At 40.4% G+C, this 214,811-nt stretch overlaps 11 protein-coding genes, 6 long non-coding RNA genes and 2 pseudogenes across 23 annotated transcripts in view; 11 read left to right on the top strand and 8 right to left on the bottom strand.

The window, feature by feature from the left end:
* Positions 1–44,289: 44,289 nt before the first annotated feature.
* Positions 44,290–45,437, bottom strand: LOC124341850. The gene is made up of 3 exons (XR_006918631.1): positions 45,323–45,437; positions 44,758–45,264; positions 44,290–44,707 (listed from the first exon to the last, which is right to left on the bottom strand). It is a non-coding gene; the product is annotated as an uncharacterized LOC124341850 (long non-coding RNA).
* A 29,120-nt stretch (positions 45,438–74,557) lies between these two features.
* LOC124342306 (KICSTOR complex protein SZT2-like) lies at positions 74,558–76,119 on the top strand. The gene is made up of 4 exons (XM_046795276.1): positions 74,558–75,284; positions 75,352–75,664; positions 75,734–75,869; positions 75,945–76,119. The coding sequence occupies exons 1-3, from the start codon at positions 74,638–74,640 to the stop codon at positions 75,815–75,817; spliced, it is 1,044 nt and encodes a 347-aa protein (XP_046651232.1). The 5' UTR covers positions 74,558–74,637; the 3' UTR covers positions 75,818–75,869; positions 75,945–76,119.
* Positions 76,120–76,296: 177 nt separating this feature from the next.
* Positions 76,297–77,512, top strand: LOC124342308 (KICSTOR complex protein SZT2-like). Its single transcript, XM_046795277.1, has 5 exons — positions 76,297–76,432; positions 76,498–76,638; positions 76,715–76,929; positions 76,995–77,187; positions 77,261–77,512. The coding sequence occupies exons 1-5, from the start codon at positions 76,319–76,321 to the stop codon at positions 77,495–77,497; spliced, it is 900 nt and encodes a 299-aa protein (XP_046651233.1). The 5' UTR covers positions 76,297–76,318; the 3' UTR covers positions 77,498–77,512.
* A 5,229-nt stretch (positions 77,513–82,741) lies between these two features.
* Positions 82,742–86,549, top strand: LOC124342139. Its single transcript, XM_046795108.1, has 4 exons — positions 82,742–83,106; positions 83,482–83,561; positions 83,650–84,702; positions 84,790–86,549. Exons 1-4 carry the CDS (start codon positions 82,742–82,744, stop codon positions 86,547–86,549), a joined length of 3,258 nt encoding a protein of 1,085 aa, XP_046651064.1.
* Positions 86,550–97,539: 10,990 nt separating this feature from the next.
* On the bottom strand, positions 97,540–98,094 carry LOC124342138 (dermonecrotic toxin LarSicTox-betaID1-like). The gene has a single exon (XM_046795106.1). The coding sequence runs from the start codon at positions 98,092–98,094 to the stop codon at positions 97,540–97,542; it is 555 nt and encodes a 184-aa protein (XP_046651062.1).
* A 1,440-nt stretch (positions 98,095–99,534) lies between these two features.
* LOC124342137 lies at positions 99,535–103,894 on the bottom strand (annotated as a pseudogene).
* Positions 103,895–104,183: 289 nt separating this feature from the next.
* Positions 104,184–105,758, top strand: LOC124342136 (annotated as a pseudogene).
* An 882-nt stretch (positions 105,759–106,640) lies between these two features.
* Positions 106,641–107,712, top strand: LOC124342312. The gene is made up of 4 exons (XR_006918770.1): positions 106,641–106,760; positions 106,821–106,949; positions 107,032–107,232; positions 107,333–107,712. It is a non-coding gene; the product is annotated as an uncharacterized LOC124342312 (long non-coding RNA).
* Positions 107,713–110,286: 2,574 nt separating this feature from the next.
* On the bottom strand, positions 110,287–112,207 carry LOC124342313. Its single transcript, XR_006918771.1, has 4 exons — positions 111,437–112,207; positions 111,141–111,339; positions 110,746–110,974; positions 110,287–110,670 (listed from the first exon to the last, which is right to left on the bottom strand). It is a non-coding gene; the product is annotated as an uncharacterized LOC124342313 (long non-coding RNA).
* Positions 112,208–112,934: 727 nt separating this feature from the next.
* On the bottom strand, positions 112,935–128,096 carry LOC124342305. 7 transcript variants are annotated; one of them, XM_046795273.1, is made up of 22 exons: positions 127,545–128,096; positions 127,436–127,481; positions 127,199–127,368; positions 126,962–127,124; positions 126,735–126,901; positions 126,499–126,677; positions 126,277–126,440; positions 126,052–126,211; positions 125,799–125,972; positions 125,513–125,738; positions 125,282–125,450; positions 125,037–125,199; positions 124,750–124,943; positions 124,496–124,673; positions 124,257–124,426; positions 124,005–124,182; positions 123,740–123,927; positions 123,564–123,584; positions 121,744–121,896; positions 121,453–121,634; positions 121,209–121,374; positions 121,085–121,134 (listed from the first exon to the last, which is right to left on the bottom strand). In XM_046795273.1, the coding sequence occupies exons 11-19, from the start codon at positions 125,333–125,335 to the stop codon at positions 121,783–121,785; spliced, it is 1,260 nt and encodes a 419-aa protein (XP_046651229.1). In that variant the 5' UTR covers positions 125,336–125,450; positions 125,513–125,738; positions 125,799–125,972; positions 126,052–126,211; positions 126,277–126,440; positions 126,499–126,677; positions 126,735–126,901; positions 126,962–127,124; positions 127,199–127,368; positions 127,436–127,481; positions 127,545–128,096; the 3' UTR covers positions 121,085–121,134; positions 121,209–121,374; positions 121,453–121,634; positions 121,744–121,782. The 7 variants fall into 7 exon arrangements, with proteins under 7 accessions (XP_046651231.1, XP_046651230.1, XP_046651229.1 ...); XM_046795269.1 differs by having other exon boundaries at positions 124,750–125,199; XM_046795272.1 differs by lacking the exon at positions 121,085–121,134 and having other exon boundaries at positions 121,209–121,252; positions 121,309–121,374; positions 124,750–125,199.
* Positions 128,097–130,803: 2,707 nt separating this feature from the next.
* Positions 130,804–142,373, top strand: LOC124342314. The gene is made up of 2 exons (XR_006918772.1): positions 130,804–130,961; positions 142,302–142,373. It is a non-coding gene; the product is annotated as an uncharacterized LOC124342314 (long non-coding RNA).
* Positions 136,988–137,979, bottom strand: LOC124342309. The gene is made up of 4 exons (XM_046795278.1): positions 137,897–137,979; positions 137,767–137,835; positions 137,529–137,691; positions 136,988–137,471 (listed from the first exon to the last, which is right to left on the bottom strand). Exons 1-4 carry the CDS (start codon positions 137,902–137,904, stop codon positions 137,400–137,402), a joined length of 312 nt encoding a protein of 103 aa, XP_046651234.1. The 5' UTR covers positions 137,905–137,979; the 3' UTR covers positions 136,988–137,399.
* An 11,679-nt stretch (positions 142,374–154,052) lies between the features above and the next one.
* Positions 154,053–157,124, top strand: LOC124342311. The gene is made up of 11 exons (XR_006918769.1): positions 154,053–154,278; positions 154,335–154,419; positions 154,519–154,606; positions 155,042–155,150; positions 155,207–155,307; positions 155,380–155,433; positions 155,501–155,599; positions 155,658–155,795; positions 155,870–156,459; positions 156,528–156,841; positions 156,930–157,124. It is a non-coding gene; the product is annotated as an uncharacterized LOC124342311 (long non-coding RNA).
* A 3,888-nt stretch (positions 157,125–161,012) lies between these two features.
* On the bottom strand, positions 161,013–163,384 carry LOC124342310. The gene is made up of 9 exons (XR_006918767.1): positions 163,209–163,384; positions 163,068–163,152; positions 162,881–162,968; positions 162,337–162,445; positions 162,180–162,280; positions 162,054–162,107; positions 161,908–161,986; positions 161,674–161,829; positions 161,013–161,602 (listed from the first exon to the last, which is right to left on the bottom strand). It is a non-coding gene; the product is annotated as an uncharacterized LOC124342310 (long non-coding RNA).
* A 2,539-nt stretch (positions 163,385–165,923) lies between these two features.
* On the top strand, positions 165,924–166,604 carry LOC124342134 (secreted RxLR effector protein 161-like). Its single transcript, XM_046795105.1, has one exon. It carries the CDS (start codon positions 165,924–165,926, stop codon positions 166,602–166,604), a length of 681 nt encoding a protein of 226 aa, XP_046651061.1.
* Positions 166,605–188,521: 21,917 nt separating this feature from the next.
* On the top strand, positions 188,522–190,696 carry LOC124342133 (unconventional myosin-XVIIIa-like). Its single transcript, XM_046795104.1, has 4 exons — positions 188,522–190,151; positions 190,224–190,285; positions 190,387–190,502; positions 190,559–190,696. Exons 1-4 carry the CDS (start codon positions 189,967–189,969, stop codon positions 190,694–190,696), a joined length of 501 nt encoding a protein of 166 aa, XP_046651060.1. The 5' UTR covers positions 188,522–189,966.
* Positions 190,697–199,813: 9,117 nt separating this feature from the next.
* Positions 199,814–202,844, top strand: LOC124342132. The gene is made up of 3 exons (XM_046795103.1): positions 199,814–200,567; positions 202,151–202,363; positions 202,426–202,844. The coding sequence occupies exons 2-3, from the start codon at positions 202,345–202,347 to the stop codon at positions 202,842–202,844; spliced, it is 438 nt and encodes a 145-aa protein (XP_046651059.1). The 5' UTR covers positions 199,814–200,567; positions 202,151–202,344.
* Positions 202,845–204,944: 2,100 nt separating this feature from the next.
* LOC124342131 lies at positions 204,945–208,897 on the top strand. Its single transcript, XM_046795102.1, has 7 exons — positions 204,945–205,143; positions 205,237–206,116; positions 206,291–207,887; positions 208,243–208,378; positions 208,461–208,601; positions 208,653–208,765; positions 208,829–208,897. The coding sequence occupies exons 1-7, from the start codon at positions 204,945–204,947 to the stop codon at positions 208,895–208,897; spliced, it is 3,135 nt and encodes a 1,044-aa protein (XP_046651058.1).
* A 5,425-nt stretch (positions 208,898–214,322) lies between these two features.
* Positions 214,323–214,811, bottom strand: part of LOC124342130 (secreted RxLR effector protein 161-like) — a 693-nt gene continuing 204 nt past the window's right edge. Inside the window, exon 1 of the mRNA XM_046795101.1 lies at positions 214,323–214,811. This exon is cut by the window's right edge and continues 204 nt beyond it. Coding sequence (XP_046651057.1) covers positions 214,323–214,811 — 489 coding nt within the window.

Here is a 214,811-nt window from a genome sequence, read left to right as displayed (position 1 = left end):
GTGGTTGAGGTAAAATAGGGTTAAAAATAAAGTTCTGTAATTTTAAAACAATTTAACTATAGGTGGTCACCGTGGAAATCTAGGAAAACGAGTTGCCAATGTACTTGTAGGAAAAGGCCGTGTTGGTGGAGATAGAGTTTAAGTCCACTCCTGACCTGTGTAAGGAAAACCTCATAACACAAAGTAAGGAAAAATATAAATGAGTAGGAATAGGAATCCTTTATCTAATCTATTGTTTTAATTTCAGGTGTTTGATTTGCAAAATTATCTTCATATTTTTTTCTTTTTGGCATCTCTTCTTTATTTATCTTATGCATCTTACTTTATTGAACGTCTTTTTTTCAATGAAATCACTTTAAAAATATTCGTCTTTAACAAAAATTCAATTATCCCAAATTTGTAGCAAAAAAATACAAATACCAGGCACTGATTTTAAAAAATTGTGCCGCAACTTCGCTTCCCCTGCTCGTCTTATAGAACTGCGTCATGACGTAGTCACGCATCAAGTGTCCATATATCAACGTATACCAACTCCTCTGAAGGACGCACAACTAGCGGTACAATTTACTAACCAGGTTATCCATTCCCCGCCCCGACCACTGAGTTTTAGTAACCCCCTAAGTTTATAGATGGCATGGAGCTTTTATACAAGAAAAACAAACAAGATTTGTTAACACACCAAAATATAAAGTAGCTTTTTGCACTCGTAGGTGGATCCCTTTAATATTTGTTATTTGTATGCTTTTCAATTTTTCCTTGAATTGGGACTCAAGGTTTGTATTGTGGTGAAATAATTTGAATTAATTCGTAAATTAGCCAACTCAGTAGTATCTCCAGCTATTATGATTGGTGCAGTACAGTGTACAGTTTTACATTTTTACAGTGATACCACTCCCTCTCGATAGGTGTAGGCTGAGGTTATGAGGGAGACCACCCCAACAGACCCGAAAGTCAAAGAGGGGGAAATGTTGTTTTCGCGAGCGCTAGGTGGCTTATAGGATGAAGCCCGTTATGGCCGTAAAACGAAGAAATTTTTAGGAATTTTTTCAATATTTCAATCTTTAATATCTCGGCTTCTGAGCCGAGTATCGAAAAAACATGAAAAGATTTGAATAGGTGGGCTATCCCATCATTTGAAATAATTCGAATATTTCTAGGTTCAGCTGTTGACGAGAAAACTGCCGCACAAAAACCGAAAAAAGTCCAGATTTTGGCTACCCCCTCTCAGTTTTTTTTAAATATCTCCCAAACTAAAAAATCTAGGCGATTGCGGTTTTAATCAATCGACATAGCAAAAAATTTTGCACAAAACCCATCTACTTCTTAATTTTAAGAACCCATAGCGAGACCTAGAAAGACTAGGAAGTCGAGCATATCTGAGATGAGGAATTTTAAAACTTCAGAGCAAAATATGTATTGAAATAATTTATTAAATACATCTTCTGAAACAGCTTCCTTGATGATATTATTTCAGAAGATATAGAAATGATTGCAGGGAGGAATATGGAAAAAAATACGTTGACGAAATAACAAACTAAACACCTGTATTGAAAGTTTAAATTAAATTCTCAAGAGAAATATGTTTACCCTATGAACAAAAATTACTATTAAAAAAAGCCATGATAAATTTGTTGACTGTTATGCATACAACCTTCACAAATCATCAATCACTGCAATGTGTTGGTATCCACGAGAGACTTTTTTACTTGTGAGTTAAAATTAATATAATTATTTTTGCCCATTGCATAGATATAATTGAAAAAAACAAGAAAAAATGTGTGTTCGAAGTAAAATCCTCGTTTGTAATTATGAATTCATGTGTTGACTTAAAAATGAAAAAAAAAAATAGTGGTCCATCCAAGTCCAAGTGATAATAATTTTTTAATTCATTTTTAAATTTGAACAAGCGATCCACGACTCAAGTAGACCGAAATCCCGGAGCGGCTTTCCGATCTAAATCTGGAAAAGGCCTTAAAAATATAAAAAAATATGATTATGTTCGTCTCTGCACGCCGGATTTACCTGCGTTTGCAGAAAGACGAAATTCCCCCCCCCCCCCGTTTCCGAGATATTAAGCGTTAAAGTTTGGGTTTTTTAATTTTGTTAGAAATGGGGGGTGCTTTGACATCACATTTCTGAAAAGCGAAGGAGCTATAGAAAAAACTAATTGTATAAAAAGGTTTATTGCTATCTCAACAACCAAAATCCAAAAAGAATTTTCTTTCCGGATTTTATTGGTTGAGATATGGCAAATTTACTGAGAGGCTCAATTTTCCTTTTTCCCTCTCTGCCTGGCAGCCATTTTTTTGTACTCTCCGCCACGCCCCTTGCGGAAGCAAACCGAAGGTTTTATCTTTTGGCCTTAATTTTAGACCAATAGAAGTCATATCGGCCTTAATATTTAGTGGAACCAAGCTGGCTTCCGCAAGGGGCGCGGCGGCATATTGAAATTCCATCATTAAGATTACCCATGTTTTTGTTGACATCTAAGCACTAAACATAAGAAATTTCATCAAACTTAACTATAATTTTTCTTGTAAAAAACATTATTTAATCAATTTTGAACAAATGAAGCAGATATGGATATTGCAAATTATCGTATTAAATTACAAAAAATTAAACCACACATTAAAATTATTAATAACTATGAAATTGTTTTGGTCATAATTCTATGAATAAAAACAAGTTTTACCAGAGGCCAAGATGGGGACCGAAAAACCATATAGATTGGACTGAATTGCGAGATAGCGCAAGCGCAACTCAGCTATGCTGAGTTGTCCTTTATTAATCCGATTTTTAGTTCTAAAAAAAATCTAACCAGCCTATTATAAATAAAGTAAGTAAATTAAATTGCTGTATTAAAAAAAAAATAAATCCATACATTTTCATCTCTTTGATGTTATCGATGTCATACAGGAGTCTGTTTTTACTTGGTAACGTCATTCATTTCCCATTTTAAAATTTGGCAACATCGCACCTTCTCTTCCTCTTTCTTCTAGTGGCCTAGTGAACACACACGATTGCTCTACCATTCCCCGACTTAATATACTTCATTCTAGAGTCATTGAGTGAGAAAGAAACTTGCATTTCCCTAATAAATAATAAAAATATATCAATTTCTACGAAATTTTAGTGACATTAATATTACATAATAAAGCGATTCCCCATGAAGTTCGACAGGGGTTTGGAGTACTGCAGATTTTTTTTTCTTGAGAAATTAATTGCATTTGCATCGAACGACGCTGTCTATCGGTGTTAAAATACTTTACATGGGCCTCATGGAAATTTTTTAAGACTGATCAGCTTTTTCGATTCAATCCTCAATTTTTTGTTTTTACCACAAATTTTATGTTTTCACCATGTATCTGGGCTAAATCCAACAATTTCATCTATTCAAATGAATTTAAAAACACAGTGAAGAACTAGACTAGTATTATAATTTAACGAAACAGAAACCAACTTATTAGCACCCCTGATTGAAGCTACTATATTACTTCTTTCTTTTCGAAGACGAATTAATTCTCGTTCCAAAGTTTGAAGTTCGCTACTATACAGAGAACGGCTTGCAGCAGCAAGATCTCGTATTTTTTTACCCACCAGTTCGTCCAGAGAATTGGGAACAATGTTACGATGCATTGAGGCTGGAATACCGATGCGTACAACTACAAAAAAATAAATTATTAAAGATGGTAAGTCATAGTTATAACTACGATTTACTTACTTCTGTATCAAGTTGCCGTGCATCCACCGTGCATCGCACGACGCTGTTTGTCAGTCTCCATATGCATGGAAGGTTACGTGCTGGGTGAAAAAGTCGTAAGTGTGCATTTAAATTTGTTTATGGAAGCCAAAAACAGTGCGCATCACAGGGATACAAATCAAAGGATATTTGAGCCAAATACTAATTGAGTAAAATTGGGTAAAAAGCCGCCAGGGTACAAACGAGGGGGTAAAAAAGGGGGCAAAGCAAGCAGTATCAAACTAAAAAAAAATCTCCAATTTATCTTCAAAAACTCAAAATGGGGGGACGCTGCATGCTCAAATTTATAAAAAAAACTGTAAAAGAAAATTCAACGAACTAATATGAATAAGCGTGATGCGAGGGAGTCATAACGTCCAGCACCCAATGCACCATGCCCAGCGGCAAATGCACCAGGCCAAACAGCCAATGCAACAGGCTAAGCAGCCAACGCACCACGTACTGCGGCCAAGGCACCAAGTCCTGCGGCCAAAGCACCACGTCCTGCCCCTCTTGGACTACGTCGTCCACAATTTCCACGAACTGCTACAAAGGTAAGAGGTATAAAGAAAAGAATCTAAAACAATTAATTAATGGAGTACCGTTGTTCTGAATCAACGCAGCGGCGATCGAAAGTAATAGATTTCGGTTGACACCCTATCCATGGGTAGGAATTACTGCAACCTGCATAAACAGTAGAGGTTAGCTGTTTTTTTTTTTTTTTTTTTTAAATTTTAACCTACCAATACTACAAGTTTAATTAAATGCATACGCATGGATGTTCGATTGGTTGAAGCGATGAGGGAACAACCTGTGAAGAGCCGTCTGCACTTCTCTGTCGCAGGTCACCTGAGCCATGAAACTAGTCACTCTGTCTGCTGCCATAAAAGCAGTTCGAACTGTGACATGCAGTTCAGAATGTCCACGGCATGTTCTGGCTGCTCGTATTTGTTGTTTGGATATAACCATCCTGTAGACACACACATGCAAGAATAAACATGAAAGATAATATTGTTATTATTATATTTTGTTTAAGATATGTTTGTTGTTAGCGTGATGTGGTAGTGAACCCTTAATAGACCGGAGGTGAACCCTTTAATATCCCGCCAATCAATAATCAATCAGTAATAATGGGCTTTGAGACTTTGAGACTCGACTCTTCTTTTTTCCTCCTCTTTTTTCCGTCTTGGGTGGGTAGGAGTGGTACATATTCTGGTCGAAACCCCATCCATGAATAGAAATAACTGCAACTTGCAAAAACAGTAAAGGTTAGTTGTTATTTTTAAAATTTAACCTACCAATACTTACGTTTTCAAATGCCCAAGGATTGTGTATTACTGTGCAGTTGAACGCATATTTATGGATATTTGATTTGTTGAATAGATGTGGGTAAAGCCTGTGGAGAGCTGTTTGCACCTCCCTGTGGCACCTCAACTGGACCCTGAAATTATTAGCTCGGCCTGCTACAATAAAAGCAGTATCCGTACTGTGACATGAAGGGTAGAACTTCCACGGCATGTTCTAGCTCCTTCTATTTGATGTCTAGAAAAAACCATCCTATAGACACAGACAGATGTTTGTTGATATTTATTCAGGTGGAAGCCAGAATTAACCTGAAAGATGATCATTGTTATTATGATATGTTGTTTATGATATGTTTGTTGTTAGCGTAAATTAAACCCCCTAAGATAGACGGGAGGTTAACCCAATAAAAAACACAAAATGTAATTACCTTGGATTAAATATGACAAGTAAGAGACACAAATGTACTGAGTACATTATATTTAGTAAGATATCCGTTGAGGAGTTCAGACGACCACTGAGAGAAGGATAATCACGAAACTAACAACTATTCAGCACGAGGGGGGGGGGGTTGTAGGCACGTCAAGAAGAAAAGGATTCGTGCCGGTGGTGCTGTATGCACAAGTAGAAAACGAGGCTGTCCGTCACGCGGGAGGTGTGTTGACGAAAGTGAGTCACACCGGTCGTTGATTAGTTTAATAAAAATACAAACCTAAAGCTAAATAAAACCCTGAATAACAAAACATATTTGTCCTCTATTTGTATCTTGTTTCTCAGTTTTCTTATGCTGCACATAATAAACGGTAATAATGACAATAAAATCAAACCAAAGATTATGAAGAAGAGAAAAAAAATGTAACGCTTTTTTCGTAATGCATCCTTTAAATCTATTAAATCCATAGTAAAAGCATGCTGATGTTCATCGAATTCACGATCAGAAGCAAAACAAAATAAAAACAAAATTAAATAAAATAAAAAAAAAATTTCGATCGGAGAAGCGAAAAAATTTGAAAAGTTTTCGTGTTCGTCTTTTCAACGATATTTGACAAAAGAAATTTAATTCGCTCCTTTTTCTTTCAATGGCTTACCTCCCATTGCCTACCATATAACTGTACAAGGGATCTTCGACTTTTCCCATGCAAAAGTATTGAGAGAATTTGACATGACGGCTGGAACACCACCTTCATTTGCTTATTTACCATGATTGACTTGCGTCTCCTGCTGCAAAGTGAGAGTCGATCACAGGATTGAAGGGAAAAGGTTTCAGATTTAAATTTATATCACAGCTTCATGTTATAAATCAGTCAAAGTATAAAGTAAAGAAATTGTTTAATATTGCAAGGATCGAGAAGCTACCTTTATCTATGAAGTAGTGGCCAACCAGATCTAGCCACTGGAGAGCGTTAGAAGTAATACCCAGGAAGTGGGGCATCTCAACTACTGCACTGGAAAGGAGACACCATCACGACCTCAATTCTCAACACGCCGACAACCGCGTTCCCTGGTATGGAATTTCCCCTCAGAAGATAGTCTGCCAAACGTGACCACTCCAGCAACTTCTTCCTAAAGCACTTGCTTTAAGGGTCTTAGCTTTAAGTTTATGTTCTTGTTTTGAACTGTAGTGTTCATAAAAGTAATACAGAACCATCATCATCCGATGATACTTGAGAATTGCATTTGCTCAAGTAAAGTAAGACCCCGAGTTGATCCTTACAATATTAAAGAACGGAATACCAAGGTAGTACGTCTCGGTTGTTCTTCGGATGCCTAAAATCTATTTGAAATCCACAGATATTTCATTGCGTAACACAATTTTTGTTTTAAACAAGCAACTAGCGACAGCGAATAGCAAATAACCATCTAGTAGGATATATCATATATCATATATCATATACATTTTTTGATATTTTTAGGTTGGATTACATTCCTTCGTCGGTAAAATCGAAATTCTTTACTATGAAATCTAATCGGTTTAGATTCAAGATTTTTCTTAAATAATTGGACGTGGCCAAGATCTTCAAAACTTGGCTGGTAATTTTAAACATAAAATATTTAAAGACCAATGATAAAGCCCATATTTATTTATTTTTTAAATTTATTCTCAATCTACTTTCAGCCACACCCAAATTGAGTGACGTGGCGTAGCAGAATGCTTCAGACAGAATACTTCAACAACAAGATTAAAGAAATAAGTATACATAAGTAAAATAAATGCTCACGAAGAAAAATATTGCAATTTGTTTTACGTAAAATTGCTATTCATACCGGACTATTATTCCTATCCCTTTGTGATATCCTAAGAAAGAGAGAGGTAGAGGACGGTAGTAAGTAATAAAAGCAGAACAATAATTAAGAAGAACCAAAAAGGAAGGCTCAGTGATGACTTTTTCAACAATTTTTAAGTTATTTCTGAACTAAGAATTCCTTTTGGCAATACTCGTAAAGAAAAAAAAATTTGTAATTGCAAGCCGACCTTTGTTACCAAGATTTTTTCCTTAATCTTAGACAGCTTAAGTGCAAATAATGTTGGTAAATTCATTTTTTATATTTCAAAACCGAAAAATTTAGAATTGTCTCAGGTATTCCACCAATACAATTTAGATTGTATGAGATAGAGAGAATCGATTTGACCTGTTTTGACCAATTGTTTTCTAAAACTTTAAAGGAGTAGGGTAAGAAAAATAGACATCACGCCCCTCTTCAGACCATTTAAAAGAAGAATACAACGGGTGGGTGTTTTTTTTTCATTGCATCTTCAATGTTTTCCTCGACAACGGCTTCCTCTTCCTCCTCTACCGCGTAAATAATCATTAGCGTACCTGCGAGAAGGGGAAAGATTGAAAAAAAGGACATAGCGTTAGAACTTGACGGACGGAAAACCGTTGGTTAAATGTGACTGGCGGCAGAAAACCTCTAAAAATGTATATACCAACAGTGTCGTTTGACTGTAACGGAAGGGCGGGAGGAAATAAAAGTTTAAATCGATTCTGCTGGTGGGAACTCTCATTGGACGTCCAGGTTATCCCAGTACTGATATCGCGGCAAACTGAGCCCCAACCCGTTAATGATGCGTAGGCGTAAATAGTTAAGGCTGGCTCGGCTTCAAAAATATTCCTTCTTGGTAGAAAGACTAATTTATTCATCCACCTGACAAGGTCCATTTTGGATATCCGTGAGAGAGGAATCTTAGCTTGCAAATCTTCCCCACATAATCTGGAATGCTCGATGAACACGGCTTGGGCGGCCCTGTAATGTGCCCTAGATAAAGGAATCATTGACTCCTCCCAATTAAATTTGCCCAGCATCAAGCTCGCTAAGTCTCGAAGCGGTAGATTAGATTTTGACAGCGCATCGGAACCTTTTATTCGGATCGATTCAATTTCATTTTCGGGGAGGAAAATTTTTAGGTCTACCGAATCTACCAACATACCCAGAAACTCTAAAAGCTGAAGTGGCAACAGGGAGGATTTGAAATCATTAATTACGAAACCCAACACTTGAAGCAGGCTTTTCACGAATGAAAGTGTCTGTACGAGCCTGTTTTTGCACTGGGATAATAAAATAATGTCATCCAAATAAATGACCAGTCGACATCCCAGACTGCGCAAAAACGCAACTACTGGTTTAGCCCTTTATCTACCGTCGAGACAACCCTGGTGAGATCTGCTTGATCTTTCAATTGCCTGTCGGTACAAAGCCATATAGGGAATCTTATCTGGAACCGTGTTTACGTGGCGTCCTAAAACTTTATTTGATTCGCGGCCCAAAAAGATTAAGAAATTTTGTGAACGCCCATGGAGCGGAAACCAAACCAAAAGGCAGATAAACATACTGGTAGATTTTCTCTTCACAAAGGAACTGCAAATAATTTTGTTGATCCTCTTAGTCTGGTACCGTTAGGTATGCGTCTTTGAAGTCCAGCTTGAACATCCAGTCCCCCTTGATAATTAGATGCCTAAGCGTATTAATGTTCTCTATCTTAAAATGGGGGTGAAGAACTCATTCAGCTTTTTAAGATTAATGATGGGTCTAAAACCCCATGAGGCTTTCGGAATGATAAACATAGGGCTAACAAAGTCAATTCTGCCTGGCTCAACTATAGCCCCTATTTGAAGGAGATCATTTACTTCTTGTTTGCCAACAGCTTACTTTAACTCACTCATCCCGGCATTGCGAGGTCGCCACGGTTACTTTATGGACGAGGACGAAGATGAAATTGCTCAAGTGACTTATGGTATCAAAAGAGGAGGCAAAGGTGTTTTTGACGTCAAGGAGCAAACCGGAATCATCCACTTGAGGAGTCAGCCGCTCAATAGCGCCCGAAAAGCTCAGTACAAACTGAAAGTGGCCGCCATTGACAGAGGCGATCGCAAAGCATTTGAAGACGCAGTGTTGGAAATTTTGGTGGAAAATTCGGCAAATTACCTGGATTTTGGCAGCAGCAGCGGCTATCACTTCGTGGTTGTCGAATTGGATAATTCCATCCACCACCACCGCACCATCAGCCTCCACCAGGCTGTTTGAATCCAGATGGCCGAGGTGGTAGGTGGCTTCAGCAAAGAGGAGCATACAACATCTATTGATGGCAAAGACCTAGAGAAGATGGTAGTCATTTCAATAGCTGGGCAGAGTAAAAGTATCGTGGTCATTTGGAAAAAATTTCTATTACTATGTTGATTATACTAAAATTAATTCTAAATGGAGCAATGAAAAAAGTTAAAGAAACTCTTCTTTAAAATTAATTCTAAGACACGGAAGAATTCGTCATTCCAGGTCATGTGGTTGACGTCGCGCTGGTCGGCAGTGGCGCTAGCGTAGCGCGGAGGGTGGTAGGGAGATAGTTTTAGGGTGGGTTCTGGTAGGGTGAATAAATGGGGTGGCGTCGTCTGCTGGCTCTTCCATTGAGTTGGGCATCTCCTTATCTCTGGTTACACCAAAAAATAATATGTCTCTAATTTGCCAGAGCAAGCACCCTAAATTGCGCGCAAACACACCTAACCTACCAAACCTTCCTAACCTTACCCCCTAACCCCCCAAAATTTACTAGGCACACTTCCTGATTTTTAAAGTTAAACCCTAAATGTCCCAGAGGGAAACTCGAAACTCGCGACGCTAGGCGCGCGGGACAATTTTTTATTCCTTACGCTTTTGTACGGCACGCCGAAAGGGGAAAAAAAATAAAAAGAGCTAAATTTGCCGCAACGCCATCGAGCGGTCAAATATAGAACAACATGCAAAAATTCCCTTTTCTTGCCCAAAAACGCGGATATTTTCTTCGCTTATTGGTCGGTAAGCTATCTCATCGTAATTTTTAAAGGAGATGAAATTGGAAATAAATAGAAATAAATATCGCATGATTAGCTATAGAATTTCGGTGGTCAAAGCAGGGAAGAGAACACTGCCAAAATTGTCTTGTGTAGTCGTACTGTTTGATCTCTGTAGCTATGGGAGGAGTAGTACTATTTGGCACTTTTTTAGTTTTTGAGCCCCCACTTCTTTTTTTCTCGATATTTTTTATCCCCGCTAGGCTTTAAAAAAGAGGAAAAAATTTGCTATCAAAGGCGTATTTTTAGTTTTTGACAATTTACTTTGTTTAAAGCTAAAAGCGCTTTGAAAATGAAGGAGGGTGGGTTGAGTTTGGGGCAATTAATGAAAGATTCCTAAGAATAAGCAAAGTTCAATGACAATTTAAACAACAACAAAAGCGTCCATCTGCCACCCTTCCCAACCGCTTGGTTTCCATTCCCGCCTCTTTTCTGAGTTTACCGGAAACTCCGGCCGTCAATAAAAACGGGAAGATGAAAAGTGCACTGGACTGTGTGCGTGGTCACCACCGGTCACCACCACCAGTGGCTGGACTCGCTTAGTGTTATTTCCACATTCGGAATTTTTGCCCATAACCACAAAAAAGGGAATCGACAATCGAGACTGGGAAGCAGCCAGAAGATAGCTATAGATGATCGGCTAATCATTAGTCACCATCACCGACCAAATCAAAAAGCTAAACGTTCCGCTTCTCCTCCGCATCGAATTCTATCGCAGCCGACAGATCGCTGACCATGATGACAACATTTCTAACAACCCAAAAGAATGTTGTCGGTCCTTTTTATTATATCCGAGCGATTTTCAATGATAATTTCGTTGAAAATAAAAGAACGAGTTCAACTTCCGCAATTGCCGCGTGTTCTTGATTGTTTTGGTTAATCACATTTCACCAGCTGATAATCGTATCAAATGTGGATTTTTTTTCTGGTTTTTGACGGTTCAGCCATTTTATTATTTCGAAACATTTTATTTTGTTTGTTTTTTTCCTTTCAACTCTTTAAACGTAAAAAAAAATATTTAAAATGAAGAAGAAGAAAAGAAAAGGATAGCCTACAACCTGCAGCTGAAATGCTGAATGTTGACCTTGCTTTTTCGGTGGCTAACTGCCAAGTTATCCAAGTCATGAGCGTCGAATAACGATTCCGGCCATATTTCTTCTTCTTTTTTTCGTAAGGTGGTTTATTTTTTTGCTCCTCCTTCACACTCTTCTGACGGAGTAGGCCTACAAGATGTTGGAGGATTGAGAGCTTTATTTCTTAAGGGGTAAAAAAGAAAAGAATGAAAAGAATTTGGGTCCGTGTATTTCGCTCGCGCCGGACACACTACCGAGGGGTCAGTTTCATTCTTCAATATCCGCCCCCGTCACCGTCCATTTCGTATTCGTTTTCAAGACAATTCTTCTTCTTCTTTATATTCATTATTTTTCAGCTTATGAGTTGTTGTTGTTGTTGTTCACCCTTCGTCGTGTCCAGCGGTTTTACTGCCCAGCAATCCGCGCACGGACGACGAGACGGATGTCGGAGCGCCATCGAAGACGTGCTCCAATCGGCGCCTGTATAGATCCCGTTGCCCTGCGAGTTGGGATCCTTGCAGCTGGTGGCCAGGAGTCCATCGTCGAAGAAGCTGTCGGCCTTGTACGGCTCGTTGAGGGCGTAATCGATCACAGTGTCGGAGATTCCGCGCAGGCTCCGCCAGCCGGACCAAGTAAATTTGCCCGGATTGTTCGCCACATTATTTCCGGCCGACTGGTGGTCCCAGCTCTTGCTCTTCAACCAATTGATGATCGACGTGCCGCCGCCGGACAAGTCGTCCAGCGTTTTCTGATTCAAACAGTTGGCAAAACGCCTCATTGGCGTCCGGATGAGCATTCAAAATTTACCGACGGAATTGTTCCGTTGCTGCTGTTGCTGTGTCTCCTGCTGCTGATTACCGTTCTCATCCGGCGGAAGCGACAGAACACAACCGACATTCTGTCTACCACTCTGCACCATAACATCCAGTTGACTGGTGGATTTTTAATGTGTCAATCCCGGATGGTGAATGATACCGTACCAAAATTCCAATCAAGAGAAGAAGAAAAAAAATCCAATCGATCCGTCCGGATGTCCGGCGGAAGAACCACTGCAACGGAGACCAACAAGAAAAAAAACAACCCAAACAAACCCTCTAACTTAATAGACACTTGACACCACCACAGAGATTATTTAGAAGGCACTCGATGCTATAACACGAGACCACTGTGATGGTAGTAACATTTTCGCGTCATGCGAAATCCGAAAATTATTTTGCGCGGGAGACACAAACACAAGAAAATTGAGACAAATTGTGACAAATGAGATTTGTCACACAGTGACAAATCAAATCAATCAAATCAGCAATCTTTGAAAAAAACAAAAAACAAAAAAAGAACAGTCACACTAGGTGAGTTGCAGTCTCGACGCCGATGCGGAGTGAACTAAACACACTGCCCACTTCCTCGTCAACCTAACCAGGGTAAAGGCGGAACTTAAACCGCTCAAAAAGCGGGACTCCTTAGCGCGCTCTCTCTCTCTTTGTTGCTTTGCTCGGAGCTTTGAAAAATGTTTCATCAAAATACTACATTACGCGCCAACTCAAAATTTTTTCAAAAACAGAAACAAATCAACTACTTTCCCATTGCAACACGTGAACGGGCTGAATTATAATTATGAAATAGCACACACGTCAAGACCACGCATCCGTGGTCATCATAGCAACTATCATCGTCAGGTGGAAGAAGGAAGAGGGGGAGGGGGATCTCTGCTTATGTGCGACTGCACCTGAGCGTGATTTTATGAGTGTCGTGTTGGTGGTGAGTTGTACCATCTCCATCAATATTCGCCGTTTGTTGCTGTGACTGACCGACGCCTAGTAGGTATAGGAAATGCAACACACACACAGTTTTTTGTTTTGTTTGTAACTCTTTTTCGTGATGCCGTGCGTGACCATTGCTCTCCGTAGAGGGAACTCTTCAATAGATTTGGCTAAGATTTGACAAATGCTATTGTAATCGTTGTTATCCAAACTTGCTGAAATATTCTTCAATTTGTTATCTATGGTGAATCCATAACAATTTGGAAGTTTGAATTTTGTCATATTCAGAGTTTGGTGTTGAAATCTTGTTCTCTCTGATACAGGCCACAATTCTTTGAGGACTTGTTCTTCCTCATTGATTTCATCAACTGTTTCATCTAAAACAATTTTATATGAGCATAAAATAAATTTGTTTAATGTATCTATCAAATTGAAGAATACCCGATAAACTTGAAGTGAAAATGGATAGCTGGTTGTCTGTTTATAAGTCTAGAGAGGTAGATGGACACTCATCTTCATGTGGTAGGCCTCCATATTTACTAGAACGAAGAGAACTTGGTTCAGTTCTCACACGTGCTGAATGTCAAAAGAAGTTGAGGTGGAAAAGTTAAACTATCTGAGCTGTAATAGATCAATTAAAAAGAAATATCACTTGAGTAGCTATTATCACGTTCCACTGAGAAAGTTGTTTTGGAACCAGTGCTACACGCATGGGTATTATAATGTGATCCACTGTTGTTGAGACGGACAGAACCTTGTTTAGTGGTAACTGCTGCACGTTGAAAATATTTGAAAGGTTAGGAACTAAATACATGGAAATGTTTGAAAAAATCAAGCTGGAATATCAATTAAAACAGAAATACCTATTGCGTGGTTAAACTCAAGTAGTGGCTTTGAAAAAGCAATCTGCGAACTAGGATTAGGTGCTTTAACATCAGTTGTAATTCACAATGGTCTTTAAGTGGTTCTTCGTAATTATACAAAACAAATGTTCCTGCCTTATGTACACTTTCGATCAAAAAGTGATAACCACGTGAGGCAAAAATATCTTCCCACGAGTCATATTTGTATACCATTTGTACCATCACCAGGTCTTGATTTTTTGTGTCACTCGATGGTGAATTTTTGATAAATAATTCGTACGGATAATTAGCATTTTCATCTATTAATTCTACAAAAATGCACTTTCTATAATTTTTTCTACAGTAAATGAACGACGTGACGCCATTTTAAATTGATATAATAATGGACACATAAATATATAGAATTGATATATAATAAAGACCTCCGCTGTGCACATTTCCGAAATTATTACAGAATTCTCCCCCTGCCCATGTCAGTACAGACCAGCCTACTTCGTCCAGTCAATTTCGTTAATATTATTTTTCTTAAATGACCAGCATTTGAGAAAAAATGAAAATGTATAACATTGAATTCGAGCCATTTTACAGCTGCACATTTAGCAACTGTGTTTTTGTTTCAAACAATGTTACAAAGTTGTTGAATCACTTTAGCATAGACTGCATAGTGCATCGAAATGACCCTAACTTCTCAAGTGTATGCTTACACAGCTCCAAGTGTCCCAACAAAAAACAAATATTTTACTTCACACAGTGGTTTATATAGACATCTCCAAACATACCATAAACTGTTTTTAGTGGTTGTGAAGCTGCTGTACCTCCTGCTGTAGAAAATAAACAAGTGACGTTTGAAGATGATGTTCAGCAAAACAATGCTTTTGAAAACACCAATATTATTGATGATATTACATTTCTCTGTTACTAAAATTAAATCATAGTTAATTTCAAACATTTACAATAGATTGCACGGTACAATTGCCAGTAGTTCCAAATCCACACCAAACTCCCAAAAATGTAGAAGAAAAGGGGGCTGAGTTCATATTGAAATGCTGTCGGAACAAAAACTAAATCATGTAAATGTTGGATATTTTATGGATGTGACAAAATACCTTGTCAACTCCTGCATGCACAACCAAATGATTTCTGTAATTTCTACTCTGAAATAAAGTGGAATTGATACAACTTGTTTGTCCTATCTGGGGTTGACCCTTTGGTCCATCTCATTCTCCCGTCTCATCTTATTCTCAAAAAAAATTTTGCACGAGTAACTTTGGTAAACATTTTGTATTACATTGCAATACTTGAGAAATAATTAACACATTTTTTTTATCTAAGGTATGATTATGCCACAGACAATTAATCTACCACTGGGCCAAGAAGACTTTGGTCGGCATAGATATGGCAAAAATCAACACTACAAATGCAAAAACTACGTTTAAATCCCTATCTTGAAACAGTTAGAGGTTTAACTTAACTTTCCAGATGTTTTTGCGGCAGTTTCTCGTGCGAAGGATTGTCGACGTAACATATTTTCACATTTCGAGAGTGGATCTTTGTTTAAAAGTAACCCCTTTTATTCCAAAAATTCGGTACATGAATCGGTGATGAAGCTGGAATCACTAGTGACAAAGGGAATCAATCCAAAAAGAACAAGCTTGTTTTTGTGTATTGTTTGATTGGAAATTTAGAACAAAAACATCGATCCTCACTCAAGTCGATTTTTCTTTTAAGTATTTTCAACAACACAATCATGACACGTTTTGGATTGAATTGATTTGGAAAATTGATTGTGTTATTGCGTCCACTTATAGAAGATTTTTAAAAAACTTGAGAATATGGTTTCGATGTCTCTTTTTAAGGAACCCACTGTTGTTAGAGGAACTGTTTCGGCAATCATTGCTGACAACCTTCCTAGTCATTAAATAGGAGGATTCAAAATAGGATTTTCAAAAGGATTTAGAAAATGTCGATTTTGTATGGCAACCGACGAAGACATTCAAACAAAGTTTTTCGATTGTGTATTCTTGTCACGTTCAAAAGAACAACATAATTTGCATTGCGCTTCTTTGGAAACTGATAAGTTAATGGAACATTTTCAAAAGGGTTTATGGCATAAATAGTAACTCCATTTTTAACAAACTACAGTTTTTTCATGTTATTGGGCGTCTGGTGCCAGATGTTATGCACAGTGTTTGGAACGTCACCGACTGACTTACGTTAATTTTGACTTAAGTCATGACTTAAGTCAAAACGTATACGTTGACTTTGACTGAAAATAAATTTTATAGGTGATTTTTACGTTGACGTTTGGCGTACCAAAAAATGTATCGTCTTCAAAAAAGTCAAAATAAAACTTCATCTAGCGATGCTGTCGAACAAGGCCGTGGATCAGTGAAAGATAACTTTTTTCCTCTTAAATTTTCGTAAAAGGGGAAAACTACTGATACCAATGGCGTATTCTACAGAAACAGATTCGTGGACTGATTCTGGTGTCTTTAGTTTTTTTTTATTTAAAAAGTAATAAAAAAAAATAATTTTAATTATAAATAAATGACTTATTTTGTGACTTAAGTCATGACGTCGACTTTTACATTTTCGTCTTTGACGTAAACTTTTTTTTACTTTTAACGTTAGCTTTAAATTTGACGTATGACGTGCAAATTTTTCGTACGTCACTGAAAACTGCGTGACGTTTCGAACACTGGTAATGCATGATATATTAGAGGGAATTTTACCACTCGTTTTAGTGAAACTAATACTTTACTGTTTAAGGAAAAAATATTTCACTTTGGTGCAGTTGAATGACCTCATTACAAAATTTAAATATGGACATAGAGAAATTATTAATAAACCTTGTGATATTTCAATGAGTTCATTGAATGCCGGTAAAATAGATCAGTCTGCATCACAGTTATGGTTATTGGCAATTAATTTTCCATTGATTGTAGGACACCACGTACCCACTCACGACGAAGCCTGGCATTGTTTTACCGTGCTACTGGAGTTAACTAGAATTATTTTCCTTGATTCAATTTCAGATTTACGAATTGTAATGCTTGAGCAATTTAATTTTTGATCAGTTACAAAGAAAATTTTTTCCAATCTTACCAAAGAAAACACAAAAACTTTCGGAAAGAAGTTATTTTATTATTATTCCAAAAATGATTCACCTTGTCCACTACCCCCGTTGCATTCGTTCATTGGGTCCATTAAAATACTTTTAGTGCATGGGTTTCGAGGCAAAGCATAGCTATTTCAAATCTTTACAGCGACAAATTCAGAATTTTATAAACCCTCCCAAAACTCTAGCGACTAGGCATCAGCAGCGGCAGTGCAATGAATTCATGGCTGCTGGGCATTGTTTTCTCAATGTCAAAATAACAAAATCTTCGTTCTCGATTGGTTTACTTTCAAATCATGCGTGTTGTGGACAGATTGCTGAGCTATTAAAACTTGATACCATGTAAAATGTTATGATTCAAATGCCTAAATGGATTCACATTGGACCAAACAAATTCACAAATAATATATTTTTTCAATACGCATTAGAAAAAAATGGAAATGTACAATTTGTGACAAAATCTATTAATCAACTGGAGCCTTGGCTTTACATAACAAAACAGTCCACAGTGAAAATGGTAAATTAAATTTTGTTTTCCTTAAAACCAAACTAATAATGATTTCATTTCGTTTTAGGAATCGTTATTAAATGTGACTTGTGCCACAAAATTTTTCGAAGAAAGTATTACTTGAAAATACACAAGCAATGTTTCCATGGCAGTAAACTCATTATTATTTATTTCCCTTGTAATACTTCAGATTATTGATTTTTATACTTAGATAACTCAGTAAAATGTGAAACGTGCGGCGAAGTATTTCCGTCACTGAAAAACTTGAATGAACATAAAAGGAATGTGCAAAAAACTGGTAAATTTTAAAAAATTGAATCGTAATAATCAAGCTTAAAGCGTTTTTTTTTTAAATAGGAAAGACAGTGCAATACGACTTGTGCAACAAAAGCTATACAACAAAGAAAAATTTGGTAGTCCATAAAAAAACTATACACAGCACTGGTAACTTTTATAATTTTTTTTTGTAATGATCAAACTTAAAACGGTTGTTTTTTATACTTAGAAAACTCAGTAACATGTGACTTGTGCAACAAAAACTTTAAATCAAAGAGAAGCTTGTATCACCATACAAGAAATGTGCACAGCACAGGTAAATCTTATAATTTTTTTTCGTAATGATCAAACTTTAAACGGTGGTTTTTTATACTTAGAAAACTCAGTAACATGTGACTTGTGCAACAAAAACTTTAAAACAAAGAAATACTTGGTTAACCATAAAAGAAATGTAATCCAACGCTGAAAGTCTGCAACATCCTGATGAGTCAGCTGTCAGCTCTGTCTTCTGAAATCTGAAGTCTGAACAGCCTTGGCCTTAAAATTTTCTAATTTCATCCCTCAAAGTAAATCATTTTTCTACCGCTAGATGGGATCTTAAGTATCTTATCTTTAAGGGCAAAAGTTACCAGAATTTGCAGACCCTAAAGTTAAAAATACTTGATTTTAACTGAATTTTACATAAGATAAAAGATACCAAAAAGATACCAAAAATATCTTATCTTAACTTATCTTAATTTATCATTTACAAAAGATAGGAGCCACTTATTGACAACGTTTGTTGTCAAGGAGTTCTGCCTCCGCGACTCCACCTCTAGCAGACTAGTCTCTAGCAGACTAGTTTCTAGCAGACTAGTCTCTAGCAGACTAGTCTCTAGCTGACTAGTAGACTGAGACTCTCTCTCTCGTCACCTTTTACTGTAATGATGTGGTTTGGGCAAGACGCCATAATCGCCGAGTAGAACTAGGGAAGAAAAAAGAGAGGAGAAGGGGGCATCAATGTTAAATTGGGAAGCGGATTGGACCCGAGTTCGCAACAACACGCGATTATTGTAAGTATTCTTTGATTGTCGTCTTTGATTATTTTTTAAAATTTTGTAAGCTGGGAAAATTCATTCCCGGCTTGACTGTCGATAATAGTTAACCCATTTCTTTCGTTTTTATTAAATTTAAGGTGACATGCAAATCCGTGCTGGATCTGTCAGATTTGAAGGCCGGCGTCATCAACCGTCCCAAGGAAGGCCGGAATGCACTGCTGTGCTTCGTCAAGCGCCGGTTCAAAACTCTTCACACGTTCAGTCAAGTGGACGCCGATGGTGCCCAGCTTCGACTTCGTATGAATCTGTCCATCGCCGACCACGGAACCAGCGCTTCTCCTCTGCCTTGCGACTACGATACGGCTAGCCCCAGTTCCGTCCTCCAGGCCAGCTGAATGAAGCCGCAACCGGTCGAAGGCTGTTTTACTGATTTCGTTTTGTTTTTACCCCCGTTGGAACAGGGACGTTCCCGTGATAGATTTGGATAACGGCCAGGCCGAAGACTCTAAGAATAATAAGAAGAAGAAGAACAACACCACCAACGGGAGCAGCAGTGTCCACATTCACATAGCGGCCGGTGGATGGGCGGAAGAGTAGATGAGTCAGCCGCGCGACGTGGCCCTGGTTCTCAAATCGGCCCAACCTGTCGTTTGGATTGTCTCTTCAACCTCTGTCCTGACGAGCTCGCTCATGATCCTGGCAGAGCACCAGGCGGAGATTATCGGACTTTCAGCCCGGCAACAGGCCGACGTGCGCAGCAACCGGAATCTACCGTCAAAGTTTGATCTTTTGATCTTGTCGGTGACGGCCGATCCCAATCCGCCCGTCTCCTATGTCAAAGTGCCGCCGGCCCCCAACAGCATCGAGATAGTCATCGGAGAGAAGCAGCAGTAGCAGCAACTCCGCCTTCTATCGTCGAGTAAGATAGACTGTGGGGTCCATTTGAGAGTTGTCGCTTGCCTCATTCATCCTCCGTTCTTCCTCCTTCGTCTTTCGACTCCCTTCCACCACCACCACCACCCCTATCCGCTCAATTAACAGGAAAACAGCTGTGTCTCGTCCATCACGGAGGCTTACAAGTCGGAGCTAATTAGAACGCCTCCTTTTTTTGTTTTTCTCTTCGTGCGTGAGCGCTGGGGGCGCAAACAGTCATGGGAGGGGGGAGGGAGGGAGAGAGAATGTTTCCGAGTGACTCACAAACTAAATGAATTTTTTTTGTCGTCCTATAATTATTAATCGTATTTTTTTTTCCTTGGGTATCCGCCCTCGTCGTTTTCCTTTTGCTCCCCCCTCCATCTCGGTCGACACTTATTGAAAATGCGGACAAACCACCGCCACAACAAGTAAAGAGCCTCAGCGGAGCTGCCAGCCACAGTTCACCTTCTATGGAGTTGGGCGTCCGCAGTTTGGAGCGCAGGGGTGGAGGCGGTGGCTACGGCCAGCAGCACACGCCCAATCGAGGTATGATGATGAGCAATTCACGGCCGGCAGTGAGTGAACACCCAACTGCCAAGGTGTTCTTGTTTAATAAAGATTATTTATTGAAATAGGGGTGTTAGGAAAGTCTGGTCAAATTATTAATTCCAAATTCCGTCCCAAATTCTCTGATGTCCAAGCCTCTGAATGGGATCATTATTGTTGAGGAATTAATGGGAAAGATATGGTGGGATTCTGAAATTATTAAATATTTATTAAATTAAATACCTCCCACCACAATGCCGTTGGCTTTCTTTCAAGAAAAATGATACACATCAATAAGTGGTTAAATGATTATAAGGAGTTTGCGAGGGAGAATTTTAGTTGGATTAACTTTTAATTCACTACGTGTGTGGGAAGATTTGGCTTCAATAATGAAAAGGGAAGAGACTTTTTCATCAGAAGGTCATTTGGACCAGCGGGATATTGACAGCAGTGACAATTTATATCTATGTCCATATTTGGTAGGCAGTGGTCCTGTAATGAATAGGGTAAACTCAGTTTTATCATTGATTAGCACAACTGTCCAGCGATTTTCTTTACCTGTTATGCTCGTTTGTGTAAAGATTTTCACGTTGAGATCACGTGACATACTTACGTTGAGCTCATACAATTTGTATTTATCACCTTTCATAAAAAACCAAGGGTGAATGTACTAGTACGTTCGACATTGCATAGTAACAAATAGGCAGCCTTCTTTGAAACAAGCAAGGGTGAATGCACTCGTACATTTCACCTGTTTTAGTAATAAGTGGTAAGGGATGTTTCGTAGTTCGTAGAAACATAACATGTAGTAAGGCATGTATCGTCTTCTTTCGAGGAATCAGCAAGAGCGAAAGCACTTGGTCTTTCGACCTTGCTTTTCACCCACATAAATAGGCGATGCAGTGTCTCTTACGGCGTCACTCTATTACTGTGTGCCCTTGAATGTAGAAGTTTCAAATGCATTCGTGTTACATCAGAATTCTCCAATCCAGTGTAACAAATGATGGAGATGCAGCAACACTAATAAGAAAAGGAAAGGAAGTTCATCATATAGCATTATTCATATTCAGAGGCGAAGTTCGTTTTTTGGCTCTACCACAAGCGGTTTACCCGTACAAAAAAAGCTCCCCGCTACTTGAGAGCTACTTAAGAATACCAATTTCAGCTATTTTAGCTTAAATGGGTTAAGGAGCGGAAATGGTATGCTGAAATCAGAAGAGTTAAGTAAAAGGTCCAGTGAGATAAAAAAAATGCTTAACTTGTTCTTGCTGACATAAGTTCTTATAAAAATTTATATTCCTTTCAATAGTTATTTTAGTTTTTATTAATATTACCTTATATGGTAAATCTAGCTGCTTTTTGCTTTAGTTCATTTTGCTAATTTAAGAGAGCTGGAGCTTAATGTTTTGATTATTTCTTATTCGTCATGTCTAAGAACGAATTCGTGGATCGTTTTTCAAGTTTTAAAATGTCAAATAAAAGAAATGCGAGAAAGAAGCAGAAGAAGATATGGCCAAGTCTTCCCACAATTGAAACGCATAAATCAGGATTTACAAAATGAATCAACAACGGTTAAAATTATTGCAGAAATTTCATATTACGTATTTGTTCACATAAACTATTAGGAATGAAGTGACTATTGATCCAAATGAAATAACTGGAAACCCAGTTGAAGGAAACCATCAACATGCAAGTGTTGAAAGTATACCAAATATTTTGATTTACTCTCATCAACCTCATCAAATTGTTCGTTGGGGTCTGATGTGGCTGAAGAGGTAAGCTTTATCACTTGACAATACAGTTTAAAATGAAGTTATATAATGAAATAAAAAATAATTAACAAAGTATTATACATTTAAAAAACAGATGTCAGAGGATTATTCAGTTAGTGAAATTCATCGTTCGATTTTTCTTCCTATTTTATGTATCTCAAATTATTTGAGTATGAAAAAAGTTGCCTTAAGGGATTATATGCACACACATCGAATTGCATCAAATTGTCCTTACAAATAGCTGACAAGCGTTCATAACCTTTTTGCAGAAATATGAACATGCGAACAAGGCCGCAACAAAAAAATTTGGGTTTGTAACCAAGACCAATATTACCAACTGTTATTGACTTCAATTCTAAAGAAAAAATAAACACCGGTCGCTGTGCAGCCCTGTGGTCACCGTTATAGTTCGGATGACAAGAAAAACTGTTATTTCCATCCAATTAGGAAACAAATAGATTATTATATTCGCTATCGTTGTATAGCCCATGAGAAGAGGGATAAAGATCCGAATTTCAGGGGAGACGTAAACACAGAAAAAATGTTACTGAGGAATGATGGGTCAATCAATTATTTTAAATTACTTTCCAGCTGAACTTAGACGGAGCCAGCTGCTTTAAGGTATTTTGGTTTTCATTCACGTAATTTCTTGTATGGTTCAAAGAAATACTAATCCATATTTTAGGTTATCAAATTTGGATTTTGGCCTTTTTTAACAGTTATTGACGAAGCCAGCTATAAAAAAAGACGTGGTTTCGTCATTCTTATTGACCTTTCGTTTGTAATAAAAAGTCAGCGAGCAAAAGGCTAATGGATCCCATTGTCGAAGAACTTCGGGTCTTGCAAGAAAAAGGGATTGTTGTTTATGGAATAACCTATAAAGTCAAGGTCCTTATTGACACGACAAACACAGTTGCTAGATCCAGCCCTCGGGATGTAGTGCAATTCAATTGTGTTTCTAGATTTAACACTGAGTCCACCACTCAATCAGGCCAAAATTGGGGGTTTTAGGGGTTTACAATTTTCGGAAAAGGGTGACGAAGGCATCGTAGCCAGTCCCCGTATAAACCATTTTGTGTAGAATTTTACGAAAAATCCAATGGTGAAATCCGCAATGTTCTAGCTAGCATAGATTTTAAGTTATTTTATAAAAACTAAGGGACCCCCCAAAAAATTGTAGTGTTTTTTTCTGATTTTTGACATCAGTTTTCGGGCGAACCAGACCTTTAAAAAAAATCTAATTTTTCAGAATAAAAGATTTTGCCCATCCTCCAGAGACATCTCACCCCGCATCGCTGAGCACGTATTGGTCGGTGATTCTACGATAGATGGTTACGATGCGATTGGCCCATCCGTCCCATCCCATCCATCCGCAGTTAGCAAGATTAGAATGCTCCAATGTGTGCACCCGTTGCTCGCAGAGTGAGCAAACATGTCTATCAATTATATATGTCTATCAATTTTTAGATTGGAAATTTAAAGCTATAAAGATTGATTGCTCTTTTTTCTACATCGTGAAAGTTTAACTTATTGTTTTCATAAAATCAAAATTTCGAGACAAGTCACAGTTTCCCATTTTTAAAACTCGTTTTCATAAAACTAAAATGCAAAGAAAACAATAACATTGCATTTTTAAAACTTTACTAAACTATACAACTGCAAATTAAACTATATTGCACCGTGTAAACAAATAATCTAAAACAATCAAACCTGTTCGTAATGATATAGGGAGACCAGACGAAGGCAATTGAGTTTTTCCCACCCAACAACACATAGACTGTGAGTGAGCATTTCTTTAAATGATTTCTTTTCCCAAGTTGCACATTTTCTCACATTCACACATATGCCATTAATTTTAAAATATAAATTATGCTCGAACAAGAAATAACAAGTTAAATTTACTCTTGTGGATGCATGATGGATTTATGCTGGTCTGCTTCAAATGTTGAGTAGAAAAAAATTACACAAAGTGTAATGGACACAATTACTTCTTCATGGCATAAAAAATATTTTTTCCTTGCAAATGTCGATGAAATTGTCAATTTTCCACTTAAAGAAAGCGGACGTTTTGCTCCCGTTTCAGATAATTGGGTGCAGTGCCCCTTCCACTAGAGTGGAATTACTAGTACTCCTAGACTTCATAGTACTAAAGTGGAGATGATCTGCTCGATAAAACAGTTGTGGAGATTGGAGAAACGGAGTGTTTTCAGTGAGAAGGTCGGGTGATGAAATTGGTTCACCCATGAAATTGTTTAATGTTATCTAGTGTTAGAGTAAGAAAGTCATTCTTCTTTATATTGTTCACACACGACATAGAATAGTTACATAAACAGAACACTTCATTAAATATTTACGTGTAGATCATTCTTCTTGATTCTCGGGTTGCACTCCGTCTTCCCTCTGGATACACGTCCGCCTTACATCCTCGTCTCAATCTAACTACTCCTTCTCCTCTTCACTCTCCTCTTCACTCTCCTCCAGTCTTCTCGGTGTCTTCCTCTCTACGATTGAGTTGCGTAGCCTTATTCGTAGAATCCGGATGTCTTTGGGTGTTCTCTAATCGTACTTTCTTCCCGGCGCGTAACACAAGTTCATGACACATCACAATTACAGTTATAGTAAGAAAAACTATACACTCCTGGCCAACGTATGATGTGAATTGAATCATTTAGTAATCAATATATTGAGAGAATAACCTGGATCCTTCATTTTACACTCGAAAGGGAAATGAATGGAAATGGATATCCATTTTGATTGTGAAACCCAATCACCAAAGGGGAAACAAACAAGTGGCAAGTTAAATTTTCCTCTATATACCTCTCCCCTCCACCCTTTCTTTCACTCAATTTTCCTAGTAGAAGAAGGAGAAGAAAAAATGACAAGCGATACGTGAAAGATTGTCCTTCTCTTCTCTTCAATAATTCTAAAAGGACAATCACATCAGCGCAGAAGTGAAAAAATGGTTGATGGCATGATTGGCAGGTGTTGTCACTACCCACAGTATCACGTGAAATCGTTGATTAATCTCTCATTTTCTTTTCTTATTCTCACCGAAATAGAGTGGCGAGAAGAATTTAAAGGAAGATCATCCGTGTTTTGGTTCAGATCAATTCATATAATCCGCTTTTGCCATGTATAAATTAATTTATTCTTGTTACCAATAATCCGGATAACCCAGATTTGGAGCTTAGATTACGAAAGTTTAAGACGACTTAATCTTGGCTACTCTTGGCAGCTATTTATAGGGAAAACGTTGTGGCAGGGCGACAGGATTACATAAACACGTATATGAACATTTTCGTCGTTTGTGAGTATATTTAAATTTCAAAATGAGGCAAGATATATGGGAAAATATAAGGAAAAGAGCGCGTCATTTTTGATTTTTTTATGGCCATAAAGTGCTGGTGACCCGACTCGTTTGTTATATTGACGGAATTAGGTTATTGGGTATCACGGAGGAGTGGGGCATCGATTACCACCAAGAGTGATGGGTCATCAATTTCCTAAATGAGTCGCTTGCACTAGACATTTTTTCCCCAGATGATACTAAAAAAAATGTATAAGCCAATAATAAGTGTCTATTATCTATTTCCCTTACACTTGTATGTATATAAAAACGCACTCTGCACAAAAAAGGTGAACTGATGTCTTTTGTCAACACATTCGGGAGGACAAAAAGAGGCGGGTGAGTTTTTTAGGGGTTTCACATACGCAATAACGTCCGTCTATCTCCATTTTTGGTGGCAAGTTATGGAGATTAACATGTATATGGAACTCGATGCACACCTATTATCTATTTGCAATCTATTTTGAATTATTCAAAATGCATACTCATTTAGCAGACGAGCGTCACCAAAAGCGTGGTCATGGCTTTATCTAGGCAGACGTTGAATAGAAAAAAAAAACATTTCTTTCTCAGCAAACTAGATTCTCTGCCATAATATCTCTGATTTCCCACCCAAATCTAGGCAGCCTTTTTACTCGTACGTAAATTTATTGTGTTGGTTGATTGTCCCACGATAAAAACATGATCTTGCCAAAGTTACACAGCATCAGTTCTTGAAGAACTTTGGGATAAACAGTTCAACAGTTCCTTCTTAGACATCTAGATTCTGTGCCAGATAATATCTCTGCTCCAATCCAGGCATCCTTTTTACTCGTACTCGACTGGATTGTGTTGGCTTACAATTCTACGAGAAGAATCCGTGGCCAAAGTTACACACCATCAGTAATGTTCTTTCTGAACAATGGTTTAAACATAAAGAATAAAGACCAACGGAACACGCCCTGAGCCATGAGGGTCACCATACTCCAAGATCACGGAAGATGACTCAGCTTTACCACTTTCCAATTAGCTGGGAGAGGATTGGAGCAGTAATTTGCCATATGCCCTACTACAAACGCGGATTTCAAACTCAGCGGTTATGAAGTCGTGAAAGGTTAAATAGTTTCCTTGCGATTCGTTGCGAACGCAGTCGTCGTGACGACGTGACGATAATTGAATATTCGTGTACCATTCACTTGAGTGTAGACACAGATATCCACTGTAAGTTGTTTGAATCTCACTTCTATAACTCGCTTCTTCAGCTTCTCACCGAAGAGATATGGCGCATACTTGGTTCCATAAAGTGCATTCAGCACCAAGCAAAGGTTATCTTCTCTCCCTGGTTCCACAAACCCTTCAGGTTGAGTCATCTACGTAGATGGGTTAGTCGAGATCAGCGGTGAGGAAAGCAGTCTTGATATAAATCTGGACCACCTCCAAATTTTCAAGTTGCGACGATCGACAGGAAAATGCAAAACGCCTCACCTTCATGATAATTTACCGGTGCAACCGTCACTCCATAATCGATCCTTGGTCTTTGGCTGCATCTAACAGCTGTAAGACGGCTTTTTAACCTTGCCGGAACATTGCCGTAAACTGGATTGTGTTTTCCCCTCCATTTTAGAGGAATTTCCTTCGTCCCGAAAGGAATTTCACGAAGGGTGGTACCAAATCCATGACTTGTGATCTAGATCCTACGTTGGTCAAGAAACTGTACCCGGAAGGCTTGCATCCAGAAGTGAGCATATTTGGATCGCAGGGCATCCTTGTAGCTCTGAGGTTCGTCAACATCAAATTCAAATATCACTAGATTACCAAACGACTTTCGATAAACATTTGCCTTGTCAGTGTACTTGATAACTCTTCTAGAGCGACTGTTATTGTGGGAATGAGCATCTTTGGTGGAGTCATCTACAGTAATTAAATATAATTTGTAAACAAAATATACATCAGCTTGCATCACACTGAGTAATCCAACTAACTGCTGGACCTCCAGACCCACTTGAGCAGATCCTTTGTTTTATATATCAGGTTGATCCAAATCAACTGTGTTTCCACGATCAGTTTCAACACCATTTTCGTGTCGAGTTTCGACAGTAACTTTTTTTTGCGGCTTCATGAGCAAATTCATGACCATTTTCAGCAACTTTCATGCCTATAAAGTGATAAACAACTGTGTCAGCTGCTCCGCACAATTATATTGAAAGAGAGAAAAAAATAAAAGTTTTACCTTCAAGGTCAACCTCTTGAGGTACCACTTCTCTTTGAGGCTGTTGAAACAAAGCAACCATATTTTTTCAAAACATTAAACGGTTTACATGGTTGTCTTTGACTTCAGTGGTTGGAAGTTAGCCAGTGTCTAAAAAAACGTGTCTCATTGAAAACAACATCCCCCAACACCACAACTTTTCTTTGACTAGGAAACCAAATGCGACAACCCTTGATATTGTCAAGATATCCTAATAACCAAAGAAAAGAGCACAAAGTGGGGTCATACTTTGGGAGGATTTTTCGGGGAATCAACGTCTTAGCCTCACTTCCTAGAACTCTTAGGTAATCGACGAACGGCTTCTTGAAAAAAGAATTTTTCCAACGGAGTTATTTCGTTCTTAGCCGTCACAATGTGACTTCTTATGTAGACCGTTGCACAAAGAAACTCTCTCCAGACCTCTTGGACAGATTAGCTTGGGTTTAAGTGTTGTTTTAAGACAAAGTTAACCTTTAATTCAGGGACATACACGACATACACAACGGTCCCATTTTACTTCTTTTCCTTCCACTAACAAGATCACACCGACTTTTTCTCTTCCATGTGCGTCTAATTCCACCCCATCAATGCCATTGACTTTCTTCATTTCACTTTTGTTTTCAGTTTTACGCCTTTGCACACGAGTATCACTTGATTGCGGAGCTGTTGTTTTTACATGTAGTATTATTCTTGTAGTCGTGCTTTTATTGACATCGATGACTTCCACTTCTCCCATGATATCCTCTTCCTCCTTAGCCCTGATAACTTCTTCTTGCAGAAAAAGCGGTATCGGCATCATTGGTGGTATTTGAGGCAACCGCCGCCAAACAAGTTACAGGCAAAGAAGATGACATCGGCGGGGTCCATTCCACCACTATTGATAGTCTTGAATGGGACTTCTTCAGGTATCACCCTGTTTGTGAGATTCACCATCGTCTGATTAGCAACAAGTACACTCGATAATGTGAATTGACAAGATTTAAAGCTTGGCGGTAGAGTATGCAACGTTTTCATGATAACCTGTTGCTCAGTGACTGGAGAGCAAAAGATTATTCTTCACCAGAAATTTCTTCATACCAGAAAAGGTGTAATATGGCTCAACAACAACATGTTGTGTTCTGTCGTAATTAAAGCTAAATTTTAGAAAGAACTCTCAGGCCCTCGGCTGGCCCAGTGGGAGAATTGCCATAGGCAGTATGTATGCATATATGTATATAGGTATCTCCAAAGGAGATGGACAAGTAAATAGTTTACCCCTTTCATGTGTAACATTTGTTTGTGGTACCTTTTTTGTTCTTATAATCGTAAAATTTAGCCATAAGAACCCTGGTGTTGGCTGGGGCAGCCTGAGCAAACTTTACAAACAAACTATTTCCCACATATCCATCGCCCACGAAAATCCTTCAATCAGAACCTGCCAATCGATTCCAACATTGCAGTAGAAAATGATTCTAGCTTTATCCTTCAGTTCCCAGGCATCAATTAGATTTTGATTGATTACAACGCCATCCATTCAATAATCTGTTCGCTGAAAAAAACGACATTAGACTTAAACCCACAAACGAAAGACAAAGAAACACTTTGACCGACTTAAAACATCATATCCATTAAAACTATCATATAATCTATTTCCAACAAAGTACGAAGGATACACTCAACTCAGAATAACCATATTTTGCTTCATCTCTCAATAAACGATCTAAGATTACCCGTATTCTGTTTCTTTTCTTTATATAAACTTAAATGAAACTCATCCACTTGTACTACTGGAATTGAAATGTCATACTAAACGAGGTATCGAACCTTCCATCACCAGTAACAACTAGTCATACGTGGGACTACACTCACATTGCCGAATGATGATTCCACACCTGTTTTAAAACGTGTCAACTAAAATAACCTGTAATATTTGAGCTGGACAAATCTCTGTCTTAAAACAATCGGGATCATCCTGTTCTTCTGAAGAAGTAGGTTGCAGCAATAACACCAAGAAGTCAAATTCCTGCTATTTTTTTTTTGCATTGTGATGAATCATGTGTGCTGGTTGTCTAACATTGGCCACGATAATAAAATTTCAGTTGCACAAGACAATCTGTATGTAATAAAAAGAAAAGGAGCATTGAAGTTTCCCACAACCTGTTGAAGCAATACCCACTCACACACATTTACTGTTCTTTACACACCTGTGTAAAACCAATTTATCATAATTCATACACACAATTAAGTCAAATACATAAGTAAGTAAGGCTGGGGTTCCATTTTCTACGTGGTAATGTAAACTTACTTACGACACTATCAAGTAAACTTAAACGTGCAGTAGTTTCTTACAGAGAGAGCCAAGTCTACCTCCTCTGTCATCCAGCTGTTAGAGGTTCGGTGCTGTTCAACAGAATTCTGAACATCTTACCTAGAGGCACTGCAGGAATCATGAAAAGGCGTGTTTGTTTAAATTGCTTGTTTCCTTCAACACCACATCTTTTGAGTTTTTGAAATCGTAAAAGGTTGGGGCCCTTTTTTGGACGTTTTTGTTTATATAATAGAGGTACGTGCCACGAGGTGATGACGTAAAAGTTGCTTGGTTGATTTTGACGTAAAATTACTGGTTTATTTGAGAAATTCTTGTGCAATTTGAAATATCGAGTTTAGAGGTTTTAGATTCTCCAAACTCAGGCCTAATATGATTAAGAATTGAGAGAAGGGGAAGAAAACAACTAGAATGCAAAGAAAACTGATATGGGAAACAACGAAAAACAGCATGGGAACGAATAGAATAATAATATAAGAATGGGGATTTTTTCAATTGTTGGAATTGACCTTGCAAGTAACAGCCGCACATGACGTTTTTCCTTAGTAAGTCTTATTCCTTCCCCCAAAAGTTGGCGAAGATTGCCTCTGCGACGTTGGTTCCTTATTTAATTACAAAGCGGAAAGCCAATGTAATAACGGGTCAAGGATAAAAGATTGGGGGACGATTGAGCGAGCAAATTTGAAAAAAATTGTGGAAAAGGGTACATATTTCACCCTTACAACACCTGCAATCAAGCGCCATACTGGTCACATGGAGAATTCGAGGAAGATCTGAGAAACCATGCCGGCGATTTTGCAGCCTTGTTGGTCAAATTCGATTGAAAAGTTGCCAGCATATTCTGTAATTCCCTGCATAAGTACAATTGGAAAATGCTTCGTTAGGTAGATGATTACTTCAAAACGGCTTCTCGGCAAAGGTTCTAATACTCAACTGACAACAAAAAAAAGTGGTGAGATCTGCTGAACAACTAGTTGGAGATCTGCAATTTTTCGAAAAGAAAAATGGAAAAAATAATTATTCCACCAAACCATTTGATATTACCACTACTTCTGTAATGAATGTCGCAGATATATTCAGTGTGGCCTCTCGTGCCACAGACATCAAACGTAAGTCAATGCAGCTTCAGACTTTCTGATCGATTTTTATTACCTTTTTCCCTGGCTGATTCTTTCTTTTCGTTGGCGCAGCAGTTGGCCACGAATCAATTGATAAGTCAAGTGAATTGCTTATGTAACCATAGCATTTGATATTAACCTATCGTTTGTTCTTTGTTAGACATTGAAGATGTTTTTAGTTGGCTTCTCTCGTGGCCAGAGACCATTCGGCTAGATTGCTAAGTTTTTAATGCCGAAACCAATTCAAAAAAGTGTAACACAATCATTCTGTACTACAAGTAATCTTTAAACATGGCATACATTTGACTAAATGACCTTTTAATTAGGCCAGATCTGGACATAATTTTGTTGGGCACAAAATCTAAATGTGGAAACTGCTCACCCTAATTGAAGAAATAGTGTACAACACCATGGGTACTTAATATGCCTTGGAATATCTCCATAAAAAACGTCATTATTTCGAAAGCCTTTATTTAGATTATGCAACTTTAATTTAGCATTAATGAAAGTTTTTGTTATATTGCAGATCATTTCGTGGTAGGCTTCATTATCTGATGAAGTGGAGTGGCAGTACCAGTTAACTAAAGCCGATTGTCACCGGTTTGAATGGATTTGAATTGGATTTAGAGATTATTACACTTAACACTTCATGGTATTAGGGTTTACTATATGAAGTGAAGTGGCAGTCCCAATTCACTTACTGTCACCGGATTGAATGGATTCCGAGAGGAAAAAAGATTTTAAACAAAGGTTTGTTTTGTGTATTTACCTTTCTGTCATTGATGTAATTGGTATTTCTTATGTCAGGCTAAAGGATCAAAAAAGAAAATCTATGGAGGAAAAAAATCCAATTTATCTGAGGTCTTCGCCACCTTCTGCGATGCGGATATGTTTCGTAGAGTTGTAAAATGAAATTTCGAAAATGAAATCGGTTAAATTTCTATTTTGATTGCTGATTGTGCGTGTATTTGGGTATTTGGTACATGAGCCATCAATCGTAGTTGGTATTAAAAAAGACAAGAATAGAACACATAATCACAAAAAATAGGGCATGCTTTCACAAATGTCATTGAAAAGGGACACTATGGGTATAAAAGTGTCAAAACTGATTTAAGGCAATCCCAAACAGTAGCCATTTCGTGAAAAATGTGTATTGTCCCAATCTTTCTATTTCAGTACTTTATATTGTACAAAAAATAATGCTTTTTCTATTTGGTGTTTTGTTCGAAAGCTCGAGAAAACCTGAGAGATTTTACGTGAAAAAAAAAGAAATTCCCATTGAAAATCTTTTGCACCAGCAGCCATTATGAAATATGTTTGCAACAACTGAAACGATTTTTTAATTGGCCTAATAGTGAAATTGGGGGCCGGGCAAAGTTTGTAGCATCAGTAATAATCATAATAATCAAAACAGATTGAGAATAGAAGAGAGTTTAAATTACACTTAAAGGTGGTAGTTATTATTGTTAGTTGGAATTCTTTATTAACTTAATTTTGGTGGTTTTTCGGTCCCTACCGAATACGAAAACGCCCCGGCATTTTCAAATTCCAAAATATTGACTTTATTTTCTTTTGTATAATTTCAATTTTGTAATGTTTCTGGTGAATTTAATAATTTTTTTGTTAGCTGGGAAATGAAAATAACTAATTTGTTTGAAATTATTTAATGATTACCTACGACACATGACCTACTCGATAAGAGTTATTTCATCAAATATGTTCATTTCCTACTTCATCCGAGCAATGGCATTGACATAGGTAGAGGGAGAAGACGCGTTTAAGGCTGAGCCGCTGAAGTGGGGATCGAGCTACGGAACAAATAAATGGCGAAGAAAACACAGAAATTTTTGTTATTTTTTAAATTAGCGATAGTTAATACATACAGATAACATCAAGGGGAATATGTCCATGAAAAAATAAAGACGGGAATCAGCTAGCTATCATGTGAAAACGGAACGGCAATGTATGAATTTCACTCATCATGGTTTGAGCTACGGAAAAAAGAATGTAAACAGCGGCGGAAGTGTCGCACATCAATCAGCCTTCTCTTTCATGGAGAAAAAGGTCGAACTTTTAAGAATTTATTTTGGAGTTCCTTATAGAACTTAATGGAATAATGCATGCTGCCGACTCTCGCGTAACGTTGAAGCCCATCCACCGAGCCGCCACCTCAAAAAAGAAAGTGAAAAAAAAAAACCGGAGAAAGTAAAAAGCCTCAAAACCCCCAAACAGGAGAGAAAAACGGTGGAAGCCTCCAATCGTCACCCGACATCTTCGACGACGAGTTCGACTGCGACTGTGCAGCAGCAGCCATCGGATCCGCTGCGCGGAGTGATGGCGACTAGCAAGAAGCAAGTGGAAATCCAAATGTACCTGTCGAAATTGAAAATTGTTGGTGCCGCACATGCCCAAGAATCGCAAAGTCTCCAAGCTGGAAGTCATCTAGCACGTCATCGACTACATTTGCGACCTGCAGAGTGAACTGGAGCAGAACCATCCAGCCAGTCTCAACCGGAACTGGAGGAAACAGCAGCAGCAGCAGCAGCAAAACTCGGCCGCCGTGGCGGCCGCGCGAAGGGCCACCATGCACCACCACGGCTCTTGGTTCGCCCGACGCCTCCGTCATTGCCAGCGGTGCCAGTCTCTCGCATCCATCCGCCTCTTCCGCCGTGCACAGAACACCTCTAGGCCTACTCACCTCCATTCACAACACCTCCATCGAGATAGAATTGAAATGAATTAACCAAAAAAGGAAAAAAAGGAATTGAACTAAAAAAAAATTATTCGAATATTTGTTGTCTCCAGGTGAACAACACGACAGGGGATAACAAGAGCATCAGTGACATAATCGTTCCTCGTTAGGATTCTCCCACAGTGTGAAATTAGGGGCGGAGTTTTACATCCCCGCAAATTTCTTTCTAATGGAGTAATGGACACGACGACAACAACAACAACACTAGTCCTCGATTTCTCTCTTTTTTTTTTTTTTTTTTTTTTTTTTTTAGCGAACAACAAAGAAACCATCAATCACACAAACACCTATAGGCTATTATTATATTACGTGGAGACAGTGTTATTTTTTCTCCACTTTTTATTTTATTTCCACGTCACATTTTATAATTTTTTTGGCGGGGAATTTGAAAAAAGTGGAAATTATTTTCGATTATTATTTTGATGTGTCGTGCGTCAATAATTTTGCTCTTTTCTTTTCAAAACAAAAAAATCGAACATGTGACATAATACCTAACACCAATACAAAGAAATTTGAAAAAAAAAGACTTTTGTGAATTTTTGTTTTTTTAACCAAAAACATACAACTCCCAGGTGTGTGTAACAGCTGGATTGCGCTTCATGATTGTTACACGACAATCGACAAAGAAAATAAAAGGAGAAACAGATGGACAAGAAAGTTTTCGTTTGTCTTTTCTCTTTTCCAGTTTTGTGTGAAAAATTTCCCCTCCAAATAATCAGAGAACTCACGACGCCCCCCGCCCAAAAAAATTTCTATTGTCCGTGTGTGTGTGTGTGTTCCAAGGGGCCTTATTTCTTTATCAATTTGTATCGATCGACCGGATATGTAACATACACACAGACCAAGCAGCGCCACAACCGATTTCTATGTAATGATAGCCGTGGTGGCAGTGGTGACCATTTTCTCTTCTATAAACACACAAACAAATGAAATTCACCGCCGGATATGTGCGCAGTAAAAGGAAAAAACAAAAAATTATAATAAATAATGTTACAGTGTAATAGAGTGTAGAAAACGCAGGGATTACCAATGTAATATCAGAAAAAATCGTTCGTGTTTGCTCCGATCGTTGATCCGACGTCGCCAACTTTTTTTCTTTTCCTTATTATTGATTTTTATTTATGAGCTGCGCACACCTGGGCTCCCAGCAAAATTGGCCAGCGACAGTTGCGCCCGTCTACGTTGCTGCTGTTGGGTTAAAGAGAAAACGCACGTGTTTTTTTCCTGTTTCCTTTTAAACGAAAAATAAAAAATAAAAAAAAATAAAAAAATTTTCCTTCCAAGACGATAAACATTCCCACCCTTCTGCAATTGCCTCAATTGCCGCATAGCCCAATCGCCTGCAATTTCCTTGGATATGAAACCCAACACACACACACACAGCAATCCACACATACACACGGCCGTTTTTTTTTCCTATTTGGGGGAAACCTTCTTGTGCTCCCCCGTACAGGCCACACCGTGTGTTACGAACGTATCAACTGGAAACAGCAGCGGCAGCAGCAGCAGCAGCATCCCAGGGAGGAACATTCATACATTCATTCAGCACATAGCAGATGGGAGATTCTCGAACGGCGTCTGGTGACGATGATCAGTCAACAGCAGCAGCCGCAGCAGCAAGACAAAACGGTTCCGCTCCGACGGATCGCTGGCCGTTCTACCTGATACATTACGCCCTTATCTCATCCGCAACATCATCCCGGTCCTGGATTCTTTAGCCGACCAGTTTCGGCCACTTTACCTTCCCGTGTGTACAGTTACAACTTGTTTTTTCTTCTCACGCCAATTTCTTTTATTTTCTAAAAATTTACCCGCGAATTTTTGAATTTCAGAACGGCAAATTAGTCGAGGGTCGAACGACGGCCGGTCCGTTGCCGAGAGGCACGTTTATCCTCTGCACGTTTTCATCAGTGGAATAGAGTTCCATCACCATTGACTGTTTGACGTCGAACATGTTCTAGCGGCCCGACTGGCCCGACAGTGTGCCGCTTACTCCTCGACCTCGGCCGATTCGGCGGCCATCACCGCTGCCCAAATGGACGTCCTGGCCCTGAAGTTAGGCCATTGGTTGGACCCGAGGGGACTACTACGCGGCCAGTGGACGCCTAATGGCATTAGTCCGCTCAATGATGGCCGACTGGAAGCGCTTGAAAGACATGCGCACAAAGAAAGGGATTCGCCTGCACCAGCTGTCAGCTGTCGGACGGGCCAAAGAAGAAGAGGAAGAAAAAGAAGAAAATGACAAGTGCTGCTGCTGCTGGTAGACCGGCTGCAGAAGAAGATCAACAACAACCACCGCCGCCGCCGCCGCCACTCGATTGGGATGAAAAGATGGAGCCACAGATTGACGAATCCCGTAGACTCTTCCGCGAGCACGTCCGCTCAGATTCTGATCGATACAAGCGTCAAAAGGCACAAGAAGTCGACTCAGAGGACGATTAGTACCAAAAGTACCAAGAGGAGAAAAGTATATTCTAAATCAGAAAAAGTGGGAGGCGTATGAATAATAATAGGAAGATGGAATTTCATTTTTCTTTCCCCCTCTGAAATTATAAATTCCAGGAGATGACGAAGCGATCCGATTCTTCGTCATCTGAAGAAGAAAATGAAGAAGTGAAAGAAGAATCCAGTCGATAATGAGACCGAGATACTCCAATTGTTGGCAAGGGTTAAGGCAGATTTTTCAAAATTAATAACAAAGTCCAGAAATTCCAAAACCTTCAGAACTAATTTTAATCCTTCAGCAAATTTGAAGACGACTGATTAAAAATCAAAATATCGTCCAAGTAAATGAGGTGGATGCCGCGTTCGCGGAAAAAGGAAAAAAAACGGGTCTCAGCAATTTTGTAAACACACGAGGGGCTGAGCGAAGCCCAAAAGACAGACAAAGATAGTCATACAATGAATCATCCCAGAAAAAACGAAAAAAATTTTTAGCAGTAGGGAGACAGGGGAACCAAAAAGTATGCGTCCTTTAAGTCAATCTTAACTAGCCAATATCACTTTTGCAATACAAATTTTACAGAATCCAAACCCGCCTCCGTTTTGTAATGTTGATATCGTATAAATGAATTCAATTGTATCAGATTAATAAGAACCGCCATCCCCCAGACATTTTAGAGATCGAAAAAATATTTGACAAGATCAGAGATAACTGATGAAACCCTACGGATAACACCTTTGGCCAATAAAGATTCCACTTCGGCGTATCAAACCCACCGCATTTCGTCTGAAAAAACACAGCCCGTCTGCAAGGAATGTTGAATAGGAGGTGAGGCAAAATCACTCACATAACCATGCGTAACAATAAAGAGGACCCAAGGATTAGAACAAAACATGCTCCAAGCATGGGAAAAGAGAGCCAAACCGCCGCAAATAAAATTTGAATAGGTAAAAGTTGACCACCCTGTTCACCACCTGTTCGATGGAGTTTGCTTAGAAGATGATTGCCCGAAACCGTTTGCGTTCCTTGATTCCGGAAATCCATGAAAACTCTTCTCCGTTACCGTTGCCACCAGCAGAAGAACGGCCATGCAACTGGCTAGGACGAGAGCCGGAATTCCATCCACCACCAGAAGTGGGTTTAAAAAACGGTCCGCCACTGCGTCCATTTTTTTTTACTTTATCAAAGTCGTCAGCGTACTTGACATCGAATTCAAGAATTTTTTCCGAACAATCGTTCGTACTCACGTGTGGAAAACTGCGGTCATCCTTTAGAATAGGGAGCAAATCTGGATTCACGTGACCAATGGCGTTACTACGCCTCAATTTGGAAACGGAGGCAAATGCATTGCCCAACAATTTTAAAGAGGTCTCCACACCATCCAAGAGGTTACTGTCTGACGGCAGCTGATTTCATATGTTCAACAAGGGTTGAAAAACGTCCAACAATTGAAATCGAACTGTTATTAATTATGTTCTGTTCTTTTCTCTTTCAGAGGCAGGTATGGTTTCAAATCAGGTTTATGATATTTATGATTGCTCACCTCGATGGACTTATCTAGTGAAGATGCGGATGAGTTAACATAGTAGGTAATTCAAATTCTGGAAGCTTATTGCCTCTATAATAAATAAGGAGAAAAAACAAGAGCGGTAAATCACTTTTCATTATAGCAGTTCTTAAGCAACAAGCACTGGGTATTTTGAATGAATGATACATTGCTGTTTTGATACAGAGTCCCAGGTTTCACATACCTTCATAATTATTTAAATTGAACTATGATGTGACTTGCCATTGTTGCCAAAAACTTGCTTAGCTGAATTTCTTCAGATATGGTATTAATTTATATTAATTAAAGGTTAGGAAATGTCTACAAAAGAAGAAAAACAATTAGCTGCAATTTAAGCTTTTTTTAAAGCTTTGTTAAAGCTTTTTTTAAAGCTAAGTCGTAAACATCTTGGCCAACATGTTGGCTTTGGAAACAACAGAAAAAAAATTTTCTCCTAGAATTTGAAAACATAAATTTTCAAACGTTTTATCTCTGTGCATGATTTGTTGTCATTCCGTTTTAGAAAGATGGTCCTTTCAAAGTTCAAAATAAGAAAAGCCCGATTGATGGTTGAGAGACTCCAGGCAAGCTGTTAGAGTCAGGGTCGCATTCTCAGCAAGCTTGACGGCCGAAAACTTCATCACTAAAATAGCTTGTCATCGTGAGGTTCTGGCTGGCCTACACAGGTTCTTCCGTAACTCTTACAAGAGCCTATCAAAGGTATATTTTTGTAAATATTTTGTAAATATTATTTTTGTATATTTTTAAGTATATTTTCAACTGCATTGTCTTTCATAACATATGGGCTATTAACGGGGTACGTATAGATATAATAAAAAAATGTTTACTTAAAATTATTTTCAAACCTTTTTTGGTGCTGCTGATCGGGGTGATTTTTTACCAGCCATGGCTGGGGCCCACAGCGAGCAGCATTACTCACAATTGCAGCTGGAATAATATTGAATGATCCTCATGAACATGGTTTTTATAAAGTAAAAACTTTCATCATTTGTAAATACTTATATTATTTTCCACTCAGGTAGAGGCGCTGCAGCCCTTGTTGCTCGTGCTGGAGCCCGTCCTGGTGGTGGCATTCGTGGTCTTGGTGCTGCTGTGGGAGCCAATGCTGCTCAAGCCCAAGTTGCAGCTGCACACATTGAAATGCTCCGAGATGCTGCTGATGGTTGGCCTTGGTAACCCGGACCATATTTCTGCTTCAGAAGAACAGGCTGTTGGTGCCCGTCTGGAAATGCCCCGTGATGCTGCTGATGGTAGCTTCGGTGCACCAGACCTTGTTGCTGCTGCAGGAGACCAGGCTGCTGAGGCCCGCCTTGAAATAGTTGAGAGTGCTGAAAGTGGCCTTGGTGCTGCTGCTGAAGACCAAGTTCCCGCTGTTGGAAGGGTCCCTGCTCCTGGTGGTGGTTGAGGTAAAATAGGGTTAAAAATAAAGTTCTGTAATTTTAAAACAATTTAACTATAGGTGGTCACCGTGGAAATCTAGGAAAACGAGTTGCCAATGTACTTGTAGGAAAAGGCCGTGTTGGTGGAGATAGAGTTTAAGTCCACTCCTGACCTGTGTAAGGAAAACCTCATAACACAAAGTAAGGAAAAATATAAATGAGTAGGAATAGGAATCCTTTATCTAATCTATTGTTTTAATTTCAGGTGTTTAATTTGCAAAATTATCTTCATATTTTTTTCTTTTTGGCATCTTTTCTTTATTTATCTTATGCATCTTACTTTATTGAACGTCTTTTTTTCAATGAAATCACTTTAAAAATATTCGTCTTTAACAAAAATTCAATTATCCCAAATTTGTAGCAAAAAAAATACAAATACCAGGCACTGATTTTAAAAAATTGTGCCGTAACTTCGCTTCCCCTGCTCGTCTTATAGAACTGCGTCATGACGTAGTCACGCATCAAGTGTCCATATATCAACGTATACCAACTCCTCTGAAGGACGCACAACTAGCGGTACAATTTACTAACCAGGTTATCCATTCCCCGCCCCGACCACTGAGTTTTAGTAACCCCCTAAGTTTATAGATGGCATGGAGCTTTTATACAAGAAAAACAAACAAGATTTGTTAACACACCAAAATATAAAGTAGCTTTTTGCACTCGTAGGTGGATCCCTTTAATATTTGTTATTTGTATGCTTTTCAATTTTTCCTTGAATTGGGACTCAAGGTTTGTATTGTGGTGAAATAATTTGAATTAATTCGTAAATTAGCCAACTCAGTAGTATCTCCAGCTATTATGATTGGTGCAGTACAGTGTACAGTTTTACATTTTTACAGTGATACCACTCCCTCTCGATAGGTGTAGGCTGAGGTTATGAGGGAGACCACCCCAACAGACCCGAAAGTCAAAGAGGGGGAAATGTTGTTTTCGCGAGCGCTAGGTGGCTTATAGGATGAAGCCCGTTATGGCCGTAAAACGAAGAAATTTTTAGGAATTTTTTCAATATTTCAATCTTTAATATCTCGGCTTCTGAGCCGATTATCGAAAAAACATGAAAAGATTTGAAGAGGTGGGCTATCCCATCATTTGAAATAATTCGAATATTTCTAGGTTCAGCTGTTGACGAGAAAACTGCCGCACAAAAACCGAAAAAAGTCCAGATTTTGGCTACCCCCTCTCAGTTTTTTTTAAATATCTCCCAAACTAAAAAATCTAGGCGATTGCGGTTTTAATCAATCGACATAGCAAAAAATTTTGCACAAAACCCATCTACTTCTTAATTTTAAGAACCCCCAGCGAGACCTAGAAAGACTAGGAAGTCGAGCATATCTGAGATGAGGAATTTTAAAACTTCAGAGCAAAATATGTATTGAAATAATTTATTAAATACATCTTCTGAAACAGCTTCCTTGATGATATTATTTCAGAAGATATAGAAATGATTGCAGGGAGGAATATGGAAAAAAATACGTTGACGAAATAACAAACTAAACACCTGTATTGAAAGTTTAAATTAAATTCTCAAGAGAAATATGTTTACCCTATGAGCAAAAATTACTATTAAAAAAAGCCATGATAAATTTGTTGACTGTTATGCATACAACGTTCACAAATCATCAATCACTGCAATGTGTTGGTATCCACGAGAGACTTTTTTACTTGTGAGTTAAAATTAATATAATTATTTTTGCCCATTGCATAGATATACAGTACCCACCAAACTATTAGGTACACCCCCCTATTTTCAATGCATTCTTATGGCACTACGTGTCCTAGAAAAATGCAATAACTCTTGAACCGCTTGAGCTAGATTTTTTTCCTTTTGGCCCTGAGTAGATCTAATGATGATCTACATTTTTTCTACACATGAAGTTGTCGTAGGATTAACCCCCACGGCGCTACGGTATCGTTCAGTTTATTAGGTACACCCGTTTTCCCCCCATATGCGCCGTGTTAAATACGGCGTTTTCAAAAATTTACAAAAAATACTAAAAATCAAGCTAAAATCTTTTTCTTTGTGCCAAAAGATGCAAAATTCTTCACTCTATACGAATATAAAGAATAATTTACAATCAAACCAACTCAGAGAACCCTTCCCTATACCCTAAAGTTTTCCACTTCAAAATTTGTACTTTTTACTACACACTTGCACTGTCGCCCCCATAGGCATTAGATATTTCGACAAATTTTGAAGTGCAAAACTTTGAGGTATAGGGAAGGGTTCTCTGAGTTGGTTTGATTGTAAATTATTCTTTATATTCGTATAGAGTGAAGAATTTTGCATCTTTTGGCACAAAGAAAAAGATTTTAGCTTGATTTTTAGTATTTTTTGTAAATTTTTGAAAACGCCGTATTTAACACGGCGCATATGGGGGAAAAACGGGTGTACCTAATAAACTGAACGATACCGTAGCGCCGTGGGGGTTAATCCTACGACAACTTCATGTGTAGAAAAAATGTAGATCATCATTAGATCTACTCAGGGCCAAAAGGAAAAAAATCTAGCCCAAGCGGTTCAAGAGTTATTGCATTTTTCTAGGACACGTAGTGCCATAAGAATGCATTGAAAATAGGGGGGTGTACCTAATAGTTTGGTGGGTACTGTAATTGAAAAAAACAAGAAAAAATGTGTGTTCGAAGTAAAATCCTCGTTTGTAATTATGAATTCATGTGTTGACTTAAAAATGAAAAAAAAAACAGTGGTCCATCCAAGTCCAAGTGATAATAATTTTTTAATTCATTTTTAAATTTGAACAAGCGATCCACGACTCAAGTAGACCGAAATCCCGGAGCGGCTTTCCGATCTAAATCCGGAAAAGGCCTTAAAAATATAAAAAAAATACGATTATGTTCGTCTCTGCACGCCGGATTTACCTGCGTTTGCAGAAAGACGAAATTCCCCCCCCCCGTTTCCGAGATATTAAGCGTTAAAGTTTGGGTTTTTTAATTTTGTTAGAAATGGGGGGTGCTTTGACATCACATTTTTGAAAAGCGAAGGAGCTATAGAAAAAACTAATTGTATAAAAAGGTTTATTGCTATCTCAACAACCAAAATCCAAAAAGAATTTTCTTTCCGGATTTTATTGGTTGAGATATGGCAAATTTACTGAGAGGCTCAATTTTCCTTTTTCCCTCTCTGCCTGGCAGCAATTTTTTGTACTCTCCGCCACGCCCCTTGCGGAAGCAAACCGAAGGTTTTATCTGTTGGCCTTAATTTTAGACCAATAGAAGTCATATCGGCCTTAATATTTAGTGGAACCAAGCTGGCTTCCGCAAGGGGCGCGGCGGCATATTGAAATTCCATCATTAAGATTACCCATGTTTTTGTTGACATCTAAGCACTAAACATAAGAAATTTCATCAAACTTAACTATAATTTTTCTTGTAAAAAACATTATTTAATCAATTTTGAACAAATGAAGCAGATATGGATATTGCAAATTATCGTATTAAATTACAAAAAATTAAACCACACATTAAAATTATTAATAACTATGAAATTGTTTTGGTCATAATTCTATGAATAAAAACAAGTTTTACCAGAGGCCAAGATGGGGACCGAAAAACCATATAGATTGGACTGAATTGCGAGATAGCGCAAGCGCAACTCAGCTATGCTGAGTTGTCCTTTATTAATCCGATTTTTAGTTCTAAAAAAAATCTAACCAGCCTATTATAAATAAAGTAAGTAAATTAAATTGCTGTATTTAAAAAAAAATAAATCCATACATTTTCATCTCTTTGATGTTATCGATGTCATACAGGAGTCTGTTTTTACTTGGTAACGTCATTCATTTCCCATTTTAAAATTTGGCAACATCGCACCTTCTCTTCCTCTTTCTTCTAGTGGCCTAGTGAACACACACGATTGCTCTACCATTCCCCGACTTAATATACTTCATTCTAGAGTCATTGTGTGAGAAAGAAACTTGCATTTCCCTAATAAATAATAAAAATATATCAATTTCTACGAAGTTTTAGTGACATTAATATTACATAATAAAGCGATTCCACATGAAGTTCGACAGGGGTTTGGAGTACTGCAGATTTTTTTTTCTTGAGAAATTAATTGCATTTGCATCGAACGACGCTGTCTATCGGTGTTAAAATACTTAACATGGGCCTCATGGAAATTTTTTAAGACTGATCAGCTTTTTCGATTCAATCCTCAATTTTTTGTTTTTACCACAAATTTTATGTTTTCACCATGTATCTGGGCTAAATCCAACAATTTCATCTATTCAAATGAATTTAAAAACACAGTGAAGAACTAGACTAGCATTATAATTTAACGAAACAGAAACCAACTTATTAGCACCCCTGATTGAAGCTACTATATTACTTCTTTCTTTTCGAAGACGAATTAATTCTCGTTCCAAAGTTTGAAGTTCGCTACTATACAGAGAACGGCTTGCAGCAGCAAGATCTCGTATTTTTTTACCCACCAGTTCGTCCAGAGAATTGGGAACAATGTTACGATGCATTGAGGCTGGAATACCGATGCGTACAACTACAAAAAAATAAATTATTAAAGATGGTAAGTCATAGTTATAACTACGATTTACTTACTTCTGTATCAAGTTGCCGTGCATCCACCGTGCATCGCACGACGCTGTTTGTCAGTCTCCATATGCATGGAAGGTTACGTGCTGGGTGAAAAAGTCGTAAGTGTGCATTTAAATTTGTTTATGGAAGCCAAAAACAGTGCGCATCACAGGGATACAAATCAAAGGATATTTGAGCCAAATACTAATTGAGTAAAATTGGGTAAAAAGCCGCCAGGGTACAAACGAGGGGGTAAAAAAGGGGGCAAAGCAAGCAGTATCAAACTAAAAATAAATCTCCAATTTATCTTCAAAAACTCAAAATGGGGGGACGCTGCATGCTCAAATTTATAAAAAAAACTGTAAAAGAAAATTCAACGAACTAATATGAATAAGCGTGATGCGAGGGAGTCATAACGTCCAGCACCCAATGCACCATGCCCAGCGGCAAATGCACCAGGCCAAACAGCCAATGCAACAGGCTAAGCAGCCAACGCACCACGTACTGCGGCCAAGGCACCAAGTCCTGCGGCCAAAGCACCACGTCCTGCCCCTCTTGGACTACGTCGTCCACAATTTCCACGAACTGCTACAAAGGTAAGAGGTATAAAGAAAAGAATCTAAAACAATTAATTAATGGAGTACCGTTGTTCTGAATCAACGCAGCGGCGATCGAAAGTAATAGATTTCGGTTGACACCCTATCCATGGGTAGGAATTACTGCAACCTGCATAAACAGTAGAGGTTAGCTGTTTTTTTTTTTAAATTTTAACCTACCAATACTACAAGTGCAATTAAATGCATACGCATGGATGTTCGATTGGTTGAAGCGATGAGGGAACAACCTGTGAAGAGCCGTCTGCACTTCTTTGTCGCAGGTCACCTGAGCCATGAAACTAGTCGCTCTGTCTGCTGCCATAAAAGCAGTTCGAACTGTGACATGCAGTTCAGAATGTACACGGCATGTTCTGGCTGCTCGTATTTGTTGTTTGGATATAACCATCCTGTAGACACACACATGCAAGAATAAACATGAAAGATAATATTGTTATTATTATATTTTGTTTAAGATATGTTTGTTGTTAGCGTGATGTGGTAGTGAACCCTTAATAGACAGGAGGGGAACCCTTTAATATCCCGCCAATCAATAATCAATCAGTAATAATGGGCTTTGAGACTTTGAGACTCGACTCTTCTTTTTTCCTCCTCTTTTTTCCGTCTTGGGTGGGTAGGAGTGGTACATATTCTGGTCGAAACCCCATCCATGAATAGAAATAACTGCAACTTGCAAAAACAGTAAAGGTTAGTTGTTATTTTTAAAATTTAACCTACCAATACTTACGTTTTCAAATGCCCAAGGATTGTGTATTACTGTGCAGTTGAACGCATATTTATGGATATTTGATTTGTTGAATAGATGTGGGTAAAGCCTGTGGAGAGCTGTTTGCACCTCCCTGTGGCACCTCAACTGGACTCTGAAATTATTAGCTCGGCCTGCTACAATAAAAGCAGTATCCGTACTGTGACATGAAGGGTAGAACTTCCACGGCATGTTCTAGCTCCTTCTATTTGATGTCTAGAAAAAACCATCCCATAGACACAGACAGATGTTTGTTGATATTTATTCAGGTGGAAGCCAGAATTAACCTGAAAGATGATCATTGTTATTATGATATGTTGTTTATGATATGTTTGTTGTTAGCGTAAATTAAACCCCCTAAGATAGACGGGAGGTTAACCCAATAAAAAACACAAAATGTAATTACCTTGGATTAAATATGACAAGTAAGAGACACACATGTACTGAGTACATTATATTTAGTAAGATATCCGTTGAGGAGTTCAGACGACCACTGAGAGAAGGATAATCACGAAACTAACAACTATTCAGCACGAGGGGGGGGGGTTGTAGGCATGTCAAGAAGAAAAGGATTCGTGCCGGTGGTGCTGTATGCACAAGTAGAAAACGAGGCTGTCCGTCACGCGGGAGGTGTGTTGACGAAAGTGAGTCACACCGGTCGTTGATTAGTTTAATAAAAATACAAACCTAAAGCTAAATAAAACCCTGAATAACAAAACATATTTGTCCTCTATTTGTATCTTGTTTCTCAGTTTTCTTATGCTGCACATAATAAACGGTAATAATGACAATAAAATCAAACCAAAGATTATGAAGAAGAGAAAAAAAATGTAACGCTTTTTTCGTAATGCATCCTTTAAATCTATTAAATCCATAGTAAAAGCATGCTGATGTTCATCGAATTCACGATCAGAAGCAAAACAAAATAAAAACAAAATTAAATAAAATAAAAAAAATTTCAATCGGAGAAGCGAAAAAATTTGAAAAGTTTTCGTGTTCGTCTTTTCAACGATATTTGACAAAAGAAATTTAATTCGCTCCTTTTTCTTTCAATGGCTTACCTCCCATTGCCTACCATATAACTGTACAAGGGATCTTCGACTTTTCCCATGCAAAAGTATTGAGGGAATTTGACATGACGGCTGGAACACCACCTTCATTTGCTTATTTACCATGATTGACTTGCGTCTCCTGCTGCAAAGTGAGAGTCGATCACAGGATTGAAGGGAAAAGGTTTCAGATTTAAATTTATATCACAGCTTCATGTTATAAATCAGTCAAAGTATAAAGTAAAGAAATTGTTTAATATTGCAAGGATCGAGAAGCTACCTTTATCTATGAAGTAGTGGCCAACCAGATCTAGCCACTGGAGAGCGTTAGAAGTAATACCCAGGAAGTGGGGCATCTCAACTACTGCACTGGAAAGGAGACACCATCACGACCTCAATTCTCAACACGCCAACAACCGCGTTCCCTGGTATGGAATTTCCCCTCAGAAGATAGTCTGCCAAACGTGACCACTCCAGCAACTTCTTCCTAAAGCACTTGCTTTAAGGGTCTTAGCTTTAAGTTTATGTTATTGTTTTGAACTGTAGTGTTCATAAAAGTAATACAGAACCATCATCATCCGATGATACTTGAGAATTGCATTTGCTCAAGTAAAGTAAGACCCCGAGTTGATCCTTACAATATTAAAGAACGGAATACCAAGGTTGTACGTCTTGGTTGTTCTTCGGATGCCTAAAATCTATTTGAAATCCACAGATATTTCATTGCGTAACACAATTTTTGTTTTAAACTAGCAACTAGCGACAGCGAATAGCAAATAACCATCTTGTAGGATATATCATATATCATATATCATATACATTTTTTGATATTTTTAGGTTGGATTACATTCCTTCGTCGGTAAAATCGAAATTCTTTACTATGAAATCTAATCGGTTTAGATTCAAGATTTTTCTTAAATAATTGGACGTGGCCAAGATCTTCAAAACTTGGCTGGTAATTTTAAACATAAAATATTTAAAGACCAATGATAAAGCCCATATTTATTTATTTTTTAAATTTATTCTCAATCTACTTTCAACCACACCCAAATTGAGTGACGTGGCGTAGCAGAATGCTTCAGACAGAATACTTCAACAACAAGATTAAAGAAATAAGTATACATAAGTAAAATAAATGCTCACGAAGAAAAATATTGCAATTTGTTTTACGTAAAATTGCTATTCATACCGGACTATTATTCCTATCCCTTTGTTATATCCTAAGAAAGAGAGAGGGAGAGGACGGTAGTAAGTAATAAAAGCAGAACAATAATTAAGAAGAACCAAAAAGGAAGGCTCAGTGATGACTTTTTCAACAATTTTTAAGTTATTTCTGAACTAAGAATTCCTTTTGGCAATACTCGTAAAGAAAAAAAAATTTGTAATTGCAAGCCGACCTTTGTTACCAAGATTTTTTCCTTAATCCTAGACAGCTTAAGTGCAAATAATGTTGGTAAATTCATTTTTTATATTTCAAAACCGAAAAATTTAGAATTGTCTCAGGTATTCCACCAATACAATTTAGATTGTATGAGATAGAGAGAATCGATTTGACCTGTTTTGACCAATTGTTTTCTAAAACTTTAAAGGAGTAGGGTAAGAAAAATAGACATCACACCCCTCTTCAGACCATTTAAAAGAAGAATACAACGGGTGGGTGTTTTTTTTTTTCATTGCATCCTCAATGTTTTCCTCGACAACGGCTTCCTCTTCCTCCTCTACCGCGTAAATAATAATTAGCGTACCTGCGAGAAGGGGAAAGATTGAAAACAAGGACATAGCGTTAGAACTTGACGGACGGAAAACCGTTGGTTAAATGTGACTGGCGGCAGAAAACCTCTAAAAATGTATATACCAACAGTGTCGTTTGACTGTAACGGGAGGGCGGGAGGAAATTAAAGTTTAAATCGATTCTGCTGGTGGGAACTCTCATTGGACGTCCAGGTTATCCCAGTACTGATATCGCGGCAAACTGAGCCCCAACCCGTTAATGATGCGTAGGCGTAAATAGTTAAGGCTGGCTCGGCTTCAAAAATATTCCTTCTTGGTAGAAAGACGAATTTATTCATCCACCTGACAAGGTCCATTTTGGATATCCGTGAGAGAGGAATCTTAGCTTGCAAATCTTCCCCACATAATCTGGAATGCTCGATGAACACGGCTTGGGCGGCCCTGTAATGTGCCCTAGATAAAGGAATCATTGACTCCTCCCAATTAAATTTGCCCAGCATCAAGCTCGCTAAGTCTCGAAGCGGTAGATTAGATTTTGACAGCGCATCGGAACCTTTTATTCGGATCGATTCAATTTCATTTTCGGGGAGGAAAATTTTTAGGTCTACCGAATCTACCAGCATACCCAAAAACTCTAAAAACTGAAGTGGCAACAGGGAGGATTTGAAATCATTAATTACGAAACCCAACACTTGAAGCAGGCTTTTCACGAATGAAAGTGTCTGTACGAGCCTGTTTTTGCACTGGGATAATAAAATAATGTCATCCAAATAAATGACCAGTCGACATCCCAGACTGCGCAAAAACGCAACTACTGGTTTAGCCTTTTATCTACCGTCGAGACAACCCTGGTGAGATCTGCTTGATCTTTCAATTGCCTGTCGGTACAAAGCCATATAGGGAATCTTATCTGGAACCGTGTTTACGTGGCGTCCTAAAACTCTATTTGATTCGCGGCCCAAAAAGATTAAGAAATTTTGTGAACGCCCATGGAGCGGAAACCAAACCAAAAGGCAGATAAACATACTGGTAGATTTTCTCTTCACAAAGGAACTGCAAATAATTTTGTTGATCCTCTTAGTCTGGTACCGTTAGGTATGCGTCTTTGAAGTCCAGCTTGAACATCCAGTCCCCCTTGATAATTAGATGCCTAAGCATATTAATGTTCTCTATCTTAAAATGGGGGTGAAGAACTCATTCAGCTTTTTAAGATTAATGATGGGTCTAAAACCCCATGAGACTTTCGGAATGATAAACATAGGGCTAACAAAGTCAATTCTGCCTGGCTCAACTATAGCCCCTATTTGAAGGAGATCATTTACTTCTTGTTTGCCAACAGCTTACTTTAACTCACTCATCCCGGCATTGCGAGGTCGCCACGGTTACTTTATGGACGAGGACGAAGATGAAATTGCTCAAGTGACTTATGGTATCAAAAGAGGAGGCAAAGGTGTTTTTGACGTCAAGGAGCAAACCGGAATCATCCACTTGAGGAGTCAGCCGCTCAATAGCGCCCGAAAAGCTCAGTACAAACTGAAAGTGGCCGCCATTGACAGAGGCGATCGCAAAGCATTTGAAGACGCAGTGTTGGAAATTTTGGTGGAAAATTCGGCAAATTACCTGGATTTTGGCAGCAGCAGCGGCTATCACTTCGTGGTTGTCGAATTGGATAATTCCATCCACCACCACCGCACCATCAGCCTCCACCAGGCTGTTTGAATCCAGATGGCCGAGGTGGTAGGTGGCTTCAGCAAAGAGGAGCATACAACATCTATTGATGGCAAAGACCTAGAGAAGATGGTAGTCATTTCAATAGCTGGGCAGAGTAAAAGTATCGTGGTCATTTGGAAAAAATTTCTATTACTATGTTGATTATACTAAAATTAATTCTAAATGGAGCAATGAAAAAAGTTAAAGAAACTCTTCTTTAAAATTAATTCTAAGACACGGAAGAATTCGTCATTCCAGGTCATGTGGTTGACGTCGCGCTGGTCGGCAGTGGCGCTAGCGTAGCGCGGAGGGTGGTAGGGAGATAGTTTTAGGGTGGGTTCTGGTAGGGTGAATAAATGGGGTGGCGTCGTCTGCTGGCTCTTCCATTGAGTTGGGCATCTCCTTATCTCTGGTTACACCAAAAAATAATATGTCTCTAATTTGCCAGAGCAAGCACCCTAAATTGCGCGCAAACACACCTAACCTACCAAACCTTCCTAACCTTACCCCCTAACCCCCCAAAATTTACTAGGCACACTTCCTGATTTTTAAAGTTAAACCCTAAATGTCCCAGAGGGAAACTCGAAACTCGCGACGCTAGGCGCGCGGGACAATTTTTTATTCCTTACGCTTTTGTACGGCACGCCGAAAGGGGAAAAAAAATAAAAAGAGCTAAATTTGCCGCAACGCCATCGAGCGGTCAAATATAGAACAACATGCAAAAATTCCCTTTTCTTGCCCAAAAACGCGGATATTTTCTTCGCTTATTGGTCGGTAAGCTATCTCATCGTAATTTTTAAAGGAGATGAAATTGGAAATAAATAGAAATAAATATCGCATGATTAGCTATAGAATTTCGGTGGTCAAAGCAGGGAAGAGAACACTGCCAAAATTGTCTTGTGTAGTCGTACTGTTTGATCTCTGTAGCTATGGGAGGAGTAGTACTATTTGGCACTTTTTTAGTTTTTGAGCCCCCACTTCTTTTTTTCTCGATATTTTTTATCCCCGCTAGGCTTTAAAAAAGAGGAAAAAATTTGCTATCAAAGGCGTATTTTTAGTTTTTGACAATTTACTTTGTTTAAAGCTAAAAGCGCTTTGAAAATGAAGGAGGGTGGGTTGAGTTTGGGGCAATTAATGAAAGATTCCTAAGAATAAGCAAAGTTCAATGACAATTTAAACAACAACAAAAGCGTCCATCTGCCACCCTTCCCAACCGCTTGGTTTCCATTCCCGCCTCTTTTCTGAGTTTACCGGAAACTCCGGCCGTCAATAAAAACGGGAAGATGAAAAGTGCACTGGACTGTGTGCGTGGTCACCACCGGTCACCACCACCAGTGGCTGGACTCGCTTAGTGTTATTTCCACATTCGGAATTTTTGCCCATAACCACAAAAAAGGGAATCGACAATCGAGACTGGGAAGCAGCCAGAAGATAGCTATAGATGATCGGCTAATCATTAGTCACCATCACCGACCAAATCAAAAAGCTAAACGTTCCGCTTCTCCTCCGCATCGAATTCTATCGCAGCCGACAGATCGCTGACCATGATGACAACATTTCTAACAACCCAAAAGAATGTTGTCGGTCCTTTTTATTATATCCGAGCGATTTTCAATGATAATTTCGTTGAAAATAAAAGAACGAGTTCAACTTCCGCAATTGCCGCGTGTTCTTGATTGTTTTGGTTAATCACATTTCACCAGCTGATAATCGTATCAAATGTGGATTTTTTTTCTGGTTTTTGACGGTTCAGCCATTTTATTATTTCGAAACATTTTATTTTGTTTGTTTTTTTCCTTTCAACTCTTTAAACGTAAAAAAAAATATTTAAAATGAAGAAGAAGAAAAGAAAAGGATAGCCTACAACCTGCAGCTGAAATGCTGAATGTTGACCTTGCTTTTTCGGTGGCTAACTGCCAAGTTATCCAAGTCATGAGCGTCGAATAACGATTCCGGCCATATTTCTTCTTCTTTTTTTCGTAAGGTGGTTTATTTTTTTGCTCCTCCTTCACACTCTTCTGACGGAGTAGGCCTACAAGATGTTGGAGGATTGAGAGCTTTATTTCTTAAGGGGTAAAAAAGAAAAGAATGAAAAGAATTTGGGTCCGTGTATTTCGCTCGCGCCGGACACACTACCGAGGGGTCAGTTTCATTCTTCAATATCCGCCCCCGTCACCGTCCATTTCGTATTCGTTTTCAAGACAATTCTTCTTCTTCTTCTTTATATTCATTATTTTTCAGCTTATGAGTTGTTGTTGTTGTTGTTCACCCTTCGTCGTGTCCAGCGGTTTTACTGCCCAGCAATCCGCGCACGGACGACGAGACGGATGTCGGAGCGCCATCGAAGACGTGCTCCAATCGGCGCCTGTATAGATCCCGTTGCCCTGCGAGTTGGGATCCTTGCAGCTGGTGGCCAGGAGTCCATCGTCGAAGAAGCTGTCGGCCTTGTACGGCTCGTTGAGGGCGTAATCGATCACAGTGTCGGAGATTCCGCGCAGGCTCCGCCAGCCGGACCAAGTAAATTTGCCCGGATTGTTCGCCACATTATTTCCGGCCGACTGGTGGTCCCAGCTCTTGCTCTTCAACCAATTGATGATCGACGTGCCGCCGCCGGACAAGTCGTCCAGCGTTTTCTGATTCAAACAGTTGGCAAAACGCCTCATTGGCGTCCGGATGAGCATTCAAAATTTACCGACGGAATTGTTCCGTTGCTGCTGTTGCTGTGTCTCCTGCTGCTGATTACCGTTCTCATCCGGCGGAAGCGACAGAACACAACCGACATTCTGTCTACCACTCTGCACCATAACATCCAGTTGACTGGTGGATTTTTAATGTGTCAATCCCGGATGGTGAATGATACCGTACCAAAATTCCAATCAAGAGAAGAAGAAAAAAAATCCAATCGATCCGTCCGGATGTCCGGCGGAAGAACCACTGCAACGGAGACCAACAAGAAAAAAAACAACCCAAACAAACCCTCTAACTTAATAGACACTTGACACCACCACAGAGATTATTTAGAAGGCACTCGATGCTATAACACGAGACCACTGTGATGGTAGTAACATTTTCGCGTCATGCGAAATCCGAAAATTATTTTGCGCGGGAGACACAAACACAAGAAAATTGAGACAAATTGTGACAAATGAGATTTGTCACACAGTGACAAATCAAATCAATCAAATCAGCAATCTTTGAAAAAAACAAAAAACAAAAAAAGAACAGTCACACTAGGTGAGTTGCAGTCTCGACGCCGATGCGGAGTGAACTAAACACACTGCCCACTTCCTCGTCAACCTAACCAGGGTAAAGGCGGAACTTAAACCGCTCAAAAAGCGGGACTCCTTAGCGCGCTCTCTCTCTCTTTGTTGCTTTGCTCGGAGCTTTGAAAAATGTTTCATCAAAATACTACATTACGCGCCAACTCAAAATTTTTTCAAAAACAGAAACAAATCAACTACTTTCCCATTGCAACACGTGAACGGGCTGAATTATAATTATGAAATAGCACACACGTCAAGACCACGCATCCGTGGTCATCATAGCAACTATCATCGTCAGGTGGAAGAAGGAAGAGGGGGAGGGGGATCTCTGCTTATGTGCGACTGCACCTGAGCGTGATTTTATGAGTGTCGTGTTGGTGGTGAGTTGTACCATCTCCATCAATATTCGCCGTTTGTTGCTGTGACTGACCGACGCCTAGTAGGTATAGGAAATGCAACACACACACAGTTTTTTGTTTTGTTTGTAACTCTTTTTCGTGATGCCGTGCGTGACCATTGCTCTCCGTAGAGGGAACTCTTCAATAGATTTGGCTAAGATTTGACAAATGCTATTGTAATCGTTGTTATCCAAACTTGCTGAAATATTCTTCAATTTGTTATCTATGGTGAATCCATAACAATTTGGAAGTTTGAATTTTGTCATATTCAGAGTTTGGTGTTGAAATCTTGTTCTCTCTGATACAGGCCACAATTCTTTGAGGACTTGTTCTTCCTCATTGATTTCATCAACTGTTTCATCTAAAACAATTTTATATGAGCATAAAATAAATTTGTTTAATGTATCTATCAAATTGAAGAATACCCGATAAACTTGAAGTGAAAATGGATAGCTGGTTGTCTGTTTATAAGTCTAGAGAGGTAGATGGACACTCATCTTCATGTGGTAGGCCTCCATATTTACTAGAACGAAGAGAACTTGGTTCAGTTCTCACACGTGCTGAATGTCAAAAGAAGTTGAGGTGGAAAAGTTAAACTATCTGAGCTGTAATAGATCAATTAAAAAGAAATATCACTTGAGTAGCTATTATCACGTTCCACTGAGAAAGTTGTTTTGGAACCAGTGCTACACGCATGGGTATTATAATGTGATCCACTGTTGTTGAGACGGACAGAACCTTGTTTAGTGGTAACTGCTGCACGTTGAAAATATTTGAAAGGTTAGGAACTAAATACATGGAAATGTTTGAAAAAATCAAGCTGGAATATCAATTAAAACAGAAATACCTATTGCGTGGTTAAACTCAAGTAGTGGCTTTGAAAAAGCAATCTGCGAACTAGGATTAGGTGCTTTAACATCAGTTGTAATTCACAATGGTCTTTAAGTGGTTCTTCGTAATTATACAAAACAAATGTTCCTGCCTTATGTACACTTTCGATCAAAAAGTGATAACCACGTGAGGCAAAAATATCTTCCCACGAGTCATATTTGTATACCATTTGTACCATCACCAGGTCTTGATTTTTTGTGTCACTCGATGGTGAATTTTTGATAAATAATTCGTACGGATAATTAGCATTTTCATCTATTAATTCTACAAAAATGCACTTTCTATAATTTTTTCTACAGTAAATGAACGACGTGACGCCATTTTAAATTGATATAATAATGGACACATAAATATATAGAATTGATATATAATAAAGACCTCCGCTGTGCACATTTCCGAAATTATTACAGAATTCTCCCCCTGCCCATGTCAGTACAGACCAGCCTACTTCGTCCAGTCAATTTCGTTAATATTATTTTTCTTAAATGACCAGCATTTTAGAAAAAATGAAAATGTATAACATTGAATTCGAGCCATTTTACAGCTGCACATTTAGCAACTGTGTTTTTGTTTCAAACAATGTTACAAAGTTGTTGAATCACTTTAGCATAGACTGCATAGTGCATCGAAATGACCCTTACTTCTCAAGTGTATGCTTACACAGCTCCAAGTATCCCAACAAAAAACAAATATTTTACTTCATACAGTGGTTTATATAGACATCTCAAAACATACCATAAACTGTTTTTAGTGGTTGTGAAGCTGCTGTACCTCCTGCTGTAGAAAATAAACAAGTGACGTTTGAAGATGATGTTCAGCAAAACAATGCTTTTGAAAACACCAATATTATTGATGATATTACATTTCTCTGTTACTAAAATTAAATCATAGTTAATTTCAAACATTTACAATAGATTGCACGGTACAATTGCCAGTAGTTCCAAATCCACACCAAACTCCAAAAAATGTAGAAGAAAAGGGGGCTGAGTTCATATTGAAATGCTGTCGGAACAAAAACTAAATCATGTAAATGTTGGATATTTTATGGATGTGACAAAATACCTTGTCAACTCCTGCATGCACAACCAAATGATTTCTGTAATTTCTACTCTGAAACAAAGTGGAATTGATACAACTTGTTTGTCCTATCTGGGGTTGACCCTTTGGTCCATCTCATTCTCCCGTCTCATCTTATTCTCAAAACAAATTTTGCACGAGTAACTTTGGTAAACATTTTGTATTACATTGCAATACTTGAGAAATAATTAACACATTTTTTTATCTAAGGTATGATTATGCCACAGACAATTAATCTACCACTGGGCCAAGAAGACTTTGGTCGGCATAGATATGGCAAAAATCAACACTACAAATGCAAAAACTACGTTTAAATCCCTATCTTGAAACAGTTAGAGGTTTAACTTAACTTTCCAGATGTTTTTGCGGCAGTTTCTCGTGCGAAGGATTGTCGACGTAACATATTTTCACATTTCGAGAGTGGATCTTTGTTTAAAAGTAACCCCTTTTATTCCAAAAATTCGGTACATGAATCGGTGATGAAGCTGGAATCACTAGTGACAAAGGGAATCAATCCAAAAAGAACAAGCTTGTTTTTGTGTATTGTTTGATTGGAAATTTAGAACAAAAACATCGATCCTCACTCAAGTCGATTTTTCTTTTAAGTATTTTCAACAACACAATCATGACACGTTTTGGATTGAATTGATTTGGAAAATTGATTGTGTTATTGCGTCCACTTATAGAAGATTTTTAAAAAACTTGAGAATATGGTTTCGATGTCTCTTTTTAAGGAACCCACTGTTGTTAGAGGAACTGTTTCGGCAATCATTGCTGACAACCTTCCTAGTCATTAAATAGGAGGATTCAAAGTAGGATTTTCAAAAGGATTTAGAAAATGTCGATTTTGTATGGCAACCGACGAAGACATTCAAACAAAGTTTTTCGATTGTGTATTCTTGTCACGTTCAAAAGAACAACATAATTTGCATTGCGCTTCTTTGGAAACTGATAAGTTAATGGAACATTTTCAAAAGGGTTTATGGCATAAATAGTAACTCCATTTTTAACAAACTACAGTTTTTTCATGTTATTGGGCGTCTGGTGCCAGATGTTATGCACAGTGTTTGGAACGTCACCGACTGACTTACGTTAATTTTGACTTAAGTCATGACTTAAGTCAAAACGTATACGTTGACTTTGACTGAAAATAAATTTTATAGGTGATTTTTACGTTGACGTTTGGCGTACCAAAAAATGTATCGTCTTCAAAAAAGTCAAAATAAAACTTCATCTAGCGATGCTGTCGAACAAGGCCGTGGATCAGTGAAAGATAACTTTTTTCCTCTTAAATTTTCGTAAAAGGGGAAAACTACTGATACCAATGGCGTATTCTACAGAAACAGATTCGTGGACTGATTCTGGTGTCTTTAGTTTTTTTTTATTTAAAAAGTAATAAAAAAAAATAATTTTAATTATAAATAAATGACTTATTTTGTGACTTAAGTCATGACGTCGACTTTTACATTTTCGTCTTTGACGTAAACTTTTTTTTACTTTTAACGTTAGCTTTAAATTTGACGTATGACGTGCAAATTTTTCGTACGTCACTGAAAACTGCGTGACGTTTCGAACACTGGTAATGCATGATATATTAGAGGGAATTTTACCACTCGTTTTAGTGAAACTAATACTTTACTGTTTAAGGAAAAAATATTTCACTTTGGTGCAGTTGAATGACCTCATTACAAAATTTAAATATGGACATAGAGAAATTATTAATAAACCTTGTGATATTTCAATGAGTTCATTGAATGCCGGTAAAATAGATCAGTCTGCATCACAGTTATGGTTATTGGCAATTAATTTTCCATTGATTGTAGGACACCACGTACCCACTCACGACGAAGCCTGGCATTGTTTTACCGTGCTACTGGAGTTAACTAGAATTATTTTCCTTGATTCAATTTCAGATTTACGAATTGTAATGCTTGAGCAATTTAATTTTTGATCAGTTACAAAGAAAATTTTTTCCAATCTTACCAAAGAAAACACAAAAACTTTCGGAAAGAAGTTATTTTATTATTATTCCAAAAATGATTCACCTTGTCCACTACCCCCGTTGCATTCGTTCATTGGGTCCATTAAAATACTTTTAGTGCATGGCTTTCGAGGCAAAGCATAGCTATTTCAAATCTTTACAGCGACAAATTCAGAATTTTATAAACCCTCCCAAAACTCTAGCGACTAGGCATCAGCAGCGGCAGTGCAATGAATTCATGGCTGCTGGGCATTGTTTTCTCAATGTCAAAATAACAAAATCTTCGTTCTCGATTGGTTTACTTTCAAATCATGCGTGTTGTGGACAGATTGCTGAGCTATTAAAACTTGATACCATGTAAAATGTTATGATTCAAATGCCTAAATGGATTCACATTGGACCAAACAAATTCACAAATAATATATTTTTTCAATACGCATTAGGAAAAAATGGAAATGTACAATTTGTGACAAAATCTATTAATCAACTGGAGCCTTGGCTTTACATAACAAAACAGTCCACAGTGAAAATGGTAAATTAAATTTTGTTTTCCTTAAAACCAAACTAATAATGATTTCATTTCGTTTTAGGAATCGTTATTAAATGTGACTTGTGCCACACAATTTTTCGAAGAAAGTATTACTTGAAAATACACAAGCAATGTTTCCATGGCAGTAAACTCATTATTATTTATTTCCCTTGTAATACTTCAGATTATTGATTTTTATACTTAGATAACTCAGTAAAATGTGAAACGTGCGACGAAGTATTTCCGTCACTGAAAAACTTGAATGAACATAAAAGGAATGTGCAAAAAACTGGTAAATTTTAAAAAATTGAATCGTAATAATCAAGCTTAAAGCGTTTTTTTTTTTAAATAGGAAAGACAGTGCAATACGACTTGTGCAACAAAAGCTATACAACAAAGAAAAATTTGGTAGTCCATAAAAAAACTATACACAGCACTGGTAACTTTTATAATTTTTTTTTGTAATGATCAAACTTAAAACGGTTGTTTTTTATACTTAGAAAACTCAGTAACATGTGACTTGTGCAACAAAAACTTTAAATCAAAGAGAAGCTTGTATCACCATACAAGAAATGTGCACAGCACAGGTAAATCTTATAATTTTTTTTCGTAATGATCAAACTTTAAACGGTGGTTTTTTATACTTAGAAAACTCAGTAACATGTGACTTGTGCAACAAAAACTTTAAAACAAAGAAATACTTGGTTAACCATAAAAGAAATGTAATCCAACGCTGAAAGTCTGCAACATCCTGATGAGTCAGCTGTCAGCTCTGTCTTCTGAAATCTGAAGTCTGAACAGCCTTGGCCTTAAAATTTTCTAATTTCATCCCTCAAAGTAAATCATTTTTCTACCGCTAGATGGAATCTTAAGTATCTTATCTTTAAGGGCAAAAGTTACCAGAATTTTCAGACCCTAAAGTTAAAAATACTTGATTTTAACTGAATTTTACATAAGATAAAAGATACCAAAAAGATACCAAAAATATCTTATCTTAACTTATCTTAATTTATCATTTACAAAAGATAGGAGCCACTTATTGACAACGTTTGTTGTCAACGAGTTCTGCCTCCGCGACTCCACCTCTAGCAGACTAGTCTCTAGCAGACTAGTTTCTAGCAGACTAGTCTCTAGCAGACTAGTCTCTAGCTGACTAGTAGACTGAGACTCTCTCTCTCGTCACCTTTTACTGTAATGATGTGGTTTGGGCAAGACGCCATAATCGCCGAGTAGAACTAGGGAAGAAAAAAAGAGGAGAAGGGGGCATCAATGTTAAATTGGGAAGCGGATTGGACCCGAGTTCGCAACAACACGCGATTATTGTAAGTATTCTTTGATTGTCGTCTTTGATTATTTTTTAAAATTTTGTAAGCTGGGAAAATTCATTCCCGGCTTGACTGTCGATAATAGTTAACCCATTTCTTTCGTTTTTATTAAATTTAAGGTGACATGCAAATCCGTGCTGGATCTGTCAGATTTGAAGGCCGGCGTCATCAACCGTCCCAAGGAAGGCCGGAATGCACTGCTGTGCTTCGTCAAGCGCCGGTTCAAAACTCTTCACACGTTCAGTCAAGTGGACGCCGATGGTGCCCAGCTTCGACTTCGTATGAATCTGTCCATCGCCGACCACGGAACCAACGCTTCTCCTCTGCCTTGCGACTACGATACGGCTAGCCCCAGTTCCGTCCTCCAGGCCAGCTGAATGAAGCCGCAACCGGTCGAAGGCTGTTTTACTGATTTCGTTTTGTTTTTACCCCCGTTGGAACAGGGACGTTCCCGTGATAGATTTGGATAACGGCCAGGCCGAAGACTCTAAGAATAATAATAAGAAGAAGAACAACACCACCAACGGGAGCAGCAGTGTCCACATTCACATAGCGGCCGGTGGATGGGCGGAAGAGTAGATGAGTCAGCCGCGCGACGTGGCCCTGGTTCTCAAATCGGCCCAACCTGTCGTTTGGATTGTCTCTTCAACCTCTGTCCTGACGAGCTCGCTCATGATCCTGGCAGAGCACCAGGCGGAGATTATCGGACTTTCAGCCCGGCAACAGGCCGACGTGCGCAGCAACCGGAATCTACCGTCAGAGTTTGATCTTTTGATCTTGTCGGTGACGGCCGATCCCAATCCGCCCGTCTCCTATGTCAAAGTGCCGCCGGCCCCCAACAGCATCGAGATAGTCATCGGAGAGAAGCAGCAGTAGCAGCAACTCCGCCTTCTATCGTCGAGTAAGATAGACTTTGGGGTCCATTTGAGAGTTGTCGCTTGCCTCATTCATCCTCCGTTCTTCCTCCTTCGTCTTTCGACTCCCTTCCACCACCACCACCACCCCTATCCGCTCAATTAACAGGAAAACAGCTGTGTCTCGTCCATCACGGAGGCTTACAAGTCGGAGCTAATTAGAACGCCTCCTTTTTTTGTTTTTCTCTTCGTGCGTGAGCGCTGGGGGCGCAAACAGTCATGGGAGGGGGGAGGGAGGGAGAGAGAATGTTTCCGAGTGACTCACAAACTAAATGAATTTTTTTTGTCGTCCTATAATTATTAATCGTATTTTTTTTTCCTTGGGTATCCGCCCTCGTCGTTTTCCTTTTGCTCCCCCCTCCATCTCGGTCGACACTTATTGAAAATGCGGACAAACCACCGCCACAACAAGTAAAGAGCCTCAGCGGAGCTGCCAGCCACAGTTCACCTTCTATGGAGTTGGGCGTCCGCAGTTTGGAGCGCAGGGGTGGAGGCGGTGGCTACGGCCAGCAGCACACGCCCAATCGAGGTATGATGATGAGCAATTCACGGCCGGCAGTGAGTGAACACCCAACTGCCAAGGTGTTCTTGTTTAATAAAGATTATTTATTGAAATAGGGGTGTTAGGAAAGTCTGGTCAAATTATTAATTCCAAATTCCGTCCCAAATTCTCTGATGTCCAAGCCTCTGAATGGGATCATTATTGTTGAGGAATTAATGGGAAAGATATGGTGGGATTCTGAAATTATTAAATATTTATTAAATTAAATACCTCCCACCACAATGCCGTTGGCTTTCTTTCAAGAAAAATGATACACATCAATAAGTGGTTAAATGATTATAAGGAGTTTGCGAGGGAGAATTTTAGTTGGATTAACTTTTAATTCACTACGTGTGTGGGAAGATTTGGCTTCAATAATGAAAAGGGAAGAGACTTTTTCATCAGAAGGTCATTTGGACCAGCGGGATATTGACAGCAGTGACAATTTATATCTATGTCCAGATTTGGTAGGCAGTGGTCCTGTAATGAATAGGGTAAACTCAGTTTTATCATTGATTAGCACAACTGTCCAGCGATTTTCTTTACCTGTTATGCTCGTTTGTGTAAAGATTTTCACGTTGAGATCACGTGACATACTTACGTTGAGCTCATACAATTTGTATTTATCACCTTTCATAAAAAACCAAGGGTGAATGTACTAGTACGTTCGACATTGCATAGTAACAAATAGGCAGCCTTCTTTGAAACAAGCAAGGGTGAATGCACTCGTACATTTCACCTGTTTTAGTAATAAGTGGTAAGGGATGTTTCGTAGTTCGTAGAAATATAACATGTAGTAAGGCATGTATCGTCTTCTTTCGAGGAATCAGCAAGAGCGAAAGCACTTGGTCTTTCGACCTTGCTTTTCACCCACATAAATAGGCGATGCAGTGTCTCTTACGGCGTCACTCTATTACTGTGTGCCCTCGAATGTAGAAGTTTCAAATGCATTCGTGTTACATCAGAATTCTCCAATTCAGTGTAACAAATGATGGAGATGCAGCATCACTAATAAGAAAAGGAAAGGAAGTTCATCATATAGCATTATTCATATTCAGAGGCGAAGTTCGTTTTTTGGCTCTACCACAAGCGGTTTACCCGTACAAAAAAAGCTCCCCGCTACTTGAGAGCTACTTAAGAATACCAATTTCAGCTATTTTAGCTTAAATGGGTTAAGGAGCGGAAATGGTATGCTGAAATCAGAAGAGTTAAGTAAAAGGTCCAGTGAGATAAAAAAAATGCTTAACTTGTTCTTGCTGACATAAGTTCTTATAAAAATTTATATTCCTTTCAATAGTTATTTTAGTTTTTATTAATATTACCTTATATGGTAAATCTAGCTGCTTTTTGCTTTAGTTCATTTTGCTAATTTAAGAGAGCTGGAGCTTAATGTTTTGATTATTTCTTATTCGTCATGTCTAAGAACGAATTCGTGGATCGTTTTTCAAGTTTTAAAATGTCAAATAAAAGAAATGCGAGAAAGAAGCAGAAGAAGATATGGCCAAGTCTTCCCACAATTGAAACGCATAAATCAGGATTTACAAAATGAATCAACAACGGTTAAAATTATTGCAGAAATTTCATATTACGTATTTGTTCACATAAACTATTAGGAATGAAGTGACTATTGATCCAAATGAAATAACTGGAAACCCAGTTGAAGGAAACCATCAACATGCAAGTGTTGAAAGTATACCAAATATTTTGATTTACTCTCATCAACCTCATCAAATTGTTCGTTGGAGTCTGATGTGGCTGAAGAGGTAAGCTTTATCACTTGACAATACAGTTTAAAATGAAGTTATATAATGAAATAAAAAATAATTAACAAAGTATTATACATTTAAAAAACAGATGTCAGAGGATTATTCAGTTAGTGAAATTCATCGTTCGATTTTTCTTCCTATTTTATGTATCTCAAATTATTTGAGTATGAAAAAAGTTGCCTTAAGGGATTATATGCACACACATCGAATTGCATCAAATTGTCCTTACAAATAGCTGACAAGCGTTCATAACCTTTTTGCAGAAATATGAACATGCGAACAAGGCCGCAACCAAAAAATTTGGGTTTGTAACCAAGACCAATATTACCAACTGTTATTGACTTCAATTCTAAAGAAAAAATAAACACCGGTCGCTGTGCAGCCCTGTGGTCACCGTTATAGTTCGGATAACAAGAAAAACTGTTATTTCCATCCAATTAGGAAACAAATAGATTATTATATTCGCTATCGTTGTATAGCCCATGAGAAGAGGGATGAAGATCCGAATTTCAGGGGAGACGTAAACACAGAAAAAATGTTACTGAGGAATGATGGGTCAATCAATTATTTTACAATTACTTTCCAGCTGAACTTAGACGGAGCCAGCTGCTTTAAGGTATTTTGGTTTTCATTCACGTAATTTCTTGTATGGTTTAAAGAAATACTTATCCATATTTTAGGTTATCAAATTTGGATTTTGGCCTTTTTTAACAGTTATTGACGAAGCCAGCTATAAAAAAAGACGTGGTTTCGTCATTCTTATTGACCTTTCGTTTGTAATAAAAAGTCAGCGAGCAAAAGGCTAATGGATCCCATTGTCGAAGAACTTCGGGTCTTGCAAGAAAAAGGGATTGTTGTTTATGGAATAACCTATAAAGTCAAGGTCCTTATTGACACGACAAACACAGTTGCTAGATCCAGCCCTCGGAATGTAGTGCAATTCAATTGTGTTTCTAGATTTAACACTGAGTCCACCACTCAATCAGGCCAAAATTGGGGGTTTTAGGGGTTTACAATTTTCGGAAAAGGGTGACGAAGGCATCGTAGCCAGTCCCCGTATAAACCATTTTGTGTAGAATTTTACGAAAAACCCAATGGTGAAATCCGCAATGTTCTAGCTAGCATAGATTTTAAGTTATTTTATAAAAACTAAGGGACCCCCCAAAAAATTGTAGTGTTTTTTTCTGATTTTTGACATCAGTTTTCGGGCGAACCAGACCTTTAAAAAAAATCTAATTTTTCAGAATAAAAGATTTTGCCCATCCTCCAGAGACATCTCACCCCGCATCGCTGAGCACGTATTGGTCGGTGATTCTACGATAGATGGTTACGATGCGATTGGCCCATCCGTCCCATCCCATCCATCCGCAGTTAGCAAGATTAGAATGCTCCAATGTGTGCACCCGTTGCTCGCAGAGTGAGCAAACATGTCTATCAATTATATATGTCTATCAATTTTTAGATTGGAAATTTAAAGCTATAAAGATTGATTGCTCTTTTTTCTACATCGTGAAAGTTTAACTTATTGTTTTCATAAAATCAAAATTTCGAGACAAGTCACAGTTTCCCATTTTTAAAACTCGTTTTCATAAAACTAAAATGCAAAGAAAACAATAACATTGCATTTTTAAAACTTTACTAAACTATACAACTGCAAATTAAACTATATTGCACCGTGTAAACAAATAATCTAAAACAATCAAACCTGTTCGTAATGATATAGGGAGACCAGACGAAGGCAATTGAGTTTTTCCCACCCAACAACACATAGACTGTGAGTGAGCATTTCTTTAAATGATTTCTTTTCCCAAGTTGCACATTTTCTCACATTCACACATATGCCATTAATTTTAAAATATAAATTATACTCCAACAAGAAATAACAAGTTAAATTTACTCTTGTGGATGCATGATGGATTTATGCTGGTCTGCTTCAAATGTTGAGTAGAAAAAAATTACACAAAGTGTAATGGACACAATTACTTCTTCATGGCATAAAAAATATTTTTTCCTTGCAAATGTCGATGAAATTGTCAATTTTCCACTTAAAGAAAGCGCACGTTTTGCTCCCGTTTCAGATAATTGGGTGCAGTGCCCCTTCCACTAGAGTGGAATTACTAGTACTCCTAGACTTCATAGTACTAAAGTGGAGATGATCTGCTCGATAAAACAGTTGTGGAGATTGGAGAAACGGAGCGTTTTCAGTGAGAAGGTCGGGTGATGAAATTGGTTCACCCATGAAATTGTTTAATGTTATCTAGTGTTAGAGTAAGAAAGTCATTCTTCTTTATATTGTTCACACACGACATAGAATAGTTACATAAACAGAACACTTCATTAAATATTTACGTGTAGATCATTCTTCTTGATTCTCGGGTTGCACTCCGTCTTCCCTCTGGATACACGTCCGCCTTACATCCTCGTCTCAATCTAACTACTCCTTCTCCTCTTCACTCTCCTCTTCACTCTCCTCCAGTCTTCTCGGTGTCTTCCGTTCTACGATTGAGTTGCGTAGCCTTATTCGTAGAATCCGGATGTCTTTGGGTGTCCTCTAATCGTACTTTCTTCCCGGCGCGTAACACTAGTTCATGACACATCACAATTACAGTTATAGTAAGAAAAACTATACACTCCTGGCCAACGTATGATGTGAATTGAATCATTTAGTAATCAATATATGGAGAGAATAACGTGGATCCTTCATTTTACACTCGAAAGGGAAATGAATGGAAATGGATATCCATTTTGATTGTGAAACCCAATCACCAAAGGGGAAACAAACAAGTGGCAAGTTAAATTTTCCTCTATATACCTCTCCCCTCCACCCTTTCTTTCACTCAATTTTCCTAGTAGAAGAAGGAGAAGAAAAAATGACAAGCGATACGTGAAAGATCGTCCTTACCTTCTCTTCAATAATTCTAAAAGGACAATCACATCAGCGCAGAAGTGAAAAAATGGTTGATGGCATGATTGGCAGGTGTTGTCACTACCCACAGTATCACGTGAAATCGTTGATTAATCTCTCATTTTCTTTTCTTATTCTCACCGAAATAGAGTGGCGAGAAGAATTTAAAGGAAGATCATCCGTGTTTTGGTTCAGATCAATTCATATAATCCGCTTTTGCCATGTATAAATTAATTTATTCTTGTTACCAATAATCCGGATAACCCAGATTTGGAGCTTAGATTACGAAAGTTTAAGACGACTTAATCTTGGCTACTCTTGGCAGCTATTTATAGGGAAAACGTTGTGGCAGGGCGACAGGATTACATAAACACGTATATGAACATTTTCGTCGTTTGTGAGTTTATTTAATTTTCAAAATGAGGCAAGATATATGGGAAAATATAAGGAAAAGAGCGCGTCATTTTTGATTTTTTTATGGCCATAAAGTGCTGGTGACCCGACTCGTTTGTTATATGGACGGAATTAGGTTATTGGGTATCACGGAGGAGTGGGGCATCGATTACCACCAAGAGTGATGGGTCATCAATTTCCTAAATGAGTCGCTTGCACTAGACATTTTTTCCCCAGATGATACTAAAAAAAATGTATAAGCCAATAATAAGTGTCTATTATCTATTTCCCTTACACTTGTATGTATATAAAAACGCACTCTGCACAACAACAAGGTGAACTGATGTCTTTTGTCAACACATTAGTGAGGACAAAAAGAGGCGGGTGAGTTTTTTAGGGGTTTCACATACGCAATAACGTCCGTCTATCTCCATTTTTGGTGGCAAGTTATGGATATTAACATGTATATGGAACTCGATGCACACCTATTATCTATTTGCAATCTATTTTGAATTATTCAAAATGCATACTCATTTAGCAGACGAGCGTCACCAAAAGCGTGGTCATGGCTTTATCTAGGCAGACGTTGAATAGAAAAAAAAAACATTTCTTTCTCAGCAAACTAGATTCTCTGCCATAATATCTCTGATTTCCCACCCAAATCTAGGCAGCCTTTTTTACTCGTACGTAAATTTATTGTGTTGGTTGATTGTCCCACGATAAAAACATGATCTCGCCAAAGTTACACAGCATCAGTTCTTGAAGAACTTTGGGATAAACAGTTCAACAGTTTCTTCTTAGAAATCTAGATTCTGTGCCAGATAATATCTCGCTCCAATCCAGGCATCCTTTTTACTCGTACTCGACTGGATTGTGTTGGCTTACAATTCTACGAGAAGAATCTGTGGCCAAATTTACACACCATCCGTAATGTTCTTTCTAAACTATGGTTTCACTCATGGATAACTTTTTGTTAAAATCCATCGATAGTGAAGAAAAAGCTACTGAAAACGCAATAAATATTCAGGTTGACCTTGCAGGAAGAGATTTTTATCTCAGCATCTAGGCTGGTGGCAGTTTTTCAATCCAGTGAAAATTATCTACAGCGGTCTCATCATGCAATTTAGCATCCGACAAAGTTGAAACACTGCTGGGAATTTTCTATGAACCCAGCATGAATGACTTGATATGCAGAGTGGATGGAGTGGACGAAGTTAAGTGGACGCGTGCGATGCGTGAAGATTAAATTACGTGAATTAGGCATAAAAGGTCTAAATTAGATGGATGCTGTGACTGGAGAGGATAAAATATGTTGGCAACGATTCAGCATGCTTAAACAGTTGAACAAGTATATGAATTCCATGAAATCTCTGGTAAAATAAGAAGAAAGTCGAGAGTATTCAACTTCAGACCTTTTGTGATGCCTCTGAGGAAGCAACGGCAGCTACGGTGTATATGAACACCAATACTTACGTAGTGATGGCAAAGAAGAAACTCCTTGTAAAACAATATCTTTTCCCAAATCGTAAATTTACGCAGCTCTTCTTGGCGCTCAACTTTCTATGTATGTGCCAGAGGCTTTGAACATTCCTGAGCTCACCATATAGTTCTTGACTGATTCGAATACAAAACGGAACTCATTAAACGCCGTTTGTTTTTTTATAAAACTGGAGAAATCCAATGCCTAACATAATCAAGGGAATAGAATTTTGTTCCAGGAAAGATGAATACAGCGAATGTTGCTACATGTTCGTTTCTCATCGACGGGTCAAGTTCCTGAAACAGCCGAATGACATATGGCTACAGGACCTACCCTAGATGGTGGTTTCAGCTGAACGGGGCATGCTGCGCATGCTAAACATGTGACGAAATATCTTTTTAACCACGATTGGTCAACGGTGAAAATTGATTCATCAAAAATCTCTAATTGTCTCAAGAGGGAAGGTCTTTTCAAAGAACGGGTGCACCAGTCAGGGTTCCAACTTATAGATAGAGAATTACAAAACGGTAAGACTTGCTTATTTCTTGTTGGTTCACCTGTTACATCTATTTAGATCTATCCCATTCGCTGTCGATGCCTGATTTATTATACTGTTTCCACCGTTTTGTTGAGAGTGTACGAAATCCTCGGAAGGTTTAAGGTACAATGGAACTAATTTTCTCGGTGCTGAAAAGGAAATGGTATCATTAGCAGGTCGTGAATTACAGACGGATAAGAAATTTCAAGAATATGTCTTAGACCAATCTTTGGAACTTCCAGCGCGAAAGGCCTCACATTTTGGTTAATTCCATGAGTTATTGTAAAAATAAGTGAAACTGGCGTTGCATCTAGCTTTATAGATACCGAGAAAGCAGGCTTGACTTTTCGACTTACGAGATGCTGAGAACACAGTTTTAAAAAATCTGGAGTGAGCGAGGTTTCTCCCGGATCCCACTGCTTAGTTCGAGTGGTTAAAGTGGAGACGATTATATCCGAGAAATTCATCCGTTGGTGCTATTAGAAACAAACTCGGTCAGAGTTGCCTTTCTTGAAAACAAGAATGAAAGAGGAAGATATTCTGTCTAAGGAAAAGTTTAAATTGAAAAAGGAGATTGACCGCCGACGGAATTCGTACCAGTCGAGGTTGTTTGACGTCCCATTCGACAACTAAAACCAGAAGAGCATTTTTTTGGTGGGGTAGTGCACGTAATGAGCGATAATGTACACACCCAATTAATCTTTAGTTTTCATACTTTTCGTAGTAATCAGCTTTGCCGTGGAAAATAAGTGAATTTGTCAGTATTGCACCTTGGAAAAAGAAAAAATCAAATGTAAAAATGGTAATAAAACAATTTGGAAATGAAAGACAAACGAAACAAAAAACGTGTGTTTATGTGCTGTGTATTCATGCAGAGAATAGAGGAAAAGATCGATGAATCAGACGAAAATGTTTCAAAAGAGGTTTCGGATAAAGAAACAGTTTGCTCAGTTGTCAATAACGTGAAAAGTATCCTCAAACAATACTCTAGAAAAAGAAAAGAATAGCACTTGATGTATAAGAAACTAATATTGACTATAACGTTCATGACAATTTTTAAATGTTGTTTTATAAACTGTTGGTTACATCAATAGTTTTGAAACATTGGAAATTACTTTTCCGTTAGACGACTGGTGGCTGATGACATAGAATTTTACAATGAATTTTTCAGTGAATTTAGCGAAACTGAGAAAAACTTGAATCAACACAGTAATTGAAATTTAAAAATTTCATAGTATTTTATCGTGTTATCAAATGTGTCTTGATTTTTTGCCCTTGAAAAACAGTGGGGAATCTTCGACAGACAGAATTTTACGCAGGAAATGAGGCGATAGCGTCGTTTGCCAGTCTTTTAGTCTTTAATAGCTTAAATAACGGAATCATATCAATTGTAGTGACACGCTCGATAAACTCATTGTTAAAGACATGAATGATGATGTTAATACTACCGTATACAACACAGCTAATCTCCCAAAGCACAAAAGCTGCACCCTTCAGCTTAAAACACGTCAACACGAAACAAACAGTTACAAAATTAATTGCAGGTTTCTGTAAAGATTTGCCAGCCTGCATGAGAACACAACTACAGTAATCGAGCACCTTAAAAGACGCAAATCTATCGTGCAGGTGGCCTACAATGGATTATATCACTACTTCGCTGTCCAATACTGGACTGAACATTTCGGCGTTGTAGAAACTCAACCGAGGCAAACCAAAATGCTTCCTCCTCAAATGTCATTGACTAATCAGCAGCTAGTTAACCAGTTTTCTCCCAGTAACTCAAACGAATCCACGCTTTATTCAAATTCAGCAAACAGGCAAGGGGAAACAAGACAATTTTATGTTATTTCAAATGCCGTACTTAGCAATAAATGAACACCTCAACAAAAATTTATTTCTATGCAGCTTTATTTGTTATCATACGATACATCCAAATCCTTGTTACGATACAATTTGTTCCATCACCTATCCTACAAATGTTGAAAGAATATTCCAACGTTCACACGGTATCCAACTCTGTGTCTTCAGTGCCCTCTCAGAAGTCTACGTAGTTAGAAGAAACGTTCCATTTTCCCTGCTGTAAATCGTCCACCAATGTCAGCGTCATTTCAAATTAGCGCCAGTGCAACGTGTCTTTGGAGGCGGGCGAGGAAAAAATGCTGGCAATGCCATCAACAAATGTATCCAAAACCGATTAATGGGGATTGAAATTTATGGAAAAGAAGGCAAGGAATGGATTGTTGTTGGAATTGAGGAAGGAATTTGTGCGAAAACTTTCTTGATTTGTTTATGCATCAAGCGCAAGAATTTTATGATGCGACTTTTCAGTTCCCATGTGGCAAGACCTTCAATAAGGCTCACAGAGTTGTTTAGTGTAGTGGCAACCAGTATTTCTCTAGACTCTGGTCTGAAACAATCCGCTATGGATGTCGTGGAAATTGTTGATTCCCCTTTCAACCTGTTTTCTCATATAATATTTTTTTTACATCGGTGTCATACCCGAAGCCTACTGTTTTTCAATTTGCTTTGATTCTCTGATTGAGATTTTGTAAGCTTGCCTACTGATATGACAATTATTTTTTAGAGATTTTTTATGAAGAACTAATTTTTTCTCAGTTAGATTGTATAATACTTTGTACTTCTATTTATAGTTTCATATCCTTGTATATTCTCTCTTAACAAGTATCTTCTTTGGATTCAATGTCAAAACACGCTTCAGAAATGTACCTGTTGCATATCAATCTCCTTCCAAACTCCTCTGTGCCTCTTCCCCCGGTAAACTTGCGATTTCGGGGGATTGGTCGGCCACTGACTGACTATCTATCAATTTAGCTACCAACACTTTACAACGTCACACAACGTGCCCATACAAGGTGATCAGGACAATTCTCGTGTAATTTATTCAACCACATTTCATCACAAATTTGGTGTTTGAATTGGATACGTTCGCATTCCAAACAGTACCAATTGCTTGTATTGGTGGCATTTGTTCACGAAAATCCAAAAATATTCTATTAGGTATCGACCAACATTTTTAACTGTGGCTTTTAAAAGCATGCTTCTTGGATTACCAACGTGTACCACATTTGCAGAAATTCCCAAACTCCAAACTGGAAAAGTAAAGTCCCTGCAGATACTTTCGAAGTGGAAATAGAGGGAAATTTATCGTCAATGTCTTCGGAGGACAAGCAAGAAGTCCACATTGATCTTTATCTTGTCGTCTTTGATCAAGCCGATGACGATAGAACTAATGACAATTCTGGTAATACTAGGGGTGTCACGGAGTTGGCGGAACCCATTTCAAACTCGTGGAAGGCTACGAGTCGTGCTTCTGCACACCCACAGAGAACTTTGTTTCCTGGAATGGTAACCCTGCTACGTTGAAGGAAAACTCAATTTATTTGGGGATGGCTTGTTGACAACTGATCTGACGAGTTGTCGATCATCCCAAGACAGGAGTTGCCTCAGCCTTATCTTGGAGGAAGTCGCCACGACCAAGACTACATCAACAACTTGTCAATCATAAAGACCCCGATTTCGAGGTGTGCACCAATATAACAGTTTTTTACTTGGAATTTTTGTTCAAATCATTGAAATTTTATAGCCCCTAGATTAATATAAATGATATCTAGCCTCTTCACTTAGTCAAGATACATTTTTTAAATTATTAAACAGTGGGAAGTTTTTGAAGATTATGTTACACAAAAATCAGGATTCCAGGTATGGGAACTATATAATTCGGTGAAATTCACTGGGCTCACTTCAACAACAAGGAACCGATCGAAAAGTTTTAAAGGAAATTTCGTCTAATGTCCAATTGTGCTTTTTCTGCAATGTCATCTATGATTTAGAAAAGTACCAAGAGGTAGGTTACTACTCTTTTATTACATGATTAATGTCAATTCTAAGTGCAGAAGCTATTTTCTTGTTTATCAGAGGCATGCATCTTCTGAGCATATCAAGGATAAAACATTTTATTGAATTTGTGAAGGCAATTTATATTTATCCATATATCGAGTTCCGAAACCGAAAATCAGCATTGCATACACTTTAACCTAAAATGTATGTGGAGGCAAAGGCAAGACTTCCGGCTAAGCTTTCTCAAACAGAAAAATGTGTAACTAGGGTATGCTGGACATAATTTTAAAAATTCCAGCAAAATAACTCTAAGTTCTACTTTTTTGTGAAGAGCTCTCATTTAGACAACATAAATCCCAACCGTAGTAGAGAAGACGCCGTTCCCAATTTGGACAGCTCAAAATTTTTCCTTTTTCTCTAAAATCATGCATAAAAATTTGCTTCTTTATTTGCATATAAAGCTTTCCTACACCCCCTGGCACAAATCATTAATAAAGTAGGAAGCACGACCTTGGAAACAATGCTTACTCCTTTATGATTTTGTTCACTGGGTGTCCAGACGGTATCCGATTGAATTAGTTTTGGTCACTTGATCTCTGAAAACCAATGGCGTTGCTGAAAGTTAGGTCGAAAGTGAAACCATCTCCGGATCAAAACACTTATAAGCATTGCAAAACTGTTATATAGAGATCTTTTAACTAATTCTTTTGTTGGGAAGGACACGAGATAAATATGTGTCAACTATGACAAAGCATTGTATCTAGTTGGGTAAGATGGTAAGGGCGCCACTTGATAAATGATGCATTTTGAGAACAAATGAGATTGAGAGTTCGAATCTTGGTAGGAGCAAGTAATTTACAATAAACAGATTACCACAAATATTCACTGGAAGCAGAAATTATTGTTGCAGCAAGTTTAAGATTACAAAATTAAATAAAAAAGTACACAACAAAATTTTGATGCTATACTCATATTTCACTTTCCAATAGCCTTTCCATGTATTTCAAAATGAAATAGTACTTGTGCACATACCATTAAACAAAAATTTAATAGATGATAGTGTTTTAACTCATTATCCTTCCGCAGGAAACCTTTATTCTAAATCTTAAAGTAAAACTGCATTAATAAAAACTAGTATAATTTCAAAAACTCATGGCAAAGTGATGAATTCTGAAAGTGGCAATGCTGTAATCTGTAATTTAATTCGAGCTGTACAAGAACTTCCAAATCAGCTGATCGAAAACTAATTCGATCGAATACCGACTGGACGCCCCACTTTCTGCTTCTGCTTCACCAAGCTGCGTTGCCAGATAAAACGGCGAAGAAACATACCCCGAATATTCCTAGAAATCTTATCTTTTCCAAAAAGATATTTTGTTCGTCAACGTTGCCCACTACATCTTTGGTTAAGCTCGGCAGAGGGTCTTTCTTATGTCTAGTGTATACACGTTTCTGTATAATCTTCCTGGCTTTTTGGGGGGGGGGGGAGGGAGAGGGGATTTAAATTACCCATTAGAATTAATGAATTTCAGTTAAAATATACTCTATGTCAATTGCTTATTTATACAACTAATAAGAATTGTGCCGGTTGACGGTCTACCAGAAGGCAAATTTAAACAGCTTTTTTAAAATTGTGTTTTATTTCTTCTTACACCAACGTTTTTTTTTCTTTACTCTTCATATTGATCCTCTTCAGATAATAGCAATGTTTATCTGCGCAATATTTCTATTTAGTCAGGCTTGGCATTTTCAAGCAATTTTTTTCAGTTCTGACAAATCAGATTGTATGGTAATTGCTACGAAAACACTGGTGGTAATGGTAATTGTACGAAATTGCTGCATTCTTTTCAGATTGGATTGCAGAAATTGCTGCATCCTTTTCCGCAAACCTCTTCTTCATTTTCTTAGCGATCATTCGGTTGCGTGCATGTATGGAAATTCTAACAAAGTACATGAATAAATTATACAAACTAAGTGCGTGTGCAAAAAATTGAATTATACAAATCAAGGAATATTAAGGAAATGGTAGCCGGAGTACAATAAAGGGGGAAACCAAGGGGACAAAGCAAGCTCCAACCAAACAAGAAACTCAAAAGGGTGCAACAAAACACCACAATAAAAAAATTTCTTCAAAATTTGGGGGAGGGGACATGCTTGAACTTAGAAAACGAAAAAAAGTAAGACGAACCCAATTTTAAACAGCGGGATGTGAGGGGACTAGATAACATGTCCAGGGGCTCCACGTCCAGGGGCTCCACGTCCACGAGCAATGACTCCTCCGTGATTGCCACGACCTGTAAAAAAAGGTAAGAGGGGAAGGGTTATTACTTAAAAATAAGGAAAAATAGCTTTTCTTGGCTTTGACTTTGACGTTCGACGTTGGACGGCCCCCGTGTCGGGGGCCAATAGGCACGACCTAAAATTACAAAAAATGTCATAAGTCCCAGCAGCCAACGCACCACGTCCTGCGGCCAACGTACCACGTCCTTCCCCTCTTGGACCGTGGCGTCCACAAATGTTCTGGATCAGGGGAGCTGCAATGGACAGCAATTGATTCCGGTTGGAACCCCATCCATAGGAAGGAATCACTCCAACCTGCATAAACAGTAAAGGTTAGCTGTTGCTGTTGTTTTTTTTATTTTTTTTTAAATTTTAACCTAACAATACTTACATGCTAAAATGCCCAAGGATTGTGCACGACAGTGCAATTGAAGGCTTACTCATGGATGTTAGAGTGATTGAATCGATTAGGGAACAGCCTGCGAGGAGCTGTCTTGACTTCACGATGACAGGTCACCTGAGCCATGAAACTAGTCGCTCTGCCTGCTGCCATAAAAACAGTTCGAACTATGACAATAATTGCCTGCCTGCCCATTTCCAGGTGTCCCAAACAGGGCAGCCTGGATCGTTCGACGCTGGACAAGACGCACATCCTGATCGGACGCAATATGGCGCAGTGGAAAGAGTCGTTGAGTGGCGAGATCAACTTGCCTGATCACATCCAGCAGGACAGCAACGGGCAAGTGGCTCTCAAAGTTCAACGAGCCCATCAGCGCTTCGTCTCTTGGTCTCAAGATTCTCCAAACAATCCTTGCCCAGAAGCGGTGACGCTAATTCACTCGCAAAGCGGCCATTTCGGCAGTGGTGGCGATGTTGACAAGGTCAATACGAGCGGAGAACACGGGCCTTTGGTTTCGCCATTTATCCCGCGTCAGCGCCTCCTATGGGCCACGGTCAGCCGTGACCAGGAATGGGTCATGTGGATGTACAACTTCAACAAGGACAGTTACGAGTCGTTGATTAAGCAGTGCAACAGTCTGGCTCAGTGGCATAACGCCCGCTGGGCTTTGCTCTCCAGCATCGTTGCCCATAAACTGGGTCTCTTCCACAATCAGCAGTGCTCCGGAAGAGTCCACGCCCACCAAACTCTGCGCAACAATCCGTTTCTGGTCCTGTCGGAAATGGAAGCCTTGGTCAAGCTGCACGTCCCGCCCGCCTCACGCGATTATAACGCCGGCTCCAGCCGTAAGCCCAGTCAGTCCAGTTTGCCTCACTTGGCTCATCTGGAGACTTTTAGGGATAGCAAACCAGCCAGGTAATTGAATCATTTAACTTCATTGTCAATCAATTTCGTTAAAATTCTCGTTTGAACCTTTATCAAGACTGCTGAGCAATACGCCTTACGGGAATCAAGGAGATCTGGTGACTCGGCAGGGTCAGCAATGGATCGAGAAGAGATATTCCGAACGTCGGGAAGAAATGCAACGGCTGCTGGTGCTGTTTCCGGCGCGATCTTCGGGAAATAATATTTCGATTACTGAAGATATTATCCAGCTGTTCAAACAAGTAGCGAGAATCATTCACTACTGCTTCACGCCGCTTCTCTTCCTGCCGAAGTGGCGACTTCAGGTGGCCAGAACTCGGGATCCTAACATGGGACATGATTACGCTTTCATCAACCAACGAATTTTTAAAGTAATTATTTTGGTCATTCTAATTCTTCAAAGTAGAAATAGCCACTGATTGTCGTTTCGTGTTGAATAGATATCGGCCGAGACACGAGTCTGGAAATTCCATCAACAGTGGCGGCCGGAACAGTCCCAGAAATTCGCCTCCTTGCCAACCTAGAAGACCGACAGATGATAACTGGCACCAGTCGTTGTGTTCTGCCTATTTACAAGTCAGTCACACTTGCCTTTTTTGCGTGATTTAATCGTTTTAACTCATTTTTACTCTCTTACGTTTCGAATGATAGGAATACGTGCAATATCTCCACACACTGGGCTTCTTGCAGATGGAAATCAAACCTTTGGCTACCAAACGGGGCCCAAAAAGCGCTATGAAAAGTCAAAGACTCGCTGGAGATGAGACGGGTAGAGTTCGTCATGTTTCGCATCCTTCGCGAATTAATGGCGGTCCTAGTCCATCGTCGCCATCATCTTCTTCCAATTCCGACGTCAATACGCTTTATTTTCACAAATCTCATCAAGGTAAAATTTGTGAATTGCAATTGAATCGAGAACTCAAAGTTTGACTCAATTTATTTCTTGCATTTGAAAAGGTGGAATCCTGGTGTGCGAAGTTGCCATTCAAGAACCTTTTTTCTACACCAAAGTCTACGCATTGGAAATGTCCCGGCTGTTGCAAGTCGGTACGGGCGGATCTTTTCCTAACGTGGCGCACATCGCATCGGCCCAAGCGCATTACACCGATCGCTTTCTCAATGAATGCGATCACATCAAAGTAATGAACCCACTCGCATGGCGCACCTTTTTCACATTCCCTAATGTGTCTTTATTTTCTTGCAGGTTCTACTTCACTTGCACTCGTTCACGTACGACTTCCACCTTCGCAGTCTCAACTCATTCGTCGCTGGCCGTCATTACCTATTGAAACCCGGTTTCCATTTAATCAGCTTCTTGGACGATTTTAACAAATATTACAACAAGGTATATACACATTGATTTGAGCTGAATTGATGAAATCTTATTGTCCGCAATTTTCGCAACGCAATTTTTTCTACAGGCTCCTAACTTTGCCAGAAATCAAGTTGTGAGAAACAGTCTGACACTCAAAGATCCTGCAACTCCGGGTGAACAGCTGTTCAATTATCTGTTGAGTCACGAGCGCCGTTACGGGTTCCACGTCCTCAGGATGGCTTCTTCGACCAACTCGGACAGTGATGAAGTCACGACGGAGTATGTTTTAGCGAAACAGTGGCCCTTCAAAACCATACAACGGTAAGCTCAAATCATGGCGCAATTTGGTGTTGGATATTTTCTAAACTTTTCAACTTCCTTCGTAGGGAATATGGTGATCTCAAACACGCGGATGACTATGACGTGACGTTGCTGGTGTCCCACGAATCGGTCTGCGAAGATCCAATGACCATTTTCATCAAATTTTACGTCATCATGACCTCAAAGCGGGAATACTATCCCAGATTGTTGATGGAGAAGAAACCAGGCAAATTCCGGACCGTGTCTACGGCGACTCCGGTAAGACATAGTGCTTTAACAAGCTTGGTATGTTGAATTCATTCAAATCATCTTTGAATTGATTACTTTGTAGGTTAAGGCGGCCTCAGCACCCCCATTGGAAATAGTCGATCGTGTGGCGGAGGATTCCGTCTCGGCTGCCCAGGATGATTCAACCCAAGTCGTCGAGAAAGAGCCAGCCTCTGTCGACCAACCAAAGATTTCCAAGAGCAATTTAGATTTACAGTTGGCGGATAAAGAAAGGAAAACGCCAACTCCCGAGCTGCTGTCGGTCAGTAATCCTGGGGTGAGCTTCGCTCAACGAAAGTAGAGTATCATCGTCAATGCGGTTGTGCCGGAAGAAAACCGTACGTTGCCCGCAGGAGCGGTGGCCGTAGCAGCGGCAGCGGCTGCAGCAGCTGCTGCTGTGAAGCATACGGACATGAGGTCGCCAATGTTTATCCGGCAGGAAGTGATCAACTATTTGGGTATTTCAATTTGTTACTTAATTTATCATTAGTGTACTGATTGCGTTTTCTGTTGCCAGGCTATTACACCAAACATGAGCAAGGTATGCAATCCATGATAAGCGAGCAAGCCAGGAAGGCCGAAGAACTTATAAGTGCCATCGTTAACCAGGCCAAAGTATACTGTCGGAGAGACACGCTTTGGCAGCGACTGCAGAAAAGTCCAGCCTCATCTTCAACTAACCTCACTTATTTTGAGTTCCGCGAGTTGCTCACCTTGTCGCATAGGGAACCAATCAGCTCCGGCGAGCCGCAACTCGTTCCTTTGCTAGCCCAACCGGTGAGTTGGTACCAAGGACTTGCCAAACTTTTACTTTCGCGCTACCCGGAGAACCACCGCCACTATTCGTCGGCCGACGGGAAGATTCAGTACGTCATCGTCCTCAACCAAAGGCTTCCAGGAACGGCTATGATGCTCTCTTGTGACGTTCTTGCCGATAAAGCGGTAAGTGTGTGGCGACAGTTTCATTGTGTGAAATTGGTTCGCCAGTCAACAACCTGGCATGGCCCCGGCCGATCACAGCCGTCGAAACGGATGGCGGAGTGGTCCCTGTGATGTATAATGAATTTGAAGAATTCCTTACCACGAGTGTTGAGAATAAACATGAGTGGATTCAAACTAAGTCCTTCTCCCCTTTGTTCAATCAAATGGCACTGTTGCCGATCAACCTATGCCAAGTTTCCTATCTACAGTTCTGTTGTTTTACCTGCTGTCATTACCATGTAATCTCTGTCTCACTCTCTCTACATGTTTGGTGTTGTAAAGTTACTCTTAATCAATACATCTAACTGGTAAACCTACTTGTCTTGCGTTCAGTGTATTCCCTATTAACTATCTGGTATGTACGTAGTAAAATTATTCTTAACAGGTTATGGGCCCAGATAATGCTAAGAACTAAATATGGAATACTATTTAAATTGATTTAACATTCATATGGCAAACAATACGGCAAAGGATGTTGGTCACATTGCCAAATTTGACGGCTCGAATTTAACGTCCTGGAAATATGGTGTGTGGATGCTCCTTGATAAGAATAGGCTGATCTCTATAGTTAATGGGAGTGAAAGGCTGCCCGAGCAGGTAAATTGATTCTTAGGATATATATTGATGACAGTTTTTGGTACATGAAGATGCTGCTTTAGTGCTTTATGACTATAAATCAATGGACCATGTGAGTATATGAATCTTATCTATGCACCAGGGATGTCTCATAGATGTCAGAAAACCACTCGTGATTGAGTGATGTCTAAGATTGTGTGAATCTGAATATCACTTTGATGAGTGATATCTGGTATGCTGAACGTAACATTTTGAGAATTGGAAAACCACGCTTAGTTAAGTGATGGCTAATATTGTGTGAATCTGAATATCACTTTGACGAGTGATAGCTGATGGAAAAAAGGAGAGAAAACATGTTGAGAATATTTACACTCTTGATGGGGTGATGACGAATACGACTCAAATTGAATATTACCCTTTGTGGCTTAATTGAGGGTGGGCAAGCAGTTACCGAGTATACCACTTACAGAGTGATGTGATTTCAGCCTGATGGCAAATTCCTTTTTTGTGTAAAGTCTAGAAGTGAAATGATTAAATGATGGTGTGCTCGTTTGAGTTATACCGATAAGCTTAAAGAGAGATAACTTGACATGTACTATAACCTGATCTGTATTATTCTTGTGTCTTAGGTTTGGAATGAAGCCGGGGCAGTACAGAACAATAATGCAATTGATGACTGGAAGCAAAAAGACGTCGAGGCCAGAACAATCCTCGACATTGAAGCCAGAGAAACAAAAAACACTCCAAAGCTGTACAACAGCATTCGAAATGTGGAGCAGAATCCAGACGGAATATGCCTTATGCTGAAAGTGAACCCCTTCTGTGGGGCCAGTTCTACACCTACAGATTTCGGGCAGGTAAAAAAAACAATCAGCGGAATAAAGTTTTGTTTCATGATACAAAAAAAAAGTCTGTGCAGATCAATCGATTATGAACTTCATAGCTGGGATCGAGCAAATTGCTGCACAGTTGAAGGTCATTGGGGCAGCTGTGGATGACACGCAGATTATGGCTAAGATCCTAGTGTCCCAACCATCTGGTCTCCAGTATTTCTTGGTGGCCTGGGATAGTACACCACAAGAACTCAAGACACTCTAGTCGCTAACAAAACGACTGGTAAAGGAGGAAACATCTCAAGCCAGGACTAAGAATAGAAAGCTGGAAAACGATGCCCAAGGTGTCTTCTTCGACTCCAGTCACCTGTTATCACTGCGGATAAGAAGGACACTTCAAGCGCCAATGTAGGGATTGGAAAAAATAAATGGAGAACCGACGGAACGGGAATCACGGAGAAAATCAGCATCAGTCCTACAGTTACAAATCCTCTGCGGACTTAAAGGAAAGAAGATCTGTTGATTGGTTTGCCGATTCGGGTGCCACCCAACACATGACAGACCAACGGGATTTACTCATCAACTTTGTCCTAGTTGGTCCGGAACAGTGGAATGTATCCGGTAATGGAGGTAAAGCTTACCAGTGATTGGACAAGGAGACCTGCCTATATCATCTATAGTAAATTGAAAATTACTTGAAGGTATTGTAACTTAAAAAGGAAATGGTTGTGTTGGGTTTCGGAGTTACTTAATATTTTCTTTACGTGTAGGATTGATGAGGGGAGTCCTTCTGGTTCGTGGATTAGGTGCAAATCTTTATTCGATTGGGACAGCAACGGATACAGGGATTGATTTTTTCTCCAATAATAATGTCTCCTTCACTCGGAATGGAGTCGTCTTGATGCATTATATGTATCTTAAACAGTATTCACCCCAAAATGAGACGGCACACGAGCAATAAAACTACAGCCACTGTGAACATGGCATCGTCGCTTCGAATACACAAGTAACAAGACTATACTGAGAATGGCGTCCCTAGGCTGTGCAAATGGTCTAGTTCTTTTCAACGATAATTTCTCTGCAGTCTGTGAAGATATGTTCTTGGGAAGATGAGTCGCTCCCCATTTGGACATAGACATGAAAAGGCATCGGCTACTGGACAACGGATCCATTCAGACGTTTTTGGACCTCTTCAAGTAGCAACCCCAGTTGGGAATCGACTCTTTGTCACCCTTAAGGACGATTACAGCGGCTGGTGTGCAACCCGTGAATTGAATAACAAGTCAGATGTAGCAGTGGCTTTGCAAGATTTTTTAGCTCATGTAAAGAACCAAACTGGCTAAGAAGTCCAAATCATTCGCTCAGACAATGGAGGAGAGTACCTCAACAATCATCTAAAAGGCTGGCTGGTAGATAATGGTATCCACCATGAAAGAAGCACACCCTATACTCCGCAACAAAATGGAGTTGCGGAGAGAATGAACCGGACAATAATGGAGGCAGCTAGGAGCATGCTGCATTGGAAGAAGGTACCCCTAGAACTCTGGGGGGAAACGGTCATGTGCGCAACTCATGTCCTGAATCAAACAATTTTCAGCACCAATGAAGTGACCCCTTTTGTGCTCTGGAAAGGATGTAAGCCGGATATTTAGAATAATAGAGGAAATATAGAAGAAATTTCATATTTTAGAATCTTTGGCTCCCCAGCGTTTACGCATGTCCCGGATGCACTAAGACGGAAGTTGGATCCAAAAGCAGTCGAATGCATCTTTGTAGGATGTTGTGAGAACTCCAAGTCCTACAGAATGTGGAATCCAGCAACACGTAAGATCATCATTAGTCGTTATGCCATTTTCAAGGAGGGGGAAGTAAACAAGGAGGTATCATCAGAAGAAGCTGCTGACTATAAATCATTTTTTCCACTTGAAGGAGATCCCGGGAGATCCTGAGAACCCTACTGGAGAATCAACTCATGACAGAGGAGACATGGAGGTAACGCTACTACAATAAAACAATTATCCTTTTTGCTACTCTAACACTACTACACCAGAATGTAGGAGCCAAGGAACATCATGAAAGCCAGATGGAACCAAATGAAGTGGAGGAAATTCCAGCCGTAGATGCGGTTGACAAGCAAGAGGAAGCCCCAGCTCTGGATATTGCTGATAATCAAGAGAATAATCCAGTCCTGGACATTGTTGAAAATCAAGAAGAAGCTCAAACCTTGGAGGAAGATCCATTCTTCGGATGGGAGGAGCCAAGGCGCCGGTTAGCAAGAATACACAAGCGTATGGAGAAGGTGGGATTAGGGAGCGTGGAAGAAACTCTCACTGAAGCTGGAAGCTGGAAGGAAATTACTACTGCTCACAAAGTACCGAAGGACTATCAAGAAGCGATCTCGTCAGAAGACGCTCATAACTGGAAGATAGCCATTGAGGAAGAACATTCCTCATTGATGGAGAATGGAACCTGGGAAGTAGTCCAATTGCCAGAGGGTCGCGCAGTTATTCAAAACAAATGGGTGTTTGACATCAAACTGAGCTACAAGACTACACCATAAAGATTCAGGGCTAGGTTAATAGCTAAAGGCTTCACCCAGGAGTAAGGCGGAATGAGGAAACCTTTGCTCCTGTCTTAAAGCATTCTGCCCTCCGCATTGTGTTTGGACTAATTGCTTCACTTGATCTTGAGACAACACTGCTGAATATAAAGACTGCTTTCCTGTACGAAAATCTAGACGAAGAAATATATATGTCCCAGCCGGAGGGTTTCTTGGTATCTGGGAGAGAAATGGAAGTCTGCAAGCTTATCAAGAGCATTTATGGCCTGAAAAAGGCACCAGGTGTGTGGAACACAAGATTCAACGACTTCCTAGTCACCTTTAGCCTTACAAGAAGCACAGCAAACCCGTGTATTTATTATCGCCATAAAGGGGAGGAGATGACGATTCTGGCGATCTTCGTTGATGATGGATTAGCTTGCAGCAACAAGAAAGAAAGCCTTCAGCAGATCATCGACCACCTGAAAAGGAGTTTCAAATTCGGACAATGGACGCAGACCGATTTCTAGGGTTGGAAATCAACCGTGACAGACAGAAAAAAGAACTAACAGTCACGCAACCTCAATTCATCTCAGCGCTGTTAAAGAAATTTAGGATGGAGAGCTGCAGCCCGAAGCTGATACCGGCTGACCCGCACACTCAACTCAGCGCCAACATGTCACCAAAAACGGAGAAAGAAATTGATGATATGAAGAAAGTACCGTACCGTGAAGCTGTTGGGTCTTTACTCTACTTAGCGACAACTACTCGTCCGGATATAGCTTTTCCCTTAGGGCAAGTGTCACAGTTTTGTCAGAACCAGGGCTATGGACACTGGAATGCTGTGAAAAGGATCATCTCTTACCTATCAGGAACGCCTAATCATGGACTTCAATTCAAGGAGGGCAGCTGCAGAGATGTCATCGGGTACATTGATGCTGATTTCGCGAGAGACGTGGATAACAGAAAATCGACTACAGGGTATATCTTCCTATACTGTGGAGAGTAAACGTCAAAGTTGTACGGCCCTCTTGACAACAGAAGCTGAATATATTGCTTTGCTTCGAAGGAAGCAGTTTGGATCAGTCGTCTTCTGAAGGAGATTGGGTGAGTAGAACCTCCACTGTACCACCCGGTGGCGCCTTCACAGGTTGCACCTAAAAGTCAGTCCCGAACAACGGTTTTATTTTAATTGTTTTAGTTCTGGTTTTATGTGATAGTTTGTTCCCAATTATTCGTGAGCGTGTCGTGCATCTGCCAAGCAAGGACTTAGTGTACTTACTTCTTCCGTGCTGGTAGTTTTTCGTTCAATGTCTGTGTTATTGTCGGCCATGACACTCCATTACTCTCGTTCAGATCTTTTGGCTCTGAGCCTGAGGCCTACCCCCAGGCTCATGCCTGGCAACTACAGAATTTTCAGAGACCTTTGTCTGCTTGTGAGAATGTCAACAAGTAGATCACGTCGAAAGAAATAGAAACGATGTGAGAAGTTGCTTAGTGATACTGATGCCAAACTTTTCTTAGTAAATGCAAGGGACCTCCTCAATTTCTCTTCCTGCACTAAAATTACCCGTCTACTCGCTGCGTCTTGTCCTGACCTGCTTGCGGTAACTGAGACTTGGTTTACTGATGCTGCTGGTGACCAAGACGCCAGGTCTGTCTGCCCAAGCGGCTACTCAGCAGTGCAGAAGCCTAGAAACCTGGTTCTAACGAAAAAGAAGAGTTGTGGTGGTTTGGCTCTCTTCCACAAAAACTCAGTCAAAGTGACAGTGTTGTCTGAGTTCCCTGATTTTCTTTCTTTCGAGTGCCTCGACCTTAGTGTTGCGACCAAATCTACAAAAGTCCGTCTCATTGTCATCTACAGACCACCGGATAAATCACGCGCCCAATTCATTGAAGAATTCTCTTCTCTACTGGAATCTACAGTTTCAGTCTCCTCGAAGCTATTGATCACTGGAGACTTCAATCTTCATACCGACGCGTATGCCAATCATTTTCTGACTCTCGTCGAGTCTTTTGGCTTGCAGCAACACGTGAACCAACCCACACACAACGATGATCACATTCTCGACTTGGTTCTCTCCCGTCAGTCGGAATCCCTGGTAAAATCCACTCACGTTGATGACAGCTTAGGTTGGAATATCTCTGATCACTCTGCTATCAAGTGTGTGCTCAACATCCGACCTCCCCGTTGGCCGACTAAGACCATCACCTTCAGGTCGTTCAAGTCCATTGACTTGGACGCTTTTCTCTTGGACATTGACTCTCTGCCGTTGGTACAGTCTCCAACCGACTCACTGGATGGCCTTGTCACCCAGTACAACGATGGCATCCGCTCCACTATCGATCAACATGCTCCTCTTCAGACGAAAACCATTGTTCTTCGTCCTTCTGCTCCTTGGAGATCCTTTGAAATCCGAGGCCTTAAAGCGATGGCAGGATGGGCCGAGCGAATGTGGCAGGCTGCTAGGAGAAAACGCGACCCAGCCAGTGAACGATTCCACAAAGTCTACAGAAAACACCGATTAAATTACTCTACTACTCTTGTCGCCGCAAGAACCGATTCAGTTCGGGAACGTGTGTCTGACTGTGGTGGCGATATGCGCGCACTTTTTTAACTGGTTGGCGACTTAACTGGCTCATCCGCACCCCCGGTTTCTCCAGATCGTCCCTGCGTGCAGGAAGTTGTCGACGACCTAAGCGAATTCTTCTCGTCTAAAATCTCTACAATACGATCGAATGTGGACCGTGTGGCTGAGTCTACCTCTTCTCACACACTTCAGCACGAGCAGTCCTTCCTTCGGCTACATGAAGAAAATGGCCTGCTCAAGTTTCGATCTGTGTCCACTGCGGAGGTGTCCAAACTTATCGAATCGTCGCCAACGAAGTCGTGTTCCTTGGACCCACTACCAACTCAACTGCTCAAGAAGTGCCTCGTGGTCCTAGTTAGACCAATAACCGACATCATCAATAACCTTTCCCTTTCTACTGGCGCTTTTCCTTCCAGTCTGAAACATGGCATCATCACGCCTCTCCTGAAAAAATCAACTCTTGACTGGAACGTACTAAGCAACTTTCTCCCAGTATCAAACCTTTCATTTCTTTCGAAACTGATCGAGAGAGCTGTTCTCATGTTGCTGACCGAACACTTGTCTAAGTTCTGCCTACTTCCGGTACACCAATCAGCCTACGGAGCCAACCATTCAACTGAGACAGCCTTACTCTCCTTATTTGATGACCTTCTCACCACAGCAGATCAAAAAGACGCAAGTGCTCTTGTTCTTCTCGACCTGTCCACGGCATTCGACACAATTGATCACCAAATACTGCTTGAGAGACTGTCCCACTGTTTCGGTCTTTCTAGCACCGCTGTCAACTGGTTCTCATCATACTTAAGCAACAGAACGCAGTCCGTCCATGTTGGTGCATATACGTCTGCTGTCGTTCATCTTTTGTTTGGCGTAGCACAAGGCTCCGTACTCGGCGGCCCACTGTTCATCATGTACGTCACACCTTTTTCTGAGGCTACTAAAACCGAAGGCGTGAAAGTTAGTCAGTTTTCAGATGACAAGCAGGCACGCTCACGTTTCGCTCTTAAGGAGGATTTCTCCTCCCAGTCTCAGTGTCGCACCCGCCTTGGCTTCTGGTTTGAAAAAACCGACGCCTGGCTCACCATCAACCGCGTCCAGCTCAACATTCCTAAAAGCACACTAATCTACACATACAACCCCGGTAAAGGCTCCACAACTCGTCACATTGATTCAACCCCTCTCCAGATTGGATCGTCACTAGTCCAGCCGTCCACAACGGCTTGTAACCTTGGTGTCATCATTGATACTCACCTGAAAATGGAAGCCCAAGTCAAGAAGACCAGCAGAGCCGCCAACTTTCATCTCAACAGGATAAACAAGATCCCTCGGTTTCTCGATTTTTCCTCTGTCAAATGTGTTGTGAATGCTTTAGTTCTTTCTCGCTTCGAATACTGCAATTCTCTCTATCTTAATCTTCCATCTTCTCTCTTGAAGCGCCTTCAGCGTGTCCAAAATGCAGCGGTTCGTACGATTTTTAATCTTCGAAAACGCGAACATGTGTCTATACACCGCCAATCTCTTCACTGGCTTGAAATCGCTGACCGTGCTAAACTCAAAGTTGCCTGTCTCACTTTTCGCTGCCTCAATGGCTCAGCCCCTCCCTATCTTTCTGATCTCATCTCTTGCTATTCCCTAAGTCGTGAACTCCGCTCCGGCGATAAAAATCTTCTCATTTGCAAACCTTTTCGTCTCACTCTATTCGGCAAACGAGCTTTCTCATGCGCCTCCCCTCTTCTCTGGAATAGTCTACCCCACCCTGTCAGACAAGCCCCGAACTTGAATACTTTTCGTTCTCTTGTAATTCTTCACCTTCTGTCCAAAAACTGTAACTAAGACACATTATTTATTTCCGTTGTATTCGTCGACTGTACATATCTGCGTCATTTGACAATTCCTTAAAATGCGCGTTACAAATAAATCTAATCTTATCTTATCCACCCATTCTCCTACTTTGTGATAACCAGAGCGCCATCCGCTTAGTTAAGAATCCTGAGTTCCATCAAAGAACGAAGCCCATTGACATAAAGTATCATTTTGTAACAGAAACACTCAATAATGGAGTAATTGATCTACAGTATGTAGGAACAAAGGATCAGCTGGGTGAACAGCTGTTCAATAAACTGTTGATTCACGAGCGCCGTTACGGGTTCCACGTTTTCAGGATGGCTTCTTCGACCAACTCGGACAGTGACGAAGTCACGACGGAGTATGTTTTAGCTGGTTTTGGCCAAACAGTGCTGGCCCTTCAAAACCATACAACGGTAAGCTGTGTAAGTGTAAGTAATGGTAAGTGAACTCTTCCTTTTAATCTCTCTTGATGTGGCCCGCTTATCGCCTGACATTGGCAGTTGTGCAAAGGAAATCCTTAACCAGCTCGTTTCATCGTTTCTCTCTCTCGCCATCTTGAATAGTGCATAGATCCCTCTCAATACTGCAGCGGCCGGCACGTACTCAAGCCTTTACTTGACGAATCGGTTTCGACGGCCCAGCAAATTTTGGTGGCCAAGGCCACTTTTTCCCTACAGAAGAACAGTAAGGCATTTTATTTTTAATTTCTTGAAGAAAAAGAAGAAAAGATGATAAATAATCGAGATATTGTTTGAACAGAAATCAACACGGCTGGAGAGACGACGACATCACCCGGTTCCCTCTTGACTGGCAACGGGCAGCCTGGCAGCCAGCAAGTCATTCTCGTTGGCGTTTCCACCGAGATAACGGTGGGAATCGCCCTGGCCTCGTTTGTCATCGGAGTCGCACTGACTGCCATTCTCTGGTGCATCCACATAAGGACAGGTACGCTACAGACGACGACTTATAGAATAAGCTATATTCCAGCATTTCCAGCTCCTACAATAGCCTTAAATAACGTGATAGTCATAATAATACCGTACAGGAGCAACCGAGAAAATGGAAAGTCAATAATACGAGTAGTCATCGTCTATTATTGTTGCTTTTTCTCTTCTTTTCTTTTTTTCCAGCGTGGTTGACAAGATGCCATTTACTTATTGCTTTTTCTTGAACGACAGATCCGTATAGGCGAGTCATGAACCGGAAGACTCGGTCGAGCCGAAGTAACAACCGTTGCCAGACGATTGGAGTCAAGTGTTAGCCCATGATTCGCCCGCGCTCCGGCGTTGACCACCACCAGACGTTGCTGCAGCAGGTTTCGGGAGCCGTCCAACAGCAGTAGCAGTTGGTTGCGGCGGCAACTACCCAGCCGACCGATCAGACGGCCATGCAGGCGGGGGACAAGGAGCCGCAGCAGGATTCGTCGCCGACGCCCATGATCGTGACGTCGATCCGTTGAGTTCGTCGTGACTGTCCCGGGACATTTTTTATTCATCCGAATCCCACCACCAGCGTTTGCGGAGGACGAGGAAATCTTTTGGAAGGTAGTTAGGAGAAAAGATTTCACTTTCTCAGCACCGGGTTCAACTCTGACACATACACACACACACACACACGCCGTTCTCAGGGCCTGTTTCCTCCATCTTTGTTATGCAGCCGTTTCTCTCTCTCTCTCTCGAAATACCTCTCCTACCGCTCCTCCGATCCCTATGAACTCGCTTATTTACAAAGGTATGTATTATTATTATATAATCATTCAATCATTATATCTGAAAGATTTCATGACGTTTGCTCGCTCTTTGCGTGCGCGCCCTCCGATCCCGTCTATACCTCAGATTGCACTCCATCGTCGACTGGTGTCATTAAACAAACTGAAATTTCACACACACACACACACCTTCCTCCACATTCACCAACACCAACTTATCTCTTAAGCTATAGATACTCCTCTCGCTCAGCACCTCATCCGTTAATTATTTACAATTTTTTCCTGATCTCCCATTACGGTCAAGCGCATCAAAACTCGTGACCTTCCCATCACAATCAGACGTTTTATTTATTTAAAATATTTTTTGGGTTTTCTCCCCCCCCCCCTCCCAACATGCTTGACCGATTTTGGCCTATCAAACAAAACAAAAAAGAAGATTATTAATAACAAACGAAAATCAACAGACAAAATATTTGAAATCAAATCCTCATGCTGGACTCTTTCATCTCAGGAAGAACAGGAATCCCTTCATAATTTACAAAATTATCGGTGTTCAAGCTCTTAAATTAGACCCTGCTCTCCTCTCCATGTTCCCCCACCTTATTTTATTTTTCTACATTCAACCCCTTTATTCATTACGGGTGAAATCATCAACTCATAGAATAGGACCCACACCATCAAATGGAAATGAAAATCTAAAAATAAAAAAATTTTCATGCCGTTTATATTGTTGATCTTTCCTCACAGAGTGGTAGATCGATCAAATATCTATAAGGTTAAAAAAATTTCTTTTCTTCTTCGCAATCAAGTTCCTGTTTTCTTTTCTTTCGCCTTTTTGGCTTTTTTCCCCCTCGTCTTTTATTCGCCTCATCATCGTTGAGTGAAGCGAATCCCTTTTTTTGTTTGTGGGGGGGGGAATCATTTCGAGGATGTTGTAGTTGGTGACAAGCGGCGCTTTTGGGTTTTACGCCTCTTGTAGAGAAAATTCGTCGTGTGGCTTTGACAGTTTTGTTGCTTTTTTTTCTTCCTGCGCGTGTGCGGATGCCATTTTTTGATTTCGTATTTTTAAGAGAGACGAGTTGAAACAGTACCAAAGAAAACAGACATGCAAACAAAATATTCGATGAAAAGCGCGTACAAAAATATTTTACAAAGATGAAGAAGAAAAAAATGTGAGAAACATTTTTTGGGTTTTTTTTTTACGTCTTGTTTGTCGGGTTCTGTTGTTTGTTGTTTGTCGTTGAGTACCTGTACAGTTTATATTCGTCGAGTTTGCTTTTGTGAAATCGCTGGGAGGTGAACGAGTTTGATTGCGATGGATGAATGACGATTGCTGGTTTGTTTGTTCTTTTCTTTTTTCCACACCATCTTTCGATTTGCCTCGCTTAATTCGCCGACGATGTCATTCGCTCGTGTAAATAGGCTAGAAGGGCTCTACAAATGTCGTTGTGTGATGTGTCTCTTGCGTATGTTTGTATTGGGATTCTCATTCGGGCGGTTCGCCTGGCGGAAATCCCCCGCCGATGGAATGAATCAACAAGGAACGATATTTTTCTATTGTATTCCGGCCCAGCTGTAAATCATATTATCTCCATCTCTTTTTTTTCTTTGAATTCTCTTCAGGATCGAAGGTAACAACAAAAACAAACTTTTTGGAGAGTGGCGTAATTCACGTAAATGAATGACAAGCTCTAGAGAAATGTGACCGTTTTCTCTTTGTCCGTGATGATATTTATCCGTTAAATAAATTCTGATAAGTTAAATATTCTGTTCGTTCTTTCAATTTCGTTTCCTCGCTGGGAGAGAGAATAATAACCCCCCCCCCCCTCGTTTTCGATGACCAGAAAAATCAAACAATTGCGCTACGAATCATTTTGACATAAAATATCGGCAAAAATCAGCGTATCATTAGAAAAATTTGAAACTTTGTTCAAATGTAAACGACTATGTCGTCTACCGTTGGTAAAAGTTTCAAGTAAAAATTGATTAATTTAAATGTTTTATGATTTTTTAACTAGCATACATTTTAGCTTGGAAACATATGGCGAGCGCGCCGATGTTTCCAAACTTTATGTCTAGCACTTTGGGATAAAGTTCAATTTACTAAAATCTGAAAAAAATCATGGTGAAAGAAAATTCTTTCCTCACCAAGAAGATTTTTTACAATTTTCTTTGCGATAACTCAAACGTGAGTTATCGCGAAAAAAGGGAGACACATTGGCCCGTAAGCCGCCGTGTTACAAGCGTGGAAACACTCGCCGTGTTTCCAAACTTTGTGAGGGTACTGTATATACTGTCACAAGAAGGATAAAGGGAACCGCCGTTCTTCCTCATGAATGTTCCTTGCTCCGTAGCTCTTTTTCTCTCGGATGACCGCCGTTTCGTCTGTTTTTTCTCATTCTTCAACCCGTTGCCGAGTGAGCCACTCTCTTTTTCATCCGCCACGTACTACTCCCAACGTTATGGGAAATTTTTCTTTTTTAAATATTTATTAGTTATTTAGTTTTTATTTTATTTATGATGGGAACCCTTCCAATTTTGACAAATGGATTTTTTTTTCGGGGCTATCCCTCACTGGCAAGTCCCGAAGAAAAAGACAGAAAAGTTGCTAGGAGGATACGAACGACGTCAAATGTCTCCTCCACCGACGCTTCGCTCTCGACGTCAATGATGATGGCCCTAGAGAATTTTTCACCAGCCCGTCCCAGACACACATTCGCTCTCTCTGTGGGTGTGAGGGGGGTCTGAAAAAAAAGGAAAACTATTCAATCCCGTCTCTGTCTCAACTTTATATTTTTTTCTCCCCGTTATCTCTCCCTGCCCATGCAGCCCAAGACTCTTCAATATTTTTTTCTTCTTCGTCTTCTTTCCTCTTTGGTCTATTTCATAAAAATAAATTCTTCTCAATTGGATTGAGAAGCGGACAAGGGCTTCTCAGGAGCGTTTCTTTTTCTTTTTTTCTTATTATTGTTATTACCGTTGTGGCCTTGTGGGTTGATTGAAATATGGGAATGAAAAGTGTGTCTACCTCAATATCGTCGCATTGATCATATTTGTTTTAAAAATTTCAAAAAGACAACAAAAAAAAGAAGCATCCATTTTTTTGTCCTTCTTCATTCGCTTAAACTGTTGGTTAAGTTCTAGACATAAAAAAAGAGGAGGACAAATAAAAAGATTTCGCGAAGTCTTTAAAGGGAACTGTATTTCTTTGATTTATTTATCGGTATCTTCTAGTGGTTGGCAAAGTTTTTTTTTTCTACCGTCTTCTCCTTTTTCTCACGTTGATTTCTTCAACTTTTTTTTTCTCTCTTCATCTTTTCTCGTTAAGTAAGAGCGAAAAAATATGGGGTGCTTCTTTAACATCTTCTTTGACCTTTTTAACAACAAACCTATCATTTAACATCAATCCATAATTAAACAAACAACATAAGGGGAGAGGGGGGCTAGTTGGCAGGGTCACTTTTTGTGAATTTATTTTAATTTTTTTACCACACGTTTTGCAAATTGAATGAATGAATCAGATTCAGATTTCAATTCTCTATGAATTGATCGTATTTGTTTACAATGTTCATTTACACGAAATTGTGAAATTGAGAAAAAATGCAAAAAAAAAGTCTGCCAACTTGCCCCACCTACGGGGTAAGTTGGCAAGTGACGATTCTCCATTGCTCCAAAATTTCTAGGTCGAATTTTGAAAACTTGCAACTCAGCATCTCGTGAGAAATCTGTATGCCAACATGCCCCTCAAAATTTCTGCCAACTAACCCCACAGGGTGCTTTTCGAACAAATAAATTGATAACTAAATAACTTTTTAATGTAGAAATGTCGGGTTTATTTTAAACATAATACAAACATTAATTCTTGTTTGCTTAGGTTTTCTGACACTCTTAGAGTTTTATACTATGAGAAAAATGAAAAGTACTGAGAGGCCCAAAAAAAACTTTTTGCCGTTTTTTTTTCTTTTTGCTATAACTCCTGTTGGAGAAGTCGTATACTTTTGAAATTTTGTGTGAGCAATCTGAGTGTTGTCTTTCATATTTGGTGTAAAAGGCTTGATTTGTTTTTGGCTGTAAGGGGTAACATAGCGTCAAACATGGGATATTAGATTGACCAAATCTAACTTGCAATCAAACCTAACCTTAAACTCAAATGTAAAATAATAGCTCCGTAAACCTGCATCAAACCACCATCGACCCCCGGTAGACGTAAGGTTGAGATGAGTTTGGACGGTCGTGTGTGTGGGCTCTCTGTTAACTGGTGTTGGGCACTGCCGTCGGTGAGTAGTGACGGCAGTGCATGTGCTTTGGCGGAGGCTGGGCTCGTGCAATCGTGGAGCCAGCTCCGTGAAACTGCAGCACTGGTCGGCCACAGCAACGTAAAGCCCGCATTGACCCGCCCGTGACAATATTATCTCTCGCATCAGTCATCAACCGCAAAAAATCTCTTTCAAGAAAACAAAAAGAAAATCATTACTACAAATTCGCAAACAAATAATTAAAGAGATGATGACGATGATTTCGATCTTTAAAATTTTTTTGCAGTCGGTGAGGCCTATATACATGCAGTAGCCTACAAATAAAAAAATACACCATATTTTCGTATTCGGAATCACGTTCTAATTCTACTTATTGATTTGACTTATCAAGCTGAGATATCATCAGCGATCTAACATCCCCGTTTGGTTTAGCTGATTCCAGGAAGCTGTTAAGATTGCTCTTGACTCGAAATGATTTTATTTTTTTTCAGCATTTCAGCATTTCAGCAGATTTTATTTTATCTCCTTTTCAGCAGTTGAAAATGTCGTGCAAGATCCGCGTAATCGGAAAACGTCAAAATGTCAAGTGCTAATCAATCCTCGTACAAATTCAAAACGCCATAGGAAGGTAAAATACGAAACAAAAGATTTTGACTATTTTTAGACGGTGGAGGATGAGATAAGAATGGGTTAGCGTCGATGAGCCGAAAATGACATGATTATCTTTTCTCGAGAAAAGAATAATAATTAAATAAAATAGAAATGTATTATTTGGCGTCGCAAGGACTTGTTCAATGGGTTTGACGTTCTCTCGTTAAATCGTTAATTATTCAGTCTCGCTCCAATTCCCTTAAGTGGTCTTAAGAACTGCCGAGGACCGCCTGCAGACATACAACCGACTACACAGAAGCAGCAGCAGTAGTCGAAAGACGCCCCAAAAAGTTCAGTTGGTTGTCGTGATGAATTCTTAACGATCTACTCCTGTCGGCGGCCACGATATTATTTGTTGGCTGATTCCAGGAGCTTCCGCAACTCGCAGGTTTTCCACCCAAAACCACGAAAGTAAGTCAGTGGTTTTTTGCGTAATATCTCAAAATAAAATTTAGTTGCCATCGATTCTTCAAATTCGATTCAGGCAAAAGAAAAGTTGGGGGGGGGGGGGGGAATTCGCAATCGATGAAACCTTTTTTGCGAGCTTTTTTGTGATCTTGAAAAATGATATGATAAGCAGATTTTCATTTATTTTTTTGACAGTAGAAAAATTGACTGATTAGACGGTGGCAGAAAAATTTGAAACTGATTCCTATTTTCTTCTTTCTTCTTTTTTTCTCCCTCTTTCCTGCACGTTCCAGTTGCGCGTGTAGAAAATATGTCTTTTTATTGCACTTGATTGCCTATTTTCGGCTGATTGGCTATTGGCGAGGAGACCATGACTGGCGTCATCCGCCCTTTAGTGACGTAAGGGCCTTGCGTACTATATATTGAGGAACTCGTGAGGAACGTTATCAAGTCTTGTGATCCTAGACGGACTTCCCTTTTTTTCTTTCCCTTGTGTTCACTCCCGTGCCCGTAAATCCCTCTCCGTCCCTTTTTTAATTTTTTTAAAATTTCCACTTGATCGAGCGAAAGGGAAACAAAAAAGTAGACGAAAATAAAAGAAGAAAGAGACATAAACACAGGAGGGCCCCAGAAAAGATGTTCGCTGGATGTTGCTGGCCTCTTTCGCACTTTCTTTTTCTTCCCTTTCGTGTGTGATGGCCCAAACTACCCGAACGTGCAGGTCCCGCGCTCCTCCTGCCTCGTTATGGTCCTTATGGCCGGGGGGAAAACTCTTTCAAGTGTGGAGCCAGTCGAGTGCCACACGAAACTATATAGACTACTTACAGTCCCCTCCATAAGTATGGGATCACCCCGCGCCGTTCCGTAAGGCGGCGTGTATTTTTCTAGTTGGTTTTTCGGGTGGCAAAAAGTGAAAAAATGACATAAATTCACAAAACTTGGAATTTATGTCATTTTACCTCTTTTGTTTTGTCTGAATTTTTTCAGATTTTTTCGTTCATGGAGTAGGCCTCTAAAAGTGGCTCCAAAAGTATCGGATCACTCCGACGCCAACCATGTTATCTTATGGCCCAAACCTTTTTTTCACATAGCTTTTTATATATTTAATTTTTAAGAAAGAATTTTTATTTTAAAACCGTGTATACACTACCCTTTCATAAACTAACTGTGAGTTTTGCATGATGATCCGAATTATTTTCGAATTTTCCCAGATTTATTCGTTTCCCGAGTTTCTGAAATCAGAGACTGCAGAAGACTTCATTTACGGTTTACAACCTCTATCAGCTGGCGTAGGCAGGAAAATTAGTGTCGTTTTTATACGCCCCTTAAGTAAAAAAGGTAGCAGAGCGCCAGTGGTGTATAGAAACGACACTAATTTTCCTGCCTACGCCAGCTGATAGAGGTTGTAAACCGTAAATGAAGTCTTCTGCAGTCTCTGATTTCAGAAACTCGGGAAACGAATAAATCTGGGAAAATTCGAAAATAATTCGGATCATCATGCAAAACTCACAGTTAGTTTATGAAAGGGTAGTGTATACACGGTTTTAAAATAAAAATTCTTTCTTAAAAATTAAATATATAAAAAGCTATGTGAAAAAAAGGTTTGGGCCATAAGATAACATGGTTGGCGTCGGAGTGATCCGATACTTTTGGAGCCACTTTTAGAGGCCTACTCCATGAACGAAAAAATCTGAAAAAAATTCAGACAAAACAAAAGAGGTAAAATGACATAAATTCCAAGTTTTGTGAATTTATGTCATTTTTTCACTTTTTGCCACCCGAAAAACCAACTAGAAAAATACACGCCGCCTTACGGAACGGCGCGGGGTGATCCCATACTTATGGAGGGGACTGTATATGGAACGAAAATGATGCGCTGCTAACTGCTATATATAGTCTCTGCTGAATGGCTGTCTGAAATGCTTGATCATCGCGGATTATATGTCCCGCCCATTTATATTTGAACTGTAGGATATCCTTTGCGGCTCGGCTAAATGAAGGGTGGACGGAAGAAGAAAAAAGCTGCACTGAATGGATTTTTTGGTCGAGAGAAAAAAATCAAAATAACGCGACGTGGATATAAGATTTGGCGAACGTTGAACAAATAAACCCCCGGAATAGAAAACACTCAAAATTTCAACAGTGAATGCGACTAAATATCGTCGGGAAATTATTTCCCAGAAAGAGAAGAATAAGACTCAAAAGAGACGGGAAAAGGTTGTCGGCTTCCGCGATCCATTCCGATTAAATCGCCCGGTTTAATTCGTGCGGGTCTAATCACCAACCGGGCATACGCACCAACATTACATACCTATTGAAGTTAACTATTCAGTCGAAAAGCATGTTCTTTTTAGTTTACCTTTTTTTGTTTTCTTACCGGATCTTGATTGTGCGTCTGTAACGCGCGGCAGAGTATAGAAATGATTGCATCAGACACGGTTGCCAAACGCTCCCATTTCCCAAGACAGTTGACATGCAAATATATATAGGCCTACTTTCTCTTATTCCTCTTGTTTCCGTTTTGAGCTTTTTCGCCCACATCAGTCACGTTGATTTTTGTTTGAATATCTTATCGTTATTAGTGAAAATAATCTTCTGCCATTTTCTTCGGTTTCCTTCCGACTACTTTTATTTCTGCCGGTGTCTGAAAGTTTTATAAACTTTTGAAACTTGCTCTGTTAATTGGCCGATTTGGTTTGAATGCCGTCACGGACCTTGTGAACTTTTCCACCAGCGTTCGCCAGCAGTTTATAGAACGACGCAAGCCCAAAGTTTTCCTTAGTCACCAATTATTTGAAAGAACCAAGCAAACTGACACTAGACTCCGATAAGTAGGTATATATCCAACCGAAATTAGCATACTATTGTGCCGCAATATATTGCTGCGCGAGACTACATTTGCATTGCTCAACGACGCAATTGGGAAATTTCTAAAAAATACTAGAGGAAAAAAAAGAAGAGGATGAAAGGCTAATAATAAACGAAAAGTTGCGGTGGAGAGGGTGTACTTAAATGCTTAATGCTAAATTTTGTATTATTGTACTATCGACGGGGAAGAGCACGCCTAGAAAGTAAGTCGCATTGCTTTCAAAGGATTTGCGAGACTTTGGCAACGAACAAATTGTAAATTTAAGGATTTGCATCAACCATACTGCAAACTCGCACGGCTATCTGGAATTTAATTATTTAAAAAAATTGTTTATATAGTTGTTATACGCAAAATACAAGTACGTGCACGTAATAAGAAGAGAAAAAAAATCCAGACGGTAGTGCAGCCTAAATAAGAAGTAGAGTGTCTTATAGGTGGAAGAAAATAGTGCTATGTACAGTATCGTCCAAAAAAATCCGAACACCATGGTCTCTTTCTTTATTTAAAAAAAATATTTCTGCATTTTTTTCTTAATTCTAATAAATGAACTTTGTAAAACAATTAATTCTACACATAATATGAAGTCTTGAAAGTTTAAAACAAAGAATCTACATTAAACTGGGCTTTTGAAAAAGGGGTGCGTTCGGATTTTTTTGGACGATACTGTACAATAGTTATATGTCGCGATAGGTTGCAGACGACACTACACACACCCGTTTGAGTGCCGCCCAATTTAAAAGTTAAGTTATTATGTCAGGAAATCGGAAATAAATATGGTGAATTTTATCTGAAGCAGCTGATAACATTATACGTCCGCTTGGCCTAATCAGGATGCAACTCTATCAAAGTATTAGTACTGTCCAGGTGTCGTTCAGACGGGACAGCCAAGTGAATATAGATTTTTGGAAACGAAAACATTGAACTGACTGGCGGCCGGGCTGCCGTTCGCCACGGTACGTTCAATATATTATTTCGTTTTTTTTTGCCTCCCAGTTTCCTCCGACGTTGTTGGTGCTCAATCGAAGAGAATTATCCCATACTTTTTCCGCGTTATCTCCGGCCTTCGCTGACGATTGTGTAGAATTAGCGATCGACGTATTCGGAATGTTGTGCTTCCTGTAAAGCCCCGCGCAGGTAATCAACTCGTGAAATAGTCGAGCAACCCAGAAGAATTTGACCGCGATAACCCCGTGAAATGACATTCTCGTTGATCATCCGCACTACGTTGGCTCCAGCTTGGGCGTAATTTCGGATGGATTTTTCCAGTTTGACGTCGATGTAGATGAGTGCCAGATGGGAGGATGTTATCTCGGGGCTGCCCAGGACGTGCGTCATTTCTGCAACACTGGTGGAGCCGGAACAGCCTTTGCCTAGTGATCTGCATCCGTGATCTTGAATTGATAAAAACTGTAGCAAACAAAAGCAGTCACAATGAGCCCCGTGGTGGAACTGGACGGGACGAGTGCCGTCAAACTTCAGATCCGTTTTGATTCCGTTGGCGCCTTGTTCCAGAGCCCAGCGAATAGCGTTCGGTGTGTTGGTCATGTGAGCGATGACGGTAATCTGGGGCGATGCGCTAACGACACAGATGATTGCAAAATAAATGATAGTAGACACCACAATTACCGAGAGCTTCATTTTATACTGGAAATTTTGAGGCAAAACAAAACAACACGTTTCTATAACACTATTGGATTGAAGATTCAAATTTCTTGGTGGATTTTAAGTTTCGTTATGGCGAATTGGAGAGAGACCAGGATTGGCACGTCAGTTCAGATAAGTGATACTAAAAGACAAGTTCTCATCAACAACTTTTAAACAACGAGGCCGCTGCAGGTCCCACTCTGTCCTTTCACATTTCTTGATGATGACCTTCCCCAGCTGCTCTGTATGGTTGACAGTAGCCACATCCCTTCTGAGTGCTAAGAGGAAATACCTTCTCTTACCCCCCCCCCCCCCTTGCTACTTTTTTTTTCGAGTTGCGATGGGTTAATCAAGTGGTATGGGATTTCACTTACCAAAAGAAAAGGCGGGAGTTTAAATGGGTTTAAAAAAGATGTATTTTAAAAAATTGAACGCCTGTATTATTCCAATGGTATAGGATATTATTTTTCGCAAAGATCATTTAGAAGGAGTTGAGTGGCTTGCGATAAGGCTGAACCTGGGTGTGTGAAATCGTTGCAGTTAATATACGAATAATCTGGCTCTGAGTCTATATACATCCCATATTGCAAGCGCTCTCGAAAAGGACCGCAACCACGGATGTATTCCTCAACTAATGGATTACTTGAATCCCATATCTGTGTAACTCCTAAAATAATCAATTTCAAGATGAATTTATACGTTTATGCGTTTGATCCTGCGATAAATTATATTACTCGCAGCAGTTTAGACCGAACGGCTTCGTTGTACTGATGGATCTTATCCGATAATATGTCCGCGTTCATAGCGCCAGTGCTTCCAAACTTTTCCACGACTGGGTATATTCGCCAACTGGCTGAGGAATGGAGCCAGTTGCTCTAATTGTTTTTGGTAAAGTTACCGTTTGACGAATGAGTGAAATTTTCGTCGGCGTCATTTTCGTTGGCGTTAACTGATGCAACTTGTAATGAGTCATTTGGGTTTTCATCGCCATACTTGAAGCTGCTTCATCAACTTAGTATTAGGCAAATTTAGTTCATTAGGTGTACGACCACAGAATCACACCTGATAAATGACTGCTTCGTATTTTTTTTCGACTTTCAATAAGGTTTCGTTATAAACTTACACTATACCATCTGCCAGATAGAAATTAATAAATTATGAAAGTTACTGATAACGATATTACACTCCATATATAGCATTTTTTATTGCAATTCTTTTACCGCAGGTAAGAGATGAAAGTGGCAAAAATCTGAATCCGACATTTCCAATACATGAATCAATAACACTCGAATCTGAATGCAATCGAGTGCTGAGTTCAATTCTATTCTTCTAATACCAAGTTTGCCCGTTGGCGCTTTCAGTTTCACGAATCAGTATCATACCTTGAAAACTCGAGAAAATGCACTCTGCAAATCAAACGTAACTTATTATACAACCCTTCCTTACGTCTTTTATTTTCCAAGTATAACATGACAGACAGGCGAATCGAGGAATGCACAAAAATGGAAATGGCAAGTGCGTCCACCATAAGGATAATCCAGAACAAAAGACGCAATCAATTACAAAAGCAGCACGACGCTAATGAGAAGACAAACAGAATGAAGATTCCAAGAAATTAAAGAAACTCTTCTATAAACAAAATGTACATGACGCAGTTTAGGACAAGGTTATCTCCTCACAGTGATTAACCGAAATTCTCGAAATGGTGAATGAAATAGGGCAGCTTGCGGCCCTGATTCACTTCCTCGCAAGCGCTCATGATGGACTTGGTTAAGGGTCGCGGACCGCAGCTGAAGACGCCGATCTTGCTGACGTAACTGTGCCTCTTCTGAACGAACTTGAGGAAGGAGGTCATGTCCGGTCGACCAAAATGGTTGACCGCCTTCAGCCCGGTGAACATGCTGCGCTTGGAGATGCGCTGGAAGTGGTTCTCGCAAATGTAGAGCATCGTCGTGCGCAAATCGAATTTGTGGAAGAACTGAGTGAAGATGTGTATCTCCAGCACGTTGGTCACGTCCTTGTGCTCGACGTCTCTCAGGACGTCGATGAACCACTCAAAGTGGCGGTGCGACGGGCAAGTCCACAGGAAGTAGACCTTCTTGTAGGCGACGCCAGAGTAGCGGTTGGTTGACGTACCCAAGACCAAATCGTTGAGGATGGAAGCGTAGGGCGTGACTCCGATACCTCCACCCCCCATGACGGCGACTTCAAACTTGTACCAGTCCTGATTGCCGCCACCGAATGGACCGTCGAGTTGGATTTTAGGGTCCATCTCTTTCGGGTTGAAATTGCTTGGATCGAAGTAGTTGCGCAGCTTCAACGTCCACGGTCCCTGCGCCTTGATGTGGCAGGATAAAAAGTTTTCGTGTGGAGCCGATGTGAGCGTGAATGAGTGGAACTCTTCAGGCTTGACTCCGGTGCACGAGAGACGGATCCACTGGCCGGAAAGATACTTGGAATTGGGTGGGCGGTAGAATTTCACCTTGAGGACGTCGGACGGCAGTAGGACCGTTTCGATTATGTCCAGGCCCATGAACTTGGTGCGCAAACTGATAATCTTGTCCAGGGTGTAGACGATGGCCGGTCCTATGAGGAAGACCCAGAAGGTGGGCGCTGCCGTCAGTCGGCCGAGTCCGTGCAAGATGGACAGGAAGTAAAGGACAATGTACAAACTATGAGTCATCCAGAAAAAGTTGTAGGCCTTTTTGCGAATGATGGGATGAGCAAAGACAAAGATGATGATCACAACGATAAAGAGGAGCACGCCCGTCAGTCCCGTCAGATTCTGGAACAGCCAGTAGGTGATGGTGGGCTTGTAGTCGCTGGGCAAGCTGATTTCCTTGGAGAGACAGCGCAAATGTTCGATGGGTTGCGTCGAGACGTGGTAAAAGTTGACGACGTGACCGACCGTGTGCAGCATCGAAAAGAAGAAGGCCGTCAAGGCGCAAAATCCGCAAATCTTGTGGAACTGAATGTGAGAATCCAGCGGAATGTATTGCTGCACCCAGGACTCTTTGAGTTTGGTCAACAAGTTGCGGGACATGGTCAACAACAAGAGGCTGTAGCAGAAGGAAAGGGCCGCGGCTGAGCCACGCGTGATGGCGATGCCGACGCCCATGATGTGACGCAGATCCGTGTGCTCGGACATGAACGAGTAGTGGATGAAACGGTCGACGAAAAGGGCGATCGTCACGACGTAGAAAACGAACAGGTAGAAAATGTTCTGGCGATTGGCCTCCAGGAAAGTGGTCAGCTCGTTCCACTTGCGCAGGATCGTGTTGCGGTGGCGCTCCTGCGAGGCGTCGATGTGGAAGCTGATCATACGGGCCACTGTGGTCGACGTGTCCAAAAAGTTCTGCTTGGCGCCTTTGCAGTCGAGTCCGATGGCGATTAAGTCACCGCGGTACTCGCGCATCATCAGCTTGAAATCGTCGTAGGACAAAGCGTCTTTGTGTTCCAGGCCGGCAGACTGGAACATGCCGTCAATCAATTCCGTCACCTGGTCGTCGTTCAGGCTGTTGTTGGTACGTGCAATCTCGACTAACGAGCGCAACATCTCAGAAAGTTCACCTGTTGGGTAATAAAACAAATCAATTCATCTCGAGGGCCAATCAAAAGTCTGACCAATTGAGCTAATGCAAACGTACCTTTGTCGATGACGCTATTTCGATCGTTGTCGCACATGTCGAAAATGATCCGCAACTTGTCCTCGGTGCGGCCCTTGGAGAAGAGGACGACGGTGTCGAGAAACTCCTGGAACGAGATGCGGACGTCGCCATCCTTGTCGACAATGTTGAACATCATATTCACGAAAACATCGTCGCCCTTCATGCCCAGAGCGCTGGCGAATTCGCTGCGTGACAGAGACGTCCGCATGACCTTGACGACATCGCCCGTCACCTCCTCCATTTTGCGCTTCTCGCCCGGCTTGGGACCAAAAGTCAGAGCGTAAGCCTCGCGGAAGAAATTTTCCAGCCGCTTCTCTCGGCGCTCCCGCGTCTCAGCGTTGGACAGCATCTGCTCGCGGTAGGTGGGAATCTGTTCCAGGTGCTTCTTGTGGCTGGTCAGGAACGTCTCCAACTTGTGGAGGAAGCGCTTGCGCGACGCGTTCAAGTCGAATTCCAGGACGAGGTCGTAGTCGCGCGGCACTCGCACCAACAGCATCGGCTTCTTGCGGGCGTCTTGCGTGACTTCAATCGTCAGCAATTCGACGCCTTTGAAGTTGACTTTGCGCAGCTTTTCACCTTTGCAGTTCACCGTGTAAAACGCCTCCTCGGGACCGAATTTCACCTTCACCAGTCGCTTGTGGTTCAAATGCAGCCACTCCTTGACGACCATCTTGTCCACCGATTTGCCGTTGTTGTTTTCTTCGCGACGGGCCTTGAGCTTGCGACGCTTGGAATTCTGCAATTTCACGGCCCCGTAACCAGCGCCTGCGGCGATAATTGGCACGAAAGCCAAGAGGAGACAGCCGTAGATGTAGGGCCCTTCGCTGCCCGCAAAGTAGTCGTAGCCGGCCAAGAAGTTGCAGGGGGTCAACAGCGAAGCGTTGAGCTGAGTCGGTTGAGGGCACGGGTCGCCATCGCGGAAGAAGAACACATTCCGCTGGATCTCCCCTTCGCTGATGTTCATCGTGCTGAAAATCACGTCGTGAAATGTCGTTTGGCGGATCTCCTCGATTTCGCCGGCCGTAAACATGCCGTTGTCGCTGTTTTCGAACCAAAAGCGATCAGCGTCGCGGATTCGACCCAGCTGTTCCTTGATGACGGCCGTGAAAAGTGGACCAGGTCCGTTGGTTGACTCCAACATTCCTCCGATGTAGACGTCGACATTCCACAAATCATTTCCATAGAGCTCGGCCAGCTTTGGGAAGAGTTCAGGCTGTTGAACGGCTAGCGCCGGATTAATGTCGGTCCAGTTGGTGATGGGGCTCAAGTGGAAGCTGCGGCGGGCCGTGTTGTAGTCCGGCAGGCCGGTATCTCGACCACGCATGATGTTGAGCACTACTAGATCGCGACGGGAAAATTCCATCGGTCCAAAAGGGCTTGTTGCGGACGTCGGAGCAGAGTAAACTGTCCTCTCGTTCGGACAGCTGCGAGGCCATGCCCAGGTTGACCAAAATTTCGACAGCGTCCCACCAGGCCGAGCAAAGTCGAATGGCTGGCGTCTCGTTTGGTCCCAACCTGAAATTGCATTGGCCGTCACGTCTGTAGAGGCCGGAAGGGATCATCGTGTGACCGAAGCGGAAGGCAGCGCTCTGGAACACATGGCTGATTCCAGGTTGTACATCGGCTTAGTAGCCTTCGTATTCGCCAAGAGATTCACCAATCAGGGCCGGTAAATATTCGTACACGACAATGTTCTACAGAGAAACAAAAATAAAAATATTACAACAAATGCTTTGAATGTTCCATCAATCTAAGATTTGGCCATACTTGCAGTAATTTCCTAATACCTCCAGTAGAATAAAATAAAAATACTCAAGGGAAGTTTGCCATCAAACGCATATTTGGGAAATAGCCAATTGCGCCTAGTAAATAATTTGGAGTGCTCGTAAGCAAACTGAACTAGTTGTCGGCTAGAAAAATAAAAATTCAATTGTTGTCATTTGTAGCATTGCCAATGGCTTTCGAAAATTGACCACCAACTTTTAAGGTTGATATTTATTACGCGTCCTTGTCAGTACTGTAAAAAAATTTACAAATTTAACATAAAATCGTATTTTTGAAGATGGGGGTGAAAATGAAAATTTAGGACAAGATATACTTGTGTGCGAACCGAAACGTTCCGTCATTTGTTTTCAAATAGCAAATCTGATTGCTCTTGATTTATCGAGCGAACGTTTGCTATTTATCGTCTGCACGGTAACATTGAGAGCGAAATCCCATCCAGATTTATTGTATCTAGTTCAAAATGGTGATTGCAAGAGCCTTTGGGGCTACTTTACATCAACCGAAACGAAAGTCTTGCACTTCACTTTTGTTTATTGTTTTTCGAATAATTTTTTCAAGGGAAATTATCTCATTTAGGATAGCTCCTGACACACTTAAGTTAATTTCGTTTTATATGCGAGAATTATTCGCATGAGATCCATCGTCAAGTTATTGAAGGCAATAGTAATCGAATTATAAATTGGCTTTTTGTCCTTTAGATCAATCGGATGACCAGCTGGATTGATGGCAGTTTTATCTACAGCACAAGTGAGGCCTGGGTGAACGCCATGCGGTCATTCACGAACGGAACTTTTAAATTGGGCGATTCGGAAGGAATGCCCCCACGAAACAAGGATCGTGTACCTATTTTCACTGCACCTGCTCCACACATCATGAGAATGGCTACTCCCGAAAAAATGCTTCGTAAGTAAACAAATTATTGACGGTAATTGGATTGGAGATGCTGAATGAATGAATTATTCACGAATATGTTCATATAGTACTCGGAGATCCCCGGACCAATCAAAACCCAGCAATTCTTGCTATTGGCGTTCTCTTTTTCCGCTTCCATAATGTGGTCGCTGGTAAAATTCAACAAGAACATCCAGAATGGTTGGATGAAGAAGTCTTCCAAAGGGCTCGTCGTGTAGTGGTGGCAACATTGCAAGTATGGCCAAATCTTAGATTGATGGAACATTCAAAGCATTTGTTGTAATATTTTTATTTTTGTTTCTCTGTAGAACATTGTCGTGTACGAATATTTACCGGCCCTGATTGGTGAATCTCTTGGCGAATACGAAGGCTACTAAGCCGATGTACAACCTGGAATCAGCCATGTGTTCCAGAGCGCTGCCTTCCGCTTCGGTCACACGATGATCCCTTCCGGCCTCTACAGACGTGACGGCCAATGCAATTTCAGGTTGGGACCAAACGAGACGCCAGCCATTCGACTTTGCTCGGCCTGGTGGGACGCTGTCGAAATTTTGGTCAACCTGGGCATGGCCTCGCAGCTGTCCGAACGAGAGGACAGTTTACTCTGCTCCGACGTCCGCAACAAGCCCTTTTGGACCGATGGAATTTTCCCGTCGCGATCTAGTAGTGCTCAACATCATGCGTGGTCGAGATACCGGCCTGCCGGACTACAACACGGCCCGCCGCAGCTTCCACTTGAGCCCCATCACCAACTGGACCGACATTAATCCGGCGCTAGCCGTTCAACAGCCTGAACTCTTCCCAAAGCTGGCCGAGCTCTATGGAAATGATTTGTGGAATGTCGACGTCTACATCGGAGGAATGTTGGAGTCAACCAACGGACCTGGTCCACTTTTCACGGCCGTCATCAAGGAACAGCTGGGTCGAATCCGCGACGCTGATCGCTTTTGGTTCGAAAACAGCGACAACGGCATGTTTACGGCCGGCGAAATCGAGGAGATCCGCCAAACGACATTTCACGACGTGATTTTCAGCACGATGAACATCAGCGAAGGGGAGATCCAGCGGAATGTGTTCTTCTTCCGCGATGGCGACCCGTGCCCTCAACCGACTCAGCTCAACGCTTCGCTGTTGACCCCCTGCAACTTCTTGGCCGGCTACGACTACTTTGCGGGCAGCGAAGGGCCCTACATCTACGGCTGTCTCCTCTTGGCTTTCGTGCCAATTATCGCCGCAGGCGCTGGTTACGGGGCCGTGAAATTGCAGAATTCCAAGCGTCGCAAGCTCAAGGCCCGTCGCGTAATCCATAAACCAACCACATGATCGTGCCCTTTGTTACGATGCTGGTCGTGCATCGTGCGGGCCACTTATCGGTGCGAGGTGTTGATCTTCCGCGGTCTGCTGTACAATCCATGGCGTGAACGTGGGGGAAACTCGATCACTGCTTGACCGATTACTAGTACGACACGCTATCGCTAACTTTTCCTTCCTATGATTGGCTTTTCTACACAAATACACAAATAAAGTTTACTCTTGAGCAGAAACGACAAATAAAAAATTATTAATTTACCTTGTCAATGGTTGGTTGGTTAGTGGATTGGTGCCCTGCTGCTCACGATCAGTCACCTTGTCAATGTTGAGTCAGAATTTTTCGTAACCCCCCCTCCCAAAAAAAAAATAACAAAACAGACAAGAAAACACTCAATCAGGGCTCGTAGAAACACTCACATTTGCAAACAATTGTTTCATCTTTAGATCTTTTCTTGAAATAAAACAGCTGAGAGAGCAGACTATGACAGTCTTGACGGTATCGAATATCCAACAATGCAGTCTGAACTTAAGCTTCAACAAAACTAGCCGCCTCCAATGGCCAAAACGCCGAAAGATCAAAACTTGAGTAATGAGTTGAGTAGGCCTACAAATTCGTCTGCTTGCGTTAATCCGTATAGTCATGTAGAAAGGAGAAACAAATCATTCCAGTGTGGTCGACGCACTGAAGTTTAGTTCATGAGTTTCCGCTAGATGCCAATGAACGTTCTTAAAGAGCTTTTCATTTTCATTTTTTGGGGAAGGTGGTAACCCGAGGCCATCACCCACTCCCCAGCTCACCTGAGGGTCTAGGAGCGCGAAAATTGACTGTTGTCTACAGTGTGGATCGTGTTCAGTTGCGAACGGTTATCCGTTATCGTGGATAGAAACTCGAGTCTCGCGTGATGAGTTAGTTGTTGTTAAGCGATTGATTGAATGAACAAGATTTTTACTCAGATTCCAGTGATGATGATTACATTCCTACAGGTAATTGCTCCAAAGTGTATACCTAGGCTATATCACAATATCTTAGTTTACATTTTCCAGGTGACTGAGAGTGATGTTGAAGAATTATCCAATGAAGCTGAACAAATTTCAAGCAATGAAAGTGATGACTGTAGAACAAAGCTCTTCCAAAAAGAGAAAACGTCCCTTATAAAAGAAAAAATTAAACAAGTAGGCTATCTATAACATTCTTTATTTATGGTTTTATGTTGTGCCGGTTGTGCCTTACATTTACATTTGATATGTTTTGTAGAACAACAGTTTCTGAAGAACCAGACGAAGGAGATAAATTAAAAAATACCAATAATGATGAAGATAAAAAACAAAGGATTGACCGTATGTGGGCTAGTTTCAAGGAGGGAACTGACACAAAAGAAGCAAAAGAGACTGTTGCACCTATTGTAACCAAACCTACAAAATCTATAGCCTATAAATTTGCTGGAGAAGAAATTGAGTAATTTTTTTATACGTCTATGCATTTCAAGTGACTGGGCTTTATACCTGGATCACACACTATTTGTGTAAACTAATATCAATATTATTACATTTAATAGAATCCCAGAAGAAGTTAAGAAAACTGGACCTTTAAATTCCCAAGAAATGAAAGGAAAAAACCTTCCAACTTAAAAAAAAATCCGGTGGCCTTTCTAGCATTACCAGTCAATTATCAAGTAAAAAAGCAAAGCTCAGTACATTGGAAAAATCAAAGCTGGATTGGGATCGATTTAAAACAGAAGAAGGGATTGCGGAAGATCTGAAATCTTTTAATCATAGGCAACACATTTTTGATTTTGGGAAGGCAATAAGCTTTTCTAGAACGGGCTGACGTAAAACAATTTGAGATTGAAACAAATTTTCGTGCTGGGCGGAAACTTCGTTAACTGTAACATGCAAATCGTCTCACTGAAAATGAAATACAACAAATAAAAAAGAATTCAAATGGTTGTTTGTTTTTGTTTGTTTTTTTACAATCGCCATCACTTATTACGTAATTATTCAAATTCTGGATAAAATGAAATTCTATGTAGAAAAACGAGCTTCGTCATTAGTTGCTAAAACTGTTTTTTTTTTTTTTCATTACTTAGAAGGTAATTCGTAGTTTCAAAGAAAGGGTTTCACATCCGTGTGTCTTAACCGAGGCGGACATATAATTGGCACATGTTCAGACAGTTTTTGGGGGAGGATTTGGACTGTTTAACAAAAGGCAAATGCGCTTTGTCAACAAGAATTATGAAATTCACAACATCGACAATTGCTAGCATAATTTTATACCCAACTTGAAGTGAGTTTCGTGGCCAGTTCAAGAGGCACTTCAGCTAAAACGACACTTTCATTTAGAAGTAGATTCTTGGGTAGTAGATGTCTCATCAGTTTCAATAGACTGCGCTAACCCAAAATCAAGATCCGTTTCGGCTTCCATGTCCGACGACTCAAACTCGGTCAGAAGTGCTGTAGCCTCTTCCAATGTAACCTAATTTTTAGAAGGACAAAAAATCAGTAAAATACCACTTAAGAATTAACACAGCAATAAATTTTGTCTACCTGAGCAGATGTTCGTTGAAATATTCGTGTGTTGGAATCTCATTGCTTAGATCAGCGTGGGATGACCAGTAGCTTTGCTTAATTTTTTGCTTCAACCAATTAACTGACCACTGCAATTAATTTAACCACTTGCATATGGTGATTGCAACAGGTAGTCTTTTGCAATTTGAAGGCGATTTGCAAGACTAACTAAAAATTCCATTAGCTAATAGGCCCGTTTGCTGTCGTTGCTTTGACGCGATTGTATTAAGGCTCATTAAGGCTAGATATAAAAAGAAATTTCTTAAAAATATCTTCAGTAATAAAAATTTAAGAAACTTTTAAACAAAAATAACAGGCAATGCAATCGATTAAGAAAAAGAGAAAATGCGTACACTATTGGCGAAAAAACTGTTGAAATTAAGGACTACATGCTATTTGTTAATTTTTATTTTTACCTAAAACGCCTTTAACAGACTGGCCGTCCTTGTCAGTAAAACCATCAACCATCAATAACGCACTGAAGTCGGTTAAACTGCAGACCATCCTCCAAAACCTGGAAGATTCATGAAAGGCAGAAGTACTTAAAAAAAAAGTCCTCTATAACAAATTAAGATGAAAAATTGTCATTAAGTACCAACATTTCTTGGAGAAGCTGTGCCAAATTTCAATTCATGATCCCGAAACAACCGCGCACTGGTGCTACATAAACAATACACCAAGTTACTTATTTTTTCTTAAATCTAGTCATAGATCTCAGAGTCCGCGAGAAATCTAGCTGACCCCGGGCAATATACAACAGCATTCAGATCAATGATGATTCACTACTTATGTTATTTAAATGGCAACACGCAACGACTAATTCCTGGATGATTAGCACAATTTATCGTAAATAACATTCAATCTATGTTTTTTCTTTTTTTTTCTGGCTGAAAGTAAAATACGGAACTTTGACCATACAGCACTGATGTTACTTCCGGGGGGTGTCGGAAGCCTACTAGTATTGTCAGATGTTGTGATGCTGGAATTTTGGGCATGCAAATCCCAATGAAGGATCATTGTTGCCAGCGTTGTATGGAGATCATGGAAATCCTTTGCTTGCGTTTGACTCCAACTTCTTTGCAGTGCAAAGGTAGGGGAAGGTGCTGGCAAAGGCTTGGCAAGACTTTTTTGTCCGGTTGGTGTTGGCTTCGAATTATTTTCTCGGGGGGATAAAACTGGTGATGGAGGATTGAATCCAACTCTGTCCGCTCCCAACACAAACACTAGGAGCTTACGGAAAGCACCAAGTTGAAATAAATGTTGACACTGGTCAACTCCATTGAAAATAAATTTTTTTAAAACTAATTTTATAAATAAATAGATAATTAAATAAGTAAATACCATATTTGCATAAGCTGATAGGAGATTAAAAAATTGCGAGCACGATTTGCAATTATCAGGGACATCTTTATCCAGCATGCAACGATTCCATCAGTAATTTTTTTAGACGCGATTGATTCTGGAATTCAAATTAAAAATCAATAATTAAAAAAAAAAAGTAAAAAATAAAAAAACAAACAACGAAAGATAATATTACCATTTCTCCTTCATACATGACTAAAATACCGTAACTCGACAACGAATTTTCCAATATAATTGAAAACTGACAGCGTATGTTTTGAGAAGGAGACTCCAGCAGAAAGGATCTAATATGCTTAGTTCCTTCTTCTCCTTAGGACCTTCTCCTTTCCGATTTAAAAAAATAATTTTTACCGGAATAAACTTTCCGAATCAGTGGATTTATTTAATAAAAAAATCACGGATGAAAATTTGCTGATCAAGTCTCCGTTTCTTTCTGTATTGAATATTTGAAAGGAACAGCGCTATAATTTTGCGTTAGAAAGAAGAGACCTTCTGGATGTAAAAGTAAATTAGTAGAGGTTTCCTGTTTCCGTGTTTTTCTCTTTTTTCTCCATACAACCTGGGATTATAATTTAATAGCTGCCAATTGGTAGCCTACTGTATGTGATTCTGACGGTCTTGCTAAAGTTTGAGATTCCATTTACCAAAGGAAAAGTCGATATAGCGCTCACAATCCGAATGTGAGTGCAAGATATATATGTACCAAAATTGAATATGATCCTCAATTTTCAAATGTCACGGGGAGAATAATTTTCGAGCGTCGCAAAGGTCGTGTAAAAGAAGTTGAGTGGCTTGCGATAGGGCCGAGTAAGCCGGGTGTGTGTGGTCGTTGCAGTTAATGTACGAATAATCCGGATCCGTGAGCAGATACATCCCAAGTTGCACGCGCTGCCGAAAGAGAATGCATCCGCGGATGTATTCCTCAACCAACGAATTACTTGAATCCCATATGATTGGCAAATAACTCCTGAAAGAATAAGAAAGACATTTTTAGTTACATCTATATAAATTTGTGTTTAATTCATTCCGCCATTGGACTCACTGCTGCAGTTCAGACCGAGCGTCTTCGTTGTAATGATTGATCTTTTCCGAAAAAATCGCCGTGTTCACAGCGCCATTATCGCCATACGTTTCCATGACTGGGTATTGATTAAGCCAAATAACCTTGCTGACATTCGCCAACTGACTGAGCAACGGAGCGAGTCGCTCTAATTGTTTTTGGAAAGGTTGATGTTCCCCGGGTGTTTGAATCATGTACCACAAAGCAATACCTGTTAATCGGACATATAATCTTATTTAAGATGTTGTTATAACTTTGTCTGGTAATATTAAATTTTATTTGAATGGCGTCAGTTTATGACTGATAACACATTATACAAAAATTCATTTAGGCTTAAAAAATTCACGACGACAAATTTCTACAGAGATGTTTATTACCTAGAAAAATCAAGTTTGGTCGATCAGCTTGACTATCAGTTGCTCACTGGCGTATCGTATCGATAATCGTGTCATTAACGAGAGGTTGCCATTGAAAGGATAATCGCAATCTCAGTATTTCACTTGTAACTTCCATATTACCGTGATAAACAAATGGGAGGGGGCTCGGTTTTGATTTCCGATCGTAATCTGGAATAATCTAACAAATAAAAAAATTAGTCAAATTGATGGATTTTTTAAAATTAATTTATTTAGAATTTTGTTAAAAACTTTTTCACTGACTATATCGCATTTACCTTGAGAAAGTTTATATATTGTTGACGCATCCTGGAATCACCTATAAATGCAAAGTGTAAATTTTTATATAATCTGTTGACGACATTAAGGTTATTAGAAGAGTTATTCTGGGCTAAGTAATGTCGCTCACTAAGCGCATTAAAACAGGCAACTACTCGTTCAAAAGTGTAACGTGTCAGCTGGCACGATCCCAATTTTGATATCATTCGACTGTTATCGTACGATCCATCTGAATCTTTTGCATAATGGTGTTCCCGGTTGTCTAGTAAATTCCCCAAGCAAAGCGGAAGTTCTTTTCCTGACTGTACATGATTTCGGGTGCAAATGGTCACAATAATCACGGCCAATACCAATTTGAATAAGACCAACAACATTAATACGTTGCACTTGGATGTGATGACGAAATCCTTCGGATTGAAATAGTACAGCAAGTTGGACATATTGAAATAGTGTATACGCTTCGGTGCAAGCGATTCGCGATTGTCTTCTAGGTTAAACATGTTACAAACTTACAATTACCGTGGTTTCTTTAAGAATAACAACGAAAAAATTAAAAGTCAGATAACTGATCAGCTGGTTGTATTGTTCACGTCCGTCTGTGGGTATCTAATTTTACGCAACGCCGTTTGCAGACTGTGCACCACGAAAAATATCTAAGGTTTAAATTGTTTGATAAGTAATGCTATTTTCTGAAAGCAAACGTAAACTTTTCTAGCCGAAAGCGTTCTATTTTTACTCCTGTTGTGTTGAATGCGGAATTGGATTTCATACGGGTTGTGTGTTGTATACAACAAAACGCTCTTAATACGGAGACTCTGTGTAGCCGCAAGAGCCCTCGTCAACACAATTAATTTCATGCCTTGTCACTGTTCATGGCGGCTTGCATTGATCATCGAAAAAATATCCTTAACCATTTATGAGATCAATGGGTATATCCACTACACGTGGATACATTCACCGACATCAAGCATAAATAAATGTGGTCCAAAACAGAAACTCAACTCAGCAGCACCGTAAGCTGCGGGACTACGGGACATGTCCGTTATTTCACGTTCGACTTTCAAGGACAACGAATTTTTATTGCTTTATAGCTAGACTCTGTTATCTGTTTTCACTTCGTTTCTATTGCAACTTTTTTCGTTTTGCGCTGTCTTATTCATAGTCCTGAAGCTATAACTTCCATTTACCACAAAAGCGTCTCTGCCTTCCTGCAGCAAGTTGTTCTTTAATGCTTTCCCCAAAATTCATTCGTCTGCGAAGTTGACAGATAATATGTGCCAGTGTACCAGTGTATCTATCTAGAATAAAAATTTGCCTATTTTATTTTTTATTCTTGAATTTTTACTGTTGTCGGGTAGGCCTAATGCAGAAGGAGAGTTAGAAAAAACCCGAAAAGATTCATTTTCATCGTGAAAGAGCATGATAACTTAAATCTAAAGTAATAAAATTTTTATATTTCACATATGGATAAATTGGGTTTTTTTCCAGTAGCCCGAAACCAAAAGTTTATTTACTTTTAAGCAGCTTGAAAGATATAACTAATAAAAGCGAAAATGTAAAAAAAAGGTTGAACAACTTGATATCTTATTTGAAAAAAAAAAAAAGAAAATTATGCAATATTGTATGTCGCCTGCCAGCGTGCCGGTTGTTGCGATGTCATCAGTTTTGTGTTCTCGGGTGTATCACCAAGAAACAAAATTGTCATTATGTTGGATGTACCGATGATAACAGGGGGGGATTCCGTGAAATGACTGTAGTCGGAAGCATAAGACAAAGATAGCGAAGACCACAAAAGTGGAGTGTTATAGCCACTTTCGCCACTGGGAAGCGGATCCGGTTTGCCATTGTAAACCTTAAAAAAAAGAGGAAAATTTAAAATTGACGTCAAATTAACTTAAACAAGATTTATATTCACGACATTTCCGACTATTACTACTCACAAAAATTACGTCGCCACCTGGTTGAACATTGAACGTGTTGAATGTCAGTTTAATGGGACCGCAAAGCGATTCGATGAAAAAATAAGCTTCGAAATAAGTTTTGTTGGCAGGAATACGAGCCCCTATTGCGTAATCTTGATTCGGGAAGTTAATCGACTGGATTGTTCCGCTTGTCATAGTTAAAAACGTGCAAGATCCACCAACTGAACATAAAACGAAGAAATGAGGAAATAAAACAACTGAATTCAAGGGAAATGGACCATCAATATTTGGATTTACTTGATTTGCAAGTTGCACACGATACGGTAGTGGTCTCTACTATCGATGCTGTCAATGTTCTGGAAGTAAAGAATTCAGAATCTGTAGTACTTGGTGTAGGTGTTATCGTTGGTGTTGTTTTCTGCTGAATAACGGGTAGAAAAGTAGGAAGGAGAACTTCTTCTGTAGTCCAGCGGCATTCGAACAAATCAACATCGTTGAATTTTGAATCTACTATAATAAAAATCACTACATGGTTGTATGCTATAAATCTGGTTTGCGATGGGTGGATTCGCAATTATGTTGCCCTCATAAGTGTTATGTCCCTGTCTCCCCCGTTCGACAGTGGTGGCGCTGCGGGGCCTGGAAGCAGGACGGCAGTCTCGCTTACACCTTTGTGTTGTTCACTCCCTCGTGATCTTGTGTGGCTCATCCAGAAATACAGTGGCGTGGCTTAATAGACACGCACCCAGACATAACATGGCGCAGTTGCTATCTTCAACCTACTGTTCTTAAAGCCCTCACTAATTAACTGAAATTTACGATATTTGGGTGCCACCAACTCTTATGCCCATATTCCCCACGCGGTGCGTGGAGGACGCCATTGTTCTCACTTTCCATGCGGTCTATGGAGGCCGCCATTTTGTTGTGTGAATTTTAGTGTGGTTCCTCCCATTCTTCAGGCGGAACATTTTATCTGTGAACACCGGTGAACTCGTGTAGCAATCGTTGTCGGTTTGCCCAATCGGGGCCCCAACACCGACCATTTCATCGCGTGGTGCCACTATATTGCCCATTTTGGCGTGCGCCTGGGCGCAGTATCTCCCGACAATCTTCTCGATCTGTGCGACAACTTTGTGCTTCGGTTTGAACCACAGGGTCACCGACGAGTGTAACATTTCGGTCAAAGTGTTTATGTGTGTATGACCAACGACGACCCCATTTCTTCTCGCCTACGCTCACGGCTTAGAATGGCGCAACCGACAGCAGCGGAGGCATTGGCAGCCGCAAACGCGGCGGCCACGACCGCTACAACCGTTGGCAACCGTATTGACGCCGTGGAACATCAATTGACCAATATTGCGGCCCAACTTCAAGCCCTGATCACGGCCGCAGCAGCGGCCGGTGGTGGCGCCGGTGGCGCAGTTGGCGGCGGTGGCGCTGCAGGTGGTGGGGCCGCCGCAGGAGGCGGTGGCGCTGCAGGTGGCGGTGGCGGGGGTCCCGGACCAGCTGGACCGATTCCTCCCGCTCTGCCTTCTGCTCGACGTCGCATCGACCCGTCGGGATTGGACAAACTTAACGGCGACGTTCAACTACCGCAGCTGCGGACATGGCGGAATCGGTGGAATGACTTCCGTCAACTGAACCAGCTGTCATCATACCCTCCAAACGAACAGACAGCGGCATTCCGCATGGCACTCGATCCTTCAATGCAACAAGTGGTCGAGGTGGCACTAAATATCCCACCAACTACGCCACTTACGCCCGACGAAATTTTAGATCTCATCGCGGACTACATCCGGTCCAAAAGAAACATTGCGCTGGATCGTGTTGCCTTCGATGAATGTCATCAGTCGACATCCGAATCTTTTGAAGACTTTTATATCCGGCTCCGTCGTCTGGCAGATGCGGCAGACCTGTGTGGAACCTGCGCAGATGCTCGCATCGCCACGCGGATCATGGCAGGAGTCCGTGATACAGAAACGAAGAGAAAATTGCTGGCCCTATCTCCATTTCCGTCGGCTCAGCAAGCAATCAACGTGTGCAGGAGCGAGGAAGCGGCGAGAATTAACGAAAAATCGCTGAGCAATCAATCGGCGGTTCATCACGTCCGCCAAAGCCAGCGCGGCAATTTTCCAACGTCGTCTACGCCAGCATGTGGATCGTGCGGCCGGAACGCCCACCGACCAGGCGAGACGTGCCCAGCAATGGGAAAGTCCTGCCATAATTGTGGTGGCTCCAACCATTTTTCACCACGTTGCACTAAACCGCGGAAAAATGTCAGCCCAAACGGCGGTGGAGACGCTTCCAATGGCGACCATGGTACGGCCCACAACGCCTCCAGTGCTTCAGGAGCCCGACACAAGGGCAAAATTGGCCGGATCCTCGTCGGGTCGGTAAACGCAAGCCGGCGATGGCGCCGCGCTCCTACCGTCTCATTACGGATTTTGGATAGCCAGGGACGGCAGCGTACCACCATCGATGACGCGATACCCGACGGCGGCGCTGAAATTACAGTCGGCGGGTTGGACACTCTATCGCAGCTCGGTATGACGGAGGCGGACCTAACTTCGTCGTCCTACGACCTGGTCATGGCGGACCGCTCATCTCCCCTTCTTGTCGTCGGCCAGGTGACAGCGGTGGCGAGCTACGGCGACGTCACCGCCGAAATAACAATCGTCATCTGCCCGGAAATATCCGGCCTGCTCATTTCCTGGTACGACTGCATCGCCCTCGGCATTTTACCCGAGAACTATCCCATGCCGATCCGCCGTACTCAGTTCAATTCAGTGTCGACGAGTGAAGTTCGCAGTGAGACGCCCGCGACGGTAACGACAGAATATCCGGACGACCCATCGGACGAGCTCATAGAGAGCGTGAGAGAGGAACTTGTGAAAGAATTCGAAAGAGTATTCGACCAATCCGAGGGGCTGCGATGCATGGACGGGCCAGAAATGGTTATCAGTTTGAAAGCGGACGCCGTGCCGTACTACGTCAACGGTGCGCGGCCCATCGCATTCGCCGACCGCCCAAAAGTGAAGCAGCAAGTGGACGAATTGCAGGACAAAGGCATCATTGAACCGGTGACGGAACCATCCGAGTGGGCGGCACCCTTAGTGGTGGCCAGAAAGCCGGATAATTCCATCCGCATATGCGTGGACCATACCAAGCTCAACCAGCACGTTCGCCGACCCACTTATCCGACGAGAACGCCTCGCGATGCCGTAGCGGAAATAGCCGGCGACGCCCAGTTCTTCAGTACCTTCGACGCCGCCAACGGATATTTCCAAATTCCGCTCCACCCCGATAGCCAGCATTTGACGATTTTTATGACTCCATGGGGCCGCTACAAGTTTCTTCGGGCCTCCATGGGTCTCTGCAGCTCGAGCGACGAGTACAATCGCCGAGCGGACGCCGCTTTCACTCAAGTGTCCCAGGTAGTTCGGGTGGTCGACGACATCCTCCGCTTCGACTCCTCCTTCTCGGCTCATGTGGCGGGAGTACGCGCGGTCTTAACCGCTGCACAAAATGCTGGAATTACCTTCAACGAAAAGAAATTCCACTTCGCGAAACGTTCCGTAGAGTGGGTCGGATTCCAAATCCAGCGCGGCGGCTTTGCTGTAGCCCCGGACAAACTCAAAGCCATTTCGGATTTCCCCCGGCCAGCCAACATTACAGAGCTTCGCTCATTCATGGGGCTCGTGGAACAATTGGCGGGATTCTCCACGGACGTGGCAGCCGCCAAGGGCCCATTACGGCCATTGTTGAGTTCCCGGAACTCGTATGTATGGACGCCGGACCATGAAAGTGCATTCACCGCGGTCAAAGCGGCGTTAACGGCGCCTCCAATACTGGCTCATTTCAACCCGGAACTCGACACAGCGCTCCAGGTGGACGCGTCCCGAAAAAACGGGATGGGGTACGCCCTCCTGCAGCGCCACAACGATGTATGGAAGCTTGTCGACGCCAACTCGCGATGGTGCACCGACACAGAGACCAGATACGCGATAGTAGAGCTGGAACTTGCCGCAGTGGAATGGGCCATGCGAAAATGCAAACTTTATTTGCTGGGGCTCCCAACGTTCACTTTGATGATCGACCACCAGGCGCTTGTAACAATTTTGGACCGTTACACCTTGGACGCGGTCGAAAATCCGAAATTGCAACGTCTAAAGGAGCGGCTGACGCCATTTGTATTTACAACCGTGTGGAGGAAGGGGCGTGATCATGCGATTCCGGACGCGCTGTCACGCGCTCCAGTGAACGACCCCGGACCAGAGGATGAAGCGGCCAGTGACGACGTTCAGGCATTCGCGCGGACCATGACGCTGAGGCGAGTAGCAGCCATCACCGCTGTAGAATCGGACGACGATGATCAATCAAATCCGTCGCTCGAAAATCCGTCCGGACGTACGGACATGGTGCTCGACAGCCTACGCGAGGTCGCCGCAGCCGACGAAACGTATTCGGAACTCATAGCCGCCGTCGAATCTGGATTCTCCACCCGCCGTGAATTAACCGCTCCATGTGTGCGACAATACTGGACTATCAGGCAGGAATTATCCGTGGACGACGGCTTGGTGCTTTTCGGAAAACGCATCGTCATCCCCCAACGCTCCCGCCGCGACATCCTCGTTAAACTTCACGCCGCCCACCAGGGGATCGTCCGCATGAAAAGACGAGCCCGTCAAACGATCTACTGGCCCGGCCTGAACAACGACATAGTATCGATGGTCGAACGCTGTCAGGCCTGCCAAGAACGGCTCCCGTCTCAACAACGAGAGCCCCTCCTCCGCGACGTCCTACCAGAGCGCGTCTTTGAAGAGGTAACGGCGGACCTGTTTGAGTCTGGCCGCCTGCATGTGTTGGTCTATACCGACCGCTTATCGGGATGGCCGGTGATCCACCGCTGGCACCACACCCCGACCGCACGCGAGTTAATTCAGGCAGTGACCGGAAATTTTGTCGACCTCGGCGTCCCAACTCGCTTCAGGAGCGACGGCGGCCCACAATTTGCAGCAAACGCTTTCCAGAACGCGCTGCGGAATTGGGGCGTGGAATGGCAGAACTCATCGCCGTATTACGCCCAAAGCAACGGCCATGCCGAAGCAGCGGTGGACGCCATGAAACGTTTGGTCGAAAAAATTGCTCCTGCCGGGGACCTCGACTCCGACGAATTCCTCCAAGGCTTACTCGAATTTAGGAACACGCCGCGAGAAAACGGGATGTCTCCAGCCGAAATGGTCTTCGGCCGTCAACTCCGATCCATCCTCCCCGCTCACAAATCCTCATTTGATCCTAAATGGCGGGAAATCATGGAAGCCCGCGACCGGCAGCTGGAACTCGACGGAGCCGTGAAATGGATATACGACGAGCGGGCCCGTTCATTGTCACCACTCCTTATTGGATCACGGGTTCGCGTCCAGGACACGTCAACTCTGTTATGGGACAAAGAAGGCGTCGTCGTGAGCGTGGGCAAGTATCGTTCATATCGGGTCAAATTCGCCAGCGGGAGTGTGCTATGGCGAAATCGACGACACCTGCGGCCGATGATTACCGACAACGAGCCTACCCCGTCACCAGATAGCACCGCTACCGAGACGAACAACGACGGCGACATCGGCGACGACCCAGTCCTGGGTCCAGACACGGTTCGTCAACAAGCGGATCCACCGGCGCCAGTCATCCCCCGACGAAGCGGGCGAATCCGCAAGCCAAATGTTCGATTTGCTGATTAGGGCGCTTTTGCATCACCGCGCTAATTTAAGGCGCCCTTGCATTGCCACGCCGTTCATGTTACTTTTCAATACGTGTTTACTTTATAACCAATTATGTGTGTCTTTCATATGCGGGCGAGCGCGTCTTCCCCCCCCCCCCATCGCTGCCCCCATAATTACAATCCAGGCTATGTGTCAAGTTCATTCCCCATCCTACGTTATACTGTTCATTACGTTCATCGCCCCACACTACGATGCCATGTCTGTCCCCTTCAGCGCCCTGAAAATGTTTGCACTGTCTGTTTTTTGTGTCAAGCGGCACCATCCGTGTATCTGTTGCCGCTTGGAAGAGGGTTGTTATGTCCCTGTCTCCCCCGTTCGACAGTGGTGGCGCTGCGGGGCCTGGAAGCAGGACGGCAGTCTCGCTTACACCTTTGTGTTGTTCACTCCCTCGTGATCTTGTGTGGCTCATCCAGAAATACAGTGGCGTGGCTTAATAGACACGCACCCAGACATAACAATAAGTAGAATGAAGCTGGAAAAAAAATGCAAATAAGATTCTCAAAATAAAATACAGTAATATATGACGATAGAAAATTGAAAAACACTCATTAATTTGGCAGTAAATTGCTATTTTTCTTTCATACTCACTTTCAAATAACTTCCAGGGCTAGTTAGATTAAGAGTGGGGCAATAAATGTAAGTGAAGGGCTTATTAGGAGATTCACGAATGGTAAACGAACATGTTCGCGGCAATTTCATTCCATCATGAAAAGGACGAATAATCCCTTCAGACACTTCTGCACTTCCGTCTACGCAAACTGAAAGAAAAAAATTACAATTTAATTCTAATAATAATTTATTATACTGTTAAGCAAAATAAGCGATCCGTGAATGAAATTTCTTACGTTTGAAATCCTTCGGGTCCTTGGAAACTGGAATCGCTATCCAATTGCACTCAAACCAATCAGATTTGCCGAGAATTGAATAGAAATCGTTGTACCCCTCATTAGTATAATATTTCCTGTTTACGATTGGTAGGCCTAAATCCATTTCGAGAGCTTCTAATAGCTAATGTAAATAATAAGCTGATAAATAGTTACGTCACTAAATACAAGTAAAATACAAGTATCCTTTTTTAGGATAATCCACTAACTTGCATTGAACTAGTAGGATTCGTGAAGTTGACCGGACAAGATATTTCAAGATGTAGAAAAGGAGGTACGACAACGATTAAACTACATGGTCTCAATTCGTCGATTGTGAAATTTCCAGTGAAAGGCTGAATGCTCCCATAAGATGACGTTGTATATCTCTCACCGCATACTAAAATAAAAAAATGTAATTAATTTATGTTGAACGACATAAATCTCAACACGATCTACAGAATATTTTTCATACATTTGAAATTTCTCACTGCCGTCGCCAATCCCGGAATAGTTGTCCATTCGCAATCAACCTCATCACAATTAGAGACTTGAAAATGCACATAAACGTCATCGTAATTTGAAGTATAAGTAACGTTTTCTACGGGGATATTCCAGTCATTTCCCATTAATCCGTCTAGCTAGAAAGACGGAAAAAAAATAATTTTCTAAATATAATATTTCGACTTTTTTGAAAGAACTCATTATTGACAAATAATTAATTACTTTGACTTACAAATAAAGAACTGGTATTGCCAAGGTTAACGATTGAACATGAAAAGTGGTTCCATCGATCAGTAGGTACATCGATAATAAAAGTGCAGGATTTCATATTTTCCAGATCAACATTATTAGCTGGATGTTTGAGGTTCCCTCTGAGCGACGTCGTGTAATTGTCGTGGCAAGCTGAACGAAATAAAAGATAGAGAATAAAAATTTGTTCACGACATATAACTTAAACCTGAATATATTCACGTTGGAAAGTCGGAATAGGTTCTGCTGAGCTCGCTGTCGCTGTCGCTGTCGCGGTCGCTGTCGCTGTCTCCGTCTCCTCAAAACTTGATGTTATTGCGGTTGTCGACATTTGAGCGAGTTCCGTTGTCGACGATGAAGTCGAGAAAGCTGTTGATGCTTTCTGTTGAAATAGAATTATAGCACCAACCTCATTGTACATATCCATATTTGTGTTACATATTATTATTAGATTACCATAGCAGTGAAGGTTGCCTGCCATCCATAGATACCAGGATTTCCTAAATAAGGTGGAAGTAGTAAACTTGATTATCATCCTATTAGATTTTGTGGTTACTTCCAAGGGAATTGTGTTTCCGGTTGCCTCGTTCAACAAAATCATGGATGTTGTTCCGTCAAAAACCTGAGAAGGGAAAGAGGACTCCATTGAATATTGACAGCAGAATGAGCAGATACTGATAGACAGATTTATTTTACTTACAGAAACAAAGTCATAATTGGTTTCCAAATTGAAGGAATTGAATGTCAACTGGACTGTCTTTCCTACTGGCACGTCAATGTTAAATGCACAGCCCATGTCAAAATTCCCATAATCATCAGGGAAGTTTGGAGACTGTACAATCCCTCCCGTTGACGTCACATTAGAACACATCTGCCCGCACACTTTATTCATGATTGATAGCATTTTAATTAAAAGCAAATAAATTTAAAAGGCCAATTTCAAATAATTTGTGATTTCTTTATCAAAATGCAAAATCGTTATATACCTTACCTTTATTATTAGAACAAGTAACAAGAACCGGCGAAGGAATTATTGTTGTCCAGCTGCACTCGAACCAGTCTGAGAAGCCGAAAAATGACCACACATACAAAACGTTGCCGAAGGATGTGTAACCTCGTTCTCAAGTGGCTGCATAGATATAACCATGGTATAATAGGTTGAAAGGTACCTCCACTGGGCCCTTCCCGGTTGGGCCCGATTTCAGGCGGTGTGGTGGCGCTAGTTGGAGGTAAAGTTAGTCTCAACATGGGAAAGATAGGAAATAGCATCTTATTTGTTATTCTGTTAAGTATAAAATTACAGTTTTCGAATAATTTATTTTTTTTATTGTTTAAAATATTTGTAGCATCACATTTCATTATGTCATGTGATGATTCGTTAAATACAATATTTTTAAAAATTTTAATGTTGCGCTCTTCCGTTTTTCTAGCAACAGCTAGTTTGGTAGAGGTCGCGGCGGGTATATAAAGGATAAAGGGGAAAAAAAATTTTTGATATAGAAGAAACCATGGCAACCAAGCAGACAAATGGCTGTCATTAGAAAAAGAAATGGCGTTTCATTTCTTGTAAGTGTTTTTCGTTTTTCTTCGTGACAGTCGGTTGTAAAAAGTTGTAAAAAATGCCGAATTATTGTTGTGTCCCGATGTGCACTTCTGGTTATGTAAGAAAGGGAACTGTCCCAGAAAAAGTTGCGTTGTTCTCGACAAAAGACAAAAAAATGCAAAAACTTTGGATGAAATATATCCCTAGAAAAAATTACATATTCACTGACAAGTCGAGGGTTTGCTCCCATCATTTTGCAGATTGTGACATAGACAAAGGGTATTTCTTGACTGTTGCAGGACAACAAGTTTTCCAGGAACGGAAAAGATGGATACTGAAACCGGGTGCAATTCCTAAGATATTTCCTAGTAAGTATTGTTTACGTGTCTTTATGCTGCATTATCCACTGTAATAAAATATTTTTTATCGTGTTATAGATTGCCCATCTCACATGACAAAAGTCACATGCAGCCAAAAAAAAAAAATTGATACCAAGTCTAGAGATCAACCACTTCACGTAGCAACTACTGTGACAGATGCCAAGGAATCTGTTGGGGAAGGTGCAATTCCTAAGATATTTCCCAGTAAGTATTGTTTACGTGTCTTTAAACAATCAAAGTCAAAATCACTGCGTAAACAAGCTAAAGTGATCTCTTAGTCTCTTTTTCTTTGTTTCATTTTACCGTACTGCCGTTCTTAGTTTCTTACTGACTAATGTACAGTTGAAGAAACAATTCAAGCAATAAAACGCGTTCAAAATGTGTTAAAACCTAGTTGTTTGATTATTTAATTACCGATATATCGTCGTAGTTTTCACACAATAAAAACAAACAGAAACTGAGTAAATGACGGCTGGCTAACATGGTTCTTCTGCTTGGTTGCCATGGTTTCTTCTATATCAAAAATTTTTTTTCCCCTTTATCCTTTATATACCCGCCGCGACCTCTACCAAACTAGCTGTTGCTAGAAAAACGGAAGAGCGCAACATTAAAATTTTTAAAAATATTGTATTTAACGAATCATCACATGACATAATGAAATGTGATGCTACAAATATTTTAAACAATAAAAAAAATAAATTATTCGAAAACTGTAATTTTATACTTAACAGAATAACAAATAAGATGCTATTTCCTATCTTTCCCATGTTGAGACTAACTTTACCTCCAACTAGCGCCACCACACCGCCTGAAATCGGGCCCCCCATCGGGGTGGGGACTCCTCTCAGAGTGGAGGTACCTCTCAACCTATTATACCATGGATATAACTGTGCCGTCCATTTCATAAAACTGAAATTAAAAAAAATAATAAACAGAATAAACGACAGTGACTTTTGCCTTTTCTCTTGAACCTAGCCCATGATTCATTCATTCGAACATAGAACCTAACTTTTCGAATTGTAAAAACTTTAAATTAATTAATCTACTTTAATTAAATGTCTTACATTGATAAAACTCGCATCACCGAAGAAGCCAGGGTGCATTCTTACTACTGAGCAAGTCATTTGAACTCGCTGATCAACAGGTACGTAAATATAGAAACGACATCCAACGGTGTGGAGTCCTGTTGCATACGCCTTAAAGGGCTGAAGGGTTCCATTCACAGATCTAGTTTCGTGGTCGTTATTACACACTGGAAATGGTACACATATAAATAAGTAATAGTTGAAGAACGAATAAGGAAAATAATGATTAACTTTGAAGAATTACTTTGAAAAATGGGTTGTTGCGGCTCTTTCACCAAGGGTACCGGAACGGTTTTCCATTGACAATTGAACCAATCTGGGTAAAAAAATCGCGCTGACACAACCATCATGAAGTTCTTTGAAATATATCCCTGGTTAGTAATGGGTGGCTCAGTAATTAAAGCGCCGTTCCAGTCGCGCAACTATATATGTACAAAATAACTTTACCATTTGATAGAACTGAAAATCATTACAAATGAAATTAGATAGGCCCTACTTGCAAAGAACTTCCAGAAGTTGTCAGATTGACGACCGAACAAGAAAACTGAACCGAATTATCAGTAGAAACCTGAATAGTAAAATCGCGCCATCTCGGAATTTTCGTATCATAATCGGTAAATGGTTGAAGGGTTCCATTAGCCGTCGTTGCTGAAGAGTCACGGCAACCTTGAAAAAAACAATTAATTGATAAAAAAAAAACAAAAAAACATTTAGGATTGGCGCTTTATAAATTACTTTTGAAATCGTTGGTTGTTGGAGGTACATATGGGTCCCACTTGCATTCAAACTGATCGCCGATGGTGAAAAGGGAATAGAGAGATATCATGTACTGTTGATACATTGCGATATCTGAAACATATATTCGGTTCACTACAGGCACATCTACATAGCCCATTTCTAAAGAATTTGTGACCTACGATGAATCATAAAGAAAGTCAGTTAGAACGATGGAAGAATAATTTCGAAAATTAATTGAGTTGTTGACTCACTTTCAAATAACTTCCTGCGCTAGTGAGATTAACGTGCGAGCAGGAAAATTGTGCCCTCTGATCGGTATAGTTTCCGTAGTCGTAGTTAAGTGAAAAGATGTGGAAAGAACACTTTTTAGGAATTTGTCCATTTATTAGGTTATCTAAAGGACAAATGGTTCCATTGACTTCCTTAGTTGTTCCTTGTTGGCAAACTAGGAAAACAAAAAAAAAAAAAAAAAAATATAACGGAAATAATGACGTAAATGTAAAGAAAACATCTATTTGAGTCCGGTAACAAACAGCACATTTGAAATCGGTAGCACTAGTGGGTCGATTCCATGAAGTCCATTGGCATTGAAACCAATCCTCCTTGCCAACTTTGGCCGCTACAGACAAATAATTACTGGCTGAAGTATATATCCGGTTAAAAATTGGCGGTTGAAGGTAGTATTCAGAGAATCCATTCAACTAACAAATTAATAATCAGTTGAATCCGTTTAAATATTGGGCTATTTGAATAGGATTATAGAAAGTAGGAAAGTAACCATACCACTAATGAACTTCCAACACTTTTCAAATTGATGACTGAGCAGGACATTTGCATAAACTGCCAACTGGTCCAAATATGTCAATGTAACAATATTGCGGATCACCTGTTGTTGAATTGCCTAATGAATATACTATTCCACTGGAAGAGTACACTTCCCAATCAAGGCAAACTGACAAATGGAACTTATCATTGAATTACTGCTACGTGCTGCACATAAAAGTTATTATTCACGTGTGAAAAGAGGAGATTGCGACTCTGTTGTCGTCACAGGATTGATAATTGACGTCGTCGCCAATACTTTGATAGCTGTCGAGGATGACTTAACAAATGTTGTCCAGTTGCAACTGAACCAATCCTCATTACCGAATCGAGAATAGAGGTGCAAAACCCCAGTGTCTCTCAAATTGTAAATTTTGTTCACTGTGGGTTGTGTCACGTCATCATCTACTCCGTTGATCTGTTCAAAAAATCGATTAAAAATTGGATTCTAGCAAATTCAAAAGTCAATGAAATTTACTTGCAAATAACTCCCGCGGCTTATTAAACTGATGACCGAACACGAAATCTGGACCAGTTGATTGTCAGGAACATTAATTTCAAAATAACATTCCCTGGGTTCTTCAACTTCCCCATCTATTAACGGTCTAATAGTCCCTGTGGACGATGTTAATTGTCCCCCCATGAAGACAAACTAAAAAAATAAGGGAAATTTCAAAGGCCATGTAGATAATTATTGACCAAATCTAAGCAATTCTACAAATAACACGTACGTTTGAAATCCGCTGTTGTTGGAGCCGGGGCAATTTTCCATTTGCATTCAAACCAATCCCTATTTCCGAGTTGAGAATTCAGATGAATTAAATTGGAAGTGGAAGTGTAAATTCGATTGACAATTGGCTTTAACACGTTGACATCTGAAATCCCATGAAACTAAATAATAAAAAAAAAATTCAATAAATAGTTATGACCAATAAATAATTTGTTAATTGACTTACACTCAAATAACTTATTCCGGAATTGAAAAAACTGACAGTCGAGCAAGAAATTTGAATCAAATGATCAGATGGAGCGTCGATAGTGAAATAACATTCCCTCGTTTTCTCATCGACCAAAGGCTGAATGGTACCGTTGGCCGATGTAGTCCGTCCATCCCGACAAACTGAAATTCGTTCGTGATTTAATTGGTGGTCACAAATCACAAAGTAAAATGTAATTACGTTTGAAATAAGTCGTGAAAACGGCAGTGAAAGTCGTCCAGTCGCATTTAGGCCTAAACGAATCTCTGCTGCCGTCCAATCGTGAAAACAGATAAATGCTGTTGGTAGGGCCTATTCAAAGTATAAACCAAATTCGCCAAGGGTGGGTTTCCAAACAGAGGTCCGTTGACTCCTTGGATCTGATTGACAACTAATTAATATGGAAAAGTGTCCTTACCGTTATTAATAAAAAATACCTGAAGAGAACTCCCGGGCGTAGTGAGGCTAATGTTCGAACAGGAAATTTGAATATCTAGATGGCGAGGAACAGTGATGAAGAACACGCATTCCCTTTGCCTTCCCGTTCCTCCTTCCAAACGTTCAATTGTCCCGCTAGTGGCCGTTGTTCGTCCGTCACGACACACTGCAAATCAAAACTCGTCCATTAAATCTGTAAAATTAAATTAGCTTAACGTCTTATCACGTTTGAATTCGGTTGACTGCGGTGTGGCAGTTGTCGTCCATCGGCAATCGAACCAGTCACGATTGGAATCGATTCTGGAAAAGACGTAAATGTTGGCGCCCCTTGAAGTGTAGACACTTTTCGCTTCTGGTGGGTTAACGACAATCTCCGCACCTCCGTAAAACTGAAATTAAGAACATTAAAAAAAAGAAGAAATTAAAATTAAAGATGCAAAATTTAGATGAATTAATAACTAACAACTAATTCACTTCCGGGACTAGTGAGGTTCACGACCGAGCAGGACATCAAAATGAGTAGGTCAGCAGGCGCCTCAATGATGAAACTGCACTACTGATTGCTAACTGCTGGGGTAACAATAAGAGGCTGAATTGCACCTTTCTCCGCTGTCGAGAATTTGTCGCGGCAAACTGAGAAAAATATTTAAATAAAAAAGATTTCTGAGAATAATTGAACGAGAAAATTATCAGCACTTACGTTTAGAGACGGGATATTGCGATGATTCTGTTGTCACGATATCGTTCTGGGAAACCACAAAATTTCTACAGAAATTAGTTGAACGTAATAATAAATGTTTCATAATTACCAGAGCAACAGCAGCAGCAAAGAAATAAACAACAATTAGGACGGAAATCATCGTCATTTTATGTGGACGCAAAGATCCAAACGATTCGGTCCTTTGGTCAACGTCGAATGACTGAAATCCCACTCAAATATCTTGTCTCTGAATTTAAGAATAAAACTGGGTCGCATCTAACTGAATGGCAGCTGCTCCTGCATATGTGCACTTTCCCCTGGCTGATTCAGTCTCGAAATTTTGTGCAGGTTAAAAAAGGCCGTCGGCACAGATCGACACGAGTCGAGTTCATTCATGTGAATTTAGTCCCCAGATGCGACCGGTATCATTAGTTGCTCACTACATGAAACACGCATGTGTAAAACTTCCAAAAGACCGGAACTCGAAAACTCTACTTGAAATTTTCACCGACGACGACACAATTGCTGCAGAACCCACACGAACGCAGAAATAATAGAGGGTGTGCCTAAAGTGAGGGGAGCGGGATTTGGGATAGTGTCATAGCGATAGCCCTGCCTAGAATGCGGGATGCATCCCGCAACCTAGGTATCCCGCATGCCTAAATTGCGGGATCAAATTTTCCGATGTATGAATAAGGTTGTATAAAAGTTTTAAATAAAACAAATGAACAAAATGAAAAGAATTGTCTAATTTATGTCGGGCCTTACCTAATGAGCCTTCACTGGAAACGAACCCGTACACCTGAAACGTCAGTCAACGCCTATACCAATAAGCTACCATTATGATTATGATGAATGATCTCACATAAAAAATTAATAAAACACTTAGCCAATTGTCGTTGAGGATATGATCTACTGGTTATGGCATGTAGTGTTGATACGAAAGGTACCGAGTTTGATTCCTGCTCCCGGTTAAATGCCTTTCAGATCCCTTCAATCGTTCATGCACTCTTTTTCATGTACTGTACTGTCTCCCACTGTTTCCCATGTGAACTCTCTGTTTGTATAACATAACCCTGCATGCACTAACTTAATTTAACAAAACACTTACTCACCTTAACCCAACTAACAAAAACCAAAAATAGCTTAACACTTACTAACGCGACTGCGCCGTTGCATGAAAAGAAAAAAACAACTTGAGATAAACAGTTTAGGATGAGTCATCAATTGTCATCGTAAGACGTGGGACACTCTTGTACGCCGTAGTACTCGAGCGTTGTCTACTGCTGTAATAGACCGGCTTAAAAGATGGTAAACCCTGAATGGACAACATTTTTGTTTCACAACTGTGTAAAATAAAATAAAGACGAAGGATGAAAAAGGAACACCCGATTTGAAGCAGTTATCATATGTTCCACAGGAGTCTGATAACCCAGGTTCCGCACCAGACGGTGACGCCGTTGGCGCAGCGCTAGAAATAGCAGATTATCCCGATCCAGCGTACGAAGAAGAAAATGTCGAAAATGATGCTGATGTTGTTACCTGTACTAGGCTTGCCACAAGAAGAAAAAGCAGATCCGGCAGAGGACATTTCGGGAGACGTTGATGAACCGGCATATGAACAAGACATCGGCGATGATACAAATTATGATGCACATCAAGTAGCCGAATCTGCGGAACCGGAAACAGCCATAGCAGAAGGGAACGACGAGGAAACACAACCAACAGATGTCTTCGTACCAGAAGCGGACGATCAAAACGACTAAGATATACGTATAGCAGCGACCGGCAGCGACAAGTGACTTATAGATCTACCAGGTTCACGCGTTGATGCAACGCCTCCGATTCCAACAATAAAAAAAAGCAGAAAAGGGATTTTGGGATCGACTTCAAATTTCTTAAAAACAAACTACAAAGAGAAAAGAAACTAGCGAAAAAAATGAAAACAGAATTGAAAAAACCTGCCCACAAGGCAAAACAAACGGCAAAAGATGGTTCCGAAAGGCGGGTAGGAAAAGCCAAGGATACGGTGAAGAAAAAAACCGATGCTACTAAAGAAAAATTGAATGATAAAATGAAAGAAAACACTGATAAATTTAAAGAGAATACCCAGGTGAAAGAAAAAGCCCAAGTGGCGGCGAAAGCCAAGGCTACAAAGGCCAGAGAGAAATTAACGAATGTTTTCAACCACAAAAATAAGAAAAAGTAAGCGTCAGGGAGGGGAGGGGAGGGAGAAAGGGAATTTTGTTTGGAAGTGCAGTGACCAGTTTAACTGTTTGTTTTTAAGTTTTCGAGTAAAAAAAATTACCGGAAGAAAATGACCGGAAAAAGAGCATGGAATAAAAATGACCGCAAGAAGAACGTGAAAAAAAAGTGACTGGAAGAAAATGTTCGGAAGAAGGGAAATGCCTCTACTTTATTATTACAACCAGCAACTCGTCATCTCGATAACTTCTCAAATGTATTTGAACGAAAAAATAATAATAATAAAAAGAATTTTGAATTTTCCGAAACCCTTTATTTATTTTGTCGTATGAAAGTGACAATTGTGTATCGTATGTAGTATTGGGCACACCATTACTCAAAAATCAGCCAGATTGAATTTTTGCAAAGATCCGAAAAGAATGAACGAAATTGTTTAAGAGAATTTTAAATTTTGAATAGTTTTTAGAATTGCTTCAATTGTCCGATTCATTTTTCTCGTCGCAAGAGCTGATGGGCTTTGCGACAGTTGTGTGCTGTTGGGTTTCTGCATTAAGAGGCAAGTTTAATTCAGATTGGGGAATCATTTATATTTTGTTGCGGCGATAAAATAGTTTGAATGGGGGATCCTATCCAGCGTAATAATATGGTCCGGTTTGGTTGACTAATTGTTTATCCTCTTCAGCTAGAGAATCAAACAGGTTTTTACGTTCCTGTTGTGTGACGCGGTCGTTGGAAAAGCCCCCATAAGTTCTAGAATAAAAAAAAAATCATTAGATTATTTTGTAGACACTTGATAAATGGGAGAGTATAGACCTTATTAAGATCCAAAGGTATGGGTCAAGCCGACCCCTTAGCGGCGCGTTGCAGTGTGAAGGGGTGCCGTGAAAAGGAGCTTTTTATTTGGCTCGGCCCATGGTGTTGCTCGTAGGACTTTTCGGGTTAATCGTGCCCGAGGGAAGAAAAGGGGGGAAAGGAAAGAATGAAAAAAAGAGGGGACCAGACTTTCCTTTTCTCCCTTTTGACTTATGAAACGCAGCATTGTCGGGGATATCCCACGACTTTTCCCCTTCTTTGAGAATCTCACATACTACCATACTGTCAAAAATATGTCGAACAACCATATTACCTAATTTCACTTTTGATGGCATCGGCGACCAAGAAGTTTTTCCTGGTCGCCTTTTTGTCACTCACGTCTTCCAGTGCGGTTCTATCCATATCAGGATCTTCAGTGGATTCATTTTCTTCCAAATGCTTCCTCAGGAAATGAGCACGGGCGTTTGAATGGGACGAGTAGTTTTTAAAGCACCACTCATTAGATGAGGTGCATCAGGTCGCTCTCGCTCTCTGTCGTCTATCCGACAGGAGATTTTGAGGAAAGAGATTCCGCGGGGACATTCCACGACAAAATTCTTTTAGAATGCATAAGAATAGGTTCTGCAACGGGATTGATGCTTAATGATTAATGGTGTTTTTGACAGTCGACTTTTTAAGAGCCACATCGCAGAGTGGATTCCTCTTCTCCAAAGTTTCAGGGTACTGCCCCGATGCCGATCCCGCTTTTCAACTGCAATGCCGTAAAAGTAAAGAGGGAAGACCACCGATAGGCCGTCAAGCGGGTGGAATCGTCGAAATTTTTCCACTCTGATAAAGAGTGTTAGGCAGTGCACCACGAACTGCCCCGATGCCGCTCCCGCTTTTCAGCTGCAGTGGCGAAAAAAGTAAAGAGGGACGGCCACCGATATGCCGTCCAGCGGTTGGAATCGTCGGAATTTCTCTACTCTGATAAAGAGTGTGAGGGAGTGCACCACGAACTGCCCCGATGCCGCTCCCGCTTTTCGGCCGCAATGCCGAAAAAAATTAAGAGGGACGGCCACCAACATTGCGTGCTTTACCAGAATTCTTTCACCCACTCTCCTTTTTTCCCCTTGTTAACGCTAGAATTGTCTTTAAAATGGGGGGAGGGAAAGGAAAAGGAAAGCATTGTCTTACCGTTTGACGCAGAAGCCGAAGTGGAAGATGTTGTAGCCGGCTGGTTACCGCTAACATTCGCCCCATGCTGACGTTGAGTCGAAGACATCCTGGTGTAAACAGTTTTCTCAAACTCAACACTCAAAAAGTCCACTATAATTTTGGTTTCCCTCAATGTGTTTGTTATAATAGATTATGTTGTTGTGCATGCATTAGATTTCTCTTTTGATGGACAGACACATGGGATACACTGGAATACTTTGTTCATGGGAAAATTTTAAGCTTCAAACAACAGTAGGGGAGACCGGGGCTATGTGGGACATTTTTTTTCTTTACGCTGCCATTTATATAAAAATTAAAATTCTGAAAAAATTAAAGTAAAGGGGGTGATTCCCTGGCATTTATTTACATTTGGTAATTATTTTAATTTTTTTCGTTGATTCGAATAAGAGTTATGTGATGAAATGCCAACATGAAAAAATGCCGAAAAAGAAAAAAAATTAGGGTTAAACGGAACAGAGCCAGGGGTAAAATTGAACATCGTTTTTCTCTGCAACGGCTTAATTATATTTATTAAATAATGCACTGGTGAAAAGGAAATTCATTTTACTTTCAGAAGTGCTGAATTTTTATTTATTTTATAAAGCAGAAGTGGAGATACTACCAAAAAAGTTTTTCCGATCATTTTTCCTTTGTTTTTGTTGCCAGGGGGCGTTTTTCTGGAAATAACGTTGATCTGGCAATACCTGTTTTACCCCGTTTTCCATGTCCCGTTTAACCCGAACCCAAACAACATTAAATAAACTAAATTATTAAATACTTAGGAACCCATTACAAAAACAAAATACACCACCTTAAACTAGGAATAAAATTGCTATCAGATAGCTATTTAGGTTTTACAAAAATATTGATTTAAGTATCAATAAAATAAAAAACTAAACGTCTTAAATATTTTTTCAGATTCCTATTTTTTAAATTTCCCATAGAACAAGAAAAATAAATCACAATTTCAAGAAATAAAGTTTGTATGATAAATAAAACGTAATTGAACATACTCTGCATTAATTTCACAATTTTTAAACGAATTTAACATGTTTTAATTGCCTTGTACATTATAGCCCCGTGTCCCACATAGCCCCGGTCTCCCCTACTCATCAACCTAAGTAAAAAAATTTCAAAAGCAAGAATTTGTTTCTATTTCAAAAATGTTGGAAATATCTTTTGTTTGCATTTTCTTTGCAGACGAGTTAGACTGGATGCATTACTAGTTTTACTTGAAGACATTCTTTATGCTGAAACATTCCTGGGTGAGCAGTTGTTCGATTCCCCAGATAAACGGAACAACAATCGAAAAAAGATGTTGGATAAGATTGTTATGACTTGTCAAAGCCGTAGGGAGTTTATAGCTAAAGACAAGATCGTAGCAACTACAATATTGAACAAACATCCATGACTGAAAGATATGAAAGAAACTGTAAGTTTTCAGCAAAGAAGTGTTACCATTCCTGACAAAATAACTAGAATTGATCATTTTTCGTTTAGATTGAAGATTAGTTGCAATTCTACTCCCAAGACTTTCGTACAGTTGTGCAAAGATGTTGAAGAAAAAGTGGTAGCTCATGGAAAAATTATTTTATAAAAAGTTGTCAAGGCGGAGGAAAATTTCGGTTTATAAGAGTTCCTATTTTTATTCGTGGTTTTTAAATTCATTATTTTTTTAATCGATGTTAGCTTGCTATAATATTTGCCATATTTATATGTTGATATTTTTTTGAATTATATAGTATTTTTTTCTTTTCAGAATGTAGTCTTCACGAGGTGTTAGCAGCTGAGGCAGAAAAGATGTTTCTTTCAGCGATTATAGATATTAATGGGCAATATTTGGTCAAAGTTGACGAAATATCAATTCAACTATCTCCACATGTTACCCAATGACAGAGGCATTTACTTACCTCACCATGTATTATTATATTCTAAATCTAAATTACCCAATTTTTCTTAAACACATTTTTCTCTTCTTTGAAAAACTCTTTAAAATCGTGGCTTTGGCTTCATCTGATAAAGAAGTTGATGTACGGTTCTCCATTGTATATTTTGTTGATAATGAAAATGTCCCTGAAAATGAATAACACAATTTTTCAAGTTTCATACTGATATTTTCATTTCTGCATTTAAACATTATCGTTTGTATTTGCTACAATGTACGATAACAGATAATGGATGAATAATTTGAATGGTACTACAAGAACGGTGCAAAAACGGAAATTTGACATGAACATGAAGCTAATGACATAAAAATGAATGGATTCACGCGTAAACGTTATTTAAATATACAGTTATTTTGTTTAATTGAGATAAGTAATGATAACGGTTATTTGCAGAAATGTTTTCTTATTACATAAAGTTTGAACTAAAGTCCCTATAAACTATTTAGAGGCTTAATCAGACCTTGGATTTTGTAACTATATGAACCAAAATTAAACGAATGATCCTTGAGATCCAGCAAGAGACAATAGATGATTTTAGTAAAAAATTTTAAGTTTATCTACCGTAAAAAAATTTATTTCAATACATGAACACACTATGTTTCGGACGGGATTAAAAAAAGCAATTGTTTAGCTATAGCTAAACCCAATTTTACTGTCAGAAAATATTTTTTTTTACGAAGAAGAGGACGGCCTTTGGTAGCTTGGACCATCGATTAAACGATGACGAAGGCCTATGGAAAACTGGGTTGGGGAAGAAGGACGAATACGACAAAGAAGAAAAGGGAGATGCCAAGAAGAACTAGCAGAAAACGCCGAAAACTAGAAGACATGGAAGAAACTAAGAAAGTAGGGCAAGGAAGAAGAAGAGGAAGATTCAAGGAGGCTGGAGCAAAAAGTGAGAAGCCGAGTAAGAAGAAAGAGACATCAAAAGAATGAGACAGCAAAAGGACGAGACAGAAGAAGGAAGTGAGAAAAGAGGAGACGAAGGCCTATGAAGAATGGACAGCGGAGGATGGGCGAGGAGAAATACGAAAAATAAGTAGAGGAAGAAGCCAAGAAGAGCTATCAGGAAGCGGGAAAAAAATACGAAAAAGGAACTCCTACTGAAAGCTGAATAGCCGGTTAGACGGGGAAGAATACGAGGAAGAAACTGAAAAAGAAGAAGAGGATAGGAGGCTGGAACGTCCGATAGACAAGGAAGAAGACCAAAAGAAGACTGGATTGTTGGGTGGAAGTGGAAGAAGCTGTTATTACCTCTGGTGTTACCATTGTTGTTGAAATATAGTATAATTGATGCTTTCAAAGAAGCTTGAAAAGGGGACACCACGATCAACGCACCTATAGCAGACTATAGGTGGAGTTCACTACAACCAACACAACGACAGGTATGATTCATACATTTATTGCAGAATAACCAAAAGGTTATGTACATTTCTAATTAGGTCAAACAAGATATTGTATTTCTGAAGAAGGGTTCCATCAACAAGATGCAGAAACAATGTTATATGCTGTCCTACCCACCAACCCTATATTCCATGCACTGCTCTGCACTGCGAAATATTTCTGCGGATGAATTTACAACGACAACTACTGGAAAACTGCATAGTTATTGTCGTCAGCTAGCTCTACGAGGATCGTCACATTAATGGAGACGTCATCAGAAAACAAGTAATTGGCTTTTTGTGTTAGATAGCGTTAGATAGCGTTAAAAAGAGATCAATAGAACTGGTTGGATCTGAACAGAATTTATCTTTTATTAAACCTCGACTTACAATAGCTAAATTTGCTCTTTATTTTTGCATCCGTTGGTTGGGTAGGATTACTTTCAATAGGGAAATTGTTTTTAGTAATGAGTAACGCTTCTGCTGGTTTCATTTCCGGATTGTTGTGGGCTAAGTCATGCAAGAATATAGTGTACTGATCGGCTACTTTTTCTGTTTTCTCACCGCCTCCCTTTTTTTTACGTTTGCAGTTTGTTTATGTAGGATCTTATGTCGTTTCGGAAGGAAGACAGAATTCCTTAGGATGCTGGAATTGAATTCTTTCTAGCATTTGGGCGGGACTCATTTTATTTTTTTGTCGTATTCTCCGCAATTATAGAGATTCTATCTCAACTTTGTACGGTTCAAGATATTTGGGGCCATACATCTTGCCTACTTGCGGTCTTTTGGCCCATCCTTTGTTGAAAACAAAATCAGGTACGAAGTCGGCCGGGCATGGGGGGTAGGATGCCTCAATGTTATTCTACGAAATAGGAGTGAAACAAATTTTCCCGTCGTTCTGAAGTTGGAGAGCTCTCTTAATGGCGTAGCTCTCCATGTTTCTTTTATTTTTTTCTCTCTTCTGAATTTTTTGGACAGTGTTACAGAACGGTTTCCGAGTCCTCCATCTAGCTCCACGTTTTTGAATAGCTTTGTCGCACATCACAGTAATTCCAGTTGTTTTACCGATCGTTGTAACCTCGCTGTAACCCATTTGTATTCCAGTAGGTGACTGGATCTCGGTTGACAAATTAGTAGAAGCAGCCTCGTTTGATGTTGACTGAAGGGTTGAAAACGTGAGTGTAGTGTCATCTTCTGATTCATAGTCATCGGTTTCTTGTCTAATAGACGCAGTAATACTGCACGTTTTTTCTGCAAGATTAACCTTGATGATAGTACCTTCTTTCTGATCTGAATAGAACAGCTAAATTATTATTTCTATCGATTCGTCCATGTCAATATTCCTTACCCGAGTGTTTGAAGACTTGAATTGCATACGTAGGGATGTTGCTGTAGTCAGATGCGTAGTTGGTTTGTACACATCTTAGAGTTTGAGGAGGTTTGTCATACTTGAAAATAATATCGTTTGACCGCTCGACGAATTTCTTCAATTTTCAATCAAGCGAGGCAAAATCCGTATCAATTCCAGCTAGTTTTTCCCGATTTCGTCTGACGAGCTCAACGCTGCAGTTGTGTACCCCTGCAATTTGTAGACGACGCTCACCAAAATCACCCTTTTCGTATTTCGCCTTAAGGCCCTAAGGGCAAAAGAGGGTTGTATTCAGCCGTAGGCAGTACGAAAAGGGTGATTTTGGTGAGCGTCGTCTACAAATTCATCACAAATTAAGCACCGCCCATTAAAAATGGCTGAGACCCCGTTTTGAAATGGGAGGCGCTTATTTGAACTTTGAACTAGAAATACACACATTTCGGTTGATTTAAAAAAAAAAATAAAAAATACCATGAGAATCAGCGTGAAAAACTGATTCTCATGAAGTATGTTAAAAACAAATCGAAATTTCATGCAAAGACCCTATTCATTCGATTGCCACTCATCGTATTCGGGATCATGCGGGAGTTCACTTTGCTTTCGAATATTTTCAGCAGGATACCAATCGTCACTTCTACGGATCATTTCTTATCCCAATTTCCTTTCATACAAGTGCAAGCACAAACACAGCACTTGTCGCATTCCATGCATTTCCTTTTTCTACACTTACAGTTTGCCATTCAACATATAAAACATTTAACTATAAAAGAATAACGATGCACCTGATCCTTGCAACAATGACTGTCATATACTGAACTATTTTTCCTTTGTTCCATTCTGTTCGGTTTCCTTTTATACCTTTTCTACCTTTTTTTCCGTACCCCTACTATCTTTTTTGTTCATAGAAGGTCAAGTGTAATGAAAAAGACAAAAAATACGTAAAGCCGAACAAACTTTATTACATTAACCTTACACACATCACATTACTGTATTTCTGCTAAAGTTCCATTCGCGCGTAGCCCATTGAAAATCAAAGTGATTTTCGTCTTCATTTAGTTGTCCACCGTGTTCTGCGTCATAAATTTGATTGTAGCCTTCTTCAGAAACCCAAAATCTCGTTTGACCTAATTGGAACTATGCATCATCTTTTGGTAACTCGGAAATAAATAATTGCATAATACCTGTAGTTGTATCGGGGGTGGTGAACTCCAAATACAATTCCAAATTATATATGTTGACGAGAGCTTCCTGTGAATCAACACAGTCGTAATCAATTGGTATTCCAGGATGTGCCAGCATGTTGTGCTGATGTTTGTATATGTTGGCTTGGTAGTGAATAAGATTCTGAAAATAAAACAAACGAGTTAAGAACATTAGCATTGAACTCAATATTTGTTTGGTACAGCAGCATATGATTACCTGGCAGTAAATTGTTTGTCAACTACTGACTTGGTGTTTGCATATGTTGGATTTGTAGTTAATAAGATTCTGAAAATAAGACAAACATGTTAATAAAATTAGCATTATACTCGAAATCTGTTTGGTATACCTGCACATGATTATGTGGCAGTAACTTTTTGTAGACTAGTGACTTGCTGTGTGTATATGTTGGATTGGTAGTAAATAACACTCTGTAAATAAGACAAGCGAGTTCAGAACATTCACATTGTAATAAATATCTGGTTGGTATAACCGCACATGATTACCCGATGACTTGTGACCGTTTGATGGCAACTGCAGGAGAAGAATCACCAATAACGGTTGTAAACAAAGGCACTTTTAGCTCAATAAACATAGATTGTCCAGTACTTCCAATAATATGCAGGCGTGAATTGATCAGTTAACAAACATTCACGAAAGATACGTAGAATAATAGCACAAAATTCGAATAAACTTGAAAGAGAGTCTGAGCTTGTTTTGAATACGTCAGTTAACCGACTGAAGCCTAGTCTTAACTATCGCCAATCGACCGGGAAATGGGGGGTTTCGAGGGTGGCCACTGAAAAGACCCTAAAGGCAAAGAAGGGGGGATGTTATTATAGGATGTTATTATTTCCAGCGCTAGGTGGCTTACGGGATGAAGGCCGGCATGGCCAAAAAACGAAGAAATTTTGGGAATTTTTTTTCAAAATTTCAATCATTAATATCTCGGCTTCTAAGCCGAATATTTAAAAAATATTTAAATATTAAAATAGAAAATGAATAGAGGGGCTATCCCATAATTTTAAACCAATTAGATTATTTTTAGGTGCAGCAGTTGACAAGAAAACTGCTGCACAAAAACCGAAAAAAAGTCCAAATTTCGGCTACCCCCTCTCAGTCTTTTTGAAATATCTCCCAAACTACAAAAGCTAGGCGATTGCGAATTTTAGCAATCGACTAAGCGACAAATTTTGCACAAAACCCATCTATTTCTTAATTTTTAGAACCCCCAGCGACGTTTTCCGCTAAATCAAAAACGGTCTCTTTGAGTGGCGAATCGCTTGTTAAATTTGAGCCGGCCGAAATCTTTACAACAGTTTCGAACAGCGTACAAGATAAAATGAAAGGACTGCGTAGCATTTCTTTACAATCCATGAGCCGTTCTACCAACGCATTGAGATTTAAAAGACTCTTACATGTTGTCTATTGGAATCCAGTAGCCTCTTCTCTCTTGCTTCCGATAATGGTCCACGATGACACTGTTTTGGCAGCAGAATCTAGTAATTTGCTCGTAATTTCATTGATAAAATCCATTTTTGAAGTTAGTTATTATATTATTATTATATTTGACATTTATATAGCGCCCTTTAACAAGACTTGATCAAAGGCGCTAACATTTTCATGGCCAGGGAAACAGTACAGTTTTGCATCAGCGGGGACAGTTAAACAGATGGGTTTTTAGGGCGGATTTAAAAGTTGAGAGTGACTCCTTGGTTCTAATATTCGGTGGCAGGCTGTTCCAAAGGACCGGCCCAACTCTGCAGAAAGCACGATCCCCATAGTGCGCTGTTTTTGTTTTCGGCACCAACAGATGTTTTGCACCTGTCAGTACCGTCGAGTCGCGCAGCTTCACCAAGTCGGCAAGGTACTGCGGCGCCAATCCGTGCAGACAGCGGTAGACTAGTACCAGGACCTTGAATTCAATTCTTCTCTTAACCGGCAGCCAGTGCAGGTCTCTCAGTTGACGAGTGATGTGCTCTCGCCTTCCAAGGCGCAGAATTAGCCTAGCCGCTGAATTTTGTACTCTCTGCAGCTTTCCAATCACGCTCTCTGGCAGGCCGACTAGTAGAGCATTGCAGTAATCGATAGTTGATATCACCAGCGCTTGTACCAGCGTCCGTGTTGCGTTGATGTCCAGGTATCTCCTGATTCTGGCAATATTTTTGATCTGAAAGTAGGCCTTTCTGCAGACTTCATTCACATGCCTTTCGAACGATAGGCCAGAATCAAGAGTAATTCCAAGGTTTCTCACACCTTCCTCCGGAGTAACTTGGTGGCTGCCGACCCGAATGGTTTCCAACTCGATGCCTTTCCCTCGTCTTGACGAAGGTAGGACTAGCAGCAGCTCCGTCTTGTCACCGTTCATCTTTAGCTTGTTGGTAGTCATCCAGTCATGCGTCTCATTATAGCAATCGGAGATACGCCGATAGGCAGCCAGTTGATCTGATTGATCTCCCTTCAGGAGATTAAAGCTAGTATAAAGCTCGATTTCATCCGCATAAGTATGTAGATTGATCTCATGCCTACTCACGACATCATGAACAGGACTCAGATGAGCGGTGAAAATTGTTGGGCCGAGTACTGAGCCTTGTGGCACACCCGACATTAAAGGCAGTGGCTCAGATTTCACACCGCACACACTGACGGACTGAGTTCGTTCGCTTAATTACGATTGGAACCACTGAAGGGCAGAGCCAGTTATCGAGAAGCGATTCTTGAGTCTCTCCAGTAAGGCTGTATGGTCTACTGTATCAAATGCCGCGCTCAGGTCAAGCAGCATTAATACTGAGCCATAGCCCCCGTCCGCAGCCATTAGCAGGTCATTCACAACTTTCACCAACGCCGTCTCCGTCGAGTGATACACTCTATAGGCTGATTGCGTCGGGGCCATTCGCCCCCCGTCAGTTAGGTGCACATTCAGCCTTTTAACAGCGATCCTCTCCAGAAGTTTGCCGATGAAGGGAAGATTTGATACTGGACGGTAGCTCGAGAGTAGTTCAGAGTTCAATGTCTACTTTTTCAGAAGCGGCGTAATGAGTGCCTGTTTTAGCTCCACTGGGACAAATCCAGATGACAGGGAGTAATTTATCATTCGAGTAAGCGATGGTGACAAAATGCCCACCATTCGTTTCAATAGAGACGTTGGAATGGGGTCCAGGGAGCAGGACTTAGTTGGTGACGAACCAATTGTCAAGGCTACATCTTCCACCGAGACCGGCGTGAACTCTTCCATCTGTAATCCTTCTGACTGCTCCTGGTCGTCCGGAAACTCACGTTCAACAACTGCTCCGTCAAGTTCAGTCCTTATCTTGACAATCTTATCTTGAAAGTACGCCCGAACTGGTTCAGGATTGCATTAAGGGATTCATGACTAGGTAACGTTAGTCCACCCTGCCGCCCAAGCATTCGGTTCACCACTTTAAATAGCGCACGCTGGTCTTTTCCACATTCACTTATACACGAGCTGTAATAGCTGATTTTTGCAGTTCTGATGGCTTCAGACAAGCGGTCACGCATCCCGCAGAGGATCTGTTTGTCGATTTCCAGTTGACGGCTTCTCCAACGACGTTCAGCTGCTCTGCTACTTCTCCTTGCCGCCCAAATCTCATCATTGAACCAAGGGTTCAGTGGACGTACAACTATTGTCTTCGACCTTGGTGGGAGATGTTTATCCAAGCAGGAAATGAGACCAGAGTTGTATTGCCGCACTAGTTCATCGCATGATTCAGCAGGCTCGCATACAAATGGCAGTTTGGCAACATCTTCTGCGAATGCCTCGTAGTCAATGGTCTTGAATGGGCGATAAGATATCTTCTTTGTCGGGAGAATGGGGCGGGACAATCTGAGCACGCACTCGATTGCCAAATGATCACTGAACGGGCCACCTACAGTCCCCTCCATAAGTATGGGATCACCCCGCGCCGTTCCATAAGGCGGCGTGTATTTTTCTAGTTGGTTTTTCGGGTGGTAAAAAGTGAAAAAATGACATAAATTCACAAAACTTGGAATTTATGTCATTTTACCTCTTTTGTTTTGTCTGAATTTTTTTCAGATTTTTTCGTTCATGGGATAGGCCTCTAAAAGTGGCTCCGAAAGTATCGGATCACTCCGACGCCAACCATGTTATCTTATGACCCGAACTTGTTTTTCACATAGCTTTTTATATATTTAATTTTTAAGAAGGAATTTTTATTTTCAAACCGTGTATACACTACCCTTTCATAAACTAACTGTGAGTTTTGCATAATGATCCGAATTTTTTTCGAATTTTCCCAGATTTATTCGTTTCCCAAGTTTCTGAAATCAGAGACTGCAGAAAACTTCATTTACGGTTTACAACCTCTATCAGCTGGCGTAGGCAGGAAAATTAGTGTCGTTTTTATACGCCCCTTAAGTAAAAAAGGTAGCAGAGCGCCAGTGGTGTATAGAAACGACACTAATTTTCCTGCCTACGCCATGAAACGCAGCATTGTCGGGGATATCCCACGACTTTTCCCCTTCTTTGAGAATCTCACATACTACCATACTGTCAAAAATATGTCGAACAACCCTATTACCTAATTTCACTTTTGATGGCATCGGTGACCAAGAAGTTTTTCCTGGTCGCCTTTTTGTCACTCACGTCTTCCAGTGCGGTTCTATCCATATCAGGATCTTCAGTGGATTAATTTTCTTCCAAATGCTTCCTCAGTAAATGAGCACGGGCGTTTGAATGGGACGAGTAGTTTTTAAAGCACCACTCATTAGATGAGGTGCATTGATATCTAGTTAAAAAAATACAACAATTTAAGAGATGGCATGATTAATTGATAATTAAAGCATGGTATAAGAGCCAATGGTAGGGATACTCCTATCCCTGAGAAGTGTTGTCTTTTCAGGAATGTCTGTTTAGCAGCGCATCGATGGATCCTCATTTTCTCCTTTCTTGCGAGCTCGTTCTCGAATTTTACTTGGCAATTTCTCCCTTCTTGCAGAATCCCACATACTACCTTCCCGTTCTCCCATCGACAGGTCGCTCTCGCTTTCTGTCGTCTATCCGACAGGAGATTTTTAGGAAAGAGATTCCACGGGGACATTCCACGACAAAATTCTTTTAGAATGCATAAGAATAGGTTCTGCAACGGGATTGATGCTTAATGATTAATGGTGTTTTTGACAGTCGACTTTTTAAGAGCCACATCGCAGAGTGGATTCCTCTTCTCCAAAGTTTCAGGGTACTGCCCCGATGCCGATCCCGCTTTTCAGCTTCAATTCCGAAAAAAGTAAAGAGAGACGGCCACCGATATGCCGTCCAGCGGTTGGAATCGTCGAAATTTCTCTACTCTGATAAAGAGTGCGAGGGAGTGCACCACGAACTGCCCCGATGCCGCTCCCGCTTTTCGGCTGCAATGCCGAAAAAAATTAAGAGGGACGGCCACCAACATTGCGTGCTTTACCAGAATTCTTTCACCCACTATCCTTTTTTCCCCCTTGTTAACGCTAGAATTGTCTTTAAAATGGGGGGAGGGAAAGGAAAAGGAAAGCATTGTCTTACCGTTTGACACAGAAGCTGAAGTGGAAGATGTTGTAGCCGGCTGGTTACCGCTAACATTCGCCCCATGCTGACGTTGAGTCGAAGACATCCTGGTGTAAACAGTCGGTGGTGCTCGTCGTGGGAGTAATGGACGGCAATCCGGGAAAAGTAATCTAAGCCGAAAAAAAAAAAATTAAAGAAGTTATTCATGATTAAAAAAAACCTCACACTACCCACACCCTCACACTACTCACACACCCTTGTTATTGTAGAGCTGTTGAACCAGCTCTTCAATAACAAGGGTTCAATTAGCAGTCAAGCAAAGCCAGCCAACGAGTGACTAATTTAAAATTTTCTTTAGGTTGGTCCTCAAACACGTGGCCACCAACATGGCCGCCATGTTGGTGGGCCTCGACCGCCAGCATTTTTTCCTTTAGTTGGTAGAGGATTGACTAGAAATTTAAAAGATTTAGACATTAATATTCAGTTATGCTTCTGAGAAATTAACAAACAGAAAAATGTGGAATGATACCCAACTACATGTAAACAACAGAATATTTACTGATATTGTGAATGGGTTGTATGATAATTAATAATTAAAATAACCTGTAAAATTGCTTCCTCCTCCAGCCAAGTTTTCTTCTCTCTCGAATCTCCCATATCCAGGGCTAGCTTAGCTATTTATAAAATTCAAAGAAAATAATTATGTTGCATTTTAAAGTTTTACTAATCCTAATCTACAATCAACAAACCTTGCGTTGATGTGACGGGAAGCCCAGACACCCAAACGCCATTTCGGGTGAACTTTAATACTTTTAGAATGGCGAGTAACATTGAATTTTTTCTCCAGATTTGTAGCACCACAAGGATAGATAGGTGCACTGATGGAATCTGAGAAGTAAAACAAATACTTTCATATGTCCTTAAATTACAGTTAACGGACCGTTTACTTAAGTTCGAGTATTCGTTGCTCCATCATTGATTTTCTTCCGGGGATCCCGTATGGAAATGAAGCGTTACATTTCTCACCGGACTTGTTTATGATGGCACAACAAACCTAAAAATTAATTTTAAAATAAGAGAGGTTGTCATCTTTTATATAGATAAATTTTCCAGCTGAGCTCACTTCAGCGACCTCTTTCCGAGGGGAAATTAGCTCACGCTCGATACGACCGTATTGGAGCTCCGATTCTCTCAATTTTTTCATTCTTATCTTTTGCTCTTGTTGCTTTTTCCGTTCTTTGCACGTCAGCCAGAGGCTTCCTCTTTGGCTTAACGACCTCTTCCTCATGAAAGACTCGCAAATGTTTGTTATGACTGGAACGATCACAGTAGTGTTTAAAACACCCGGTGTCTATTTGACTCTCGCATTGGAACCTTAAAAAAAATTGTAGGAAACAATGGCAAGTAACACACCGCTTACGTATTTACCACTCATGCGTCCCACAAAATATCTACCGCACTTTTTTTGTCCTTGTTGTTGGTGTTGACTAAGACGTTTTTTCCAGGCCGCCTTTTTTTACTCACGTCTTCAAGTTTTAACCTTTCTTAAGGAAGACAGATCCATATCCTGAGAATTAATACCCTTGAGTTACAGCTGTAGCCATATTGAGGTTGGTGTTGATTGTTGATGGTGGGTGATTTGTTGTGACATAACTTTCCTTTTCATGCCGCCCTTTGTCGAGGCACGTCGGCCAGAGGGGGCCTCATTTTCTTCTTGGGCTGTCTAGCTTCTTACTGAGGTTTTCTTTCATATGGATGCAAACATGATTCGGTCAATTCTAATTTCGATAGCATGTTGGATCTTGGCTCTCGCACTGAAACCTATAACGATTTTTTTTTAACGATGGCAAGTACAGATCGTTAACGGACTTATCTCTCATGTTCCTTGACTCGGTGGATCCTCATTTTGTCCTTTCCCGCGAGCCCGTTCTCGAATTTTTCTTCGCAATTAGTCCCTTGTGTTACTTGATTTGAACCTTTGTTACTATTTCACGCCAAAAGCTGAAATTGATTACCTTATCTTCTTCCTGTTTAGCCTCTTTTAGGGTAGCAATAGCTATGGGGTAAGCGCCGTACTCGTAAGCGCCGACTAGTGCTATTTGAGTGGCACTTGAAATGCAAATAGGAAAAGACATTATTATTAACAACAACAAAGAAAAGGCTTAATAAATTACATAGTTTTACTCTTTGAAGGATCTGTTTCGTCCGACAAAGTGTTTACTGCACTTTTTCTCTCCTTAGTCTGGTACTTAAGGTTTTTTTCGTGTTACTATCGGCCACATCGCCAAGTGCCTTCCTCCCCTTAGGCTTACGCTTAGGCTTAGGCTCAGTCTCAGTCTCGGGCTCAGTTTCTCCTGTATGTTATTTGTTGATGTGCCTTTTTATGTTACGTTTGTGTTGGAATGTTACGTAACACCAACCATTTGATGTCAATGGGCATTGAAATCTGAAAATAAAAAATTTATTTAATTGAAATGACGATAAAGGATATCGAATCCTTTACATTTTATGTATTGCTAGTCGGTGATCCTTCATTTCACCTTTCTCCTCGAGTCATTTCGGATATTTCACGTCGCAGAGCGTCCCATCATTATTCTTAATTAAACAACATACCTAAATTTGATTAAATGAGAAAGTGGATTAAAACCTTTAAGAAAAAAAGGTTAAATTCATTTACCATGTTATCGATTTATTTAGCCCCTACAAACTTGTTGACCACAGCTTCGGCCATATTGTAGAAATCTAGGGAAAGAGCGAGCTATCATATATTCATAAAGACTATAGATGGACAAGCTGGCAAGCTCTCGGGCCAGCCGAAAAGGTGAGTAACGACCCGATAGGTGATCAGTACCGTTCCCTCCTCGAACCCACCCAAAACGGATCGAGTCCAACGAAGAAAAGAAACGAAAAAAAATGATTTTTTTTATTTCGGTAGAAAGGAAATAGCTGAGAGCGCAGGTTAGGAACGAATATTAATTAAAATAGATCCCCATTGAACTAATCCCATCAAACATTGCCATTTTTCACGATCTCTGCTGCGTTTTTGTTGCGCGTTATGGATTGGATTCAGACGGAAAGGAGCACTTTTTTCCAGCAGTGTCTTATCCTTCATCTGTAAAAAAAAGAAGAAGGGAAGAAGAAAAAATGTCAAATAGAAAAATCCTCATACTCTGCCGTTCATCATGTGGGAAAAATACAAAAGATGGTTAAGAGATGAATATGTGTGTGTGTGTGTGTGTGTGTGTGTGTGTGTGTGTGTGTGTGTGTGTAAAATGGAGGAGTTGTTCAAACGTCATGCACGCTCTCTCCGTCTGTCTGTAAAAAGAGGCTGCCGCGTCGGACTCCGAAAAAATGGATTTGAATAACAGCCGGACGGCACGCAATTCTTTTCTGCCATCGTCTGTTAAAATTTTTTCATTTTCCGTCTTGAAAAAAGAAAAGAAATTTGTTTGTGTGATGAACAAACGACACATGAGGAATAAAGTTGCTCCTCCCTTGGCATTAAAAAGAGGAGGGTATTCATTAGGCGTCATTCGAAGGGACAGAAATGATGTAGGTGCGGGGCTGACGTGGCCTCGTATGATTGTGACACCCCAGAGCGGCACTTTCAACAACAACAACAACACCACGCCAGTCACACACACACTTGAACTGACTAATTTCACCTTGTTTTCTCCCCCCCCATCCCGCCACGTCTGTTCTTTTTTCCCCTTCTGACCTCTGACACACCACACACCCACTTGAAGGGAAAATTGATGAAACTTAAAATTTACAAAATCTATTAACTAATTATGGCTGTTTTGCTAATAATCGCATTGCACCATAGCCTACTCCAATTGGCGGAGTAGGCTATGCATTATTGCACACTGCAGGCTGCAGATGGACTTTCGTGAGAACTGATTGTCGATTGTCAATTTTCAACAATGATATTTTGTCGTCCTTTGTGGAATTGTAATCCATGACGCCAATCCCCATGCAGACTGTTGAAAATTGGAATTCTTCTTATGTCAATCAATTAGTTGAACATTGCGTTACGCTCGGCCCTGTCCTGACCCACAAGCCAGATCTCAGCTCTCTTCGCTCGACTGTTCTTCTTGCCTTCGCCCCCCCTTCCCCACCGCCCTTTTTCTCTCCCCTATTTCCATTCGATGACAACCCTCGTCGTCAACTCGAGGCCACATCACATTGATTCCCTCACTCAAATTCCCCTTCCTAGAACCCAGCCTCCTCTATAATTCAAGATCATAACAATTGTGTCAGTTAGTTTACAAAGATTGTTGTTACTGTCACCCAATGTTTAAGTTCATTTTGTACTTGTTCTACATTGCTGGATTTTTCATGAGCAGAGGTAACTTCAAAAATCAAACCGCCCTGAAAACCCTTTACTTCTTGTTGTTGGGAGCTAAGTGGTGGGGTGATTTTAATCTAATAAGAACAAACAGAACAATCGTAGCACTCAGCTTATTTGCTTTTAACAAAGGAGCGATTGAAAAATACAATGTTGGTAAAACAATGCCTTACTTTACTTTTTTGCACCAATGTGATATGGTCACACGGACTGTTTCAAACATTTCCTTGGTTTGACTGCTACGTTTTAACCACTCAAGATAGTAACAGAACACCTTTAGGTGACACAGGTTAATGCAAATCGAGAAACAAAAGCAAATATTTGTGTGAAAAGACTCGTTTTCCAAATGCTCACTTCCATTAAACAATCAATCAGACGACTGAAACTTTGCAACATTATGATGATCGATGCCTGATGGCATCCTGAAAATATATAATAACTAATTATGGTTGTTTTGCTAATAATTGCATTGCAACATAGCCTACTTTGGTGGATTAAGCTATGCATTTCACACTGCAGGCTGCAGATGAAATTCCGTTAGCACTGATAATTGTCGATTGTCGATTTTCAACACTGATATTTTGTCTTCCTGTGAGGAATTGTAATTTATGATGCCAATCCCCATGTAGACTGTTGGATATTGGAATTCTTCTTATTTCAAGCAATTAGTTGAACATTGTGTCAGGAAGTTCACATAGGTTGTTTTTTCTATCACTCAATGTTAATGTTGAGGTTCGTTTTGTACTTGATATTCATTGTTGGATTTTTCACGAGCAGAGGTAACTTCAAAAATCACACTGCACTGAAAGCCTTGACTTCTTGATGTTTGGAGTGATTTTGATCTAATAAGAACGTAAACAGAACAATTGTAGCACTTATATTTGTTTTTAACAAAGGAGCGATTGAAAAGTACAATGTTGGTAAAACAATGCCTTACATTACTTTTTTGCACCAGTGTGATATATCGTCAAACGGCCTGTTTCTAACATTTCCTTGATTTGGCTGCTTCGTTTAAACCACTCAAGAGAGTAAAGCCACGTTCAGACTACACTGTTTTGAGCGACCTGACACAACGCTTTACGTAGTACGTAATAGGTAAACTCAAAACGTAGTCAACACGAAATCAAAATTGAGCGTACGTAAAAATAAGATTGATCTGATTTTTTATATAAGTTTTTTGGACGTTTTACGCATAATGTAGCCAAAATCTATTACGCTTGTCTACATTCTTGTTTTTTTTTCAGGTTTTCTCTCTGGTTTATTCATTCTGGGATATGTCAGGTTTAGAATTTTTCTAGTCTCCAAGCTTTCAATTTATCAGTGCTTCAATGAGATTGAATTGCTATCAATTTGCAGCCCAAAAAAATAAATATAGAGCCTACTAATGTTGCTAAAAAGAATTCACCTACTAACAAATTCAAGTCGCCCACCAAAAAATCACCGAGAAAGAAAATCAAAAAGTAAAGATGATGTCATGAAATCTTTTGTAACTATTTTGGTTAATTGCTTATTCTTTTTTAGGTCATCAAGAAATTGGTCAGAAGAATAACGGGAACAGCTAATTGAGGCAGTGAAGAGTTAACCATGCTTGTAGGATACCACTAGTAAAACGTACAAAGGCATCACTGTTAAAAGCAATGCGAAGGTGGAGATGTCCTTACTTTTTGAAAGTTGCAGCGCCGAAGACGTCACATTGCAATGGGGAACTTTGGTGGACAAGTACAGAAGAACAAGAAAACAGTAAAACAACGAGAATCCTACAGGTACTTCTGCGGAAGATTCAATGTCTCAATATAGTATAGTAAAATAAGCCATTTGACCCCAAACAAATTGTTATCCGTTATTTTGTTCGTGAGCACTGTTTATACCACTACAATATAGTTCTGTACAAAATCCCCGTGAAAAATATCGTGCAGATTATGTTTAAAACATGATTTTAATTTTTTTGTTTTTTTAAGCCATGTAAACACTTTTTCTGGTGGAAATAAAAGATTGCAAAAAATGGAATTGTAGTAAATCTTTCATTCTCTGATTGTACCAATTATGGTGCAATTATGAAAAAATTTAGTGTGCCAAAAAAAATCAAACGCAAAACCCATATTTTTCCGCGCTAAAAATGGTTTCCGTTTTTAACACAGCCGTTTATGGGGAAATGTTTTTTAACAGTATTTTCATGACATCTTAGCACATTAAAATCTCCCTTTGGGTTAATTCGATAGCTAAATAATCATTCTATCACAATCATTCGTATATTTCCAAAGGGAACATTCGTTTAAAAGTTATAACCGATATTCTAGGCCCTAATTTTGCATATTTTCCCAAGTGTTTTGCATTAGTGAGTAGCACACCCGCTTGGTGGTGATTAGCACAGCCGCCACCCGCTAGAAGAGGCTGCACTCCAAGCGGGTGTGTTACCCAAGGGTGGATTTTTATGTGCTAAGATGTCATGAAAATAGATAGAATAGGCTTGAATCTTGAACAATTCTTATTGCCTTCAATGCATCAGCATCATAACCACCAGAAGCTGGAAAAAGTTCTGATTGTGCTTACGAATCTGATATTGCCAACAATAAATCTTCAGAGCCTCAATCATATTAGAATTTAATTTACATCTTCGAGGATGAAGAATTACAAGAGTTGCAAAATTTTACTGAGCCTATCCATTTACTGGCAACAAAAGTTGATTCGGACTCAGATATGAGGAAATGGTACAATTTTTTGGTTTGTCGTACTTTACTTTTAGAGCTTAACTAAAGAAAACACAACCAATGCCAAATGAACATATAAGAGCAAAAAATACATCCATACTGTTTCTGGTAGAATTTCTACTACGAGTAACTGAATAAGACTTTTAAAGCATAATATCTAGCATGCGAGATCCATTACTGATAAAATATTATGATTAATTCTTCTTAAGATTATTTAGAAACACAGTAAACTGTATGCTGAATACATAAAACGAAAAGAACACAAGTGAAAATTATCAACTACTGTTTCCTCAAAGACGGTAGCTGCTGTCCCAATTTTCCTGATAGCTGGCGGAACATTCGAAAATTATTAATTTTGTTTGAAATCTTGAACGTTGAAGGGCTGTACTCTTTTTCATGTGAGTTCTAGAGTATCACTCTACTCCGATTGTTCATTGTGATCTAGGTACTGGGGGTTTCTGTGCAAGCCTAGGGAATTCCCTTTTTCCCGTTTTGATGGAAATTTTCCTTAGAGAGTTGTCGCCAGCGACAACTTACGCCGTATGCATTAAGTTACTTTTAAGCCCTCTGAAACGTGTTTTTGAGGCTGTTTTAAGCATTTGGGCTTAACTGCCATAAGTGAGATGCACTCACACTAAAATTTGCTTAAAACACTAAAAACTTACTTAACGCTTGTTTTAAGCTTTCTTATGGCCGGTGTGAACCAGGTTTAAGTTTTTCTCTCAACATATTTTTTAATACATTTTAACTGCACGAGATGCAGTACAGTCATCCGTGAAAGTTTCTTGAACAGGCAAATGGCTCTCTATGTTTTAAGTTTAATTTGACGGAAGGGATACTACGGTACCTACCGAACCCCCGGTATTTTACGCCTTTTTCTCTTTTTCTTTCATGGGTAAAGGAAGAGAAGAATATAAAGAAAAAGAGAAAAGGGCGTAAAATACCGGGGGTACGGTAGGTACCGTAGTATCCCTTCCTTCAAATTAAACTTAAAACATAGAGAGCCATTTGCCCTGTTCAAGAAACTTTTACGGATGACTGTATATTGAATAACCAATTAATAAATTTTTATATTTTACCACTAGGAATGTCAAATCAAGTCCAATTGACGGGTTAAGTCAGTTATTCAAGGGTAAGGTTATTTATGCGATTATAATTTGTTAAACGTATTTGTAAAATTGAAATGATAATTTTTGCCAAACTAATAAACTTACCATAACATTTCCTCAATTCAATTACCTTATTTCTAAATAACTATATTTGATATAGGGTACAATATATAGGACCCTACATATTGTACTCTATACTCTTTCCTCCTCTCGAATCAAGTTATTTAAATGAAAGGGAAAAAGAAAAATACCAAATTTTGCGCTATTTTATCTCCCTGCCCCATAACAATGAGTCATAGCGCCTCTAGTGAGAGTGTGTCGACACACAGCTCATTTTCCCGGTTAAAAATGTGGAAGAGAAAAAAAGGTATTGTGTGACACGGCAACTCTGTGAGGGCCGGAAAAAAAGGGAATTATACAATTTTGTTTTTCAACTAAAAATTAAACTAAGAAAATCTAAATAAAATTAATGAAAATCAGAGCTAAAATAAAGCTAAGGCAGTTCTATTTTTTAAATCGCGTTTCTCTAGCTCTAGCCGCTCAACCACAAAAGAAGGCCAAAGTGGCCTTATTTGCGTAAGGTCCTCTCGGCCGCTCTCGGCTTTCCAAAAACTTTTGCAACGGGCAAAATGTGTATCTAAAAATGAAAAAAAAAATTCTGAAAAAATCCGAGGTGTTCCTACTACCTATATTGAAAAACCAAATTTCAAAATATTTGGTTGAAAAATATAGCAATGAGAGGACTGGAAAAACAGCGTTTTTGCATAAGGTTCTCTCGCGCTTTCAAAGACTTTCGGTAGGTACTGTATACTAAAATAGAGAAATGTCTGTTCTCTTATATTTTGAAAAAAACTTAATTCTGATTAATAGACACAGAATTTCATAAATTATCATTAGAGGGTAGAAACTGGACGATTTGGGCGGATTCAAAGAGACGTCATTGAAAAAAGGAGGGGTTTTCCCTATGTAAAGTTTTTTCGTGCTAAGTTGTTTTTTAAAGCATTACTTTACAATTTTTTGCATTTTAAAAACGTTTCATGTTGACAGTTATCACTGAGCACTCAAAACTATGGGGTATCAAACGATCATTTTTTTTAATTTTTTCTAAAAATCAATTTACAATTTTAAATTTAAAATCAATTTGCAAAACGAAATGCAAATTAAAAACGAAGTTAAAAAATGATTCAATATTGAAACAAAATTCAAAATTAATTTCAAAAATCAAAATAATTTTGAACGTAAACTCAAAAATTAAAAATGGAAACCAAATCAAAATAAAAAAAACAACAGGATTATTTGAAATAAATTATAAATATTCGTAACAAATTTGAAATTGAAAAATGAATTTAATTTAAACTCAAAAATCAAAATCAGTTATTAAATTGAATTCAAAAATCATAAAGTTGTCGCACTTGAACTTGAAAGCCAAATATGAATACTGAACAGAAAATTTATTTTTATTCAATTTTTCAGGACGGCGGAGCTACTGGGCGACGTCTAATGATATCTAGATTGAAAAAATCATCATTTGGTTCTAGCATGTGCGAATTGATAGGATGGATCCGCTACAGGTTTCTAAAGATCTCATCACCCAGCAGCCGGCTTTTCGTTCGATTGCTGAGACTGCCGTGCCATTCCTTCAATGGCTTGCCCAACCAAGTATTTATCAGTTTCAATGTTAATAAAACATTCTTTATATTCAGGAGCTGCTTCTGGAGTGCAGCAGACCCAAGCACAAATTGCACGTCCAGAACCACTCATACAACAAGTTAACCCACGGCCCACTCAGATATCACGTACAGAAACGGCAGGACAACGGTACACTCACAACAGTTCCACTCATAGAACAAGGTAACCCATATCTAACACTAGTGTTTTGAGTAAATCAAGTTTTCTGACTATGTAACTATTTTCTCAAAGAAGGGTCATCTCTCCGCATGCCTGTAGAGCCTTTGTCGCAGTTAGGTTCTGATGGTTCAACTTTCCAATTTGGGCATGTAGGCAGTGGTACTGCACTGAACACACAAGTATACCCAGTTGTTTACGATCAGCAAGGAAAAAGATATACTGTGTTTCCCAGTACCTCATACAATCTAAATGTCTAAATTTGTACTTTATTTGTTCCTTTTATTGGTTAAATTTCTTTAAGATGCAGGAAATTCTCCCTACATGTGCAGAAGATCTGGCACTCCCAAACGATCATCCTCAGAAATTGATCGACGCAAAATATTTTCTAAAACTTCATATAAAGAAGATTTTGAAATAAGTGTTTTTGGAGTGGAAGAAATTGATCGAACCAACCCGAGAGGTTCAACGAAATGCCAAGAAAGAATTTTACGTGCAAGAGGTCTCAGTAAGAAACAAATTACATTTTGGGAGACCGATTCTTCGTCCATTGTTGATCTTCGAATTAGGCAGTAAGTTGAGAATGGTTATTGTAAATAGATGCTTGCAAAAGACGATTAAAAATTACACATTTGTTTCAGGGCGTTTCCAATCTTCCTTGAGGTAAAAGGTGGGCTTAAAATATGGGCGTACGCCAGTGGGAATAATCATTCTCTGGTAGAACTGGGAACACCCATTGTAAACGGCACAGTGTTGAGGGTAAGAAATGCTACATTTGTTGAATATCCAATTTACGATCAAATATAGATTTTATTTTGCAACAGGGATGTTCTTCAAGAGTTGTAGTTTCAACCAGGAGAGAGGACAAAAACCTCCCACAAATAACAACACGGAACTGGTGAGCTAGCTCAAACGCTCGTCCTCAAAATGCGCTCTCAGGGTAGTAGGGGAAAACGAGTGCTGCCGCGGTGGCCAATTGGTCGATCCAGATTTGTTGATTTCGGCGGCCATTTTGTTTTTTCTTAAATAGGCCCGTATTTTTTTACTGTATTTTCTTATTTATCATCAATATTTGAGCTTTTTAGTGGTGTTTTTCGTACTCAGCTTTCAAATTTACCCTATGTACATCTATTTCCAGTCATTTTGTCTTAATTTTTTTACCAGTTATCTTTCTCTCTCTTGCCTATAGGAACTGTCAAAATGGTAAATTCGTGATTTTAAGGTATATTTATCACATTAAGTAACTCAGTTTATTACAGGTGATATTTCCTTCAGTAACCAGCTTTTTTCCCATCAAAACACCCCTATTTTCTTTGTAAAATATCAATTATGGGGTAGGGCTTGGTAAGCTCGCTAAGTTTTTTCCTGCATTTTACATTCTGTCTATAGAAAGTTTGCAGCCATTCAATTTTATTAACCATTATTCTATTATTATTGATCCAGGGACCCTTTTTCTGAAGAAATTACCAGTATTATTGGTTATCAGTGGAATTTTCTTCATCGTTAACTATGAAGGCTGGAATAAGAACATGTAAGTTGTTTTTTTTATTGGACTTGCTTCCATTGTATTTCAATTAATTTAAATATGTTCTTTGATATGTTCCTGTGTTAAACAACCCCATACAGATTCAGTTATATATTCTTAGTTTAGTTAAAATTTTTCTTCGCTCTGAAGCATAGGGTAAAATGGAGTTTTGTTAATTTAAACTAAAATTTGAATTGTTTTAATCGGATCTCAATTAATTATTATGTTTTATTTCATATTTACTTTGTAAACAGTCTAAATTTTGCAAATTCAATTTATTTGAAAATACAATTTAATTTTTTTAATTTGGATACTGTTTAGTACTTTTTGCAGACGCATCTTTCTATACTTGTTTACATTTTTCAGTTTGGCTGTCCCCACTGTCAACTGTAATATACTGCGTTTTTTATTTTAGTTTGCTATTGGATTTTATAATTCTAGAGTAGCTATTGAATTCGTTTAATTGGAAATATGGAACGTAAAGGTTGTGATTTAACAAGCGAAGAACAAAAGGCTCGAGTTAAGAAGTACAATGACAGTCGAAGAAAAGGTTTGTTTTTCTTAGACAAATGAAATATTTCAAATGTTAAATTTGCTTTATTTAAGGAATGAAATCTTTCGGACTATTTGCTAGTCGTGCGGATAACTCAGGAGACGGAAAAGTTCTGAACTTGTAGCTCAAAGTAGGAATAAGCAAAAGAGAGATGGTAAACTTGATTGTTTTATTCTTTGTATAACTTATTCGAAACTAATTTATTGTTCTACTTTGATTGTTTTAGAAATTTTTTATCGGTGGCCAGATATCCATGATCAACCAGCTCATTCATTTACGGGTAAGTTATTATTTAAAACTAAAGCCAGTTTGCTCAAGATCAACCTGAGTTTTTTTTCGTGGAACAGGGTCACCTGGGACTTGCAAGCTAGGAAGCACTTTATTAGTTCAAACTACACAAGGTTTACGTCAGATTTGCACATTAAAAATCTATTTCGAAAATAGTGGTAAGTACACATCATTGTAGTGTATTCTTATTACTGTTAATACTTTATTTGGGTTTAGACGCATTACAAATCGAAGAATTGGAATGATGTTGTTCGCGGTGCGGAATTCCAGCAATTCGCTTATCATCGTATCCTAATAATGTTGTTTCTTGAGTTAAATGCGCCCGAACAAGTACTTGATTCCATCAATTTCCAAGTAAATCTTTAAATTATATATTGGTAGAAATGTCACTTGAATTGTTTGCTAATTTGGTTTCTTGGTTGACAAAGGTTTTGACGGCTTTCTGTCATACACTGCACATTCTGAGACCAGCGAAGGCCCCAGGCTTTGCGTATGCCTGGCTAGAAATATTTTCGCATACGGTTTTCATCGGGCGATTGCTGTTGATTACTCCCCAACAGAAAGGATGGGGGATGTATACTCAACTGTTGATCGACTTATTCAAGTTTTTGGCCCCATTTCTACGGAACGTTGAACTGAGCAAGCCTGCAATGTTGTACAAAGGAACACTGCGCGTCCTGCTGGTTTTGTTGCATGACTTTCCCGAATTCCTTTTCGACTATCATTATGGATTCTGTGATGTGATTCCTCCCAATTGCATTCAAATGAGAAATTTGATTTTGTCGGCGTTCCCACGCAACATGCGTCTGCCTGATCCATTCACGCCCAGTCTCAAAGTGGACATGTTACCGGAAATCCGTCACGCTCCACGTGTACTGACTCATTTCGCAGTTCAATGATCCAACCGCCTACGCTCAAAAAGGATTTGAACTCGTACCTGTAAACGCGCGGACCAGTTACGTTTCTTTCGGAGTTACGAAGTGTAGTTCAGGTTCACGTTTCTTCGATTAATCTTCACGTAAGAAATAATTTTTCTGTCAGCAATACTATTCTTTTTACTAACGGCGCTGACAACACTTAATTTAGGTTTCACCTGAACCTGGAATGCACTATAATTTGCCCTTGCTGAACGCATTGGTCTTGTACGTTGGCACCCAGGCCATACAATCGATACAGACCAAAGGATTATCTCCGTCAATGGCGACTAATGGCCACTCTTCTTACATGGATATCTTCCAGAGTTTAGCCGTCAACCTTGACACGGAAGGGCGTTACTTGTTCATCAACGCCATTGCTAATCAATTGCGCTATCCTAATAGCCACACGCACTACTTCAGCTGCGTTCTGCTTTGCCTTTTCGCAGAAGCCAATTCTGAGGCGATTCAAGAACAAATTACTAGGTACGTGACTGGTTCTTGTGTTTCATTATACAACCATTTTGTGATTCACGTGTAATAATTTTTCTCTTTTATCTTGACTCCTAAATAGGGTCCTGCTGGAGAGGCTCATTGTCAATCGACCCATGACATGACGATGGGACGACATGACGATGGGTGCCATGGGGATTACTCATTACATTCATTGAATTGATAAAGAACCCTGTTTTCAAATTTTGGAATCACGAATTCGTCCACTGCGCCCCGGAAATCGAAAAACTATTTGAATCGGTGGCTCTATCATGCATAGTGGTCCAAAAACAAACTCCTCAGGATGCAGAAAACCACGATTGATTAATTGAGTTCACCGACTACTTATGTACAGTTTGTGCGTGTGCTCATCTTCTTAACCAATGTTTGTTTGGATTTTTCCTACACCCTTTGGCGGTGCGTGGTGAATTGTGTCAGAACATGTCCATTTAGTTTTTTTGAACGAATGTATTATTCTTTTCTCTTTATTTGAACCCCCAGTTTTCGCTCATTTTCTCCTTCTTTCTTTGGTATGGAGTTCATCTTTCTCGCTTCCCCCCCCCTCGGGTCTGCATTCACTGGGTTTTCCATGTAGTAATGTTCACTTTTAATAATACACACGAAGCAAATGGACGTATTCAAGACTTGAAAAGAGTTTCGTGTATTATCGAAGGGAAAATCTGGCCTGTGCTTCTACATATTGTCGCAATGTACAAAGTATACAGTACACAACTAAATTTGAATTGGAAATCGGGAAGAGACGGCTTCTAACGTTGGAATTTCCGAAGGTATATTTATATTGTGAGGGTGATTTAAAGGTTTGACATCTTTTAATTTTTAACAGCACGGTAACTATACATGGTCAAATGGTCTTTAATGTACGAGTGTAAGAAGGACTATAGAGACAAATCAAAGTTGACAGACTTGCGTTGATTTGGCGTAGCACAGTCCAAATTATGAACCTCCTTACAGGTGACACTGCAGATCGGCATTATCTTGTTCTACATACGGTGGTGGTGGTTCGTCTGGATATTGTTCTTCAATCCCTGGTGTATTGGCAAGCTCAGTGTCTTTGGTTGTAGGGTTGGGAATTCCCAAGCCGTTATCTAAATCAATAGAACTAACGTAAAGTACTAAACCTTGATGGATACATTTTTTAACTTTTACCGGTCTTCCGCCTGTTGGCAAGTTGTCACCACCCACCACAAAGATGGATGACAATCGCGGGCGGATTCCTGCAGTTTCTCTATTTGGCCGACTGCACGCCAGGGTAGACAAAACAAAGCTTGTGGTCGCTCCGATTACTTATAAGTTACACGTTAATGAATGAATTAGCACCAATGAATAATGTGTAATAATGATTTTAAACTAACCTCCGGACACCAGTAGCAATAGATGTAGCGTACGTCGTAATTGAATATCGTAACCTACACGTAATTACGTTGATTTTTATAAGTATTAAAGCGCACTCGAAATAATAAGTGATAATATTTTCCCAACTACCCCATAGTATCCGTGTTTAATATTTTCGCAAGAAGGGCCGTTCTCAATAGGTCCATAACACGAATTGGTAGTGTTCCCCGTCGAGGAAGTCAGTTGAACAAATGGCGTAGTAGAAGTTATTCGCCTCTCCAGCAAATCGGCCACTTCTTATATTCCTTCTACAGGTGAATGATGGACGGATTTTTTACTGCTGGAATGGCGACAACGTCCGTCGGCTCCGAGTCGCTGCCGCTGGCCCTGGCCGTCTGCGAATCGTTGGCCGACAACGAGTCGCTGAGGAAGGAACTCGAGTTGTTGGTGGCGCTCGAGTTGCCGCTGGGCTTGACGTGGAGATCCCGTTCGAAGAAACCTTCCAGCAAATACGTCGGGTACGTCTCGGCCAACTTGTTCTTGGCCTTTCGTCTTTGGGGCTTCCGCTTGGGATTGCCTGCACGCATCGGCGGCGACTTGATCGACCGCCGTCGTCGTCGTCGTGGGAGGCGTCGGCGTCATATAATATAAGTTTAAAATAATAAATAAGTTGACTGCCGTGAAAAAGAGTGTCGAGCCACGGTGCTGGACCGCCCGGGACCCGAGCGACAAGGTCTATTCGTGTATCTATCCGGTATCTATACAGCCTTTTCATTTCATGGAAACGGATTCGGTGTATGAAACAGTGAATCAGCCCGGGATGAACCCACCCGCGGTGCCCATGTCGTTCATCTACCAAAAGAAATGGGAGAGTATCAAAGCAATATCTATAGCTAATATACTACGGATTGGGAAATCTTACATATATAGCAGTGCCCAGTCCGATTGAGCGGACGATTTCACGATGACCGCCCGCCACTATAGCCCACCGCATTCTGAGTCCCGGATATCACGTCAGAGGCGTCGGATGGCTCGTTATTACATTGGCAGACGAGTTTTATTGAAACAATTTCTTTCCTGACAGGTCGTTAAATATAAATCAGCCATTGAAAAAAAGGAAAAAGAAAGATGGGCCTGTCCATTTTTTTATAAAGCGCCAGTTCAATTAGCGGACCTCTTTTTATTTCTTTCTTATATAACTATCAGAACGGTCGGATCCGGTTCTTCTAAATTCTAATCGGGTGGTGATGTACAAACACGAGCAGAGGTCGTTGTGTTCGCCTCGACTCCGTTTTAACAAAAACGATGAACAGTATGCACGTGGCATTCTATTTTTCGTTGGCCAGCGCATATCATCGCCGACAAAATTGTATTTTGTGACGAATCGTTCGATTTCAGCGTCGTCGCTGTCGTTTCCTTCAACTGCTGAAACGTCACTTCGGCCGTGTTGTAATTGTCCATGGCGTAATCTTTCTTGTCTTTGACGCCCCGATGCCCCGGTTCTGCAGGTTTCGTTGGCGCTTGTTGCGTAAAATCAGCGCTCCGTTGTCGCTCTGGACGATCTCGGGGACGTCGGGCAACCGCCTGTCTTCAGCATCACGCAGGGTCAACACCGTATCGTCTTTGAACAGGGAATCTTATTCTTGGCCGTCTCCTTGGACGCTGTCCTGGATGGTCGTCAGACTCGAGCGACTATTTATTGCGACACCGGCGACGGGGCTGGTCCAGTTGTAGCGATCGCAAATGTTATTCCGCCTTCTGACAACGAAGCGCCGTCCACAAGGAACTGGCTGGAAAAAGAGGCCGGGGATTTGGGCCGGATGCTGTTTGATGATCCGTTGATCAAGGGCCCACCGGCCAATTTCTGCAGTAGACCTGGAACGGGACTAGGCGGCGGAGTGGCCGATGACGACTGCCTGTTTTGCCGATTGCCGGCCTGATTGGAGGCGGCAAAGACCGAGACCAACGGCGGTGGTGCCAGTGTCAAGGCATCGACGGAAGCGTTGGATGGGTGCAGATGCGGAGGCTGTTGATCGGGTGAGCGACACAGGACGCAAGTGTATCCGTCCTTGGCGCAAAATTTCGCCTCTCGCTCGTTGCGGATGAAGTCGCAGGCGGCGTGGAGCCAACGGGTGAATTGCTGGCACTGGATGATGAGCTCATTTTGGAGCACGTGAAAGATGACGGTGAATTTAACCTCTAAAAGTCCTCACAACGGAATGAATCACTGTCATGCCCAATTGCCCATATCCGTCGACCTGCACCACAATCCAAATTCTAGGCTTATGCCGGCCTATACCTCATATTCATATTATTTTGTAAATGCTGCATCCAGCTCGGCCGAACTGAACCGCGTGCGAAAATGAGACAAAACACAACCCAATTAAATTCTTGCCGATACTTCTTCATGTGGATGTTTAAAAATTTAATCAAGCGGTTTTCTCGAACGAACATGAATGCATCTCGTAAGAGCTTTTCACTTCGTTTCTGAACAAGGTCGAGCGTGATCTCTCTCCGTTAAAAAAAAACACAGGAAGAAATTGTTCTCTAGAACTAATCGTTTGTATCGTGAAAAAAAAACTGAATTTTAAAAGGGTTAGTTAGATACCTCGGTATTCTTTGATGAGAATTTTGAGACCGAGTTGATTTTTTGGAATCATGGACGTTAATAAGATGTGCATAATCTATTCACAATGCTGTCTCCGTTCTACTTTCTCTTCTTTGGTTTTTGTAATTGTCTCCGCGAGGGCCAGTTGAAAGTGCAACTTTAAGTTGGAGCAATATGAAAAATACACGATCGTAAACAAAAACGTCCTGTGAGATTTGTAATGCGGATTTATATCTATTTCCTCATTCTCATTACATTTGACTACAAAGAAAGGAAAACAAGGTGGGATTTTGAAAATGACCACAATAGTTTTAAAATGGTAAGAGAAGAAGTGGAAACTCACATTAAAGTTCTTTCTGTGACAGACACAGAACAACATCGAAGCTAGAATTCAAGAAAAATAACAAACATCAACAATAAATGACATTGTGGCTACAACAGTCTGGAGAGACGGCTTTAAAAGATTTACAAGATCGTTCTTTTCCCACACATTATTCAATCGGGTTACAACTCTTCCACTTACAGAAGATTAGTCGAGTTGTAACATGATTGTGTGATGATTACTGTGAACACGTTTTGCAAACTTTTCCTCCTATAATATGCAAATGTGACAAAATAGACGCTTCAACATTTCATTTGCCTTCCTCAATAGGCTCGTGAGGAGCAGGGAACTTATCCCACGTAGGCTCAACACCCAAAATTTCACATGCGTATTCGGCGATAGTCCTGTCACTGGAGAATTTACCAGATGAAGCAATGTTGTGGATACACATCTTCATCCAGACGCTCTGGTCCTGAATAGCCAATCACACAAAATATATTAGCTCATTTTTATTTCGAAAATTGCTTTGCTGTGTGTTTTTACCTTGTAGGCCTCGTTAACCCTTTCTTGGGCGGCCATGTAGTCGTCATAATCAGCCGGACAGAAGAAACAATCGTGGTACATAAGGTTGTTGTAGATATCACAGAACTCTTCGGGGTTGCTTGGGCGGAAGAATCCTGAAGCAATCTGGTCAATGACCTGAAAACAGAAAAACACAAACATTTGCTATGTTAAGATATTATTCCACTGGATCGTGAATTTATTAAGAAAACCAACCTGCTTCAGCTGGGCGTTTGCATTATAATAGTCAAAGGCGTTGTAACCTCGCTCCCTAGCTTGCAAGTCCCAGGTGACCCTGTTCCACGAAAAAAAACTCAGGTTGATCTTGAGCAAACTGGCTTTAGTTTTAAATAATAACTTACCCGTAAATGAATGAGCTGGTTGATCATGGATATCTGGCCACCGATAAAAAATTTCTAAAACAATCAAAGTAGAACAATAAATTAGTTTCGAATAAGTTATACAAAGAATAAAACAATCAAGTTTACCATCTCTCTTTTGCTTATTCCTACTTTGAGCTACAAGTTCAGAACTTTTCCGTCTCCTGAGTTATCCGCACGACTAGCAAATAGTCCGAAAGATTTCATTCCTTAAATAAAGCAAATTTAACATTTGAAATATTTCATTTGTCTAAGAAAAACAAACCTTTTCTTCGACTGTCATTGTACTTCTTAACTCGAGCCTTTTGTTCTTCGCTTGTTAAATCACAACCTTTACGTTCCATATTTCCAATTAAACGAATTCAATAGCTACTCTAGAATTATAAAATCCAATAGCAAACTAAAATAAAAAACGCAGTATATTACAGTTGACAGTGGGGACAGCCAAACTGAAAAATGTAAACAAGTATAGAAAGATGCGTCTGCAAAAAGTACTAAACAGTATCCAAATTAAAAAAATTAAATTGTATTTTCAAATAAATTGAATTTGCAAAATTTAGACTGTTTACAAAGTAAATATGAAATAAAACATAATAATTAATTGAGATCCGATTAAAACAATTCAAATTTTAGTTTAAATTAACAAAACTCCATTTTACCCTATGCTTCAGAGCGAAGAAAAATTTTAACTAAACTAAGAATATATAACTGAATCTGTATGGGGTTGTTTAACACAGGAACATATCAAAGAACATATTTAAATTAATTGAAATACAATGGAAGCAAGTCCAATAAAAAAAACAACTTACATGTTCTTATTCCAGCCTTCATAGTTAACGATGAAGAAAATTCCACTGATAACCAATAATACTGGTAATTTCTTCAGAAAAAGGGTCCCTGGATCAATAATAATAGAATAATGGTTAATAAAATTGAATGGCTGCAAACTTTCTATAGACAGAATGTAAAATGCAGGAAAAAACTTAGCGAGCTTACCAAGCCCTACCCCATAATTGATATTTTACAAAGAAAATAGGGGTGTTTTGATGGGAAAAAAGCTGGTTACTGAAGGAAATATCACCTGTAATAAACTGAGTTACTTAATGTGATAAATATACCTTAAAATCACGAATTTACCATTTTGACAGTTCCTATAGGCAAGAGAGAGAAAGATAACTGGTAAAAAAATTAAGACAAAATGACTGGAAATAGATGTACATAGGGTAAATTTGAAAGCTGAGTACGAAAAACACCACTAAAAAGCTCAAATATTGATGATAAATAAGAAAATACAGTAAAAAAATACGGGCCTATTTAAGAAAAAACAAAATGGCCGCCGAAATCAACAAATCTGGATCGACCAATTGGCCACCGCGGCAGCACTCGTTTTCCCCTACTACCCTGAGAGCGCATTTTGAGGACGAGCGTTTGAGCTAGCTCACCAGTTCCGTGTTGACAAATAATCGAGATGACCGAAGTATTGGCTGCGTGTGGCTACTGTAAAAAAGGTTTTGACTTAGCCGTTTTGGATTTACACGAAAGCAGTTGGTACAATCAGAAACAGTCAGTTGCAAAGCTAATCGATTTTTTTATAAATTTCCCTGTATGTTTGTTATTTAGTGGATTTGAAAAAAAGAAGTCAGCAAGAATGGCAAAGTTCGGTTAGCTGGTTTGAGTCAAGAAAATAATTTATACATTCTTGATATCATAAGCTGTCATGGAAAAACAATTACACCTAAACCGAAAATGGAATCTTTCTCAGCCCTGGTAAAATCGACACCTCATTCAATACATCTCTGGCATCGGCGTCTTGGGCACGTCGCAGTTTCTACAATAAAGAAGATGGCTGACAGTTTCATGGCCGATGGGATTATCCTCAGCGAAGATTTAAGAAAAGATTTGGTATGCGAAGGTTGTATGAATGGAAAACACCACCGTCTCTCCTTTTCAACCATTGGCTGAACCAGAGGAAAGAAAATTGGTGATCTGATTCACTCCGATGTTTGTGGACCGGTATCAGTCTCATCTCCTGGTGGCGTTAAATACTTTGTAACTTTCAAAGATGACTTCAGTAGCTATAGTGTCATTCATTTCATCAAACGTAAATCGGAAGTTTTTGATCTCTTTAAACAGTTTGTGAAAAGGGTTGAAGTTGAAATTGGAAACCCAGTCGTCTGTCTAAGAAGTGACAATGGCGGTGAATACGTTGGGAAGGAGTTTGAGACGTGGCTTAGTGAAAACGGCATACGACATGAGAAAACCGCGGCTTACACACCAGAGCAAAACGGTGTGTCAGTGAGACTTAACAGAACGGTACTGGAATCGGCAAGGAGTATGCTCTTTTTCTCATCCCTTCCTTTGGAGCTCTGGGCGGAAGCATCCTACTGTGCTGTATATCTGCTCAACCGAGTGGCAACTAAAGCCGTAGAAGGTAAAACTCCATATGAAGTATGAAAGGGAGTGAAGCCGAATTTTTCCCACCTCAGGATCTTTGGATCTACAGTTTTTGTGCATGTCCCAAAAGAAAAAAGAGGAAAATTTGATCCTAAAGCCATTAAATGTCAATATGTGGGTTATTGTGAAACCCAAAAGGCTTTCAGGGCCTGGGATTCTTAAATCGCAAAGTTCTAATATCTAGGGATGTTGTTTTTCAAGAGCTGGATGATCGAGCAGTTGAAATTGACGAACCAAGCAGCATATTTTATCTGGTTGCCAACTCCTGTTTTGAAGAAATCGGGCAACCAGATCAAAAACCACAACTCAATATGCCATTTGAACCAAACAACATTCAGGATGGAGAAAATCTTCCCACAGAGTCTCAAGAAGTGAGTGATTCCAGTACTAGCCATGAAGAAGTTGACATACAAGAGTTGACCGGTGCTTCTGCAGTTAATCAACATCAAGAGCCTCCCCTTGGACGGAGAGTTCGCAGACCACCTGTAAGATGGATTGATGAGAAAGAAGTCTTATGCTAAGCTTGCTTCAGTGGGTGTTGTGGAAGAATCGAAAGACTTCAAGAATGCTGTCGAGTTCCCTCAAGCAGACCGTTGGAAGAATGAAATGGAAGAGGAGATTGATGCTTTAGTCAAAAACAAGACCTGGACGATGACGAATTGGCAGAAAACCCATCGACAATAGATCGGTGTATAAATTGAAGCTTGATGAACAAGGAGAAATTCGTCGTTTTAAAGCTAGGCTTGTCGCCAAAGGCTTCACACAGCGCCCAGGAATTGATTTTCATGAGACCTTTTCCCCTGTGGTGAAATATGAATCTTTACGTGCTCTTCTTTCAATTGCTGCCGTTTTAGATCTCGAGATGTTGTAGCTTGATGTAAAGACTGCGTTTCTGAACCGACAATTAGAAGAAGAATTGTACATGACCCAACCCGAGGGTTTTATTTCTCATGTCCATGAAGAAAAAGTCTGCAAGTTGAAACGGAGCATTTATGGACTAAAGCAGGCCTCCAGAGCTTGGAACCTGAAATTTCACGGATTCCTCATTAGTTTTGGTTTTGTTCGAAGCAGTGCGGATCAGTGTATTTACGTCCTCAAAGAAGAAAAGTGTCTAACAGTGATTGCAATATGGGTCGATGACTTGTCAGTGTAGTGGATTTTCTAGCCAAACAATTTGAGGTGACGTCTGGCCCTGCGGATTGTTTTGTTGGAATTCAAATAGCTCGAGACGGTTTGAAGAAAACTATCCACATCTCTCAAGAAAACTACATCAAGCGACTTCTGGAGAAATTTGGCCTGTCTGACTGCAATACTCGTGTCGTTCCTGCGGAACCCTTTTCAAGTCTATCAAAAGGCTTTGATGGACGCGAAAATGATATTTCCACTCGTCCAACATTGATGGAGCCGTTTCGCGAGGCCGTCGGATCCTTTATTTATGCTGTCACCTGTACTCGACCCGACATCACTTTTGCTGTCAGTCAAGTCTCACAGTTCTCAAGTTCTCCGACTCAGGTGCATTGGGAAGCCGCCAAGCGTATCTTCTCATATTTAAATGGGACCGCAAGTCACGGAATTGTTTTCGGAAGCTCTGACTCTCGGAACGAACTTGTTGCCTACACTGATGCTGATTTCGCCTCGAACTTAGATGACAGACGCTCGACTACTGGAATCATCCTGATGTTAATTGGAGGCCCTTTAAGCTGGAAGAGTGAACGACAGAAATGTGTTTCCTTGTCAACTACCGAGTCCGAGTATGTGGCAGCCGCCACAGCCTCAAAGGAAGTAGTGTGGATGAGACGCCTTCTCCAAGATTTTTGTTTCCAAGAATCTACGCCAACTACCCTGTTTTTTGACAACCAGTCTTCAATTAAACTAGTCAAGAATGCGGAATTTCATCAACGCACAAAGCATATCGACGTGAAGTTTCATTTCATCCGAGCTTTGCAAGAGGAACGAGTCATTGACGTCACCTACATCAGTACAGATATGCAGCTTGCCGATATCCTGACAAAGGCTTTGCCAGGACCAAGATTTGTAAAGCTGAGAGAAGAAATCAATATTGTTACTTGTACTTGTTAATTTATTGCTTGTGCTTGTTAACGTCGTCGCCTATGCTTGAGTGGGTGTGTTGGAAATAGGAGGCAAGCAGAGGCTTCCGTCTGTTACTGCCCGTACTCCCTCTGTCGTCTGTAATGTCACCTACTTCTATTTCTATATAAAGTGTCATGTCAGTCGGTCTTTTGTTCTGTCCAGTTGTCTCAATAAAGGTAACGCTGCATTTTGATTGTCCTGTTGTATATTTATTGGGCAAAGTTCAACACCAACGAGGGCCTGAACGTCTTGCAATTAAGGCCACGGGCCTGAAAGGTATGGGCCTGAAGGGGAAGGGCCTGAATGTCGTACATCCGTCGTCCTCGAGTGTGGTTTCACATTCTATGGGCTGCCTAAATTGCTTAACAGCATTAATTTGCCTGTTTCATAAAGAAAGAATTTGTAATGAAATGTTTTCAATTTGGAAAATAAAAAATAATTACATTGTAGGTGAAGGAACCAAAATAACTGTAGTGGCAGCATCATTCACTTAAGTGTCTTCTTCTAGTGTACCTTCGCTTTCAATGAGACACTGAGAAGGATTGACAGTTTCAATATGGTCTGTTTCATCACTCACTTCTTCTTGCTCTTTACTACTGCATATAACAACATTATTTGTTAGATTATTGCAATGTAAAATTTTTAACTGTTATGTACCTAAGCATGGAAACAAATTTTGGTGGTTCAAAAATTTCTCCAATTGTAGTTTCATCAATAAATGTGCTGCCAATAGAGCCTGAATTGGGTTTAGAAACACAACTATGTGTTTGGGGAACTGTCATGATAGTAGACGTGGAAGATGTATTATAAATACAATTAGTAAAAAGTGATTCAATCTTAAACAACTTACTGTTAAGTTTACATTTCTTAGTATCTTGGTTAGGTGGAGTGTTCTCACTTCCAAAAGTTCTTTTTAATCGTTTCTGGCTGTTTGCTGCATTACCTAGCAGTGGTGGTAGTTTTTGAAGACGGTTTGACGAGGATTGAACGTTTGAAATTGTTGTTTGCATTACATCACATTGCTTTTGTTGTTTGTTTACAGTAAACAGTTGTTTAAGAGGAGTACGGCTGGATACTTTAGTAGAAGCTTCCTGTTAACCTGTTGAAAGTAATGTTACAACTAACATGTAATACAGTAATACAGTAACAATTGTAATACCCAAGTGATGTTTAGATACAGCAGACGAGCTTAACCTCCATCTTTCATAGCGATGAAAATATTTGCCATCTGAAAACCCTTTTACAACATCTGTCTCATCAAAATGATTTTCACACAGAAACGATGCTTGCTTCAGTTCAGGAATGATTAATTTCCAACTGCAAAACTTGTTCTTAAGGACAGAAAAAATACAATTTTTTTTGTTTTCATTTAAATAACTAATACCACAAAGGAAACAATATTTTATTGAGATTTTTAGTTTAAAAGGATTTGAAAGAGACATTCTCTTGAGAAATTACCAGCCATGAGGCTTCTTGACTATGTTCACGTAAGTCTACGCGTGGTGGCAGCACTGCATATTAATGAGCCAAACTATTATGTGGGCGTCACCAAATAACAAAATCACATGATTTCGAAACTTCGTCACGTCATCTCGAACTTTGAGAAAATGCTGGAAAATATCTGACAAAGCCTTATGGAGAATTCCTACAGCGTCGCTTCACCATACTCTCTATCACTCTGTCTTTTCCAAAAAGATATATTTTGATTCGGCAACGCTGCCCGCTACATCTTTGGTTGGCAGAGGGTCTTTTTTATGTCTAGTGTATACACGTTTTTGTATAATCTCTCTGGCTTTTTTTGGGGGGGGAGGGAAGGGGGGATTTAACTTACCCACTAGAATTAATGAAATTCAGTTAAAATATACTCTATTTGTTAATTGCTTATTTATACAACTAATAAGAATTGTGCCGGTTGACGGTCTGCCAGAAGGAAAATTTAAACAGCTTTTTTAAAATTGTGTTTTTATTTCTTCTTACACCAAAATTCTGAGTTTTTTTTCTTTACTCTTCATATTGATCCTCTTAAGATAATAACAATGTTTATCTGCGCAATATTTCTATTAAGTCAGGCTTGGCATTTTCAAGCCATTTGTTTTTTCAGTTCTGACAAATCAGATTGGATGGTAGAATGTGCTGCATCCTTTTCAGATTGGATTGCAGAAATTGCAGCATCCCTTTCCACAAACCTCTTCTTCAGGTTGTTAGCGATGGAGTTGACGAAACTTTTGTCGTCATTGGTCTTTCATCTGTCATGAAATTTTGGATTTATTTAAAAAATCTAACTTAATTAGAAAAAATCTAACTTAAATTTAGTCGAATAGACTAAATTTTAATAAGAAACTTGCTTGTTGTTTTAGAGCAGCTTGCACGCATTCTCTCTCATAGAAAGTTACAACGAAAGAGCGGTTGCGTGCATGCATGGAAGGTCTAACAAAGTGCATGAATGAATTATACAAATTAAGTGCGTGTGCAAAAAATGAATTATACAAAGCAAGGAATATCAAGTAAAATGCAGCCGGAGTACAATAAAGGGGGAAACCAAGGGAAAAAAAGCAAACATAAAGCAAGCACCAACCAAACACCAACAAAACACGAAACTAAAAAGTGTGCAACCAAACAACAAACTAAAAAAAATTTCTTCATAATTTGGGGGTGGGGACATGCTTAAACTTAGAAACTCGAAAAAAGTAAGAAAAAAGTATAACACGTCCACGGGCTCCACGTCCACGGGTTCCACGTCCACGAGCAATGTGTCCTCCATGATTGCCACGACCTGTAAAAAAGGTAAGAGGGGAAGGGTTATTACTTAAAATTAAGGAAAAATTTAATAATAACTATTTTGGCTTTCACTTTGACGTTTCCTGTCAATAAGCACGACCTAAAATTAAACAAAACTTCGTAAGGCCCAGAAGCCTCTGCACCACGTCCTGCGGCCAACGTATCACGTCCTGCCCCTCTTGGACCGCGCCGTCCACGATTGTTCTGGATCAGGGGAGCTGTAATGGACAGTAATTGATTCCGGTTGGGACCCCATCCGTGCGAAGGAATCACTCCAACCTGCATAAACAGTAAAGGTTAGCTGTTTTTTTATTTTTTTATTTTTTTTTATTTTTTATTTTAACCTATTAATACTTACATTCTAAAATGCCAAAGGATTGTGCACGACAGTGCAATTCAAGGCGTACCCATGGATGTTAGAGTGATTGAATCGATTAGGGAACAGCCGGTGAAGAGCTTCTGGACTTCACGATGGTTTGTCATCTAAGCCATGAAACTGGTCGCTCTGCCTGCTGCCATAAAAGCAGTTCGAACTATGACATGGAATTCTGAAAGTCCACGGCATGTTCTGGCAGCTCTGTTTTGTTTCTTGTACAGGACCATCTTGTAGACACAGAATGCAAATTGTGATTAGGATATGTTGTTTAAGATATGTTTTTTTGTTAGCGAGATATGGTAGTGAACCCTTAATAGACAGGAGGTTAACCCAATAATTTCATTTTGTGTTTGTTATTGGTTTAACCTCCTGTCTATTAAGGGTTCACTATTATTGGGTTAACCTTCTGTCTATTAAGGGTTCACTACCACATCCAACTGGTCTCCTCTGGACTGGTCAAACGGAATTTATATTTGTGCCCATAAAAAACCAATTTGGGACCACACGAATTGGAAGGACAAAAGCCGTCTTTTTTCCGTCCTTTTTTTCCCGGCACGATAGAGGCGTCAGACGGAACCCTTTAGTTTTTAAGCGTTTCAATTAGACGGATAAAAACCGTCTTTTTTTCCGGAATGTTTGTACGGTACGGAAGGGACGGTTTTTATACCGATTAAAAACCAGGCATGCTGTCTGGGGTGTCTCCGCCAAATCCGAATGAATGCTCGACGACAAAAAAAATGAAAGCCGCGATTCGATTCTGTTTTAAGGGTTGATTAGACTCAAAATCAATTGTCATCTGTAGTTTCGTGTTGTTGCATGATCAAGAAACATTTTAAATGCTATGTGAGGAATACAAATGTGTCAACACACACCAATGCTTCTAGTGTACCGTGCCGTGTAATATTTTGTTCAATTTTAACAAAAAATTAACTGTTTTTATTTCAAATTTTGATTTCGGGTGAAAATTGGAGTATAGTGCAGTATTTTCCATATTTTGATTTTTGAGCGTATTGGGTCCTAATTAGCTTCCTGATTTTTCCTGATCGTTCCGAAGTCTATTCCTGCACTACACTGTGGCTGGGGCTTCATTGTAACTAAAGTAGATAGATTTCGTCAAATTGCTATCTTAACATGGGTTTCATACGGGAGATTGAAGTTTCAAACCGTGACGCAGAAGAGGTAAGAAAAAACCTATGCCACTTGGAAATGTGGATGACTGTTTTCATCTGATGTTTTCATAAGGAAACCAGTGGATCGGTGTCATTTTGTCCTACAAACAATTCACTTGAAACAATTGCCGCCAACAAGTGAAAGTTCGACACGGGCTTAATTCGCGTAACTCTTCCTCGCAGTCCTTGACAGGTAAAGCTTCGTTCCCTCTACTGCTTTTTTGAGAGTCTTACGTTTTCGTAAAGGGTTTCAGCAATTATTTTGTCTTGGTTTGCGTTTATCGTGTTTCGACTAAATAATCTTGTTTTCAACAAGAGGCACTGTCGAAATGTGACCAGGAACTGGTCAACTACAGGAAACCCGACATCGGCGATGAGTCTAAGATCCTCCCGCCACTTGTAGTTCTGTGCCGGGGAAACGTGGGATTCAAATGTAACGTTGGTCACCACTTGGAAAAGAAATGCGCCTACAAATCCCGAGATTGGAAGGCGCTTAGGAGTGGGCTGACGCACCACTCCTTCCATCTGGAAAAGCGGAAGCCGTCGGTTCAAAAGCTTTTGGAAAAGCAGAATTGGTTTGTTATTTTCGAGTGTACATGTTAATAGAGTCGTTGCCTGAAATTTAGATTTATTTTAAATAATAATGCAAAATTAGAATTTTCCCTTATGTTTTTAGGCAAGTGTCGGCAAGTCTTGGAATCACCGAAGTACTTTCCTCTCCCTGCGCGGTGCGCGTGTCGCCTTACGTCACCAACAACGGTCCAGTTTGCTCACTCTGCGATCAAAGGGTGCACACATTGTAGCATTCTAATTTGGCTACCTGCTACGGATGCGCCAATCGCATCGTAATCATCTATCCTAGAATCACCGACCAACACGTGCTCAGCTATGCACCGTCACAGGAAAATTCACTGACGCCCGCAAAACGCTGTTGTTTATTTGTGCACGGATGTCAAGCGAATACGGGAACGTGCTACAGATGTATTTGACAAGCTTTATCTCGCCGTGCAGCAAAGTGGGAGGTAAGTTGCAAGTGGTTCCCCTTTGAAGCTTTGGGTGTACAAAAAATATAGGATGCTTCAAAATTTGCGTGTTTTGCTTAAAGTTTGTTGAAATTTACCTCTTTCTGGTAAAAAAAGAAACAAAAAATTGTTTAATGTTGAACCCATCGGTGAGTTAGTTATTTGTTTGATCACATTTGTTTACCAACGGCTGATCGCTGATGGCATGTTTATGTTATGTTGTTGTGCGTAACAAAAGTTTTTGTTCTTTTTTTCCGTTTGCTAGAGAAATCGGAAAATACAGCGGACGAAATCGTCACGACTACTTACTTGAACCACTGGTTGTGGTGAAGTACGCAAGCTCGTCCGGAGCCCATCCTTCATTGTTGGCGATGAGCATCCCGACTTATCAACAGATGAAGGACATGGTGACTCTAAACAAGTTGCCAGAGTACATTGTCAACGCCTACTGTCCGGGTGACGTCGTACTGAATGCCATGAACCAGCCGACGACTATCTGCATAGGGCATACGGATTTTGTAAAATTGTGTTTGTTTGTTTGTTTTGTTTTTTCGGGGGGGGGGGGGTTGTGGCGGAGCGGAATGGTTGACATTTACGCGAAAAGGTTTTTGATGGCCTTTTCACGTGGGCTTTTGTGAGCATTTGAAGAAGCAGATGAAGCATCTTTTCTGTCGAAAAATTTCCGTCTATCACCTAACACTGTTTTCGAACTTTTCCCATGAAATGCTAATCCGCGAGCTGTTTGAGCGAGGCATTCCTCCGGGAGCGTTTTATTTCTACTGCCGTGGATTGAACTCTTTGCACGGCAAGACGGTTAGTAACGAGACGATGCTCTTGGCTCTTGACTTGTGCAGTGCCATACTGAGCAATATGTTCCGGTTAGGCTTTCGACCATAGGGTTTCGCCTATCTGTGTGTCGCAAATGTAGGTGAGTCCCGCCTTAATTTTTTTTTCTGATTTTGTTTGTTAGTGAGCTGTGTTTCGAATATGTCAACGATCGACGTTCCATCAAATGTGACGTTACTACATGACATCACGCTTAGTGGGGATGGAGCGTGCGAAATGGAACTATAACGCTTTGCTTGGTAAACACAGGTATCAGTCAGCGCGTCAACCAGGCGCCGCAGAGACGAAACAAGATTAAGGTCGACCATGCACTCACCGCTTCCCAGTCATCGATGCAGGTATTTGGCTTTAGACCAGCAGCGTGTGTGACGCAGTAATAGGCGAAAATAATTACAGTGTCACGTTTTTAAATAGTACGAACTCGATGCTCAGGCCGCGCTGATCGTGTGCCAATTTCCTGAATTCCAGCGTGTAGTTGGCTCAAGTTTTGACGTGCATTGCGGTCTTTTTAATCGCTGGTTTCACGGTAGCTGCATCCAGTTTACGAGAACAACCACGGACTTTGTTGACTTGTGCCACATTGAGTGGGTTTGTGCGTCGTGCGCAACTCCGGTCGTGCTGGGCAAATTCTACCTCAGACATGATCAGTTGGCGTTGACCATCTACCTCGGCGTCTGCTGGAAAACTAAGGCTAGTTATAATTTACGGAATTTGGTTAAATTGTGCGCGTATAAATAGGCTCAAAACTTGCGTAATTTTGGTAGGGTGTAGGAAAAACTTTTGTAGTGGTGAACCCCTCGGTGTATTTAACTTGCCCATTTGTCTTGCCGTTTTAGCTAAGAAAAATTTCGATTGGGCAACGCTCGACTTTATTGCATACTTTGCTGGCAGGTGCAGCCAACTGGATATTCACTGTCTTAACGCGAGTTCAAGGAACGCAACTTAAAAAAAATATTAAAACGAGATACTAAAAGACATATTTCTTGGATTTCGATTCGTGAGCTATTAATGTATCAATAATATTAACCACGTTTGGCTGTAAAATAACACTTTGTATAGGTTAAAAATCAGGCTAGAAAACCGACATTTTTTTCATATGTAATAATGCCTGTGTCCCTATTTTGTTACTAAAATTGATTGTGGTGGTGTAAGTTTGTTGGGATCGTCCCCATTTTCGGCAAGGAAAGTGAGAAAAGTTTTTTATTTAATTGTTTTTTTAAATTGTTTTACAGTGTATCCAACTTTTGTAAAACATTTGTCCTCCCATCCCACCAAGCGCACCCAATGTCTTCAAAAATTAGGGTTTTTCGCATTAAATGAAGGTGTCTAAATTTCATTTTTAAAATTTCATAAAAAATTAGTAAGATAATTAGGAATACACCCCAATCCTAACTTTGACAGAAAAATTCAAAAATTTATCGGAAATGAAACAGACTAATGAATGTACCTTATACCAAGATTCCTTTAAGTTTTGATGTACGAAACAACAAGCAAAAAAAGCACCGTTCTCTGCTCGTCCTAGACAAAGCCTAATTATATGCGACATCAATAAATGGTAGGGATATGTTCCACAAAATCGATCAAAACCATTAATTTGGAATCGGCAGTAGCCAGCCTGTTTTGAGAATCTTGAGAAGTCTCTTCATAAAGTGATGACAACTCTATTTTCGGATAAATGTACAATTCAAAATCAAGAATTGAAAGGAACTTAATAAACACGAAGCTGATCGAGATAAACTTCTCAGCACACGAGGCTGAGAAGACGGCAGTTTTGAACTTTAGATGCAGTAATAACTCTAACTCGCTATATAATAAATGATTCGCGCTATAATTACTTATTGTTCCCCATTTTTGGCTGCTTTAATGTCAAATAATGTAATTGCCTAGCGTAATAATTAAATATTTCATGGAATAATTTTAATAAATAAGAAATGACTCAAGCCGAATATGCTAGGAATGCTGTTTATTAAAAAATTAGTTTCAAATTTCTTAACCAAAGCAGTAACAATAAAAATTTCTGCATCTTCTTGGTTCATCAAAGAAAAATTTACTAACTATTTCGACAGGATCAATGGCGAAAGGAATATGTTTGATTCCTGTCAATTTAAGGAAAGCTAGAGAAAACAACACCATCAATTGGTCTAGGCAAAAAAGTCTGCTTTGATAAGTATCCCAATTATTTTACAATTAAAAGGGCCTGTTGAGAATTGGGTAGGTATAAAATATTACAGATGCGAATGAAAACACATTCAGAAAGAAGAGAGCCATAGTTTACTCGTTTGGGAGATCCTTTATACGAATAGGAAGTAAAAATTAACCCTGTTGTATTCATTTTGAATCGAGAATATTGCTGAAAAACAACCTCGTCAATGTAACTCGGATCACAGTTCAAATAATTGATTACAGCTATTTCCTCGTATTCAAGTTGGTGCAACAGAACGTCCAATTAATTTAATTTGGCCACCGTTTACTGACAATCCTGGTTCGTAAGATCTGATTGGCAAATTGAGGTCTCCAAAAAAGTTACAAACATGAGAAGGCACACAAGAATCCTTTTTTTTTAAACAAAAAACCGTATCTCCTGCACCACCTATAAAACAGAATAAAAGCAAGTTTGCAATTAGATGATAATTCCACAAGTAATTTGAACTTGCACTTGTTCATGCTTCAAGCAAGTAAAGAATTGAAAATTTGCACATTTTCCAATTCATTTACAAACACCCAAAAGGAATGCAGGAAGCGAAATAAAGCATGAATGGATGAATCACAAAAAAATTGTGTCAAATTATATGAATGTAATTCTCTCGGATTCAGTTTTAACCAACTATTAAAAGATGTTTGTTTGTTTTTTCATTGTATGTATTTGGAATTTTTTCGTATTTATTTTCTTACATTACGGTTTCTTAAATAAGTTTATGTTATATTAATTTGAAACGTTGTTATCCTGCAAATCTTATTGCTCTGCAGTTATTTGGTCGCCATTGTTATCAATCCAAAAAGTCCCCTTAGAGACGCACATCACACTGTATTTTACTGATAATTATCAGGTGTCTATGATAACAACACTTACTTTCATAGTCATATGTATTTCTTTCTTCGATGTCTGTTTTTTGCATTTCTAGTTTTCAGTGTTTTCCCAATTCGTCGTATCTTTTTCCGGATATGAGTTAAGCTGAGCCTGCTGTATCTGCAAACCGAGCTAAATAAAATTTCTATAAGTAAATCAGCTTCCCATAATATAATTTTTACAAAAAATATTTGTGGTTGAATAGTTACGATCTGGTGATTGATTTGACATACAATTGGTCTTGAAAATCAAGTGGTCGTATTCCATTTTTGCTTCGTCCATTGATAGATCGTTACGAGTGTTAAAATAGCAAGTAATAAAGAAAATAGAAATTAGACATTGAATGTAAGTGAAAAATGAAATTATTTTTCCCCATTTCATTGTTTTAAAAATGTTACCAGAAAAAATGAGAGAAAAGTCAAATAGATGAAATGTTTGATCAAGAAGATATCAAACATTTCATCTATTTGACTTCTTAGAAAAACCACTGCTTTATTAGACCATACGACACGAGCGTTCGGTAAAGGTATAAGAAAAGAAAAAAAATTTATACATGCAAAGTAAATCGGCATTTATCACAATTGGGATGAGAAGAGAGGAATGAGGGGTTATTTATAATTATGGCTTGGCGATAACCCAAAAATTATTTTTTTGGTTCCGATCATTCCAGACAACAAAACAATCACATGGAAGGAACTTTACTGGATTATTCTAATATCTTTCGCAAGTAGTTCAATCGGAAAATAATTAATTGTGTTTTTTTATATAGAATAAAGAGATTGTAACCGAGTTCTTTCGTTTAAGGCCAATAAAAGCAACCAATACACATTGCAAATTTAAATAATAATGTTTTTGAATTGAGAATTTATTTGAAAATTTGACATGTATTTTTACCAAAATGTCGTTACCCTTCCAAGCTATTTTCATGGTGCAATTTTTCAACCCGACTCATTTCGCAATAATTTACCCTTTCTCTCTCTTTCTCTCTGTGCCTTCTATCAGTATTTTTTGTATTTGTCTATGCAAACATTTATGAAAACTAATAGATTTTAGAAGTGAAAATTCTTGGTTTTTTTCTTGACGAGTAGGGGATCTTTTCCAGGTAGAATTTTGGCTTCTTCAGCTTCTTCTTGTGTCATTACAATTTGTGCTACCAACTCAGTGTTTTCTTTTCTAACCAGGTCTCTCCCTTTGTCGCAACCTGCAGAAGACTTAGATTCCGCTGCCCTTTTTTAGACGGCAAAGAGCTGCTTATAAATTATTTATTCTTACCAAAAAACTTTTTATTCATTCGTTTCTTCATTTGTCTCGGCCGCCACTTGTGATCCAGTTGAGGTAACCGCTTCTAGATCGTAAACAGAAAGTTCACCGTTAGCCTCTTAAATGTCATCGCGATATCGAGCAGATGTTGCTGCTTGGTTTAACCAAACCAAGTTGGTTACATTGTGATGTGAACAGTTCATTCAGACTGGCGATATCGTTCTGCTCCGTAGGATCTTGGCACGGGATATCGTGGTGTCCTAGTGGGCACCTTGCCGAGATCAATAGCAACAATATAACTTTTTCTAATTGATATTCAACGTTGTTTTAATTATTTAAAGTAACATATCAACAATCAAATAAATACAAACACTAGTTACCGATTCAACATACAATTCATCACCCTTAAATATTATTTATCCATATACATTATACAAGATAATTACCATTAAAGTCGCAATCACTGAGATCTTCCATGGCGAGAGAATAGAGTGTAACTGAGGTTCACGGATTATGCTGAAGGAAAAGGTACAAAAAATGGCAGACTATACCTTGGAAGAGGGAGACACGTTAACATAAGTAAGTTTTGTGGTGGTATAAAAAAATTAAAAAAATTATGATACTGGAAATCAAAAATATACCTTTTTTATAGATGATGGTTGTCCAAATGGATTAAGTATATCCTCAATGAAGGGAAAGGAGAAATTTCTTTTTTTACCAGTTTTGTTTCAACATAAATTAGAACTTGCCAAAAAATAGCTATTGGAGTGGGCTGTAAAGCTTTTCTAGATTTGGTGTTGACACACATTCCATAATTAGAGCTGGACGACGAAGATTCGTGCATAATGAAAATGAAATGAAAAAACTAAAGGCAACAATTGGAATTGATCACTACACTATGGAATCTCATATTCGCCTACCAGGGTACGTAAAAGTGGATTGACATTACATTTATTTATACATGCAGATTGATTCATTATAAGGTTTCAGATATTTTATTCTGATGACAATCGTTACGTTATTTTCAGGCTTGGACAGATACTTTCGAAAACCATTTTCTATGACGATACCGTTTCCCTCCTTTTTTCTATTTCCGACTATCGGACGATAGAGTGAAAAAAGTATCGGTATCAAGATGAACGATGAATTTACGATGATTTTTTAAAATTTTATTTTAAAAATTTTTGTACAACCAAGATTATCTACTGAAAAATATATTGATACTGTAGAAAGAATATGAATATATGAAGAAAATTGATGAATACATTATTGACTGTGAGCGAGACTATCAAGGACTTTCTTATTACAAAGTAGGAATTTTTTTTGTTTTAGTCCCAATTTTTTTTGGTTGCGGCCTTATTCGCATGTTTATATTTTGACAAAGGTACGTTATCGAAGCTTGTCAGCTCTTTGTATGGACAATTTGATGTAATTAAAATTGTGTGCAGATAATCCTTCAAGGCAACTTTTGTCATGTGATGTCTCAAATAATTTGAGATACATAAAAAAGGAAGATAAATCGAAGAATGAATAATACTAACTGCACAATCCTCTGACATCTGAATATCAATGTAAAATCCTTTGTTAATTATTTTTTATTTAATTATATAAATTCATTTTAAACTGTCTTGTCAAGTGATAAAGCTTACCCTTTCAGCGTCAGACTCTGATGAAAACAAGGCCTACTTTCAAAACTTATATGTTGATGGTTTGAAAAACGAACCACGTTTTCGTTGTTATACATGACGAATAAGAAATAATCAAAACATTAAGCTTCAGCTCTATGTTTACTTGTCAGTTGTCACGCAATAGATTAAGCAGAAGCCAATTATTGCACAAATTCATTAATAATAAAATACCCCCTATATTTACCAGTAACAATTATCACTAGGATATTACTAAAATTTTAGGAAAATAAAAAAAGCAAAAAAAGTCAGTTTCGGAATTGAAAAGTAAAATGAACGAAGGCAAACGGCAGCTAGATTCATCATAAGCTGATATTAATAAAAACTAAAATGACTAACGGAAGGCATACACATTTTTATAAGAACTTCTGTCAGCAAGAACTAGTGCATTTGTTATCTCGCTAGACCGTCGTTAACTCTGCTGATTTCAGCAGACCATTTTTGCCTCTTAAACCATTTCAGCTAAAAATAGCTGAAATTGGTATTCTTTGGTATTTTATAGTAGCGGCGAGCTGTTTTTTTTGTATGGGCTACCCAATCAAGCAGCACTGTCGTTGCCGCAGACGGAGCGGGGCAGATACCTCTGCAAGACATTGACGTCTGCCGGCTTGATGGCCAAAATGAGTTGAGCGACAGGTATGTTAGCTATTGAAAGTAGTTTGGTTTCATTTCTGTTAGAACTTTTTTTTCATCTCAGTCTCATCGTTTACTTCTTGGCTTTCATTCCGCGCCACTATCAGAACATTGTCATTGAGAATCCATTCGTCTGTTCTTAACTTTTCTACGACATGTTGTTGGCGTAAGTTCGGCCTGTTCCATTGTTAGACTAAATGACTCGTAATGACGAAAAAAATGTGCTTCATTTCTTGTTGCTGCAATTTGTTTAGTGCAAACAAAGAATAATTAGACATTTACGTCTACTCGAAGAGCGTCTTGAAGGTTGCCCACAAAATTTTTGCTGCATTACACCAACGTTTTCATTCCCATTTTCTAAAAAAAACACTGGATACTTGTCTTAAACACATTAGCGACGTTAACCAGTGAGTTTTCTTTAAATTAATTTGTTTCAAGTCATTTACTTATTTCATTCTTGATTTTTTCACCTCAGAGTCTCTTCGTACATTTTTTACTCTGCCGGATTGGGTTCAACGGGACAGAGTACGGTGGAAAATCCGTTAAAGGGCTACAGACGACAACAACCCTGTAAAACGTATGGCGAAAACGTCTTTGGCCTTAACAAACCCATCATAATCATCCCCTTCCCCTAATTCGTTCACAATCATATCACACAATCAATAATAAAGATGAATTTTCAAATGCATTTTTAATATTTTAAAATAGAATAAACAAAAATAAGTCATTAAAAACAAATTTGATTTGTTTTTTTTGCGCAATTTAAAAAAATTGTGAATTTCAATCACGAATTCAACATATAAAAAATTGCCTAATGAATTAGACCGTATTTAAGGATAGGGAATCAAATTAAGTTTAAATTAAATCAATTCATAGATTATAGAACAAAAACCTATATTTTTACTATACCCTCGAGAGGCGAGGGCCCTCCTAACCTAGCGAACCTGGCGGGAATCTTGGGATCCTTTACTTAACGACCGCCGTTTCTTCCAAGAGACTGGGATAGCGCGAGTTTCCTATTATATCGTGCTGAAACCAAGAAGTTAGAGTTGGGCTATCAAATAACAGCCTTATGGAAAGTTGGATCCCACACCCTTGCTACCTATTAATTAGAGTGTAGCAGAGACTTGACGTTGGTCGTTACTGACCAAATTATCAAGTGATCCAGTGCACGAAGAATTCTACCAGAAGTCAATGACTAAGAATTTTATAGAAAGCTACGCGTGACGCTTATTGGCCAAGGAAGAAGAAGAGCGACCCAACCGATATTGGCGGCCCCATTTCGGTGTACCAATGGCCTCTGGACGTCGAGAATTGCGCTTAGTATTCGCCGCGGCGTCAAAGTATCACGAAAGTAGCCTTAACAACTACGTCATGGCAAAACTGACCCTTCAAAACCCACTTCCCGCCATTCGTTTCCGTTCTTCGTTTCCAAGAAGGAGTGGTTGCCTGGGCCCACGACATCGTCGCCATGTTTAGTCGCATTCGATGCAACCGTGGATGGAGGAGAGGCAGATGGTGCCATTCTGCGCAACATCTACGTCAACGACTACCTCGACTCCGGCAGGTGCATGGAAGAAGCGTACTGGTGAGCGACAGCAGTAAATGGGTTGGTCAAGAGCGGCGACTTTCATCTAGACCATTGGGTGTCGAACGACATCCGTCTCTTAGTGAAACTCCCGCCATTCGACTCAAAGAGTAACAAGTTTATCAACATTGGAGCTTACGACGCGGAGATCATCCTTGGAATCACAGAGAGGCCTGCCACTAACATTTTGGGGTTCCGAATGAAATTAATACACATCACCTACACGAGTGTTGAACTTTTATCGAAAGTGCGGGTCTTTTTTACCCTTAGGGAACTGCTGCAAAACTTACTGTGAAGGCCAAAATTTGACTAGAAGAACTGGGCTTAAAAGGATTGAAGTGAGATGTTCCAGACACTGGTTCAGATCGTGAATGCTGGGAGCAGTTCTTCGGTGCAATGGAGCAGCTGCAAAAAATAGAATTCTCCCGCTGTATCTTTGCGCATAAGGAAAATATCTTCCGTACGAAATTGGATAACTTCGTTGACGCCTCAGAATAGGCCACATGCTACGTCCAGTGTGTATAAAGACCATAAAGTAATTGTCGTCACTCGTCAAATCAGTGACATAATATCAGTCCACGGTTGATGGTTCGAATCACAAAATTTTTTCATATAATGGAACACTATGATTGGGAAGTCGACTAGTGCTAAGACATCTAAGCGTAAAAAAATGTTTGCTCTCTGAAATCATCATTCAATCCCATTTTCACCAATATTTTAACGTTATTAACAACATCTGAAAAGTAACATACAAACAAGAATGAAATTAGCATTCTAAATAAGATCGCTGACATGGAAGTTTGGAAAAAGTGCCACAAGCTTATCTGCGTGCCACACTTTAGACATTGGTACCGGGAGAATTCCCAGCAGACGAAGATTGGTCGAAACCGTATTGGAGTATCTGAAGGCTCCTAAGACACTATCTTCTACTGCAACTGCGGCCGTTTTGCTAACCGTTTCCTCCCGTTTTATGGCACTCTCCAGGAGATTGATCATTCCATGACGTTCGTGCTGCGTTCGTGAAATGCTTGAGTTATCGAAACTCTCACGTAGTCTTCCTCCATCTGTTTGGAAATTTACTGTACTGACAGTTTAGTTCCTTTAGATTGTCCTATTACATAATGATATTTCTACATCTAATGACAAAAAAACTGATTTTTAGCACCAACCTGAATATCAAGCATGATTGAGCGGGACATCGCGATGCAATGTTCTTTTAAGACGTCATCTAGTATGGGAATTATCTTTTTTTTTTCATTTCGATGTAGTTACACTGCCGTTCAATCAAAAGACTAATATACTTCAGTACGAATACAATTCCTAATTTAAGATAATGGTGACACAAAATTTGTCCATCGTACCAAAGTCGTATCCGCATGTGATTCCAGTAAATCATACCTATAACACCAATAATGTTAGTTGTTTCACTTTTAAGTTATCCCTAGCGAAAATATGACAATTAATAACATTAAATTGCTGTAGATAACCAAATCAAAGTAATCTTGGAACATTAAATGACATAGAAGATAAAAGTGGGAAATCGAAATTGCTGTAGGTATAATACAACCAAAGAAATACAGTAACTTACTGAGAATTTCAAGTCCTCCAACAACATTTGGCTGTTACTTAGTATGTCCTTAGAGTTCACTAGCTTTATCAACAATTTCTCTGTGTAAAAAAGTTGGTGGTAATCTTGTTATAGAGAAGTTCATTATGTAAAGCGTAATTTAATTTGAAGTCAATTTAAATGAAGCAATAGTTTTAGCATTTATTCATTTAATCTTCTCGTCCTTATCTCTAAGAAATTTGTGATAGGAGACTAGTGTGTCAGGTAACCTGGAACAAAATCAAATTTTGCAGATTTGTTTGCCATTGTAACGGCAACTGCAGCAACAGTTTGCATTGTGTCGATGGAGGACTCAAGTAATTCCTATTAGTGTCCCATGAAATCTTCAAATTTCTTACAGATAGTATCGATGTCTTTAAAAATTTTGCTTGTATCGCAATACTCCTTCTTGTTTGAGACGAAACCGTGTTTAACACTTTTTATTATTTCCACATTTTATGTGGACTACACTTGTGCGCGTAACCAGCAATATGTACTAGCAATTGGGTTTGGAGGCATCGCACATTTCTCTCCCTTGTATATTCTGTCAGACTGTCGTTTTTTTTAGTACGGATCGTTACTTTCCGGCCGGATTGAAGTCTCGTTAAAAAATGACCCGAAAGTATTGAACGTGTTAATTTGGTCTGGGAAAGGGGGGTTGGGTTGGGCCAGGGATTTTCATCCTTCAGGTCGACTTCACCTTAACCATTAGTCGCAAATCAAAGTAAGTGCTTGATCGCAAAAATGCCAACTGGTCTTGGATCACGTAAAATAGATCTAGTTGTTATATGGCGTTTTAGTTCACAAATCTAAGACCATATTTTATACAATTTGACTCAGAACTTAAAAATTTCGAAAGCATTACTCAGTAGCCTGGTGTTGAGTGAAGCACATCTAGTTCTACTTTTCATTTATCCATTTTCAAAACTTTAGTTTTGACATTTTATTTCTTGTCTTTCTTTTATGTTACTGAGATGAAATTTTTTGGTACGATAGAAAATACGGTTTTAAGAGTAAATTACATTTCCAACATTGTTAGAGACGACATCGAGGTTAGCCGTTGGATTGACATCGGAACAGTAGTAAGTGTAAAAACATATGTTAATTCTCGTAAGATAATGTGAGTTTGGAAACATTGCATTACATTTTTACAAAGATCGTCACGTTCCAGTATCAATTATCGAGTAGAAATTTTTGAAACGTTTTTGGATTCGTTAAAATTACGGTAAATTTCTCTCAATCAATGGCTGTTGGAATTTAAAAGTTATCAAGTGCCAACGAATTAACGACACATTTGCTGGAGACAATAGGGGTTCGAATGAAATTTAACACCTGAAGAAAATCAACGTACCCATCACCAGTTGGAATTTATATGCAACAAATAGCATCATGTCATCATCGTCAGATTAAAAAATGTCGGAATTGGAAAATCAGACAGACAAGCTAATTTCATGTTCGACAGCAGTCTTAATGGTTTTTCATATAGAGCTACTCTGGAATTGCTGTGTGTGGAAGTTCTTTTGCAGTTTCTCTACTCTGGATGTTGGTTATTCCAAAGTTAGCACTTCATGAGGTAACAAATTACATTAACCAATTGTATGTTTGGAAAAATTACATTTGAATAATGTGTAAAACAACTTTAAAATGAAATTCAATTGGATGTTCTCATTTTTATTTACTCTGAATTGAACGTAGATTAGTTCAAATTGACCTACTACTCTAAAGAAATACGGCCTACTTAACTCTAGGCCTAAATTCGAGCTATAGCCCTGTTGTGAAGCTTTTTCTTCCAATGCCCTTCCGATCAATCTAACTGGGATGTGGCGTATCTATCGCTCAGATCCCAATTATATTCCCATTAGTAACAACAAATTTGAAAAATTTTCATATCATCAATATAAGTTGAAAATTCCAAAAATTAAATCTGAAAAGTAATAAAAGAGGTTTTCAGCTAAATTCAAATACATATTAAAAATAAATTCACTGTATTACTTCTCACTCGTCAGTTAATTAAACATAGTTGAAGTTACAAGCACACTAATTTAGAATGTTAAGAAAGTCAATTGGGACATTCTCTTATGTAAAATGAGAAAAAGGGACTTAATTTTAATTTGGTTTCAACCACTGGTCTGCAATTCGGAATTCAAAGCTATTACTTCTCAATAACAAGAACGGGAGAATTTCTGAAATTCAGTATTTATAGTTCCGAGTTAACACGACCTCACCTTTGTTCAAGAGAAGAAGCAGAAAGCGGTTATAATAAGGACAAATTGGCCTATAACAAATTTGTCAATTAGAATGTTACAACACAAGATAATAGGGTTATGGCAAAAATTTGCCACAAGGATATGTTGAATTTCTTAAATTATAATTGAAACAGCAAAATTATCCGGAAAATAGGTCAGGAATTTGAAATTTGGACTGTTCCTGCGGACTACCTTGTTACATTCCAGAACATAGAAGAGAATGGTCATCTTTAATTGCTTCTACTTTATGCTTTCACCAAGTCTGGCAACATAATCATGTTCTGTCGTGTATTACGGAACGTCAGCATGGTGGATGAGGATACCAAATCAAAACAAGCACTAATTTGCTTTCGTCAAACTGAAGCTGAATGAATGGAGGACAGAATTGAACTACATATATTTCAGCAAAGGGGTTGGTTTTGGTGGGAGTAGTGGGCGGAAGAAAAGAGAGACGCAAAAAGTTTCCAGTAGTTGATTGACCACCGTCAAGAGTGCAACTCCCAACTACGTTCTCGTTTCTCAGTGTCAATTTTTACTCCGTTTATTTCCATAAACACAAACTCTCGTCACCCGAGTCTCAAAAAATCGTGTGATTACGACAAAAAATTTTGTGGTGTTTTTTTGTGTGTCAATCACCCTCATTCATCAATTTGCATTTTGTTATCAACTTTGAAATCATCAAGAGTACCCTTAAAAAATCGTGTGATTACGACAAACAAGTTTTTGGTGTTGTTGTTTGTCGATCATCATAATTCATCAATTTGGATTTTGTTATCAACTTTGAAATCATCATGAATACCCGAGTTCTCGCCGCTCTCGTTTCGCTCGACGTGAGATTGATGTTGCCTTCGTATTTCCGTTTGGGTGGCGGCGGTGGACGTCCGCGGATGGACGTCCGCGGAGTTAGTACTCTCATAGGTATTTTTATTCTTTACAGTATCTCCAATATTCTCTTGTTTATTTATATCGTTTGGCTAAAAGAGAGACGAAATGAAAAATAAGAAAAAGAGACTCCCAACCTGGACACTTTCTCTGTTCCTTTGCCAGATGTCTCCAGTCGGTGGGGTTTCATAATTCATAAATTTCAGCGAGGGTGTATAGGAGATTTTGGCAGCGGTGGGATGATTGATGGAATAGCGGCGTCTATATTAATTGAAATCAAGTTGCCCCATCTCTGCTGTGCTGACTTAAGAAATGGCTTGATTGTCCGCCATCCGCCAGTGATTACCTTTTTGTGACCATCTTTTTCATTTTTTCAGGTGGATCCTTGTTGGAAGATACTCTTGCCACTGGCCGTCCGGGATCGGATTCGACGGCCCCACTCTTCCTGGAAGAACACGAGGACGCGTACGTGGTCAAGAGCAAAGCGGGAACGCTCTCGTGACGTGCCGCTCACGCACTCCAACTTTATTTCATCTGCAACGGCGAGGAGGTGAGGGCCAAGCACCACTCTGCTCATGAGTTTGTCGATCCCATGACGGGCATCCGCCAGCTGGAAGTCAAGGTGGACATTAGCCGCAACGACGTCGAGGAATACTTTGGACTGGACGGCTACTGCTGCGAGTGCATCCCTTGGTCTTCCTTCGGGCAAGTCAAGTCCCGCCGAGCCAAAGTCATCGTCGCATGTGAATCACACCACCCTTTGTTTTTCTTCTTCTTCTTTCGACTCTCGGCTGCTGCCAGCTAATTACCATCACACCAGCAGACATTTGGTTCCTTCTTCTTTTTCTTATCCGGTCGTTTTCCCTTTTCTTTCCCGCACCGTTTCGTGTTTTTATTTTATGGCGGCGACGCTCTACCGTTGACGGATGGCATTAGTTTAGGCAACTCAAATTGTATTGAATTCGAGATAATGTCGTGGTGGGTGTATATTTCCTTCGATTAGATCGATCTGATGCATCTGACGATAAACATTGTTTTTTGTTTTCTTTGGTTGCTTTCTGCATTTTAATTTTCTGATTGAATTAAGATTACAACATGGAATCCGACCGTGGTTATTTGCGATGGGGGGAAAGTGGGAGAAATCGATGATGTCACTATTACCGTGTGATCGCATTACGCGCAGGGAATTGGGCACGGCGGGGCTTCGGTGATAATGAGCTCTTAAAAATGAGGCAGGTGTGGATAGTTTCCAACGGGGTTTCCATGACGAAGCCTTCTCCTTCTTCTCAAGTTGTCGTATTTGAATAGGGCTTATACTGACTCGTGGCGTTTACAAGTCAAATAACAAGTTGATAATGCCTTTTCTGATAACGTTTTGAAATTCTTGCCCGTAATCCCAACATGGATTTTGGAAATGGCAGTCGTAAACTGCTGACTTTTTGAAATTCAAATCTCCCTCGAATATGCAACGGATTTATTTCCTTTTTTTCTAAATTCAAGAAAATAATGCGTGCCATTTCGAATTTTATTGGTTGAATTTATTTCTTCATTCGGGAAAAAATGTTGATTCCCTTATCGTTTCTTTCCGTTATACATTCGTCTACTCGTCGCGTTCGGTCACGCGCCAAAAATTTTCTTCAGTGGATTGGGGGGGGAGGAGGTGGAGAGAACCCGAAGAAAAGGGAAGTTTTCCGAGGGCGTCAGTTATCGACTGGTGAAGTTGACAGATGTTTAATGGGCGAACAGCTGAATCGGACAGGACATTTCTATACACGCAAAGGAATTATATTTTTTTCTTTCTCGAAAAAAGTTTAATTTCGGTTACACAAGTTTTGATAGTCGTTAAAGTAAATGGCTGGGTGATTCGTTAGAGAAAAAAAGTTGTTTGTCGACTCTTGTGAAAATTGCACTCGTTCAATTCTTGTATTTGACGTTAAAAGTGAGAAAAAGAGACTTCCATTTTTACTAGTGATACTAGTGATTTTACTAGTGATAAAATTCATCTGCATCTGGCAACGCCTGACGGGAGTGAGGGAGGCGTGTACAGTGCAGTGGACGACGCCATTGATACTTCGGCCTAAAAAGTCACAACTTTAATACGTGTCGTTACTGGAAATAGAGATAAAGACTCAACTTCTCTCTCAAGTCCGGCTTCCGGTAGCCCCCTTTTTAACAAGCGATCCACGATTAAAGTAGACCGAAATCCCGGAGCGGCTTTCCAGATCTAAATCCGGAAAAGGTCTTAAAAATATAAAAAAAATATAGGCATCTTTGTCTTCGCACGCCGGATTTACCTGCGTTTGCAGGTTGACAAAATTCCCACCCGTTTAAGAGTTATTTAGCTCTAAAGTTTGGGTTTTTTGAATTTTGTCAGAAAGTGGGGGGGGCTTTGACATCCATTTTCGGAAAAGCGGGGGAGCTAGGGAAAAAACTAATTTTTTAAAAAGGTTTATTGAATACTCAACCACCGAAATCCAAAAGGAATTTCCTTTCCGGATTTTATTGGTTGAGATATGACTGATTTAATGAAAGGATAATTTAGCTGGTTTCCCTCCCTGGCTTGCAGCCATTTTTTCGTACGGTCCGCTGCGCTCCTGGTGGAAGCCAGCAGAAGGTCTTATATATCGGCCTTCACAATAGACCCATTGCATTTATACAGACCTTCATATATAGTGAACCCAGATTTCTTATTGGCCGTTGTATAAGCCGTGATGGTGAGTTGTTGTTCTCTGGTGTATATTTATTTTCCATGTCAACCAAAGTGTGGGGGTCAAACGTTCAGCATTCAGGAGCAATATAGGAGGTAAAATTGGTGATATACTATAGCAAAGCTGCAATATGGGTCTTTTACCTCATTGGGAGCGAACACTTTTCTCCGAGTTCTCGATTGTGAAATGAACTCGTGGAAAACACATACCATTTCATCAATACTTTGGTTGAGTAATAATAGTAGAAGAGTACCGTTGGAAACTCCGCCTACTCCATCCTGGGTACGAGCTGGGCCGGGGCTCCCATCACCATCTCTTCGGTGTGTATATCCATGGCCCCAGTGAACTAGATTCTCGTTAGTCAACTAGTTCACCTCCTACCATGTGTGACTGTTGTTCTTGCGAATTATTTTTTCTTGTACGTTTTTCTATAAAAAGAGAGAAAGGATTATTTTCAAAAAGTAAATGAAGTGTCAAGAGTATAACGTGGCGTCCAACACGGCCGTTTTAATGTCGGCACGCCCAATGACGTGGGCTCAAAGGCGCCCATGTCGAATGGATAACAGTTCCGTTCAAGGTACTTTTTTATTATTATTTCCCAATACACATTTCCGATTGCTTTGATTAGAAAAGACAGAATTTATCCTCCTTTCATGGAATGGCCAAGATTCCTAGTTGTGGGTGGAGAGAGAAAGAGTGTTGTTGTTGCTGCATCCTATTTGCGTTATAGAGATAGTTGGAAATGGGCGCCAAGGTTTCTCAGCTTCGCGTAACGACCGCTACAAGTCCCCTCTGTCGTCTATTTTCTCTCCCACCGAACCCATAACCGAACCTAGTTGATTGTCGAAGACCATCACGAAAGCACTTGTCCAGCACACTGTTCGGTTGCTTCGAGTTTTATTGAATTGAAATAGTAGTGAAATAGGAAAAAGTGTTTTAAGGAATGAAAGATGGATCGTTTCGGAGAAGAAGAATGGCCAATTTTTAAAAGACTTTTAATTGCAGTCCCTGATAGTAATGGTGTGAATTGAAAGTGATTTTGTGTGTGTGGATTTCATTTTTTCATTTATTTGATTTTATTTATTTTTATAGCTGTTCGATTAGGTAATGTACCGAAGCGGGAAAAGGCCAAGATTTTGGCGGCCATGCAGTCGGTGAACGCAAGACTGACTGAGCGTTCACTTCCGGCCGAATTTGATGATGAAGTTCAGTTATTTCAATCTGTCGTCTTCGCCCACATGGAGACGTGCGATTTCACCCGCAAAAAAGTCCAAATTTTGAACAGCAACAACACTAGCAGCAACAACAACAACAATCCAGTCCTAATCATCACCGTCGAAAGGCTCAACTCCATTTTCCTCCTGCTGGAAGCCTTCGGCAACTGCCACACGGCCAACAACACCAACGCCACCTAATTCAACAACATCTTCTCCCTGGACTTTGACCAGTCGTGAAAAATTGCGGCCGCATCCATCCAGGTGCTGATGCCGGAGCGGGAGCGAGTCACACGCCAGCCCGACGGCGAACCTTCGTTGAACGTCTATTACGAACTGGTGGCCGGCGCAACGTTCGAGCTCAGACGCTATTTGCAGCTAGACAGCGTCAGCGGTGGCGGCCCTAACACCGAGCCGTGCGCCTACATGACACCGCTGCAGTCGGCCGAGGATCGGCAAAAGGTGGTCGTCAGTTACGCCCGTCTCGTCGCAGCTCTGTAATCTTTGTGCGTCGCCGAAACCGATAGTCGATGCATCTGGTCCATCTTGGACGCCATCTACTATCTGGGTGTGGCCGGAACCATGCGAGGTAATAACACTTGAGAAATATGGAAATAAAAAAAAGTTATCGACTCATTTCACCTGGAAACTTTTTTCATTTTTCGTTTTTTGATTTTATTTGCCCGGCAGGTGTTACCAACAACAAGATCGTTTTCGCCCGACCGGCTGCCGCCCAGCGGGCCGCCATCCTTTTGGGAATCGGATCCCTCGAAGATTTGGTCCAGTTGGCCTTTTACGCCACGCACGTCCTGGGCGCCTTGATGAATCGTCGATCGTGGCCGTCGACACTCCTTGATTCCAGAATCCGTCCACGACAACCACCACGACGACGTCTTCGATGGCGACCACTTTCCAGGACCTGTGCCACAACTACACGCAGGAGCGCCTGCAGCTGCTCTTCCACGAGACGACCATCACGGCCCAGCTTAACCCAGTTTAACCAGAATGGACAGTGTCGTCCGCCAAACTGGCCAGCACGTGGAATGGGAAGCGGAATGGGAAGCCGCTTTCAACCTTCACTGCCAACAGGCACAAAACCTCACCCTTATTTTTCATTGGTGCGCCTCATATCGCAAAGTCCTTCTTAAATCCACCAGAGAAGCCCTGAAAAAGTTTCAAGAACTACAGCCGAACAAGCAGCAGCCCAAGAACGCCGTTACGCTCTTGAACTTTACGCATCTCTTCCACGATTACGACGTCTCCACGCAACCGGTCAGCGTTCACCTTCCGCTATCGCGAATAATCTCCGGATTGTTGCTGGCCCTGCCCAAACACGGACTCGAATGGGATTGCTCGGAGATGACGCTGGAAGCGAAACCAACTCTCCTCCAGTTGATGGAAACTGATGGCGCAAGTGCAAGCCGGAATGTGGCGTCACAACGGCCGATTTCGACGATAACCAACACCTGCTGGCCAAGCAGACGACTTCTTCCACCAAACAGAGCAAAGCCGAAGAAGACGGAATCCGCCGAACGATATTCATCGCAGAAGAGTTTCCCCGTCTCATCATCATCTTGTCACTGGAGAGATTCACGCCCGGCATTGGACAGGTAAATTTCGCCCAAGTTCAATCTATTTGACATCCATTAATTAAAATCACTTTCAAAAATAGGTGGATGAAGATGAGTGTCTTAGCCACGAAGTGCTTCACCTGTTGTGTGTGGAATCCCAGGGACATGCGGCACTCAATCGGGCCCTCCCGGAAGATAGTCACCACGAGACGGGAATGGAGCGTGTGGCTGACAAAGTGTTCGTCTGCCGCAAACCGTTGCAGGGGTCCGGCCGCAGCGTCTTTTCGCTCAAACCAGAATTCTATGGAGACTACAATGTGTACCACTAGTCCACTGCCACTACAGCCGCAAAGATCAGTCTCGATCGTGCTGTGAACGACATTGGAACTTCTAGAACATCTGGATGGTCCAAGTAGTAAGTCGTGATTCGTTTATTTACACTATACAAGCTGTTGTTTGAAAATGGGTTAAAAGTTTCTGCCCAACCGAAATAGTTTTACCCACATTGATTACGTCAAGCATGTGGTCACCACCGGCATTAGGTTTCTTGATGTTATAAAGTCTCGTACTTTTTTGGCAAAGTTTCATCATTTTGAATTGTTGAATCTCTATTCCGTCTCAATAGAATAACAAGTGTCTAATCAATTTTGTAGTACAACATCAAATGCAATTTCACTGCCAACGTGCTGGCTGCAGGATCTTTTCAGATGGAATTCGATATTCTTCTGCTTTTGTTTTCTTTCTTTTATTCGTCGTAAAGATTCGATTTTTCCTGTCCTTTGTGTGATGCCATCGTCCACAGCCATTCCCCAGCTTTTTTTGTCGGGAGAAATTGTGTACACTCTCTTTACATCTCAGTCAGGCAACCACACACACCCACTTGTGATCACGCAAGTCAAGTGTCAATAGGAAGTGTAATGAAATTCCCGCCAGCCCGCCTTTGTAAAACTCAATTTGGGGCTCTTGCGGTGTGCGTCACGTGAACATATTCAAAACACATCCGAGCGTTTCAAATAGCAGCCGCTGCTGGTGGCAGCATGTTCGAATCTCTTGTGCTATTTTGTTTTGTTTGGGCTTCTTTTTTATTTTCTCTCGCATATCGTTTTCCAAGGCTTTAAGAGATTGCTAAATTGCTTTTTCCAGGAATTAATGTGAGTAACAGCCGGTATCCTGGGAGGAGGAAATGGCATTCGAAAAGAACTCTGTTCGTGCTACTACTACGGTCTAGTAGCAGTTGTAGTGATATGCATATATATATACTTTATGGGGCGGGAGCGGCTAGGGACCGTAGTCGACCACAAGCTTGCGAGAGATCCCAAGTTTGTTATATGACGAAGCTATGGCTAGTAGCTTGTACGTATATGTCAGCTCTTGTATATTTACGTATACCAAAAAAAAACAAGTCTTTTTCTTTTATTCTTTTTATTATATTTCCTTTTATTTCCATCAGAGAACAACCGGAAGGATCAGACCGACTAATTTAAAATATTGATATTTTCGTCATTTTTCTAGTTTTGGAGCGATTTATTTGATATTTCGGGCGTAACATCTGGGTCCAAACTATTGAAAATCTTTTTAGACAAGTTGGCTCGAAGAAAAGAAAAGACAAAGCTGAAAAAAAAACAACGTGACGGTTCGTGACGCACTCCGATAGCACCAGAGAAAAGGAAGCATTAAAGAAGTCTTCGAAGAAAAAGTTTCAGCGCAGTAAGAGTACATTTTGATTACAACAGCGCATTTAGGATAAATAAGCAACATTTACCGGCTTTGCTTGTCTTTTTAGCGCACATCCAGTAATTCTTGTTTTCCACAAAACAGGCAGGTGGCTTTCCGTCACAGTGGCAAAGTAAATTACCTTTACTATCCGTCAGATAGTACTGGAACTTTTCTTGATCCTTCGATCGCTTGAGAAAGTCAATGATGTTGACATTTGATCCACGTACCACTTCCATTTGTTTGTTTTGATTTAGTATCCGATTTTTTCGGAAATTTTCTTCTAAATCCAACCGCAAGCGTTTCTCTTGAATCAGTTCTCGTTCTAGGAAAGTAATCCTCTCGTTCAAATGAGAGTAAGTTGCCGCTTGAAAACTGGGCGGCTGGTAGGCAAACTTGTTGCTATTCTCAAACACCTTGAAAGAAACAAATTTGTCAGATCAACAAACAGTCAAACAGTTAAAAGAAAAGATGAAAAACTTACGGGCGCTTTGGGCTCTTCCAATCTTCGAATTGGTGTCGCTTCATCCGCGCTGGATGCAGAAGAAACGGGCGCCGCTGGACATCTTTCTCCGTTGTGATCGTCACGACTGTGCGTCCTTCAATCGAAACGAATAAAAACAAACAAAAAAGACTAAACGCACAAAACAGTCAGTCAATGAAGAACAATTAAATTCCAACTCATTTTTTACAAGACCATTCATTGCTGGGTCCAGTTCCACGGAGAAATGGCTGCTGCTGCTGCCATTCCACCAGCAGGTCGTGGCATTATCAACCAACAAGTGGCTGCTGCTGCTGCCATTCCACCAGCAGGTCGTGGCATTATCAACCAACAAGTGGCTGCTGCTGCTGCCATTCCACCAGCAGGTCGTGGCATTATCAACCAACAAGTGTCTGCTGCTGCTGCCATTCCACCAGCAGGTCGTGGCATTATCAATCACCAAATTGCAGTTGCTGCTGCCATTCCACCAGCAGGTCGTGGCATTATCAACTAACAAGTGGCTGCTGCTGCTGCCATTCCACCAGCAGGTCGTGATATTATCAATCACCAAATGGCTGCTGCTGCTGCCATTCCACCAGCAGGTCGTGACATTATCAATCACCAAATTGCAGTTGCTGCTGCCATTCCACCAGCAGGTCGTGGCATTATCAACCAACAAGTGGCTGCTGCTGCTGCCATTCCACCAGCAGGTCGTGGCATTATCAACCAACAAGTGTCTGCTGCTGCTGCCATTCCACCAGCAGGTCGTGGCATTATCAATCACCAAATTGCAGTTGCTGCTGCCATTCCACCAGCAGGTCGTGGCATTATCAACTAACAAGTGGCTGCTGCTGCTGCCATTCCACCAGCAGGTCGTGATATTATCAATCACCAAATGGCTGCTGCTGCTGCCATTCCACCAGCAGGTCGTGACATTATCAATCACCAAATTGCAGTTGCTGCTGCCATTCCACCAGCAGGTCGTGGCATTATCAACCAACAAGTGGCTGCTGCTGCTGCCATTCCACCAGCAGGTCTTGACATTATCAATCACCAAATGGCTGCTGCTGCTGCCATTCCACCAGCAGGTCGTGGCATTATCAACCAACAAGTGGCTGCTGCTGCTGCCATTCCACCAGCAGGTCGTGGCATTATCAACCAAAAAGTGGCTGCTGCTGCTGCCATTCCACCAGCAGGTCGTGGCATTATCAATCACAAAATTGCAGTTGCTGCTGTTATTCGGCCAGCAGGTCGTGGCATTATCAACCAACAAGTGGCTGCTGCTGCTGCCATTCCACCAGCAGGTCGTGGCATTATCAATCACCAAATGGCTGCTGCTGGTGCCATTCCGCGTGTGCGCCAGGACCAACATGTTCAGCCACACATGTTGGTCCTTCAAAACCTTTTTGATTTTGTCACCGGTGTCCTAAGGTCGGGGGCGACCATTAAGACTTACCGAACGTTATCGGGTTACGAGAAAACTTATGCCGTTCAAGGTAATTCATTTTTTAATTCATGTTTATATTATTATTTATTAATAATTTCCTTTTTCTTACAGGAGATGTATTTGTGGCTCGCTACCACTCCAGTACCAACTACGTGGCCGACAACAAGCGCGAGGCCGGTGCCCTATTCCTAAATCATTTGATTGATGTTGGCGCGGTGATCATGAATGGCACCATGATCTACGCAGGCCCACATCTCGAAAATTACATCTCGGATCTAGATCTGGGAAGATGGGGCAATTATAACGTCCACAATGCACGTAGCAATGTCGAAAGACATCTCCGCAGCAACGACATCAGGGTACAGGAGTATGGAGTACCAGGACGATACCGCTGCAATCTGCAGTATCCCAAATATGGAGAAGGTAAGAATTTGTTTTAAAATTACAAACAAATTTCATCTAATTTTTTTTAAACATTTTAGTTATAATAGAAGTCGAAGAATTTGCAGAGAGGAAACAGGAAGCCAAAAATCTGGCTTATGTGAATAGGGAGCGCGGTAAACTCCTCCGCCACCACCTCCGCCACGAGATAATCCATTCTCTTTGCGGGAATCATCTCCTCGATGTGGGCGATAGTCGCCATCTCTGGCGGGAGCAGGTCCTCGGTAATCGCGATCTCCATCACGACGGTCTCCTTCACGGCGATATCCGTCACGACGATCAGCTCCACCACTGGGTCGGAGAGGACGATATTCATTTCCTCCGCCGCTGCTCCCCCTACCACCCGGCTCCGGGAATTTAGCCGAATTTGAATTATAAAAAAATTATGTGATCTTTGCGTCGTCTGACGGTTTGATGTCTAATCCGTCGGATCCGGCGACTTCCGTCAAGTACGACGACATCAACTTGACGCCCAATTGCGTTGTGACTTATGACGAACTGTCGACCCTTTGTAATAAATCTCAAAAAGATACGGCCTGCCAGCTGACGTGATTTCCAACGGTCTTCCTTTGATCGATACAAGCAAGGTAACCGGAACTCTCCAATTACTTTTTTTTTGTTTCTTTCTTCATTCTAGAAAAGGTCAAAACCATTTGCCCTCCCTCCATCGTATTCAACTGGCCGAGAGAATATGGCTGGCATTCAAAAATGGCACGTTCTCTTCGCTGGATCTTTGCTGCTGATCACAGTGCAGCGTGAACTAGACACTGAACGTCTTGGCTTGATTTTTTATGTTTTGTTTTGTTTTGTTTTTGTTTTGCAGACAGCCATTCATTTTTTGCACACGCACTTAGTTTGTATAATTAATTCATGCACACCCTTAGTTAGACCTTCTTTAACCTTCCATGCATGCACGCAACCAGGACACCCCATTTTTCTGTAAATTGGGTATTGCAGTCGTTATCCGATTTAAATATTTGCACCAAAAGCTTATGGATGTCGTAATACTAGCTAATTCGCAAGAAAGCGAATTTCAAAAAACCAAACACAAAGTGTTACCACACTTCTTCTCCAAAATACTTAATTTCGTGAAAAGCAGAAATTAATAAAATATTGTCTATACCCCTCAGTGGCTCCTATCTTTTTTTTACCCAAAAGTTAAAGATACTAAAAAAATAGCCCGAAAAAAATTAAGTAATTCCGAAATACCGAAAAAATGATCCGATACAAGATAGTATCTGGAAAAAACAGTAAAGATAAAATATTTCCTAATTTTTATGGTGGGCTAAAAATAAGATAAGTTAAGGTAAGATACAAGTTATTTTTAGCAAAAAAAAAGAAAAAGAACATTTGAGTCGATAAATTGTTGAATTTCTGCATTGGGATGAATTTGCAAACAATACATCACACGCAATGTGTTTAAAAGTAAAGAAAAATTACACTATCAGAAGATTAAAATCTCAGAGAGTAGGCCTACAAAGACTCAGAGTCTCAGACGAAAAAAACCACGACTAATTCGCTGAAAGAATGGCTTAAAGTCTGCAACGTCCTGTGAGGAGTCAGCTGTAAGCTCTGTCTTCTGAAATCTGAAGTCTGAACAGCCTTTGCTTAAAAATTTTTTAATTTCATCCCTAAAAGTAAATCATTTTTCTACCACTAGATGGGATCTTAAGTATTTTATGTTTTAGGGCAAAAGTTACCAGAATTTTCAGACCCTAAAGTTGAAAATACTGAATTTTAACTGAATTTTACACAAGATAGAAGAAACCAAAAAGATACCAAAAATATCTTATCTTAATTTATCTTTTAAAAGATAGGAGCCAGCCATACCGGTAATTGACAACGTTTGTTGTCAACGAGTCATGCCTCCACGGCTCCGCCTCTAGCAGACTAGTCTCTAGCAGACTAGTAGACTGAGACTCTCTCTCGTCACCTTTTACTGTGATGTTGTGGTTTGGGAAAGACGCCATGATCGCCGAGTAGAACTAGGGAAGAAAAAAGAGAGGAGAAGGTGGGCATCAATATGGAATTGGGAAGCGGATTGGACCCGAGTTCGCAACAACACGCGATTATTGTAAGTATTCTTTGATCATTTTTTTTTAAATTTTGTTCTCTGGGAAAAATTCATTCCCGGCTTGACTGTCGATGATAGTTAACCCATTTCTTTCGTTTTTATTGAATTTAAGGTGACTTGCAATTCCGTGCTGGATCTGTCAGATTGGAAGGCCGGCGTCATCAACCGTCCCAAGGAAGGCCGGATGCGCTGCTGCGCTTTGTCGAGCGCTGGTTCAAAACTCTTCACACGTTCAGTCAAGTGGACGCCGGTGGTACCCAATTTCAACTTCGTCTGAATCTGTCCAGCGCCGACAACGGAACCAGCGCTCCTCCTTTGCCTTGCGACTACGATACGGCCAGCCCGAGACCCGTCCTCCAGGCCAGCTGAATGGAGCCAAAACCAGTCGAAGGCTGTTTTCACACGGAGCAGGCCGGCATCTATCCAAAGTACGGTGACTCGTTGAAGAAGAAGATTTGTTTTTTAATTAAAAGTTGCTGATTTTACAATTTCGTTTTGTTTTTACCCCCGTTGGAACAGGGACGTTCACGTGATATAATTGGATAACGGCCAGGCCGAAGAATCTAAGAATAATAATAAGAACAACAACAACATCACCAACGGGAGCAGCAGCATCCACATTCACTTAACGGCCGGTGGATGGACGGGCGGGGAGATGATTCAGCCGCACGACGTGGCTCCGTTCTCAAATCAGCCCAACCTGTCGTGTGGATCGTCTCTTCCACCCCCGTCCTGACGGGCTCTTCCCTGATCCTGGCAGAGCACCAGGTGGAGATTGGCGGACCTTCAGCCCGGCAACAAGCCGACGTGCACAGCATCAGGAATCTACCGTCAGAGTTTGCTCTTTTGATCTTATAGGTGACGGCCGATCTTAATCCGCCCGTCTTGTATGTCAAAGCAACGCCGGCCACCAACAGGATCGAGATAGTCATCGGCAAGAAGCAGCAGCAGCAACTCCGCCTTCTATCGTCAGGTAATAGAGACTGTGGGGTCCATTTGGGAGTTGCCGCTTGCCTCATCCGTCCTCCGTTCTTCCTCCTTCGTCTTTCGTCTCCCTCCCACCACCACCACCACCCCTATCCGCTAAATTCACTGGAAAACAGCTGTGTCTCGTCCATCACGGCGACTGACAAGTCGGAGCTAATTAAAACGTCTTCATTTTTTTTTTTTTTTTTTTGTCGTGCGTGAGAGCTGGGGACGCACACAGTCATGGGATGGGGAGGGAGGGAGAGAGAATGTTTCCGAGTGACTCACAAACTTAATGAATTTTTTTTTGTTGTCCTATAATTATTAATTGCATTTTTCTTTTTTTCCTTGGGTATCCACTCTCGTCGTTTTCCTTTTGCTCCCTCCTCTATCTAGGTCAACACTTATTGAAGATGCGGGCAAACCACCATTACAACAAGTCGAGAGCCTCAGCGGAGCTTCCAGCCACAGTTCACCTTCTATGGAGTTGGGCGTCCACAGTTTTGAGCGCAGTGGCGGAGGCGGTGGCTACGGCCAGCAGCACACGCCCAATCGAGGTATGATGATGAGCAATTCATGGCCGGCAGTGAGTGAGATAAATGGCCATGGGACACGAGCACATTAACATCCCTCCAATTCCCAATTTCATTTTGTTGTTAGTGTAATGTCAAAAATGCTTCAATCCTTTGATGTCGTTATCTTGTGTCTAGTTTTTTGTAGTTGTAGTCGGGAGGGTGGAGGGGCGCTTATAAACTTATGCCAAGTGCTTCCCATAATGCTAATGAACCCTGCGTGAATTGCTTGGGGGAATTCATTTTATTTTTTTTTTATTTTTTAATAAAATAAAAAGAACCGGATCGCAGCGGAGTGTGGCCTGGACTCTGTAGCAGTCAGTCCACGTTCAATGCAATTCGAATTATTTGACGGACGCTCTGCCCAGGAACATGGCAGAAGCCTTGGGCGTCATCGGACTCTTCCTCAACGACCGCGGCTGTGCCGGCAAGCGCAACGCCACTCACTGGACGGTCAAGACCCACGTCACCTCCTGTGGCAGCACCTCACGAATGGACGGAAAACTGACCACCTACTCGAATGCAGTAAACTTGAAACTTCTCAACCTTCCATTTTGCCCACTGGATTACCATCGTTGACGCTCTTGTATCGCAGGTTCATATCCAGTTGGGAACTGCCCAGGCCCCACAGAACGACGTCAAAGACTTTGAGGGCTCGGGACTGGACGGCTATCCGTCAAGTGTTGCCCGACAGGTGGCCATCCCCATCCATTGCCACTCTGAGCCCAATTTCCCGATTGGTTTCGGCAACAAGTTGGATGGCGACAAGGTCATGGTATGTTCACGACGGAGTCGTGATTTCGAATTTGGCGCCCGATCTTCATTTGTTTGTATTTTCGTTTTCGTCTCGACCGGAAATCAAGACAAGTCCAAACTTGTTTTCCCATCCCTCTCCCGTTTACTTGTTCTAGGTGGCGCTTTTCTCGCCCTTTCCCCCGCGCCCTTTTCTATTGTGTTTATGTCACCCTACCCCTAATTCGAGGCCCAAGGAATTTCGCCTCGTTTTCGCCAGTCTGGCCGTAGCAGCCCCCTTGGATGGTCAGCCTCGTCGTCGTCGTTTACTTTAATTTTGTTCGTTTGTTCGCCCTGCCTCGTGCAGAATTTGATTGTGTGTTTTCGGCTTCTTTCATCCGAAGCCATCGATTTGTACTGTTCGTGATTAATTGTATTTTTGCTGTGAATACAATTCAGTGCAGCGATTGCTGCAGAGTTGGCCGGCAAAACTTGTGTTCGAGTTTTCTATCCAACATTTTATGGTGCATCGACCGGGAAAGCCTTCCCATCGTGCCTGCCGTCGTTTCATCGTCATCACCAGCCTGGTAACTTTCCGTGCCGTGTCCTGTTTTTGCTGCCGTGTTCCCGTGTTCCCGTTTTGCTGTTCGGCCGATATCTTCCACGCGGTCGGTTGTTCGCGTTGCTGTACGGCCGTCATCATCCTTTCTGGCCGGTTTCTGCGTTGCTGTTCGGCCGACACCATCCCCGCGGTCGTTTTTTGCTGTACGGCCGTTGTCATCCCTGTGGCCGTGTTCGCGCATCTGATCGGCCCATATCATCCCGTTGCTGCGAATCTTGGTGGCCGTGCCGCCTATTTTTTCTTCATTTATTTGTGAGTATCCGTTTTGCTGATTTGTCCGATCTGTTGAGGTTGGTCAGTCGTGGGATCGTCGGTACCTTTTAGGCGCGTCGATTCCAAGGTCATTTCTCGTCTTTCTTCTTATTCGCCCAAATTTGTGTGTGTTTTGCTGTACTGCTACGACAAAGAAGAGCCAGGCCGTAATCTCCATTTCCATAATTTTTGTTTTGCATTTTTGCTACGGCAAAGAAGAGCCAGGCCGTAATTTTCCCGTAATTTCTGTGTCTTTTTGCTGAACCGCTACGGCAAAGTGGTTCACGCCGTAATCTTCAATTTTTCATCATTCGCGTCCCCCATCGTCCGTTTTCTGCTGGAGCGTTTTGGCAAAGCTATCCAGCTTATCATCATTCATCGACTTTTTGTTTTATATTTTTTGCTGCTGAACCGCTACGGCAAAGTGGTTCACATCGTAATATTTAATTTTTTCCATCGCGCGCGCCGACTTTTCGTCCCTTTTTGCTGCTGGATCGCCACAACAAGCTGTCCAGCTCACTCATCATCGCGCGTCTACTTCTCGTTTCTTCTTTTTTGATGCTGGATTGACACGGCAAGCTGTCCAGCTCATCATCGTCGTTTTCGCTTCGTCCGTTTGTTGCTGGATTGCTTCGGCAAAGCCGTCCGGCTCGTAATCGTTCATCGTATACTTTCGATTCGTCTTCTTGTGCTGCTGGATCGACAAGGCAAGCTGTCCAGCTCACTCATCGTTAATCTTCGACTCCTCGTTTCTATTGCTGGATTGCTTCGGCAAAGCCGTCCGGCTCATAATCGATAAGCGTCTACCTTTCGTCTCGTCCGTCTGTTACTGGATCACTTTGGCAAAGTTGTCCAGCTCGTCATCGTTCATCGTATATTTTTCGTTCCGTCCTTTTGCTGCTGGATCGCCACACAAGCTGTCCAGCTCACTTGTCATCGTCGACTTTTCGTTTCTTCTTTTTGATGCTGGATCGCTTCGGCAAAGTTGCCCAGCTCATAATCGTTCCTCATTTATTATTCGTATCGTCTTTTCGTCGCTGGATCGCCACGAAAGCTATCCAGCTCATCATCGTACCCCGTCTACTTTTCGTTTCATCTGTTCACTGCTGGATCGCTTCGGCAAAGTTGCCCAGCTCATAATCGTCCCTCGTATATTATTCGTCTCGTCTTTTCGTCGCTGGATCGCCACACAAAGCTATCCAGCTCACTCATCGATCGTCTATTTTGTCATTGCGTCTTTTTCTGCTAGATCGCTTCGGCAAAGCGGATCTAGTTCGTAATTATTCAATTAAATCGTCGATACCTTGTTTTGGCACGTCGATTTGAATCGTCATTCTTAATTTTTCGTCCGTATATTATAAATGAAATCGTCGGAACCTTTTTAGGTGCGTCGATTTAAATTTCTTCGGATCGTTTCGTTCGTGCATTATCTTTTCGTTCGTTTATTATAAATGAAATCGTCGGAACCTTTTTAGGCGCGTCGATTTACATTTCTTCGGATCGTTTCTTTTGTGCAGTTAATTGTCGATACCTGTTTAGGGCCGTCAATTAATTGAATTTTTTGGTTTCGCCTTTTCATCCAGCCATCTGCAGCTTCACCATTCCTCGCGGGAAGAACAGTCCGGCCTCTAAGGCCAGGTGGAAGCTTAGAAGAAAACTATTCCGCCGAGCCCTTCTCCAACGTCAACACATCATTGACAGAGAAGTCGGTTTTCATGAACGAGCTGAAGAGACCACTCGCAGTATTGTGGAACAAAGAAGGCAACAAGCTGCCAAAATGAATCCTGAAATTAATCGTATTTAATTTCTAAATTTAAAATTTTCGTGCGTTTTTTAAATTTCATCTCCTTTTGTAAAGCGCGTCCAGCTCAAGATCGTCAGAGTAGATCCAGAATTCCGGTTGTCAACAAGCAACCTCCATCTCGTTCGCCTCGTCCGGCCGTCGTGAAACCTGCCGAATTCATTCCACCAAAGGATCGTTTTTATCATCCATACAGTCCCAGGCCGGTTCGTCTTCGGCAACGCTCTATCACACCTCCTGGATATCCGGAATCCGAAGAGGACGAGTTCATTCCGCGATTAGAAGATTGCACGGTGCGCAGCGAAGTGGGTGATTGCGACTATCAACCGGAAGAAGAGCCCCAAGTCGAGAAGGAACAAGAACCTCCAGTAAGAAATTGGAGAATCCGAAACACAAAGACCAAGGCCGTCCGTCACGTCTCTTCCAGCGAGCTGTTCCGTCCCGAAAAGGCTCATCGGATCGTCAACAGAAAATAAATTTTCTTGATTGATGTAATTGTCCTTTGATGGATATTTAGTCATCAATATAAAAGTGAAATTAAAATTCTAATTTGTTCATCGTTTCTCTCTTAGCGTTGATTAAATCGTCGGTACCTTTGAGGCGCGTCGATTTAACTTTCGTTCATCGTTGTATTTCGTTTTAATTGAATCGTCGGTACCTTTTGAGGCGCGTCGATTTAAATTTTGTTTGTCGTTACATTTCGTTTAGATAAATCGTCGACACCTTGTCAGGCACGTCGATTTACATCGTTTCATCGAAAGTTGTCCGCCTTTTGTTGGCAGTGTCAACTTGAATAATTTCCTTTCGGCTTCATCATGGCTACATCAGAATCGACAACTGGTAGGACTATGCCAAATTTATCTGGTCAAGTCCCTGGAGTACCAGATGATACTGGATTAGGCGGAAGCCACCACAGTTCGCGAGAATCAGTTAGAGATCCTTTAACTCCGGAAGAAAGATTGATGGCAGTCGAACGCACACGGATTGAACGGGATACGTTAGCCGTAGTCCTTGAAGAACAATGTGAAGAGCTTGCCAATTACGTCATTAACAGAGGAAGGAGATCTATAGTGAACCATCTTAATGTGGGAATTGGTCGGCGTATGGAGCAACTTCGACAGGCCCATTTAGACCATAATACGGCTTTGCACGATAATAATGATCCTTTTGATAATCCTTACGCCTACATCATAGGATTTGAAATTCGCGCCAGGGATTGTTCAAAACTGGCTGATGATTACCTTCGCCAACGGCAAAATTCTCCCGCTTCTTCAGTTCGATCGACGATACCAGATCAGGATTCATTTCATACTGCGGATCAACCACAACCAGGAAATGGTCACCCGACTCCTACGCCATTTGGGCGGCCCTATACTCCTCCACCAGTCCAACCCGGATTCAACAACCCGCCTGTGACGCCGCCGATGAGTTTTACTCCTCATCTACCACCACCGCTTGGACGACGTAGCAGTGATGATTGGATTCACCGGCGTTTGCCAACACCAGGAGCTGAAACACCTGGATTGGGCGGATTTAGTCCAAATTGGTTAATGAACGCGTTACCCCAGATAAAAATCGAGCCGTTTAATGGAGATCCAAAGGAGTGGCCAACCTTTATATCGTCTTTTCGAGATATGGTACACAACGTAGTGCCATCAGATGCACAACGTCATGCTTTCTTAAAGCAACTCCTTTCGTCGGAAGTTCGGTCGTATATAGCCGAATATTTGGAAGATCCTTCAACTTATTTTGACGCGTTAGAAGAGTTGAAGAAACGTTATGGGCAACCTCAAGTAGTGGCTCGAAGCCATTTAATGGCGCTCATGAATCTCCCAGTTATCCGCGACGACGATCCTCATGCCTTGGCCAAATTGAACCGGACTCTTCACGGTGCTATGCACGCATTGAGAACCGGCGGCTACCAGCAAGATTTGGAATCCGGAATGACGCTGGAGCATATAGTTTCTCGTCTACCCCAGCGACTGCGCAGCAGTTGGGGAATAAAGGTGTATCGTATGACACCCAACCGAGCTACTCTTTTAGATTTAGCTAAATGGTTAGATGAGATGGTGATGGGCGAGTTGATGACCCGGCCCACTTCTTCAAAACACGCATCGCCCTTCAAGGAAAGAAAACCGGAAGGAAGCCCTTTTGTGAAGAAACCGGCATCTTTATTTGGAAAAAAGCCACTCGTGTTTCATACTAACACGCCACCACCAGTTCATCAAATTCTAACTTCTCCACCGTCATCCCCGTCCGTTTCGAGAAAAAGCAACTTAAGAAAATGCGCGTATTGTGGAGCCGCGCATTCATTAAAATCGTGCAACACTTTCAAAGCTCTTGACTTAACTGCTAGAGCAGAGTGGGTGAAAGAAAAAAGGCTATGTTTTAGGTGCTTAAATGGCGCGCATCGTGTTGCAGAATGTGAGTCTACCTTGATTTGTAATGTTTCAGGCTGCACTCAACGTCATCATCCTCTATTGCATGGGGCTCCTCGAGTTTTTCCTGCGACTCCCCCGACGTCTTCATCAACTAATCCTGCTAGCAAGCCGCCAGCAAAACATAAGCCAGTTGCGATGGCTACAATTGATAAAGAGCCTGATGACAACACATCACTAGCCATCGTTCCAGTGATAATTTCGGCAAACGGAATCGACTTCTCCACATTCGCCTTTTTGGATCCTGGAGCAACAGTAAATGTAATGCGTGAGGATATCGCAGAAAAGTTAAAATGCTCAGGAAAAATGGAAAAAGTTTCCTTCGGAACATTTCATGGTATTGATCCGGAGTTTGACTCTATGAAAGTCAGCGTGACAATCAAATCTCTCGATAGGTCGTTTGAAGCCTAACTTCTGAAGGTTTCAACAGTACCGAAAGGGTATTTAAAGCTGCCTCGCCCAATTGAAGAATTAAAGGAGGTACGTGAACGATATGCTCATCTAAGCGACATCAAGCTTGCATTGCTAGGAGAGCCGACTATTCTGATTGGCGGAGGAAATCAATGGCTTCATCTTCGAATGGACGAAAGACGTCCTCCTGATGGAATCAACGCACCCTTTGGAATTCACACTCCGTTCGGATGGACGTGTGTAGGAGAGTTCACCTCACCATCAGAAGCAACAACCGTATGCAGATCGGATAAACCGCTGCTCCCTATTCAAAAACTTTGTTATAGTATTCAAGAGTCGCCTACAGAAGAGCTCCTTCTCCGTCAAGTGGAGAAATTATGGGAAACTGATAGTTTTCCTATCGTCACCCCTGTGAAACCGTTAGAATCGGCTGAAGATCAACTGGCAAGAAACAAGCTGGACGCAAGCATCACATTCGACGGTACCAGATTTGAAGTTGGTCTGCCATGGATCTCAGACAAGGTGACTCTTCCGGATAATTATTTGCCAGTTCTTCGTCGTCTCTATTCCGTCGAACATAAATTTAGTCGTGACTCCGCCTTTGCGGAGAAATATGCAGCTGTGATTGACGACTACATCAGTAAAGGATTCGCCAAGCCGCTCAAGAAGAGTGAACTTACCGGTACATTCGGAAGAAATTGGTACCTTCCTCATCATGGAGTTGTCAACCCGCAGAAGCCAGGAAAAGTGAGAGTTGTTTTCGATGCATCAGCCAAACATGAAGGAGTGGCTCTGAATGAAGTACTGTTGAAAGGTCCTAGTCTTGTCAATGACATAGGAACTACACTTCTTCTTTTTCGCGAAAAAACTTTCTCTTTATCAGGAGATATCCAGCAAATGTTTCTCCAAGTTGGCGTAAAAAAGGAAGATCGTTCGGCTCTTCGTTTCTTATGGCGTCCTCCTGGAAATAGAAATCCGCCTACGATATACGAGATGCAGCGACAAATCTTCGGATCGATTTCTTCTCCCTTTATCTGCTCGGAAGTTCTACGACATGTAGCCGATCTTTAAAGGGAGGAATTTCCGGAAGCTGCTCAACGTATTTACACCAACTTCTACGTCGATAATCTTTTGGATTCCTTTTACACGGAAGAAGAAGCAATTCAAGCCGTAAAGGATTCCACCGCACTATTGAAAAAAGGAGGCTTCCATCTCAATCAGTGGCTCTCGTCATCTCGTCAAGTGTTAGCTCTCGTTCCAGAATGTGATCGCAATCAACCTCGTCTCAACTTGGATCTTGATGACCTGCCTACTGAGAGAACTTTGGGAGTCTTATATGACAGTGAAAGCGACCACTTCATCTTCGATGTTAAATGTAATGTGGAAGCCAACACAAAACGTCAAATTCTTAGTGCTGTTTCGACTCTCTTCGATCCGTTGGGATTTTTATCCCCTATCGTTCTTCTCGCTAAACGAATTCTTCAGGAGCTGTGGCTAGTTGGAGTGGACTGGGATCAGCCGATCCCAAATTCAATTATGCAACAATGGAATCAATGGACCGAAACTCTCAACTGTTTGAAGAATTTTAAAGTCCCTCGAGCGCTCACATTAAGCAACGAAATCAAGAATATTCAACTTCACGCTTTTTGCGATGCCTCAACTCTTGGTTTCGGATCCGTTGTTTATCTTCGAGTCACCTACGCTACTGATGTCGTCGCCGTAAATTTCGTCTCGTCAAAGTCCCGCGTGGCACCTCTTCGTCCGCTTACTGTTCCGAAGTTGGAGCTTCAAGGAGCAATAGTGGCATTGCGACTTGTCAAATTCATTCAATCTTCGCTTCGCATAACAATCAGCCAAATATTTTATTGGTCTGATTCAAAAACCGTTCTTCAGTGGATTGCCTCCAAAACCTGCCGCTTTCAAACTTTCGTCGCTAATCGTGTTTCGGAAATTTTAGAGCATTCTCGTCCGATCGAATGGCGGCATGTTCCTGGCGTCGAAAATCCTGCTGATGAATGCAGCAGAGGACTCTTCCCTGCTGAAATAATGGAAAACGATCGTTGGTTGACCGGCCCCGCCTTCTTGAAACAAGAAGATGTCGATTGGCATCAACCTATCAAATTACCGGAGCCCAATGAAGATGATCCGGAAGTTTCTGCAACCAAGTGGGTGGGAGTCATCTACGACCCCGCTCCTGAAAACAGGCTCCGCACTTTATTGGAAAGATACTCTGATTATGGCCTGGCCATGAGAATCGTGGCTTGGATGCTCCGCTTTATCTTCAATTCCAGGTTGAAATCAGCCAAAGAACGTCGCGGATCTTTTCTTAGCGTCAAAGCTATTCAACAAGCCGGAAATCAATGCATCCGGTCAGCTCAATTGGAATGTTATCCCGAAGAGATGGCGGCGCTGGAGAAGAAACGTTCTCTCAAATCCAGTTCTCCGTTATTGAAACTTTCGCCGTTTATCGATAAAGATGGTGTGATGCGCGTTGGAGGTAGGCTTGATAATGGCCCCTTTTCGTATGATGTTAAACATCCAAAAATCCTCCCGCATGAACATCCAATCCCTCGGCTAATCATCATGAGAGAACATGATCTACTGGTTCATCCGTCAGCTGAAAGACTTCTCAGCTCTATCAGATCTCGATTTTGGATCATCAAAGGAAGAGTAGCCATCAAACGATATTTATACAAATGTCTAAAGAAAAAAAATAGAATCGTGACTCCCAAAGAGGAAGTGAGAATACAAAAAAAGACGTACTTTAGTATTTCACTTCCATGGGGCATAGACGTCCTTGGGAACTGTAAAAAAGAGGTGACTGTAAAAAAGGGTTGACAAAAAAAAGGGGGGAGAGGTTATGCCCTTACCGGATAACCTTGGCTGAACCAGGACCGAGGGGAAACAATAAAAAATAAATCAGTCTTTTGGATATCGAGCCACTTGTTCCTGGTAGTGAAATACGTTCACTTTGTTTAATTTCAAGATTGAGATCAAAACTTTGTTTTTAATAATGCTTGTTTAGGTGGGAGTAATTCTAGGAAAGCCTAAGAAACTCGTTGTTGGAGAGGTTACTGAAGAGGCAGCAGAAAAACCTACAATCACCTTCAACTTTGTTCCCTTTGATCAGCTACCTAACCTGGAAAATGATAGTATTGCTGGTAAGTTGTCTAGTTGCACTATCATTCAAATTTTTTCTATTTGAACGGTAACTTAGATATGACTGATTGACCCTGTATTCAGATGTTATTGGTTTTGTATTGCATTTGCAAGAAAAGGTTTTGGTTGAAACAAAGACAACAAAAATATCGAGGTCTCTAACAGCTGAGTTTGTGAACAGTACCAACACAGAGGTTAGACTACATTCTTTGTTTAATTATCGAGGTACGTTAATCAGTGTGTGAAATAAAAAATCATCGTGTCTTCAAACGTTAGGTTCGTTATTGGAAAAAGTGGCAGATACATGCATTGTAGCATTGCCTGGTGTGAAAATTTCGAACAAATTTGGACGTAGTTATCTAGAAACACTCTCGTCTACCGTCGTGCAGGTAAAATTCAATTGTTAAACTTTTCATTTCTCTGTTATACTACAGCGCTTATTTTTTAAATAGATTAATGCTGACATGACTGAAGTTCGTGAACTCAGAGAGTGGTACGATAATCGCAGAAATGTCGCATGACGCCGATAATGTTTTTCTTTATTACTCTTTGCAATGGCCGATATCGACAATGGAATCGTTTTCATCATACATTTTTTGGTTTCACCTTGTGTGTTTATAATCCTTTTTGTGAGCTGGAAGCAACAGATAGAAAGGATAAAAGGGAGTACTTTATCATTTAATATTTCAATGTTTTAGCTCTACTTACATTATTGGCAGGATCAAAAGTATTCTCTTTTGTTCTGGATTTTATGCAATTTTCTCTTGTTGGACAAAATTGGTTTTAGATATTTCTTTGAAACAACTCAAATTAAGTCCTTGTTATTTTCCCCAGGACGTGCGATTTCACACAAAAAAGAGATGCATTTTTCAAGCTGGGGAACAAGGAATTCCACAAGGCCAACAACAACGGCCTTAGGCCGTTGAGCATGAACTTCGAGCCCGAGATCTGCAAAAGGCTTTCTAAAATCAACTAATGACAACTACAATATTGGCGTTCCTACAAAAGTCTCTTAATTTCAATATTTTCATGGTCATCTCAATAAATGTATATTTTACATACAATAAACTTACTCGATTTTACTACAAAATACAACTGGTACCGCATCACTATTTAACGCAAGGAAGATAGCCCACACTCTCGACATTTGGATGCAGAGAAATGACAAATGAGCACAACAAACACAGTTTTTAGACAAAAGTCCTCTTTAATCTTTAAGCCTCGCCATCTTTAAAACTTTTAAAACAATTAAAATATCAACCGAATAAATTTGTATTTTACTGTTTGCGTTTTTAGAACCAATATCTTTTTCCCCTATTTTGAATTTTTTATTTTTTTATTTTTATTCATCGGGTGACATTATCGAGCGCTAGATGGCGTCATCGTATCCACCCTATCCTGATTGGATCTGATCAGCACGTGATCAGAAAAGATTCTAATTGGATCTTGCAAGAAAATTTGGCCACGCCTCTCCCCTTCATGGAGGACCATACAAGTTTACTGGCCTTAACCATTTAGTAGGCCATGGTCTAGGTAGGGCTGGCTGCTACTTTCTTCATTCATGTCTAGCCGAGAGAGCTGTTATGAAGGACAATATTGGTTGACAGACCTAGATGATGTCAGCTAGATTACTGGGGTAGTTTATGGCTTCCGCCACGTTGGCACCTTCGTTGAGCACGAAATGAAAAGCTGATGGGCAGGTCACCACATAATCCCCCGCACACTGTTTCAAAGTGTGAAAAGGTATGGGTGGACTATGAGCTATCAGCATCTGAGGCAAAACAGCTATCCCCTTGTGCCTTTTAAAGACGTAAGCACATACACACCACTGGCTGCCATATAACCAACTTAAAGTAGCTACTGAATCGCTGGCCCATGTCACAGGCACAGACAACTCAGTAACACTCACCGTTGGCTAACTACGCTAAATCCACAGCCAACGGTGCCCTAGTGGGACTACAAAAGAAAGATGGAAGAAGGAGAAGATAGACAAGAAGACCAACCTACTCTAGGAAATAGAAAGATATTTCCTAAAGTAGCCTTTTTTATGACGTGGAAGAGGTTTAATGAGATGGTCGTAATCACTTGCCTCAAATTTATCAGTCGGACGTTTCTTCAATTCCGCCAAAAAATTCTCCCCGTCTTCGTCATCCCGGAACTCAACGAAGATTTCCATGGTCCCCTTTTTCTTTTTGCGACGGTTCGGCCTCGCAATGCAAAAATCCCTAAGAGCTCCAAAATTGATTTTAAAAAAATAGATGTCGCTTACCTGGGTCGTTTCTGGGATTTTGGTCAGGAGAAAACTTTTGTTCATCTCCTCCCAGGTCATTAGGACATCCTTCGTGGTGGAGTACGGAAATGTCTTCTTGACCATCTCCATGAAATTAGTAAATACCAAACGTTTTTCGTGCTCTTCATAGCGTCTTTTCCTAATTTTTTCCATTTGAACCTGAATAAATTAAATAAAAAATTCTTATTAAAATTAAATATTCATTCAAAGATTGAATCAAGAGACCGCTCTGACTTCTTATTGACTTCTTTCAGAAAATAGATAGCGGTCTCTTAATTCAATTAGAGAATGCGAACAAAACTTGTGTGAAACCGCTTTCTATTTTCTAGAAATAGTCAATAAGAAGTAAGAGACAAAATCCAAAAACTACGCTAAATCCAGCCAACGATGCCCTAGTGGGACTACAACAGAAAGAAGGAGGAAGAAGACAGGACAAGAAGAGAAAGAAGACAGGACAATAAGAGGAAACCCTATTCAAGATATTTTCTTACGTTACCTTTGTGATGACGTGGAAAAACATCAACAGCATCGGCGATCCTACGTGCCTGAAACATGTAAACCTGACGGGCTCCAAATTCCTTCAAAAACCTTGCCCCGTCTTCAGCACTCTCGAACTCTACGATGACAGTAGAAGTACCCCGATGTTTCCTGCGACGATTCGGCTTCGACATACTGAAGTCCCTTAGAGTTCCAAAAATATTTACAAAAAAATAAACACGGCTTGCGAAAACCGCTTCTGGAATATGTTCCAGGATGAAACTCCTGTTCCGTTCCTCCTTCGTCAATATAACATCCCTCGTTGAGGATAAGGGAATTCTCCTGAAGACTTCATGCATGAATGAGGCAAATTCCTTTCTTTTACGGCGAGAGTGATAGCGCTGGTCGCGCACATTGTCCATCTCATTTCCTGTCTCGAAATTCTCCATTTGATTCAATCTGAATAAAATAAAAAGCGCATTAGATGACACCTTGACAGTTGTTAGTTGAAATAGCTCTAATAAATGAAATAGCTCTAATAAATGTAGAAGTGCAAATATTATCCCGAAATCCGTAACTTTCGTTCATCAATTCGTAAAGGATCTTTGATCTAAGAAGAAAATGTTGAAATCTGGCATCCACCACATCGGTGAAGCCATCGATATTCAGTTGTCTTCAAAAATACAATTAGTAGCTAATGTGAGCGAAAAGTTCTCCTCGCTAGCAACGGATACTTGGCTTCTGCATTCGAAGACCGGTTTGGGTGTCGGCTCTGCCGACAGAATAATCACCAATAAAACATCCGCTCGAAAGATAGCTTTGGAAATTTCGTGTGCCATATGGATTAGTTTATTTTTAAAGAAGAAAGAAGTTCATATTTCATATGCAAATGAATCAACCTGTTTCTTACATTTACACCTACAACCAAAAACTTTCAATTCTAAATAGTATGGGGAAAGTGCGAAGGGTCTGAGTTCATGGTAGCAACAGCTGCGGCTTCCACATTTTCGTCAGCTCACTTTGATTTGTCTCTTTGTGCCGCCAGATCTTTGCCAGCGACATCAACAAAATGAATTGGCTGAACAAGGGAGGAGCGAAAATGTTATTGCTCATGGTGGATATCCTCTATAAAAGACAAGATATATAAATTAAAAACACTTTTATCCATTGAAAGTACAACCGAATAAGAACATATGTCCATAATGACAACATGAAAACATTTAGTTTTAGATGACCATTTTTGATTGGATGCGGAAGACCTTGCAATTCTAGATTTAAATGAAATAATGTTTTTGGTTTTCATATCTTTCTTTTAAATTCATACAGTATTACTTTGCTCGAAAAATACCGTCATTTTCAATTTGCAATAGACGAATTTTTCATCGCTTTTCTGAATAATTTTCTGCAAATCCTGCTCGTTGCGAGGTGTCTTTCGATGTTAGTGACATTTTGTCGAGATAGATTATCCCCTGTTGCATCCAAATCTTTTTTTCAAAGGTGGCCCTGTGATCTCTGGAATTTAAAAAGAAGGTAATTGAACATACAGTCAAAGTATGAGAGCATGCTACTGTAGCATGCTCTCATACTTTGAACTTATACTTTGAACTTAAAAGATGCTTTCATACACAAAAACTTCATTTTTTTTTCCTTTTTACTCTTTTAGGAATATTAAAATACTCCTGGTGATGTTTATTGTGCTCATTCTTTGCGTACTCTAGATCCTTACAATCTTTGTGAATTTTTTTCTTGTTTAACCTTTTCAAAGTGAAATGTAAATGAATAAGATGTAAATAAGAATGAAAAGTTGACTATAATATCACAGCGCTATTTAAGTTATAAATGGATTTGATGACTTTTCATCATATAGACATTGCTGAATTCCGTCTATTTCATCGGGAACTGGGAACATTTTTAACATGTAATGCTCAAGGGCCACCTTCAAACTCGCTCAACCGCAGGGTTTGAACCACATAACCAGCAGTTCCCTTGCAGAACAGAACATTTAGATGTCTGGGGAGTATTAGATGAACCGGTTTGGGATCACACTCTTTTCCACTATCAGAGTCACTACAGCGATTCGAGGAATATTGAATTTTTTGCCTTACCCAATGGCGACCAATTGATGGTTTAGACTTTTGAAAATCAATTGAGCCTAGTCACCGAGCAGTTGGTGGTCGTGTCGTGCCAAACGCTCCAAATACCACCACCCCGGATTTGCATTGCGCCATCCGGCTGTTGACAGTCATCACCTTGGACTCTTATGGCCGACAACAAAGTGGCGTTGCCCCTACTCAATTTCAATCTTTCATCAAGGAAAAAATATCAATAGCCACATCACGGCTATAGAAGAACTTGCTACCCAGCTCAGTGATCTTGGAACACTAGTATCAGACGGGAAAATAATCACAAAGAACACGATGACTCTGCCGTCAAGTTATAGATCTTTTCTATCAGCTTTTGGGATAATATTGAAGAAAGTAAGAAGACCATTGCCCTATTGACCACACGCCATTTGTGTGAAGAAAACATGACGAAGATTGCGTATATTGCAATCAGATATCAGTCTGACTCAGCGTTTTTTGCCTCAAAACAGAAATCAACGAAATGGGACCCTTCGTCAACAAATTTCAATGGTTCGATTCAAAATGAATAACGAGAATCCAAAACGACGTTAATACGACTTCTGTAGACACCGAGGATTCAAATCAACCATTGGGGAAGACGTATGCTGGAGAAAAGAAGCATATCTAGAGGGCAAAAAAGAAGCTGCAGCAGGATCAGCCTTAACCCTTAAATCTTCCAGTAACAACAACAACAGCGAAAGCAAGACGACTATGAAGACGATTATGCTTTCCCTTCAAGTGTCTCAATTTGATAGAACATAAATGTTGTAGCTGCTGAAAGGGACTTTATTGTAAGCACACACATGAGATGAATCTACACCGTACACTTATACACCAGAGACACAAAACGTACACCCGTACCTGGAGACTTGTAGAGAGAGAGAGAGGACACATTAATTTAGTCACGCCACACGTTGAGGCAGCAGACGACTTCTTTTTAACTGCTAATGGGTTTCGGCAACCCTCAATTATGAGATTGCCAGATCTCCCCATTAACACTCCTCCTCAATCTTATAATTGGGCAATTGACTGACTCATTGAAAATGTGTTTTTACCTTATGTATTTTGTTCTGATGCTTGACTTAGTCCAATCCTTTTCCTCATCTCCTGGAAGGCTGGTGATTTCAGCGGTTTGGTAAATATATCTGCCAGTTGATCTTCTGACGCGACGTATTCCATTTTTATCTTGCCGGTCCTGATGTGTTCGCGGACTAGATTCATCTTGATGGGAATATGCTTCATGCGGCCTTGTCCATGAGGGCGTTGAGCTGCAGCGATGGCAGCGTCATTGTCACACTTAATCATGAGGGGCATTATATTTATTCCGGTGATGTCCAGTACAACTTGGCAGAACCAAGCACTTTCTTTTGTAGTTTCGTTCGCAGATAAATATTCAGACTCTCCAGTAGATTGGGCTGTGATGGACTGTTTCCTGCTCGCCCAGCATACCGGCCCGCCATTGTAAAAGAAGATGTAGCCAGATGTTGATCGTCGATCGTCGAGGTCACCAGCATAATCCGCGTCACAGTAGACGACAGCGGGAGG

The sequence above is a fragment of the Daphnia pulicaria genome, chromosome 6 (assembly GCF_021234035.1).
Source record: "Daphnia pulicaria isolate SC F1-1A chromosome 6, SC_F0-13Bv2, whole genome shotgun sequence".
Lineage (NCBI taxonomy): Eukaryota > Metazoa > Arthropoda > Branchiopoda > Diplostraca > Daphniidae > Daphnia > Daphnia pulicaria.
Note: the sequence above shows the minus strand (reverse complement) of the source record. Positions and strands in the feature narration are given on the sequence as shown.

What these genes read in the sequence shown, in the direction of transcription:
- LOC124342131 (XM_046795102.1), top strand. Translation starts at nt 204,945, where the DNA reads ATGGCTACAATTGATAAAGAGCCTGATGACAACACATCACTAGCCATC. An exon ending in TTCCTTCGGAACATTTCATG is followed by an intron (nt 205,144 to 205,236) that starts GTATTGATCCGG and finishes AGGTTTCAACAG; the next exon opens with TACCGAAAGGGTATTTAAAG. An exon ending in TTTGGATCATCAAAGGAAGA is followed by an intron (nt 207,888 to 208,242) that starts GTAGCCATCAAA and finishes ATGCTTGTTTAG; the next exon opens with GTGGGAGTAATTCTAGGAAA.
- LOC124342134 (XM_046795105.1), top strand. Translation starts at nt 165,924, where the DNA reads ATGGAGCCGTTTCGCGAGGCCGTCGGATCCTTTATTTATGCTGTCACC.
- LOC124342305 (XM_046795270.1), bottom strand. Translation starts at nt 125,335, where the DNA reads ATGCAAATGTCCTGCTCAGTCATCAATTTGAAAAGTGTTGGAAGTTCA. An exon ending in AACAACCAACGATTTCAAAA is followed by an intron (nt 124,427 to 124,495) that starts GTAATTTATAAA and finishes GTTTTTTTCAAG; the next exon opens with GTTGCCGTGACTCTTCAGCA. An exon ending in TTTATGAAATGGACGGCACA is followed by an intron (nt 121,897 to 123,563) that starts GTTATATCCATG and finishes TATTATACCATG; the next exon opens with GTTATATCTATGCAGCCACT.
- LOC124342309 (XM_046795278.1), bottom strand. An exon ending in GACAAACAATTTACTGCCAG is followed by an intron (nt 137,692 to 137,766) that starts GTAATCATATGC and finishes TTTTATTTTCAG; the next exon opens with AATCTTATTCACTACCAAGC. An exon ending in CACCCCCGATACAACTACAG is followed by an intron (nt 137,472 to 137,528) that starts GTATTATGCAAT and finishes AGTTCCAATTAG; the next exon opens with GTCAAACGAGATTTTGGGTT.
- LOC124342139 (XM_046795108.1), top strand. Translation starts at nt 82,742, where the DNA reads ATGGAGAGCTGCAGCCCGAAGCTGATACCGGCTGACCCGCACACTCAA. An exon ending in TCAGAGACCTTTGTCTGCTT is followed by an intron (nt 83,562 to 83,649) that starts GTGAGAATGTCA and finishes AACTTTTCTTAG; the next exon opens with TAAATGCAAGGGACCTCCTC. An exon ending in AACCGATTCAGTTCGGGAAC is followed by an intron (nt 84,703 to 84,789) that starts GTGTGTCTGACT and finishes CGGTTTCTCCAG; the next exon opens with ATCGTCCCTGCGTGCAGGAA.
- LOC124342306 (XM_046795276.1), top strand. Translation starts at nt 74,638, where the DNA reads ATGGCGCAGTGGAAAGAGTCGTTGAGTGGCGAGATCAACTTGCCTGAT. An exon ending in AGGGATAGCAAACCAGCCAG is followed by an intron (nt 75,285 to 75,351) that starts GTAATTGAATCA and finishes ACCTTTATCAAG; the next exon opens with ACTGCTGAGCAATACGCCTT. An exon ending in TCAACCAACGAATTTTTAAA is followed by an intron (nt 75,665 to 75,733) that starts GTAATTATTTTG and finishes CGTGTTGAATAG; the next exon opens with ATATCGGCCGAGACACGAGT.
- LOC124342308 (XM_046795277.1), top strand. Translation starts at nt 76,319, where the DNA reads ATGTCCCGGCTGTTGCAAGTCGGTACGGGCGGATCTTTTCCTAACGTG. An exon ending in CCCTTCAAAACCATACAACG is followed by an intron (nt 76,930 to 76,994) that starts GTAAGCTCAAAT and finishes CTTCCTTCGTAG; the next exon opens with GGAATATGGTGATCTCAAAC. An exon ending in CCGTGTCTACGGCGACTCCG is followed by an intron (nt 77,188 to 77,260) that starts GTAAGACATAGT and finishes ATTACTTTGTAG; the next exon opens with GTTAAGGCGGCCTCAGCACC.
- LOC124342133 (XM_046795104.1), top strand. Translation starts at nt 189,967, where the DNA reads ATGCCGGAGCGGGAGCGAGTCACACGCCAGCCCGACGGCGAACCTTCG. An exon ending in CTGCAGTCGGCCGAGGATCG is followed by an intron (nt 190,152 to 190,223) that starts GCAAAAGGTGGT and finishes CGAAACCGATAG; the next exon opens with TCGATGCATCTGGTCCATCT. An exon ending in TGGCCTTTTACGCCACGCAC is followed by an intron (nt 190,503 to 190,558) that starts GTCCTGGGCGCC and finishes CCTTGATTCCAG; the next exon opens with AATCCGTCCACGACAACCAC.
- LOC124342138 (XM_046795106.1), bottom strand. Translation starts at nt 98,094, where the DNA reads ATGAAGCTCTCGGTAATTGTGGTGTCTACTATCATTTATTTTGCAATC.